Below are 262942 nucleotides of genomic sequence, written 5' to 3'. Positions count from 1 at the left end.
ATAAGAAGTTCTGCTTGACAGTTACTGAGGTCTTTGATAAATAAAATATGGGAAAACAGATGAATTATTACTTAATAAATGCAGGGTTGTTTGGTAGGTTTTCAGAGCAGAGAGGTTGTAGGCGGGCAGCCTGCGGGCCACAGCCTAGCCTTGAACACCTACTTGGTGTGCACAGGAGTTTTGATTTTATTTTACTGATTTGATCCAACGTTTAAAAGAGGAGATCACACAACACACACACACACACACACTTCACATGCAGACTTGTGGCTTCTCTTGAACACTGGCCACACTGGCTGCGTGTCTTGGGTGGGAGGGAACTGAGTACCGGCTGCTGTGCATGGATGGGATCCGTGGCCACCACCCCCTCCCAACTTCCGGATGCGGCCGCAGTGTTGGTGTTTTTCTCATTGACTTTAGCTAACGGCCTCTTCAGGTGCGGGGTTGGCAAATTACACCCACAGCCCCCATCTGGCCAGACACCTGTTTTCCTAGATAAAGTTTTTTTTTTTTAATTTTTTTTTTCAACGTTTATTTATTTTTGGGACAGAGAGAGACAAAGCATGAACGGGGGAGGGGCAGAGAGAGAGGGAGACACAGAATCGGAAACAGGCTCCAGGCTCTGAGCCATCAGCCCAGAGCCCGACGCGGGGCTCGAACTCACGGACCGCGAGATCGTGACCTGGCTGAAGTCAGACGCTTAACCGACTGCACCACCCAGGCGCCCCGATAAAGTTTTATTAGAACACCTTGTGCTCAATGTTTACAGAGTGTCCACAGCGTGGCTCTCATGGTTGAGTGCCGGAGGCGAGCGGTTGCACGGAGCCCGTCTGGCGCACGAAGCCTAAAATACGTGTGGTGTGGTCCCTAAAGGACAATGTGAGCTCACCTCTGCCCTGCGCAGCTGAGCCTGTGACCCTTTGGATTACGACTCTCCCCATTTGCTGCTTAACCTCGGGTGGCCGACTTATATTCTCTGAGCTCCAAGTGCCTCGTCTCTAGGATGGGACAGGGTGAGATTCTGTCCCGTGAGATTGTTGGGGGAATCAAATGACCTGAAACCTATGCCTGGCGCACCATGGGGGTGCTCTACTCCGCGTGGGGTGTGTGCTGACATTATCAAAACTCTGGGTGTATGCCGGCAAAAATAACAAAAGGCAGTCCTTGTGCGGATTTCACGTTAAGAGTAGTCACAAGGGGTTTTCTGGGCACTCCAGACGCTTCATCTCCCCCCACCGAAACTGAAGGGCTCCAGGCATCTCTCGGCTGAGCCAGCAGGGAGAGAGACGCAACCCACAGCCCAACTTCACCTCCAGAGACGATTGAGAACCGTGCCAGGGCCACCAGGCTGGCCAGAACGTGCCTCGATGTGCTACGTGGGTGGCGCCCCATGAGCCATGTTTTTGCAAAGCTCTGGAGGAACTGTCGGGAGAGGGACAGCCAGCCCTTACTCAGAGCCTCAGCGGGGGCCCGGGACACTTCCAGTCCCACGAATGGGGCAGCGGCTGGGCGTGGGGGCTTGCAGTCTGGGCAGGGGGTCGTGATGGCAGAGGATGCAAAGCAACTACTACTCACTCCTCCCTCAAATGCAGGTGAGGGATAAAGATCCCCACCCGCCACCTCGCTCATACCGCCTCAGTATCAGCAACGTCACTACTGTCGCCCCACAAGTACTGGTTGAGCCCCTCCTGTCACAAAGTCACCAGGGTGGACAGGAGAGCTCCTTCGGGGCTTCCGTTCTCGTATGGGGGCGGCGGGGGGGGAGGAGCGCTGATAATCACTAACTAGAAAATATCAGCTGTCGTTGGGCAGAGAACCAAGGTGGGGTGCTATGGTAGACAGAGCACCCAGGGAAGGGCTTTCTTTGGGCAGAGGGGCATGAGCAGAGACCTGAAAATGCACAGAAGCCGGTCATGTGAGGATCGGAGGCAGGGGGAGGGGAGGACCACACTGCAGGGAAAGGACATGACAAGTTCAAAGACGGCCTGATGGCCCGCCCCTCACATGTTAGAAGCAGGCTGTTTGGCTAGAACCTCGCTGCTGAAAGCGGGGTCTATGACCCACACCGTCCTCACTCGGGGGCTTGCTGGGATGCCCTCAGAACCTGCACGAGACCCGCAGGTGGTTCACGTGCATGTCACAGCTTAAGGAGCCCTGGGACACAACGCAGTGGAACAAGGTTCAAAGGGGCCCAGAGCAAGAATGGGAATGGAGACAGCGCCCAAGATTTGCAGGACCGCCACCCAATGCAAAACGGGTGAGATGGCCCCACAGTGCCATCGTGGCTCGTTTGCTCTGATTTTGGTCCCCAGAAAGAAGTTAGCGGGCATGCCTTTTCATGAGGTGCTATTCTAGACACGGGACGGGCTGCTCAATTAACCGTTGGCTCTGGGAGAGGAGTTGCGTCACGAGTTGTGGTGGATATTTTCATGTACGTTAAGACAAAAGGAAAACAACAGCGGTGTTTGCCGGAACTTTGCCTCCGCCAAAGCCTTGAGTGACCACTTTGCTGTGTATGAGAATGGCTGGCTAATCCCGGAAGAACATTTCTTTAATTCTTTGTGCGATTTATAATGTAACACGACACACTTTTAACTTTATCCTACATCAGTGACCTTTTCTCCATCACTGTCTTAAATCTAAACAATCAGCCAAATGGTAAATCAGCTCTGTTGGCTGATCCCTCTGGTGTGGACCCTCCTACTGTGGCCGGTGGCCAACATCAGGCTACCACATTGCTCTACAGAATGTCCTACACGTACCATGTACGTAAGTACCCTCCAGAGCAGAGATCATGGTACAATAATTAGGAAGGAATAGCTTTCCATCATTCATTCATTATCTTTGTTTGCAATATAAAGTTTTTTACAATCTATTTTTTTTTCTTTTTCTTAAAGTTTTTATCTTGAGAGACAGAGCACACGACCAGGGAAGGGGCAGAGAGAGAGGGAGAGAGAGAGAGAGAGAGAGAGAGAGAGAGAGAGAGAATGAGAGAGAGAGAGAGAGAGAGAGAGAGAGAGAATCCCAAGCAGGATCCGCACTGTTGGCATGGAGCCCAGTGTGGGGCTCGATCCCATGAACCACGAGGTCATGATCTGAGCTGAAATCAAGAGTTGGATGCTCAACAGACTGAGCCATCCAAGTGCCCCTATAATCTAATTTAAAAAAAATTTTTTTTAACGTTTTATTTATTTTTGAGACAGGGAGAGACAGAGCATGAACAGGGGAGGGTCAGAGAGAGGGAGACACAGAATCTGAAACAGGCTCCAGGCTCTGAGCTGTCAGCACAGAGCCCGACGTGGGGCTCAAACTCACAGACCGCGTGATCATGACCTGAACCGAAGTCGGCCACCCAGGCTCCCCTCTAATTTTTAATAATGTCTGTGTTGAACCATCAGCTTACAAAACTCCTGAAATTTAACAGTTGGCTCTCCTGAGCTGGAAGGAGCCAGGTCTAATGCAGCACTGGGTGGGGGCCTCAAACGTGCACGGGACAGACATAGCACAGCCTTCTGAGCGTAGCGAGTTACAGTTTAGTGATGCATCATGGTCTCCGTTAAACCCAGCTTCTGCTAGACATAGGCTGGGGGGTGGGAGATGAAGCTGGGTCTAGGTTTGCCCCAGCCCCCACTCTGGTCTAGGAATACCCCTTCCCCAGGGGTAGCCCTGAGGGCTGGACCCCCACAGCCTCCCGCCAGGGAAGCTCAGTGGAGACCCACTGGGACAGGAGAGGAAGAGGAACCAGGAGACTGGAATGGGCGGTATCTTGGAGAGGAGATTAGGGCAAGGTCACCGTGACTTGCCCTTCCCGACACTGAGCCACTACACGGAGGAAATGATGGCACAGCATGGCGGTCTGGAGGAGGTGCCCGATGGCTGGAGCCGCGTCGGTCAAGCTGCTGGGCTTGGAGTCGGGAAGGGAACTACCTTATACATCGATCGCCTACTTTGGGCGGCTCAGATGTTTCACCTTTGATCCTCAGATAACCTGGTGGGGTTGGCACCTTTACCAACTTCATTTTACAGAAAGCGGGAAAAGCTTACCCAAGATCACACAGACACAAGGTGGCAGGACCGAGACTGAGACGCAGGACGCTGCCTGCCAGGAATGGGGGCCGGTGATACACGAGACCCCGGCCATCCTGATGATAGTGTAACATTGCAACTGGAGTCTGTCCCGTGCCCCCAACTAAGGCCGGTCCGTTACTAACCATTCCGAACGGCCATCGCTGTCCGCTCTGGGACCCCTTTATGACCTGTTCCTCCCCTCCAGGGTTCAGCATTATTTCCCTTTTATGATTGTTTTCCTGGAAATGGTGCTACAGACACCCCTCTTTGTCCCAGCCACGATCCTCACTACACTCAATTATCCTGGTTTATTAGGCTCTTTAAAGCTACTTTACTGCTCTCTCCTTGCCATGACCTTAATCTTCGTTTCTCCTCCAGCTTTCTCCAGGGTTATTGCTCGTCAGGAGAAAGGTCACCGTGGACTCGAAAGAAGCAGGGAATAGGCAACAGAAGGCAGGCTTCTGGCTGCCGGTTTGTTTCCAGCGACATGAAAGTGATAGGTGAAGAGGGAGGAGACGACCACTTACCCTGTCTCTTCTCAAGCTACATTTTGCCAGACCCCACTTTCAGAAGCAACCATCATTACAACCCAAGTCTCCATCAGCACAGGGTTTTCCTAGCAGCGCTGTATTTTCCTAGGCGTAAACATCTTAGTCAATTCTTTTTTTTTTTTTAATGTTTATTTACTTTTGAGACAGAGAGAGACACAGCGTGAGCAGGGAAGGGGCAGAGAGAGAGGGAGACACAGAATGTGAAGCACGCCCCAGGCTCTGAGCTGTCAGCACAGAGCCCGACGCGGGGCTCGAACTCACGGACCGCGAGATCGTGACCTGAGCCGAAGTCGGCCGCTTAACTGACCGAGCCACCCAGGCGCCCCGGAATTATCACAAATTTAAAAGCAGCCATCGTAAAAATGCTTCAAAGAGCAAGTAGGAATTCTCTGGAAACAGATGAAAGGTAGAAACTCCTGGTAAAGAAACCGAATTTATATTAAAAAAAAGGGGCCAACTGGGGGCACCCGGGTGGCTCAGTCGGTTAAGCGTCCGACTTTGGCTCAGGTCATGATCTCGCGGTCTTTGGGTTCAGGCCCCGCATCGGGCTCTGTGCGGACACCTCGGAGCCTGGAGCCTGCTTTGGATTCTGTGTCTCCCTCCCTCTGCCCCTCCCCTGCTCACTCTCTCTGTCTCTGTCTCTCTCAAAAATAAATAAACATTAAAAAAAAAAAAAAGGAACCAAATAGAAACTTAAAAACTGAAAAACACACTTACCGGGATAAAGGCCAGATAACCCTCACTGGATGGGCTCAGAAGGAGAGTGGAGTTGACAGAGGAAAGAATCAGCAAATTTGAGTTCACATCACTAGGATTTCCCATTCTCTCTAACAGAGAGAAAATAAGCTGAGAAAAAAACACCCCAGAATCTCAGCGAGCTTGACACAGTAAGAAAAGAATTAATATGTATGTCTTCTGAGTTCAAAAAGGAGAAGAAAGAAAAGGACCAGTACATTGTGTGTGTGTGTATGTGTGTGTGCACACACATGGGCACGATACCTGTATATTAATGGCGAGGTTGACAAGACCTAAGTGGAAGGTTTTCTTACACTTGACTCAAGTGGTAAAGTATCAATACCAGTAAACTATAATAAATTGTGTACGTATATTGGAATCCCTACAGTAACCAATAATTTTACACAATGTGTCCCACAGAATAGAAAACCAAGTAACGCTTTGGGGCGCCTGGATGGCTCAGTCGCTTGAGCGTCCGACTTTGGCTCAGGTCATGATCTCACGGTTTGTGAGTTCGAGCCCCGCATCAGGCTCTGTGCTGACAGCTTGGAGCCTGGAGCCTGCTTTGGATTCTGGGTCTCCCTCTCTCTCTGCCCCTCCCCTGCTCATGCTCTGTCTCTGTCTCTGTCTCTGTCTCTCTCAAAAATACATAAACATTAAAAAAAAATTTAATGGAAATTGTTTAAAAAAGAAAGTAATACTTCCAGCTCATTTTAGGAGGCTAACTTTACCTTGATGCCCAAACCAGAAAAAGATAATGAAAAGAAAGAAAAAAGTATATAAGCCAATATCTCTCATGAATTTAGATGCCAAATTCCTCAACACAAATTTTGGCAAATTGGATCCAATAATGTATTTTAACAAATTATACACCATGACCAAATGGGATTTACAAGACTGGGTCAATATTCAAAAACTAAGGTAACAGGCTAAGGAAGAAAAATCATATGAGTTTATCCGTTTATGCAAAAAAAAAAAAAAAAAAAAAACCCGCCACAGCACTTTGGGCAAAATCCAACACCCATTCGTTATAAAAACTCTCAGAAAATTCGGGCTAGAGGGACACTTCCTCCATTTGACAAAGAGCATCTACCAAAAACCTTCAGCTAACCTTGTACTTGATGGCGAAACACTACTAAATGCTCTCTCCATAGGACTGGAGAAAAAAGAAGAATGTCTTTTGTGCCTGGAGGTTTTAGCCAGTACAATAAGGCAAAAATAGGAAATAAAAGACATACAGCTTGAAAAAGAAGACATAAAACTCCTTACAGATGACATGATTGTCTGTATAGAAAATTCTAAGAAGTCTCCCCAAAACTTCCAGAACAAATGAGGGAGTCCAGTAATGTCACATGATAAAACAGCAACTCCCATGGGGCTCCTGGGTGGCTCAGTCGGTTGAGCGACCGACTTCGGCTCAGGTCGTGATCTCACGGTTCATGGGTTCGAGCCCCACGTCGGGCTCTGTGCTGACAGCTCAGAGCCTGGAGCCTGCTTCGTAAACCTAAAAAAAAAAAAACAAAACAAAACAAAACCCAGCAACTCCCACCAAAGCAATCACATTTCAATGTACTTACAAGGAATGTGTGAAAAGTGAAATGTAAAACACAGTGGTTCTAAGGCAAATGAGCCACTTTGGTACAATTCTAACAAAACACATATGGGATCTGTATCTTGCATGTTATTAAAAAACTAACAAAATAAATGCAAAAACATATCAAGCCCGCCGACTGGAAGATTCGACACAGTAAAAGATGCCAGTTCTCCCAGAATTGATCTATACGTTCAATGCAATTACTTTCAAAATCCCAGCAAGATTTTTCCTAAACAAGCTTATTCTAACGTTTTTCCAGAAGAAGATAGGATCTAGAATAGCTTAAAATGTTCTTGAAAAATACTAAGTTGGGAGAAATTTCTCTATTCAATATTGATGCTTACCATACAGTTACAGTAATCACAAAGGTGTAGTTTGGGAAGAGGGAATAAGCCCACAGATCATTAAAACAGAATAGAGAACCCAGAGAAAGACTCACACAATTGCCTGATTGATTTTAGAAAAAGAAGGAAAGCGATTTGCCGGAGGAGGAGGCGTGTTGGGACAAACGCACATGTGTAAGTGACAGCACCAACAACAAATGAGTCTCTACTCATTAAACGTCACATTTTATTTAAAAAGTAACTCAAAATGAATCATGCACTCCAATGTAAAAAGATATAATTTTTAGAAAAAAAAAAAGAACATCTTTGGGATCTAGGGCTAGACAACGAGTTTATGGCAAGCACCTTTAAGCAGAAGGAAAAGTGTTTCATAGAAGGAAAAGTTGGTTATTGGACCTCGTCAAAATTCAAAACTTTAGTCTGTGAAAGATCCTGTTAAGAGGATAAAAAGACAAGATGTGGACTGGGAGAAAATATTTGCAAACCACACATCTGACAAAGGACTCATATCTGGAAAAATAAAGGGCACTCAAAACTCAACAGTTTAAAAAAAAAACAAACGACCAGTCCAGCTAGAAAACTGGCAAAAGGCCTGAACAAACCTTTCACCAAAGAGGACACACACAAGGCAAACAAGAACGTGAAAAGATATTTAACATCCCTGGCCAGTAGGGAAACCCAAACTTAAGTCACAGTGACCTATCACCACACACCTGTCAGATGGCTCAAACAAAACCCGGTGATAGCACCCAATGCTGGGGAGGACGTGGAAAACCAAGGCACTCACCCAGTGCTGGTGGGGATGTAAAATAGCACAACCATCCTGGAAGAGAGCGTGGCGGTTTCTTATAAAGCTGCACACGAGCTTACCATTTGACCAGCCGTCATACTCCCGGGGAATTTATCCCGGAGAAATTACAACTTATGTTTACACTGCAGTCTACACAGGAGTGTTCATAGCAGCTTTATTCATAATAGCTCCAAGTTGGAAACAACCCAAATGTCCTTCAAAGGATGACTCTTGAAGCAAATGGTAGTATGTTCACACCATGGAATAGTACGCAGCAATAAAAAAGAACAGGTTATCAATACATACGATCGCTTGGATGGATCTCAAGGGAATTATGCCGAGCAATAAGAGCCAAACCTCAAGAGATTACATAGCACATGATTCCATTTATGTAACCGTCTCAAAATGATAAAATTAGAGATGGGGAACAGGTCGGTTGTTGCCAGAGGTTCCCCGGGGGATGGGAGGTGGGAAGGAGAGGTGGTTCCGGATATAAAGAGGCAGCACAGGTTTTGATGGAACCGTTGCGTGTTGCCTGGGGTTGGCAGTGGTCGCAGAATCCGCACGTCACACCATCGTATAGAACCAAATACGCACATGTACACGCGTGCGAATGGATGTGTGTGAAACCAGTGAAATCTGAAGAACGTGGATGGATCACATCAATGTGACGTTCCTGCTGTGATATCGTCATACAGTTTACAAGTTTGTACCGTCGGAGCAGGGGGGATGTAAGTGAATGGATCCCTCTGCATGGTTTCCTACCATCCGCGTATTTCCTAAGATCTCAAAGGTTTTATAAGGTCACGCCTGCGTAATACGGAGAGCAGCCTCAAAGCCGTCGTTCCTGAAGATCTTGCTGAATGGAAGGCATGATTCTGGGTGGGCCAGGGGACGTGGCCCTGGAAACAATGCACAGAACTTGTGTCAGCACAGGGCGAGGGGAGGTGGATTGGTTGGTAAGGAAGGTCTCTCGGGGAACCGAGGGAGCCACCAAGACCGGAATCGATGCCGGGCCGTGCCAAGCACACGATAAGGTGCACCAAACACAACGGGGTCAGACAAAGGGAGGAATTTGTTTCGGAGGAATTTGTTAGGCAGCAAGCGATAACTGATACAGGAGGCGAAGTCTCCCAGTATCCACCAGGTCAGTACAGGCTTGTTCACGTGGTGGCCGCAGGATTCCAAAGAGAGAGCGGAGGCTCGCAGAACCTCGTGGGGCCTCAGCTCAGAGTCCGCGTGGTGTCGCTGCTGCTGAGTCGTATTGACCGTCGCAAGTCTGGGGATCGGGGGCGGGGAAATGGATCCCACCTGTGGAGGGGAAGGCCCTCAAAGTCACGAAGGCACATTGCAAATAAGCATGGGTACGATTTTGCCAATGATCAACCAAGGTTCTGCTTCCAGAAATGTCTTGCTTGGCCGGCCCCTAGGGTCAGAGGTAGAGGTCAGAGCTGCTGTAAGACACACAAGGGGAAAGGTCAGAGGTCACGCCAGGCTGAGAACAGGAGACTTAGAGCCCAGTAGGTGGGGTGGTGAGAAACGGCAGCAAAGTGTCCCCACAACCGCGACCACAACCCCCCCCTCCAGTCCCTTCTCTGCACTGTGGTCAGAAATGAGAGCTTTGGGGGCGCCTGGGTGGCTCAGCCAGTTGGGCGTCTGACCTTGGCTCGGGTCATGATCTCACAGCTCACAAGTTTAAGTCCCGCGTCAGGCTCGGGGCTGACGGCTCAGAACCTGGAGCCTGCTTCAGATTCTGTGTCTCCCTCTCTCTCTGCCCTCCCCCACTCAATCTCTCTCTCTCTCTCAGAAAAAATAAACAAGAAAAAAACAGAAAAGAAACTAAGAGCAGGCGACGTTTCCAGCCCCCACTGCTCCTCGGGCAGTCAGGTAAAGCCTTGCAACCGAGGCAGAAGGGCTCCGTGAGCAGGTTCCCCATCCAGGTTGTTACAACGAGAGCAGGGTCCCCGCAGAAGGTCGCTCGCTCGCCTGCTCTCGGCACCCACGATGGAGGCCTTCAGTGACTGTTGAGCCCAGGTACAGAGTGTCAAGGCTTCCCGCACCCTCGGCCCTGCTGTCTGTCTCCTAGTTGAGGACCCCCAGACTCACTCTCTGCACCCCCAGGAAGAGCCTCCATTCTGCTGTCAGATCGGCTTCAGCAGGGCTGGTGTCCAGGACCTAGAGTTTCCATGATCCACCTTCCCGCCCTGGGCCAGTGAAAACATTTGGAGCCTCTGACTTCGTCTCCGCAGGCTCAAGACAGAGAGGGGAGCAGAGATCACCCGAGCTGGCGTAGGCCAGCGACGGTGCCAGAGCTTCTCATCAAATGAGACCATGAGGGTTTGGCCCGGGCACTGGGAGCTGGTCCTAACAGCCCAAGAAAGAGGTCGTCGACCGAGAAAGTCAAGTTCTCTGGGCGGTGGCTGTCTGGGCACAGTTAGCGATGGGACTGTGCAAAACACAGCTCTGCAAAGGCGTCTCTGGGAAGTGACCTCCTGCCCCACGGCCACGCCTCCCACTGCTCGTCCGACGTGCCCTCTGGCCCCTGCCCGAGCCCCGCAGCCTAGACCCTGGGCACCTGGCAGCAGGGGAATGAGACCCCGCCCGGCACTCCCTGTGCCTCGCCTGCCGGTGGGGGCACGCACCTTCCTGTGCTGGCCGTGTTGCCTGTGCTCACACGCCTGTGTTGATGGAGAGCTTTCCCTGCGTTCGGCCCGGTATCAGAAGGCAGAGCAGTGAAAACGACCGTGACTCCCCTCAGAGCTAATGTGGGAGAGCCTGTGACCGAGAGTGAGTCCCCATGGGACCAAGGGGCCGTGCGAATTGGGATCTACGTGCCCCCTCGTAGGCTGGTCTGGGCCAGCCTTTGACATCGCTTTCTCGGTAATGCATTTCAGGGTGAATTTCATTGCCACTCGGCTCCCTTAAGGGTGGTAGATAATGTTGCAACTTAGATGTGATCAATACACATTTCGTGAGCATCTATTCTGCCCACACGGTGGTGGGCATGTGACGGACACAAAGGGAGGTCACGTGGGAAGAACTTTCCATGGGAAGGTCTCCGGTCTGCTCTGTGGTGTTCACCTTGGCCTGCAGGTGAACCAATTTTGGTGACAACAGAGGCAGGAAAGTGAGAAAATAAAGTATCCTCAGTTTCCCACACAGGACAGTACCCTCCCCTCCTCGTCCTCTCCCTCCTCCTTCTCCTTCTTTAGATGAAAATATTTCCAGAGAGAGAACATCCTTAACCCCTTAAAATAGAAATGACACGTGGCACCTGGGTGGCTCAGTTAAGCATCCGACTCTTGATTTCAGCTCCGGTCGTGATCTCACAGTCTGTGGGTTCGAGCCCCATGTCGGGCTCTGTGCTGACGGTGCAGAGCCTGCTTGAGATTCTCTCTCTCCCTCGCTCTCTGCCCTTCCCCCGCTCGTATATGCCCACATGCTCTCTCCCTCTTTCAAAATAAATGAACTTAAAAAAAATAGAAACGACACATAATTGGACATGCATGCCAGTCTGGACTCATGGACAGCAGCTGCCTGAGGCTCTGTGTTGAGAAGGCCTCTGAGGTTCAATCTGGCCTCCGATGCAAAGCCTGTCACTTACTTAATGATGTCTGTCATGGCTGCTGGAGGGAAAGAGAGTATTTACTATCCCTGCCTTAGAGCAGAGGAGCTTAAGAGAGCTTTTCCCCTGCTGTAACAAGAGGGGCTGGGCCAACATTTCAGATCTCGTGGAAGGGCCACTGCAGGAGGGACGTATGAAGCCGGGGCTGTCTCACCTCACCGTGGGGGCTCCTGGTCTGCGCCGGTCCGTGCACTGAGCAGCCGGCAGCAGGAAACATGCGGCTCGGATGGCGCCTCGAGGGGCCTTCCCGCCCTGTCTCTGACCCTCTCCGGGAGCGTTTCTGTTCCAGCCCCCCTGAACTGTTCTTTTCCAGCTGTGTCGGGGTGTGATGACAAAATCTGTATACGTTAGGTTGTCCGATCTGATTTTCGTAAGGCGTGCAATGCGTTGATTTAACGTACACATTGTGAAAGGGTTGCACAATCAGCTGAACACAGCTGTCAGCCCACACGGTTTCCATTTTTTGTGTGTGGTGAGAACACATAAGATCCACTCTCTTAGCAGAGCTCAAATGCGCGACACAGCACTTTTAGCTACGGTCGCCATGCTCCACGTTAGGTTCCAGAATTTCTTCATCTTATAGCTGAACATCCGTCCCCTTTGATCAATTCTGCCCGTTCCTCCCACCCACCCCCCCCACCCCCCAGCCCGTGGTAACCACCGATCTTCAGGTTCACGGGTCCGGCTTTTGCAGATGCCACATAGCTGTGATAGCACACGGTGTTTGTCTTTCTGTGGCTTGTTTCGCTCAGCATGCTGCCTTCCAGGTTCACCCCTGGTGTTAGAAGTGGCAGGCGTTCCTTCTTCTTTTTTGTAAGTTTATTTATTTATTTTGAGAGAGAGAGAGAGAGAGAGAGAGAGAGAACCCCAAGCAGGCTCCACACTGTCAGTGCAGAGGCAGACGTGGGGCTCAATCCCATGAACCATGAGACCATGACCTGAGATGAAATCAAGAGTCTGACGCTTAACCGACTGAGCCACTCGGGTGCCCCAGGATTTCCTTCTTTTTAAGGCTGAATAATAATCCACTATGCGTGTGTGCATGTGTGTGTGTGTGTGTTGTATTTTTTTCATCCATTTATGTCGATGGACCCTTAGGTTCTCTCCATATCTCGGCTGTTGTGAATAATGCTGCCGTGAAGAAGGGAGAGCAGAGATCTCTTCCAGATACTGATTTCATCTCCTTTGGATACATACCCAGAAGTGGGATGGCTGGATCACGCGATAGTTCTATTTTTAATTTTTTGCAGAAGCTCTATACCATTTTTCCTAATGACTATCCCAATTTACATTTGCATGAGCAGAGGACAAGGCTCCCTTTTCTCCACACCCTCCCCATACTTGTTATCTCTTGCCTCTTTTCGAATAGCCAACCTAACAGGTGTGAGGTGGTATCTCATTGTGGTTTTGATTTGCATTTGCCTGATGATTAGTGATATCGAGCACCATTTCATACACCTGTTGGTCATTTGGATGTCTTTGGAAAAATATCTACTCAGGTACTTTGCCCATTTAAAAAAATTGGTTATTAGTTTTCTTTGTCTTTTTTTTTCTGCCCCACTGAACTCTTTGCAAAGCGTGGATATCTGTGCTCTTCCTAGACCACCTAGAATATCTATGACCATCGTCTCTGCAGGGAAACTCTTACATTAACTCCATCAAGACCTGACTCAAATGTCACTTCCTCTGAGGAGCCCTCCCTGATTCCTCTGCTAGAGTTGTCACTCCCTCCTCCTTTCACCCACTGCAGATGCAGCCTGTGCATGGCAGTCTCAACTCTCTCACATGTCACCCTTGCCCTTTGATGTGGCTCACTTGCTCATAAGACAGAGTTTCATGAGCGCTCTGGGCCCAACTCACAGTTGGTGTGCATAGATCATTGGTGGATATATGGATGGATGGATGGATGGAAGGAAGGATGGGTGGATGGATGGATGGGAGGAAAGAAGGAAGGAAGAATGGATGGGATGGATGGATGGATGGATGGATGAATGGATGGATAGATAGATGGATGGAATGGATGGATGGAAGGAAGGAAGGAAGGAAAGAAGGAAGGATGGAAGGATGGAGGGATGGATGGATGGAAGGATGGATGGATAGAAGGAAGGAAGGAAAGATTGAAGGATGGATGGATGGAAGGAAGGAAGGATGGAAGGATGGATGGATGGAAGGAAGGAAGGATGGAAGGATGGATGGATGGATGGAAGGATGGGTGGATGGATGGATGGAAGGAAAGAAGGAAGGAAGAATGGATGGAATGGATGGATGGATGGATGGATGGATGGGTGGATGGAAGGATGAATGGATGGATGGATAGATGGGTGGAATGGATGGATGGAAGGAAGGAAGGAAAGAAGGAAGGATGGAAGGATGGAGGGATGGATGGATGGAAGGATGGATGGATAGAAGGAAGGAAGGAAAGATTGAAGGATGGATGGATGGAAGGAAGGAAGGATGGAAGGATGGATGGATGGATGGATGGATGGAAGGATGGGTGGATGGATGGATGGAAGGAAAGAAGGAAGGAAGAATGGATGGAATGGATGGATGGATGGATGGATAGATAGATGGGTGGAATGGATGGATGGAAGGAAGGAAGGAAAGAAGGAAGGATGGAAGGATGGAGGGATGGATGGATGGAAGGATGGATGGATAGAAGGAAGGAAAGATTGAAGGATGGATGGATGAATGGATGGAAGGGTGGATGGATGGATGGAAGGATGGAAGGAAGGAAGGAAGGAAGGAAGGAAGGAAGGAAGGAAGGGAGGAAGGAAGGAAGGAAGAATGGATGGAAGGATGGGTGGATGGATGCAAGGAAGGAAGGACGGATGGATGGATGGAGGGATGCATGGATGGATGGAAGGGTGGATGTGTGGGTGGGTGGGTGGATGGATGCAAGGAAGGATGGACAGATGGGTGGATGGAAGGGTGGATGTGTGGGTGGGTGGGTGGATGGATGAAAGGATGGTGGATGGGTGTATAGATGAGTGGATGGGTGTATGGGTGGATGCCATATTGGTGCTGAGAGTCAGCTCAACATCCATGTGCCCGTGCTTTTCCTTGTACCGCCTTAGTGATTCAACCCAATCTCTATGGCTTCATATAACAAAGGTTAATTTCCCTTCCACAAAGCCCACAGTGAGTTCCACCCCGCTCCTGAGTGGTTGTCTTTGTATCAACCATGTCTTTTATTTTCTGTGTCCTGTTGCTTTTCCCTGGAGGGACTGCCCCTCCCACGGTTAGCCAGTTCCCGAGGGTCCTAAACCACTAACCCAAGAGCACACTTCTCAGATGCAGACCAGCCAACCCAGAGCCCACACCCTGACCCCCTCCTCCATGGGGCCCTCACACTCTGGGCCACTGTCCCCCAGTCCTAACCCCCAGGGACCAGACAGCCGGGACAGCCCCCATGCCCTGGAGCCCACTGGAATCACCCAGACTGGCCGGGCCTCAGCCTGCTCGCCCCGCCTTGCCCGCTCCTTCCCGCAGAAACCACAGTAAGGCTCTCGCCCAAGCACCGCCTCCCTCTGCCTCCTGACTGCCCCTGGGGCGTCCCCTGTGGCCCGCAGGGCATCCCGTGCCCCCTCCTCTGGGAACTGCCAGCAAAGACTATCTTTCCAATGGTGGTCGTCTCCTGGTGTCCTGGCTCTGCTGTGCCTCACAGTTTCTATCAAAATACTGTATTTGAAAACAGTCTTCTACTCAGTGCCTCGGTCACCCAGGCTGCTTTCCTGGGTGGCTTTACCACCCGACCCGTGGCCCCCACAGTTCCGTGGCAGGGAAGGGAGAGTGAAGGCATCCTGCACCAGCTCGTCAGTGCTCCTGCCCGGAATGGCACTTGTCACCTAAGCTCTGACCATTGGCCAGAGCTGGTCGCAAGGCACCACTTAGGCATGGGGGGGTGGGGTGTCTGGGAAATCTGGGGGCGGGGGTTCACTGCCTCCTTCTCTGGTTTTGACCTTTCCATCTGAATTAAGAAAGAATCACCAGTCTAGGGTCAATATATGTTTCATTTCATAACCATGACACAGTATGATTTCAGAGTACCCTTTGCCATAGATATGACCTAGTTTGTCACCAGAAAATATGGACGCTGAATGTTAACAAAGCAGAGACGCCAAGGAGACAAGGCACAAGGACTGATTGGGCCATAAATGTGCTCCGGCATTAGGGCCGTGAGTGAGATTAATGGCCTGAGGCCCCAGAAGCTCCCCAGCTCTCACCTCCCGGGCCATTTGGGGACAACAGGTTTCAGCTGCCATGGGATGTGGCTGCAGAGGAAATCTGGTCTGTAACCGCCCACTCTGGCAAATACCCTCCTTGGCCGTGGTGCCTCAAGGGACCCGCTTTTGCGTTTCATGGAGCCTCGCGTTTGTGTTTAGCGACTGCAGAAGGCAATTTGACCGCGATCAGCTCCCGACTATTCCCGGTCAGGGAGGGGTCAGCGGAAGAGAGAAGCAGCAGGAGCATTTGGAAGCACAGACCTGAGGGAGCTGGTAATTCCAGCTCTTTCTCCCCAGATGTCGCCTATGGCTGCTCAAAGGTTGTGATATTAATGAGGCATTCACCTGCAGCTCTGTGAGGTCAACACGAAGGCCGCTCACTGCCCGCCAGGCCCACCTCGGCGATGGTCATCACCCGACGACGCTCCCAACCCCTCAGGATGCCCCTCTTTGCGAGGCTGGGGGACCCTGCACACTCTCTCTGCAGAGCAGAGCGGTCCCACCTACAGCCTCGGGGCACGTGTGGGTGCAGCTGGTGGGGCGCGGGTGGGGCTTTCTCCCCAGCCTGGCACGTGGCACCAGATTTCAGGACATTGACACATCTGTGGTCCGAGAGCTGACAGACACATGTGAGAGGTCGGAGTGTGACAGTAGGACGGGTGACCCCCGGCAAGGAATCAGAGTGACACCTCTGTGATGTGACAGCTGTCCCCACCTCCTGGCTGGCCGCCTCCTCAGCCCCTATGGCTATCTGTGGGGGGCGGTCCCGAGTGTCACCCCAGCCTCCGAGCGGACCTGTCCTCCTGTATAGCAGCACCCCTTGTTTCCTCCTTCCGCAGACCGTCCCTTGGGACCTTCCCGTTTGAAGGCTTGGTCAACGCCGTCCTCACACCAAGAAACTAGTGCTCTGGCCTGACTCGAAGAAGACGAGCTCCAGCCAGGCGGGGCCGGGACACCAAAGACCCGACTCAGGCTTTGGCAAAAGGGCTCTGCTTTCCATAGACAGGCGGGGGGAGGGGGCTGGGGCTTGGGGAGAAAGCAGCAGCATTGCCTGGTGGCTGCTTAGCCTCCCCTGCCTCAGTCTTCCCACCTGTCAAGTGGGAGCAATGGTTCTTCATAGGGCCATCACGCCCGCAAAGCCTGGAGAACGGCACCTGGAGTGTGGGACACACAACACACACGTGAGCTCCCGGTATTCACTCCAGCCTCCGAGTCCACAGAGAAGGCTCTGGGGTCACAGAGGGAATTTCCGCGAAATAACACCCCCCCCCACTTGTTACCCTGAGTTCTAAACAAATTGGGTGAGACCAATGAGAGATCAAAGATTCATTCCCCATGCACCTGTCAGGGATGCTTCTCTACCTCCCAGGGGTGTGTGGAGGGAGGCTGGGAGCCCCAGGATGGGGGGGAGGATGCTCATGCTTGAGGTCACTGTAAAGGCGTTTTCGGTGCCCATCACGCCAGCCCGAGCCTGCATGACTCCTGGAAACACCTGTGGTCTGAGATGTTTCTGCCCATTAGTGACCGTCACTCTGGGAGTCAGCTTTGTCCTCGGGTGAACCCCATCGGCAGCACCTGCCAGGTGGATCCTATGTGGAAACAATCTCAGATGCACGTGGGCGTCAGACGGGCCAGTTCCTTTCCTGGGCAGCCCCTCCTCGTGGGGCTGCGATGGCCTCGTGTCTCTGCTACTCTCTTCTGTCAGCAGGTGACAGGGAGCACCACACCACACTATCTGCAGCCTCCCAGACGACGACTCAGCAGCTGTGCCTCTAGTTGGATACATCCTGTGCCTTCAAAGCCCGCAAACCAGTAGGATGACTTCACTCACCTTTAGCTGCCTCCAGTTTTGTTTTTCAGCAAGACAAAAGCATCTGTATTATTAATGAAGTCAAGAAAAGAGAGGGAGAAGAAGCATACTTCCAGCTGAATTCTAGCCTTACATAAATATAATCCACTCACAGAAAAGCAACAGACCAGGAGACAGGTTAACAGCTCTCAGGGAAAAGAGATGACTTTCCATAATATATAAAGAGCTCCCACAAATCAAAAAGAAAAGACAAATAACCCATTGGAAAAATGGGCAGCACACATCATCTCGAGGTGTGTTGATTGCTGTGGGGGCCGCTCCTCCCTCCCCCTTTCTAGGGGATCCGGGGTTGCTCAGGGCCACCTCCACGTGCCCAGTGCCCTAGAGTCTGGATTCCTTGAGGCCCATCACGGTGGGTCATCCTCCTTGCCCAGGTTCCCTAGATAGGACGGGTGGTGACAGGTGGTACTGTGGATCCCATCTGCTGGGAGGGGTGGGGGGGGGGCTTCCAGGAAAGGTGTTTCTCAGCCTTAGAAACAGACACTGAGGGGCACCTGGGTGGCTCAGTCGGTTAAGCATCCGACTCTTGGTTTTGGCTCAGGTCATGATCTCAAGATCTGTGGGTTCGAGTCCCACATTTGGGCTTTGTGCTGATAGGGCAGAGCCTGCTTGGGATTCTCTCTCTCCCACTCTCTGCCTCTCCCCTGCTCAGGCACTCATGTGCTCTCTCTCCCTCTCTCAAAAGAAATAATAATAATAATAATAACAATAATAAAGATAAAGGGACACCTGGGTGACTCAGTCGGTTAAGCGTCCGACTTCGGCTCAGATCATGATCTTACCGTTTGTGAGTTCGAGCCCCGCGTCAGGCTCTGTGCCGACAGCTCAGAGCCTGGAGCCTGCTTTTCGGATTCTGTGTCTCCCTCTCTCTCTGCCCCTTTCCTGCTCGTGCTCTGTCTCTCTGTCTCAAAAATAAGTAAACGTTAAAAAAAATGTTTTTAGGTTAAAAATATCAGAAGATAAATTCCTTATTGTTGAAGCCAGTTGAGTCACATTTTTCTGTTCTTTGCTCCCCAACGCATCCTAAGAAACACAGATACGAATAGGCAGTTTTATAGATGAGATATGATCGGCCAATAAACATATGCAAGTATGTTCCGCCCAAGTAGTTAAATAGGAAAATGCAAGTTGCAGCAGCAGTGATATAATTTGTGCGTATTAGATTGGCAAGGAGTAGAAAGATTGATAACGGGTTAGTCCTGAAGAGGCTGTGACGTACGGACTCTGGCACACCACGGGAGGAAGCGTTCGTACAGCCTTTGGGGAGGGCAGGTTGATGGTGTCTCTAACAAGGTAGGCACACCCTGCAACGTAACAATACCAATCCCACCTGTTTTGTGGAAACGCTCGCACAAATACAGCGGGGAAGAAGTCACTAGAAAGATGTGGATTTGCAGCAACGGTAATAGCCCAAACGGGAAATAGCCTCGATGGCTTCCAAGAAGGACTTGCGTAAATAAACTGTGACACGGCGACGCTACAGAAAGCCACGTGGCTGCAAGAAGGAGGAGTGTCATAGCCAAGTGTGCAGACCTGGAAAAAAACAAAACAAAACAAAACAAAACAAAACAAAACACAGGACAATGAGTAAAAGTTCAGTGAATAACAAGCCCCAGAATAACGCCAACGGCACAATCGCACTTACGTAAAACCCTGTGTCTGAATGCACACGCACTCGTGGGTGGAGACAGAGGCAGATCCATAGACAAGAGACTATACAGGGACAGGGTAGAGAGAATCAACAGTGCTTCCTCTGTAGAGAAAAAGTGGGGAGGTGGGAATAAAGAGGGAACTTGAACTTTTTATTCCATGTTCTGTTTGAAAAAAATTTGTTACAGTGTATTACTGTATTGTGGGATTTCTGAAACATACAAGCCACTGGTGACGTTCAAAGTTAATATATAAAAGGGATGTTTTATGGGGAAAAGGGCTCATTGTACGAGGGGTAGTTCTGGCTCCTCGAGGCTGGTCCCGCTCCACAGCCGCGTGCTGTTCCAGCCAGTGAGGAAACTGAACCAGCTCCCAGGCCGCCAGGCGAGGTCAGTGCCCCCAATTTCTCAGCCCGGAACCCAGCGGAGCCTGCGCACGGAGACCTGGCTCGCAGGACCCCGCAGCCGGCCGCCCCCCGGGCCTCCACCGGCGCAAACGTCAGTCACACACACTTCCCCACTTCCCACTTGCTTCCTACCCGGGCCACCCACAGGGCTCCACTTGGAGCCAGCTGTCCCCAGCGAGCCACGTGTCCGAGCCACGTGTCCGATCTCCTGCTCCTCGGCTGGAAACCCGTCTTCTTGCTGTTTTGTTTGTGCCTGGTGGTCCCTGACACCCTGGGGGCAGGGAGGGGCGCCGAGCTCAGGACTCGCGGTGGGCTTCATTCACCCGCCAGGGGTCCCTAGCGAAGAGCTCCCCCCGTGCAAGTCGGGAGGCCCAGGAAGCTGGCCCCAGGAGAAATACTCACGCATTTTATTTTATGCATGTCTGCATTTTTCCCATCACAGCCCCTTCCGCCGTGGTCCTGCGCAAGATCCACTAATCGTATACACTTCGACGTCCTTGCGTGTAAAATGGGAATGAGAATACTTGGCTCAGGTTTGAGGTGGGGATTCAGTGAGCTGATGCACAATGAGGGCTGAGGTCAAGCAGCCTGGGGCAAGGGATGGGGGCAGGGAAGACGGATGGTTCGGCCCAGCCCGGGCTTCCACGAGAGCTTCTTGAGGGAGGTTCGAAGGCTGCTCTGGCTATTCCTGCTGTGTGAGAAAAACACCCCAGCTTCGTGGAGGGAAAGAAGCAGCTCACGTTCCTAGACTCTGAGCCAGGAATTTGGGCAAAGCGCGACAGGACTGGCTCACGTCTGCTTCGCCGGGCCTGGCCCCTTGGGAGACTAGAAGCCTGGGCACGGCTGGGATTGGGGTCTTCTGGAGGCACTCTCGGTCACGTGTCTGGCGGTTCGTGCCGGCTGGTGGCCGGGACCTCAGCTGGGCTGTGAGCTGGAGCGCAGGCCCGCGGCCTCTCCCTCAGGTCCCTCCGCCTGGGCAGGAGGGCTTCCTCGCGGCCTGGCGGCTCAGTTCCAAGAGTGAACATCCCAAGACGACCAAGTGGAAACTTTATCACCTTTTAGAGCCTAGCCTTGACAGTCACATAGCATCACTTCTGCCATAGTCATAGCCGCCCAGATTCAAGGGGATGGGCCCCCCACTGTAGATGAAAGAACCGACATTGTAAGAAGATCATGTGAAATGAGAGATACTCTTCCTGCCTTTTGGTTTTGTTTTGGTTTCGGTTTTTGGTTTTTTGAGAATATAATCTGCCACAAGGGCCAGTAGCAAGTTGGAAGTATCTATTCCGGACAAAACGGCTGGGGCCACCTTCCCTCGGCCGCCTGGGACTGTGGTGCAGGTCGTGCACTGTACAAAGGCACCCAGCCAAGAGCGTAAGTGGGAGTTGAAATCCATCCTGCCCTCCTTTCACTGAGCTCTAACGCTCATCACAAAGCTACATCTGCTCAGAGGAAGGGGAGACTTTTCCTTTGCACAGATCATTGTCCACTTACCAAGGGGAGTGCCCACAGAGCTGTGCACACTCAGAAGAGCTCACTTTCCCAATATCCATAGAATAACCACATGGACCGGCTGTGGTCCTGGTTGATCTGGTCATGGGGACGGTGAGCAGAACTAGAGGCTGGAACAGGAGGTGGGGCAAGGGGAGAAGAGGAGAGAGGACCGGATGGGAGGGAGGGAAAGGGAGAAGGTGGGGAGGAGAGGGCAGGGCAGAGCAGGGGAAGGGGGGTCGAGGGCAGAGGAGGCCCAAGGCTGGAGACTCAGGCTGAGCCCCAGGGGCCCTGCCCCTCTGTTGTCTCCACCGCCCCAAACATACTCACCCAGAAAGTTAATTTCCATCTCATTTACGCCTCCTCTGGCCAGGATTCTAGCTTGTTCTGGTCTCAAATCTCATGCTCCCGATGTTGCCTCGGGGTCAGTATAAACGCCCAGAGCGGAGCAAACGCCCAGCTCAGCAGAGAAGCACAGGTAGGACTGGGGCCAAGAAGTCCAAGCTCTGGGTTTCAGTGGGGACACAGCTATCCTGGACAAGAGAAGGAAAGGGCCGGTTGGGACCAGCGTCCCTCAGAGGCCCTCAGTGCCCCCTTCTGAAACCAGAGGAGAGAAGTTCGCGTCCCTGTGCTTAACATTTAATCATTTTCTCCCAATTTCCCTTTATGGAGATGGGGCAATTTTGAAGACTGCTCAGCGCTGTAAAAATAAAGCCTTCTTCGCCTGTCTGGGCTTCCACAGAGCCCGCTGTAGGAAATGTGGAACACAAAAGCTATTTATACAGTGAAGGGAGCATTTCAGTGAGAAACTTACAACCGGTGTTTAGAATTAATTTAGTGCCTTGTCTGCTCCAAGGACATATGCTATGTGTCTGGAATGACGACACCCTCCAACACCATATGTGCGTGTTTGATGTGTCCGGGAAGGAGCTCAGAGCCTCCTGGCTCACAGACACCAGCGCGCCCCGCGTGTCGGCGACGATCACACCTCCCCGAGCGTGTGAATGCCGCCGATGCGTCTAGAACCCCAGAGCCTTTGGAAATAAGCGGGCAGGCGGCACGAGTCTCGCATTTTGGCACCGGGCACGGAAAATAAGCGGTGTGTGCAACCCGGAGTCAGGCGGAGCGTGAGCCACCCCGTCTTTGCTGCCTCGACTTCGCACGATGTGGCGATTCCCAGCTCAGAGGGGACAGGTGGACGTCTCCCCCGGGCCTGATCCGAACATACCGCAGCCTGCAGAGGGGCCGCTGGAAGCAGACACGGGGAAGCGGGGATGGGGACACACCTGTTCCATATCTGGGAGTCCTCACCAGCTTCAACCTCTGAGGCGCCAAAGAGCGGTGCATCTGGCGGCACATCTCGGAGCAGGGTCGGAGCGGAAAGAGAATCATCACAGCAGGTGCGGGAGCACGGGCCAGGCCCTCACACACTGTTCTGGAAGGAACTGGGGAAAGTGGCAGTTCTCACCAACCAAGTATGGACTCACTGTCCTCATGACATCCTGAGAAGCCCCACGACCCTTCTCTACGTCCCCTGCGGGGGCCACATCCAAATTCTCTCGGCGAATACTTACGGGGCATCCTTGTAGCAGTGAGTCAGTGCAGAAGAGAACAGGAGAACCAAACACCTGCTTCACGGAGCTGGCATTCCAGTCGGGGTGAGGGGGGACCTGTCCGTCTGCTGTGGCCGCCACAAGAGACCACGGCCGGGCGCTTCCATGACAGACCGTCGATCTGTCACGGTCCCAGAGGCTGGAAGTCCAAGATCGAGGCGCCATCACCTTGTTGGCTTCTGGTGAGAACTCTTCCTGGCTTGTGGACGGCTGCCTTCCCTCTGTGGACCCACAGAGAGAGAAAGAGGGCTTCCTGGTGTCTCTTCCTCTTCTTGGAAGGCCAGCTGTCCTGTAGGACTGGGGCCCCACTCTCATGGTCTCATGGAAGCCAACTGCCTCCTCAAAGGCCCCATTTAACACACGAATGGGGTGCGCATCACAATGTAGTCCATAACAGGAAGATAGACACACAAAATGTTAATTAAGTCCATTACGTGAAATATTAGAAGGAAAGCGCTGTGTGGAAAAACAAAGCAGGGCTCAGAATGGGGAGTACAGGGGGGTGAGGGGGCTTGCCGATTTCATGAAGGTGCTTGGGAGAGCCCCGCTAAGAGGGGACACTTAAAAGGAACAAGCCGCTCAGCCTTTAGGAGACAGAGGAGTGGGAGGGCGCTCCGGGGTGGGGGACGCAGGTGCACAGGTAGAGGAGCGGGGAGGAGAGGCCAGCTGGCTGGAGGGGAGGGTGTGGAGGGTGAGCCGGGTTCCCAGGGGGCAGATGAGCTCGGACCAGCCGTGGGGGGACGGGGGTAGATGAGCCCTACAGGGGACGGCAAAGTTTGGCCTTGCGTTTTGGTGACGAGGAAAGTTGGGGGTGCTCAGAGCAGACAGGCAATGCACCTTCACCCCCACTCTGCTGCTGGGGGGAGAACATTCTGGATCAGGGTCAATGTTAAAATGAATATTTTTAAAAATTTTGAACTCGATGAGTTCTTGCTTTAGTGTCTGATTTTCAGTTCCACTGTGGACCCCGTAGACAAAGCACAAAGTCATAGTCAGGGGACCTGGCCGGAAGCCCCTCCCCGCCCCAGCTCTGGGATTGCGGACAAGCCCCCTGACTGTCCTGCCATCTGGGCGGGCGTAGCATCACAGCCTCTAAAGTAACCGCTGCAAGGTCGCGTGTCAAGTGCAGGCTGAGCTACAGGGCAGTTGTCAAACTCAGCAGGGAACAGTCGCACGGGGTGGATGAGTCGTGTGGTGTCCTCGCCATGGACTGTCCCCCGCAGCACCCCAAACTGCCCACTGCCTGCAGCCAGCAGCTTGAAACTGTTGTTTCGTTTTCCTTCAACAGTCACCAAATTCACCTTCAAATGGCGGAAACTAAAAATCGGCTCGCGAACCAAGAATAACATTGCCAACTACAGAGCACGAGAACTTTAGAAAAAGTTTTTTCAAACATCAGGTACTACTTGTAGGAAGTAAGGATTTCACGGGCACACAGAGGGGTGTAGGGAGGGGAGGGCTCGCTCCTGGTCCTGACGCCGGTTTCCCCCACCCCTGCCCGGAGGTGGATGTTGCCAATGTTTGTGCCTCCTTCCGGAAGACACAGCCGTACCTGTATCTCCGCTGTTATGTGCTTTTCACACACGCACACACACACACACACACACACACGCATATATAATACCTTCAGCTTCAAAATGGTTAGTGAATCAGGCTTGCTTTGGCCCACTGACTTTTTCTTTTCAGGAGTATGCATTGGGTACTGCTCTGTTCGGGCACGTGAAGAATTCCTTACTCTTGTCCATAGAGGAAAAGGACCCCGACTTAGTCACGGAGACTCCTCCTGATGTGGGCTGTTCTCCACTTGGGGCTGATTCCCGCCATGTTGCAAAACACGCACCATACACCTGCTTCTGGGGGCCCGTGGGAACACATCTGCAGCACAGGTTTCTGGCAGAGGAAAAGCTGGGTTAGGAGGTAGGGGCGTTCGGCATTTAGATAAGTGTCAGCAAATGACCTTCCCAAGAGCCTGTGTGTGTGTGTATCGTGTCACAGGGCCGCCATAGCCAATGACCACAAGCTGGGGCTTCAAATAACAGAGATGTAACCTCTTCCAGCTCTGGAGGACAGAGGTCAGGGTCAAGGCGTTAGCAGGATGTGCTCCTTCCAGAGGCTTCAGGGGACAAGCTGTCCAGTGTCTCTCTCCCAGCATCTGCCGTTCCCGGGCTCCTGGCTTGCAGACACATCACTCCAATCTCTGGCTGTGTCTGCAGACGGCCTCGTCTCCCATTGTCCACTGTCGCGTGTCCACTCTTGCCGTGTCTTTTGAGGACACCAGCCACTGGATGGGGGACCATGCTAACCCAACATGACCTCCTCATCGCCTGATTGCGTTTGCAAAGACCCTATTTCTAAAGAAGGTCACATTCCCAGGTACCGCGAGTTAAGACTTCGACTTTCCTTTTGGGGGAGTGCGATTCAACCCACAGCAGAGGTGTCCCCAAACGCTTTGGTCTTTGCCTCTCTGAGGGACCCCGGGTACCTCTTCCAGGAGAGTCAAGCCCGGCCAATGGTGGAAATCCCACCAAACGCCCCCAGCTGCCTCGTCGGCCTGGTCCCATGGCATCACATTTGCCGGGGATGTGAGATCCATGGTCCCACGAGCTAAAAATCACGTCCAGCCAAAGTGAGACTCAGAAGGGCCCTTCTCGTGTTCATCCTAGTGTTTGGTCACGGTGTCCACAGAGGCCACGGTCTGGCATGGGCTCTCTTGGCATCACCCCCGTGTGTGTGATGGGGCCCGGGGACATATTTCCACTGCGCTCCGGGACAGCGTCACAGGAGGGAGTGCAGAATTCCACTCACCTGTTCCACTCAGCAAACCTGTCATTCCAGGCCTGGGGCACATCTCAGCCCACGAGGATGGGCAACCCTAGCCGTGGTCTGCCAGCGAGAGGAACCATCTGGAGGCACACCTATGACCTTCCCCTCCGCCGGGACGCAGCGGATGCTTCATTTTGTGTCAGTGGCCCAGAGAGCATCTCTGGTGACGAGGCCGTGTCACTTAGGTGCGTCCCCTTCACAGAGCAGCTGGGAACCCCCAGTGGCTCCTCCTGTCTGCCCATCCAGGACGATGATGGCTCTGACGTGGAAAGCAGACACGTGGGGCAAATGAGAGCCCCCGCGGGTCCCCATGCAGCTGTGGGGAACCCCAAAGAAGAGGCTCCTTCTTCCAGGAAGTTTGCTTTGGGACACTTCCCATCTGCCCTCTCCGCCTCATCCCTTCCCCCCTTCCCCCCACCCCCCAACCTCCAACCGACCAACAGGGATCCTCAGTGTCCTGCCCCATGTAAGTGAAATTTAAACACCTGCTTTTGTAGGGGCGCCCGGGTGGCTCAGCCAGTTAAGCATCCGACTTCGGCTCAGGGCATGATCTTGCGGTTTGTGAGTTCGAGCCCCACGTTGGGCTCTGTGCTGATAGCCTAGAGCCTGTTTTGGATTCTGTGTCTCCCTCTCTCTCTGTTCCTCCCCCACTCATGCTCTGTCCCTCTGTCTCAAAAATAAATACACATTAAAAAATTTTAATAAAAGGCCTGCCTTTGTGTAAGCAGAGGCGGTGGGCACACACTAGTTGAAGTGTCGCGGACCGAAATGTCATGCACCATTCCTGACTTACTGACTTACTTCTCCCAGTCTGTTTCCTACCGTAGGGCTGGAAGCCGCGTGAAAGTCTTTCAAATGTTTCTCAGGAAACAGGGGGTCATCCCCTGAATACATTGCCTACTTCCTGAGGCGGTCGGAGAAAAATCCCTCAGCAGAATTTACCGCTGGGTGTCCACGGCTAATCCCCAGCACCAGACACACTCAGGGCTCACAGTCCGTGCCTGATAATTGCACCAAGGTGAGGAATTGGATTTGCTACAAGTTTCCCATTAGGATACTTGTTTTTTGATTTTTTTTTTTAAATTTTTTTTTCAATGTTTATTTATTTTGGGGACAGAGACACAGCATGAACAGGGGAGGGGCAGAGAGAGAGGGAGACACAGAATCAGAAACAGGCTCCAGGCTCTGAGCCATCAGCCCAGAGCCTGATGCAGGGCTCGAACTCACGGACCGCGAGATTGTGACCTGGCTGAAGTCGGACGCTTAACCGACTGCGCCACCCAGGCGCCCCTTTTGATTTTTTAAGTTGTTTTTTTTTTAAAACAAGGATGTTACCAGTGACAATGTTATCTCCTTTAATGTTCTAAGAGAAAAAAAGATCTGATATTGGAATTATTATTTTTTATTATTTTAGAGAGAGGGAGTGAGAGCAGGGGAGAGGGGCTGGGGGAGAGAGAGAATCTTAAGCGGGCTCCACACTGGGGGCAGAACCTGATGTGGGGCTCGATCCCACGACCCTGGGATCATGATCTGAGCTGACATCAGGAGTCAGACGCTCAACTGACTGAGCCTCCCAGGCACACACCCCCCTCCATATTGGAATCATTTTTAATTAGTGTTATCTGATGTCTCCTTTCCATCAACACAACACTACTGGACACGGCCATATAGGGTGTGGGGACCTATCTGGGTTGCATTTGGGGGGACACACCGGGATTTAGGTAAGATTGTGTCCTACCCAGCAAGGGCCTGGGCAAAGAGTTTTCACTGTGACCTCCTGGCTTCTGGACTCGTGGATGACCCGAGTCATTCTGGTGTTGGGAAAACACCTGAGGGTCAGAGGGACGATGCAGAAAGAACACAGAGAAAGAGAGCATGCTTTCCGGGAAGATGCCCACTGGGGGGAGGCTACTTGAGGTGGAGACTCTCGGAGTGCTATGTGAGTTCACTAACCCCGAGGAAGCTTTGCAAACGTCTTCTGGAAAAGTCTGAAGGTTCAGATGTGAAGTTAGATTCAATTGCCCTGCCTCCTAATTTCCACAGACACCAAGCCTCCCACTTTGTCCCCGCCTCTCTCCCGTTCAGCCACCACTGGCCCAGGCCCTCCCCTCCCTGCATATCCAGTCCTTTTGCCTCATGACCTGGCAGCTGTTCCCATTAAAGAGGAGGAGAGTATTTCCCACATCCTGGCTGCGGGGTCACCCGTGGGACTTGCTTTGCGCAACAGAAGAAGGAAAGCGTGAGGCGTGCCAGTTCTCAGCCTGGGCTTCGAGCGTGCCTGCGTGTCTGTGTTTGTGACCTCCAGCCACGGTCATAAACAGAACATGCCTGGCTCGCCCACGGTCTCAGGGAGAAGAAGAGAGATGTGTGGATCGAGCCCCTGTGGCCAAGTCTAGGCTAGGTCATCCAACCCTCAGCTGACCCCGAGGCCTGTGAGCATACGTAATTGCTGTTTTCAGGGCACCAGGGGGCTCAATGGGTTGAGCGTCCAACCTCAGCTCGGCTGATGATCTCATGGCTCGTGAGCTCGAGCCCCACGTCGGGCTCTGTGCTGACAGCTCGGAGCCTGGAGCCTGCTTCCAATTCTGTGTCTCCCTCTCTCTCTCAATAATATAAACATTAAAAGAAAAATTTTTTTAATCATTAAAAAAATAATTGCTGTTTTAAGCCTCTGAGTTTTGGGGAGGTTTGTTATACAGCAACTTTACACTGATAGCTGACTGATACACTCCCTTCCCGTGACTTGCTCAGTCCTCCACACTGCACATGTTTTGGCTCATCTACACCGTGCACAACGGCCACACCAGCCTCTTCTCTGCCGGTGGTGCTCCAGCACTGAGCCCCTGAGACCCGTTCGCACCGCCGCTGGTTTTGAGCCCACCTATCTGCTTTGTGTTGACAGCCCCACTTCCCCCGAATCTTTCTCAGGTCCACAATACTTCTCGCACATGCGTGTGGCTTGTCCTGCCCTCTCCCCCTCTCCCCCTCTCCCTCCACTCCCCACCTCTCTTTGCCACGGAGCAGGTGCTCACCTTCCCCCTTGGGATCTCTGCTGCCTTCTTTGCAAGCAGGAATTCAGAAACAGTCTGCGAAGGCATTATTCATGCATGAGGCGTTGTCGCTGTTGACGGGGCGGGTGGGGCCCGCAGCAGGCCTCGGTGACCTCCCATGCCAAGATCTCCTGACAGAGGAAGCCGGGCTTTTGTGGAACAGACACAACCTTGTCTGGCAGCGTGCAGGCCCTGCCAACAGCAAATTCCGTCGACGGCGACTGTTATTTGACAGCATTTGTTAACATATTAACGACAGGAAAAGACTTTTTGGCAGAAATATTGCATCCCTGGGCCTCCTCTCTGAAAGGAAGGGATGGGGCTGTGTGGGGGCGGGGGGGTAAAAAGCAGACACAAAAGAAGTAATCCCTCCTGGAGAGGACCCCCAATGTCACCAACGTTGTTTCGGAGTGTGGGCTCTCAGAGGCGGACGCCCTCCTTGACTGTCTGTCGAACCCCCAAGTCACACAGTGGGTTGCAAGGAACAGGGAGACACTGATCTCTGTCAGGACCTTCCCAGCAAAGATGGTGCACTCAACTTAAGACTGCTCAAGAAAGGCTTAAGAAAGGCTGTCTACAAAGTGATGAGGAGTCTGCTGGGTGGCCACAGGGGCAGGAAGCGTCTCAGGGCCAGTGACAGTGCAGCTGCCCCCACATCCAGGCCCAAAGGGGCAGGAAGGAAGACAAGAACCAGGGGGGAGAGAGGCCCATGGAGAGCGCCATTTTGAGGTGACCTATGACTTCAGTCGAGGGACACGAGTGCCCCAGGCCACCACGGGAGGAGAGAGCCAGGGAAATCAACAGCAGACCAGGCCCTGACCCCTTCTGTCTCTCTGAACTCCTTCTGGGGCTCCCCACTGGTTGAACCCAATTCTGAAGCCAAAGACAGGTTGGTTCAGTGATGTGGCCCGTACAGACCAGCCTCGTGGGAAGAAGAGCGGAACGTGGGTCTGGATATTTGCGGCTCTGAGGCAACCCCAAGACAGCCATTCAGGGCTGAGCTTACAAAGTCTGATGCTAAGAAGGGATCTGGATTCAAGGGTAGCCGGGAGTTGTTTTGATCAGGTGTGGGTGGAAACACAGACATGAAAAGGGCCTGCATGAATGAAGTTTTTATACCCGCATACACAGAACAGGAGGCTGTGTGTCACTCAGAGCCACGCCAGGGAGAACCAGGGTCAGTCAAGTGGCAGAGAGAGGGAGCGGGGAGGGGGTGGGGGGAGAAACATGGGCCAGAGCCTTTATTGTGCTTTCTGCGGGAGGAACGGACAAGGTGGAGTGGGCAGGCTTAGGACAGGCTACTTGGCATAACTTCAGTGAAGTTCAGACACAGGGGCTATCCCTGGCTGTCTAGTCTCTGGCCCCGGCAGCTTAGGGCAGGGGGACAGTGGCCTAGAGCGTGAGAGCCCCGCAGAGGTTGGTGGGGGGGTGCTGTGTGGGCTCCAGGTGGGTTGGTCTGCATTGGAAGGACATGCTCACAGGCTGGTTCTGGTCGTCTCTAGGAATTAGCGAGCCCTGGAGGGACAGTCCCTGTAAGGGTGGGCAAAACCCCAAGATCTCGAAGCATCAGAACACAGAAAATAAAAAACACGATTAATACCAATGGTGAGGTCAGGGAGGGAAAAGAGCAGTTAGAAAGTGGTGGACGTGCACAGCCGTGGCACTCGGCAGGTGACCCTCCTGTGTATGAAGACGTTTGCCAAACCGTGCTGGTTGGTCCCCTGCGCTCGGCACACGTGTGATACAGACACAGGGTCTTGGGCTCGGGGCAGGTGGACAGGAGCCCTGTGCACGCAGGCATCGTCCGCTCAAGGGAGGACAGGACACCCCTGTGGTTCCATCTCTAGTCGGTGCCGGCAGTGGGCACAGGCCACTCCGTTTCCAGAGACAGTTCTGGAAGCAGCTGGGAGCGCCCGTCGCCGTTTCGTCCGCCAGAGCCGGCCAGGGAGCCGCCGTCTGCTGGCTTTTCAGGACACGATGCTTCCCGCTCAGTGAACACGACAAGGCCATTCGGGGACCCCGTGGAGCGGCCACGGGAGGTGGGGCAGGGAGCGTGAAGCCTGTCGCTGTGGGGGCCGCGTGGGCAGGGCAGCACCTCCCGGAGAAAGGTCCTCCCGAGATGGGAGCTCTCCCCGCCGGCTTCTTGGCGCAAAGAAAAACATTGCACTTTCAAAGAGGGGAGCCTCCGGAGAGGAAACACCACAAATCTTCAAACGAGGCGATTAATCTTCCCGCTCAAACCCCGTGCCCCCCTCAACGCAACGAGGGTTTCCTTTGGCAAACTCCGCACACGAACGTGGCTGGAAGTAGATCGGTTCCCCGCGCTGGAAATCAGAGAGCTGTACCCCGAAAGGAGAGTGGAAAAATGTCACGAAAGCGCGTGGAAAGTGGGCCGTGTTCTAGAGTGGGCTTTGGAGCACAACATCAGGTGCTTCCACTTGGTTTCAAGTTCATGGGCCCGCTGAGGCCTATCGGCAATCCTTTCTGGGGAGCCCCCTCCCCACTGCACCTGGGGGCAGCCCCTTCACGCAGATGAGAGCCCCCCTGCTCCCGGCCACCCTGGGGCCATGCAGGGCCCCCGCTTGAGGGCAGTAAGACAGGGAACATCTCAGGCCCATCCTGCCGTTCCCACAGCATCACCAGAAACGCTCAAAGCCCTGGACAGTTGCGAACACCTTTCCTCATTATGATTTTTTTTCCTTGAGCTTGCTAATTAAATCATTAAAATTTTATCTTCACTTAACCATGGATAAGAACCATTTGAAACATTTAATTACTCTGCTGCTAGAGGTATACAGGAACCAGGGATCTCTGCAAGGTGGGGCTCTTGGGAAGGGGGGAGGGAAGACAGACGCAGGAAAAGAGAACCAGAGAGGGGATGGTTTACTGAGGAAGGAATGGGCAACCCTCTCCTGCCTCTGATAAGAACCAGGAGGGCAGTGACAGCCACCTGCCGGGTCCTGCCTCTCTGCCTTCCTCAGCAGCTTGGGCCGCAGCCACAGACGGCTTCTTACCCCGCGGTGCAATCCCTGTGTGTGTGTGTGTGTGTGTGTGTGTGCAAGAGAGAGAGAGGACGAGCTGGAACATTCCAGGGCTCTTGGCTCCACAGTCTAAAGTGCATTTCGAATTTTACATACATTTCCATTTAGGGTTTCTGAGTTCCCTGCCCTTCTATTCCAAGCCAGCAAAATAAAATATCATGAAACAAAATTGGAATGGTGCCACGCTAAGGTCAACCTAATATTCATCTGGTTTAGGAAAAGGGCCCTCCAGCCCCAGGGGACAGAAAATGCCAGCTCCAGGCCTGTCCCCCGTGCCCAGCAGGTTACTAAGCATTTTTAACGATCCGAGAAGATCCCAGGACAACTTAGGGGTTGGTATTATCCTCTCCTCAGCCATCATGACTCTACGACTATCCTCGGTTCCTGAGGTCACCCTAACCGAGCACCACAGACTCAGTGACTTAGGACAGCATGGACCGCCTCCCAGACTGGAGATCAAAAGCCGGAAACCCGGGTGGGGGCCCTGCCTCCGAAACCTTTAGGGGAGGCCTTCCTGGCCTCTTCCAGTCTCTGGCAGCCCCTGATGCTCTTTGGTTTGTGGCCACATCGATCCGACCTTCACACAGCGACCCCCCTGCCTCTTCACATCGCCTCCTCGCTGTTGTGAGTCCAGATTGCCCTTCCAGGTCATGCTGGATTAGGGCGCAGCTAATGACCTCATCTTTGCCTGGTCCCCTCTGCAAACACCCTAGGTCCAAATGAAGTGACAGTCACAGGTACTGGGGGTAGGACTTCAACACGTCACAGCTGCCAAGCGTGGGAGCTGGATTTACAATCCGGATCTGACCTCAGCACCAGGCTCCTAGCGCTGAGCTGCCCAAGGGGGTTTCTGGGACTCACTTTCAGGGGCTTCTGCCCCCGTCCCCCTCGGAGAGCCCCCCACCGGCTGGGGCGGGCAGGCAGGACGTCAGGTGGCCCGAGCCACCCAGGCAGGAGCCTGGGGCCAGCCTCAGGCCCTTCTCTCTCACAGGCTGCTGCCTCATCTGTCACTGTTGTTTTTGTGGGATTTCAGGGCTCACTGATGTGTGAATAAGTCTCTTTGTGCAAGCTTGCTGGGGGAGTTCTTTCTAGCAGGGCCCCCACTCCCTCCACGTCCCCCGGGTGCCTGGCTCATCCCCGGCCCCGTGGACAGTAGAATCCTGACAGGGACAAAGTGTGGGGCCAGGTAACGGTCCCATGACTACGGCCTGGGGACGTTGGGATCAGAGGGGCCTCAGACCCTCCTTTGCGTCCTGAGCCGGGGAGCACCAGGCAGGTGCCCTGTTTTACTGAGGTTTTGTCCAAAAGGGTGGGGCCTGACATGCCTTCTTGGTGCCCCTATGGTCAGTCCCCACTCCCGGGGCTTTCTCTGTCATCCCGACCTCTGTCTTGCTCGGGCTGGAGCTCTGGATGCCAGCCGGAGAGAAGAGGCCGGAGGAAGCCAGAGAGAGGAGGGGCCTCTGAGAGCCAGGCACTGCCCTTGTGTCCTGCCCACTCGGGTCAAGCAGACGCTGTCTTCGGACGATTCCGCGTGCATTCCAGTCATGGACAACCCGGCCTTGCTGGGGTGCGCACGACCCCCAGGCAAGCTGGAGCATCAGCCTTGTCCTGCGGGAGGCGATTAGAACAGGGAGGGATTTCCCACAAACACAGTAGTTATTAAACTCCTCTGAGGCAACACGCGGGAAAGACTCTGGAAAACATTTAGGGAAAGTTCTGGTCCCAAACCTCCATTGTACCGACAAGTTACAGATTCCGTGGAAGAGAAAATGCACCGATGTCAGCATTCACGAGACGTAATGACACATGACTGCATACAAAGTGTCAGCGACAGCCCTGATCCTGCCCCTGTCTGTGATGAATCACGAGAGGGTACAACTCTTTGATTTCCGCTAACTGCCTTGCAAGTTAACCCTTGGTTCTGCAGCAGGCTCTGGGCCGCAGGGGTGCGTGTGACTGCTCCACGGTCACTTTCCTGGGAAGCTCCCTGCGCGTTAGAGAAGGAGGGTGTCTGCTCTGGGGACAGATGGAGCCGTGGCCCGATGCTCAGGAGAATTCCAGAGAATTCTTCAGAAAGCCCGGCTGTGAGTGTGCAGGGAGGGGCGGGAAATGTCAGCCAGCAGGACAGTGTAGGGGAGCAACCATCTCTCCGGCCTCAGGCTCCCATGCCTCCCCCCTTAACCCACAGCAAATAACTCACCCCAATCTCCTGGGAGCAAGGTGTGTGTGTGTGTGTGTGTGTGTGTGTGTGTGCATGCACGCGCCAGTGCGGGTAAGAGAGAGAGCGGTTCGGGCACCCAGGAAAGTTCTAGTTAGAGGCTTAGGCTGGGTGGAGGGACGGCAAGTCACTTTTTACCTTGTTAGGAGGGAACATTCCACAGATGAGTAAACAGACAGGTCTTTGTGAGGTGCGTCTGGAACTTTCTATCGCTCCGGGCACTCCCTGGGGCTTTATTGATGCCCTAGGCAGTTCAGGTTGAGTGGGTTCTGAGGAGAGCTCCTAATTGGTCCTGCCTCTTCCCGAGCCCGACCTCAGCATGTGCCATGGGTGGAGCCAGAGAGGTTTCTCTGCTGACCAGTAGCGGTGACAGGGCTGGAGAGGTCCATCCCAGGCCCTGTGGGGCGAGATGCCCACTGCGTGTCTTCCCCCTCACCCTGCCTGGGACTCTCCCCGGCCATCGCGCGCAGCATTCTGAGTCTCCGACTTGCCGCTTGAGGTGTGGTCCAAGCACAGGCATCAGCCGGAACTTGCTAGAAACCCACACCTGCTGAGTCAGTCACCGTCTCCAGGTCTTCAGGCGCTCTGGGTGCACATCACGGCTGGAGCACCCCTTCCCTGAGGGGCTCCCGTCGGGACTCCACTAATGAGCAGCCCTGAAGGAGGGGAGGGAGGGAGGAAGTCTCCAGATCTGCCTCGTCTGAAGAACAGCCCGGGGAGGGAAGACCCCATCGTGCCGGCCAACGCTCCTCGTGAATGTGTCGTCCCCAAACTCACACGCTGCGACCCTGAGGCCCAAGGTGACGGGGCCGGGAGGTGGTTGTGTGTGGGGTGGAGCCCTCCGGAGTGGGGTTAGTGCCCTTATGAAGATGAGACCCCACACCCTCCCTCGTCCCCTCCATCATGCGAGGCGGGGCACGGCCCGAAGTGCCAGCTGGGAACCGGGCCGCAGGCCTCACCGGCCCCCAAATCTGCCGGCGCCTTGATCCCGGACCTCCAGCCGCCAGAATCGTGACAACTAAATGCCTCTGTTCACAGGGCGTCTTATTTCCGCGGCCGGGCCCGCCCCGCCCGCAGAAAGAGGTGCTTTCTGGGCTGGGCTTCTGCCAGGATAACGCAAACGGTGCGGCCCACGGGTGTGGGAGGAGACGCTGACCCCCCCACCGAGGAGCAACCAGAGCGCTGAGAACACCGAGGAAAGAAGGGCTCCCTGGAGCCCTCTCCCCCGTCCGGGACGGGCTTCGGCTGTCGCCCTCTGCTGGACTCCACGAGGAGTGCAGCTGGGGGCGCGGCGTCCAGGCCGCCCGGGGCGATTTCAATAGCGTCGCCTTCGGTTCTAACGGCCCGCGATTGCCCAGCATCGCTCTGTCCTGGACACATTCTGGGGTCTTTACATACTAGCCCGCTTCACTCTCACAGCGCCCCGGAGACTTCTGTTACTCTTACCGCTGCAGTATCTACGCGTGTGACTTCGCCCTGCTCCCTTGCGGTAAAACGCAGCCCGTGCGGCGTGGCTTCACCACCTTCGTCATCTGTAAGTGCACAGTTCTGTGGCATTATGTCCATCCGCATGGCTGTGCCACCGTCACACCATCGGTCCTCAGGACGTTGTCATCCTCCCAAACCAAAACCCTGCATCCATTGAGCACTGACTCCCCACCTGCCTCCCCCAGTCCCTTTACTACTTTGGGTCTCTAGGAATTTGACTCCTCTAGGAGCTTCGTGCAGGGGGTGAAGGGTTGTGTTGGTTTATTAGCTACTGCAAGGGACGAGGCCGGCGAAGTCGTAACAAACACGGGTATTGCAATCTTTAATAATAATTTCGTAAAATCAAGGTGTGTAATGAGAAATGTGTCCCACAAACAATCTTGCATTTCTAGAAATGGACCTCAAACAAATTAAAAATAAAAAAAAGTTGGGGGGGGGTGAGGTTGGCAATAGCAGCAGCCCCTAGCTGCTTCAGGAAAGTTCTAGAAGTCACTAACTTCCTCTGGCGCCTGACCTGGGAGCCCCGTGTCCGTCCACTGCTTCCCCAGGTGTGTGGCCTGTTCACAGTGTCTGTCTAAGCCGACCTGCTCTCCCGTCTGCGGTGAGGTGTTGGCACAGCCCGCTAGGCACAGCCGGGTCCGCGAGCCAAAGGCAGGGACTAGACTTCCGAGGCAGGACGCCAGGCTCGTCCATGGGGACGCCCACCAGAGCCCTGGATCTGGCAGTTCCCAAGACGCAGTCAGGCTGGACCCGTCCCCGTCCCCATCGCCTGGGTGATCCCGGCTTCCTGTTGGCAAGGGAAGGAAGAATCCAGAAAGGCCCTCTCCTGGAGGAGGCCCCCCAACCCTCCAACATTATTTCCCAGCTTTTTCAACCAGGAATCTGACAGACTTCCCCAGGGTGAGTGTAATCACCTCTCCTCGACCAGTTGGACATCAAATCATCTCCAGGAGCCAGTGTAGACCTGAACTGGGTTCTCAGGATCCAGCCAGAACATCTCCCGACCACATCTCTCGGTTGGAACCTTTTTTCCCCTTAACGTTTAATTGTTTTTGAGAAAGAGAGAGGAGGAGGAGCAGAGAGAGAGGGAGGCACAGAATCCAAAGCAGCTCCAGGCTCCGAGCTGTCAGCACAGAGCCTGATGTGGGGCTCGAACTCACAAACCACAAGATCATGACCTGAGCCGAAGTCGGACGCCCAACCCACTGAGCCACCGGGGCGCCCCTTCTATTCTTTCCCCCTTAATGGCATCGAGTGGGGCACCGCAGAACGGTGAGACGCAGAACACCCTTCCTTTCAAAACACGGAAGATTTCCAGCATGGAACTTGACTGAGTATCAATGGCACAGGTTTGTCGCATTTCCATTTAACACGTCCCCTTCCCCCGCCGGAATCAGTCTTAAGAATACTCCTCAAGCCTGATGGCTGACTCTCAGGGCCTGGCTGAGCCTTTGTCCTGTTTAACCGTGCAGGGATGTTTCTGCTGTTCCCCTGTTTATCTCCTCTGTCTGCTCCCTTCTTTCCAAAGGGGAGTCAGTTTGGAACAGGAGGCATGGCCTCTCTGCTTCAACCCCCGTTGCCCCACCCCCTTCTCTGGACAAAGAATGAGGCAGGGGTGGGGGGGCTGGCTTCCCCTTGGAGAACTGAGTGGGCACCCCCCCCCAATGAGTCCCACCCTTCAGGGCTCGGCTGCAGGTAGTGCAGCGGATGGGGGTGAGCAGGGGAGGGGCCAGGAGCAGCACCATCTGCAGGGCTGAGGTGGGGGAGGGCTAGAGGGCAAAGGGCTCAGACAGCTCCCAGGCAGGGGTCCTGGGAGACTGGCTTTGAGGCCGACCCAGAAATTAGTTCAGAGTCGAAGCAAAGGAATGAATTTGTTAGCTGGACCGCAGCCTTGAACTCTCCCCAGGAAATTCACTGAGAAGGAGATTTAACCTGGGAGGGTTTCAATGAAGCCATGAATCTCCCAGTTCTCCCCGGCCCCCACTGGTCTTTCACACACGACATGTCAGTCTCCTACCGTGCCTTGGATAAATGAATGCGCAACATCCTTAGACTCATGGGGGCTTTGCCATTTTCACAGGGCCTCTGACCGTGTCTCCTGCGATCTTGTGGGCAACCCCAGGGCGAATGGGTGAGGCGTAGTGGCAGGAGCTTTGGGGTGAGGGCCCCCGTGTATCAGCAGAGGAACAGGAGACAAATAAGGTCCAGTGACTTTCCCAAAGTCCTGCAGCCTGGGAGATGTGGCTGGGCCCAGAGCCTGGGTCTCTCACCTCATTATAGGTGGTCCTTGGATTCAGCCTGCTTAACGCCACCGGGTTGAGAAAGGCATGGATTTTTAAAATTTAAACTGAGTCAGTGACAGGCCCATCTAGTAACGACTGGTGGTTAGCGGCCACCATATTGCTCAGTAACCACTGGTGGCTAGTGGCGGCCATATTGGGCCACACAGAAAGAACACTCCCACCATCCCAAGAAGTTGAGTGGGTTCCAACTCGAGGCCAGTTCTATTTCATGCCCTCTTCTCCCCATTCCCTATGGGCCCTGGATTCTTTTGAGGCAAATGCCAGGCATTCTATCATTTAACCTGTAAATATTTCAGTATGCATCTTTTAAAACATAAGCATTGGGGTGCCTCGGTGGCTCAGTCGGTTGAGTGTCCAACTTCGGGTCAGGTTGTGATCTCACAGCTCGTGAGTTCGAGCTCCACGTCGGGCTCTGTGCTGATGGCTCAGAGCCTGGAGCCTGCTTTGGATTCTGTGTCTCCCTCTCTCTCTGCCCCTAACCCACTCGCATTCTGTCTCTCTCAAAAATAACTAAACATTAAAAAAACATATAAGCATTATTACAGCTAAAAGTCACAGTAATTCTTTTTTTCTTTTTAATGTTTATTTTTGAGAGAGAGAGAGAGAGAGAGAGAGCAGGGGAGGGGCAGAGAGATAGGGAGACACAGAATCCGAAGCTTGGACCACAAACCATGAGATGGTGACCTGAGCCGAAGTCAGACACTTAATTGACTGAGCCACCCAGGCACCCAGTAATTCCTTAATATCATCAACTACCCAGCCAAGGATCAAAGTTCTCTGTCGTGGATATTTTTCTTTTAACGTGTTTAAATGTGAGTCTAAGATCGGTGATGTGTTTGGTAGACCTCTCTTACGTATCCTGTAATCTACACTCCTCCCTTCCCTTGCTATTATCTGGTTGAATAATTACTTCATCTCATTGATGAAGAAAGTGGGTCATCTGCACTATGGACTTTGCGTCTGTTTACATTTTGATGGCTGCATTTCCATGGTGTCATTTAACACGTTCCTTTGTCCTCTGCATTTTCTGTGAATTGCTGTTTGGGTCTAGAGTCTCGATGAGATTCAGGTTTTGGTGTTTGGTGAGAACGTCTCATTATGTAGTGCTGTGTCCTTCCACTGGGAGCACAGAACGCTTGGCTCGTGTCGTGTGGGGATGGATGCTTATGGCCATTGCTTAGACCCAGTAATTCATTATAGGCTGCAAGATGGGCTCTGGGTGAAGTCTGCCTTCTTCTTCGTTAATTAGCTTGAATACTTTGCTATTCAGACCCTCCCTTCATCCACCATCTGGTCAAGTGGCCTGAGGTATAGTTGCCAGAGGAAAGGCAGGATAAATGTTTGGTTTTTTCCCCTCCCTTTATTGATCAGTTTTCAAAAGAATGATTTCGCACTATAGCATCCCCTAAAGGTGGTCAACGAGGGATGTTTCCTTTTTTTAAAGTACTTTGAATTTGTGGATTTAAACATATTTGATGTGCTTTGCTCCGCTGTGCTATTATCCTCAAGGATGCTGAATTGTCATAGGGGATCTGCCCAGCTTCCCCTATACCCTTGAACAGGCAGTTTCTGGCACAAGGCCTATCAGGCTGGCTGGGGAAAGACAGGGTCGCCTCATCTTGTCACAGACTGCAGTCTCCCACCTGGACAATTCAAGATCTGCCCGTGTGCAGATGCCTGATTCACAGACAGAGCAGCCACAAGCAGAGAATGTTCTAGAACCCAGCCAGGTGTTGGGAGAAGCAAGGCACCATTCCTGGTCAAGAGTGAGAAACCTAAGGGCGCTTGGGGGGCTCAGTCGATGAAGTGTCTGACTCTTGATTTCTGCTCAGGTCATGATCTCTGGATCTCAGGGCTTCCCTCTCTCTCTCTCCCTCTACTGCTCATTCTCTCTCTCTCTTTCTCTCTCAATCTCTCTCCCTAAAAAAAAAAAAAAAAAGTGAGAAACCTGGACCCAATTTCCCATGATAAGGGCTGTGCCATGTTGGGCTATGGTTGATGCAGACACTGATTCGAAGCCTTAAAATACATACACCACACACACACACACACACACACACACACATCACACCCATACATGCTTGCGAGCACAGTTCACGAGGGAAAGGCTTTCCAGGCTCCTATTCCCACCTGCTGAAAACACAGAGAGCCTCAGATGTGCTAGCTGGCTGACTAGTCTGCTTTGATAGAGGAATAGATTCCACTTTTTAAGTCGCAGATACCTCGGTCTATACGGACGTTCCATCTTCGACCCCTCCCCGCTCTGAACTCAGGTAGTTGCTGGGCAGTAAAATTCTGGACTAACTGGTGACTATCCACTCTAAGTGGGATTTCTAATGCCATTTCCAAAGCCTGCAGATATCCACTGGCATTCTGTTTGTTTCATTTGCTCCATACCTGCTTTGGACGGGATATTGAAGGTGAATTATTTATACCCCAAGAAACCAACAGAAAGAGGGAGGAAAAAAGAAAGAGCAAGAAAGCCGTAATTTCCATGTGGCTGGCTTGCACGTTTCTGCCTTGCTCACTAAAAAATCTTTTACTCTTCCTTCATTTTTGAAAATTTCATTTGTGTGCTGCCACTGGAGGACAACGTTATTGACTTATTTAAAATATTTATGCTGAATTACGACATCAAGATAGACATATGCATTAGCAGAAGCTGTTCCAAACAATATGCCCACAAAGTTTATTTTTGAATAGGAAGTTGGGAAGCCTGTGTCTACACACATCAAATGGCTCATTCTTTGCTAATCACTGACACCTGCAGCCAATCACTCCCTACAAAACTCAGCATTTCGGTCCGTTTCTTCTCTCGTTAGTGTGGTAACAAACGCATCTCCCGCTTGATCTAGAAATCCAGAGGCTGCACAGTGACTTGGGGAGCTTCTGGTTTTCTTCCTAAAATTCTAGCAAAGAAACCAAGAAAAGGCAAGAGTTTGGGCTTCTGGGTGTGACCCAGGTCATCAGGGGTCCCTCTGCCTAAGGGGGGGGGGGCGTCACTTGGAAACCAGTGAGCTCCGTCTCTTAAGATGGGACAGAGGAGACTTCAGGGGCTAGAGGTCAGACGATCTTGGGCTCGTGTTTCTGCCCTGCCATCCACATGCTGTGTGACCTTGGGCAAATCCCTTAACCCCTCTGAGTCTCAGGATGGGGATAATCAGGTGGCCCCATCTCACTCGGATGTTGTGGAGGCAAAGTACTTGGAACACAGTGGCTGCATCATGTACATTATTCCCATGGCTACCGCTCAGGACCAGCCCCGTTTTTCTTGACACCCCCCCAAGTCCCCCACCGACGCCGCTCCCCATTTCCGTTCTCCATGCTTAGCTCCTGAAATTTCCACTGCCTGTTCCAGGCCTCCCTGCTAGAGCCTTCTGCTTTCAACCAGCCCACGACGTGGCTGTGCTCTCGTCTTCACCGGGCCTCTTCCCTTCCCAGGCCCGACCCGCCGTGTGGAGACCAAAGAGCCCCTGGGGTCTTGCACCCTCTGTGCCCCGGTAACGGTGGTGCCCTCCCTGTTGCGAGGCGCCTTGCCGAGCCCTTCACGTGCCTTGTAAACTCAGGAAGCCTTCACAACACCCAAGAGACAGATGCCAGTGTTTCCCCAGCTTATGGGTCAGGGAACCAAGACTTGAGAGAAAAGTAGTCCCGAAACCTACAAACAGACGGTGCATGGAAAAGGAAGTCAAAATTGCCTGTTGCGCTTGAGGAAAATTGCTCGAACTTACAACCCATTGAGGAAAAGCAAGTTGAACTGATCATGAGAACACATTTTTCATTGGTTAACCAACGATTAAGGGGTACCGGCTTCCAGTGCGTGCAAGTGTATTGGGAACCAGTGCTCCCAGACCTTATAAAAGAGTGTTCATCGCCGCAAGCTTTGAACGGGAATTAGCCCTACGCTCTCCGTTAAAGTTCAAAATGCATGCCCTTTGGGGCGTCTGGGGGGCTCAGTCGGATGAGCATCTGACTTCGGCCCAGGTCATGATCTCACGGCTCGTGGGTTCCAGCCCCGCATCCGGCTCTGTGCTCACAGCTCGGCAGGACTGTAAAAGTAGAAACTAAACCTCCCCTGCCTCATCGCTGAGTGAAACACCAACCCAAGCTGCCCCCTCAAATGTGTCCCGGAGCAGCGTTTGGGATCACGGGAGACTGTATTCCATTTTTTTTTTTTAATTTTTTTCAACGTTTATTTATTTTTGGGACAGAGAGAGACAGAGCGTGAACGGGGGAGGGGCAGAGAGAGAGGGAGACACAGAATCGGAAACAGGCTCCAGGCTCTGAACCATCAGCCCAGAGCCCGACGCGGGGCTCGAACTCCCGGACCGCGAGATCGTGACCTGGCTGAAGTCGGACGCTTAACCGACTGCGCCACCCAGGCGCCCCTGTATTCCATTATTTTAAGCGGGAAAATATCACAACGCATTCCAGGCCGTTCAAAAACCCCAAGAAACTCCTGAAAATTACTAAAACTCTCGCCAACACCCATATAACAATCTGCCGAGTATCTTTGCGTAACATCAGGCATTCGAAACGCCGATAACCTGATCACTTAACACAGCACACTCGCGCGCTCGACAGTTACGTTTTCCTTCTCTACGGCAATTAATGCAGCCGGAGATATCAGCAAATGTGGAAATAACATGAATTCAAATAAGACTTAGCAAAACGAAATAAACAAGGGAATGTTTTAATAACGGCGATTTACTGATTGAAGGGTGGTCTCAATGAGAAGGGGGTGGGGGGCTGCGATGCCCCGCCACGAGCCCTGCCATGTGCCCAGCCCTGTGCCCCGCCCTGTGCTCCCCACACCGCACCCCCCCCCCCCGCCACCGCAGTGCCCCCGCTGTGAGCCCCACCAAGTTCAGCAGGAAGCCCATCACTCCAGCTGCTGGCAATGCTGAGGCCAGACAGCTTTCAGCTGCGAGCCCTCTGGGACCTGCTCCTTCTGTAGACACATGTGCCCCAGGCCACGGCCCTTCCTGGGCCAGCTGATCCATGTGAGTCATCGTTTTCCTGGTCTAATGGGCACAGCCAGCCAGTCTGCTCACCCCCCAAGGATGAACAGCACGAGTCGGCTCAGGCCTGGCGAATTTGAATCATTCCAGCGGCCCCAGGGCACAGGGGCCGCCCCCGGCGGGCTGGTACCCAGCTCTGGTGATGAGGGCAGGGGGGACGGCGGCCCACAGCGTGAGAGCCCCGTAGAGAAGGGAGTTGGAGCAGGGGCTCTGGGCTGCTTGGGGTGCCTCCGAATGGCTCACACGTGGTGAATGGTGTTACCGCTAGGAATCAGCGAGCCCTGGGAGGGGCAGGCCCTCGGGTCAGCAAGGACGCAGACAATAAAGGGCACGGTCAATGCAGCTGGGAGGCACATGAGTAAGGGGACCGGACAGAGAACCGAGGTCACAGGAGCTGCGTAATTGCCGGCACAGGGGGGACAAGAGCGAGCCCTCTTGTTTCCCCATCCTGCCCCTCCACCCGCAGCCCCAGAGGGTGGCTCCCCCTCTCCCGGCTGCGGAGAAGACCGAGCGTGGGGCCTCGGCTCGGACGTGGACCCTGCGCTCCGTTCCTCCTCCCATCAGCCTTCACCAGCTCACACCTGCTGCCCTCCTCCCCTCCCAAATGCCAAGGTGGCCTCAGGTGCTGTCCAGGCCAGGTTTCCGAGATAGGCGGGCTCAGCTCCGGCTGTAGGACGTCCACGGAGGAGTGCCGTGGGGCTAACACCGTGGAGGCGAGGCAGAGGAAGCAGGAGCGAGCAGAGGGAGAAACCGAGCCGGGATGAGCATCACCCAGGCCGCCCGGTAGGGAACCCTGCAGCTAGCATGGCCCCTCAGAGGAGCCGGGTCTGGGAGCCTCACGGCCCAGCTCCTCGCTGCAGGTGCCGGAGATGCGGGGGGACTTGCAGGGGGTGTTGCTGGGGGTGTCTCGAGGGGCGGACAGACGTCTGACAGATGCACGGGGAGAACACGACTTAGGGAGGCACCGAGGCTGCGGGACCAGGCGTGGTCGGGTCTGGAAGTTAGAGGACAAGCGGAGCCTTGGCCGCAGACCTGCTAAAGCAGCCTCCTAGGAAAGCCAAGGGGGCCGCCAGGGAGAGGGAAGCAGGGCGGGGGCTGTTTTCAGATGAATCTGCTTTGTGGCCCAGGGCGGACTGCGGGAGAATCGATGCTTGGCTCAGTTTTTGTAAACCGAATCGATGCACAGGTGTAGCCGGGAGCCTGTGCGGCGGGGGTAAAGCGAGGCGGGCGGCTTGGAGGTGGCTGGGGCGCCCCACGAGGACGTGGTCGCCGAGACGCGTGTGTGTGTGTGTTGAGTAGACGGTGGGCAGAGGGGAAGCCAGCAAGGACGCGCCCCGGCTGGGGGAGGCGGGTGTCGGGGTATTTAAGTGGAATGGAAACTCCAGGTTTGGGCTTGGGGACTAAATGCTTTCCTGTAAGAAAAAGGCATCGTGAATGGGGTCAAGGAGAACTTCGCTTGCAGGTGCCGTCCTGGGTGCTCACGATGTAGGCCAACCCACCCCGCTCCCCCTCCAGCGCTCCCCCTCTGCCTTCTTTCCTTTCTCCCCTCCCTCCTCCCTAAAATACACTTTTAGCCTCATGGTTATTGGGCAGCCTACACGCGGCATTGAGGAAAACCTGGCAATGATTCTCTGTGACATAAAACTCGTTCGAGAAAATACCTAGTTTTGCCTTAATTGTTCAGAATAATCCCCACCGGGACGAGATGGCGAATCCAGGGGAGGGCTGCCCGTGGGAGCTGCGGGAGCTGGGGAGGACCCTCTGGGTCCGTTTCGTCTACTGGCTCGAACCAGCTCTTATATCTACCCTTAGCGGTATGAGAAGTTCAGCACTTGCAGGGTGTGCGTGGTGGGGGGGGGGGGTCTCCTTTCACCCTCCGCCTCTGTTCCCTGACTCCGCTCCGCAGCAGGTGTGAACCGGGACTCCCGTCTGGGAGCCCGAACCCCGGTGCCAGAACCCCCTGACCTCACACTGAGTTAGCCCGGATCCTTCCTCCTCCGTTAGCCACGGCTTTCTTAGGAGATGATCACCAAGCGGAATGCGACCCCTTCCCTGAGAGAGAATCCTCGGAATAAATTGTCCTGGCATTTTTGCTCCTCATTTTTCTCCCGCGGGTGCGTGGCTCGTCATCTTAAAGATCTCAGTTTGACAGTTAAGTGCGTGAGTACGAGCCGGTGTCATTTTCCCTATTATAATTATTATAATATGTATATTATTATATGTATATTATATATAATTACAATAATTCCCTGTTGTAAGTATAATTTCCTCTTCTGATTTCCGAGTGGTAGGATTGCCTCGCGCGTTGCCCTCTAATGGACGTAAGGACTTCCACCGCACCCGATAGAAATGCTTCCTGTGCCAAGAGTGACGTGGGTGAAATGCACAGACTTGTAGAACCACCTTCTAGGAAGGAGGCAGATAGGGCCGATTAGCTGAGCAGAATGAGCGGTGCTTTGTAAGAGAAACACCCGTGTGTTCGCGTAGCGGCGGTTCCAAACAGAGGCCGTGTGGTCATGAAGGTTTGGGGCAGCTCATACCAGCTTGGTTATAACCTAGTTCTTTATGGCGGTGACATTACATTCCAAATGCTTGTTTCTCAGAAGGTCTGAGGGGGCACCAGAGGATTCTTTTGGCACGCACTTCCCTCTGCACCACCAACGCGTCTCCAAAGCTCCCAAGCGCGGAGGGAAATAAAAAGACGTGACAAGAACAGAGCTTGACCTCCCTGTGCCCAAACTGTCATTGTCTTCATCACGAGCCATCGATATGTACTTTGCTCTGAGGCCATAAGGTGGTGGTAGTCACCTGTCTGCTTCACAGAGGTGGGCGGGGAGCCGGGGAGTCTCTCCGGGGACAGAGACAACAGATGATGGCGGAAACCCTGGCCTCTCGGAGTCTGGTCCTTAACATTCCGGAAGCTTCCATCAAGTATGGTTTTGTCGCTCCGTGATTTTGAACCGGTGGGGTTTCAGGACTTGTTTTGTCAGGGGATATGTGTGGACTCGGAAGGAGGGCTGAGGTGGCTTTCTCAAACCTTGTTGCTTAGATTCCAGAATCACGTAGCTCCTACTCAGACAAGTTGGAGGTGGTGTTCAAGGAGGGAAAAGAGGAGGCAGAGGAGAGGAAGGAAGGTGGGGGGAGAGAAGGGCGTCAGGTAGGCAGGCGGAAAGAAAAAAGACCAAGTGAAAACAACTTTTTAGTTTGGAGACCCGTTCCAACCCCAGGCCCTGGTCAGAAAGAACTGTTTGTTTCCAAGAATTTTTATTTCTATTATTTTAAATTTTTTATTTTTTTAAGTTTATTTATTTCTTTGAGAGAGAGAGAGTGAGCAGGGGCGAGGCAGAGAAAGAGAATCCCAAGTAGGCTCAGCACCGTCAGCACAGAGCCTGATGCGGGGCTCGATCCCATGAACCGTGAGATCATGACCTGAAACGAAACCAGGACTCGGGTCCTTAACTGACGGAGCCACCCAGGCGCCCCAGGAATTTTTATTTTCCCTAACTTAGCCAACGGCTGGCAGTTCTGGACTGTGTAAATACGCTTTCCCGAGCGAGAAGAGCAATGTTGGCTTGCTCCGCCGGTGACCGCTCGCCTGTGCCCACACCACAGCCCAGGACAGGAAGCCCCCTTGGGAGACAAAGGTCCGTAAGGAGCAGGGTCACATCCAAACGGGTTGGGGTCCTGCGGCCACCAGAACAGAGGACCACAACCTGGGGGGCATCGAACAACAGGAGTTTATTCCCTCATCGCTCTGGAGGCCAGACGGCTGAACCCGGGGAGTCGGCAGGGCCCCCCTTCCTCTGCGGCCTCCAGGGGAGGGTCCTTGCTGCCTCTCCCAGCTCCTGGCGGCTCTGGCGGGCGCTGCCTGGCTTGTGGACGCACGACTCCCATCTCTGTCTCCCCACCCCTGGCACGTGACCTGCCTCCTCTGTTCACGTGGCCTTTTTATAAGGACACCGTGGTTGGGTTTAGGGCCCACCCTAATCCATGTGACCTCATCTTAAATAAATACATCCGCCGACACCCTATTTCCAAATAAGGTCACCTCCTGGGGCCCCAAGTGGACATGAATTTGGGGGGCACTCGTCAACATGCTCGGCCGGGGGGTGGGGTGCAGGTGACGGAGTGGAGTGCTGGGTCCCCCAAGTCCTGCTCCGGGCTCGGCCCCGTCCCTGGGCTGCAGTTCCCGCGGCCGTTACCAAACAGCACCATACGGGCCCTTGTTGGATTTTTCTTCTTCAATTCCAAGGTGGCAGAGAACCCATTGAAGATAGACAAAGGGGGGGCGCTGAGGACAAGCCGCCGGGGCTCCCCTCTCACTGAGTGCTCACATTTGGGGGTGAGGTCCTAACGTGCAGTCTCCAAACCGGTCCCTTAGGCTCCTTGGGTAGGTAGGTCTCCCGCTTCTGTGTCTCCACCCCCAGTGCGTTTAAAACTAAGCTAATAACTTGGAACTCCGTCCCAGGAATGTTGTAAAGAACTGGTATTTTAAAAGAAAATGACTCTCAAGCATGTTGCAAATCGGAGTTACCACAGGAATACTAACTAGGAGGTGACCTATCAAGGTTTCTCCGATTCTAAATCTGGCAAGAGAGAGAAAGAGGGGGGTGGGGGCGGGGGTGGGGGAGAGAGCTATTTTTAATTCCTGGCCAAGAAGTGATTTTTCTAAATCCACACTGATATTATGAGCTCAGCCTGTTCGAACAATGAATTCTGTTTCCGTAATTGTCCTGTCCACGATCATGCTGCTAGAGACAGAGTCCTGGTGACTTCTAATCTAAATCTGTCCGAGGGCTTGGGTGACAGAGTGGGGGTGGGGAAGCTGTGGGAGCCCCCAGAGCACCTTGGGGGAGGCGGTGGCGGCCCCTCCTGGGACCGAGCCATCTGCCGAATAATTAATATTTAACACTGGTTTTATGAATAAGTGACAAGGCCCTCAATCAGCACACATTATCTAAGGTCGGGAGCAGAAGAAATGCATTTATTCATTGATTTGCTTTTTACCCTCCCGTTCCGATTTGGGTCTCTGCGTATGTATGAATCAATATCGCCTACGACGTCCAGATTTTTTTTTTTTCAATGTCTCTTGGATGCAACTGTAGAGACAGCCAGCTCGCTGCTTTCTGTGCTCACGGTTCCAGGAGAGAGCATTTCAGTAGGAAATTTACCTGTCTTGGGCAGAGTACGTCAGTCCCTTCCACCAGACCTGCCACGAAACGTTGCCCTGCTGGGGGAAGAAAAGGAGCCCTAGGAATTCAGTACGCCCTTTCACGCTGGAACTCCTGGCCCGTGATTCCGTGCACCGTCCACTTTACTGGGGACTCCCAAGGTGCTTCCAGAAAGGCTGGATCCACTCAGTCGGATGGGTGGGGGAGAAGAACGGTAGCTCATGAACGTTTTCTCTTCATTACTCTTTGGCTCTCTCGGTTGGGGGCATTACTGTGCAGAAAAGGGAACAGGAACCAGATTGAAGGAAACTGAAAATAGAGCTCTAGGGGGATCTCACCCCTGGGACCGACCCCCCACCATGCCATCCGCCGTGTCAATAAAGCAGAGTGACACAAGGGGCTAAGGAGTTGGGAAGATGGCAGCCCTCCCATTGGCCGTAGGGCTTCCCTTAGACAACTGACTTCACTCTGTAAGCCTCCGTTGTTTCCTCACTTGTCAAATGTGGACAACAATCTTTGTCCCTGTACGTCCTGCCAAGACAAAAGGAAGCAGTAGTTATGGAAGGCTTAGCACATCTCTTGGCATGCAATGTTCAGAAAAGTCTAGCTCTGGTTACTAGTAATCAATAGTCCATTGAAAGGGTTGAGTCTGGACTCTGGCCATCTGGGTCTCTCTCCTGGACGGGCTGCGTGCTTGCTGGGTTCCTCAGTTTTCTCACCTGTGAAATAGGGATGCCCTTAATACCAATTGTGAAGAGTGAGGAGTGAGATCGCTCCTGTATTGGGCTTAGTGCATGGCACATAGTACGTGCTCAATAAATAATCACTCGTATTCCCGACAGAGCAAACTATCGACAGCACAGCGACCCTGTGATTTGGGCAGAATGTGTCCAAGAACCTTGGCTTGGAAGGTCGCTAACCTGTGAACTCGTCAGTGTGATGCAACTCATTTGAGGTCTTCCAGACCATGGGATCTCTGTTCTCCTGGTCGTTGACTTTATGGCATAGTGGCTGGTCTCTAGTTTCAAACAACTATAAAACCGACTAAAAGTCTATCTGCTTTTTGGGGTGCCTGAGTGGCTCAATCGGTGAAGGGTCTGACTCTTGATCTAGGCTCAGCTCATGACCTCATGGTTCATGAGTTCGAGCCTCATGTCAGGCTCCACATGCCCTCCAAAAGCTGGGGCAAGTTTCATGCAAAGGGGAGTGAGGAAGCGGGAGACAGTGGAGGGGAGACAGCATGTGAGAGCTGCCTCCCCATGCGTGCAAGGGCCCAGGAGGAGAGCACCCTGGACTGTCCTCGTCGTAGAAATGCCAGCAGGAAGCGACATCAATTCTGAGACTTCCCCAGCCAGCATTCTGAGTGATAATAAATCACTCATGTCTGACACGGCTTATTTTTCAAGGCATTTTTGTAAGAAGCATCCAGCCATCTCATTTCAAACATAATTTAAATGGGAAGGGGGGGGGAGAAACGTGCAACGTGTATTATTAATTAAACAGGATTACAGGATCAACCTGATAGAAATAGAGGGAAACAGACATCATCCCAAATATGTCACACCCAGCCCCCAGACCTACCTGGGAGGGGCTTCCAGATGAGATTCCCTTTGTCATAAATCCAAATATCTATTCATGCCTATCTGCATTTTGATGCTGGAATTAGATGCTCCGTGTGAACGGATGTTGGAATATTTATGGATAGTTAAAATTTCATGTTCCCCGGATTGATGTTTGTGCATAAGGACAAATGACTAGTGTCTCTTGCAGGTAGTTTGAACAGGTGTAGAGTAAAGATTATTTAACACCGACTGCTGCTCTGTGTCTTTGGATTCTGTAGGAAACGAGAAATCAAATCTCCGGGGACTATCCAGGTGGGAAATGAAAATAAAATGATAAACATATAAATAAGTCAGTTCTCTCTCCTATTGGTCGGGGGCAAGCTTTTTCTTTTATGATCTTGTTACTGTTACAAATTTATGAATTCTAAAAAAATTTGGAGACAATTTGAAATATTTAAATGTGTTTTAAGGACTCCGCGTAGGAAATGGAGCTGTAACCTGACGACAACCAAAGCGTCTTCCGCAAGCCTGCACTCTGCTGGGGGTGGGGGGGAGCGGGGCGCGTGCCGGGCAGCGAGACAGGGGTGGCCCACACCCACGACCTGGCTGTCCCCACCCAGAGCAGATCTGTCCTTGGCAGAGCAAAGATCCTCGAAGAGTGTGTCTGTACGAATGTCCCCAAATCCCTAGACCGCTAACGCCGCCCCCATATGTGTGAAAAAAACATTCCCAGCGTGGTGTCATGCTCATAGCTCGTAACTGGACGCCTCCTTCCTCGGTCCTTCCAGAAGGTCAGCCTAGGGTGGGAGCTGTCCATCCCAGGAGCCTGCATGCAGTGAGAGTGCACTGTCTGTAGAGGATTTTCAAACAGCTCTAAAACCACCTAAAAGTCTATCTGCTTTTTTGGGGCGCCTGAGTGGCTCAGTGGGTGAAGGGTCTGGCTCTCGATCTCGGCTCAGCTCATGATCTCATGGTTCGTGAGTTCGAGCCCCACGCTGACAGCACGGAGCCTGCTTGGCATTTTCTCTCTCTCCTCTCTCTCTGCCCCTCCCCCGCCGTACACACCCGTGCTCTCTCAAAAATAATAAACATCAAAAAAAAAAAATGTTTTCAAGTCTGTCTACTTTTTATTATCGCCCTGTGGTAGTTCTGCACTGTGCTGGCGGTAACACACACGCCCTCCCCAAATCTTTCATCGGCCTAAGTTGTAGATATTTCCTGCGGTGATGGCTGAGTGGCCTGGCTTCAGGTCGGCATGTCTGTGACTCGTCCTGGAGTAGACCTCATATCGTACGCGGAGGGTGATGCGGAGAAGTCCCAGGTCCATGGGTGGCCCCGACACTCAGGAACACAGCACCAGGTGCTCGTTTATTTTTATTTTTATTTTTATTTTATTTTATTTTATTTTATTTTATATTTTATTTTATTTTATTTTATTTTATTTTATTTTATTTATTATTATTTTGAGAGAGAGAGCAGGAAGGGGGCAGAGAGACAGAGAATCTCAAGCAGGCTCTGCACTGTCAGCACAGAGCCTGATGTGGGGCTCGAACCCGGAAACCCTGAGATGATGATCTGAGCCGAAATCAAGGGACACTTAGCCGACTGAGCTCCCCCGGGCGCCCCCGTGTGCGCTCATTTAAAGAGGAAGTTAGCCAGGTTTTGCTGGCTCCAGGAACGAGTCAGATCTCCCACCCCCGTGGCCCTGCACGTTCCTGTGTTTCAATAAGGCCTTCATTTCATGGAGTTCAAATAATATCTTTAAAATAAAAGTTTATGCTTTTTTAAAATTTATTTTATTTTTTACTTAGCAGGAGCACGGGAGAGGGGCGGAGGGAGAGGGGGAGAGAGACCACCAAGCAGGCTGTATCTTCGTGTGGAGCCTGACTCAGGACCCGATCCCAGGACCCCGGGATCATGACCTGAGCCAAAATCAAGAGCGGGACGCTCAGCCAACTGAACCACCCAGGCGCCCCTAAAAGTTTGTCTTTAGTTGTTGCTGTTCGCCTTAAAACTAAAGAATGATCCAAGAAAGTATTAATTATTGCGTGATTATCACAGGAAATAATTTTGTTTTGTAAAGGAAAGGGCATTGAAAATGATGGGCTTCTGGTGTCTGTTTTGTTTGGCCTGATCCTGCCTCCCAGCAGACTTGGACTACCACCAGCTGGGTGTGTGTGGTGACCCCCGTAAGCACCTACCTGGGTCAGATCCCCAAGGCCATGGTGGGGACCACAGTGGACATTTCTCCACAGTGAGTTCCCCAGCTACTTACTTAACTGTAAATGTCAGAGGAGCGAAGAAAGGGAATAAGGTAGGATGGGGCGCCTGGGTGGCTCAGTCGGTTAAGCGTCCGACTTCGGCTCAGGTCACAATCTCGTGGTCTGTGAGTTCGAGCCCCGCGTCGGGCTCTGGGCTGACAGCTCAGAGCCTGGAGCCTGTTTCACATTCTGTGTCTCCCTCTCTCTCTGACCCTCCCCTGTTCATGCTCTGTCTCTGTCTCAAAAATAAATAAACATTAAAAAAAAATTTTTTTAAAAAGAAAGGGAATAAGGTAGGAAATGACCATATCAATCATCTGTTGCTGTGTAACAGACTACCACAGAGCTGTGTGCCTCAAAACAATAAGCCTTTAATTATCTCTCTTTCCGTGGGTCAGGGGCTCATGCATGGCATGGCGGGGTGTCCCTGGCTGAGTCACGAGCTTGCAGACAAGCAGCTGGCTGGGGGCTCATCTGAGGGCCCGAGTGGGGCGGCGGGATCCACTTCCAAACTCACTCACTGGCTGTTGGCCGGAGGCCTCTGTAGACTCAAGCAGCGGCTTCCTGAGGGTGCCCTCACAACATGGCAGCCTGCTTCTCCCAGAGCAGGCAATCCAGGAGAGAAGAGGAGGAAGCCCCAATGCCTTTTACACCCTGGTCTCTTCTGCCATGTTCATTAAAACAGGGGACAATTGCGCTCCATTTGGGAAGGAGGAACGTCAAAGAATTCGTGAACTTATTTTAAAACCCACACACCACCTCTGAGGTGTGCGTGGGAACTAAGTCGGGAATGAAACAGAACGGAACGTCTGGGTAGAGGGCCCAGCATGTGCCGAGGCCATGGGGTGGGAAGGACCGTGGGCTGGAGGAAAGAGGAAAGCGGCTCCAGGTGAGGGAGGGGAGACAGGCGGGGTAGGATCACGCTCTTGTAAAGATTTGGGGTGTTATCCCAGTAGTGCTTGAAGGGTACAGAGCGGGGGACTGACAGTCCAATCTGTGTTTTTTAAGGATCTCTAGGGTGACCATAATGCAGAATGAATCAGAGGGAGTAAGAACCGTTGGGGATGAATCCATTAGAAGGCAGTTACTGTAACCCCATGGGAGGGAGGACGGCTCTGACTAGGAAGTGGGACGGGGAGGTGCGGGGGGGGGGGGGCGGGGGGAGGCTAGAGTACTTACTGATTGACCTTGAGGGGATGAGGGAGGCAGAGGTCAGAGAGGTTTCCGGCATGTGCGGCTGGCGGCTGGTGCCACCTACTCTGACAGGGAAACACTGGAGGACGAAGCACAAGCCGTAGGAGCAAATCAGGAGCCGAGTTTCACGCTCCTTAGTGTTCGAGCCCCGCCAGGTATGCCAATGGCGGTATCAGGCAGAGAGCTGGATGTATGCGACAGGAGGTCACGTTTGGGGGACATCCGTCTGGCCGTGGGTCCAGCTGTGTCGGGAGAGAATGAAGGCAATTAATGTGAGAGAAGAGGAAACAAGATAAAAGATGTCGTTCGAATCCCCTTTGTTTGGCTAAATTCTTGCCTGCTTTTCTGGTTCGGTTAGACAGGAAAGTTACCTGTTTTGCTCAGGCTACTTAAGGTTGGATTGGGGTTCTGTCCTTTGTGTCTGGAATGTTCTGACACATACACAAGGCTACTTAAGAGTTTCCTATCTCTTAGGACGATAAACCAACTTCTACTTGCAAGGAAGATGAGAAAGTATCTAATTGTACACGAACAGAGGTGAATAGGAACCTTCTGCTTCCCAGAAAAGAGGGATTTATTTTCACTTTACACAAATGCTAAGGTGCAGGGCCCCAGCCTGAGGCAGATAGTTCCTTCTCCTTCGTCTCCTTCTTCTTCCTCTTTTTTTTTTTTTTTTTTTTGTTTTTAGTGCCAATTGTTAAGCAAGACTTCACTTGCTGTGTAAATGCTTTTATAACCTTTGACACAGTGCTTCAGATCTTTCCTCCTGGGTGAAACTTCCAGCAGAAGGGGCTGGGCAGAGAATCTCATTAGAAAACAGCCCATCCACCCACAGGTGATCAAAATGCAGAGTGTGCGTGTCCCTGCTGTCTGGCGTTCTAGAAAGAACACCGGGTGGGGGCCGAATGTGGGCGGCCTCACGTGTCAGCGTCAGGTTACCTGCTCAGCACGTCAGTCTTGGGAGGCCATGACCCTGGGTTCCTTTCTTAGAAGAACACACTTTATCAAAGACCTGACATGTTGGGATGGACGGGATGCTAGATGACACTGAGTGGAAATTCGGAAACCAGAGATACTCCCGGAATAATGCGTCCTTATGGGACCTAACCTCTACACCTGCCCCTGGTCCAGAAATCTCTGTTTTGTCAGCCCCACCTCCATCATTGTACACCTTCTGCCGTACTCGATTCATCTGAAGTGAGTCACTAAGTCCAGTCCACACCCAGGGAGGGAAATCAGGCCTCCCCTTTGACACTGGGAGCATCCCACAGTTTTTGGATATATTTTAAAACCAAATCTGTGGAAGCCAAAAAGCTGGGATAAGAGGCACCAAGTCGGTGCACTGATCCATCGATGCAGGAAGAGGGAACCCCATGATTTACGTTTCATCGTGCAGTGAGCATTTGCCATCAGTCAGGGTCCTAGCAGGAAACAGATGGCACCCCCAGATGGTGAATCGTCTCAGTAGACACAGAGAAAGCAATTGACAAACCAACACCTATTTGTGAAGAAAAAACATCAACAAAATAGGAATGTAAGGGAATCCTCTCAACCTGTGGAAGCACAAGAAATCACCATTAACGTCACACTTCATGGGAAAAGATCAGAATGCTTTCTGGCAAGATCGGAGATGAGGTAGGGATGTCCATTGTCACCCTTCCTGTTTGGCACGGCACTGAAGAGTCTAGCTGGTGAAATAAGGCGAAAGAAAAAAACCATTAAAAGCACTCATATTCGAAAGAAAGAAGTAAAACTTTTCATTCACAGATGGCATCATTCTGTATGTAGAAAATCCTAGAGGGGCGCCTGGGTGGCGCAGTCGGTTAAGCGTCCGACTTCAGCCAGGTCACGATCTCGCGGTCCGGGAGTTCGAGCCCCGCGTCGGGCTCTGGGCTGATGGCTCGGAGCCTGGAGCCTGTTTCCGATTCTGTGTCTCCCTCTCTCTCTGCCCCTCCCCCGTTCATGCTCTGTCTCTCTCTGTCGCAAAAATAAATAAACGTTGAAAAAAAAAATTAAAAAAAAAAAAGAAAATCCTAGAGAATCAACACACACACACACACACACACACACACACACACACACGCACACACATCCTTCTAAGAGCAAGTAAATTTAGCAAGGGTACAGGATAAAAGATCGATGTACGAAAATAAATTGTATTTTTCTAAGTCAGTAATGAACAATTTGGTAATGAAATTTTTTAAGGCTCATTTGCAATAGCATCAAAAAGAATACAATATTTTGAACAAATTTAACCAAAAAAAATGTGTGAAGTTTATACACTTAAAACTGTAAAACATTACTGAGAAAAATGAACAAAAATGTTAAAAAGTGGAGACTCGCTCCCTAGTCATGGAATAGAAGATTTACCATAGATGTAACATGTCAATTTCCTCAAACTGATCTGTAGATTCAACACAATACCAGTTAAAACCCCAGCAGAACTGACAAGCTGGTCCTAAAATGTATTGGGCACTTACATGGCTCAACTTCAAAACTTACTATAAAGCTACAGTCACGGAGAGAGTGTGCTATTGGAAGAAGGATTGGCTTATTGACCAATGGAACAGAAGTGAGACTCCAGAAATAAACCCTTACAACTACGGTCAATTGATTTTCGACAAAGATGCCAAGACAATTCACTAGGGAAAAGGACAATGGGTTCAAGCCCTGCGTTGAGCTCTGTGCTGACAGCTCGGAGCCCGGAGCCTGCTTCCGATTCTGTGTCCCCCTCTCTCTGCCCCTCCCCCACTCATCTCTGTCTCTCTCTCTCAAAAATAAATGTTAAAAATAATAAAAATAAATAAATAAATATGAATTCAAAATGGACCATAGACCTAAATGTAGGAATTACAATGATAAAACTTCTAGAGCTCATAGGAGAAAATCTTCAAGACTTCGTGTCAAAGAGTTCTTAGACCTGACACCAAAAGCATGAGCTAACTGATCAACGGGACATCATTAAAATTAAAAACTTTTGCACTTCAAAGGACACCAGTGGGAAAATGAAAGACACGCCCCTGTCTGGGAGAAAATATTTGCCAATCACATATCTGATGAAGAACTGTATCCAAAAAAATACAAAGAACTCTTGCAACTCAATAAGAAAGAGAGAATTTAGCCAAATTAAAAATGAGCCAAGACTTGAATGACATTTCACTAAAGACGACATACTAATCAGCCCATGAGAAGGCACTCAACATTATTAGTCACCAGGGAAACCCAAATTGAAACCATAATGAGATACCACTACCCTACACCTAATAAATGGCTATAATTTTTTTTTTGAAGCAGACAATCCCAAGTATAGACGAGGATGTAGAAAAATTGGAACTCTCATTCGCGAGACTGTGAAATGATACAGAAGCTTTGGAAAATAGTTTGACAGTTTCTTTAAAAGTTGAACATAAATTTAGCGTGTGATATAGCAATTCCAGTCCTCAGAACCCGCTCAAGAGAATTACACGGAGACTTAGACACGAATGTGCGTTACAGCTTTATTCATAAACAGCCCCAAATTGCACGCGACCCAGATGTCCGTCAACTGGTGCAGAGATAAACCAAATGTGGCGTGTCTACCCAACAGACTGCCCTGCAGAATAAAAAGAAACAAAATACGGACACTGGCTGCAATAGGGCTGAACCTCAGAAACATCACATGAAGCCAAAGAAGCCAGACCTGAAAGACTGTGTGTTGTGTGATTCCATTACAGGACGTGTCCAGAGGAGGCAAATTCTGGATTTCGTCGGGAGCTACAGCAAACAGGCTGGAATAAACTTGGGAGCGCGGGGGAAGGAGGGATAGTGGAAATGTTTGGAAACAGGATTGTGATGGATTCATGATGCTATTAAATTACTAAGAATCACTGAGTTGTACACGTTTAGGGCATGCAAATTATACCTTAATAAAGCTGTAAAAAAAAAAAGGCAGAGAAGGGAGATCTGGTGATACAGTCCATAGAAATCAGTCTCCCAGCAGAGAGGAGGGCGGAAGGTCGGTCTGGGGGGCAGAATGGGATATTCGGTGGAGCCAGTCATTCCCTGTGCCTGCCTCTCTGTCCACCTCCTGTAACAGTGCCCTGATCTCCTTGGGAGAACCACCCTCCGGCTTTCTAGGGCCCCGTGGTGTCCCACTGCTACCTGCAGGGAGGAGATGACCAGGGCCCGGCCAACCACTGTCAACCCGAAGGGTCTGGGTGATTTCTGGGAAGTTCCAGCTGCAGGCCGCAAAGCAGACGATGTAGGACGGACACGGTCAGACAACGCTTTCTCCTCCATGAGGCAGAGCCTGCCTGGGAGCGACGTGGTCCCAGAGGAAAGCGGGTCTGAGAGGTGGAGAGAAAGAGAGAAAGACGTTATGTCTTGAGGCCCAGCTGCTCCTAGACACTTCAGCTGAGTCCACAGATTCCTCTCTGCAATTCCATCCGCGCGTGTTGGGGTTCTATCCTTCGGAACCAGGAGCCCCAACCACATTTTTTTCTACTTCATCCGGGCCCCCTGCTCTGCACAGTCCCGCCCCCTCCAACCTCCCTCACTTCCTCGGCCGCTTCCCTTCCCCTGTTCATCCCTACCTCCTACCGGTAGGCTTCTAAACGCAGTGGGGGCGACGGGGAACCAGCCCCTGGCCGCCCCTGCGATGCCAGCTGCATGAACTTGTTGGGCAAGTGCCTTCCTTCTCTGAGCCTCTGTTAGCTCATCTACAAATCAGGGACAATGATGCTGACTTCCCTGTTAAGGAAGGACTACATGCCAAGTGCCCGCCACATAGTAGGTTATCAATAAATGTGACTATTATTACTAATGACTACGATCTTGGCATCAGCCGGCCGGAGAGGCGGCACTACGTGCTGGAATGGACCCCAGCTCTGTATACATTCAACCCTTCTGTGTCACGTGACGGTGCAGGAGTCACCCTTGACGCCCAGGCACCCCACTCCACCCTGGGACGGCCAGTATCACTGGCCCCCGTCCCGCCCAGATGTGGGAGAAGTTGGGGAGCAAACAACTAGAGTTGAGGGCGGTGAGGCTTGAGATCGCCAGCAACAGTCAAGATCCCTCCTGACGGCGGTCCTCCTGAAGCTTCCCGAAGTCTCGTGCACGTGGGTCCGGTGAGAACTTTGCTCACATGTCGATTCTGAGTCGGGTGATCCGGGGGGCCCAGGAGCGGGGCCCGAGGTCGTCCCCCTGCCTGGCTCCCAGATGCTGCTGCTGGCCCACGGACCGCACACACGGGAGCAAGCCTCCCAGAGCACGGGTTTTCATTGGGGCCAGAATCACCCCGGAAAGCTACTGAGGCCGGGGCTCCACCCGAGAGCTTCTCATTTCATTGGTTTGGGGGGGTAGCATCTGCGTTTGCCAAAGGTCCCCAAGATACCCGGAGGGGCTGCCGGGACGGAGAACCACTGGCCCAAATGAACCTTGTTCTCTTTCCCCACACGTCCTCGGGCTCCAGAGATTTGCTTTAAGCATCCGAAGGCAAGATGGACACTTTTCGCCCTTCTGTGAGGGCCCCTCAGGAAGGGAAGCAGTGACTCGTAACTTGAACCCTCGCACAGTGAAATACCCAGAGAGATGACCGAGGAACGTGGGGAAGGAAAGCTGTATAAACGCTTTAACCTAATTAAGATGCCTCAGTGATCCTGGGGTAGAGCAGCTGGGAGCTGGGAGCCTCGCTCAGGAGGCAGAGCAGTGACATTTTCACTTAGGGAAAGGGACAGCCTCTCCCCAAATCGGGACCTCCGTGACACTTTGAATATTCTCGGGGAGTCTTGAATGTTAATGTATGCGCTCTGGAAATGTTTCGTTCCCGGAGAAACGGTATCCCTGGTCCTCTCGGTTCGGAGCTGCTGAGGGTCCGACTCAGGCCCCCCGGCTCCACTTCCCGAGACACTAGAAATTCAGCCTCTGTCTTGAGAGCTGTGACAGGGTCTTGCCTGTCTCTAGTCCTTGCTGTAGGCAGAGCGGTGGCGGCCCCAGCAGCAGAAGCCTCTTCAGCGACACTCAGCCATCATGCTGGATGCTGATGAGAACCCAGAGGACCTGGGGGTCGGGGGGCGGGGGCCGTGGAAACGGGGAGCTCAGAATCTCTTGAAGAAAAAAGCACAAAATGCTCCTAGTTTGTACAAGGCAGGTGTGAGAGGGAGCATCGTTTTTATTGTTTATTTTTTTAAGTCTGTTTACTTATCTTCCCAGAGAGTGTGCAAGCAGGGGAGGGGCAGAGAGAGAGCATCCCAAGCAGGCTCCATGCTGTCAGCCGGATGCCGGGCTCCAACTCACAAACTGTGAGATCAGGCCCTGAGCCGAGATCTAGAGTCAGATGCTCGACCGACTGAGCCACCCAGGCGCCCGTTTTGTTTTGTCTGAGTAGGATTTTCCCCCGCACTGAATTTTTTCCTACTGGGGTAAAACACACACGACATAAACTCTACCATTTTTTGCCATTTTTAAGTGCGCGGTTCAGTGGCTCTGGGTGCGTTCACACTGCTGGGCAGCCACCGTTCCCATCCGGGAGTTTTTCGTGTCCCCAAACTGAGACTCTGTCCCCACTGAACACCCGCTCCCCACTCCCCCCCCCCCCCCGCCACCCGCTTTCTGTCTCTGGGAACGTGACAACGCCAGGGACCCCACAGACGTGGGATCGCGCAGCCTCCGTCCTCCGGGGACTGGCTTCTTCCACCGAGCAAAGCATGCGCGAGGTTCATCCGTGTCGTCGCACGTCCCAGAACCTCCCTTCTTTTTAGGGTGGGAGCACTGGCTTTGGAGCCTGTCTGAATTCCATCCGGCCCTCAGGTTAAGGGTTCGCCTCCCCAGGTCTCCTCATCCTAACGCCTAGCGACCGCCTGTGAGAAGCTGTGCCCGCTCGGAGCGGAAGCCCGACGCCGGCGGCTCCGGCAGAGACGGCGCCTTCCCCGCACCTCTGCGCGGTCCCACGTGTCTCGCGGGAGGGGGTGGCCGGGGACTGGCCGGGGCCTCCCTGCCGCTGCGTCATTCTTAGGGGGTGCCTTCCACCGTCACGGCCGGGACCGGCTTCCGCCCCGCAGTTTCTGTCCCGGGGCTGCGGGAGGAAGGAGGAGGCAGCCGGGGGAACGGGTGGCACCTGTGCCCAGAAGCCAGCAGCGCGTGTCACGTGACCCCCCTGGCGGCGGCAGCTGGAACCGCCTTCTGGCCCATGACTGGTTGAGTGTGGTCCCAGCATTCAGATGCGTCCCTGAACCCTGGGGGCAGGTTCGATGAGGGCTCCACGAAAGAACTTTGCTCTCTCTTCTGCGAGGGTATCTGGAAGGGACGCTGGCCTCTCGTGAGGACGTTTCTAGTCCCAGGACCGCCTGGCTGCCATGCTGTAACTCGTGAGGGTGAAGCCCAGAGGGCGCTGCAGACAAAACGAGACCCGGCCTCAGTTTGCGTCGCACTTTGCATTTTCCCTTCACACGCATCCTAACTGGCCCCAGTTTTATCAGCCCATTTTACAGATGGCATCCCTGAGGCTCAGCGAGGTCAGGGCGACATAACTATTACGTGGCAGAGCTGAGGTCTGCACCCCGGCGTCTAGGCATCAGCTCTTGTAGAACGTAATCTCTCCGTTGTCCCGAAATTGCGGGCTTGTTGGTGGGATTGTTCCGAGTCCCCCGCCCCCCATCACCCTGTTCTTCTTCCGGAGCGTGTCTCTTGTAGGGTCACTGACACCGGGCACCCCAGGTTCAGCTCCTCCCCCACATTCGTGCAGGCAGGGAGGGAGTTTTCAGTTTTGCTGCTGTATTTCCGCGGAAGTGACGTGCACGTGAAAGGGACGTGCACACGGGAGTGACGGCAGCATTCAGCTGGAAGACACCAGAGCGCCTTGGCCTTGGCCTTGGCTTTGGCCGGGAATCCTCTCGCTCAGCGGGAAACGCTGGTCGGTAGGAGTGCTGATGGCCCGCTGTATGTCTTTGGTTAATAATAATAATTAGTCTCCAGCACATTATTATTCCTTAACAAATGCAACTTCGTAAACACAATCTTTCAAAGCGCACGATGTTTGCAGAACACAACAAAGGGCCTTGGTCTTTCCTGTTCCTAAGTGTGGACCTCATCGACCCCCAGTGTCCCTCAGTCCTTTTTGGCCCCGGGCTTGTGTGACTATTCAACACAATCTGGAAATGTCTCTCCATGCCAGTCACTGAGACCCGGAGGTGAAGGAAGAGCAGCTCCTAGTCTGTACAAGAAAAACATCCGTGGGCCTTTCCTCCCCCGAAAAGGGAAAAGGGAGAAGTTCATATGTAACGGAACAAAATGAGCTTCCAAAAGCTTGTTTAAATGTTGTTTAAAAGGTGTTCGGAGGCAATGTGCCAGCTGCTTCTAGAACGGTGTTCTGCCCGGGTTTCTGTCTGAGGCTGTTTGGTGAGAGGCCCCGTTGCTAGGGAGACAGCGAAGAGGTTCATTATATGTAAATCCAGGCAAATAGGAGCCGGTGAGAGGGAGTTCTCTCAGAAAGGGAAAAAATTCGGGAGAGATGGGAGGGCAAATTGGCTGAGAAACTTTATGATCGGAGAAAGGCAGTCCCCGCCGGGCTTTGTGCTCCGGGGGGAGAGAGAGCGATGATCTCTCCCTCTCTGCCTCCGTCTCTCTCTCTGTCTCCCTCTCTGTCTCTCTTTCTCTCCCAGGGGGGGCGTAGTAAATCCTAACCTAAGCTTTTCTTCTCATAAATCAGAGGTCCAGGCACAGTTGCCAGCTAGAACAAGTAAGAATATTTATACTAACAACAACAAAAAAATGTGTTGTTTATCCAAAATCTGCCAACCCTTGGGCGCTCTGGCCTGCCCCGTGCTCACGGCAACACCAGGATCCTACCTCTGATTCCAGGGTTAGCTCCCCAAATGTCTGTGGTAGTGTGTGTGTGTGTGTGTGTGTGTGTGTGTGTGTGTGCGTGTGTGCTTGGAACGTGATAGCATGTGTAAATGAACAGTACATGCAATCAGCCTTGTAAATTGTGCGCATGTCATGATTCTATTTCTTCTGTCCCTCGGTATAAATCACGTCTAAAAAAATCAAGATAGGCTTTAAGGAATAAAGATAAGCCTCAAGCACCAGCACCTAAAGAGATTTACCGGGGCTGCATCTCACTGCAGTGATTGTAAGACCACCGGCCTCCCTCACCCCTCCATCCACCCCGTCCTCCCTCCCCACCCCGCCCACGCACACAAGGCCTTTTTCCCACCTGAAGCCCCTGGCTTGAAGCAGCAGCCTTTCCCTGCCCCTCAGCTGACTTCCTGCTGACCACCCTCCTCCCCTGTGCCCACCCACCAGAGACCACACTTGGGACACCGCCCAGGAGGAAGATAGAGACGGTCCCCGGCCCTGCAAGCCAGTGTCCCAGCCGAGGCTGCCACAGGGCACAGTGGAGTTGGGTTTACACAGAAGATAAGTCTTCACCCTGCTTTTCCACTCAACGTCCTCTCTCTGAGTCACTAAATAGTCTGCGCAAACATGACCGTTTAGTAGGACTTGGGCATATCTTTACCCATCCCGTGTTGTTGAACATTTAGATTATATCCAATTTTATAAGGGATTCAATCTTAACGTCTTAAGGGAAAAGAAAAATGGAGTCCCAGTAGCTCCAAATTGATGAGCTATGTGCCTAAGTTTCATGTATTATCTTGAGTCGGCGTGTTTGGTGATGAGCCATACAGTTTTCATCAATAGATACATTTTAATAGGCTTTTTTTTTTTAATTTTTTTTTCAACGTTTTTATTTATTTGTGGGACAGAGAGAGACAGAGCATGAACGGCGGAGGGGCAGAGAGAGAGGGAGACCCAGAATCGGAAACAGGCTCCAGGCTCTGAGCCATCAGCCCAGAGCCCGACGTGGGGCTCGAACTCACAGACCGCGAGATCGTGACCTGGCTGAAGTCGGACGCTTAGCCGACTGTGCCACCCAGGCGCCCCTTAATAGGCTTTTAATGGAAAGTGCATAGTTCTGGTCTGGAACTTTGTAAAAAAATGTGGAAGGAGGGCGGGTCACAAACCATCTGAACAGAAACGATTGGCGGTACACAAAGCGGGTGTGGGGGAGATGGTTTCCGAAATGCTAACGTTAGCAAACGTGGAGTTGTCAAGGGCCGAGAGTAGAGAGAGGAGGTCCTGGAAAAAGAGACAGTGGCGGCAGTTTATTCGGACTCTCCCACCCTGGGGTTTCTCCATCTAAGTCCCATTCACGGTACTAGGAAAGGGAAGAGAATCCCACGGCGGGAGCGGAGGGAGGGAGTTCTGTGGCTCAACTGAACCAGGGAGGGAGGTTGATCTGACTCAATAATAGCTCGAGACAAAAAAGTGCGGTCCTATCACAGTGTCAAGTCCAAAGGGCAAGGTGAGGCCAGAAACAGAAAAATAAGCCATAGGTGATCAATGAGCTCAGACGCTGGGGAGAATTCAAAACAAGATGGCAGGCAGGGTGAGGATTCGAGTGATGTCTGTGGTTCAGAACCCGTGGTCAGTGAACAGGGAGAGAGAATTCTGGAGTTCCTTCTAAACGGAGAGGGTGGAGTGCAGGATGCAGGGGTGAACGTGAAGGCTGAAAGGGTCTCGCAAGGCTGGCCACCTGTCACGTTGCACTTAGACCCTGGACTTTCCCTCCATCGACCTCCTTCCCTTGCCCAGTCCCTGTTTCAGGCCACGCTCAGATTCTCCAGCTGTCGGCCACCGCCCTGCCCACGTTCCTACCACCACCACCCCTAGCTCTCCCTGACACAGAACCAGAGAATCATTTCCTTACATTTAGAAAGAAATACCCTCCAGAGAAAAATCTCCCCTCCCCTCCCCCTCCACCCGTTCTGAATAACAAATCTGGAACGTAAAAATTAAAGCCATCCAAATCAAGTCACCTGCGGACAAGCTATGACTTGGGAAAACTAAATGTTTGTGGATAGAAATCCATCTGGGGCAATTATTTCTAAAGTTTGGCTGGCTCCTTATGGCCTTACGGTTTCTATTCTCTCAAATTACGGGGAAAGATCAAACGTGGCAAGATAAAAATTTCTTTCGGAAGAGTCGTGAAAAATGCCTTTGCTCCGACACGAAGCTACACGGTTTTGTCTAATTTTCCTGGTGGGCACTTTGAAGAAAGATGGGGCAGAGATAAAGGGTGATGGCGATGATGGTTTATGTTGCCGACACGTAGTCTTAAAGATGATAATCAGCTCGCCTGGGAGAGCTCAGGGAAGCAGGTGTGAGGGGGGAATGAATGCACGTGATCTATAAATAGGACACGTGTTTGAGAAGCAGCTCTCTTCTCTGGAGAGCCTCACCTCTGTTATTGCATTGATCCTCCCCATGCTGACGGTGTGGCTTTGAGCTTGCTATTAATCTAATGACTGTGCTTTGGAATAATAATGCTTCTCTCCCGCCCTGTCTCTCCTCCTCGACGGACAACTTGGATTCATCAGAGGAAGGCCCAAGAGCCGCATCAGTCACTGTTAAATAGAAATCAATAGATAACGTGGCATGGAGGAAGCCGCGGGTCTGTGATACAAGGGGACGAGTTACCTCCAGACTCCCAAGTCCGTCCCAGCTCCCAAGCACCAGAGTTCTGTGAAGCCATGCGGCTACACCCTGGGCCCTAGAAGCATACACATGTACTTGGAAATTTAGCGCTGCCGGTGGGGGAACCGGGGAAGATCCAGTGTTGGCGGTGCCCCCCAGAGGTGAGCAAGTGAACAGCCCTGGTTCCAGTCTCCCCGGTCGGGCAGATGTCGGCAAGAATCACATCTCCGGGGTATTTAGCGCTGCGCCACAGGCAGTCCTGAACACCCCGGCTGAATCAGCTGGAGCGTGACCGTTGGATCAGTGGTCTTGTCTGAGGGTCTGAGGCCAGAGGGCCTTAGAAGCAGGCTTCCAAGGCCCCTGGGCAGTAATGAAATTCTAGCTGGGGGGACACTGCCCCATTTCCCCACTTCTCATTTGCTGGCCCGGCCCCGCCTTGTCCCCGTGAGAGCTGGGTAGGGGTCTTTCAGCGTGACCCATGAACGGGACAGACAAAACCCCATCTCGGCCCGTCTCTTTGGCAAACCCTCCCAGAACTGGATTAAGGTGTTGTGTTCTGGGGGAACAGGTGTCCCCAGCTCTGCCCCAGCTTGCTGACTGGTGCCTCATGGTAGCTCCTCCATTGCCATTCATAGTACTGGTAATAATACCAAATAGTCACTGCCCGTGGGCTAACAGCAGGCCGGCGGGAATCCCACCGAACCTTCACGCAACCCTGTGAACTGGACCACCGTTGCCCCACTTGACGGATGAGGTGTTCGAGGCTCCGAAAGAGCGACACGCCCGGGGTTCAAACCCAGCCGTCCGGAGCCACACCCGTGCCCTTAACCATGGGCTCCGTGCCGCCTCCTCCAGGTCTGAGATCCGGGGCTGCACCGCGCCCACCCTCCCCACCCCCACCCCCACACACCTGCTAGATTTGCCCCTGTGGCCGATGCCATCAGGGCTCCGCTCACGTTCCCTCAAATCCCTTTGCCCTGATGCGCACATGAGCCCCTCTTGCCGTGTTTCAACCCCCACAGCTGCCCCCTGGATGTCATTGTGGGAGGCTGTCTTCTGCCTGCTGTTACCCACTCCCCTGCCTGCGTGGGAGGCCAGCAGTGCCTCGGGGGGGGGGGCTGTCCCCAACCCACCCCCAGCAGCTCTGAGCCAGTGACCGACGGGTCTGGGGACTTGGGCGCTCCAGCTCCCACTGATGGGGACACTCTAAGACATGACTTGTGGTGTCTCCAGAGCTCCCCCCTGTGACTGAGGCAGAATGACTTTATCGGTTCTTTACGGCCATGTGAACAAATTCACCTTAAGTTCTGCGATTTAAAATAATAACAAACATTTATTATCTCAGTCTCCGTGAGTCAGTAGCTGGCATGTGGCTGAGCTCTCGTGAGGTTGCAATCGAGACGTTCCACTGGGAGACTCCCCCGGGGAGGAAGGCTCTGCTTCCAAGATGGTGCCCTCGCATGGCTGGCAAGGTGGCAATGGCCATCACCTGAAGGCCTCAGGTCCTCCCGCAGGGGCCTCTGCGCGGACGGCTCGGGTGCCCTCACACATGGCAGCTGGCCTCCCCCAGAGTGCGAGGGAGAAACACAATGTCTCCTGTGACCGAGCCTCAGGAGCGTACTGGGTCTCCTCCTCGAGACCCTGTTGTTGAACAGGTTTGCCCTATTCCAAGTGCTAGGCCATTACGGAAGGGCAGGTGCTCTGGGAGGGGCGGACCCTTGGGCTCCCTCTCGGTCGCCGCAGCGCCTCCCAGCGGGATTGTGTTGGCCTTTGCGTCCTCATCTGGCCTCCTTGCCTTGCCGCTCCCGCTTCCTTTGGAAACTTTCCCAGCGGTTTCTCCGGGGAATACTTTCTATCAGAGGGTCTTTACTTTCCCGTGACTCCTCCCCCGCGGATCAGCTTCTGGAGAGCCCAGCCCAGGACACGCGGCGTCCGCAGCCCAGGACACGCACCTGGGTGGCTCGGTCGATTGAGCGTCCGACTTCGGCTCAGGTCATGATCTCGCAGTTCATGGGTTCGAGCCCCGCATCGGGCTCTGTGCTGACAGCTCAGAGCCTGGAGCGTGCTTCGGATTCTGTATCTCCCTCTCTCTGCCCCTCCCCTGCACGCTCTCTCTCTCTCTCAAAATATACGAACTCTAAAAACACAAGAACAAGAGTGTGTATTAAAGAAATATATTTTCTGTCTTCAAACATGAAGTTCAATGAATGGTCACAAACTGAGCTCACGGTATGATCAGCATCCACCCCAAGAAAAAGAACGTGTCAGCCCCCCAGAAATCTTTTCCCTCCCGCCACCGGCTTTCCACCTGCCTGGTTTCTAATGCCATAAATTAGTCGAGTAGGGGTCATGTGGTGCCATTTTTTGACTGAACTGTGATTCACACACAATTCAATGCAAAGACCTTGGGTGCTTAGTTCATTCAACAAGTTTGGACAGTTGCACACACTCGGGTAACCACCACCCGAAAAAAGAAATAGGACGGCTGTGTCCAATAGCGACATGATCAGAGCCACACCTGTAATTCCAAATTTTCTAGCAGCCACATGTGCTCCTTGTTTTTAAACTCAAATTAATTTAAAATTAAATAAAACAAAAAATTTGGTCCCTCAATTGCACTAGTCACAACTCAAGACAGTATCGTGTGGCTCGCAGCCAACGCGTTGACAATGAAGATTAGGATATTTCCGTCGGCCCAGAAAGTTCCCTCTTCGCTCTTTCCTGTCAATTTCCTACCTCCACACCCAGGCAACCCCTGTCTGGCTTCTGTCATCATAGATTATCCTTTGTCCTCGCGTTCCCACAAATGGGATTATATAGGATATTCTCTTTTGTGTCCTGCTTATGTTGGTCAGTGTAATTGTTTTCAAGAATCATCCAGGAGCACTGCACATGGCTGAAATCCAGAACACTGACAACATCAAATGCTGACAAGGATGTGGAGCTTCGAACTATTCAGGGACCGTCCGTCATTCATCGCTGGGGGGAATGTCAAATAGTGTGTGCAGCCACGCTGAAAGACAATTTGGCGGTTATTTACAAAAGTAGACATACACTTAACATACAAATCCTTGGTATTTACCCAAAGGAGCTGAAAATGTATGTCTTTACAAAACTTGCACACGGATGTGTATAGCAGCTTTATTCATCATCGTCAAAACTTGGAAACAACCAAGATGCCCTTCAATGGATGAATGGATAAACAAACAGTGGTCCTTCCAGACCATGGGATATTATTCAGCGCTATGAAGAAATGAGCTACCAAGCCATGAAAAAAACACAGAGGAACCTTAAATGCAAATTATGGAGTGAAAGAAGCCAATCTGAGAAGGCTCTGTGCTGTAGGATTCTACCTCCACGACATTGTGGAAAAGACAAAGGCCACGAAGACAATAAAAAGATCAGGGATTGCTGAGGGTTGGGGAAGGAAGGAATGAATAGGGGGAGAACAGAGGATTTTTAGGATATTTTTTTAAACGTTTATTTATTATTGAGACAGAGAGAGACAGAACGTGAGCAGGGAAGGTCAGAGAGAGAGGGAGACACAGAATCGGAAGCAAGCTCCAGGCTCCGAGCTGTCAGCACAGAGCCCGACGCGGGGCTCGAACTCCCAAACTGCGAGATCACGACCTGAGCCGAATTCGGACACTTAACCGACTGAGCCACCCAGGCACCCCTTAGGGTATTTTATACTTGATCCCAGTGTCGTGAGTTGGAGCCCTGTGTCGGGCTCTGTTCTCACTGCTCAGAGCCTGGAGCCTGCTTCCGATTCTGTGTCTCCCTCTCTCTCTGCCCCTCCCCTGCTTGCACGCCTTCTGTGTCTCAAACCATAAATAAACATTAAAAAAAATTTTTTTTAAACATTAAGTCTTTAATAAAAATAATCATCCACGATGTTGCATGTATCAGGGATTTGTTCTTTTTTGTTGTTGAGTAGCATTCTTGTCGCATAAATACCCCACTTGTCTTTTCATTCTGCTGACGCACATTTCGGCTCTTTTCTGCTCAGGACCCCTTCTTGTGCAAGTCGCTTTACAGACATGTGTTTTCATCTCTCTTGGGTAAATGCCAAAGTGCCGAGTCATAGGGTAGGTACGCTGTTAAGTTTATAATATACAGTTCTGCCAAAGGATCGTACCGTTTCGCATTCCCATCGCCCACACCGGGGAGTCTCATTTCTTGGCTTTGCCAACATTCGGTGCTGTTAGGCTCTTGTGTTTGAGCCGTTCTGTGTACTGCGGCTGGGACCTGCATTTCCTTGATGGCAGGAGGCGTTGAGAACCTCTGATATATTTATCGACCGTTCTTAGGTCTTTTTTGGCAAGGGGCCTGATCGAGGCTTTTGTTCATCTTTAAGATTCAGCTGTTATCTCTTAGTGTTCATTCATAAGAGTTCTCTCCATGTTCTGGCTACAAATCTTTTTGCCAGATACACGTACTGGCAATATTTTTCCAGTCTGTGCCCTATCTTAATGATGTCTTTAGGGGCGCCTGGGTGGCTCTGTCGGTTGAGTGCCCAGCTTCAGCTCAGGTCATGATCTCACGGTTCGTGGGTTCGAGCCCCGCGTTAGGCTCTGTGCTGACAGCTCGGAGCCCGGAGCCTGCTTCGGATTCTGTGTCTCCCTCTCTCTGCCCCTCCCCCACTCGTGCTCTGTCTCTGTCTCTCAAAAATGAATGAACGTTAAAAAAATTTCTTAAATGATGTCTTTTGATGAGAATGTTCTTAACACCATCTTAGAAAGAGCAGAAACTTTTAATTTTGGTGACATCCAATTTTTCCGATTTTGAATTTCATGGTTAGTGCTTTTCGTGTCCTGACAAGAAAATCTTGGTCAAGGTGATAAGTTTTTCACCAATGTTAACTATTAGAACAGAGGCTGGTACTGTAACTCTCAGGACAGAGCCAGCCAGCCATCTGTGTTTGTTTGGCTTATGAGCTAAGAATGTGTTTACATTTTTAAATTTTTTTTTTCTTTCAACGTGTTTATTTATTTTTAGGACAGAGAGAGACAGAGCATGAACAGGGGAGGGGCAGAGAGAGAGGGAGACACAGAATCGGAAACAGGCTCCAGGCTCCGAGCCATCAGCCCAGAGCCCGATGCGGGGCTCGAACTCACGGACCGAGAGATCGTGACCTGGCTGAAGTCGGACGCTTAACCGACTGCACCACCCAGGCGCCCCAACGTTTACATTTTTAAATGGCTGGGGGGAAAAATCAGAAGCAGGGTAATATGTTACATGTGAAAAATATACGAAATTCAGATTCCAGTGTCCATGCGTAAAGGTTTCTTGGAACACAGCCACATCTGTGATGTGGCTGCTCTCACATCACAACTCAAGGTGCTTCAGAGACTGGATGGTTGGCAACGCCTAAAATCTTTACTATCTGGCTCTTTCCAGAGAAAGTTTGCCAGGCTCTGTTCTAGAAGCTTCTGTAGCTCTGGGTTTTCTGTTTGGAGTGCGGTAGAGGCTAAGTGTCATTCAAACTGATTTCTTTAAATGATTATTTGAGGAGCGCCTGGGTGGCTTAGTGGGTTGGGCGGCCGTCCACAGCTCAGGTCATAATCTCGCGGTCTGTGGGTCCGAGCCCCGCATCGGGCTCTGTGCTGACAGCTCAGAGCCTGGAGCCTGCTTCCGATTCCGTGTCTCTCTGCCCCTTCCCTGTTCTCTCTCTCTCTCAAATAATAAACCAACAAAGAAATAAGTGATTATTTGAATTGTGTGCCCGACTGGGAGATACAGGACCCTGCCCGTGTTTCTGGACTGTGGCAGAAAGCCTCCCTCCTCTCCGCTGGAAAGAGATGGTGCATCTGGCTGAGACCTAGGGGAGAGGGTCTCACCCTGGCCTCCTCTGGGCCGAAGGAGCTGACTTAGAACTGGCATGTTTTTGGATTCTTGGGGATTTCCCTGGATTACACAGACCACGTCAAGTCTGGGTTTTATATTAACATCGCAGACCTCCACGCACAATTGCCCAGGGTTCCGCCCCCAGGCCAACATTCCTCCCCAGGGAGGGGTCACGGCCGGGGCTCCTGTTACTGTCAGGGAGAACGGGTCCCAGGGCAGTGGGACACCAAGGCCGTGACTCCCACCTGGTGGCCCTCTATCGCCGGAGCCCCTCGCCACCCTGTCACCACGTGGAGCGAAGCAAAGGCCTTGCAAAAACACCGGCTTCGTGCGCTTCTGTTCGCGGCTGGTCGGAGGTGTTCCGCTCAGGGAGTGGAGTTCAGGGTCATCCCTCCCCAAAACCAAGCAGAGGTAGCTGCCTGTCTCTTCCAAGTCGCGTAGCTCTCAACTACTGAGTCATCTCCTTCCTTTGACGATCGGGGAGAAGGAGGCCGGGAGACGCCTGTGACATTTCCCGACACGCACTACCTCCCAGGCCCACTGCAGACACACCCCTCTGCGCAGCTGACGTGTGCCCGCCTCCGCCGCCCGTGTTCAGGGGGCGTGTGGTTCGGGCTCTGCTGGCAGCCGCTGTCGTGTCCTAGCAAAGCCAATCCCCCAAACAGTCTATGTCCCCGCGCTTCCGGTGCAGAAAGTGAGGCACAGAAAGGCTCAGAAAACTGTGTAGGGTCACAAAGCGAGTGAGGCACCGAGCTGGAATCCCAACCCAGGCGAGTGAGGAGCAAAGACCACCCCGGGGTCTGTCCCATCCCACACAATAGTTGGTCCCTAGTCATGATCTGTCCTCCTGGAAACCTGGGAAGCGGGTAACAGGTGCGCAACATGCATCAGAGTCCAGGCGCGGAGAAGGCCCGTGAGCGAGGGGCACACAGTGCCCATCAGCTTGACCTCGCATTCGAAGGAAAACTAAAGAGCAGATTTTTACTGGACGTTTTGAAATCAAAGCTACACTAAAGGTCACTGAGCCTAAAAGTGTGGCCAACGGCGTAGGCGACCGTTTGTGAGCAAAGCGCATCAGAGAGGGGTGCAGTGGGGCGAGACAGATACGCAAAGCAGCAGCCATTTGTCTAGATAAATCTAAATCTATCTAGATAAATCTAAATCTATCTCAATTTAGAACAAGTACGAGCATTCACGTGCAAGACGTGTGATCCGTGCACGAAGCGGAATAGACCCTACGAGCAAAAAAAAAAAAAAAAAAAAAAAAAGAAAAAAAAATTACCTGGACTTCCCCCTGACTTAGAACACATCCTCCTCCAAGGATTTTTCTGTAAGGCCAAGTAGAATTACAAGGTTGGTGTTTTCAGTGAAGTCACAAAATTATAGCAGTGTAAAGGGCACTCGAAAGGCCAACGATCATTGCGGCAAATTAACATTTGTTAATACCAGAGGGAAGAAATGCAGGGGAGGAAGCTTCCCACACAGCTCTGTGGTGAGCAACGTTTCCTCCGCCTGACCCAAGTCCCACTACAAGGAGAAGTGAGGCTTCCCGCGACCCTGGGGACAGGGGGTGCCGGAGTGGGCGTCAGAGACCTTGCCCATGACACTGACAGGCTGGAAACGTCTCTGAGGCTCTGGAAATCGTCAGACCTTCGTTGACTGGACGTCATTCAGCGAACATTTAAGCGCCTCCAATATGCCACACTCGGGGCTTGATAGACATGATGGAGAAGGGACAGACGTGGCCCCCAGCCATACAGAGCTTACCTCTGGTGGGGAGATGAGCTCGAGGGATAGAAGTGTCTTGGCGCAGATGAGGAGCGTGGAAGCAGTCAGGAACACATTCGCTGCAGAGAGCAAAATCCTGGCTGCAGAGCCTCAGACCCAAACGGAGTCCTTTCTCCCACCTAACAGGAAGGTCCAGGGAGGTGGCTGTCGGTGTCGGTTCAGTCACTCCATGATGTCAAACCCACATGTTCGCAAATCTCTTGGAACTTTCCCTCAGGATCACAAGAGGACTGGTGTAGCTCCAGCCATCACGCTCTCCTTCCAGGCAGAAAAGGGAAGGCATGGGAGCACAAGCCGTGCTGTTTCCTCTTAACAGGAAGGGAAACGCTTTCTCAGAACCCTCGACTGTGTCACACGGCCACCCCTGCTGCAAGGCAGGCGAGAAGAGCCAGTGCTTAGGTGGGCACACAGCCACTCCGAACAAGACCAGAATTCTTTCAGCAAGGAAGAGGAAACGTGGGACGGGTGTTTGGTAGCCACTTGTTTATCGCTGTGTTAACAAACCTAAGGACACGGCACGACCGTGATTTTGCGCGCTCGGGGATTCGGTGGGGCAGAACTTTGCACAGGGCACGGCAGGGATGGCCCCTCTCCGCTCCCTCAACCGGGAAGGTGACTGGGGTGAATCGGATGGCCGAGGGCCTGAATCATCTGGAGGCTTCTGTCATCACGTCTGGCTCCTGGACTAGAACGTCTTGAAGGCCGGGCTCTCCGTGCGGCTCGGGCTTCCTGACAGCATGGCACCTGGGCTCCCAGAGGAGCATCTGAGATGAGTGTCCGAAGAGTGGGCCACCTGCACGGCCCCAGGCGACAGAGCCCCGGTGCCACGCAGCATCCTTTCCACCGCGCTCTGTTGGCCGCGAGCCAACAGTCGCCAAGCCCCGCCCGCATCCGGGGGGAGGGAAGGAGCTAGGCCCCCTGGTCTCGATGGGGGTGGCAGACGGGGGGCAAGATCACAGAGCCACCGGGGGAGGAGGGCTGTTGATGAGGTCGGCTGTGGAAAATAGAACACAGCAGTGTCGGACACAGGCACCTGTCCAGGACGTGAGGTTCCAGAAAGCCTTGAGGGAGGAGGCTTCGTCTCCCCCGAAAAGCGCGGGAGAAAGAGTGGTCAGGTGGTGAAGGGGGGCGGTGTGGAGGGCAGCTGGGGGCAGAGCGTTCGAGGCAGAGGGGGGCACGTGTGCAGGGCAGCAGAGGGCAGAGGAGGAACAGGGGCGTCCGCAGCCGGATGGGAGGGCCCAGCGGCAGGGGAGGAGAGCACCGGTGGCGGGGTGGACAGAAGCCAGACAACGCGGCACCCCGCGGGCCAGGGGAGGGGCTTGGGCTTTGTCCTCAGAGCAGCGGGAGGTCGCGTGGGATTGTCCACAGGAAGCGAAGTGACACATGGGCACGTTAGGAAGTTCACGGGCTGCAGGGGGGGAAGCGGATGGGGCCACCTGAGGCCAGGTAGATGAGGAGGGGGCTGCGGCAGGACCCGTAATTCACTGGCGGTTGCAGGGGGGAGGGGTGGGGAGGAGGAAATTCGGAGCCCCGTGTTGAGTGCTCTGGGCCCCGCGAGGCGCTGGCCCGGGGCTGCTTCTTAATAAATGACACCTGTTGTGGAACTTTGTACCGTGTCTCAAACGCAAACTCAAGCAAGGCCCTCCAGTGCTTGAAACGTTGCCCTCTGGCTGGAGAGGACTCAGTCCTGAGACTGGCCGCGGTTCCCCCGATGCCCTCCCTCCCACGCCCCCAGCTCCGCGCAGAACAGAACGAGACCTCTCACCCTCTCAAATCTGTGCCGCTACCCACCTGCTCGCCTTCCCCTCCCGCGTGCCCCCCGGTCGCCTCCTCTCCAGTTTTCCGGGCTCAGTCGTGAAGTCACCTCCCCCAGACTTGGGGCACCCGCCTTGTCTCGTCACGCACACACTGGGATCTGTGGTCCCTCCCTTCTGCCCTGTGAGCTCCGTGGCTGGCTTCTGGCCTCTCGCTCACTGCCGCATGGCTGAGCTCTGGACGGTGGAGACTCCAATCGACACAGTCAGTCCTGGGAGCCGGGAAGGCACAGGAGACCAGAGGAGACATGCAGGGAGGAGGCCAGGGGGTGCAAGGCTCCCGACGTGTCTAAGCCACGCAGCCGGTTCTGCAGGAGGCCACCAGCCACACGTGGCTCCTCATCACCCTTTGCTTCCGAGAAGTCCAGAGCAGCCAGTCCCTCGGATGCCACGAGACAGCGATCGGTTTCTGGCTAAAACTCTGACCGTGGCTTGATGTCACGGCAAGAACGCATAGACTTCCCGTGTCTGGTCACAGCTCAGAAGGCATCCAGAAAGGCGGAAGGTAAAAATCGGGATTGGGTGGGAAGGCAAGCTGGTGCAGCCACTCTGGAGAACAGCATGGAGGTTCTTCAAAAAAACTAAAAATAGAACTACCCTACGACCCAGCAATTGCACTACTAGGCATTTATCCACGGGATACAGGGGTGCTGTTTCGAAGGGATACATGCACCCCAATGTTTACGGCAGCACTATCGACAATAGCCAAAGGATGGAAAGAGCCCAAATGTCCATCGATGGGTGAACGGATAAAGAAGCTGTGGTCTATATATACAATGGAGTATTACTCGGCCATCAAAAAGAATGAAATCTTGCCATTTGCGACTACGTGGATGGAACTGGAGGGTATTCTGCTAAGTGAAATCAGTCAGAGAAAGACAAATATCCTATGACTTCACTCATATGAGGACCTTAAGAGACGAAACAGATAAGGGAAGGGAAACAAAAATAATATAAAAACAGAGGGGGACAAAACAGAAGAGACTCATAAATATGGAGAACAAATGGAGGGTTGCTCGAGGGGTTGTGGGAGGGGGGATGGGCTAAATGGGTAAGGGGCACTAAGGAATCTAATCCTGAAATCATTGTTGCTCTATATGCTAATTTGGATGTAAATTTAAAAAAATAAAATTTTTTAAAAATCGGGATTGGGAAGTGAGCACGCATGGTTGGTGGCAACAGAACTGAACCTCTCTGTTTGATCGTCTTAAAACTACAAACACAAAGCCCTAAGAGAGGAAAAAGAGAGGCATGGCTTTCTCCAGCTGACTCTTCCAACAACAAGACGAGGACATCATATGGGAACTTGGTCTTTGGAGCCACGCTGGTCAGACATGATTTTCCATTTTAAGCCTCAATTTCCTCTTTGGAAATGGGAGTAGCGTTGTTTTAGGATTCAATGAAGTATATGCCCAGTGCCTGGCATTACAGGGGTACCCAAATGTCACATCCCCTCTTAGGTGCACTTAGTCAGAACTTGGAACACATATGCACCGAATGTTGGAGCCCCTAAATATATAAAATAAATACTAACGAACCTGAAGGAACACATAGTCGACAATACAGTTAAGGAACATCAGTATTCCACGTTCAACGACGAATAGTTCATCCAGACAGAGGAAAATCAATAAGGAAACATCAGACTTCAATGACACGTGTGCCCGGATAAACCTAACAGACATGGATAGAACATTCTATCCCACCCAGCAGAAAAACATCCTTCTCCAGGGCCCGTGGCACATCCCCCTGGAGAGATCACATGTCAGGCCATAAAACAAGACTTAATGCACCAAAAAAGACCACTGACATCACATCAAGCACCTTTTCCAACCACCATGGTACGAAACTAGCAATCAATTACAAGAAGAAAACCGGAAACGTCACCGATATGTGGAAATCAAAGGGCACGCTCCTGAACAGCCAATGAGTCAAAGAGAAGCCAAAAGAGAAGCGTAAAAACATCTTGCCACAAATGAAAATGGAAATACAACGTATCAAAATGGATGGGCTGTGAGGCGCCCGGGTGGCTCAGTCGGTTGAGCGTCCGACTTCGGCTCAGATCGTGATCTCATGGGTTCGTGAGTTCGGGCCCCGCGTCGGGCTCTGTGCTGACAGCTCGGAGCCTGGAGCCTGCTGCGGATTCTGTGTCTCCCTCTCTCTCTGCCCCTTCCCCACTCACACTCAGTCTCTCTCTCTCAAAAAAGAAATGAACGTTAAAAAAAATGTATGGGATGCAGTAAAAGCAGTTCTAAGAGGGAAGTTCATAGTGATAAACCTACATTCATAAAAATAATTTTTTGAACAGAGTCTGCTGCCCTTCCTGTGTCGTTCTCTGTTCCCAAATGGCTTAAGGCAGCTACAGGGAAAACTTCGTTTTTCCGTCGAAACCCCTGCTGTGGGACACTGGTGCGTCAATAAATGTGGCCCAAGGACCATACCCCCTGCCCGCCCACCCCAGCACCACCCTGGGTCAGGGGTGGGGGGCGGAGGGGCTCAGGAGCAACTGCTAGGCGCGTGCTGACATTCTGTGAACACCCACGACTATTTGGGTTCCCCTCGTATTGGGAGGGACAGAGAAAATCCGAGAGGCAGGATGATGTGCTCGGGGCGGAAGACGGGGCTTCGTGTCCTGAGTTTTCATGCGAGGCTGGTGATCCAGTTTCCCCTCATTAAACAGTGTTCCTTGTGGGGCACCATGCAAGCCGCATTAAACGTTAAGACCTAGTTAAATTTGTATTTCTTCAGGCTCAGTGGAAGCTCGGTAGATTATTTTTCCCCAATTAAACTAATAATAAACGTGATTTGGAAAAAAAATAAAATAAAACAAGCTTGCAAAGGCCTGAGCATATCTGTTTGTCAGTTTACCATTACAAATAGAATTAGTCCAGACATTTAAGTGGCTTCTGTGAGCCTTCCTCCTGTGGGCTCCCTCTGTGCATAGTCTCTGTGCAGAATGTTATTAGGTAAAATTTATCCTCTCTTAATTTATTAGATTATGTCTCTATACGGCTGTGCTTATTTTAACAAAGAGGTTTTTAAACAAATAGAAGTAAATGCAGATTTAATTTATTTCACCAGGCGAAGAATTCTCAAGAAAATCAATTTTCATTTGTACAGGTATTCTGGTGGCCCGGCACCCTCCTCACTCCCCATTATTACAGTCCTGCTCCTTCTAGGAGGGCGTTTACGTGACAGATAGCTTCATTTCTCTGCCATGATTCTATTACTAACAGAAAAATATATTTAAGGAGTATTAAAGGTCTAACTTAAGCTGACAAGAGGCAGCAAGGCTCGTGTTCAGGCTTTCGCCGACTCGGACGAGCGGGACCCTTTGGGAAAGGCGCCGCGTCACCTGCTTTTCTGCGGCCCCTCGTGTTTTGTTAATTTACGGAAGACCTTTAACATCATCTAAATGCAAGCATGGGTCTCAGCCCAGCGTGAGAGGGTCTGACGATGGATTTTCTGTAAATTCTCTCCGCGGGTGTACTTCTCAGAGTCGGGGCGTGTGGGGGGGGCGCCCATGGCAAGGTTCTAAGCGCCCACGTCGTAACGCTGCAGTTCGGGCCATTTTTCCTAGCCTCACGGCTCATTGACACACATAAATTAGATCATCCTTTCTGTGCTCTGCCTAAAACCCTTCTGATGGTTTTCCATCATCCTCTCCAACCTCATCCCTTTCCTCCCCGCTGTGGGTGCTCGATCCGGCTTCATCCGGCACGCGAGAGCCAAACACACACACGTCCTCCCATCGCTGCAGTCAGGGTTCACCCTGGTCGCGCAAAACCAGCCATGATGCGAACATTTGCGCCGTGCAAGTTGGCAAACACTACAGATCGGGGCTTTGGGCTGTTTTGTTTGTTTGTTTGGGGTTTTGTCGTGTTTTCTTTAGAGCCAGCTGAAAATTGTGATCCCTGCCCTACCTCCTCCCGGCCTCCCCAAGCTCACAGGGTTCCGGCCACACTAACCTTGAACACGTGGAGCTCTTTCCTTCAGGGCCTCTGCTTTGCCGGGTCCCCTCGCAGGGAGCAAGCTTGCCCATCGTGGCTGATGCTCTCACTTCCCTACTTAGATCCCCCTGCGGCCCCCCATCCGTACACAGGCTTCCAAACTCTGACTGCCAGGATCGATTTACCCCAAGGATCTGCTCTGCCTGCCGTTCATTGCCAGCACAGAAGGCCTGAGTGCCAGGAGCTAAGACCAGCCCCCGCCATCCCCTTAACGAGGATGAGTGGGGGGTCGCGGATGAACTTCCCAAGTCCCCGACTCTGGATGGAGGGAAGGTCCGCACGCAACCCTCGTCTTATTGGCTCGCTTTTCCTGTCTCGCTGCCCGGGACCACCTCCCAAATTAACTTGTGCTTGAATATCTGTCCCGAGCTCTGCTTCTAGGGGGATCCAAACTCAGCCCCACCGTTCCCTTGGTTGTGGCTCCTTCTCCTCCTTCAGGCCTCGGCTTACCCGTGTCTTCCGAGAGGCCCACCTGGCCACCAGCCCGTGCAATGTCTTCCCGCCCAACCCCAGTCCCTGAGAAATGCCAGAGCCTGGTTTTGAACCAAGAGCTCTCTGGCTCTGAGACCGAGGGCTCCTACGGCACCACCAGCCGGGACGCTGTCACCAGGCAGGTTCTGGTCCTGTAGCTCTCCAGCGAGGGCTGGGAATCTGGAAGTGAGATTTTATTTTTCACGAGTTCCCACAAGAGATTTCATGCACACTAAATAGTCCCAGAAGAGAGTTCTCGGAGGTGGCTTAATCGTGGAATGTGCTGTCTTTGCGGTAGGACTTGATCATGTAATTTACAACATATTCGTTCACTCAACAAATACTTGTCGAACTCACGAGAGGATGCCTGACAACAGGCACGGTCCCTACTCTCATAGACTTTCCATGTACGCTTGTCAGTTTTGTGATTGGACAATGAATTGATTCTGTTTGGGTTTTTTTGTTTTTTTTTTTTTTACTGTTTATTTATTTTTGAGAGAGAGAAAGACAGAGTACAAGTTGGAGAGGGGCAGAGAGAGAGAGAGAGAGAGAGAGAGAGAGAGACAGAATCCAAAGCAGGCTCCAGGCTCTGAGCTGTCAGCACAGAGCTCGACGCGGGGCTCAAACCCACGAACCTCGAGATCGTGACCTGAGCCAAAGTCGATGCTTAACCGACTGAGCCACCCAGGCGCCCCCTGATTCTGTTTTAAAACCAGAGACGTCTGTTGATTGAGTGGAGGACTGATAGCTTTCTGGGGCGGCCCGTGGAGGTGGCCGGGATCCGGTGCCCTCCTCAGCAGCGTGACCCCCCCCCCCGCACCCCGGAGCTGACTCGGGTGTGGCCTGCAATTCGGCATCACGTGGACAGCATGCTCCAGGCACCCCAACCAGCTCTGCCATTACCCTCTCACGGAAATTGGGACGGGGCGTTCAGCCGGACGGTGCATGAGGCTTTCCGAACGGGATCCTGGAGACTTCATCGATGCGCATCTCTGGCCACCGAAATGATGCATATGTACGCGATTCATTTGGGGCAGGATTTGTGAGTCTGACGTGATCTGCGAAGACCGGTGACTCGTACTTGCTGTCCCGGGCAGTAAGGGATGTCTCGGTCCATGTGGAGTGGGCCCTGGAGCTAAGTACGCCTGGGTCTCCAGAGCACCCCGGCCACCCCCTCGTGCTGTGCCCGCAGTGCCCTACCCACTCGGCAGGCGCTTGTTGTCGAAGCAGGAAACATTCATCGGGACGGTAACACTTCAGTTGTCAGCAAAAGCCAGGGAGAGAGGGGAAAAAATGTCTAAGTGCTAAATGAATTGATTTTCGTAAAATGATCATTATGCTGTCTAATAACATTTCCCAATATAAAGTCCTCCTATTAATATCTATTAACACTGTAAAGATTAAATCATACTTTTGTGATTATTTTCATCTTTTTTAAACTTATTCTGTTCCAAAGAGTTGGTTGTGACTGGATTATTTTGGGGGTGGGTTTTTTTTTTTCTCTTTTGCTTTGTGGGTTTTGTTTGTTTGTTTGTTTGTTTGTGTTTTTGGCCTTTATCTTCAGAATGCTCTAGTGGCATTCCGAATTCTTCCCACAGGAAGATACTGTACCTTTAATAACAGTTACGCACATGGGGCGCCTGGGTGGCTCCGTCGGTTAAGCGTCCGACCTCGGCTCAGGTCATGATCTCACGGTTTGTGGGTCTGAGCCCCGCGTCGGGCTCTGCACTGGAGCCTGCTTCGGATTCTGTGCCTCCCTCTCTTTGTGCCTCCCCACTGGCACTGTGTGTGTCTCTCTCTCTCAAAAATAAACTTAAAAAAAAAATGTTGTTAAATAATGGTCACACACACACACAAGGATCTGTCCTGGGCTGTTGGGACTGAAAAGTCTACACAGGCACCCAGCTTGGAAAAGCATCCATTCTGCCACTTTTCATTTGCAACACTGTTGCCTCTCTTACACACCACGTGGAGGTCACCGGAATGGGAGATCACCAGGTTGCATGTCCCGCCCGCCCCCTCGGGCCCTCTTCTGGCCGATTCTGAGCAGCAGGGTGGCTCCCGCTGGGCTCTGGGTTGACACAGGAGTCGGGAAGCAGCTAGGCGTGGGCTGCGGGCAGCGGGCAGCGCTCCCCAGGCGGCTTCCTGCAGGCGGCCTGACGCCCCGGGGCGAGCAAACCCCCAAGCTGCGTGCAAACCCACCAGCAGTGCAGGAAGTGAGGCTCGCGGCCACGTCGGGACTCACTTCTCAGCCTGGTGCAGGTGGGGAGCCCTGCCCTTTTGCCTTTCACAGCAACAGAGTTTTTTGAAGAAAGTATTACTTTATATACATACTTACCAATATTTTAAGTTCAGGCTTCTTGTTGAGCATCTGAGTGCGTCATTGGAGCTGAGTGATGATGAAGTACACACGGCTCACCCAGGCTGTCACCAGGCGTCCCAGGAAGCAGGCTCGGAGAGGGAGATGAGCCCTGCAGGGCCTCGGGCTGGGTGTGGTGTTAGACATGTCACCTGGGCAAGGGAGGGGCGGCCGGGTTAGGGAGGGCGTGTTATCCAGCTCACCTCCAGCCTCGAGGAAGGCCTCAGATGGCCCCGCCGGGGACCCCGGAGTTGGGATGACCCTCTGAGCCGTCCTGCCGTTGACCAGGCACCAGCCGCTGGCCCTCCTGGGATGGGGCGTGACTGGGGCCGGTGCCCTCTGGGCAGACACCCATCCAGGAAGGGGGCACATGCTGAGGGCATTCTGCCAGCAGCCTCCGGGCCTGTGGGGAGCAGGCCTTTATTTCTGCAGGACGAACTGGACAGCACATTGCACAGCCCATCACGCGTAGCCAGAGTGGTCGTTCTAAAAGGCAAATCTGACCACATTATCCCTTTGCATCCTTTCGTGGTCCCCAGTGCTCTTGGGGTACACACAGATCCCCAGCTTGGGCCTTGCCCGCCTGCGCGGCCTCATCTGGCACCGTCCCCATCTCTGTCCTCTGACCACGTGCTTGTTCTATGTCCTCCTGCCACAGGGCCTTTGCAAATGCTGTCCCCCTCTGCCCCAATCACTCTTCCCCCTTTACACCCGCCTAACTGACCCCATCTCATCTTTCAGGGGTCGGTTCCTCAAAAAGCCACCCCCGTTCCCTGACCAAGTCAAATCCTCCTAGTCCAGGCTGTGAGAGGGTTTGTGACTTCCCTCGAACACAATTTGCAATTCCACCGTCATCACTGATCACTATTCGACTGTTGTCTAGCTTCCCAGTGGACTGTCAGTGCCATGATGTGGGGCCAAGCCAGGTTGTCCTTCGCCACTGTTTTCCCAGAGCCCCACACAGGCCTGGCACGTAGTAGGTACTCAATAAAAACAGACTGAGAGAATAAAGCAAGTTATTTGTAACATCGATAATACATATTGTTGATATGTGATAGCGTTCGTATCATAGTAACATTAATGAATTGATGACTCTATGTGCCCTCTCATCAATCACTAACTCCCAGGCGACTGTGATGCCTTCCCACTGGCCATCTAAAACCGGCTGTGTCCCGTCCCTGAGAGCTCTGACGATTGGCCCTCCCACACGTTGATAAACAGCAGTGGGCCCCGAAAGACGAAAGGGAGCCATTTTTCCGAGCGAGGGCACAATTCACCGGTTGTGGGGATTTAGCAAGTGGCCCCCTGGTGGACTGAAAAGGAAAGGGCTTTCCCGGGTTGGGCCTGACAGGGCTCCTCTGGTGGCTGCTGTGACACAGACAGGGAAGCCGGACCCCCGCCGTGTGCCTGCCAGCGTCCCGGAACGCCTCCTGCACATGCTCATTCCTAGGTTCGTATATCAGGAGCTAGAAGGGGCGAGGGCTGGCACTGGGGGGTGACACACAGGCCCCAGAATATTGGCCTGAGCCACCCACCTGGAGCCCTCTCACGACGGCCACGGCAGCTGGCCCTGACCCTCCGTTTCTCCTCCCTACCTTGGAATTCTTCCCATTTCGTCACCTCACACCAGTCCTGCTTCCTCTCCGGATCCCAAGCGTTCCCCAGCACTGCTGGCCCTGCGAGGGCTCCCGGGTGCCAGCGCTGAGCTCCCAGCGGCTCACCTTGTGCTAGTGTTTGCCGTGGCCCGGCACGTAGGGCCTGGCCCTCCCGTCGTACAGAAGCAGAAGCCAAGGCTAAGCGACCTGGCGGAGCTTGAACCCCACCGGCCTGCGGGCTCCCGAGTCCCCCCCGGGGACTGGCCTGCCTGGACAGAAACCGCCAGAGCAGGTGGAGATCAGGAGGCTGGGGAGGGGTCTCAGAGCGGCAGAGACAGGTGGCTCTTTCGGGCTTACCGACTACCGTCAGCTAGCTCGGCACCTCCCCAGGCCTTGGACTGGGGTGCAGTAGCACCCCTCTGTGCAGAGCCAGAGGGCCAGAGGCCCGGGAGGCACGATGCCGAGACCCTGGGATCAGGCCCCGAGGCTCGCTGCCTCTGCCAGAGGCTGCTGTCGGTGCAATTGCACTGACGCCTCCCACGGCACCCCCTTCGGGTTTCGTTCTTCGCACCGGGACGGGAACCTCGGCCTCCGAGGGAGTTGGTGCCGCTCCAGGGCCCGGGTGACGCCGAAGCCGCCCCGGACTGACCGCTTCGTTGCTGGTCCTGCCCCCGCCCATAGCTGCAGAAACGGAGAAAGGCCTCCGGGCCCCCTGCGTGTTCTCTTGGCGCCCAGGCCCTAGATGGCAGGTGAAGCTAGGAGCCACCTGACCAGGGGAAGAAACGCCCCTCGCCCCCGTGGCCTTCTGTTCCCAGCCCCGCGCTGGAAAGTAAATGTTACGCAGTAAATTCTTTCCCCACACCTCAGCAGTGCGTGACCAGAGCATTTTCCCCCAACCGATAGGATCATCCATCAATGCCGGGAGGTGGGATGCGGGTTTCCCGAGCTCCTGGCAAAGCTCCGCGGTTGGAAGCCACACCTGCGTCGGCACGACTCTGCCAGGGCCGGAGGACGGCGGCACCAGCCGGGACGGTTCCTCGGAGGACGGAAGGTGTGGGTCCCAGCAGCTCTTCCTCCAGATGAAAAGAGAAGCGTCTTTACTCCCTCGGGGGTGACGCGGAGTGGGGAGAGCAGACGTGGCCTGCCTGTCCTCTGGGCCTTCGAGGACTTGTACGCCATCACGTCAGCAGGAAGTGGGTCAGGTCGTGTTTCCAGAGAAGGAAAAGCAGCCGGCTCGGGCGCTCAGGCCACCAGATGGAACCTGTGTCTCCTGCCGCCCGGTTAGATGTCACCCCCACCCCCGCCTCCCCCAGGAGACAGATCCCCACCGCCGTGCGGACGCCTCCTCTCCTCGGGGAGAGTTGGGGGGGCGGGGGGACAGCCACGGCTAATGAGGAAGAGGGGACGCGAGCTTTGGAGACACCAAACGAAAAAATGACACTCTTGGGCTCAGCAGAATATGAGAGAGAGACCACTTCTGAGTCTTCCCAGATGCTCGCTTTGTAGGCCTCCAGGCAGAGCTGTTGTTTTGGGCTCAACTCAGCAGAGAGGCCACCGAGGCTGACGGTTGTCCCCAGGGCCCAGCTCTCCCCACTGGCGCCTTGTTAACGCATCCAGAGCGACTCTCTGCCCACCAACCCGCGGCTGGCTTCCTGCCGGGGCCTTTGGCGGCTGTGACCCTGTGTTCTTTGGGAGAAGGTTCCAGGGCCAGAGCTAAATAAATAAATAAAACGAAATCTCCCACTCTTCCTGGCCCGACGACACCCCATCTCCAGATATCAAGTCTCCCCTCTTCAAATATACGGTCGGCACCGCTGTCTGTGTTTTGTAAGGACAAAATAGTAAATATTATCTCTCTTCTCTGGCCATCAGCTGAGGACATGAGGGTAGGAGCATCGTAATTCTTCTCCTTATGAAGGTGAAAAGCATTACCCCGAGGATATTATTTAGTCCAGCCTTGACTCTCCAGTGGTTTTGGCTCAGCCGGGCTCTCAGCCATTTCAAAGCAGAAAGAGCCTTCGACGTGTCCGGCGGGGAGGGGTGGGGGGGACCCTGCATCGTCCCCCTGCCGATCTGCGGGTCAGAGAACGGCGCCCCCTAGGCTTGCGTCGGTGAATCTCTGAGGCTCTTCACATTTTCCAGAATGAAAACTGGCTCCAATTACCATAGTCGGAACTGCTTGGGCCTGACCACAGAGTCTAAACAAAGCCAAAACAAAACAAAACAAAACAAAACACAAAACAGAAGGTGCTTAAGGAAAATATCAGTGGGTTCATTGGGTTTCTGTTTTGGTTTCTTTTTCTTTTCAATTTTTTTTTTAATGTTTATTTATTTTTGAGAGAGAGAGTGGGGAGGGGCAGAGAGAGGGAGACGCAGAATCCTAAGCAGGCTCCAGGCTCCAAGCTGTCAGCACAGAGCCTGACTCAAGGCTCAAACTCATGAACCGTGAGATCGTGACCTGAGCCGAAGTCCGACACTCAACCGACTGAGCCACCCAGATGCCCCTCCTTTTTAAAAAATTTTTGATTAGATGCCAACAGCTGATCTAACTTCCTCTATTATTTCCAGAATGCTCTGGACACATTGGGGTTTTACACCTTACCTCCTACTTCTGTTTTCAGTCAGTTCACTCTAGGTGCATGTGTCAGGCTTACATTCAAACCTGCTTTCATCTGGAGAACCCTGGATTTAGGAGCAGGAACCTGGCTTCCCCAGGTGGGTCTGTAATGGTCTTTCAACTCCCCTGTCTCGCCCCCCATTTGCCGGCCTCCCCTGGGGGCGCAAGGTCCTTCATGAATAGTGAAGCTCTATTTGCTGTCCTCACCCGGCACTTGGTGACATCAGGAACCCACCCATGTCCCCCTTGATGTGTCCTCCCAATACCATCAGCCGAAAGTCAGCATCTCAGCCTTCCTCCTACTCGGATCTCCGAAGGGTGAAGAGACAGACTGTGGGTTTGACTTTCCGGCCCCTCCCCCGGAGCCCATCCCCAACCCCGACTGTCTGTCACCTCCAGGTGGCCTCTGCCCCATCCCTTGGGCCTGCTGTGGTCATCGTTCCCTGTAAGGTCCCCACTGCTGGCCTGCCCACCGGAAGACACCCACCCATCGACCTCTTGACACACGCGAGTTCCCCTGGACCGTCTCCTTGTCTACCTCGGAATTTTGAGCGAAACCCCTCCCCCCCCAGCGCCTGAATCGCCCAAGCACCCCACACGCGCCCAAACAGGCCTGGCAACCCTTCCTCTCCTGTGATCAATCCGCTACGCCCATCAGACCAGAGGCCTGATTCCTGGTCCCCTGCAGGACACCTTGGCCTGCCTGTGGCCAGCCTCCCAGTAATACCCAGACCCCTCCGGCCACGAGGCCCTCCTGCCTGGGGGCCTTTCACCCCCAGTGAGTTCATGGCGGTTGCCACCAACCTCTCCTTGGCCCGGGTGCAGCTCCCCATGGCCTGTTGTCCTACGGTGTCTTCTGATTCCCTCGGCTTGATGAATGGTACCCCACGCGCTCTGTTCGTGTTTGCATAGAAAGTCGGTAATTAGCTGTAGAGCTAAACTTGCCTGGGAAGACGCCCGAGAGAAATAAATTGCGTCGCGCCCCCTGGGCCGGCCCCCGTGTCCCGCCGCATCGCCGCCCTGAAATCTGCTGTTCCCGTCTTGATTACTGGGTCTTTTCCGCCTCAGAATTAGTTTTCAGGGTACCGAGCAGCCTCTACCAACAGCAGCCTTTTTCAGAAGGGTGTTATTTACCAGCGTTAATTTTGCTCCTATCGCTACGTGCTTGAAAATAAGTATGAATCTTGTTTATTTTCATTTGCGGCTTGCACCAGCAAGGAGCAATTGGAACTAAATTATACGTGTTCAAGGAATGTACTCACATATTTCTGGGCTGTTGAGAAACATCTTGCCGGACAAAGCAGGGTTCAAACAAAGCTACAAACCAAACCGTTGTTAGCTTTAGGACCTACCCCCCCTCCCCCCCCAGAGCCCGGCCCTTGGGGCCACGACAGGCCTGAGAGGGGAGGGGGGTTTGTTTTAGTTGCAAAACCTGCTGGCACTTTTGCTGTCTGTCTCTCTCCCATCCCTGGCAGGCAGGCCGAGGATCGCATCAACTTAATGGTTCCCAGCCCATTAGAAATGCAAACCTTTTTATTCCCTTGTAAATAAATCTCCGTTTATTTCCGGGGCTGCCGGAAAGGAATGAGGCGGACAAGGAAGGACTTTCTCAACCCGTTATTCTCTGCTTCCTCCCAGGAGAAGCCCCTAGGGGGTGGGGGAGCCCCTTGGGGAGTTGAGAAGTCAACAAGCCTAGGCTGGGCTTGCAGCCAGCCCGGTAAGGTCCCTGCCCTCACCTGATGTGCCATCTAGCAAACGAGGAGGTCCCCGCAGCCACACGTGGTGACCGGCGTGGGAAGCGCTCCGGGGGGGGGGGGGGGGACACACCAGAGGAGTCTGAGAAACAGTGGCAGGGACACCCCCTCTAGGCTGGGGACCCAGACAAGGGCTTTCTGAGCACCCGGCCTGCACTCCTGACTCTGGCAGAGATCGGAGTTTTTCTGTTGGACTCTGATCAGGGATTGCCACCGGCTTTGTCGTTTACCGCGTGTAGAAGGGGCAGCATAAGCCTTAAACACCGTGTCACTGCAAATTTGTAAATGTTTCTGTTCCTCTTTTTTTTATTTGTCATATTTTTGAGGGGGCAGGGGCAGAGGGAGAGAGAGCCCATGACTGCGGGATCGTGACCTGAGCAGAAATGAAGAGTCAGATACTCGCACGACTCAGCCACCCAGGCGCCCCTCTGTCCCTCTTGACCACCTGCCAATTCCTCAGATTTGAAGTTCGGATTTTTACACTCAAAACATTTAGGAATCCCCCGGGTTGGTTGCAGAAGAGACCCCGTTTCCCCACCCCTCCCGAAATGCGTGCCCTTTGACCCTGCAACGTCCCCAATGGAGAGGCTGGGTCTGTCTCCCAGCCCCCGGAGCGAGAGTGCCCACGTGATTGCCTCTGGCCAATAGGATGCAGCAAAAGAGGGAGCGAGAGTGCCCACGTGATTGCCTCCGGCCAATAGGATGCAGCAAAAGAGGTGGTGCGCAGGGAGGGAGCCTGGTCCGGGGGAGACCTGTTCTCTCTCCGTCTCCCTCTGCCTCTCCCCTTACCCCTCTCTCTCCCCGTCATTCTCCCTCCCCCCTTCTCTCTCCCCCACTTCTCTCCCCCCTCCCTCCCCTTCCCTCTCCCCCCTCCCCCTTCCCTCTCCCCCTCTCTCTCCCCATCCTTCTCCCTCTCCCACTTCTCTCTCCCCCCCTCCTCTCCCCGTTCCCCAGCCCTCCGTCACCCTGACAACAAGCCCAGGCTCCCGAGAGCCATGAGAAACCACGTGGAGCACAGCGACATTGCTGTCGTCCCCAGCTGAGGACCCCCTGACGTCCAGTCCCTGCCACAGGTGAGCTCCGCTAAGACCGGCACAACCACCCACCCACCTGAAGACCCCTGAACGGTAACAAATGGGCAGGTGCAGAAGAGTTTGCTGAGCTACCATAGCAAGACGCCCCCCCCACCCCAGACTTGGTGGCTTAGACATCAGACCTGTATTTTTCTCAAAGTTCTCCAGGCTGGAAATCCAAGATCGAGGTGTCAGCAGGGGTGGTTTCTTCTGAGCTCTCTCTCCTTGGATTGTAGATGGCCATCTTGTCCCCGTATCCTTACTTGGTCTTTCCTCTGTGTGCGTCCTAATCCTTGTTCCTTAGGGCCCACCCGCGTGGCTCATTTTCACTTGGTTACTTTACAGACCTGCTCTGCACATACAGGCCCAGGCTGAGGTCTGGGGGGGAGTTAGGACTTCAACACATGGTTTGGGGACGGGGAGACAGTTCGGGCCACGGCAGGACACCCGTTTCAGACACTATGGCAGCAATTAGCAACAGGTGTCCTTAGCGGGTGCAGGGCGCTGCGTTGGCACTGGGTTACAAGCAAGCTGGAGACAGGCTTTGGGCCCGCCCGGGAGCCCACAGTCTGTGGGTTTCCTTCACCTGCAACCCCGTGCCCAGGGCCAGCCACACGCATGTGCATAACACCCATCTCAGGCTGGAACCAGCCATCCCCGTCTGGCAGACTCCCGCTCTGACTTTGCCAAACAGACTCCCAGAAACACAGGGGGAGAGAGAGAAAATTATACTCCCCCGTATCTCAACATTCACTCACATAATAAGCAGTTACATTTTGCTGCCCCAGGCAACAGCTTGTTCTGTTTTAATTAACTTGCCTTTTATTGAATTTCCATATCCGTCACCAAACATCAGCGCACCTTTCCGGGAGCGTGTAAAGTCGGCGATCACCGAGCGGTACGGGGGACGGTGTGGCTCACATCGGGAGTTCATCTGTGCTTTGTTGCTCCTGCGGCGTGGCTGGGGTGGGGGCCGCAGGGAGAAGGCGTGACTGGGAGAGGAGAGCCGTCAGCACGCAGGGAGGCCACGACTCCGCCCTGTGGGGCACGGGGTTTGCATCTCGGTTCTGCTACGTAAAGGATGAGGCCCTCACGGAGAAGGGTCACCTTCTCCAGCATCTATCAAGGCCTTGTGGGGAGAAGGCAGGACCGATGCTGGCAAAGTCGGGGCGGACATGTAAATTCTGTCCCTTGCCTGGAAAGCCTCCTCATTCCCGTCGGCTGGAAGATGTCAGCCCCACCCCAGAAAACATTTGCTTCCACAAATGCACATGGACGCATCATCCTTGGCCCCGCTCTTCCCAGGGCAACCTTGTGTCAGGCCGGGTTTCCCAGAAGCAGACCTAAGACGGGCCCACGGCACGAGGAGACGGGCGGGGCTTCCCGCGCCTGGCCTGGTCGGTCATAGGGTGGGAGCCGCTCTGGGGGGCCAAGCACCCCTAGGTGCTCCAGCTGTCTGTGCCCCAGGCAGGCAGCTCTGGAAATGGAAGGGGACCCAAGAGGATGTGGGCAGAGCATGGAAGTGAAATTTGAGGCCCAGTGCCCAAAGCCCACCGTCGCGAGGTTTATTGCCTGCCACGAGGGTTACCTTTATGTGTCGACCTGGCTGGACCACAGTATCCAGAGATGAGGTCAAGCACCAATCCAGATGTTTCCATGAAGGTGTTTTTTTAGATGAGACTCCCGGTTAAATCAGTGGCCCTTGAGTAAATCAGGCGACCCTCCGTGAGGTGGGTGGGCCTCACCCAATCAGGTGAAGGCCCTGCAAGAAAATGAGACTAGGGTGCCCTGAGGAACAGGGAGTTGTGCCAGTCACCTGTCAGAGGATGTGAGCTGTAACATCTTCCCTGGGACTCAAGTCTGCTGGCCTGCCCTACAGAGGATGGACTTGCCAGCCTCCATCATTGTGTCAGCCACTTTGTGAATCTGGAGATGGATAGGAATAGACGGAATTTTATGTCTAGAGAGATGCAGACATAGGTATAGAGATACATACGCAGAGAGGGATATGTTTCTTTTTGCGCCTGCCTCCGTGGTGATCGCTGTCTCTGTGCGTAAACCAAACCTCCATCCAGGTGAGGCTGGCGGGGCGCCTCGCCCAAGGGCACAGCCGGGCTGGAACATGGAGATAGCTCCCTGGCACGGCTGGTGTCACACAGCTGGCGCCCGGTGCCTCTGAGCTCCATCCTGGCCCCTCGGGCGGCCTGCGCTTTCTCACCGGCACGGCTGGGTTCTGCGGGGGGGGCGTTCCTTACACGGAAACTGCAGGTGTCCTCCTACCCAGCCGTGAAAGCTACGTAGCGTCACTTCTGATGCACCTGTTCCAGCCGATCACAGGGCCAGCCCAGATAGTCTCTGTTGGGGGTCCATCGCCCTGATTTTCCCAGAAAGTCCCCAAGATCTAGGGGGGGAGGGGTGCGGGGGGTGGACAGTGACAGCAGGAACGTCTCTTTCTTTAATGGAGGTAAAATTCACGTAATGTAAAGTTACGTATTTTATTTTACTTTATTTTTAAGATTTTAGTTTTTAGTAATTTCCACACCCCACCTGGGGCTCTAGCTCACAACCCTGAGATCCTGAGTCACATGCTGTACTGACTGAGCCAGGCTAAAGTTAACCATTTTAAAGTGCACAATTCATGGGGCACCTGGGGGGCTCAGTCGGTTAAGCGTCCGACTTCGGCTCAGGTCGTGGTCTCATGGTTCTTGGGTTCGAGCCCCACGTCGAGCTCTGTGCTGACAGCTCAGAGCCTGGAGCCTGTTTGCGATTCTGTGTCTCCCTCTCTGTCTGCTCCTATCCTGCTCATGCTCTCTCTCAAAAATAAATAAAGATTAAAAAAAGTTTTTTTAAGTGCACGATTCACAATGTTGTGCAATCACCACCTCTACCTGGTTCCAAAACACTCTCACCCCAAAAGGGAATCCCGTACGTGAAGCTGTCACTGCCCACTCCCCTTTTGTCACAGCCCCGGGCACCCACCGATCTGCGTTCTGACTCTGGGGCTCTACCTATGCTGAATATTTCACGTAAAAGGAATTCTACAGCACGTGACCTTTTTGTGTTTGGCTTCTGTCACTTAGCATCTGTGTTCAGGATTTAGTTCCTTTTTATGGCTGAGTAGTGTTCTGCCGCGTGGACGTACCACAGTTTATTTTATCCCCTCATCCGCTGATGGACATCTCCGTTCTCCAATCCTGGCTGTTGTGGGCGGGGCTACTGTGCACAGATTCATGCGTCAGTGTTTGAGTGCAGGAATTTATTTTCGAGACCATGCAAGCAGTTGGCAGCAGATCTTTGCAAGAATGTAGCTTCTCTGGCTCCCGATCTCACACATATTCCTAGACTGTGTTAGAATTACACGCAGCCAAGGGATACAAGGATGGGGGGGGGGGGGGGGCGCGGCCTGCCAGGTCCTGGCTCTTTCCGAGGTGATTTTTAACAATGAATCAGAACCGGAAAATTGCTGCCGCCCGAGCGTCAGTTCCCAGATGTTCAGACAAGTCTGATATCATACAAATCAAGCCACCTGGCCATGAGGATTCAAAGAAGCAAAGAGGGTTTGATCTTATTCTTTTACAAGATGAGCGTGTGACGCGCGCGCGCACACACACACACTCTCCATCCTGCCGTAAGCTGAGCCCTGAAACAGCACCAAACGTTTTGCATACTTGGAATCGGTTCTCTAAAGATTTTTCCCAGCAAAGCGCGTCCAAGATAGTCTTTGGGGCCGGAGGATTTCTTTTATCTTCCCAAACCCAGGAGAGATCCACGGTAAATGACAGCTTCTGAGAAAATACGAGCATTGTGGCTCGAACGGAAAGAGCCCCGACATTTCCAGCTTTAAAACCTCTGCATTTCACGGGTCTCTGGAACTGTCTTTGTTACTGTGTTTTGAAAGAAACATTATCACCCCCAGGGGCCCCGGCAGGTTGCTGGCTTTGAGTTACGGCTTTGGATCTTGCTATATGTTGGTTGTTATGCAAAATTAATTATCTTGGTCATTTGAATGTTTTCCCCCAAACATAATATAATCTCATTACAGACTACTCCATACTAGAGTGAATCACGAGCCAGATTCCATTTAGGAAATTGAAGGTAATTTAGAGTTATATGATTTGCGAAAAAAAAAAAAAAAAAGAAGAAGCCCCTTTCTCTGCTAAATGCTAATTTGGTCTGCCTCTGTAATGTAGGAGTGACATTTGTTTGGTTGGAGAATCGCTCTAAATGTGTAGGAGACTTGGGGCAGCCGAAAGGGCAGTTCAGAATTTTGGAGTGAGTTATCTGCAGACAGACGGTGCGTTAAGAACTCTAGGCCCCATCCCGCCATGATCCTAGAAGGCCACCCCAGAGGGTGACATTTGTGTGTGCGTGGGCGGGCCAGCCTGTGTGCACACCTGCGAGAGAGCTGTGAACGGAGAGAAGGCAAGGCCGGTGGAGAAAGCAGGAGGGGAAAAGAGCCTGGACCCGTCCGACAGGGACAGCAGGTTTCAGCCTAACGGTCTGTGACAGTGTGTGACAAAGTAACAAACACCGGCAGCTTAGACAACAGGAAGCTGTTTTCTCGCAGTCCCTGAGGCCGAAGTCTGAGATGCAGGTGTGGGCGGGGCGGCTGTCTTCCTAATGCCTCTCCCCTCGGTGCCCGGTGCCCGGATGGCCTTCTTCTCCTGTGTCCTCACCTGCTCGTCCCCCCGTGCCTGTCTGTGTCCTGACCTCCTCCTCTTAGAAGCACCCCAGTCAGAGCGGACTGGGAGCCGCCCTTGTGACCTCGCTTTACCTTAGTCACCTGTCTACAGACCCCATCTCCGAACACAGTCACACGCAGGAGTGCTGGGGGCTAGGACTCCAGCACTTGAGTTTGCCGGGGACACGGTTCAGCCCAGAGAGGAGCGTGGAGCCAGGGTGCCCCCCAGTCAAGGTCCATCTCGTCCCACCCACGCGTCCGAAGCCGCCTAACCTGGCCTCCTGCTCCCACCCTCCCCCTTTCCTGGTGCTTTCCGCACACGGTAGCTGGAGTGAGCCATGTCCTTAAAACACCTCTCAGGTCCTGACGTTGCCCCCAGGCCTTCGGGGGGCCTTCCGGTATGTTCTGAGGAGACGCACACACTGCAGCAGGGGGCCACGACGGGCCCCTGCCTCTCGCCGCCTCTGATCTGTGTCATTCTACCTGAGACGCCCCTATCCTGGGTCTTTTCTTCCCTGCTACGTCTCCTTCTGCCAGGAGACGTTGTCTCGGCCTTGTCTCGGCCTCATCTCTAAGTCGGCTCCCTCCTTTTCATCCTCGGGGTCTCCACTTAAACGTCACTTCCAAGAACATCTCCAGAAACGGTACGGTGACTTTCAGCCCTGCCAGCGAAAGTTGAAGCGTCGGCCGCAGAGTCATGATCTCAGCGTTGGTGTCGAGGAAGCAGCCGTGGGGAACTGGGGGGTTTTCAGCCTCGCCCGCCCTGATGAAGGCCCAGCGGGACGAGCTCACCATTCATTCCCACTTTCCACACCCCGCTACAAGTGACGGATTACGGCTAAGGGTTCGGCTCCGTCGGGCCTGGGGCCCTCCCACCCAAACTCCTCTCCCGCGAGATAGATCAAATTATAAGCCACAGAGACTGAAGTTGAGAAGTGTTTTCAGTGGCAGTGAGAGTCCCCATCAGACTTCTCCCTGGTTTCCTTTTTTTTGGGGGGGGGTGGGGGGGGGATTATTGTTATCCAAAAGCCTATTCAAGCCAATTGTTCCCTCCACCTTGGGATTATGGTTCTGAGTTAATAACCCTCAAAGAATTTAACAACCCTGTTCCGACTCCTGTAAGTATGATTGCTAGAGAAATGTCAGCACATCACGTGTGTAAATCATTCCTTAAAGAGTGATTCTCATTCCCTATGACATAATAGTTTCGGATCCTGAGACTAGGAGGGGAGTGTGAGTAGTTTATCGGGGAGGTGATTCCAGGAAGGGAAGTGCAGTCAGCTGAATAACGCCGCGCCCCCCCTCCCACCCGCGCAAAGATACCCGAGTCCTAATCCCTGTGACCGTTACCTTGTGTGGCAAAAAAGGGTCTTGGCAGATGTGGTTAAGTTCTAGATCTCGAAGCAGGGAGATTGTTCTGGTCTGGGAGAGGCCTTCAGACACTCGCAGGTGTCCTTATATGAGGGAGGCAGAGAGGGATTTGACCGCAGAAGAGGAGACCATGCAGAGACACAGACAGAAACTGGAGTGATGTGCCCACAATCCAAGGATGCCAGGGGTCACTGCCAACCGCCAGAAACCGGAAAAGGCAAAGAAAGATTCTCCCCTAGAGAATCTCCCTCCGCTCTCCGGAGGGAGCGCGGTCCCACTGACGCCTGATGTCAGCCCGGGATGCTGATTTCAGACTTCTGGCCTCCAGGACTGTGAGGGCACAGTGTCTTCTGTGTCCAGCCACGTGGCTTGTGGTCATTTGTTCCAGAAGCCACGGGGGACCAATCCAGGAAGAAAGCCAATACTGTGTATGTCACCAAGCAGCTCGCCGACGTGGCCAACCGAGCAGGGCTCACTCCTGCTGGGGGCAGTAGGGCGGTAGGAAGCTGTGGCTCACACCTGGGGACACCCCAGGTGGAGGGTGGGGACCTGGCGACTTATTCACTGACTCTCGCCGATCATTGGTTGAAGGGGAGCCGGGGGTGGGGGGAGGGCTCCACTCTCTGTCCCACCTGCAATCCAAGCCGGGGCTAAAAGCCAGAGGGGGTTCTCAGGAAGGGTTCTGGCCGCTGCAGTCGTGAGCCAGGGGTGGGCCAGCGTGCCCAGACATGGATGCCAACGAGCGCCACGCGAGCAGGAAACCGGCAATGTCCGCCGCACCTATGAAAATAAAGGAGAAGCCGAAGCGTATGCGCCCACGCCTGGGCACGGAGACGGAGCCCCCGCGAAGACGTTTTTCAGTGGGTAAACGCGGGAGCTGCGGGACGGAGCCGAACGCCTCCCGTAGCTGCAGTCTCATCCACCAAAACAGCCGAGAACGGAAAGAACAGAACGAGAAAGAACTGGCCGAGCATTCACGCCGACCAAACGCTGGAGTCCTCTTCGCCCTGACGGTGCCACAGTCCCCTGGGAGTGCTGTAACTAATCACCGCACGCTGGGGCGGGGGCGGGGGGCTAAAACAACAGAACAGATTCTCTCACGGGTCCGGAGGGCCACGAGTCCGCGATCAAGGTGCCGGGGCATCTGTTCCTTCTGGAGGCGCTCTCTGCTCCCTCCTCCCCGTGCCTTCGCTCCTGACGGTTGCAGGAATTCTTGGCATCCCTTGGCCTGCGGACGCATCACTGCGATCTCTGCTTCCGTCTTCACGGACTTTCCCTGGGTGTGTCCGTCTGTGTGCTCTCCACCCATCATTTAGGGTCCACCCTCAGGCCAGGATGCTCTCCTCTCGAGACCCTTAGCTGACTCTATCTGCAAAGACCCTGCTTCCGAAGAACCACATTCCAAGGTGCCAGTGGAGGTGAATTGGGGAGTGGGGGAAAGACTATCTGACCCGCCCTAAGTAGTAATTAGTATCTGCATTTTCGCGAATGAGGGAGCTGAGGTTGCCCAAGATATCAGGGTTGGTGGGTGGGGGACCGGGGACCCCACCTTGGGATCATAGGACCTCAAAGTGCTCACCCTGTCCCCAGACCCGCTGCAGAGGCTCTGGAACTATTTGAAGCCTCTGAGAGAAGGCTCCCAGCAAAAGTGGCTCACGTTGGGCCACGCTCCCCTCACGCTCCGTAAATATTTGGGTTGCATGACAGAAATGAGTATTCCCCGAGGACCTCGAATCCCAAGCTGCAGACGCGAATAGAGCATTTCTCTTTCGTGACTACCTGATGGGGACTTTTGCCCTGGAAACCCGGGGTGGGGGGCACAAGCTGGCCAAGATCAACGGTACATAGTCTGTGCTTGGGTCCTAGCGCTGTCCTCCTCGGCTTTCGAAAAACCCTTAGCCACGATCCATTTCATATTTTGTCGCCTTTTTGCCTGGTTCTCCAACCGTTTCAAGTACACCGGAGCATCTGTCCTCCCGACATTTATTTTTGGAAACAAATGAGTAAACGAAAGAAACCAAACCCCAGCTTGATCCCAATAACTCTGAAGACGCCAAGCAAACCGGGTCTCCTTTGGAGGTTCTTTGCCACTTACGAGGCTTTCAAGGGTCTCAGGAGTCGTTAATTTGTTGGCTCTTATGGAAGAATTTGGGTAGAATCATGATGCACCCGATCTGTAGAAGGGAGGCTGGGATTCTTTGTGAATGTGGCCTCTGACCCCGACTGGACCATCTCCTCATAAAAGGGAAGCCCGGGGGCGCCTGGGGGGCTCAGTCCTTTAAGCGTCCGACTCTTGGTTTCCACTCAGGTCACGATCTCACAGTTTGTGAGTTTGAGCCCCACGTCAGGCTCTGCCCTGACAGCTCAGAGCCTGCTTGGGATTCTCTCTCTCTCCCTCTCTCTGCCCCTCCTCCACTTGTGTTCTCTCTTTCAAAATAAATAAGCAGACATTTATAGGTATATATATACATATATATAATAATATATATACATAATATATACATAATATTATACATAATTATATGTATGTGTGTATATATACACATATATACGTATGTATATATGTGTGTGTGTGTATATATATATATATATATTTTTTTTTTTTTTTTAAGGGAGACACAGGACTGTAGGCTCCAAGGCTCGCAGTTCACTGTGGCCCAGTTTTCAAGGCCCAGCCGACAATTTTTCACTCTTATGCTCATCTTTAGTCAAAAAACGAAACAAAACACAAGGACAGAATTCTGAGGGGAAAATCTAGGTCCCAGCGCAATGAATTAGTCAAACCTGAAAAGCGACTTCCTCCAAACAGAATGACACATTTTCATCTCCGTTCTATCATCTTACAAGGAGGACGCTCATCACAGTCCAGTTCTGACACCGACTACGAGTTCGGTCAAATGCTGCAGCTAAGACCATCCTCACTTCAGAAGCTCGCTGCGAGCCCAGAGGTCCCCAGGCCACCCACACTTCTGACCATCTGGCTACAGATTTGCAGCCCCCGGCGGTTCCCTCAGGTTCAATAATTCACAGGAACAACTGTTAGACCAAGAAAACACTGTGCTGACTTCTACTGTTTTGTGGTAAAGGCCGCGAATTAGGACCAGCCGAAAGAAGAGACCCATAGGCAGGGACTGGGAAGATGTTTCTCGTTCCCCACGCACACGTCTGATTACCACCCCAAAGCAGGAGGAGTCTTGGGGTCCAGTTTTTATTGGGGTTTCATGACCTGGGCATGATCGATCGAATCCCTGGTCACGTGGTTGAACTCTGTCTCCAGCCCCTTCCCCTCCCCAGACATTGGGCTGACGTCACCTGACTTGGAGCCCCAACCCTATAAGCACACAGTGGGTCCCTTCTGGTGTGCCCCACCCCCCATCTTCGTCGTCTTGTTAGCATAAACCCAGGTGAGGGCTGAGCCCTGCGTGACAGATGTTCCTCTGTCATTTGGGAAATTGCAAGGATTCAGAAGCCCCCTCCCAGGACCCAGGGACACAGGTCAGCCAGACTCATCAACATCGATGCATATCTGTCCAATCGAAGGGGCCCAGATGCAGAAAGTGTTCTCTCTCCTCTCCCACTGAAAAGATTCTTTTGGCAATGTGTCTGGTTTCCACTTCCTAAAGACGAGGGACTCTTGCTGGACTCTGATTGACAGGACGGGCTGGGAAGGGGTGGGGGGAGGGAGCCCCCGAGCCAGGGCTTGGGGAGGAGTTGAGGCAGGGGGTGAGTTTGGCCATTAGGGTCTCGGGAGCAGCTGGGCACTAGGGACAGGAGGCAGGGGGCCTTGAGAAGCCACTTGGGCGGGCATTAAGTTATGTGTAATATAACATATATAATATAAGTTATATATAACTTATATGTAATATAACTTATATATAACTTATATGTAATATAACTTATATATAACTTATATGTAATATAACTCCCTGTAATATGTGTGGAGAAACGTGACGCAACTTAGGACTGAAATTCATTTTAATTTTTGGCAGAGGATCTGTGCTTTGAAACACCTTCTCCCTCAGAGACCGAAGCCCGAGGCCCCTTCCCCTGGGAGGTCTCATGACTTCGTCCATATCTGGATCTTGCTTCTGACAGTGAGTTTTCCCCACCTCACTCCCACCTCACGCTGCAAGTGGGAGCCAGTTCAAATGTGTGCGCTTCAGGCTCAAGGACAGGCAGCAAAGGCACGTGCTGGGCCTCACAGGATTCCGAGGGTGGATGTGCAAGGGCCCTGGGGCCTGAGGGCTGGTGGTTTGGTCATGAACGTAATCCGTGCTCTTTTCTGTACAACTGGATTCCTCTCGGCGCTGGGTGGGGGGCAAGGAATAGGAGGTGAGACTCCTCAACAGAATAGTAGGAGTCCCTGGTTCCACCATGAGTCAGCGGCCAGCACCGGTAACCCCATCTGCAAGATGGGGACTGGCTTCCTCTGCGTGTAGGCAGAACTCCGAGGTTCCTCCCTTGGAATCGGTTTTAGTGGGCACCCACTGGTTCCCTCTAGCTGTATGTGCATTTTTGTGCCCCCGGGGGCCTTTTCCAGGCACTCCAGGAGCTGGTGGATAAAGAACAGCTTCGCACTCCCCAGGGGAGGTCACCCCATGCCATTCTGAGCTGTCCCCAGGGCCCCCCAGGGGGCAGCGCTCCTCCGTCCCCAGTGCTCACCTGTTCTCCAAGCGCGCTGTGTTCTCAGCCTCCCCAGCCTTGTTTCCTCCTGCTCCTACCTTGTTTCCTGGGATCCCCTCCCAAGTACACCATGTGCACAGAGTTCCCCGTCTCGGCCTTGGTTTCCGGGGAAGCCCAAACCAAGACCTGCAGTCACGGTGGGATTGAGCTACTCTGTGAAAGGGCTCAGCGCAGTGCGGGCACAGAGGCAGGTGCGCAAACCATCGGGTGCGGTCCTGACCCCCGGATGGGTGGGATTTGCACGGGAAGCTGGCGGCGGAGAGGGTTGGCATGGTCCAGGCGCAAGGGAGCTGGTGGAAGCCTGGTACCAAGGCAGAGGAAAGAGCGCCCCCTGGGGTTGAGAGGAAGGGGACGCAGAGGCGGAAGGAGGGTCGGCCCGTTACCCAGCCAAGAACAGAGATGGTTACCCTCATCCCCTCCTTGCTCCTAAGGAGGAGACGCTTAATTTCTCAGAGTCTGTGCCCACGGTCCCCCAGCCGTGTGCAGTTCCGTTTTCCTGGTCCCTGAGCCCACAGATCAGTCGCACACGTGGATTCCTGCACCGAGGCTGTGATACTTTTTTCCTCTTTATTGTTACTCCCCTTATTTATATCACTTTGGGCATAAGGCTTAATTGTAATCAGAGCGGCATTTTGTATCTATAAACCGCCTTTCGTCTGGTGCTTGTCTGATGCTTACCAGAGATGCTGGAAACTTTAAAGAAGCCACACTAGGGGCGCCTGGGTGGCGCAGTCGGTTAAGCGTCCGACTTCAGCCAGGTCACGATCTCGCGGTCCGGGAGTTTGAGCCCCGCGTCGGGCTCTGGGCTGATGGCTCAGAGCCTGGAGCCTGTTTCCGATTCTGTGTCTCCCTCTCTCTCTGCCCCTCCCCCGTTCATGCTCTGTCTCTCTCTGTCCCAAAAATAAAAAAAAAAGAAAGTGATCTTTGGGGCGCCTGGGTGGCGCAGTCGGTTAAGCGTCCGACTTCAGCCAGGTCACGATCTCGTGGTCCGCGAGTTCGAGCCCCATGTCGGGCTCTGGGCTGATGGCTCGGAGCCTGGAGCCTGTTTCCGATTCTGTGTCTCCCTCTCTCTCTGCCCCCCCCCCCCCCCCGTTCATGCTCTGTCTCTCTCTGTCCCAAAAATAAATAAACGTTAAAAAAAAAATTAAAAAAAAAATAAAGAAGCCACACTAAACTGTCCTTGGTTCCAGCCTCCACTTGAAGGCAAGTGTGTGGCGAGGGCAGGAGAGGAAACAGATCAGATCACATGTTTACTCACCATCCTCCCTGGCTTCTCACGACAAACGAGTGGGGCAGGAATTCCTAGCCCACTTCTCAGATACAGGAGAGAGCTTCCTGGAAACAAATGTGCTGGACTCTCAGTTCAAGGTCATGTGACCCAGACCACACATTCCCAAAAGGCTTCCCACACACACCAGTGATAGCTCCAGATGAGACACCTGACACGTTAGAAGGACAACAGATTTCCTCCTACGGCTGTAAACCCACCCACGCCACCTTCCTGGGTAATGAATCAACATCTTTTTAAAGCAAGCCCTCTACTCGACGTGGCAAAAGCATGCTCGCATCGCCCTGTGTGTCAAAAGAGTCCGTTCCTTTCAGGAAAATGTTTTAAAACGCACAGTTTGGTGGCCATTTCTGGCACGTTGTCACACGTTAAGAATTGTGGGAACCTTAAAAGTGGCGATCTAAAAATACCGTAGTCTGTATTTGACCGCTGCTAAGAGAGTAAACCGTTAAAGTCGTCATCATGAGAAAAAAAAATTAACTATGTGTAGTGGTGGAAGTTAACCAAACTTACTGTGGTGAGCATTGCACAATATGTCCAGACCCCGAATCACTGTGTTGTGTACCTGAAGCAAATACACTGTTACGTATCAATCATATCTCAACAACACTGGAGGGGGGGCGGGGGAACAGTAAACGTCCCCATCATGAGATCCTGACCAAACGAAACAAAAAAGTAGCAACAATTCTTCACTCCAGACTCTACCAGAATGTAAGACTGTGCTTTGGATTTGGCCGCGGGCTGTGGGCTTGCTGACCCTTCCCATGGTAGATGATGTGCTATCGAGAAAAAAAAAAATGGAGGTGTCCGTGGTCACCCCAGATTCCCAAGAGACCCTCTCTCAGCCCTCGTCCTCGTGCCGTTGATTCTCTCTTGGGTTGGGGACCCCAGAAGCAGACCCTGAAACCAGATTGGAAGGCAAGTGGCTTACACGGGAGGAGGTCCCAGAACGTCCCGGTGGGACAGTGACGGGCTAGGACGGGGAACGGGCACAGTAAGCAAAAGGGTTCTGTTGACCCAGCTACTGCCGTGGGCAGCGACAGCCGGTCCTGCTGGGGACCCCGCGCAGGTGCACGGCAGAGTCACCTGCTACACAGGTAAGTGACAGTGACTTGGGGTAATCACCCTCCAGCCGCACCAGCCGTTCGCTGGGGTAGCTGAGGGATGGGCGTGAGCCATGGAGACTCCCGGGTGACCATGGCTGGTGATAATGGGGCCTTGGGGCCCAGAAGTGGCACATACCGGGGGACTCGAGTGGGGTGCTGGCAGCCCCCTCCTTCCGTGACAGCCTCTTGGGGAGCACGCACTTCCTTATTCAAAATAAGGAAGCTTTTTCTAAAAATAGCTAATCTCAGTTAGTGAGCTCACATAAGGAAACCACTCCCTCTCCATTCCCCCTGCTCCGTGTAAAAGAATTAGCAAATGAAAGTTTAAATATGTATTTTTGACAAACCCAAGAACGCAAGCCCCTAGACGGTAGGGATGAGATCAGCGGGTTGTTTCTCCCCCCGTTTATTCATAGCACCTCGTTCCTTCCGAAGGCTCAGTACCGACGCCACGTTAACAAAACCTTCCGCTCTGGGGCGGGCAGTGAACGAGGGAGGCGCCGAGGTGGTGCAGGGGGTCGAGGCTGTCCCAGGGCTCCTTTTAACGGGAGAGAAACATAGCTGCAGCCGCGAGCCCAGGGTCACAGGGTGAGCGACAGTACAGCCACGTCATTGTCACGGGCCCCGCTCCACCCAGGGGCGTGGGGACTCAACACCGCAGCCCCCGTGGCACTGTCATCCTGCACCCTCGGACCGCGGGCCCCCAACCCCAGTGTTGAGACAGAGTGGACGGTGCCACTCACTGGGTCCCCAGACCATCCCAGTCAACTCCGCAGCAGGTGTGAAGGGTCTTCTGGGCACAGGGTGGGGCGGGAGGCAGCAGTGGGCGCTGTGGCCCATCTCGTGGGTGGCCCGGCGTGTGTGCCCAAGACGGATTGGTTCACACCCAAAGGACGGTTCAGAGACTGCTGGAAAAACGGGGCACGCATGCTCGCACCGAGGGGTGTGGGCCTTGGGTACCATCTGCTTTGGATGTGAGCAACAGAAAACGCATCGTGGGGAATTTTACAATAAGACCAGCTAATTGCACCAGCAACGCTACATAATGCCAGGGATAAATTCCTCCTTAAAAAATACCTTTGATTTGTCTAAGTGCTGAACAATTGCTGTGGTTACTGTAGGGTTTTAATCACGTATATGTGAGCCCCAGATTAGCACATGTTTATTACTTGAACTTGGATAAGTACTGTATTCTACATAGGAATTCATGCAGTTCAACAGCCCACCCCCAACACACACCAGCTCAGCTACACAGCATGTTCCGTTCACAGGGGTGTTGCCATGGAAACAAGACAAGGTTGCGCGTCTCAGCACTTCTGCTGGAGGGCCTGGCCAAGGCTATTAGGCAAGAAAAAGAAAGAAAAGGTATACGGATTAGAAAAAAAAAAGTACGACTACCTCTCTGTGCAGATGACATGATCCTGTATATGGAAGATCCCAAGAAATCCACCGAAACACTATTAAAGCTAATCAACAGTTTCAGGAAGATTGAGAGATACAAGATAAATATACAAAAATCAATTGTATTTCTGTACACTAGCAATAAACAATCTGAAAACAAAACCAAGAAAACTATTTACAATATTTAGAAAAAGTCAAGGAGTGCCTGGGTGGCTCAGTCGGTTAAGCATTCAACTTTGGCTCAGGTCACGATTCCACGGTTGGTGGGTTCGAACCCCGCGTCGGGCTCTGTGGTGACAGCTCAGAGCCTGGAGCCTGTTTCAGATTCTATGTCTCCCTCTCTCTCTCTCTCTCTCTCTCTCAAAAATAAGTAAACATTAAAAAAAAAAGAAAGGAAAAGTTAAAACTATTTATTTACAATAGCATCAAAAGCATAAAATAACTGAAGAATAAATTTAACAGAAGTGAAGACTTATACACTGAAAACCATAAAAATATCATTGAAAGAAGTTAAAGATGTAAATAAATGAGAAGACATCCCATGTTTGTCCTCCTCAAATTGATATACAGATTCAACACAATTCCTATCAAAACCTTCTCTGCCTGTTCAGCAAAAATTGACGCGCTGGCCCTAAAAGTCATGCGGAAATTGAAAGACCCCAGAACAGCCAAGACAATCTTGCAAATGAATAACAAAGTTGAAGAACTCATACCTTCTGATTTCAAAGCTCACTACCAAGCTAATGTAATCAGTGTATTGTAGTACTACCTTAAGGATGGACATATACATAATGGAATAAAATTGAGACTCTGAAAATAAACCTTTATTTATAGACAATTGGTTTTCAACAAAGAGGCCAAAACAATTCGTTGAGAGAACTGTCTTTTCAATGAGGGTGCTGGGACAAAGAGAGGTCTGCCCACAAAAGAATGAATTTGGATCCCTACCTCACTCTATACACAAATGTTACATCCAAGTGGATCCCACACCTAAATGTAAGGACTAAACTTACGACCCTCTTGGAAGAAAACATGTGAGTATATATTTGTGACCTCGGATTAGTCACTGATTCCTTAGATATTTCACCAGTGCACAACGTGACAAAAGACAAAATCAAGTGGACTGCATCAAAATTAAAACTTTTCCTACAAACGATACCATCAGGAAAGTGAAAAGAACCCACAGAATGAGGGAGAATATCTACAGACCACAAATCTGATAAGGGACTCGTATCCAGCATACATAAAGAACTCTTACAACTCAATAATAAAAAGTCAACCCCGTTTTTTTAAATGGTCAAAGAATGTGAATGGACAGCTCTATAAAGGAGATATGCAAATAGCGAATAAACACAAAGAAAGATGCTCAGTGTCCTTAGTCGTCAGGGAAACGCAGATCAAACCCACAATGAGATACCACTTCACGCCCATTAGAATGGTTATGACAGAAGACACCGACAGTAGCGAGTGTTGGCAAGAAAAGGAAAAATTGGCTCATACGTTGTTGGTGGGAATGTAAATGGTGGAGCTGCTTTGGAAAACAGTTTGGCAGGTCCCCAAGATGTTAGAGTTCAATGTGGCCCCGCAGTGCTACTCTTAGTTACCTACTCAAGTAAGAGGAAACAGATGTCAACACAAAAGCTTGTACGTAAATGTTCATAGCATTATTTGTAGTTGCTCCAAAGTGGAAACAACCTGTATGTCCATCAACTGATAAAAAGACCAACCAAATGTGTATTTAGAGAAAAGAGTATTATTTGGCAACACAAGGAATAAAATGCTGATTTATGCCATGACCCAGATGAACCCTGGAAGCCTTTGGCTAAATGAAAGAAGCCGGATACAAACGTCCTCCTCCTGCCTGCTTCCTTTTGTATGAAATGTCCAGAAAAGGCAAATCCATAGAAATAGAGCGTAGATTCGTGGCCAGCCACAGGGTCGGGGGAGGGAGGGTAGGAAGGGGTGGTGGAGGAGGAGCTTGGAGGGAGGGGCGAGAATGACTGCCTGTGGGTACCGGGTTGGTTTGGGGGGGTGGTGATTAAAATGTTCTCTAATTAGGTTAGGGTGTGATTACACAACTCTGCAGAGATAGATACCAAAACCCATTGAATTACACACTTTATTTTTTTTAATTGTCACTTTTACCATGAAGTCTTTTATTTTGTTAAAATATTTATTGTCAAGTTAGCTAACATACAGTGTATACAGTGTATTCTTGGCTTTGGGAGTAGATTCCTATGATTCATCGCTTACATACTACACCCAGTGCTCATCCCAACAGGTGCCCTCCGCAGTGCCCATCACCCATTTGCCCCTCTTCCCCGTCCCCATCCACCATCAGTTTGTTCTCTGTATTTAGGAGTCTCTTATGGTTCGCCTCCCACCTTCTCCATTTGAAACTATTTTTCCCCTTCCCCTTCCCCTCCCCCATGGTCTTCTGTTAAGTTTCTCAAGATCCACAGATGCGTGAAAACATGTGATATCTGTCTTTCTCTGCCTGACTTATTTCATTTAGCATAATACCCTCCAGTTCCATCTATGTTGCTACAAATGGCAAGATTTCATTCTCTTTCATTGCCAAGTAGTATTCCGTTGTATATATAAACCACATCTTTATCCATTCATCAGTTGAATTGGGGCTCTTTCCATACTTTGGCCATTGTTGAAAGCACTGCCATAAACATTGGGGTACATGTGCCCCCATGAATCAGCACTCCTGTATCCTTTGGATAAATTCCTAGTGGTGCTATTATTGGGTCATAGGGTAGATCTATTTTTAATTTTTTGAGGAACCTCTATACTGTCCTCCAGAGGGGCTGCACCAGTTTGCATTCCCACCGACAGTGTAGGAGGGTTCCCGTTTCTCCACATCCTTGCCAGCATCTGTTGTTTCCTGAATTGTTTATTTTAGCCACTCTGACCGGAGTGAGGTCATATCTCAGTGTGGTTTTGATTTGTATTTCCCTGATGATGAGTGACGCTGAGCATCGTTTCATGTGTCTGTTCCATCTGGATGTCTTCTTGGGAGAAGTGTCTATTCATGCCTTCTTCCCATTCCTTCACTGGATTATTTGTTCTTTGGGTGTTGAGTTTGGTAAGTTCTTTATAGATTTTGGATACTAACTCTTTATCTGATAGGTCGTTTGCAAATATCTTCTCCCATTCCGTCAGTTGCCTTTTGGTTTTGCTGGTTGTGTCCTTCGCTGTGCAGGAGCTTTTTATCTTGATGAGGTCCCAGTAGTTCATTTTTGCTTTTATTTCCCTTGCCTTTGGAGACGGGTTGAGTAAGAAGTTGCTGCGGCTGAGGTCAAAGAGGTTGTTGCCTGTGTTCTCCTCTAGGGTTTTGATGGTTTCCTGTCTCACATTCAGGTCCTTCATCCATTTAGAGTTTATTTTTGTGTATGGTGTAAGAAAGTGGTCTAGTTTCATTCTTCTGCATGTTGCTGTCCAGCTCTCCCAGCACCATTTGCTAAAGAGACTGTCTTTTTTCCGTTGGATATTCTTTCCTGCTTTGTCAAAGATGAGTTGGCCATACATTTGTGCGTCCAATTTTGGGTTCTCTATTCTCTTCCATTGGTCTGTGTGTCTGTTTTGTGCCAATACCGTACTGTGTAGATGCTTACGGCTTTGTAGTAGAGGCTAAAGTCCGGGATTGTGATGCCTCCCGCTTTGGTTTTCTTTTTCAACATTACTTTGGCTATTTGGGGTCTTTTGTGGGTCCATACAAATTTTAGGATTGTTTCTTCTAGCTTTGAGAAGAATGCCAGTGCAATTTTGATTGAATTGCACACTTTAAATAGGTGAGCTTTATGGTACACAGATTATATCTCAATAAAGCTCTTTAAAATTTAAAAGTTCCTACAGGTTCAGAACTGCTTAAGCTCTGTTGAGACCAGTTCTCATCTCGTGGTTCTCCCGTGGCATTGTACACTTGTCTTTCAACAGCCGATTCCTAATGGATAACACTAGCACAGCAATTATAAAGAACAAAACAAAACTTGAGTTATTTCATTTCTACCATTCCTGTGGCCACTAGGAGTTGTTTTTACGTTTAAAATTTAAAACAGGGAAACAAGGTGAATCACAAGCTGTAGTCTTTATTTCATTAAGTATGCATTTTAGTTCACATGAGATATTTTCTTGAATTTGAATACTTTAAAAAAAAATTTTTTTAAGTTTATTTTGGAGAGAAAGAGAGAGACAGAGCGTGAGTGGGGGAGGGGCAGAGAGAGAGGGAGACACAGAATCGGAAGCAGCTCCAGGCTCTGAGCTGTCAGCACAGAGCGCCACGTGGGTCTCGAACCCACGAACCACGAGATGGTCACCTGAGCCACCCAGGTGCCCCTGAACACTATCTTTAACATTGAAATTCCTTCTTTTTTACAACTGGTCATTATTTTAAAACCAAAACCAAACAAATAATGACCGCTGCCGATCATGACAGAATTGTTACCGAAACTAATTTTGAAGTGCAGAGGGTAGCGTTAAAACTGATCTGCTCTGGGGGTGCCTGCGTGGTTCGGTCGGTTAAGCGTCCGACTTCGGCTCAGGTCATGATCTCACGGGTTGTGAGTTCGAGCCCCGTGTCGGGCTCTGTGCTGACGGCTCGGACTCTGGAGCCTGGTTCGGATTCTGTGTCTCCCTCTCTCTCTACCCCTCCCCTGCTCATGCTGTGTCCTGCTCTGCCTCTTCAAAAAATAAAACGTTACAAAAAAAAATTTTTTTTAATGATCTGCTCTGGTCGTCACACAGGCCAATGCTCATCCTGGAGGTGGGACGTGTCTGGAAGGGTTGGAACGGCATGTGCTAAACAAGCTGTACCCACAGTAATATATGCTGGCCTGATGCAACTGAACAGTTATTAATAGAATATTGGTACATTTCACGTGTCGGTCGAGTACTTTAACATTGCGTGGGCCATTTCCACATCATAATTTAATCTTCGCAACCCCTGACGCTGAAGTCAGTGCTGAAGAAAAGTAGCGTGTATACGGGATATGTAGCTGGTGTAGTGTTTGGTTGTTTGGCGGTTTTTCTTTGGTTTGGCTTCATCCCTCCGGGCAGCTCCCACGTGGGTGTCTCAGACACTATGCCAAAGGAAACCCTCTACCTCCACGGCGTCTAATGTACTCATTCAGTGCGTTTATCTCTCGGGTGAGCATTTTGTTGTTCGTTCCCAGCGTTTGCTTCTGTGGGATCCCTCCTGGGATAATTTGTTCTAACTCACACCTGCTATCCTTCCTTCCTTCCTTCCTTCCTTCCTTCCGTCCTTCCGTCCTTCCGTCCTTCCGTCCTTCCTTCCTCGCTCCTTGCCGAGCTCCCTTTCTCCTATCTGCTCTCCCGACTGCTCTTCCTGTCTGCTTCCTATCCTCTTATCTGCTCTTCCTCGATCCGCCCTTGCAAAGTTTCTCTGTGTCCCCACACCCTGAACTCAGCCGTTTCGGTGCAAACATTTCAAACGGACACCAGCCTTTCAATTAAGAAAATCAAAGGTCAGAAGAAACACCAGTGTTCCACCCCGCACACGGCTAAGTTCAAAGTAGAGAGCAATGTGCTTAATTTTATAGAATGTAAAATATTCCCAGGCACAAGCTTAAAAGGATTAAGTAAGCACACACGCCCAGAAAGGCATCTAACTCTTCTAACTAGTCGTCCCGTAACGGTCACGCGCTGGCGTCGACACGGATAAAGCGACAGGTTCTCTTCGCATCCGTCACGGAGGGCTGTTACTTTTTCGCTGGCCGGAGTGAGCTCGCCAGTGCCGTGCTCAGCTGGACCTTGGGGAAATATACTGAAGTGTGTTATGCACACAGATACTGAGAGATGCCTCATAAAAACCCAGACTACTATAAAACAGTTCGGGAACCACTGATGTGTAGATGACTACGTTTAAAGTGGCCAATTCTAGAAGCCACCACATTCGTAGTTTTAATGAGCCCTGACTTTGGTGCTCAAACATTGCGTGCTAAAAACAGACATAACTCAGCCATTGGCATTGCTTGGGCGTTTCCAGTCGCTTTTTCTAAAAGCAGAGGGAGGGGGAGAAAGCATTTGGCAGGCACGGTGATGGATGAGCAGGGCGGCTTATTTTCCATTTTTAAACAGGGGGACCGCAAGCAAATATCGGGCCACTCTTACGGTCTGGGCGCAGAGCAACGGACTCCGCTTGATGAAGCACCTTTCAAGCCTCAGGTAACCCCGAGCGTTTTAGAGCCTCATCAGTTACACGCTGGTAATACAGTCCCCGAAGACAAACAAAGCATCCATTATGCGCTCGCCGCAGTAGCTCACGCGCGTTTCTGGTCATTACTGCGATCATTCATTATTTATTCGGAGCCGCAAGCGCACACGCCACACTGTAAAATGGATGTAATGTGCCAATTACCCTAATGTTGATTAACCGAGAAAGAAAATGGTCAAGTTTCCGAGACCGTCAACTATCCCCTTGGAAAGGGGGGAAACGGACAGCAGACGGCCGTGGGTGGCGGGTGGGGCGATTCTACGTTTTCCCGACATCTGCCTGCCGCACGAGACGGCCCCTCCGTGGCCCATCACGAGGCCGCCCTCCTGGGCTTCGGCTGAAATCATGAGCCGCGCATCTTTCTGCACATTTCCTGCAGAAATGCGTCCCCATCAATACTGTGGCAGAGTGAATTTCAAGGTATCTTTCCCCCCATGAGATATATAGACGGCTATCATCATATTTCATAGCTCAAGCAATTGAAAACTGTTGAATGTATATTACTAGCCTACAGATGGGAACATTTTCCTCCTGGATTTAAGCCATGCTTTCTGCAGGAATTAAAGGGGAAACACACACACACACACACACAAGTCAAGGGTCATTTAAGGTGTTCAGCATACAGGAACCTCTCAGCGGGTTGTTGTGTTGTTGTTTTTTTATCAGCGTGCGGTAATACAGATCCCCTGACACCCTTCTGAGTCATCTCAGCATAGGGAGATGGGATGGAAACATTCTGAAACGGAGAGGAATGAACACGAAGGGGCCGAGACAGCAGTAACAGCATAAAAGCACAAAGTACGTAAAACGTAATTAAAGGCTGGAAGGCTCTTTTGCTCCTGATGCTATTTTCGGGGGTACTAATATATACAATGGCAGCGAGGTGTGGCATCTGGGAGAAAAGCAATATATTAATTCTCAGATCAATAGTTTGTGAAATGCCTTTTTGCTGTCCCAAGCGCACGACCGTTTCAGTGATAAGGAGTGATTTTCCTGGAGTCGAAGCTGGCTGCCACCAGATGGGATTGCTCTCTGGAGGGGAGGCGGGGGGGAGCAGCAGCCGAGGAGCGGTCATCAAAGAGCAAGAACCTCATCGTCCCCCGGGTCCCCGCCCTCGTGCTGTTTTGCTCTCGGCGCAGCACAGAAATGTCTCAGAACCCAGCGCGACTGGCGGCGACTGGCTCGGTGCTACGGCTCTAGGTAACACCAGCCTCTCATTCCTCCTCCTGCTGCCCTCCTGTCGGGGCTCCGGCAGCTCTTAACCTGCTGTCGATGGCTAGAATCGTTCCGGGGGCAGCAGAATTGAAGGTCGGAGTGTTGGTGAACTCTTTGAGATCTTTTGGGGAACAATAATGAAAATGGGGGGGGGTCGCAGGCAAAGCTGGTAAATTAGGGCAGTGGAATGAATTTAATGAAAAGCAGCCGCTGTGCAGCTACGGCCCGACTCCCCGCTGGTCAGTTTGGGGTGACCCCATGGCGGGAAACTCTGCTGTGCACACCTTCCTGGGGCAGCCTGCCCCCTCCAGGGGAGCTCACTCTACGGGCTCCTGTGGCTCCAGCTGGGGTCCCTCCCTCCCCGTTCAGCATTTACACACACACGCACGCACACACGCACACACACACACACACACCCTTCTGCTCTTGGGCTCTCCTCGCTTTCCCTCTAAAAGCATCTCTTCTTGAAATAACCCCCGGATCCCGCCTCTGCTCCAACGGGGAGAAAGCTGGGCCTGGACACAGGTGAGCACCAGCGCCTCCTTCCTTTCTCAGCTGCCCAACATCCGGGAAGACGGGGTCTCCTGGAGTTCTCTCAATGGCTGGCCAGGGGGACAGACGGGGATCCTGACATGGACCAGACCTGGGTCTCAGGCTGCCCCCGCAAACGCTGAAGGCCACAGCACACCCTGCAGAGACAGGCCTCGCCTGTGGGAGGAAACACGGGCCCCGAGGAAGAGCCTGCTGAGGCGTGCCAGGTGACCCCTCAGCACAGGCTGCAGGTGGCCTTCGGGGCTGGGGAAGACCGTGGCAGATACCCACCCAAGCCAAGGTAGAGGCAGCCAGGCCGGACACGCGGGTGTTCAGGTGCAGGAGCAAGACGTGGGCCCCGAATTCCAGCAGGGGGAGCGGCACCCAGGCGAGAAAGACACCTGCAGACCCTGGGAACCAGAGGGCAGAGTCTGGGGACCCCAAGTCTTCCTGGTGGCCCTCCAGATCCCACAAGCAAGCCACTCTTCTCCCACACGGTCCAACACCATCCAGGGGAGCCCAGAGGGAGGGGCAGCCATAGGAGAGACGAAACGTTTTATTCCAGAACATTCTACCTGAAGGCACTGTGAAATTAGTGCAGCCACCTACATTTTAAGGCAGGGAGAGCAAAAACTTTGACTTGTCCTACTTACACAGAGAAGGGGCCCAGAAGGAAGACAAGATCGCTTCCAAATAAAACGGGTTTTTCTCCAGACTCACATCCGGTAGCGTGAGTGACCCTGTGGCCCCAATGCACGTGCACATGGTGACAGCTTGAATGCAGGGAGCTTCGGGGACTAAACCAACCAGCTCCCTCGTGGGGCTTTGTTATTCAGGGGTTCCCTCCCCGGCTTCTCATAGACATGATACGTTTTCTCATAAAAGAATTACGTGTATATGGAAACACGTTTTCCGGTGGAAAAGGACATCGAGGGAAGGGCAAAAATCACCCACACTGGCCCCGTTTGCTCTTTGCCTAGCTCAACCCCTCGGGAATGACATCTGGGGACAAATAAGGTTTTCAGGTGGATCTGGCATCAGACCTGGTCCGCTCCCGTAATCACACGGTTGCTGGTTGTTCTGGTGACGAGGCGTCTTTCCTGAGAGGTCAGGTGCGCGCTGACTTTCTTCCCAGGCTTGCCGCCCCTTTACTGTTCTTTTTTTGTTTGTTTTTGGGTTTTTTTTGCTGTTCTCATGGACTTCTTTCGCTCGTTCTCGGAACTCGTGTCCTCCTCTTAGATTGCCTTTTCATGTTGTAGTACATTCTCGAGTAATTTTTTTTTTTTCTCCCTGAGAAGTGCTTGGGAAGTAAATTTCCAAAATCCCTGCATGTCTAAGAATGTGTTTATTTTGTTCTCACACTTGATTGATTATTTGGTTGAATACAGAACTCCACGTTTAGAGTAAATCTCCCAGAGAACGCTGGAGCATTACTTCGTTATCTCTTTGCTGGAAGATAATCCAGTGCTGCTGATGAGAAGCCAGAGTGCCACCTGATCCTTGGCCTTGGCTTGCATTTTTTCTCTCTTTAGAAGATTGTAGAAGCTTCTCATCGCCCACCTTTTTTTTTTTTTTTTTTTTCTCTGCTATTTCATGAGGATGTAGCAAGGTCCGGAACTTTATTCATTCTCCATGGGGGTTCTCAGAGGGCCCTCTCACTGTGGACAGCTGTCACTCCTCAGCTCTGACAAGTATTACTGTCACCGTTTCGTGACTCGCTTCCTCGATAGTCTCTCTCCCTGCCTCAGTGCCTCTCAAGTGGCTGTTGGCCTCTTCGGAGTCTATCCCATGACATCTCAACTTGTAGCTCTCACTTTTCGTTTCTGTGTGGGTTTTATTTTATTTATTTGCCAGCCTAGGAGACCTCCCCGATGGACATCTCCCGGTCCCTCTATGGTGTTGTACCTACTAACTTCTTGTGTTTTAGCAACTGTGATTCGTATTTCCGTAAACTGTCCCTCTGTTCAGGCGGCCTGTTTTGTTGCAATCTGTTGTTACTTTGCAGGTGTAATTTCTGCTGGAATTTCTCTTGGGATACTCATTACAGGGTTTTTGTTTTGTTTTGTTTTGTTTTGTTTGTTTTTTAGGTAGAGGGTTGGAGAATGTCTTCTACTATAAATAGTTCAGGAGGCACCGCTTTATGGGGCCAGGTTGGGGGACATCGGCTGTCTCACTGCTGTATGTCACATGAAGAGGGGTCTCCTTGCCACGGTCCCCACTTGAGAGCCCTTGCTCAGAGCAGAAATATTAGAAATATTTCTTTGGCCTTAAAATTTTTTTTTTTAATTTTTTTTTCAACGTTTATTTATTTTTGGGACAGAGAGAGACAGAGCATGAACGGGGGAGGGGCAGAGAGAGAGGGAGACACAGAATCGGAAACAGGCTCCAGGCTCTGAGCCACCAGCCCAGTGCCTGACGCGGGGCTCGAACTCACGGACCGCGAGATCGTGACCTGGCTGAAGTCGGACGCTTAAACGACTGCGCCACCCAGGCGCCCCAAAATTTTAAATTTTCTAGTAGCAACATCAAAAAACAGATGAGATTCATTTTAATAATATATTTTATTTGACTGAACATATTGAGAATACTGTTATTTCAACATGCGATCATTATCAAAATTATGAATGAGGTATTTTTGTATTCTTTCTAAAAAATGTTTATTTTTTATTTAATTTTTTTTTCAATGTTTATTTATTTTGGGGACAGAGAGAGACAGAGCATGAACGGGGGAGGGGCAGAGAGAGAGGGAGACACAGAATCGGAAACAGGCTCCAGGCTCTGAGCCATCAGCCCAGAGCCCGACGCGGGGCTCGAACTCACGGACCGCGAGATCGTGACCTGGCTGAAGTCGGACGCTTAACCAACTGCGCCACCCAGGCGCCCCAAAAATGTTTATTTTTTTTTTTAATTTTTTTTTCAACGTTTATTTATTTTTGGGACAGAGAGAGACAGAGCATGAACGGGCAAGGGGCAGAGAGAGAGGGAGACACAGAATCGGAAACAGGCTCCAGGCTCTGAGCCATCAGCCCAGAGCCTGACGCGGGGCTCGAACTCACAGACCTGCGAGATCGTGACCTGGCTGAAGTCAGACACTCAACCGACTGCGCCACCCAGGCGCCCCAAAAATGTTTATTTTTTAAAGAGAGAGAGAGAGCACGTGCACATGAGCAGGAGAGGGGCAGAGACAGAGGGAGAGAGAGAATCCCAAGCAGGCTCCACACGTTCAGCGGGGAGCCTGACTCAGGGCTCAATCTCAGGAACCGTGAGATCATGATGTGAGCCAAAATCGGGAGTAAGATGCCCAACCGACTGAGTCACCCAGGTGCCCCTTTTAAGTCTTCAAAATCTGGTGTGTCTTTTACACTTTTAGCGCCTGAATTCAGACTCTATATTTTCCTTGAAAATACTTGACCTCTATGTAGATTTTCTAAAGTTCACAGTTGAAAAAGGAGATTAATATGCTCAAATTGCATATTAATGTAACACAGTTAAAAGTTTTCCGGTAGCAGATTCAAGTATCGGTTTTTAGATTTTAATTAAAGTTAACGAAAGTCGAGTGGAATTTTAAATTCCACTTCTTATCCACACCAGCCACACGTCAAGCGCTCAGTAGCCAAGTGTGACTAGTGGCTGCCATATTGGACCACACGGTTCTGTATCTTCATAGGGGGTTGGGTTCCACGGTGTATACATTTCTCAAAACGTATTTGGTGGTATAGTTAAAATCCATAAATTTTACCTGAAACCGCCTCCTGTTGATGATATGCACGTATGTAAATTTTACCCAAAAAAAACACCTCTAGTTAATAATACGCATGACGAAGTATTTACAGGTGAAGTATGCTGATGTTTTCAACTTACTTTGCAACACATAATAAGAAACAAGGATTGGGGCGCCTGGGTGGCTCAGTCGGTAAGCATCCGACTTCGGCTCAGGTCACGATCTCGCAGTTCGTGAGTTCGAGCCCCGTGTCGGGCTCTGTGCCGACAGCTCAGAGCCTGGAGCCTGCTTCGGATTCTGTGTCTGTTTCTCTCTCTGCCCCTTCCCCACTCGTGCTCTGTCTCTCTCTCAAAAATAAACAAACATTGAAAAATAAATAAATAAGGATTGATTTCTACACGGGTACATGATAAATCAAATACAGCAGAATGTTCATTTTAGAGTGAGGTGGGTGGGATATATGGGTGTTCACCATAAAATTTTTCTAACTTTTCTGAATGCTTAAAAACTCTATTAAGGTGTTGGGGAGAAAAAGAGACAGGTCTTCACCGACCTATACCTGCATGTAATCCGCTGCTCAATCTCAGAAACACAGCGTGGACTGAAAGAAGCCAGCCCCACAAGAGAATCTACGTAAGGCTCCGTTTGCACAAAGTTTTTGGACGTTATAGGCACAACTGACCTCCGCTGTTCGAGGTCAGAATGTGGTGATCTGTGGTGGGGAGGGGGCCTCAAAGGGGGCATAACTGGAAGTTCCGGGGTACCCTTCACACACTGCACGGGGGACACCCGACTTCTCTAAGACCACACCGCCTGATTTCAAGGTTTCCCGGAGTGTGCCAGGGAGATCGCTGCTCCCAGGCGAGTCTTCGGGGAACAAGGACTTGGAGGCGCTGGGCCTCGGTGCCGTTTCTCTGGGGAACTTTCCGTGCGCGCGTGGATTGCGTTCTTGAGCCTGATCCGCGAGAAGGAAACCCCTGTTCCTTGGCCCCTGGCACGTGTGCACCACCAACACTACGCCCCTCAAGACTGCCGAGACTTCAGACCCCCCTGTGATCCTGCCATGATTTACTTCTCTCTCGCTTAGTGGCTTCACGAACCAAACGCCTCTCCCTTTGGTGGCTCGAGGAACCCTTCTCCGAGAACTTAAAACATGAGGCAGGAGGGCACGTTCTTGAGCTATCACAGGGGGAATCAAAGGAGGGGCAGAGGGAGAGAAGAGTGGTAAACTGAGGCAGAACAGGAGAGGTGTGGGGGCAGCAGGGTAAACCGTGGCAAATCAGCAAGGAGACTAAGCCCCAGTATTCTCAGAATGCCTCCAGCGCACCCAGATTTTTAGCTCGTGATTCAGGACCGTCCTGCCCACTCGGTGCTCCTGTGCTGGTCGTGAAAGAGCAAGGCCTCCAGGGGCCTGTGGCGGGGAAATTACTAGAATTACAGAAACGTCGACCTCCAGAAATTACAGTTTCTGGGTCGTGGAGCAGAACTTTGAGAGCACAAGTGGGGGTGGGTGTGCCGGGCCCAGGACAGCTGGGGCTGGGGAGAGGGCACAGGCGGGTCTGTCACCACGAAGTGCCTGGGAGGGGAGCCAGAGGCCCTTGGAGGAGACATGACCCCCAGGCAAGCCCAAGGAAGTTTCCAGAACAGAGGCTGAGGGCAGGGAGAAGCCTGGAAGGACCCAAGGACTCTGGATTCCTTGTTTCCCTCTCCGTTGTGGGAAAAGCCTCCCGCCAAACCACAAGGAAAGGTCTGGGAGTTCTTAAAAACGTGACAAGTTGCTTCTGAGGGGCAGCTGCTTAAGCCCTCCACCCAGGGCGGGAGGAGGGGGCGTCCCGCCCAAGGTGACAACCGTTCCTTGCAGCCTCCCAGGGCTGGGGTGGTGGACTGGGGGTGCGGCAGGCGCTGGGGCTCCCCCACCCGGGAGGGGGCCCCTCAGCCTCCCCTCCCCTCCCCGCCTGAGGACCCAAGCCCCGCCCCGCCCCCTCTTCCTTATCTCTTTCTAACCTTTTGCATTTTTTAGTCTCATTTCCTGTCGGGTTTTGCATTTCCCTCCCCCTGCCAGCCTATGACACACTTTCTCTCCTTTTTTCTTTCTTTCACCTCCTCTGGCCTCCAGACTCAGGCCTGGGCGGCGCACAGCCCCCTCCCGGCCCTGCAACCCCTGGGCGGGCGGTGCCCCTCGGACGGGACGGCCGGGCAGGGCCCGGGCCCAGGGGGAAGCCGGCGGCCTGCGCGGAGGAGGCGGCCGGCGGCGGCTGGCAGAGCATGAGCCCCCCAGGTAGGCACCAGCGGACGCGGGGGTGGGGGGCGCATTGTGGGGATGCCGCTGTGGGGGGACGCCGTCGGGGGAGGGGAGGGGTGCGTCTGGAGGAGAGCACACATGCGGGGGTGGGGACGGCGTGGGGTAGGGGGACGATGACGCAGCAGGGCCGCGGGGGTAGGTTGGGGGGGGCGCAGTCGTTGAGGGGGGTGCGGCTGGGGGAGAGCACATGCGGGGTGGGGGCGATGTGAGGGGTCTGGGCTCACCCGTCCTCGCCCTCCTGGCCCCTGGGAGCTGGTCCAGCATCCCTCTCTCCCCCTCCCTTCTTTTTCGACCTCACTTTCCCGGTCCCCCCCTTCCTGCCCTCCCCCTTCCCATCCAAGTCTGATTTCTTCCACTTTCCGCCTCCCTGTGTCCCCTCCGTGCCTCTCCGGGACAGTCTGTCTCCCTTCGGTGTCTCCGCCTGGCAGGGCCCCCACGCCCCTGTAGCACTGGCCTGGCAGGGCGCTCCTGAGTGCACCTGCCCCACACAGAGGAAGAGAACCTTTTCTAACACCTGAAAGGACAGGAAGTTTCCAGACCACAGCGAAGCCTGACTCAGAGGCTCCCGAGAAGGTGGGGCCCCAGGCGGCGGAGGGGAGGGACAGCCTCTCCCATGGGGAGTCTACGGAGGGGGGCAGGAGGGGCCCCCGGCTCCCCGCACAGCCAGGAGGAGGTCCCAGTGACCTCGGGGCACGGACCGCCCCCACAGGGTTAGGCTGGAAGCCCCCACCCCCACCCCAAGCTCTGCTGAGCCCTGGGGCACAGTGGGATGGGCCCCAGGGAGACCCTAAGGCTGTAGGAGCCTCACACTCCCTGCCTGAGCTCCGGTTTGTGACATTGTGAGCTTCCGGGCACCAGCTCAGGAGAGTGTCAGCACAGGGCCCTTTGCTTAATCCTGGTCTTGGACCAAACTGACCTCTGTGCCCGGACTGCCCTCAAAGCCCTTGATTTGTAGTTCAAAAAAGTTCTCTTGACATTTACAACTTCTCTTGAAGGTATAAGGTCCTCAACCTTCCAGAAAGGGAAAGACCCGTCGGTCCGTCGCTTGACAGTTATAGAGTACCTATTCCGTGTGTCCTGTGCCCCGGAGATCCTCAGGGCTGTGCATTAATGCGGGGGCTAGAATTGAAGCTAAAACTCTCCGCCTCTGTCCGTCCCCTGAATGTCCACCTCTCTCCACCCCCGAGGAAGCTGTAAAACATGATGCTTCTGCCCAGAGTCAGAGGGGATCTGAGGCCACAGGGAGCCTGGCCCTCAGCCTGGCCCACACTCCAGCTGAAGGGTTTGGACCTGTGTGGTTTTAATCGCACCAGTATCCAAATGGAAGGCGGGTAGCCCCACCAGTGCACGCGGTCTGGAGTCAGCGCACGAATGATCCTTTATGCGATGTTTTTCTTAATCGTGGTAAAGCACGCGTAGCATAGAACGTACCTTTGCCACCCCTGTTAGGTCCGCAGTTCGCTGGTATTAAGGACATTCACGCTGCCGTGCACCCACGTCCGGACCTTCTTCATCGTCCCAGTCTGAGACTCTGTCCCCACTAAACACGAACCACTGCCCCACCCCCGCCCGTTCCTGGCATCCACCCCGCTCTCTGTGTCTGTGGGTCTGACTCCTGCAGGAACGTCATACAAGGGGAGCCACAGCGCTTGTCTTTTCGTGACTGGCTTCTTGCAACGAGCATCGTGTCCTCAAGGCTCATCTGTGTTGTAGCGCGTGTCTGAATTTCCTTCCTTTTTAAGGCTGAGTGGTAGTCCACTGTGTAGATGAACCCGGTTTTGTTTATCCACTCGTGTATGTGATCTTCTAAAATGACTCGTGAACCTCATAGTTCTTCAAAGGACGATTTGAATCAGCCTGTGGGCATTGTCTAGGTGACGCTGCCCTGGGCACTGTGGGGGACCCACAGAAGGGACGGGACGCCCAGATGTCCTTGCCCTAGGTAGTCTGTGCTGTGCCGTCTGGGTACATCGTGGCCAGAGTATACTGAGACTCTGAGATGTTACAGAATTGCGGGTGTGTGGCCGTGGGAGGCGAGGCTGGCACCTGGTGGCTCTCAGAGGCTGCGGGGATTGGTGGAAGGTTCCGGGCTGAGACGGTGCGGGCAGGGCCCCGTCCCGATGCCTTCCTCACTTTCCTTCGTCGTGTTTCTACGCCCTGGCGAGAGTGGGCTGGCTTCCCAGGACGGAAGGGCCGTGTGTCTGGGTAGATGGGGGGTGGGGGCCGGTGGACGGTGAAGGCAGCCGCTCTCTGCCCGTCGTGCGAGGAAGGCCACACTGGAAGGACGGTCCGCGGAGCTCCGCGAGGCAGTCTTCAGGCCGCCTTCCGCTGGGGCTCGCCTTGGCTCCGCGCTCAGCCTCAGAGCCAGGGCTCCCTGGTGACGGGGACCGGGGTCACAACTCCCACGTGGGCCGGGAGCCCCAGACGCCCAGCCCGACGCAAGTGTGGCCTGCTGGTCTTTTGGTGCCACCTGATCCGTGAACATTTTTACAAGGTCCGATCGAGGCCCGAAGGCAGTCGGAGGTCTGTGTTCCACCTGTCGGGTCCGAGGCCGGCCGGGCCGGTGGGAGGGCGCATCCTGCCGTGTGCCCAGACGCGCCTGCTCCTCTGCGCTCAGCCTCTGACCTTGGACAGCCCGTCATGGCAGCTCTGTGAGAGCCGTTTCTCCTCCGTGAAATCCGGACGTCAGTGCGGATGATTTTCAGGATTGTGGGTTACACCAAGCATAAAATGGAGAACACAAAATGTGACAGATGACAACCTTCGCTGGCATTCCTGGCATCGGGGGAGGTGAGGTGGCACGTCGAGGTCCGGGCTGGGGGCTGGAACCCCAGCTTTCCCACACAGCCCGGCTGGGTGGGCCCCGTCACCCGGTTTCCTTCCCCGCAAACCCCACCTTCCTGGCGGTTGCGTGGATGGTGCCGCGTTACCTGATCGGCCGAGAAAATATTCAGATTGATTTAAATACAGGATCAGAAAGAAAAGGAAAAGACAACTTTTGAGGAAGCCGCTTAGAAACACTTGTCTTCTAAGGACAGTTGAAAGCGGCCGATTCCCAGATGCCAGCCCCGAGCGGGGCCACGCTGCGCGGGAGAAACACGCCCCTGCATGGTCCCCCGACCTGTCTGCGAGCCCCTCCTGTGCTGCGGGTCAGCGGTTCTAATGGGCTGACTGTTTGGGTTGTGATCGGTTCAGGGCTCTGAGATGATGATGGCCCCTGTCACGTTTGTGTTAGGGTGTCCAGTGCCCATGGGTAACGGGACTGCCGAGGGGTATACTGTTCCCCCCTCCCCGGGCTTGCGCCCTCCCGTCCTGCGCCAGCCCCGTGGTCAAGCTCACTCAGGCACGTCCGTCAAAGCCCCCCACACAGCTCAGGGCAGGGGGGTCATTCCTCGGTGGGTGACTCTCCTTGCTAGTGGCTGAGCCGGAGGGAGTGGTGTGCAAACTCCATACCCCGAAGGAGGGCTCCCTCCTGCCCGTGGGGTTTCTGTTTCTAGGGTGTAGGCTTCCCGCCTGTCCCGCTCCCACTCAGGAATGGGCAGGCCTCAGACACACGTGTGGCCATGACAAGAGTCCCCGCCCCCCGCTCTGTCCCACGTAGACCCTGCTTTTCTGCAGTCACTGCCACCCCCTGGGGCTGGCACCGTCCATGAGGAGGCAGCGTCCTTTAGTGGCAGGATCTGTGGTCTCGGAGCCAGGCAGACAGGGCGTCATCCATGCTGGCTCTCCAGCACGCTGGCTGTGTGACCTCATGGAAGTCATCACCTCTCTTAAGCTCAACTGCGCGTGTGTAAAATGGATATAAACACACACCCCCCCCCCCCCCGGGGCACCTGGCGGGCTCAGTCGGTTAAGCATCTGACTTCGGCTCGATCTCATGGTTCCCGTCGGGCTCTGTGCTGACAGCTCAGAGCCTGGAGCCTGCTTTGGACTCTGTGTCTCCCTTTCTCTCCGCTCCTCCCCTGCTCACGCTCTGTCTCTCTCTCTCTCAAAAATATATAAACATTTAAAAAAAAATACCACCCCTACTTTAATGTAGACCAAAATGTTTCCAAAGGAAGTAATCTGACAGCTTCTGCTTTTAAAGCCCTGCTTCTGACTTGGTTATTTGTGAGGGGGGTGGGGGCAGGAGGCAGAACAGAAGTGAGGAGTTAAATACGAAGCAATATATAGGCACAGAGCTATCTCCTAATTTACAAAAAAATCAATGAGAGGCAGGAATCGGCAAGCTTTTTCTGTAAAGGTCCAGACAGTAAATATTTTAGGCTTTTCGAGCCAGACGGTCGCTGTGGAGACCACTCGGCTCTGTTCTTTGCAGTGTGAAAGCAGGTGTCCCCACAGGTGAGTGTGGCCAGAGTGGGCCCGTGGTGCAAAACGGGCAGCGCGGGCTTGGCCCTTGACCATCATTTGCCAACCCCGGAATTGGGGACCTTGACCCGAGAGGAAAATTCTTGAAGACACGAGCAAACGGAATATGAACACAGCCGGCCCCGGGCCTCATCGCTAATGAAACGTGTGCAAAATAACACAGTAACGCAGCAGGGGCACTCCCGTTTCTACCGATTGCACTGGCCAAGGTCAAAAGGTTGAGGGGCAGCAGACGCTCATGCACGGTGGCTTTGACAATATTCACCAGCAGATGAAGCGAATAAAGCCTCCGGTCTAGGAATCCCACTTCCAAGAAATTATCTCACAGATAGACTTTTTCTGCACACCAAAATTCACCGAAGCATTGCTTACCCAAGAAAAAGTTTGAGGCCTCACAAATGCGCCCCAAGAGTGAGGTCCATCCGTACGGTGGCATTCTGTGAGGCCATTAATTGGACCAGGGGGATCTCTAGCAGACATCTGGGAAGTTTCTGGAAACAAAAAACAAAAAACAAAAACAAAACCTAGCACACATAAGAAGGTCTCTTTTTAGGGACCTAGGCGGGAGAGGTATGTATTTCATATTTTGTATTTTGCATCCCTCTCTTTTGGTTTTGTGGAGCTGTTTTGTTTTTACCAAGAGCACGTGCTGTCTTTACGATCAAGAAAACAACACTGAAGAGTAAGGTGACACAGAGTGTCCAGGGCCGTCCCCAGCCCGTGCTTTGGGCCCCATCCTAGTTTCTCTCGGTCCCAACCTCCTGCCTCTCGCCCCGCCTTCCGATTTCAGCTGTGTCCCAGTAAGAGAAATCACGGGGTGTCACTTCCCAAATCCCAAGTGCACAGCTCATGAGTTTTTCCATCTGCCCTCGTAGCCAAGCACCCACACAGACACAGGGGTCCTGTCCAGGGCCCCCCCAGGACAGGGGGGCAGGGACACAGGCCCCTTCCCTGTCGCCAACCCCCCGCCCGCTTTGCCTGTCCCTGAACGTCACGTAATGGAATCACGCGGCAAGTGTGACCCTGCTGAGACCCGACCGTCAGCATCGTGGACCTTCGTCTCCCGCTCGCTGCCGAGTTGGGTGCCCCTGCGTGGACGTCCGTGGTTTCTCAAGCCGCTGGTCCCACCGCTGGTACACATCTGTGTGTTTGCGCTCCGGGGCTGTTATGATAAAGCTGCTGTGAACACTTTTGTGGAAGTCTTGGTGGTGATGACCCATTTTTTTTTTTTTTAATCCGAAGGTGAACAGAAGCCCCGTGTCAGCATTGCTGAGCTTTCGTAAATCGTTATTTCAGGGGATGAACATCGGAACGAAGGGAAACTGTGTCTTACTAACATTAGTGCGTCCTTCCTTGTCTGAGTGAGGATTATGTGATTCATTGAAGTTTCCTAAGAAGAAATGGCCTTTATTTAAAAATAAATAAATAAAAGGGATTTGAGTGTCAGCGCAGCAGGAAACGCTCGGTTGAATAGTAATGACACCTCACACTTCTGGGCCAGGCTCTAGTCTCCAATTCTCAGATGCTTTTCCAAACCCGACTTGTCAACCTCCATCGCGCCTGGGGTGCCGTGGCCTGTGGTCATCCTTGTTCGCAAAGAGGTGTGCAGAGATCCCCATTCCTGGGGACGTTCCGGGGTGGGGGGCGTTCTCTGTCTCTGCAAATCCCGTCTCCCCCGGCCCTTAGGGGAGATTCTGGTTGCATTCGGGGACGTTTCAGGTGTCGGAAGAAAGCGGCCTAGGAAGGAAAGGGCGCTTTTCTCTCTAAATGTCCCAAGTTCAGGAGACCGCCCGCCTAGGGCAGAGTACAGGACCGTTCACGTGGAGTGGACCAGTCTCCTGTCCCTTAATGTTGTCATTGTTCATGGTTTTTACCTAGTGCTCTGTCTTTCTTAACTAATTAAAACTTTTGTTTTGGTTTTAATTTATTTTTATTTTAGAGAGAGAGCACACAAGTGGGGAGCAGGGGCAGAGAGGGAGACACAGAATCGGAAGCAGGCTCCAGGCTCCGGGCTGTTGGCATAGAGCCTGACACGGGGCTCAAACTCATGACCCGTGAGATTGTGACTCGAGCCAAAGTCGGATGCTTAACCGACTGAGCCCCCCAGGTGCCCCTAGATGGCCGCCTTCTTGTTGTGACCTGGCGTGGCCTTTCCCTCCATGTGCATTTGACCCTGTCTCTCTCAGTGTCCAGTTTCCTCCACTTAACGAGGACACGGGTCATATTGGATGAGGGTCCCGCCCCTAACTGCTTCATCTGAGCTTCACCACCTCTTTAAAGGCTTGATCACTCACTACAGGTACTGGGGTTAGGGCTCCAATGTATGAATTTGGGGGGACGCAATTCAGTTCATCACCTTCAGAGCAGGTCTCTTTGAAAACATTGTCTACACTGTCCCCAACTCCTCCCCTGCGCTGTGTCTGGGACCTGCTTCAGCCAGGCTTTGGGCCCCAGCACTCTATTTAAATAGCTCTTTTATATATATATATATATATATATATATATATATATATATATATATATATATATATATGTTTATTTTTGAGAGAGACAGAACATGAGCAGGGGAGGGGCAGAGAGAGAGGGAGACACAGAGTCGAAATCAGGCTCCAGGCTCCGAGCTGTCAGCACAGAGCCCAATGCGGGGCTCAAACTCATGGACTGTGAGAGCATGACCTGAGCTGAAGTCAGACGCCCAACCGGTTGAGCCACCCAGGCACCACTATTTAAACGGCTCTTATCGGGGCGCCTGGGTGGCTCAGTCAGTTAAGTGTCCAACTTTGGCTCAGGTCATGATCTCACGGTCCGTGAGTTCGAGCCCCACGTCGGGCTCTGTGCTGACAGCTCAGAGCCTGGAGCCTGCTTCAGATTCTGTGTCTCCCTCTCTCTCTGCCCCTCCCCTGTTCATGGTCTGTCTCTCTCTGTCTCAAAAATAAATAAACATTAAAAAAAATTTTTTTTAATTAAATAAATGGCTCTTATCAAGGTCACCTGGGGCCCCAAGTGGCTAAGTCCAGGGGTCCATTCTTAGTCCTTCCAGGATCTGACCTGGCCGCACATGACAGTCCACCCCTCCTCACAACACGGGTTGGTTTGCTCTCTTGGTTTTTGTCCTTCCTCACTGACCATTTCTTCTGATATATCTTTTCTGATTCCTCTGTAACCTCCCAAAGTGCCTGGGGCCTCTTCTTCCGGTGCTTTCCTTCCCAGGGGGGTCTCATCCAGCCTCATGGCTTCCTTCCGAAGCACTCTCCGGCTCACGGCTGCCAAGTAGAGACTCGCTCAGACCCCCTTCTGGACTCTAGACGCTGACAGCCAAAGAGTCTCGACTTGTCTCCCTGGGCCTGGAGTAGGTCCAGAATCAAACTTCTGGTTTCCCCGACCCTGCCGGGTGCGGAGGCTTCAACACCCCTAAGAGGCCTGGCTTCCCCTCTTAGAAACAGGAGTGTGTCCGCCTGCCCAGTGCAGAAATCCCAGCTGCGCCGGCTAGGTCATGGAGAACGCCATTCCGGTGCCTTGTTGGTGCGTCTTTTGGTGGGGACTTGCTCTCCCGGCGGGTGGGGCATCGTGTGGTGTGCTGGAGACACCGCGGGCCTCAGAAGGAGGTGACTTGGGGCCTGGGCCACGAACCCACTGGGCAGTCTTGGCCAAGTGCCTTCTCCCCTGTGGGCTCAGTGTCCTCCTGCGTGAAGCACTTAATCAGACGGGCCTTGGGCCGGCGCGTGGGTTCCATCTGGAGGGCCGGTTGGTGCCAGGCGGCTCGTCATGGCTTGTGTAAGAAGGACGGAGCTCTGTGATCGACTGCCCATGTCTGCTGCGGGTGTAAAACTGAAATTGAGGTCTGGGTGCCCCCGGTGAATCATCTGTGCCCTTGTGTGTCATGACCAGGAACCGTCAGAGCCTTAAAGCTCCTGATTGCTCGGTGACCTTGAGCAAACCACTTCACGGCCCCAAGGTTTTGTTTCTTCACAAGCAAGATGGAGATAAGTAATCCCTCCTCCCTACCGCACGGACTTGCGCTGAGCGGATAGCGGGTGAACAATCGCTTTGAAAACAGCAAAACGTTACATGGACGTGAGCTTATATTGTCGCTAATTGACCTCTCTCGCCCTGCATCCGTGTTGACCGGGCCTTCCTCCCGGCCTTCTCATCGGGCCAGGCTCTCGTTGCGCCCCCGCTCTGGCAGGACAGCGCCGGCCGGGTTCCCCTCGTGACGATGAGGAAGGGGGTGGCCATGAGATGCTGGGTGTGGGGCGTGATCTTCTGTGTCGATCTGCAAACCCCCGGGCAGGCGGCTTCCTCCGGGGCCTTGCGGGCGCTCGGGGGTGCGCCTCTTGTGCTGGTCCCCGGCCGCTGGGTGATGCCTCGGCACAACAGGTGTGGAACAGAAACCTCCCCGGAGCAGACTTTTGTCTCCCTTCGGTGTTCACGCTTATCGCTCAGATCTCTGGGCTTCATTCTCCAGTTGGGCGGGTTGGGAGTGGCTGGTCTCGCTCCCGGGTGTGGCTGTGGTGAATTTCTGGAGTGGGCACTGCCCTGCGGGTTGTGGGGACCCAGTGGAAAGACCCGGATCTGTCTCTTTTGTCACCTGATGAAAACACCCTTGTGCCCAAACCTACATGTCTCCCTTCTTTCACCTTGAACGTTGTTAATGCCCTGTGTTTTCTGCAAAAATCCCAGAGTCCCTGTTTGCAGCCTCCTGGATGCATTACCTTCTCCCTCCAACCCAGGGGACCCATCCGTTCTTATATTATTTGGTTTAAGTGAAGCTTTGGGGCATTTCTTCTTGCCAGTGGTATGTTCTGAGTCAGATTCATTGGCCAGGCTGCTATTTATTAGTGGGTGTGTTTCATTGTAATGCGATTCATTTCCTTCTGGCTTCATTCTCCGGCCTTTGTCATGAACAATGTTTGGTGTGGTGTGAAAGGAGCATTGAAAACTTTTCTAAGACATAAAGGGTCTTTTTTTTTTTTTTTCTTTTGGTTAGTGGCAGAAAAATAAAGGACTTGTGTTTCGTGTAGGCCTGGAAACAGTGAATCAGATTTTTGTTTTGTTGAAAACCTGGAAATCTCGGGCAGGACTTGAAAGTCTCTGGACAGAGGCGAGCGCCGCGTTTAGGGGTTTGGGGTGATGCCCCTTCCCGACACGCCGGTCCGCAGGAGGGGGGGGTGGCTACCCACGGAGACCGATTTGAGAGAGGCCAGAAGGATTGCCTGAGTCAGACCGCTGCCGGGGCGGAGCGGGTGCCCACACTTCCCCCCTTGCCTTTCCTGTTCCGAGGGACAGTTTCGTGATTCAACACCTGCTTGTTATTCGCAGAAGAAACTGGGTAGTGAGTGTCAGCTCCACAACCCCCCCTCCCACCCCACCAGCAGCCACGCGACCTTGGACGAGTCGCCGAACGTGTCTGCACCTCCCCTCATCTGTAAAATGAGGATAACGGCGTCCTCCCGACAGGAAATCAGATGAGATGCCGTCGAGGGAGCGCCCGCAGCAAGCAGGTCGCTCAGGGGACCCACAGTAAGGGACAAGTCCCGCTCATGAGGCAGGCGGGCGCTGCTCATCGGCAGGGGGACCCAGAGCAGGGTCAGAGGAATCCCTGCCGGATCTCAAATTTAGCGACAACAGTGTATGCCTTTGCCCGATGCCCGTATGTCAAGCCCCATCATCCACCTGTCCATTCCTCACCTGTGCCCAGCGGGCCCCATCCACGGGCACCCTGCTAGGTGCTGGGGACAAAAGGATGAAACAGCCGGAGTCCCGGCCCCTGCGAGCAGGTAGTGTGGTGAGGAGATGGACGTGTGCACACGCAGTGAAGACGGAGCCCCCGGGTCTGGCTGAGGGAGTCGGGAAGGCTTCCCGGAGCCGCCTGAACGACTCTGGCAGAATAACAAAGTTTTTGCCGGCACAGAGGTGGGGAGGGCCTTCTAAGCAGAGAACCAGCCTACGCAAAGCCACGGAGGTGCGGTTAGTGGCAGGTCACACAAAAAGACGGGGGGCGTCGGGGCAGAGGGAGGAGAGGCCGCCAAGAGCCCTGGGTAAGGTGCCAAGGAGGCGGAGGCCGTCCTGTGGGTGAGGGCGGGCTGCTGGGGTCTTCCGAGCGGGAGCCGCGAGCTAGGGTGCCGGTGGGGTCTGAAAGGTCACGAGTGGCAGCGAGGAGACCCGATGGGAGACTCGAGGCAAGAGGCAGGGCCCCCCTCAAATGGGACACAGGCCGGGATTGGTTTTGTTATTTCAAATAAGCGTCACACTCAGGTATGACAGTCATACAGGAGATGTGTCCAGACCCCGATCGCACAGCACCGGGAGGTTAGACAAAGTGCACACGTCCCCGTCACCAGTACCCAGATCAGGAAGCAAAACAGGACTGGTGAAAAAATAATAGTGTAATTAATAATAATAAGGGGCACCTGGGTGGCTCAGTCGGTTAAGTGTCCGACTTCAGCTCAGGTCATGATCTCGTGATTCGTGAGTTTGAGCCCCGCCTCGGGCTCTGTGCTGACAGCTCGGAGCCTGGAGCCTGTTTCAGATTCTGTGTCTCCCTCTCTCTCGGCCCCTCCCCTACCCACACTCTGTGTCTCTTTGTCTCTCAATAATAAATAAACGTTAAAAAAATTTTTAAAAACAAATAATAATAATGACTTTCAGTATAATAACAAGTTTTAGTATAGGTATGTCCCGAATACTTGCATGGACATCGAGGTACTGAAACAATATTGGTTGTTGATCCGAGTGCTGTGTGTCCTGTCTGGCCACCCGAGCTGTGTCCTCGGCTTGCCCGGAGCGATACCTGTTTGCCCGTAGCAGTCCGTTTTATGAACATTGCACGTTTTATCTGTATTATCAGTGACGGCTCTTTTGGGTTGTTTCCAACTTTGTGCCATTGTAATAAGGCTGCTGGGACCGTCCTTAACGTCTCTCTTTTGGAGATACACGCCTCTCTTTGGAGACACTCAAGAGTGGATCTGCTGAATCAGAGTATGCCAACAGTCAGCTCTAGGAGATCATTCTCCAAGAGTGTTGCTCCAGACTACACCCCCGTCAGTGACAGACGTGAGCCCCAGCTGCCCCACATCTTGGCCTACATGTGCTGTCTTCTGTCTTTTTGTTTTAGCCATTCGCGTGGCTGTATGGCCAAAACAAAAAATTTTGTGGTTTTTAATTTGCATTTCACTTATGACTAATTAAGTTGAGTACCTTTTTTGTGTGCTTATTGGCCATTTTGGATATTGTCCTTGGTGCCTCGTCAAGTGTTTGGCCTGTCATTCTATTAGGTTGTCAGTTTCTTATTGAATTGTAGTTGTTCTTTATATATGATAGGTAGGAGTCCTTTGTCAAATATATGTACGACTGATACCTTTCTTCAGTTTATGGCTTGCTTTTTCAAAACCTTCTTGGTAGGGTCTGCTGATGAATAGGAGTTTTTAATTTTAACATAGTCAAATCATGTGGTCTGTAACCATACTTCTTACAGTTAATCATTTTTTTTAATGTTTTATTTATTTTTGACAGAGTGAGAGAGAGACAGCATAAGTGGGGGAGGGGCAGAGAGAGAGGGAGACAGAATCCAAAGCAGGCTTCAGGCTCTGAGCTGTCAGCACAGAGCCCGACGCAGGGCTCGAACTCACAGACCGCGAGATCATGACCTGAGCCGAAGTCGGACGCTCAACCGACTGAGCCACCCAGGCGCCCCGGGTGAATCATTTTTTGAACTCTATTCCAGAAAGATTTGTCTACCCCAAGATTTACGTTTTCTTCTAAAAGCTTTATCGTTCCATCTTTCACATTTAGATCTACAAAGCCCTCTAGAATGAATTTTTTTCGTTTCTTTATTTTCTTTTTTGTTAAGGTTTATTTACGTATTTTGAGGAGGGGGAGGGGCAGAGAGAGGCAGAGAGAGAATCCCAAGCAGGCTCCACGCTAATAGCACATGGCTCGATCTCAGAAACCATGAGACTGTCTCCTGGGCCGGACTCAAGAGTCAGACACTCGACCGCCTGAGCCACCCAGGCACCCCTGAATTTTTTCCTTTAAAATAAACCGTATTGAAGGACACTCGAGATACGATGCAGTGCACCCATTTTAACTCCACAGTCCATTGTGTTTTCACAGAGGTGGATCCCTGTGTCATCACAACCCTACTGGAGATAGAGAACGTTTCCATGACCCTTCAAGCTGCCCCACATTCCCCTTGCTACTCAGGATGTGGTCCCTGGGCCTGTAGCCTCAGCTTCACCGGGAAGCTGGTTAGAAATGCAGACTCTCAGGGCCCTGCCCCAGACCTGCTGAATTTAGAATCTGCACTGTAACAATATTCGAAAGTACTTTATATGCACATTAAAGGTTTAGAGGCAATTTGAGTTCCTTTGGAGAAAGGTGACAAGCCAAAAATGCTGTTTCTATTGTTATAAATAGCATAGCCTGAAGCAAGGCAGAGGACATGATAGATTATCCAGTTTGGGGGGAAAATGAAAGCGAGGACTAAGTTGGGAAGAAATGTCGAAGTCATTACAGGAGCACCCTCTGGTCCCCAGACCAAAAACATATCCTCCTGGGGTCCTGGCCCCACCGATGCCGGGACAGGGCTCACTGAGGGGATGAGATTTGCCACAGGGGAAGCTCCTGGGGCACCTGCCTCCTGGTCTGCCCTGGACCCGAGTGGAGAAAACCATCCCAAGGACCAAGCTCAGAAGGGACTTAATTTTGGGGTGGTTACTGTCACCTTTTTTTCCTTAATTTTTATCTTTAAGAAATATATACATCGGTTCCAATGTCAAACATTTCATCGTGGCTTGTCATAAAAACCGTGGCCCCCAGCCCCCACCCTCCCCACTCCTTTGACATTTTAATCACTCAGTCCTCCCCGGGGCCCTGTTTCCCGAAGAGTAACTGTTCCCTCTCCTGCTGGGCTGGGAAGGGAGCCCTTTCCACATGTTCAGCGGTTCCTCCTGGTTTTAGCCCTGCCCTGCTGTCCACCTTCTGCTGTATGAGGTGCATCTCTTCTCGGGGCTATTTTTGATGGCTCTTCGACCATTAGGCACTGGGTTTCAGCTTTCTCCGAGTCTCTAAACATTCTTTAATTATAAATTTAATTTCTTCTAAAAATTCAAGCGAATTGTATACATACGCATATGCTGAAGAATACTAACATATCATATAATAAGGAGTATTAACAAAAATACTATACATTTCAGCATATGGACGCTATTTTTGTGAATGGTGTGAAATCCCTTTAAACTTCCTGCCATGGGCGGGTCTTTTCCCCCTGGGATCTGCAGCACTGCCGGGAGTTTCTCAGGAATCGAGTGGCCTCCTACCCTGGCTCTGCATCTGCACTCACTGTCCTTACATCTATCTGCTTCAGCCCAAAAATACCAGGCTGTCCTCTTTCTCCCTTCGTTTTCTGCCTTCTCGGGTCCTCATTGGCCGTTGCCTGATTCCATTTCATCTCCTGGCTTAGCCTACAAATTATACTTCTTTTTGAAAGAGTTTAGAAAATGCATTTAAAAAAATTTTTAATGTTTATTTATATTAGAGTTTTTACAGCCCTTGTAGCTGTAATCCACACTCGTACTCGGGCCTGCTGGTGTGGTGGAGGGGAATGTTCTAGAATCTATGGTGAAGTGTCAGTCTGTTAGTGGGCCTGCGTCTAGGTGCTGGGACACTCACAAGTGATTCTTCCGCGATACCGATTCCCCCCTCCCCCCGGCTCCTTCCTCCAGCTGCAGCGTCTCAGTCTGTTTCCTTGGCACCTTACCCTGTGACGATGGTTACGAAGAAGGCCCTGGGCCTGTTTCAAGGCAGTTCTTGTCATCTCCATTGTGTTTCTGGGATCCTCCCTTTGAGAACCCTCCCTTTGTGGGGTTCCTGGTGGAAAAGGCCAAAGGGTTGTGGTGTCCCCCTAACACCGTGGTCCCCCTGGTTTTTCATTCTTACTGGTACAGACTCGGCCTCCAGCAGTCTGCCACAATTACAGGTTATGGCTCCGGTGGTTTCTTTTTCCTCTTAAGTCGATCTCAGGCGCGGCCTCCTGCTGGATGTCCCTCTCTCTCTCGCATCCTCAAGGTGGCCATCTGTCCTGGGACCTTAGTTCTAGAAATAGTTTCGTAGTTCTTGTGTCTTGTGGTTCTCAAGGAAATTGTTGATGTTCCATCTGTCCAGCTTTCTCTTACAAGAGCGGGAGTGACACGTCCCTAGTTCTCCACGAGTTAGAGCTGAAACCACAGGTCAATACTCGGCTGCCTTCGGTAGTGTAGCGTATTAGTCAGGGAAGTCCGTGCTGCATAACAAGTAGACCCCTCAACACCAGTGTCCTAGAGGAGAGAAAGTGCATACTTTTTCTCACGTGAAGTCCAGGGTGGGCTTTCAGGTCAGCAGGGCAGCTGCCCTACATGCTGTTCAGGGACCCAGGCTCTTTGCACCGTACCCTGGGGCCACGGTGTGGTTTTTCACCCAGTCAGCAGCAGGAGAGGGGCAGAAAAGTGCATGCATTGGAGGTTTATTTTGTGCCTGCCCTGGAAACAAACACATTGCCTTTGTTCACAATTGAAAAGAACACAGTCACATGACCACGCCTAACTTTAAAGGAAGCCAGGAAATGTACTGAAGTTATGCACCCGCTCCTCCCCGCCAAAAAAGAGAATGCAATTCTAGGAACAGCTACCTATCTTTATCGCTATTGCTTTACCTTATTTTATTTTATTTTATTTTATTTTATTTTATTTTATTTTATTGATTTGATTTATTTTATTATTTTATTTTAAATAATAAATAAATTATTTTATTTTAGAGAGAGCACAAGAACAGGGGAGAGGGGCAAAAGAGGAGAAAGAGAATCTTAAGCAGGCTCCACACTCAGCACAGAGCGAGACACGGGGCTCAGTCCCAAGACCCCAGGATCATGACCTGAGCCGAAATCAAGAGTCGGAAGCTCAACCAACTGAGCCAGCCAGGCACTCCCATTACATTAGATCTTAATGCCTGGTAGGACCAAGCCATTTGACCTCATTCTTTATCACGTGGGTCTTGATTCTTTTCGGTCCTTTGCTTCACCTTATGTACTTGAGATTCAGCTCCTATATATTCTGTAAAACACCCTGTTGGGATTTCAGTTGTAGCGAATCTGTAGGTCAATTTGGGGGGAACTGGCATCTTTCTGATATTGAGTGTTTCCATCTATGAATTTGGTTTATCTTTCCATTTCTTTAGGTCTTCTATAATGTCTTTCAATAAACTTTGAAAATCTTCTCTACAAAGGTCTCGCTTTAGTTTTTGTTTTAAGTGTCTTTGGCTTTTTGCTGCTGTTATAAACAGTGTCTTTTAAAACCCAGCATTTGTGTTTTTACTAGTGTAGAGAAATGCAGGCTTTTTAATGTATTCAGCCTTGGATTCATAACTGTACTGAACTCTTTTTAAGTTCTGGTAATTAGTCTCTGGGTTTGTTTTGGGTTTTTTCTATGTAGATAATAATATCATTTGTGAGTGATAGTGTTTGTTTTCCTTCTGTTTTCATTGCTTAGATATTTTCTTTTTTTCCTTTTTTCATTCATTCATTCATTCATTCATTCACTCACTCATTTATTTATTTTACCACACTGGCTAGACTCTAACAAAGCACTGATGAGTAGCGGTAATAGTGAGCATCTATGTTTTGGCTTCAATCTTGAAGGAAAAGCTTTCAAATTTTCACTTTTTTTTTTTTTTCAGAGAGAAAATTTATTTGAGAGAGAGAGCGCACAAGCAGGGGAAGGGCAGAAAGAGAGGGGGAGACACAGAATCCGAAGCAGGCTCAAGGCTTTGAGCTGTCAGCACAGAGCCCGACATGGGGCTTGAACTCATGAACCATGAGATCATGACCTGAGCCAAAGTCGGACGCTTAACAGACTGAGCCACCCAGGTGCCCCCAAAGTTTCACTTTTAATTATTATGTTTGCTGGAGGATTTTTGTGGATATGTTTAATTAGTTTAAGAGGATCTATTTCCTTTCGGTTCCTAGTTTGCAAATATATTTTATCATGAGTGTGCATCAGATTTTATCAAGTGCTGTTTCTACAGTCACTGAAGTATATACAACTCTCTGCCTTACTCTTTTTTTTTTTTTTGAAGTGTATTTATTTTGAGAGGAAGAGAGCGAGCAGGGGAGGGGCAGAGAGAGACGGAGAGAGAGAAAAGCAGGCTGGAGAGTATCAGTGTGGAGCCTTGTGCGGGGCTTGAACTCACGAACCTGAACTGAATCGTGACTTGAACTGAAACCAAGAGTCGGACGCTTAACTCACTGAGCCACCCAGACGCCCCTCTTTGCCTTATTCTTCATTAATCAAATCCCAGTGTACTATTTTCTAAACTTCAACCAACTTTGCATTTCTGGGATAAAGCCAATGTGGTCATGGTTTTATTTATTGTAGCGAGTTTTTTCTAGTTGGAGAATCTTTTTATTTATTTATTTTTAATGTTTATTTATTCTTTTTTTTTTTTCAACGTTTATTTATTTTTGGGACAGAGAGAGACAGAGCAGGAACGGGGGAGGGGCAGAGAGAGAGGGAGACACAGAATCGGAAACAGGCTCCAGGCTCTGAGCCATCAGCCCAGAGCCTGACGCGGGGCTCGAACTCACGGACCGCGAGATCGTGACCTGGCTGAAGTCGGACGCTTAACCGACTGCGCCACCCAGGCGCCCCAATGTTTATTTATTCTTGAGAGAGAGAGAGACAGACAAGAGTATGAGCAGGGGAGGTGCAGAGAGAGAGGGAGACACAGAATCCAAAGCAGGCTCCAGGCTCCGAGCCATCAGCACAGAGCCTGACCCGGGGCTTGAACCCACGAACCGCGAGATCATGACCTGAGCTGAAGTCGGATGCTCAACTGACTGAGCCACCCAGGTGCTTCCTAGTTGGAGAATCTTTTTGAGTTAAAACACTCATTTTGTGCTTTCTCTCTTCCCCAACTTTTAATATATCATATCTATATAGATATATAGATATATAGATATATAGATATATAGATATATATATATTTTTTTTTCCCCTTCAGGATTGAGATATTTGTTGTGTTTCCCTCCCAATTCTATTCCTCACCCACTGGCTTCTGGTTCACGAGTTATATATTCCATTTTTCATTCATTTAATGGATACTGTAGACATTTTAACATTCATATTTAATAAACTATAAGTTAATTAATATCTTTGCCTCCCTCCCCCTGCACAATACAAGGACTTTTTCATTCATTTCCAAATACTGAGTTTGCCAACTGTTTCATGCACGGCTGTCAGGTATTTTGATTCTCTTATTTTAAAACCCACAAAATAGACATTATTAGTTTTGTTACCGTTTTCTTTGGTCATTATTCCTCTTTAAATCTAGACTTAGTATTTTTCTTCCTTCCAGAAATATATCCTTTATAAGTTCCCGTAATGGGGTTCTTTTGGCGATAAATTCCCTATTTTTGTCTGAAAATGCCTTGATCTTGCTGCCGTTCAGAGATAAAATTGCACAATGCGTATGGTTCCGAGCTGCCGATGCGTTCTTTCAGCACATTGAACGGATCGTGCCCTGCCTGCAGCTTCTCTTGTCCACATCTTTCTCATCCCCGAGTAACCGTTGTTCCTTGGAAGGTAGTCTTCTCCCCCCTTGCTTCTTTCGTAGCCTCTTTGCTTTCTGTTTACGATGTTCCTTCTGCAGCCGCACTGCAAATACGCGGGTGTGGATTGAGGCTTTCGTTCTCCGTCTTGGGATTCGTCGTACAGCCTGCATCTGAGGGAGTCACCTTTCATCAGTTGTGGAAAACGCTCGACGGTGCCCGCCCCGAGTCCTGTCTCCCCTCCTGGACATCCCAACACGTGTGGCACCGTCTGTAATGTCCCTTCACATGTCTGAACCTTCCCAGTGGTTCTTGTCTTTTTTGCCTTGCAATACCGCCTTCTTGGTGAATTCTGCATGTCTGTTTTTCAGCTGACTAATCATCACCTCTTGGTGTATCTGTTCTGTTCACCATCCTTTGAGGGCTTTAAAAAACCAAAGTATAAGGATGTTTTCTTTTTTTTTTTTTTAATTTATTTATTGAGAGAGAGAGCGTGTGCACGTGCCCGTGCACGCATGGGAAGAGCAGAGAGAGAGGGAGAGAGAGAATCCCAAGCGGGCTCCGCACTGTCAGCACAGAGCCCGACACGGGGCTCCATCCCATGAACCATGAGATCCTGACCTGAGCCGAAATCAAGAGTCGGACGCTTAACCAGCTGAGCCACCCAGGCTCAGGATGTTTTCAAACACAGACAAAAGTAGAGATTCAGATCATGAACGCTTTCCGCCGTCCGAGTTCATCGGTATCTGCGCGTGTCCCCCTTTGTTACAGCCGCGCGTCCTCTCCCCTCGCCCGCGTGTGGCCGAGCGCGGCCCAGACTCCGCACCATTTCACCTGGAGCCATGGGGTTCCACAGAGTTGTTAACGTCAGTCATGATCGTTTGGTTCTTTCAGACATCTGCCTGGTTGAGTTGTTTCCCTTTTATATCTTGGTTACTTAAACGTATTAAACATGTGGTTCTTTAAGCATATTGGAGATGAGACATCTGTATTGTGCTTTGTTCAAATTCTAACATCTGGATTCCTTGCGGATCTGTCTCTACAGTTACTGTTCTGCTGTTGGTGACGAGGCTGTGTTGTGTTTCTTTGTTGTTATTCTTTAATTTTTTTAAGTTGATTGATTTGAGAGAGAATAAGCGGAGGAGGGGCAGAGAGAGAGGGAGAGAGAGAGAATCCCAAGCAGGTTCCATGTGGTCAGTGCACAGAGTCTGATGTGGGGCTCAAACCCCCAAACCGTGAGATCCTGACCTGAGCCAGGATCGAGTCAGAGGCTTAACCGACTGAGCCACCCAGGCACCCCTGTTTTATTATCTTTTTAAATTGTGAGCTGTTGTTCTCTGTTTTGGTTTCTTTGGGATTCTCTCCTCTCTCTCTCTCTGTCCCTCCCTCTCTCTCTGCAAACAAATAAATAAGCTTTAAAAAAAAAATCCTCAAGCTACGTGAAACGGGGGGGCTACAGATACACAGCAAGGACGGTCCCCTCCTCCACAGAGGCTAAGACAGGTGAATTGCCTTGCTGTCTCCATCGGGTTGTTGTTTTTTCTTTTTTTAAATCCATTGCATCTCCGGGAATCCAGCCCTTCAGGGGTCCCGGGCTTTAGGTGAAAGGCTTGGTCTGACTCTCCACGGCAACCAGGCCCCGGGTTGGCTCCCTGCCTTCTCTAGGCTCCCACTCTGGTTTTGCTTTGGGCCCCTGTGGACTTGCCTTAGTGTGCTGCTGTGTCACTTATGGACTTTAATAAATGTCTTTTTAATGTTTATTTATTTTTGAGCCAGAGACAGAGCGTGAGCAGGGGAGGGGTAGAGAGAGGGAGACACAGAATCTGAAACAGACTCCAGGCTCCGAGCTGTCAGCACAGAGCCCGAGGTGGGGCTCAAACCCATGAACTGCGAGATCATGACCTGAGCCGAAGTCGGACGCTCAACCGACCGAGCCACCCAGACGCCCCTTTAGTAGATGTTTTAAAGGACTTTTTCTGGCATTTCAGATCTGTTATGGGGGAAGTATCTTAGACTGTATGTAGTCTTCCCAGAAACGGTGCTGTCTGCTTTCCACCTTCTAAAATTTTGGTGATAAGTCTCACCTGCCCTGGTCCTTCCCATTCTCTGTGTCCCCACAAACACACACACACGCGTGTGCGTGCGTTCCGTTCCTTTTCTGTCCAATCGGTGCCGCTCCAGGGGGGAACGGAGAGAAACGTGTAGGCATTTAAACTGCAAATCCGACTTGGGGCATTTTAAGTAATCTTTCTCTCTCTCTGTGCTGACAGCTTCTCTCCTGGTGCGTCTTTCTCTTGCTTCTCTAAGTTTGGTCCTGAGACCAGCAGCACCGTCATCCTTGGGCCCTTGTTAGAAATTCAGGCTCCCAGGCCCCACCCCAGACCCTCCGGGCTGTTGCAACACCGGCCCCTGCTGATTGCGACACACCACAGACCTCGAGGCACCGGGACGACCCGCTCGGTACATCGTGGGGCTCCACACGGGCCCCTTCTCCTGGCCCTGGTTCCTTTCTCATCCCGGCTCCCTCTTCCTGCTCCCCTGGGGTCCCTGTTCAAGCCGGGAGCTCTGGTACAGCTGTCCTCAAACCTGCACATTAGAAGCGACTTCCGAAAGCCACGCTTCCTGGGCCACACCGCAGCTAATTACATCCTTGTTTGGGGCAGGGCCCGGGGCATCGTGTTCCAGAAGCTCCCAGGGTGAGCGATATGTATCCGGGAGACGCAAAGATGGTGAAACAGCCACGGCCCTGGGAAGTTCCCAGCCCGGAGTGGAGAAAACATCCTGAAGAATCGGAAACAGCCCCAGGGGCAGAGAGTAGATTCCTGGGCATTTAACGTAAACTGCGTGCCCCTGACTGCTGCCACAGCAGCAGCTGGGTGGCCCCGGCCGCACACGGGTGACGCAGGCCTCAGTGGCCTGACGCTCCACACCGTTCTCTCTGCGTCCTTCGTTCTGCTCTTTCACGGAGCCGTGCCCAGCGCATCCTCAGGTCAGTCGGCGGAGGATGGGCCCTCTAAGAGCGGGTTCCTCCGGGAGCCGCTGTCCCGTCCGCCAGCCGGACGAGGCGCCTCCACGTGCCGAGCTGCCCCAAGTTGGACTTAACGGTGCCGGGTGGTGGTTGGAGGTTCCCGCACGGGCCCCGCGGTGAGCCGCTGCCCGATCCCGCTGTCTGCGGTAGCAGATTCTCGCACACTTAATGACCTCCCTGGACGGGCTCTGGGATCGGAGGCTGGACGCGCTGCCAGCCAGGCGAGGACAGGGCTGGCTTCGGAGCCTCTCCGGTGCTAAAGGCCCCTCCGGGGTGTTAAGGGATGAATTACGCTCCCCCACTAAAACTCGTGCGTTGAAATCCTGATCGGCGCAGGACCTTGGGATGGACTGTGTTTGGAGACGGGCCTTGAAAGAGGTAATTAAGGTCAAATGAGGTCAGTAGGGTGGGCCCTAATCCAGTCTGACTGGTGTCCTTAAAAGAAGAGATCAGGGGGCGCCCGGGGGGTTCAGTCGGCTAAGCTTCTGACTTTGCCTCAGGTCATGATCTAATGGCTTGTGAGTTTGAGCCCCGTGTCAGGCTCTGTGCTGACAGATTCTTTCTCTCCCTCTCTCTCTGCCCCCCACTCCCCGCTTGTGCACACACACACTCTCTCTCTCTCAAAAATAAACATTAAAACAATTTTTTTTAACATTTATTTATTTTTGAGACAGAGAGAGACAGAGCATGAACAGGGGAGGGGCAGAGAGAAAGGGAGACACGGAATCGGAAGCAGGCTCCAGGCTCTGAGCCATCATCAGCCCAGAGCCCGCCGTGGGGCTCGAACTCACGGACCGCGAGATCATGACCTGAGCCGAAGTCGGACGCCCGACCGACTGAGCCACCCAAGCGCCCCAAAACAATTTTTAATAAAATTTTGAAAAAGATCAGGACACAGACACGCACAGAGGGAGGATCCCATGAAGACACAGGGAGAAGACAGTCGTCTGCATACCAAGGAGCTGACCCCACCAGCCCCTTGATCTTGGACTTTGAGCCCCAGGACTGAGAGAAGATAAACTTCTGCTTCCTAGGCCACCTGGTCTGCGGAACTTGGTCACCGCCACCCTAAGGGATGGACACAGGGGTCCTGCTGACGTCCCTCTCGTCTGACGTGACCCCCTGCCCCCACATCTGCGGGAGCCCCAGGCAGGGACCCAGACGCTCCCCTCTGGGCGCCGGAGGCCATGGTGCAGTGAATACTGCGGCTGCCGGCTCAGGACGTGTTTCTAACACGGGTGCAGCCCGTGGGGCCCCAGGGCTTTGAGCCGTCAGCAGGCACCCCCAGGGTCGTTCCCTGCTACCGCAGAGCACCTTGGCGGACCCCTGCTGAGCTCATTTTCTTGAATCAGCCTTTCTGACCTGAGGGGGGGTGGGGGGGTGTGCTTCTGAGAGTTCATTTTAAAGTCAGAGGAGGCTCGTTTCCCAGGTTGATTGGGTGCTAAATCTAGCTCCGTACCTTCCCCGCCTGGCACATCTCTTTTGTGGTCGTCGGAAGCAGACGAATGAGAGCTCTCGGGGTCCCGACCCCTCGAGAAGGACCGCACCACAAGGCCCCCCGCCCTCCGCCCCGTCTCCGCCTTTCACCACAGACTCCCATCATCTGCTCGGAGGCCAAGGGGCACGGGTGACAGGGACCGCGTCCGGGGCCACAGCTCCACCTCCCCCGACCCGAGCTAGTTTTGCAGACAGAGGCCCGGCCTGCCCTCCCCGCCCCCCCCCCCCCCCCCACTGCCTGCCTGGCCTCCCCCCTGCCCGGGCAGACCACCCACCCCGCACTCTCACTCAGGCCCCGGGAAGAGCCCGCTTCCCTCCACGCCACTGCCTCCCTCCTCTGAATCGCCATGGCGTGTTGTGATTAAAAACGAAAACGTGGTGGGGATGTGAAAACGGTGGCAGCTGCCGTGGAAAACACTTAGGCGGTTCCTCAAAAGGTGACACGTAGAGTTGCCATATGACCCAGCAATGCCACTCCTCGCCGTGCAGCCCAAGGAATCGAGAGCAGGTGTTCCAACAAATGCTTCTACGTGGACGCTCACGGTAACACCGGTCGCAAGAGCCAGCCAGTGGAAGTAGCCCACGTGTGTCCATTAACAGAGGAGGAGGCTCGTACGACAGACTGTCCCTCCGCCACGAAGAGGAACGAAGGGCGTGCTGACGCCTGCTGCAACGCGGACAACCTTGAAACCGCCGTGCCGCGTGAAAGAAGCCGGACACAAAAGACATCGTAAGGTTCCCCTGACGTGACATATCCAGAAAAAGCAATTCCACGGGACGGAAAGCAGAGTAGCGGCTGCCTGAGCCTGGGGGGGTGGGGGTGGTATGGGGGCGGACCCGGCTGCCGAGTGTGTTCGGAACTAGTAAAGGCCATGCTTGCACGGCGTCGTGAACGTGATAAAACGCCACGAGACGGTGCGCTTAAAATGGTTGAGTTTACGTTGTGTGAACTTCGTCTCGATGAAAGGGAGGAAACCATGGGTTCTTAGTGCTACAGGGAACTTGACTCCAGCCCGGACGTGTAGGTGAGGCAGGGCTCCCGTTTGGGGTGCAGGGTGCCCCACACTCGAACGGCTCCTCGTGCGTGAGAGGCAGCCCGTGCCGAGGAGGAGGTGGTGACACAGTGTTAGTACCGGGAGGATGGCCTCCCTCCCTCCCCCGCCTCGTGATCTAGTCACGTGGAGCATTGTCACAGCTCAGTTTAGCTTCTCATTTTCCAGCCCCGGCAGTTGAGAGAAACCGCCCAGCTCGGTGGCTTAGTGTCTGGGCTTTGGAGCCAGTCGACTTGGGTTTGAATGTGGTTCCACCAACAGTTCTGTGATCGGGTCAAATCCCCAGCCTGTCTCTCTCTGTCTCTCTTTTGAAATGTTTATTTATTCTGAGAGAGAGGGTGCATACCAGCAGGGGAGAGGGGCAGGGGCGGGGGAGGGGGGGAGCGGGGAGGAGAGACAGAGAACCCCAAGCAGGCTCCATGCAGCACAGAGCCCAACGTGGGGCTCGATCCCACAAACCGTGAGATGGTGACCTGAGCCGAAGTCAAGAGTCAGATGAGCCACCCAGGGGCCCCCGAGCCCCAACCTTTCTTGAGCAACAATGCCTCTTCTGTGAGGTGGGGATGGCATCCGTGTCTACTAGGTATGTTTAAGAGAGGTACCAGCTGGGTGCCGAGGGCCACAGCAGGCACGGAGCGCGCCCTCAGCAAGGTTGGTCATCGTCTTCAGGAACTCACCCCTCTTCACCGTCCCTGTCTGCATTTCCATATTAATCACCAACTCGGTCTTCTCCCTGGATGGTTAGGGTGACCGCATAACTCACGATCCACATCGGACGCTTTTTTGTTTTAATTAACGTACAAAAAAGCGACTCTGTGAATTCACAGCATAGTTCCGTGAATTTTGGCGCGTACGTAGAGTCAGGTGGCGACCACCAGAATCCAGGTACAGAACAGCTGTCACCCCAAGACAGCGCCCTCGAATCAGCACACCCTCCCCTCACCCCAGTCCTGGCAACAGCCGACGTGTTCTGACGCCGTACTTTTTCTTTTCGGGTATCTCCGAGTATCCCGCGAGTGGAACCCGGGAGACTAGCTTCATCCGTCGAGCGCAGCAGCGCCTCTGACATTCATCCATCCACGCTATTGTGCGTGTCTGTGAACAGGTGGCTCCTTTTATTGCTGAGTAGTGTTCCGTGGTGCGGGTGGTTCCCGTCGGTGGACATCTGGGTTGTTTCCAGGTTTGGGTGACTGTGCACGACGAGGTCACGAACGTCCGCGCACACGCAGGCTTTGGTGGGAGCGTGAGTTTTCATTTCTCCGGGTGTGTACCTCAGCGGGTTGCCACGGTGTCGTGGTATGCCGTGGCAGCTGAGATTGCGTTTCCCTCGTGGCGGACCGTGCTGAACATCTTTCCGTGGGTTTATTTAGCATCCGTGTATCCTTTCTGGCAAAGCGCCTGCTGACGTGTTTTGTTCATTTTTCCTCTCATGGACTGTGCTTTCGGTGCCTTGTCTAAGAACGCTGACCCGTGGCCACAGGTGTTTTCTGTTTTCCTCCTAAAACTTTTATAGCTGGGGGCATTTGGGTGGTGCAGTCGGTTAAGCGTCGGACTTCAGCCAGGTCACGATCTCACGGTCCGTGAGTTCGAGCCCCGCGTCAGGCTCTGGGCTGATGGCTCAGAGCCTGGAGCCTGTTTCCGATTCTGTGTCTCCCTCTCTCTCTGCCCCTCCCCCGTTCATGCTCTGTCTCTCTCTGTCCCAAAAAATAAATAAATAAACGTTGAAAAAAAAAATTAAAAAACTTTTATAGCTGTACGTTTTATACTTACATATATGATCAATTCTAATGTTTACCCAAGGTGCAAGGTGTATGCGCATAGGGACGTCCACTTATTTCCTCACTGTTTATTGAAAAACATCGTCCTGGGGCACCGGGGTGGCTTGCTTGGTTAAGCACCTGACTCTTGATATCAACTCAGGTCGCGATCTCACCGTTTGTGGGTTCGATCTCTGCGTTGGGCTCTACGCTGACAGTGCGGAGCCTGCTTGGGATTCTCTCTCTCTCTCCCTCTCTCCCTACCCCTCCCCCACTTGTTCTCTCTCTCTCTCTCTCTCTCAAAAGAAGCAAATAAAAATTTTAATAAAAGAAAAAGGCTGTCCTTTATTGAGTAGCTTTGAACCTTGGTCAAAAATCAAGCTGCCATATTTCTGTGGGTTTGTTTCTGGACTCTGGATGCTGTTCCTTTGATCTGTGTCTGTTCCTTCAGGCCATATTCTGTTGACTACTCTAGCTTTATGGTAGTTTCAAATTCAGGTTTTCAAATGGTTTCGACCATTCTAGTTTCTTTGCCTTTCCACGTACGTTTTAGAGTCAGCTTGTCAGTATCTACAAACAATCCTGCCGTGATTTTTACTGGAATCAGATTCAATATATAGATCAGTTTGGCAACAACTCATGTCTTTGCCACATTGGGGCTTTTAGTCCTCGAACGCCAGATGCCTCTTCACTCATGTGGGTCTTCTTCGATTCCTTTATCCGTGTTTGGTAGACGGATCCCGTACCTGTTTGGGGGAGAAGCACGCCTGAGGTTTTTGTTTTTGTTTTTGTTTTTGGCGGGAGCTACTTTACATCAAACCAGCAAAGAGTCAACAAAGGGAAAGGACACTGTTAATTACACCAGGACAACAGGCATAAACCAGGGTTGTGCTGGGCAAATGGGGAGACGTCCCATGAATAGTGCACCCTGGTCACGAATGTCTCTCTTCGAGTAGGGTGCTCAGGTGGGTCACAGAACCACAGCCGTAGTCTGGGCCTCCCACCACGTGGGGGACCGTTGCTCCTCACAGCCTGGACACCCCCCCCCCCGCTCCCCGATGAAGTAGCTAAAGATTGCATTGGTCTTTGGGTTTGTTTTATGTTTTATTTATTTGGATTTCTGAAAATTCATGCAAACGTTCTTTGACGTTTTTCAAATAACGTAGACAAAGCTATCAAGTCTCTGTTGAGGGGCATATCCTCAACCCTGGCAGGCTTCCCGGATGAAACCAGAGCTGTCAGCTTGGTGCGTCACCTTTCAGACCTCCTCCTAAGCAGGTGCCTGTAGCTACGGAAACACGAGCTTCACTTGGGTGGCATCGTACTGCACAGAAAGTTCTGCAACTTTTTTTCCTCATTTAAAAATATGTCTTGGAGATCTTTCCGTGTTAGTATGAGTGCCACTTTGTTCTTATCAACACCGGCAAGGTCTCCCACGGTATGAAAGCACCATGTTTCATGTAATCGGTCCCCGCCTGATGGGCATTTGGGATTCTTTCCAACCTTTGCTCTTCTCGTCTGCGTGTGCAGAGCGGTAAATGTCTCTGTAGGTGAGGTGCCCGCATGGAATTGCCGGGTGTAGGGTGCATACACGGTATGTGTTAATGGTGACCCCAGAATTGGCTGGACCAATGTATATTCTCAGCAAGACATCGTGAGAGTATTTTTTCCCCTGCACGGTCGCCAAGACCTTACCTTATTGAGACTGAAAGCTTTTGCCCCTCAGATTGCTGAAACGTGCTGAAGACAATAACAGTACCTAATGCTTCCAGACAGTTGACTGTGTTCTAGGTGCTTCTCCATAAGCTTACATATTTACGTGAGCTCGTTGAATCCCACAGCAACCTTGTGAGCTAGGGTCCTTTATTGTTCATGTTTTATAGCGGAGGAAACTCAGGTGCAGAACGAAATCTCTTTGTTTCAAGTGTGTTCTTGTTTAGTACAGAGCCTAATTATTGCTTCAGGTTTATTGATCACATAAAGTTTGGTGACTTGCAGGCTCATTTTCCTTCCACCTCATTCCTTGCCTTTTTCTTATTGATGCTCTGTGCATTAATCTTTATTTCATATATTATGGATGTTTTCCTAGACCATAGCTTACATTTTTAACTTTGTTGCACTGTTTTCCATCATACAGAAGTTTTAAATTATGATGTACTCGGACACATCAATCTTTTCCCAGATGACATTAGCATATTATGCCTTGTTTAGGGAGGCCTTCCCGATCCCAAGGTCATAAGCATATTTTGTTTCTTCTAATACTTTCAGAGTTCATTATTTAATTTTTAAGTCATTAATCTATCCGCAAATTAATTTTGCAACAGGGTAAGGGAGGAATAGAATTTTCTCCAAATTGTTGGCAAATGACCCCAACGGTTACTGAATCACCCTAGTCGTGCCCTAAATTTCTGCACAAAGTTGTTTGTTAGACTCTTGTTCATTGATCTAATTACCTGTATCTGTGCCTCCGCGGCCTAACATTTTATAATATATTTTAATGTTTGGAGAGATACAAGTTGGTCTTGTATTTGGGTGTATAGGTTGAAAATGGCATTCTTTTGCAATTTTTTTTTACTGTTATATTTTCATCAGCCAATAGGCCATATGTTTATTTTTGCTTTTCGTTTGTTTGAAATCGCCTTTGTGGCTAATACATGGTAAACTTTTGTTGAATTCCCATGTGCGTTCAAAAAGAATTTGTTTTCACTCTGTGTTGGGTACAGAGTTCTGTAGATCCATTAGAGCAAACATGTTAATTATTTTTGATCCTCTGCAACCATCCGTACTGGTAATTTTTTAGGGGCTTTCGGAAGTCTCTTACTGTGACAATGTCTTTGCTAGTTTTTTCTTGTATTTCTCTGAGTTCGCTTTATGCCCTTCAAAGCCGTGTTGTGAGGCACGTAAACATTCATGGTGGTTGATGGTTCCTCTTAGTCACAAAAATCTTCTTGGTCCCTTTTAATGTTTTCCCCCTTGAATTCCATTTTCTTGTAAACCCTTTTATATCTGCTATAATTTATGATACATCGAATTATTCTCAATACCTCATCTCATGATTCCCATTTCTCAAGACTTTTTTTTTTTTTTTTTTTTTTAGCTTCCTGCCTTTGTAGAATTGATCAGGTCTTTTTTGTTCTGGTATTTTCCTGTAAGGGTCTGCTCATCATTGTTTCTATTGATCTCTCTCGTTATTCTATTCATTTTTGGAAGTAGGTTACTGAAGTCTCTAGCTGTTATTGTAGAGCTGTTTCTCCCTCTAATTCTATCGACTTCTGCTTTACGTAATATGGGGCTCTGTTATTAGGTGCATACATGTGTGTAACTGTTAGATCTAATTGACTGATTGGCCCCTTTATTAATATATAATGTCCTTCTTTGTCTCTGTAACAGTTTTTACTCAGCTTCTTCTGTCTGATATTGGGACAGCCCCCTCCCCCAACTCTCTCTGGTTACTATTTGCCCGGAGTATCTTTTTTACAGCCTTATTAGAACCCCATGCTAATGACCTCATTTTAACTTCACCACCTCTTTAAAGACTGTGTCTTCAAACACACACACATTTTAAGGTACAGGGGGCTGGAACATTAACATATGAATTCTGCAGGCACAATTCAGATCATAGCAGGCAGGCACCACTGTTTGTTGCCCTTGAAATTCTTTCCCCCTTGCTGATACACATTGCTCGGTAATTGTTTCATTGTAGGTCCGTGGATGGCGAACGGTTTGAGTCCTTGCGTGTGTGACACGTGTTTCTTTTCCCTTTTTTACGTTTGAGTCATTATTAGCTGAACACAGAATTCTAGTGTCAAAGTCATTTTTTCTGGGACCTTTAAAGATATGCCCCATATGTCTGCCAGCTTTTAGGACTTTTCTGCGTGCGCCTGGTGTTCTGAACTTGATCACAAGGTAAATAGATGCTGTCTTTTCTTTTCCTTCATCTTCCTGGTAGTCTGTGTGCCCTGTTAGCTGGGGACTTGTGTCCCTTTTCAATTCTGGAGATGTTTTCCCCCTCGAACGTCCTAGACTTTGCCCTTCGTCTCCATTCTTTCCATTTTGTCCTTTACTTTTAAGAGAAATATTGGATCTCCTGGCAGTGGCTTCCATTTCTCTTGACTTCTTTCATTCTGTGCAGCCCTTTTCTTCTGGATTCTGGGAGAATTTCAGTCCAGTCTTCCAGCTCGCTGACTCGGTCATAAACTGTGACCATTCTGAAACTTCGAGCCACCTGCTGATTTTGGGGGTTCGGTGATGTTTCGATTCTCTACCGGTCGAGCCAGTATCCCCTCGTGTCTTTCTGAGGACGGTAAGTATGCATGTTCTGGTGACCCTTTCTGTGGCTCCGTGAACAGTTTCCCCGGGGGAGGTTTTGTTTGTCGGACTTGGTCGTTGCTCTTCTGTGGTGTCGGTGTCCCGCAGACGTCCGGTGTTTCCAGGGAGGGGACTGTATCTACATTGGGTATGATCTGTAACCTGTCCGTTATCTGCAGCCTTTCTGTGAGAGAAATGATCCCAGGCGTGTTGTGAGGAAAGGTGCTTCGGGAATTCTTTTCTTGGCTTGGAGGTCTCCTGTTGTCCTGGATCTTGCCTGCACCCCCCACCCCATCCCTCACCCCCGGTGCTGCCCTACCTCTCTGGCCACCAGGCTCCCACGTGCAGAAAGACCCTTCCGGGATTTGCCGCCTGGTCATGGGTGGCGGGGTAGGATTTGCTGAACTGTTGCTGTCCTGGCAGAGCTCTAACCTGTCACCCGTAGGGCCACTCCTGTGCCCAGTACTTCCAAGCATGGAATTGGCCACTTGGACTTGGGTTTTCTCTCTCAGTCTCCTAGTTATCAAGAGTCCTCGCAGTTTCTCATCCACGGATTGGGGGCAGGAAGGAAGAGCGAAAACACACTGCATACAGAATTTGCCGGGGCGCCTGGGTGGCTCGGTCGGTTGAGCGTCCGACTCCGGCTCAGGTCACGATCTCGCGGTCCGTGAGTTCGAGCCTCGCGTCGGGCTCTGTGCTGACACCTCAGAGCCCGGAGCCTGCTTCGGATTCTGTGTTTGTCTCTCTCTCTCTGCCCCTCCCCCACGCCTGCTCTGTCTCTCTCTGTCAAAAATAAACAAACATTAGAATTTGCCTTCTTCCTACGATCTTACATTATATTTTAAGTACCTACGTCACGTTATTGGGTCACTGTCAACATTTAGCGAATCGAAAGCCCACGGTGCACACACAGACGGTGCGTTTTTGGTTTTCGTTTTTTTGCACAGGCCTCTGCTGTGCCGAGTTTCCCCTGTCCTGACCTTCTACGCTTTTTAAAGGCGAAAGTCAGCACTTGACGTTTATTTCTGTTGAATTCCATCTTGTGGCTTGGGCCCTATATTCTTGTCTGTCAAGTCTTCCCGAATATTGATGAGTGCATTCATCATGTTAACTATCTCTCCCAACTTCACGTGACCCGCAGACCTGACAAGGTTCTCCTTCGCGTCTTCCCTCACATCACCGCCAGCGAGCGTCGAGCACAGCAGCACCCAGAAACGAGCTCTTTGGTTTTGTACCATTGAGACCTTGCCCAAGGTTTATTTATTTATTCAACAAGCGTTCGTAAAGATGAGCTGTTGTCGGCGCTCTTTAGGCGAGGCTGTTCACCAGCTTGTCAGGAGAAACACTCAATCCGATTCCATCATTTGATCCCCAAGGTTATCGTAGGAAATTAGTCGGAAGCTAAAAACGGGGTGTACTGGGTGTAGTCCTAGCAGATTAGCCTGTATTGTCTTACTGTTTCCTGGTTGCTCTGATCTACTGGTCTGTCTCCTGAGCTGGAGTCAGAGCTTCTTGGGGGAGGGCATTCATGTCATTTCCTGGGGGGCCGTATAGTTATGCACACGCTCCTTCTGACGCGGAAGGCATCGTGTTCAACGCTACAAATACTAATTCGCCACACCACCGTTGAAGAGATGTTGCGATTTTGACTTTTTTTTTTAATGTTTATTTATTTTTGAGAGAGAGAGCACAAGCGGGGGAAAAGCAGAGAGAGAGGGAGAGGGAAATCCCAAGCAGGCTCCGCACCATCAGAGCACAGCCCGATGCGGGGCTCGAACCCACAAACTGAGATCGTGACCAGAGCCAAAACCAAGAGTCAGACGCTTAAGTGACTGAGCCACCCAGGCGCCCCGCGATTTTCACTTTATAGATGAGGAAACGCCTTGTGTGCGTCACCCAGCTGGCCACGGTGGAGTCTATCCGACCGACTCCAAGCCCGGACCCTCTGTGGTGCACCTGCTCCCTCATCAGGTGGGGCACCACCCTTTCTGCTGTTTGGAGGAGGCTCAGAAGACGCCAGCTTCTCAAATTCCACATGACGGGAATCGAGGTAAAATAAATGAGGCGATCCCTAGCGGAGGTCACCCCCGCTAAAGGATGAGTTGAACTGGGTTGCCGGAGTGCCCGGGCCCTTCCCACACCTCGTCGGTAGCCACCGGCCAAATGTAATGGAATGTGAAGTGATCCCATCCATCAAGCTTGCCCATCGTAACAGAAGGGGGGAGTTCTTATCTGAGAGCAGGAATCGGCCACCTGCCTTCTACCTGCGCTGTCCCGGGGAAGGCATAGCCTGGTGCTACTGACTAGCCCCTGTGTTCAGAACAGACCCATCCCTGGAGTGGACGTGAGTTTCTCATGCTTCTCCGTGTGGGTGAACGTCTAGCTGACATGGTGCTCCTCAAAGTGGGCGCCAGAGAACACCAGCCCTGGGATTTGCTCTATAAAGCAAGGGTTCCACGGTCAAACAGGTTGGGAAAGGCTGCCTGCACTCTTCTCTTGGGGAGATGTGCAAGCTAAGGCTCTGAGAAGTCCTGCAGTATCCCAGGCTTGCAACCAATTCGACCATACCACATACCCCACTCCTCACCTTTTTTTTGTTTGTTTGTTTGTGCTAAACACACTTTGAGGGAAATTCTGACCCTAGAAACCTATCATTTTTACTGTCATTCTGAACTCGTTCATTGGGCAGATACCTCGGTCTTTACTCTCTCTTATAACTCAGTTCACTGCCTTCAGATCTCTTATCACAGTGTTTTAGTATAGGTGTATTCGTATGCTTATTTATTTCATGCTAATGTCACCCACTCGTCTGTAAGCTCCGTGAACACAGGGATCACACTCACAAGTGTGTACGGACAGAGTCAGCGTGTCTCCATCGTTACTTTGGTCTCCCGGGCCAGAGTTCTGTGCGGTTCATTGGAAATACTAATTGAACTTCTGCGTGTCAGGCCCCGGGCTCAGCTCCTGCTCCCTCCCCGCGGTAACCCCGTAGAGTTTCTACAGCACCCTCCCCCCCATTTTACAGGCGAAGCAGTTGAGGCTTGTAGAGTTTGCGTCACTTCCCCGGCTCACTCAACCAATGAGCGGCAGAGCCAGGCTCTTACGATAATAACAAAGACAAGTGAGCGTTCTGCCTTAGGAGTCAGAGGCCGGGGATCCAGACGACCCGGGGTGAAGGGGAACACGGTTCCTCTCACTTGCCAAACTGAGCCCCGCATCCCAAGAGTGGGGTGACCAGGGTGACCCCATTTCAGTGCGGCCAGGTTCTTGGTCTCTTTCGAGGGATTTCTCCTGCCTCTCTGTGGTCAGATTTCCCTGCCCAGAGAGATCTGGCAAGTGCCAGGCACGTTAAGGCGTGCCGTTGCTGCAGACGGGTTGAGAATCGCGGGCGGGCGTGCTCCCCCGGAAAGGCGTGCTGGGGCTTCCCGCGGGCTGCGAGCTTCGGGGAGCTGCCGACCTCTCTGCCAGCCCGGCTTGGTGCTATATAGTGAGGGCCTCTGCTCCTACAGAGGTAACTCACCAGAGTTTGGCTGTGGGTTACTGTGAACGCCCCACAATGCCGCCCTCGGTTGTATGCACGCCTGGCAATTGACCCAGGTACTTCTCCTCTTCTCGCGTCTCCCGCAGCCCGTCTGGAGCTGGCCCTGGGCCCCGTGGCCCCTCAGCTCCTTCGCCTGGGAGCTCCCGTGGGGACCCGACATCTCATCTCCATAGTAACCTGCAGGCGGCTCGGATGCCCTGGGACGTGTCGCAGTCCTTAGATGTGGTCTCTTCCCCCAGTGACCGCAGGTGGGGAAGACACGAGTCGGGGGATCGGAGAAGAGATGCTTCCAGCCCTTTCTGGGCCCGTTGTAGGTGGAGACATCTGCTCCCACGCCCTTTTTGACTTTGGGTTCTTGCCAAAACACCTCACTGAGCCGACGCGACAGTAGGCTAAGGTTATGAGAGGCCCCCCGGGCGGAGATCCGTTGTCAATATTAGGCCGGGCTGTGATGACTAACTGGGCGGGAGAATAGACCACCCAGGGGGACTTGTGCAATCCGCTGCAACGCGCACGGCCTCCAAGTGACGGTGGGGCCCGGGACCAGCCAGGGCCCCGCCGGCAGCCTGCCTGCTAAGCTCCGGGCCCCACACTAGGGCAGCGGGGTGAGTGAAACAGACGTGGTCCTGCGAGCAGGAGGCATTCGGGGCAGCAACCACAGTCAGGGCTTGCGTTGCACATGCCATCTGGTACCTTAATGGGGGTCTTTAACTCACTCCAGGTGTTAGGAGGTGAGATGGGCAGCAGGCCCTTCCGTCCGCGTTCAGCATCCGGTGTCCAGGGTCACCGTCACCCCTGCCCCTGAGTTGTCCCCGGCCCCCCCCCTTGTCTCCCCAGAGTCTATCCTCACAGAGCAGCCTCCTAAATCTGTCTAAGATGCAGACCACGTCACATAGTGCTCCTGACCCCGTGGTCCCAACACACTTGTGCCCTGTTCATCCCGACAGGCCCTCTCTGCAGTGCCCGGGACGGTGGCCACTCCCCAGCACGGCCATCGGGCACTGGAACGCGGCGTCCCACCGGGGGCGTGCCATACGTGTAAAAACACTTCGGGTTTCCAGTTGTTAGAATGAAAAAAAACAACACGGACTGTCCCATCCACGATTTTTATACGGATCACGTGCCAAAGTGTTCACACTTCAGGTACGTTAGGTGAAATACAATATGTTATTGGAATTATTTTTACCCGTTTCTTTCGGCTCTCTTTAACGTGGCTGCTAGGAAATTTGAGATGATATCCACAGCCCTGGCCGACGTGCCCTTCCTCCTGGACGGCATGGTCCTGACCCCTGCAGGCCTCTTTCCTCTGTCTGCCTGTGTTTGCCGTTCTCTCGGCCCGGATCCCTGCCCCCTGCTGCTTCCTTCAGTTGGTTCCGACTCATCGTCTGGGCCCCGAATGAAGACTGACACGGGCCTTCCCCGAGTGCATCGTCCAAGTGCCCTGACTCTGTGAGCAGCCCTGTTGCATCCACACCTGCCGGCCCCTTTCCTGGCATTGATCACACGGTGTGGTTGGTGTCATTTCTCACCTCTCTTCTCCAACATTCTAAGTCTTTCACGTGCATTCACTTTCTAAAGCCTCCCCATGACCTCAGGTGGGGAAACTGAGGGATCCCAACCCTAGGGTCTGGCCTCGGGGCCTGCTGTTCGGACCCAGTTGGGGGCAGGGTCCCTGCTTGCCTTGAGTTAGATTTGGCGCATGCTGGTGCCAGATAAGCATCTGTTGACAATCCAGACGTCTATCAACAGATGAATGGACACCCAAAACGTGGTCTGTCCACACAGTGCACTACACTCAGCCACGAAAGGAACCCAGTACTGGGGCACGCTTCTGCGTGGGTGTACCTCCAAGACATTCTGCTGAATGACGGAAGCCAGACACAAAAGGCCACAGAGTGTAGGATTCCACATACATGACGCGTCCAAAGTGGGACTCCATGGGGACAGAGCAGAGCAGTGGTCGGCAGGGGCTGCGGGGGGGGGGGAGGGGCAGGATGGGGAGGGACAGCTGACGGGGACAGGGCTTCTGCCTAGGGGCGATGACTGCGTTCTGGAACTAGATGGTATGGTTACACAACCTTGTGGATGTACCAAAACGCCTCGAATCGTGCCCTCGAAGTGGTAGGTTTTATGATATGTAGAGCGCAACGAGAATAAATAAATGTGTATGGTGTTGGCTGAGCAAATCCGCACAGAGGCACGGGTGAACACCCCGGGCTCCCCGCTTTTCTCGAGGAGCCATCCCGAAATGCCACGCACCGATGCGGAGCAAGGTTGCCCCCACGCCGCTCGTCCATCAGGAATCTCTCCTGCAGCCGCAGATATCCCAGGCGCTTTGCCAGGCCTCGTGTTCATGTTGCTGTTGCAAATAAGACAGACGGGGTCCCTTGCCTTGGGGGTCCTGCACCTGCTCGCAAGGAAACAGGAGGGCGTGGCCCCGGGGCAGGCTGCTTCACCGGGAGCCCAGCGCGGCCCCCACCCTGGGATCCGTGGATGGAGTTCGAGAGCCCACGAACGCAGCTGGAAGAAATTACATCTTTATTTTCGTCAACTCTAATGAAAGGTCAGCATTTCCTTTAATTCTGAGTTCAGGAGACAAGCCACAGCGGCATCGGCGGCATTTTTAACGTTGTCACCAACAGAAATCGCAAATATTTTCGTGTCCCGTCACGGGTATTATAGGTACCTCGAAGTATTATCTGCATGTCCCTGTTTCGAAATCAAGGGAGCTGTTATACCCCAGTTCTAGATCTTACTGGATGCGTTAATAAGGAAGCACACATATTAGAAGATCATAATCTTTAAAATATTTGATGTTTTCACATAATGCTTTCGCTTTGTGATCCTCTGTATGTTATGTCGTGCGTGTCAAAAAACATCATCCTGGAGGTGGTCCCAGACACCGAACGGATTCGAGAAAGTTTAGAAGCGCTGCCCCGTGGGGAAGGGTTCCTTGTGCTGGAAACATCTCCGGGGATCCTGCCCTGGAGGGCGTGGGCAGGCCTGAGAAGGCAGAACAGTGGCCGCTGAAGGCCCGGGTGACCGTTCACGGTCAAGGTGCCTGAGACCGTGGGTGTGATGCCCACGCTCTTGGAGCAGCCGCAGAATGGAGCTCGTGCTGTCCAGTCCTCAACCGGCCCGAGAGAACGGGAGTTGTCGTGTGTGGAATGGAGGGTGAGCCAGAGAGTTCTGGAGTCCTGGGAAAAAGGACAAGTTGCAGAAGGAAATGACCCTTCTAACCAGCTTTGGCTCGTAGGCTTAGCCTTCTTCGTTGCTTGAAAAATACGTTGAGGGGGTGAAGAGGGAGAGAGCCCCAAGTAGCTTCCTGCAGTACACGGGTCGGGTTGGCGGGCCATCTCGGCCCAGGCCGGTGCGCGAGGGGAGCCCTCCGCGTCAGGAAGGTGGTGAAGCGGGTCCACGTCCCCGCTGGAGGAACCAGCAGAGGAAGGCACGTTACGAATGGCGCGTCAGCCGTGACTGTACGTCTCCTGGTTTTATTGGCCTGGGTCACAACCCCAGCGTTACTTAAATGTAGTTTGTTGGTGTTTTTCATGACGGCTTCCCCCTCTTTCCCCACGGCTGCTAATATTTCGTATGGCAGCTCCCCACTCTCTCTCTTGTCACCCATTATCCATTATTGTCACCGCCCCGCCAGGATGTCCTTGGAGGGGACTCTTAATGGAGCTGTCCTGGTTAAAGAAATTCAATGTGATTGAACGGCAGTGAAGAATCAAAATCCAAATATCTGAAAGGGATGAATAATAACGAGGTATTAAAGCATATTGGTTATTTATTACTGGCAGAAGGCAGGAAAACATTAGCATGTAAAAAGCTGTAAATTAATCACGGCCGGTGATAGGAGACCTGAAAAAGTCACCTCTGTCTTTGTTAACTCTGTTTTGCTATTCTTGATGTGTTCCCGTGTCCCCCTTTCTGTCCTTCTGTGATAGATTTTCATCCCAGCTGGCTTGCTGAAGGCAAGAAGGGGAGAGATTAAACCAAAAAAAAAAAAAAAAAAAAAAAAACCAGGTTAATCTCACATCACCTGGTGTTTAAAGGGAGGTGGCAGGGGAATGAGCATGTTACCTGACCTGGGTTCAAATCCTGGCCGTATCGCTCACTGCCAGTGACCTTGGACAAGTCGCCTTCTGTCTCCAGATGCCGGGTCTCGGTCAAGTGCACGTGATCCCAAAATCTTTCTCACTTGAATGTCCCAAGGATTACGTGAGAGGCAGCCTTTACAGGTTTACTCCCGTGGCTGATGGCTGCTGCTGGTGACCGACAAAGGGACAAAAGGCCTTACCACTCAAGATGCGACCTGCGGGCCAGCACCCCATTAAACATGCAGATTCTCAGGCTGTGCCTCTGACCTCCTGCCTTGGGAATCTGTGTTGTAGGCACAGGGACCAGCATGGGCAGATGCAAGGACATGGGGAACCCAAGTTCTCGGGCAGGGCTGCTGTGTGGGCCCCAGCTTCTCCAGTGACAGTGTCACCGCACACAAAAGGACTGGAATCCTTCCCCTTTGGGTTTGTTGTTCAAGCTTCGGGACCATGGCTTATAAAGCGTCACTGGGAGCAACTGGAAAGGTCCCGCGAAATGTTGAGCGATGGCGGTGTTGCTAGGAGGACTCTTCATGCGCCTGTCACCGGCAAAGTCCCCTCTGTTTAACAAATTTGGTTCACACGTCCTGTGAAGACAGAAAAGTGGCGTGCTTAATTACTGTGTTGGACTGAATTGTGTCCCCTCTGCCCACGTCCACGGCCCGAGCCCCCTTGTGACTGTATTTAGAGACGGTCCTGTAAGGAGCTAATTAAGGTTACACGAGATCATAAAAGTGGGGCTCTGACCCCGTGGGCTGAGTCTCCTCATATAAGAGGAGGACACACCAGGGATGCGGACACACGGCGGGGAGGCTGTGCGTGAACACACTGGGGTGGGGGCCGGCCGTCTGCAAGCCAGGAAGAGGGTCTCACGGGAAACCGTTCCTGCTGGTACCTTGACCAGCCGGAGCCCATACAGTTACCACAAGAGAATGGGCATTTCTGGTGAGGCTCCTTAAGACGTTCTTGCAGGGGCGCCTGGGTGGCTCCGTCGGTTGAGCATTTGACTTTGGCTCAGGTCACGATCTCACGGTCTGTGGGTTCGAGGCCCGCGTCGAACTCTGTGCTAAAAGCTCGGAGCCTGGAGCCTGCTTCGGATTCTGTCTCCCTCTCTCTCTGCACCTCTCCCGCTCATGCTCTGCCTCTCTCTCTCTCTCTCTCTCCTTCAAAGAATAAATAAAAAGGCATTAAAAAAAATTAAAAAAAAAAAAAAAAAAAAGACCTTCTTGCAGACCTCCGAGCTTCCGTCCGGCAAAGGCACCACGCATAGAACCCACTGCAGCCCAACCCTCTAACCGTGTTTTTCTCACATATAAACAGCGCTGTGGTTTCGAGGCCCCCGTTTGAAGAACAGTTCTCCCCGCCCCCGACACACACATGCAGTCAGATCCCCGATGTTTGAAATCCCTGTTAGGAATAGCGATGTCTGCTCTCCCAAAACAGGTGTTCGTGAAGGAGCTGAAACATGACGGAGCCGGCAGCCGGCACCTTGGTGTTGGAGGGTCTGTGCTCGTGTGTGAATGGGGCTCAGCCGCCCCGCGGGGTTATTACCCTGGGTGGGGAATTCATGATCAATCGTGACCAGGAATATCTGTATGCCAGGGGCGCTGTGAGAAGGTGGCAGTCTGTTTCCGCTCTGAGAGCCGACTTTGATGGTACAAGGTGAAGGAGGCTTAAGGCCTGGGAGCATTTGGTGGTAGGACGGGTTCCTCTGGCCTGGAGAAAGGGGAGGGGGGCTGGTAGGGTGTGTCAGGGACAGGTGTACTGAGAGCCAGCTCCTAAACCTGCAGGGGGTGGCCCCAGCACATACCCCCCACCTTCCTGTGGAGTTAGCAAGTGTCAGGGCGTGTTCCCAGGTTCTCAGGGCCCCACAGATGTTAGTCGTGCCTCCCAGGGGGTCAGATACCAATCCAGGATGGCTGCCAGAAACTTCCTCCCAAGACCCTCAGGAAGTGCCCTCTGCGTCCGATGGGATGGTGGCCTGAATGAGCCCCCATGTTGCCCTTTTGAATTTTAATGCAGAAAAGTACGCATTTGCTGCACATCTGTGGCCTGGGCCTGCCCATCCCAGACCCCGATACGGGCTGTTGCCTGCCATCTCACCTGTGTTGAATGAAACTTGCCTCCCTTGTCTCTTCTCTGCCCGGGAGCGGGATCCCTGAGCCTTTCAAGGTCAGTTATAGCTTTCCACTGGGACCAACCCAGAAGAGAATTGCCGGGTACAGCCTCTCGTCCCAGGTGACGTGTGCATGTTAACGGGGGGCTTCTGGAGATGGTTCAACACTTAGCGGGGTGCTGGTGTGGGGGAATGTGTTTTGCAAGTGGGATGGATATGAATTCTGGGGACCAGAGGGCATACCATAGTGGGTTCAGTACTGTCCTCCAGGGGCGCCCAGGTGGCTAAATCAGTTGAGCGTCCGACTTCGGCTCAGGTCACGATCTCACAGTTTGTGAGTTGGAGCCCTGCGTCGGGCTCTGTGCTGACAGCGTGGAGCCCGCGTGGGATTCTCCCTCTCTCTGTGTCTCTCTCTCTCTCTCTCTGTCTCTGCCCCTCCCCCACTCGTGCCCATTCTCTCTCCCTCAAAAATAAATAAACATTAAAAAAAGAAAACAAGGGGCGCCTGGGTGGCGCAGTCGGTTAAGCGTCCGACTTCAGCCAGGTCACGATCTCGCGGTCCGTGGGTTCGAGCCCCGTGTCGGGCTCTGGGCTGATGGCTCAGAGCCTGGAGCCTGTTTCTGATTCTGTGTCTCCCTCTCTCTCTGCCCCTCCCCTGTTCATGCTCTGTCTCTCTCTGTCCCAAAAATAAATAAACGTTGAAAAAAAAAAATTAAAAAAAAAATAAATAACGTTTAGGGGCGCCTGGGTGGCGCAGTCGGTTAAGCGTCCGACTTCAGCCAGGTCACGATCTCACGGTCCGTGAGTTCAAGCCCCGCATCGGGCTCTGGGCTGATGGTTCGGAGCCTGGAGCCTGTTTCCGATTCTGTGTCTCCCTCTCTCTCTGCCCCTCCCCCGTTCCTGCTCTGTCTCTCTCTGTCCCAAAAATAAATAAACGTTGAAAAAAAAAATTAAAAAAAAAAAAGAAAGAAAACAAAAGGTAACCCATACCCCATCAAAATATAAACCCTTTCTAACCCCCAGCCAGCAAGTGCCCTCGTGTGCTTGCCCGTCAGTGCCTACCTTTCCCAGCGGACGTAGCCACTGCTCCCACTTCTGCTGTGTCGGATGGCCTTGCCTGCGTGAGCACTTCACCTCGCGAGAATCCCACGGCGCGTAATTCTTCGCGTCCGGCTCCCTTCGCTCCGCACGTTTTTGAGATTTGCCCATGCCGTGCGTTTGATCCTCTGTTTTCCTTTTTCTTAACTACAGATGGTTTATCCATCGTCCTGTTGACAGCCATTTGGACTGCTTCCAGTTTTCTGCTATCACGAGCAAAGCCGTACTAAACATTCACGCGCCCGTCTTTGTGCAGACGTGTTCTCCGCCACTTGAGTAGATACCGAGAGTCCTAGGACCCTAGGTCTGTGCTGGGTCAGAGGACGAGGGCATGTTTAATTTTGCAAGAGCTGCTAGACCGCCTTCCAGAGTGGAAGCTCTTTGGCAGCCCAGCAACTGGGTATGAGTTCTCGTTCGCCGCACCTTCCCCACATACGGCGTCCTCGCATCTGTATTTTGGCCGTTCTACTGGACGTGCGGTGTTCCCTCGTGCTCTTTGAATTTGCAGTCGCCTGCTGACTAGCCATCGCGAGCGCTTTCTCGTGTGTTTAGCTGTATGTGTTCCTTTTTGAAATGGGTGCCCAGGCCTTCCGTCTACTCTTTGACCCGTTACTGTTTAGTTTTGGTTTGAGGGGTTCTTTTCTTCACATGTTCCGGGTACCAGTCCTTCATCTGGGGGCCTATCTATGGCAACAGTTTCCTCCAAGTCCACGGATTCCCTGTTCATTTTCCCACTAGTGTTTTTCATGGGCGGGTTTTCAAGGTTTTGTTTTTGTTGTTGTTTTTCTTTCGATGAAGGTTATTGATTGTTTTTTTTTTTTCTTTCTTCAGTTTTGTGGTTAGTGCTTTCTGGATTTTGTCCAGGAAATCTGGGCCCACTTCAAGGCGTTCTTATGTTTTCTTCTACAGACATCACAGTTTGGGATTTTAGGGTTGTGTCGGTGGTCTGTCCTGAGTTAATGTTAGTGTCCGGGCAGGAGGATTATCTTTTTCCATGTGGATGTCCAGCTGCCCCAGCAACAATCACTGAAAAGACTTTCCCACCACCTTTGAATTACTTTGCTGTCTTTGTCAAAAATTAACTGGCAATGTAGCTGTAGATCTTTTTTGGACCCACTGTTCTCTTTCGTTGATTTTTTGCCTGCCTTTATACAGCAAAACACACTGTCTTGTTGATTATCGTTTGACAGTAAGTCTTGAAATTATATCTATCTATCTATATAACTTATAATATGACTACATATTATACGATAATGTAATAGAGAACATAGCATAATAGATAAATACATATATTTTAATATATATTAATTCATATCACGTTCCTCCAATTTCATTCTTTTTTTTTCCCCCCCCAAAATTGTTCCTGGCCTTCCTATATAAACATTGGAATTAGTTAGTTCATGCCATACCAAAAAGCTTTTTGGTATTTGATTGCAATGTATTGAAGTCACAGGTAAATTTCCACCTAACAGACACCTTAACATCTCAACCACATTGAAGAATCTTCCTATCTGGGACCATGATACATTACCTCTCCATTTGGTTTAGGGTTTATTTTCTTTTACAGCCATGCTTTGTAGTGTTTCAGCGCGGACATTGTATCATTCATTGTATTTAAATCTGCAGTATTTTAGACTTTTTGATATTAGGGGTTTTTTTTTTTATTATTATTGTATACTGACCTTGCATCCTGTGTCCTTGCTAAATTTGTGATTAATTATAAGTACTTATTATTGATACCGACTCTAGTAGGTTTTTTATAGATTCCTTTGTATTTTGTCTGTACACAATCGTGACGTGTGCAAATAATGGCAGGTTACCTCTTCCTTTTTAATCTTCATTTCCTTTATTTTTCTTGCCTCGTTGCACCATCTAGAAACCCCCAGTATACTACTGAATAGAAGCGGTTCATGGGAATATCCTTGCTTTGTTCCCAACATTAGAGGGAAAGCATTTCACCTTTTGTCATGAAGTATGATGCTAGCTATTATCAGGTTGAGGGCAGTTCCTTCTATGCTAGTTTGTGGAGGGTTTTTAATATGAATGAGTGTTGAATTTTGCCAGATGATTTCTGCATGTGTTGAGATAATCATAAGGCTTTTTCCCGCTTTAGTCTCTTAACAGGATGAATTACATTGGTTGATTTTCTTGAATGTTGAACCGACCTTACATTCCCAGCATCAACCCCACTTGGTCTTGTTGTGTTATCCTTTGTATATATTTCTGAAATTTTGTGCAAAAATCACAGTCAGAATTTTTGCATCTGTATTCATGAAGGATACTGTTTTGTTTTGTTTAATTGTCTTTTCCTGTAATGTCTTCATTTGGTGTTGCACTGTCTTCATTATGGTCAGCATAATTTGGGACACATAAAATGAGATGGGGAATAATATTACTTCTCTCTCTGTTTTATGAAAGAGTTTATGTAAAATTGGTGTTATTTCTGTCTAAAGTGTTTGGTAGAATTCAGTGAAGCCATAGGAATCTAGAGCTTTCTTTGTGGGAGACTTTCCAATAATGACTTCAAAATCTTAAATAGATAGGCTAACTCAAACTGTCTCTTCTTACGTCACTTTTGGGAATTTGTGTGTTTTGCATAATTTTTGTCCTTATCATCTATGCGTAGAATGTGTGGGCATAAAGTTTTCCATAATATTCCCATAATATCCTCTCACTGCCTGGTGGATCTCTAATTACATACCTGATATTGATTATTTTGTTTTCTTTTTTTTAGTCTAGCTAGAGTCTTATCAATTTTGTTAGTCTTTTCAAAGAATTTATTTTACTGATTTTTCCATATTGCTGTTATATTTTCCATTTTAATTGTTTTCTACTCATTTTCATTGTCTCCTTCCCTCTACTTACTTCGACTTTTCTGGCTTCTTAATGTCGACATTTAGGTCATTAATTTTAAATCATTCTTCTTTTCTAATATAAGCCTTTAAATTTATAAATTTCCTCTAAGCCTTGCTGTAGCCATAGGCCACCAATTTTTGATACTGTGTGTTTATTTCTGTTTAGTTCAAATATTTTCAAAATTCCCCTTTCACTTCTTTGAGCAGTGGGTTATTTAGGACTGTGTCATTTAATTTCCAGATATCTGGGGATTTTTAGTTATCAACTTCTGATTTAGTTCCTTTTTGCCAGAAAAGATATTTTACATAATTTTAAATCTATTAAAGTTTTTGAGACTTGTCTTATGGACCAGCCGAAGGTCTCGGTGCATATTTTATGCACGCTTGAAAAGCATGTATATTCTGCAGGTGTCCTACAACTTGTCAGCTGTCATGTCTTGTAAATGTCCTTTAGGTCAAGTGGGTTGATAATGTTGTTCCAGTCTCCTGTATCCTTGATTTGTGTCTGCTTGTCCTAAAAATAACCGAGAGGAGTGTTGGAATCTCCAACTACAATTGTAGATTTCTCTAATCCTCCCTCCAGTTTTGTCCATTTTTTGCCTCGTGTGTTTTGAACCTCTGTCATAAGATGCGTACACGTTTAGGACCGTCATAGCTTCTGGATGAAGGGACTCCATCATCATTTTTTTTTATGTTTTTTAATGCCTTTTTATTTATCTCTGCCTTTTAGCTGAAGTGTTTAGTTCATTTACATTTACCATCTGAGTGTTTTCCTTAGGATGCATCCATTCTGTGTTTCATTTTTCCTCCTTTTCTGCCTTTCACTGGATTAATCAAAGAAGATTAATCAAGTCAGTCTTTTTTGGTATTCTATTTTATCTCCTCTGTTGGCTTGTTAGCCTACTTCTTTTGTTTTATTCCTGTGAATGTGCAGTTGCTCTATGGTTTATAAAATGCATCTTTAGCTCACCACAACCTACCTCGTATTTCTGTCGCTTTGCATCTAGTGTAAAGTCATCCTTGTGATGTTACTGGCCTGTATTTTCTACATGTGTTATAAGGGGCACAATGGGTTGTTATTTTTGTTTTAAGTCTTTAAAGATACGGTTCTGGTTTCTTCTCCACATTGTTTCCCATGAGGAATGAACAGTAATTCTTACCACTGTTGCATGGTGTAGAATGTATCTTCCTTGTTTTTTTAACATTCTTCTCTTTATATTCAATTTTTAGCAATTTGTTTGAGATATGACTATGTACACTTTTGTGTTCATTTTGTTTCGAGTTCACTGGGGTTCTTGAACCTGTAGGTTGATATTTTTCATCAGATATGGAAACATTTTATTTTATGTTTACAGTTTATTTATTTATTTATTTTGAGAGAGAGAGAGAGAGAGAGAAAGAGAGAGAGAGAGAAGCCAATGCAAGCAGGGGAGGGGCAGAGAGAAAGGGAGAGAGACAGAATCCCAACAGGCCCTGCATTGTCAGCACGGAGCCTGATGTAGGGCCTGAACCCACAAACTAAGAGATCGTGACCTGAGTGGAAACCAAGAGTCAGACGCTGAGTCTGCTGAGCCACCCAGGTGCCCTGAATATGGAAACATTTAAAAACATAGTTTCTATTCTACAATTTCTCTTTCTCTTCTCCTTCTGGGATTCCAATTACATAAAATTAGATCACTTGCTATGATCCCATAGCAAGTTTTTTCATTCTCTCTTCGGCATTTTTAGCCTTTTCTTCCCCTCTGTGCCTCAGGTGTAGAGTTTCTGTTGCCCTGTTTTCAAGTTTACTGTATATTCTGCAGGGTCCAAGTGGTTGTTAAACCTGCCTATCTGAATTTATAACTTTATATTCTAATTTTTAACATCTAGAATTTTCATTTATTTCTTGTTTCATAATCTGTTTTATCATTATGTCCATGTTTTCTTTAAATCTTTGACCTGTGAATGATAGCTGCTTTAAGGTCTTGATGTGCAGACTGTAATTTCTGGATCTGTTTCCATTGACTGGTTTTTTTCCCCTTCTGAGTATGAGGTAAATTGGTCAGCTTATGCACACGTCTGCTAAAATTTTTTCTTGAATTCTGGTCCTCGTGGATACCAAGTTTCTGGGTTTGATTGTCTGTAATTTGTGATAAGCTATGGCCTGGCAAACAATTTATGTATGAATAGGCCTGATCCTTTTGAAATTTACTGTTAAGGTTGGTAAGGTGCCTCTGGCGTCACCTTTATTCTGAAGTTAGAGTAGGCCTGTTCCTAAGATACAGACTTTCTGGGTCCCTAACTCAGTGAAGTCTCTCCAGTGTGGCTAGTTTAAACTCTAGCATCTCAGCCCTATGTGTCATCTGCACCTTCTCAGGTCACAGTCCCGTGGTCGTTGCTCTCTGCCCAGCTCGCGGGGTCCTGCCTGCGTGGGCGCAATTTAGTATCTAGCCACGCCCTGTGTAGTTCCCTTCAGCCTCCGTCCTCTCACATTGCAGACCTCAACAGCCCTGAACTCTGATGTCTGCCTCCCCTCCGCTCTGGTGCAGCTGCCCTGCTCTGGAGCTCCAACCTGCCATCCACGCTGCGTAAGGTGCGTCTAGGCAAAAAGCCAGAGCAGTCATGAGGTTTAGCTCCCGAGTTGATCTTCCATTAGGGTCATCCTGAGCCACCTGTTCCAATGTCTACAAACAGTTGCAAACATCTCCTCACACCTTGTAACTGTTTAACATTTTTGCTGCCATGTGTAATGTGTTACTTTCCACATACCTGATGACCGATCCGAATGCGCCGAAGCCAGATGAGAAGGGATTAATTACAGATGGGCAGCGATTTAGGATTTATTGGAAGGAGCAGTCATGGGGCACCCTGTCCACAAATAAGACTTCAAGTACGCCCCCCAGGTCTTGTTGTATGAAATATTAGAATTTTATAAGCAATAGCTGTGGGGCCGAATCCTTACTTTGCAAAAGAATCCTTCCTTCGCTTTGCGGGACTAGCTACGAGGAAACACCGTTCTTACAAGACTCGTTGGAAGGTGGCTGGGGGAAGAAGAGGTAGGCAGCGGGTGGCCGAGCCCAGATCCCCAAGTTTAGACGTTGCTTCCAGTGATGCTGTTGGTCAGGAATGAAGCCAGTGTGCCCCCGACGTGTCATATCACATGCACGAGCGTCTAGGGCCGACAGCAAGGCCACGGCAAAGCGAGGGCCACGGAGGGATAAAGTGTGAAGACGTGGTCCTCCTTGGCACCCAGCCGCCCATAAGAAACTTGAATGCTTTGAGCCAGAATGCAAAGTCAGAAGCTCCATCAGAGGCCAGGCGGGGCGTGAGCCAGGAGAGAGCAGCACAGTGTCAAACAAACATTCCAGAAGACTCCGAAGGGGAGTGAATAGGCACACGGCATCTCTGCAGACGGTGAGTGCTGGGTTAGAAGGGCACCAGCCGGTGTGTGTTTGTGTGTCACCCAGGGAGCTCCTTAAAACGCAGGCTCTGAGTCAGAACGTTGAAGAAGAGGTCTGGAGAGCTGCAGGTCCGACCAGCTCCAGGTGGTGCCGATGCCGTGGGCGCCCAGGTGGCATTGATCTCTGAGGGATTTCAGCCCAGGAGCCCAGATGGTTCCTCACGGGGGAGATCACCCGATGCTTGTGGTGGAGAGGAGACTACGGTGCTAAACGCGGTAAATGGGGGACAAGGGGATTGGGTGGACACAGCATAGCGTGCCCGCGACATTTAATCCCTAAAGCCGGCTGCACCTGTTGGGGCTGACGGTTGCACCTGAGGGGGTTCAGGCTCCAGCATCCCAGAAATCTTGGCCGTGACCCTAGGGGAATTCCCCGCAGAGCCACAGGGTGCTGAAACATGCACTGTTCCTACTTATTCAAGAACTCAAATGCCAGCAGAATGGCAATACGCTTCAATTTAAAAAAAAAAAAAGGCAAGAAGGAAAACAACCCTCAAAACTCTATTACCTTCTGCCATTAACTTTTTTCTGGAGTATGATAATGTGTGCCTTGACTGCAAACTAAGTCTGAAGTTGCATGCTGTAGATTCCGTCCAGAGGGAGCGTGGCTCACGTCTAACAGGTATTCGTGTTTGGGAAGTCCGTGCGTGGCCATGACCTCTGCACGTGGGAAGGACATATCCTCGCGTGGCGCGTGCACACCTGGATTTTAGACAAGGTGACACACGACACATTTTGGTTGATGTTCACGTGACTTCAGCACCGACCTGGGGACTGAGTTTTTTGTGTTTTAACTTCAGCTTCTTGGATGGCGCTTGAAATACTCCATTTCTTCTCAACAGCACCTCGGAGCGTAGTGAGTTCTGGACTTTGGATTTAACTAACAAACTCGTACGAGGATGGTGATAACGCAGGCTCCCATTCCCCAAGCGCCGGCTATATCCTAGGCACGTGCTCTAGAAATACATTTAATCATCGCTAACATTCCACCCGCCGTGGGCATTATGCCTAGATAAACTGTTTCCAGATTATTTATAGATTCCCATTTTACAAAACATAAACCGAGGCCCCGGGGTGGTTGGAGGAGCGAGGAGTTGGGCTTCCAGTGTTCAGTCAAGTGCGAATACCCCCACGTTGTTCTGCCACTGATGTCCCGTGATGCGGAGTAACGGGGCTCTTTCTAAGCACTGATGTTTCCAGCTTCTTTCCAGGCCCTCCCTCCTGCTGTGGAGATGAGCCAGGCCAGAGAGCCCAGGACTTCCCACCGGCCCAGAGGGGACATCTGACCCACTTCCCGTTCTCTGAGCCAGCGGCCCCCTGTCCTTCCAGGTCAGAGGCTGTCGATGGCTCTCCAGGCCTCAGGGGACCTGGCCAAGGGCAGGGGGTGAGGCAAGAGTTAACAGGGCCGCAGGCTCTGTGTACTGTGGGCGTTCTCTTCTGCTCTGTGTCCTCAGGCCGGCTTCCACGGCGACTTCATTAGCAGCAAGCTGCTAATTAAATTCCATATTTATGGTCGGAAAATAAAATCATTGGACCTTTTTGAAATAGGATTTTATGAGTTTTAGCCCTGGCGCTGACTCAGCAGTCAAGGGCCCGCGCTGTTTAGATGTACGGCTTCAAGGCGGAGATAAATAGAACAAATAACACGGGGGAAGAGGTTGAATCCTGCGTCCTTGGGCGGGCCCGAACACGTTGCGGGGCCTTGGCGGGGCAGACCCGGGCCTCTGGGTGTGGCTGGGATGCCAGGGCCCCAGTCCAGTGTGGGTGTGTTTTGGGTCCAGGGTCACTGAGCCCCCGCAAGGCTGTTTTTGTTGCAGAGTGGGATGGGCTGTGTGTGTGTGTGTGTGTGTGTGTGTGTGTTCTTGCCATACTAGAAAAATCGCTCTTTGTCTGCAGCTCAGACTCCAGGCTCACGGGGTGTGTGTGCAGGAAGCTCTCGGATCCTACTTCCTTTCACGTGTCACTTAGCGACTGGCCGTGAGAACTCAGCTCCTTCTACCCTGTGATGCCCACCCCCCTGTGCTGTGCCCCTGGTGGGCCCAGTGGGCATGTCCTCATCCAGGCCGGGAAAAACTCACGCCCACTGCGTTCTGGTGTGTCCGGCGGGGAGGCTCTGAGCATCCTGGGGGTGGAAGGACGTCAGGGGCATCGGGGTCTACCCTGCAGCCTGCTCAGATGCCCTTTCTCATAAAGGACGAGGCGGTTTCCCTCAGCTCGGTTCTGGTGGGTTTATCTCCTCCCGGAAGGATCCGTTTCTCCGGAGTGTTGGAAAGTCCAGTGTGCGGAAGTCAAGGAAACCGGGCTCGGTCCCCGAGCCTCCCTCCCCACACCGCCCCGTGGGGTCCGGGCCCTGCCGTCCACACCCTCTTCTGCAGCGTGGGGGGTAAGGCGACCTATCCCCCGGGGCGCCTGAGAGCAGCCTGAGAGAATGCACACCAAGGGCCCAGCCGAGTCCCCGCGTGACAGGCGCTGGGCCTTCCGTCCGTGACTAGGTTCCCTCCCACGAGCACTTCATTCTGTCTCGGCACGTCCATTCACAAACTGTGAAACAACAGCGTGGGTGGCCCAAGCGGCACCAAAGACCCCCTCGGGAACCCGTTACCTTGTGCTGCGACCACCCGCGAGGGGGCTTCCTTTCCACTGATTTGCTCCGGAGTCGGAAGCCATCACTCAGTCGATGTGATGCCCGTGGCGGGGCAGGTGGAGGGCGGGCCTGGCCCTGCGAGGGACACACACGAGCCCGCCTTCTATCCCACGAGGAGCCGGGCCATTAACCCTTCCTGCCACTGCCCGAGTGCTGTGGGCTGCACTCTGCGACCCCCCCCCCCCAGTTCAGGTGTGAAAGCCCTAAGCCCCTGGGGTGGGGGGGGCGGGTATTGGAGGCAGAGCCTTTGGGAGGAAATTAGGGTTGGATGAAGTCGTGAGGGCGGGGCCTCGTGATGGGATTAGGGGTCTCGTAGGAAGAGGACGAGGCAGGGCTCTCTCGTTGTGAGCACACACCAAGGACAGTCCACGTGAGGACACCACGGAAGGGCGGCCATCCGCGGACCAGAGGAGATCTCTCACCGGACACGGGATCTGCTGGTACCTTGAGCTCGGACTTTGCAGGCTGCAGAACAGAGAGAAATGAACACCAGTTGTCTAAGCCGTCCGGCGGAGGTGTTTTACGGACTGAGACACGGTGTGACCTCAGGCAAGTCCTCCGACTTCTCTGAGCCTCGGCTTCCTGGCGGTCACGGCGGCGGCCACATGGGACCACTGGGGGGTTGAGGGTGTGCCAGCAAGGAAGGCTTGCCTGCCGTGATGCTCACATAGGACCGCTTCCAGAACCAAAGGACGAGGGAGGACAAGGATCTGGCTGTCCCTGAGGGGCTCTCCTGCAGACCGCCCCCCGCCCAGAGAGGAGACCGCGTCCTCTCCTTCCTCCTCTTTTCAGCTCAAGCCACCAGCTAGGCCGTCAGCACCTGGAACGTAGGAGCGTGACCGCGAGATGCCAGCACCCTTAACGTCCTCAGGAAGGAGGCTGTCGCTCCGGGCGGAGCACAACGGGGCCAACCCCGGTGGCCGGCCACGTGCACACGCTGGGCTCCTGTCTTCCAAGCATCACTTCATCCTCACACCCCGTGAGGCGGCACTCCCGTCGTCCCCATGTGACTGGAGAGACTGAGGCCTCAGGGGATGCCCTGCAGTCCCGCCAGCCGCACCAGAGGCTGACCCGAGCCGGTCCGTGGCCCCCTGACCTTTGGCTTCTGCTTGGCTGTGGAGGATGGGAGCACAAAGGGAAGACGGGGGCCGGTGGTCAGTTCTGAGGGGCGGCCACCCCCGGCTCCTGAAGGCTGAGCCCTGCCGGCAGCCCCCTGCCCCTCCCCCTCCCCATCTCCCTCCAGCCCTTCAGTCTGGGCAGGAAGTCCCCAGGGTGCAGCCCCCAGGGACCTCGCGGCCCCCTCTTGCTCATTCAGCTCTCCCCAGACCCAGCTTTTCGACCTCCGTCTCCCTGCCAGCCTCTCGCCGAATCAGGGTCCCGTCCCGCCCAGTCGCCACGTGGCCCCGTGGTAGCCTGGCTGCGGAGTCCTGCCCACCGCCCTGCTGGGTCCTGTCCGGAGGGGCCCAGGAGGAGAGCCCGTGAGGGGTGGGCAGTCAGGGAGAGCTTCCCGTGGGAGGAGGCGCTGGTGACGGAGGGCTTGGAGGCCCAATAGGAGTTTGGCTAGGAGACGTGCTGCGGGCCGTTCACTTCACGTAAGCTGCCGTAACAAAATACCACAGGCCTCACAAACTACCATGAACAGGTTCGCTCGAAAGAAAAGAGACATATTCTCACAGTCCTAGGGGCCAGCGGTCTGAAATCAAGGTGGGAACAAGGCAGGGCCCCCTTCCTCCGGAGACTCCAGGAAAGGATCCCCCCGACTCTTGCAGGTCTCGTGGCCCCCAAGTTCCACAGCCCGTGGCCACCTCCCCCACCTCTGCTTCCATAGTCACGTGGCCGTCTTCCCTTGTGTCTCTGTGTGTGTCACTGACTCAAGCCCCGCCCTAATCCAGGGAGACCTCTGCTTCGGTGCGTCTGCAGACCCCCCGTTTCCAGATACGGTCGAATTCTGAAGAGGGGGGCCCTGTACAGCCCGGCGCACCACGGGGGGCATCAGCGGATGACAGCTTGAGAGAGAGGGAGAGGCAGGAGCCGGGGCCCTGCGAAGGGACCTGGTCACCCCTCCATGAGCAGAAGGCCGACGCGGGTGCAGAGGAGCGGGACTTGGAAAACAGGGTGACGGTCGCTTATGGAGCTGGGCGAGCACCGACCACGTGACCCAGCAGCCCTGAGCCTTGGCGCTTCTCCCAAAGAGGTGACGGCACCTGTCCACGCGAAGATTCGTCCAAGAACGTCCCAACAGGGGAACCTGGGAATCCACCCGCAATGCCCACCAACAGGTGAAGGGATAAACTGTGGGACGCGCATCAGCGGCGACGCTCTGTCACCGGGACCAGCCAGTGACAGGCACCACACGGGACCAGCCAGTGACAGGCACAGCCAGTGCCCCGAGGTACTGAGGCAGCAAGCCAGGCCCCGAACAGCGCGTGCTCTGCTCCTTCAGTTTTCTGTCACAGAAATCACAGTCCTGGTGGGCACTGGCGTGGGTGCACGGCACGGAAAGGGCCGTGAAGGACCCCCTGGGGTGCTGGCCACGCTCCGCTTCTCCGTGGGTCATAGGGTGTCTTCTTTCCCCAACTCCTTGAACAGTGTCCTTGAGATGCACGCGGCTCACTGATGCTACCGCAATAGTTTAGGAAAGGAGAGGGGACCGTAAGTTCTCCGGCCACCGGTACGGGCGGGGACACAGGAATCGGGCCGCAGTGGAGTCGGACCGTGGCGCCCAGGCGGAGACACTGGCGTCCAGCTGTGCAGGGACCGGGGTGGGGGTGGGGGACGTTGCAGCTTCTAGGAAGGGGCGGGGCTGACCTCTCAGGCGTGTGCCTACATCACCTGGATCCATCCGCCCACAGCTTCCGTTCCCCTGTTTCCCGAGAGGACACGGCCCTCTGCTCCCCCAGGGGAATGGGGTGATCGGAGCTCACCGCGGGGTGAGAGGGCAGAGGAGACACGGGTGGTCAGGGAGGAGCTGGGTCAGTGCCCCGCCGTGGATGCCGGCCTGTGTCGAGCAAAAACGAGTAGCGGTGTGTTTGGCTCGGGGCAGCTGGGTGTGAGGCTTGTGGAACATCTTCCCTGGAACGTTCTAGGCCCCACGCTTCCCGCCTGCGGCCTTCCCCCTCGGTGCAGTTCACAGTCAGGGGACCGTGGTCTCCTGGGCGAGGTCGGGCACAGCAGGAAGAGAGAGCAGGACTGACGCCAGGCTCCTGCCCGATCCTCCCTCCCCTCCTGCACCCCCTCCCCCCTGCGCCCCCGAGGCAGACGCGACCCTGCCTGCCAGAGAGAGCACGGTCCCCTTGGCGAGTGTCTCAGCCTCCCCCCCCCCCGCCCCCGTAGAAAGTCACCCACAGACTCTGCTCAGAACAAAAATAAAAAGGGAAGTATGGCAGCGCCCCCACCCCCCACCTCTGCCCCTAAAAATAGAGGCGGCCTCCCAGTGGGGTGTTGTGTGGGCTTCCGGGAGAGGCCGCGGTTCCGTGCAGCATCAGCATGTTCTGGGGGCCTGGCAGGCAGCGCGCTGGAGGAGAGGGGGTCTGAGGGGGCCACGGAGGGACCCCAGGCAGACCCAGGACAGAGCTGGTTGCAAACATGTGAGTATATTGTCCAGCCGGCAGGTCCTTTAGCTCCGAGACACGTGTGTGCTGAGCTAGCAAAGCCCCAGCGGGAGCCGTGTGGGGCCGGCTGGGGCGGCGGGGGGGGGGGGTGCCATAAGCCCCGCGCCCCCCACCCTACCCCCTTGCTTCGTCCACACCGTGTGTCTAATGGCTCCACACATGCTCCCTTTCATTTCTCAATTTCTTAAACAACACGGTCGACTCTCAAACAGCCGGTGCCAGGGCGACTAGTTTAGGCTGTCACTTTGATTGCACAGAGCGTGGAACTGAGCCCAGAGAAGGCCCCTCCGTAAATGCCTGATGATTGATTTGGACCAGAACGCTCGCATTTTTATGTGCTGGCTTCTCGAACTTTCTTCTGATGGAGGACAGTGCCCAGCGTGGAGGAGCGGGCATGAGAGCACAGAATGTGCTCTTGTTGGGGGCAGTGAGGTGCCCGAGGCCCCCCGCTGGAATTGTCTGCGGCGTCCGTCCCGGAAGGTCGGGCCCTTGCCTTTATGTGAGGCTCACAGCCCCGCAGCCCTCCCCGGGGTACCCTGCAGACGATCCTTCCGAGGTTTAAGATTCCGTGTGCAAAGAAGGGAGCCTGGTGCTAACTGTCCCACAGCTGACCCAAGGCCCGGCCCCTGCCCGCAGGCATGTGGAGAAACGGAGACACTGGAGCCCCGAGCCCAGTGGGAGACTTTGACCAGAACCCCGGGGAGAAAAGGCAGAGTGCAGTGTGAATGGCTTTTCAAGGAGCAGAAGGAACAGGGCCCGAGGGAAAACGCCCCCCCCCACCCCCGCCCCCTGCATCTCCTGGAGGCCTCAGAGACACTTCCTCATTTCCTCCTGAAGCACTTCAGGAACCCGATAAGCCCTGCAGGGTCGAAACTGCAGGCCTCGGGCGGCTTGGGCTTATGAGAAGCTGTCCTCTGCTTCCAGGAGGTCACGCTGACATCACGGGTTCGAAGAAGTCCGCAAGGTCTCAGGGGCATCCTTTAAAACGAGAGACCACGTAAGGTCGCGGGTGTCTCCAGTCACACAGCGGAGAGCATCCCTCGGTGGAGCGGGTCCCACGAAGGCCGGCCTGGCCTACGACACGGCTGGGTAGCGCCTGGCGGGCGGCCTTCGAGCCTGGCTTTGCAGAGCTCCCCACACGCAGGCACAGAGCCCACCCCCCACCCACTGCCGCCGACACTTGCTCCGAAGCCTCAAGTCCGCACCGATCTGCGGTGTCTGGGTTGCAGTTTGGACGGGGCGCCTTACGTAATGACCGGTGATCCCAGCCGTTTGACACAAGCCAAAGGAGAAAAAAAAAAAAAAGTCTGGCTGGCGTCTGATTTTATGAGCTTTTGCTTTCATGGCAAGAAGCGAGAGGTGATCTCTGGGTGTAGAGATCCCCACATTCCCGGGCCTGCTGCTCTCGGAAAGCGTTTCCATTGCACCGTGTAGGGAGCACAGGACATCAGAAAACCGGGGGCTCGTGTGCACCAGGGCCTGGACACCCACCCCACCCCCCCGCCCCCAACCCCAACAGGCTCATTTAAAGACACTCTTACATAATAGATCAGTAAGAAGGAGAGACACAGGACGGGATTCTCTCCTCAGCAGCAAAATCGGAGTGTCCGGAGATGTTTGGTAACAGTCTCATCCCCGCCCCCCTTCTGGTGCTCAGATAACGTGGAAAATGTGAGTCTCGGTGTTTCCACGTTTCAAGCTGCCTGGCGGCTTTAGAACAGGTGAGCTGACCTACGGGAAATCACTCAAGTTCACGTGCTCCTTGCCACGGCCTCAGGAGCCCCCGTGCCCCCACCCCGGGGACTGACCCAGGGACACTAACACGGAAGCAGCCCTCCCAGACCAGACCCCGCTTTCCCTTTCCCGCCCCCGCCCACCCCCTCCCTGCTCGGCTGTGTCTTGCTTCGTTTCTCTTCCCTTCCCTCACCGTGCACCTGCGGGCACTAAATAAAACTCTGAGTTCCTGTGCCTTTTTCTCAGCCCGTGTCCTCGCTTCAGACCTCACACCCCGCCTCCTTCTGCTGCGTCCGTCTCCCTTGTGCCTTTTCCTGGACGCGCAGCCCGCAGACGTCACTCCTGATTTCCGTGCTTCCCCGAGCCCAGGGTTGACTGACCCCCCCCCACCCCGGGGTGGGGGTGAGGAGCGCATGCACCTGCCTTGCCCGTGGGGCCCCTCTCGTGTCTCCATCTGAGTTGATGGTACCTTCCCGGCCAGGCTGTGTCAGGGCTGGGGTTAGTGTTGGTTCGGGACCAGCAGCTCACGTGTTCCAGAAATTGGAGCTTTTTATCTGTTTGATCAGATTTGGTTGAGGGAAGTGAAATTCACGTAATGTTCACCCCCCCACCTTAAAGTGAACAATTGGTGTTTAGCATGCTCACAGGGCTGTACAGCCACCACCCGCACCCAGTTCCGAAGCACGTCCCTTGCCCCGAAAATAAAGCCCCGTATACATCAGCGGCCGCCCCTCCGTGTCTGCCGGCCCCCAGCCCCTGGCCGCCACCCACCTGCTCTCTCTCTGTGGGCTTCCCTCCTCTGGGCGTTTGAAGGTATCCTGCCGCTCGTGGCCTTTCGAGTCTGGTTTCTTCCACTCCATGTGACGTTTGCAAGGTCTGTCCATGTTGTAGCACGGATCAGCGCCCCGTTCCGTCTCGTGGCTGAATAGTATTCCGTCGCACGTATAAATGTCCTCATTTTAAGAGTCACTGGCTTCGAGGGCTCCCGGCTGCCGGGACTGGGAAGGGGAGCGGGGCGCAGGGAGGTGGGAGGGGGGACCTTGCCGGGCTTCTCGATGCAGCACCCGGCAGAAGCAACCTGCGACGGGGGTCTCGGCCCACCGCCTTGGCCCGCCACGCCGTCCGTGCAGCCCCGCGGAGGGCATGTTGGGGAAGCCGGCATCTCTGGCCAGCCTCCCCAGGCTGCCGCTGGCTCTGCTCCTGAGCACATTATCACAATTAACTACAGCCAGCTCTCGATTCTCTCCAGTCATAGGGGACCCGAGTAACACAGAGCTCATTGAAATGTGGGGCTGCAGGGGCGGTGGGGAGGAGGGGCCCCATTCCGTGGGGAAGCTGTTCATTTTGCAGCTAATTAGGAGTAAAGAGACCCTTCCTGAGTCCTTTCCTCCTTCTCTGTCTCCCTCCCAGAAGCCTGTTTAATTGGACGTACAGACTTACTCTGGTCCTGACCTAGCGGATGCCCAGTGAACGCATTTTAACTAACCATACCCCCCCACCCCCCCACCCCCGCCCCCGCCGGCCATCTCTTGGCAGAATGCTCCAGGACAGGAAATCTGAGTATCGGGGGTGCCGGATGCGGGCACCGTGCTTTATCCTTCCCCAAAGGTCTGCAGTAAGTGGTGACATTACGAGACGCACAGAAGGAGGGGAATGGACTGACTCAGGCGTCTGGAACCCCCACAGACTGGGTCATTGGTCCCAGAAGGATCGGGACGCGGTGCTTTGCCCCGGGGCGCTTCCTGAGCGAGCGGCGTGCCAAGTGTGGTCAGACGCGGCCCCTGTTGTGCTCCCGTCGCGCTTGAAACTAACGCCCACTGACGCGTCCTGCAGCTTCCCCTCAGCGTCCCGACTGTCCCTTTTCTCCCGGGACCGTGAGCTCGGTCCAGCGTAATCCTAGGTGAGGTGACTGGAGCCCCCCAGCGTGACACGCCGAGTTTGCCGAGGGTCTCTTTCCAGCCTTGCCGCGCGACCGCGAGCGTCAGACTCTGCCCCCCTCCGCCCCTGCCGTCTGTGGTGGCTTGTGTTACTGAGTCACTCCGTCCGCTCCTCTGATGTCGAATGAGTGCCCACGGCACAAGAGGCACGGAAGCGTCGTGCCCCACGTCATCCAGGAGCGCGTCCCCCGAAGGTCAGCTGGTGACCTTTCACAACGAGGGAGCGAAGCCCTCCGCGTAAGTCCGGAAGATGCTGGCTGGTGTGGGTTATCAGTTTTCAAAAATTAGGATTCCAGACTGAACCGAATTCCCGTGCACCACCGGCTAGAACGGGCTGTCCTTGGTGATGCGGAAGGTCCTTCGGGCTGGAGGGGGGGGGGGCGGGCGGGGGAGGGGGGCACATTGCGAGAAGAGATGGCCGCCGTCACACTGATGCCACATTCGGGAACGCCAGCAAATGAACGAGTCCTTCTTCCCGACAGAGTGCAGGACCAGCTGGCTTTTCTGCAGCTCACCCGGCTGGGGTGGTTTGTGACCAGATCGCTCCGTCCCCGCAGGTCACAGATTGGAGGGACGTAGACTGTAGACTTCTAATCTGTGACTGATGGAGAGGCCAAGACAGATGGGCGCTCGGGTCCAAACGGCAGGCGCAGCAGAACGAGCCGGGTCAAACGAAGGGCGTGTGATCCCGTCAGCAGGCTGTCGTGGTGAAAACCCTCAGCACGCGGCGGACAGAAAGGTCTTCCCCGCTGAAGGGAGGAAGCTGAAACAAGGAAAAGACAGCCGGCGCTTATGCCCCGGAAATCGGTCACTTCGTGAATGTTAAATGCCCATCTGTGCGAGAGATTGGCTGGGGCGCAGGCCGTGAGCAGCACGGCGGGCTCGGCGAGAGAGATGCTAACGACGCCCGGTGGGCGAGTCGCAAACCAGAAGCCCAGACACAAGGCTCGAAGGCAGATCTTTGACGTTTTGCTCGAAGTTCTGCCCGTGCAGGTGGCTCTACGGGGCGTCCAGGCAGACCCCTCGTTTCCATCTCGAGTTTCCCGTTGGCTTCTGAAGGGCTGGACTGAGTGATCAAGTGCCTGCTCTGTGCACGGTAGCAGCCCTAAGGTGTTAGACGTGCTTGTGCAACTCTGCAGACCAAGAAATGGGGCTCAGAGAGGTTAAGCCACGTGCCTCAAGCCGCACAGCAGCAAGTGGCAGAGCATGAGCTCACATCCAGGACCCTCCCTTCGGCACCGTGTGCTTTCCACTGGGACGCACACTGTTGTCTCCTTATTCAAAGGTTTTTTGGCATGGCTCTCTTTTTAGAGTCGAATTTCCGTGATCCTGTGGCCACAGCCCCCATCTTCTTGGGGTGGGGATGCCACTTCTCACCAAGGAGCGCGGTGTACCTTAACCTCGCAAGGACCTTCCTTGCATGCGGGTCCCTCCAGCGGGAACCCCGGCCGCGCAGCGCTGCGGGTCTACACCGAAGGAGTCTGTAGAGACCGCCTGTCTGTCTGTCCTGCTGCCTGCAAATCTGCCCAGGGAACCGATGTCGGAGAAAGTACTGCTCTGACCTCAAGCCTCAAATACCTCAGGGTAAAAATAGGAAGGTCTGAGGCCCGGATCACAGCTGAGGCTGCTGCTTCCTGCCCCAGGGCCTCGACCAGACCTGAAGGCCTTTTGAGAAGAAGTCTCCACAAGCCCCGTGCAGCCCCCCGGGGAAAGCCAGAGCCTCGGGCCCCCGAGTGGCCGCCCTCCCGAGCGGATTTCACTCCCTGATCTCACTCGCCGGTGCTCTGCGCGGACGCGGGTGGAAGCAGCGGAAAGCCGGATCCAGAAACACGCCGCCCGCAACACCCCGTCTCCGTTCCCGTAGGAGGAACCCTGAAACCTGCCTCCTTCTAGACTAACCCGCTCGGGGATCGAGATCGTCGGCAGAGTTCTTTTCAAACGTGGAAACGTGTTTAGAGGTGTCACTGCCTTTACCGGTTCCCTTGACATTTCACAAACTAGACGGCCCCACGGCGACAAATGCATCTTAAGCTGTTTACCACGTCGATTCTGAGTGTATTTTCGGTGCGCCTTAGAAACGCAGAAGAGAGAGACCAGTGCACCTGGCTGCTGGGGCCTCAAAGCAAGCTTGTGAGGCTGCCGACCAGCCTTCCTCCCCCTCTTCCTCCCCGGTCCGGCCTCCACCGCCTCGTCCCATGGACCATCGTCCCCACTTTGCTCTGGACATCCCTCAATTTGTCACCTGTGTCTTCTCACAAGGACAGTCTTCTCCCCGCTGAACCTCCTTGCTGTGAGCTCCTGCTTTTTCCTACTCCTGTCTTTCACAGCTAATGCCTGTTGACTCACACGAGAGACCGAGTGAGTAGCGTTCCCTCTGTCCTGCTCGAGTCCGCCCTGAAGTGTCCTCGTTCCCAAACCTCACAGACGGTCCCCCCAGAGAGACGTGCAGAGGCCGGTGGGCCCCCCGCGCCCTCCATTCTAACCTGGGCTCGTGCTCCTGGGGGTTCTGGGGCCAGCCAGAGGGACGAGGAGGAGAAGGGGAAGATTCACGGTCCGGATGTGGCTCCCACAGAACCTTCCTGTCTCGTTCCCGGCTGCTCTCCGGGTGGGGCTCTTACTTCATGACGCTGGTGACGTTTCCTATGAAATGCAAGGGCCCAACCCTTTTGCTCGGTAGGTCCTCGCCCCACCCACTCACACGCCAGCCCCAGGAGCAGGATTCTGTGTAGGGCACTGTCTGTCCAGTTTCTTCCCTCCCAGACCGCCTCCCCAACTCCCCAGATCAAAGAGTAGCTCGTGCTTTCCTCCCACCTCTCCTGTGCTAGAGTTACATCTCCCCACGACGCACGCACCAAAATGCATGCTCCGCGTCCTGCTTTGGGCCACCCGTGCGTAGCAGAAACCCCACGCGTCCGGGCCGGACTCTGGAAGGACACTTCGTTCGTTTGCTCTCTGGGCAGCGCTCACCCTGTGCCGCGGTGTGCTGGAGACTCACGGGTGGGCACAACGCAAGCCCTCTCCAGGAACTCACAGCGGGCGTGCAAAGGAGTGACAGCAAAACCGGGTTAAAAGTACGGGAACGTTGGTCCGTTCTGCAGCAGGGAGCCGTGTCCCGCTGGGAGGGGTCTGGCAGGGTGGCCGCCTGGGCTGAGTGTGGCGCCTGCTGTCACCAGGTGCTTCTTGGGTAGCAGACTACTCAGTACAGGTCTGTGACAACGAAATGTTCTTATCATAATACCTTAGGTCATTAGAGTGTTTGTTTAGCAATCGTTTATTGAACAGCCGCTACGTGCTGGCACAACAGCAAACCCAGCCTTGACGTGAGGCGTTCAGAGGGACCGTGGACTCTCCAAGTTTCCCCAACCCAGATAATCCGATGAAGATTCTGCCAATGGAAGGAAGTCCCCCGGGCCCCCGGGTGAAGCGAAGGGTCTGTCCTTGAAAGCACAGAAGACTGCTGAACCAGAATCAGCTGGAGGTCTTGGTGACATAACGGTCCCCGTGGCAAAGGCGATTTGCTGACCAGGCTTCCTTCCGAGCGGGAGACAACGGTATTTCACTGTCACCAAGGTCTCCCCCCGCCCCCCACCCCGGCCAGCCCCACAGCAAAGCCACACTTGGGTTTGGTCCCGCCGTGGCTCCCAGAGACCATCACAGCTGACAGTCGGCTGCGTGCACGGCTCTGGAATCCGAATGGAACAAAAGCTCATAGAGAGCCAATGGGACAAATTGACACATGGTTCAGAACAATTCGAATCTGTCATTCCTAATTGTGCATCTTTCAAATGCTTCTCTGCGGTCGTGGGAGGGAAACGCGAGCTGGAGGGAAAGCAGTGTCCTTCGGTAACGCGGGACGTGGGCATCCTTGCAAAGATCGTGGCCTCCGTGCACGTCGGGACCGGCCGTGGAAGTTGGGACGGGAGACGGGCCTGGGGATGGGGGAGGGGGTGATGCTTGCCACGGTTTCGGTCTCTGCTTTCAGTAAGCGTGCCGTGCTCCCCACCGCCCCCCAGCCCTGACTTCTGATGCTTACACCCCCTTCCTAGAAGATACCAGGTCGAGACATTTTTATTGCACAGAAAAAACCGTTGGCCCTTTGCCCGCATCACCTGAAAGTCGGTGGATGGGCGCAGCACCTTGAGGAGCTCCGGGTGTGAATACAGGGGGCCTGGTCCCCGAGGAGGTGGTCGGGGGAGGCTGGCGGCACCCGGGGTGGCAGCGAGGAGCTTGGCTGTCGCGAGGGCGGGCTCCTGGGGAATAACGAGGGCTGACTGGGAGAAGAGAGAGATTCTGGTGGATGTGGCAGAGGCTGGAGCATGTGACTAGAGACCGAAAAGTGAGGGGCCCGGCCCAGGATCCGAGGCAGGACCGCGCCGGGCAGAGCAGACGAATCGCCCAGCCTGTGTGCCGCGAGCCAGGAACATCATCTGTTAGCATTTCCTGGGCTGCTCCTTACCTCCTCGTGTGCCACTGACCGTGCAGAGGGCCTTGTGCTCCCCCTCCCCGTGGCTCTCTGTACACGGGCTGTACGTGTCAGCCCTTACTGACCTCCTGCTTACTCTGGTTTTGTGTCTAGAAAAAAAGAAACCGGAGCAAATAGACAGAAAAGACAGTTGCTCAGAGAGTGGGGCTCAGAAGGCTGTGGCTGGGATCGATAAGACTTTCTTAGAAAGCTTGGATCTTACTTGTTTAAAACAAAATCAGAGTTTTGTGTAAAAGGGATACTAGTGATTTTATTCTTCTCATGAGCCAAGAACTCAAAGGTTAGCTTGGGCCCAAAAATGCTTGTGGCGTCCTAGGAATCCATACATAGAGTGTGGCCTGTTGTCCTCATGCTCTCAAGATGGCTGCTGAGTCAGAGCATTGCATCCACATTCCAGGTGGGAAGACAGGGACAAATAAAAGGCTCTTCTCCCCTGATTCCGCCACTCACCCCTCAAAGAGCCCTTCTAAATGCCTCCAGAAACTTCCACTTACATCTCCTTGGCCAGAATCGTGTCACATAGGCATCTCTACTTACCAGAGAGGCTGCAAGCACCGTTTTTCAACGGGCACAGGAGTGCTCCCCACAAAACGGGGGCTCAGTCAATAGGTAGGAGAGAACGCATGTTAGGTCGGCCACCACTGCGAATTTAAAACAATTTGTAGGAATGGGGACTTTGGAGGAGGGGGGTGCGGATGAGCCCCACGGGAGGGCACGGCTCTGGTCCCTTTTCATAAAGCCTTGTGTCCAGGGCCACAGACACATAGGTGGCTGGACCAGGGTCTCTTCAGTCCTTCCACACAAGCCGTAGATCAGCCTTTTAAATAATTTTCCTTTTTTTTTTTTTTTTTTTGCCAGAAGTCCTTTCAGTTAAATGGAGGTTTCTTTGGAATAATTAAACCTTCCATCTCAAGCCTCTCACTCTGGCCATCCAGGCGAATCCATTAACCAGAGATGCATTTATCCACCTGCCTGCTGACCCCCTTCTGGTTCCAGAGCCTTTGCCCCAGGGCAGCTCTTGGAGAGAGAGGAGGAGCCTGTGCCACAAAGACAGCTCTTTTCCGAAGGGCTGGGCACTCCCTGGGTTTGGTATAATAACAACCTCGTTGCTTATTTTTATTCGGGATCTGATTTTTATTCATTCACCCAACAGATACATTCTGGAGCAGCCGTAGCTGCTCTTAAGAGTGAGAGCCCATGCTGAGTCCCGTGGGAGACGAGGCAGGGAGCAGAACCTCCCTGAACCTCTTCTGTAAAATAGGCTAGGGGTATGTGCCTTCAAAACGAGGGCGTAAGGCAGTAAAGAAAGGTACGGAGCCCAGGAAGCAAGGAACCTAATCGGTCAGCTTCGATGCTTAGTAAATGTTGGTTGTGATGACTGAAGGTTTAACTAGGATCGGGGGACTTGGAGTCCGGGGGGCTGAGTTGGAAACTCGGCTCTGCCGCTCCGTGCCTGTGGGATCTCACCCCTTTACGTAACGCTCTGATCCTGCCCCCTCCTCGTAAAGTGGGGATGTGAAAACCTGCCTACGGAGCTCCTGGGAAGCGACATGTCATCTGTCACGCTCCCAGAGACTGTCAGCACTTCCGGTTTACGAAGAGGTGAGCTGTCTGGGAAAGAGATCGAGTGTCAAGTGTTCAGACAATGGAGGTAACTGTTGGATTCTTTTTTTTTTTTTTTAATGTTTATTTTTGAGAGAGACAGAGACAGAGCACGAGCAGGGGAGGGGCAGAGAGAGAGGGAGACACAGAACCCGAAGCAGGCTTCAGGCTCCGAGCTGTCAGCACAGAGCCCGATGGGGGGCTCAAACCCACAAACTGTGACATCATGACCTGAGCTGAAGTCAGATGCCCAACCGACTGAGCCACCCAGGTGCCCCGTAACCGTTTGATTCTTGATACTTGAATGTATTGCCCATATTTCCAATTATTGATTTTTTTTTTTTTTTGCCAAGATCATACACATCACGCAGAGTTGAAATGTAAGGTAGGCTTGTAATAAAAACATCACTCCCCAGCCTAGTCATCACCGTCTCCAGGTCCTAATCCCCAGGAGCAGCTACTCCTATGTCTTCTCCATTGTTGTGTTTTCTTCCACTATGTGCCTCCCTATTTCTAAGCGATCGGTTTGCATTGCTGTTTACCGCCATAGCCATTCGAAGGCATTATTTATTATATGAGACATACTCTTAGGTAGATGAGCATTTAGCCCTCTTTTCTGAGTACCGTACTCCGTGCATGTCCCTTTCCTCTGTTCTGTCAGTGCATTTAGATCACAGTTTTATGTGTTACATTACTGTCACTTCGTAATACTGTTTATGTTGAGGCATGTTGTATGCTGTGAGTGTTTCTTATCGTTTTGCTTTTCTCCTGGAGTTAATATTGCCTTTTTTTTTTCATTTGTTGAGGTGTTTTTTTTTTTTATGTGCCTAGCCTTCATAATTTTTCCATCTCACAGTCCTATCATTTGCCTACCAAAATCATTTCCTAAATTATGAAATATATCATGACCATTCCATTTCTGCCCTGGTCACCTCCCTCTAGTGGCCTCTCTGTGATCCTGCCATAATCTTGGCCAGCTACCTCTTGCCCCGTCTCTCTCTTCCTGGAATTTTCCCTGCTGCTTTTTCCAATTAGATTTTCTGTTTCCTGAGTTGCCTACATTCCTGTTTATTGTTTTATTCCCTCATTTTCCTAGAGCATACCCACTTGGAGCTTCTTGGGAAAGGGTGCATGGGAGATAAATGTTCAGAGTCTTTGCCTTTCTGAAAATAGTATCGTTTTATTTTCACACCTCATAGTCTGGGGGCGGGGGTAGTGGAATTCTAGGCCAAAGAGTATTTTCCATCACAAATGTGAAGCCATTGCCTCACTGACTCCCAGCTCCCAGTCTCGCAATCGAAAATGCCAAACTTACTTCTAGTCCTTCGTACGTGACCTGATGTTTCTGAAAACTTTGAGGGTCTTATTTCCTTATGGCCTGAGATTTCACAACAATGTTCTGAGCAGGTTCTTTCTTCTCTGATTGTCCTGAGGACCCAAAGGGCCGTTGAAATCCGAAGCCTCCGGTGCTCACGTCTGGAGAATCCCCCAATATTACTCCTCTGATAACTTCACCCCTTTACCTCATATCCCCACAGACGAGACAAGAAAGGAAGCATAACCTCTGCCCTCTCTTTGCAGGATTTCTAGTTACTGATTGTTAAGCCTAAATTAACCTTTTCCCTGCCCTATCTTGTCTTTCTTCTCTGTATTGACTTTTCCAAGATGTCCTCAACATTATCTTTCAAACCTTCTATTGGTAAATGTCTAGCACGTTCATTGCTACGAACTCTTCCTTGTTCTTGGTTCCTTTTTCATAGCATCCTACTATCGTTTTGTGGATTCAGTATCTTTTTTCATCTCAACGGATTTTGATTACCAGGATGTGGGTGGCTTTTTTTTTTTTTTAAGTTTTCTCTTATTCTGCACGTTGTCCGCTTCCCGCAGGTTCTTTGTATCCACTCGTCTCTCGATCTCTTTTCCTTTCGCATGAAGACTTACCTCCAACACCAAGCGACCCTTGGCTTGGCTCTCTGTTTATTCTTACGTAGGAGGCGACACAGTGGGGTGGCTTGTCGATTAAACAGCTTCGCTGTAGGCAAATGGGCTCTGACTGTGTTTGAATAAGGCGCTAATAACGCACCAAACAGTTGATTCCTTTTTTTGAGACGCAGTATAGCTCTTCTTCACCCTGAGCCCATAGCTGCTATCTTAGAACTCGGTTTCCGTTCCGTCTGAAGTTTCCATGTGACCGTGGTATTTCAGGGAGCTTGTGTACTTATGCTTCCGGTTACAGTCCTTCTCCAAGTAAAGTTTTATTTTGTAAGAAGCAGTTGTAGGCGCCGTTTGGCAATAAGAGCCCGTCAGAGAAACTGGGGTCCAAGTCCTGACTCTGAACCCCTCCCACGTTTGGTTTTCTTGGCTATAAAATGGTGAGGGTAGGAGCAATAATCAAGCGCCACCCATCTCAGAGAGTTTTTGAGGTTTATCGGTTGCGCTTAGCAAGTGCCTGGCACACGGTTAGTCGTCTGTAAGCATCAGGGATGATGTTTCTGCCAGTGGAATGTTACACCGATACGGTAGTCTCTCAAGAGGCGTATCCTATCAGTTTTCCCGGCCTTACGACCCAAGTTCTTGAGGGTGTAATCGGAATTCTAACAGCAGAAGTAGAAAGTTCAGCCTCAGTGCTGGTTGGCTCGTGTCTCATTTTTTTCCAACCTGTGTTGACACGTTGGGTGCTTTTACAACCCCGTGCCAATCTGTTCTCCCTTTCTTGCCATTAGAAGCCTTCTTACAGCTAATTTTGTAAAAAGCCTCTTCTTCTGATTGTGAAAGAAATGCCTGTTCTCTTGCTCTTAAATGCCGATGCGGAGAAGTAGAATTTCCGTCCGCCTCTGCTCGTGGGCCTGCGGGCCGCCTGCTGCCCTCCGCCGGGGCGCTGGGCCCCGAAGGTCACCTGCCGCCCCCAGCCTTCGCCCGGTGACGCGTCCGTCTCCCGGCCCAGCCGCGGAGTAGGGAGGCCACGAGCAGACGAAGGGGGTGGGGTCCTCCGGAGAAGCAAGTCACTGCCACCTCCCCGGGGCCCGGGGCCCGTGACAGCTCACTCCGATCCAAGCTGACACCCGACAAGAACAGCTTCTATCAGCCCCGGGAGATCTGGTGTCACCTGTGATTAATTCTCAAAGCCGAAACCAAGCATGTTCCTGATTAAACAGTGATGTCCCAGGGTCCCTGTCACCGCTGACTAAGAGCGGTCAGTGAAGGAGCAGCTGCCTGAAGCCCCGACCGCAGGGATCCCGGCAGCTGCGGGGCCGGGCGCCAGCCCCACCCCCCACCTCACCTTCTCAGGGGTCGTGCCTCCCCTTGCCCCCTGCCCCGCCTTCCTCCCCGGGGCTCCTGGAGTGACTGAGCCAGGCATGTGCGACGGCCTGGTCAGTCTCTGTAAGGAGCACCACCTTGGGGAAATCACAGAGCGTGCTGTGCTCCCACCCAGACCCACGGTGTGCGGGGGCTGAAGACATAACTCACGGCGAAGGGAGCTCTTGTGGGCTCAGAATGTGGTTTGCTGCTCTTGACCTAATGAATTAGTGGCCGATTAGAGCATCTCCACTCTGCAAACACTCCTATCAAAGGAGGACCTTCCTCCCTGGCCAGGACTAACCCCGAGGCCACTGCCCGCCCTTCTCCCCACCCCCAGATGTCTCGGGACGCGTGGCCACTGGCCTTCCAGGCTGGCCGTGGCCCAGAACAGAAACGCTTCCTGGCCGCGGTCCCCTGCGTCACTGTCACCTGCAGAGACGTCACCGGGGGGTTCCTCACCTTTTCTTCCAAAGTGGGGCATCTCTCTGATCCTTCAGTGGTTCTCTCTGTCCAACCTCCGCCCCTGTGCTAAGTCAGATTATCTTTCCTTGTATAGATTCCGGCCATCACAGCTCTAGACCCAGAGGAAGACTGGCTCGGGGAAGGACGGGCGCCAGCCCGGAGGAGTGGAAGTTGGACCGTAACGGGACGGCGGCCACCGTCCACTGAGCACCGACCACATGCCAGGTACTTTGCTTGTGTTGCGTCCGGTGTATGAAAGACAAAGCGAGGCTTAGCTGAGGCTTGACAGGGATGCGGTGGGGGGAGGTTCTAGGCAGAGGGAGGTGCAGTGAGCTGGTTTGGTGAAGAACCGGGGAGGGACTGGCCGGGGAGGGACTGGCCGGCCTGAGACGCGATTGAGAGAAGCCGCTGGGAGCCAGCAGGAGGCAAACCGTGCAGGGCCTGGGGGCCAAGATCGAGACTTTGAACTTCACTCTAACAGCAACAGGGGGCCTCCTGGTAAGCGTTTCAGGTGAATGAGGGGAGGGGAGGCGAGACCAGCAGCTGCCACAGACTTTGTCCACGGGCAGGGCATCCCTCTGTCTTGTGAAAAAGTGAGCCGAGGGGCCCTTCCTGTAACACCCGGCCCGGGAACCTTGACCTTGCTTTTCCCGCTGTTTGTAAAAAGACTGATGCGATCTAGGGTTTGACTGAGGACTGGGGGCAGGGCTGGCACCAGTGCTGGCCGTGACTGACGGGGGCAGGGGACCATCCGGCACGACGGGCTGTCGGGGCCTCGCGTCCGAGGGTGCGTTTCTGGGCAGGCTGTTTTCAAGGAAACTGCCCCGGCTGGACACCAGCTGCTGGATTCATTCCAGAAAACCAGGCTGAGTCAGGCTGAGTTATAGCGAGAAGTGTGGGAAGGAAATACATCTGAAATTGTGTCCACGATGGTTTTTTCTTAGAGGCTAGCGACACTGTCCATGTGTTTTGCCCAAGAAGTACTGTGTGTGTGTGTGTGTGTGTGTGTGTGTGTGTGTGTGACAATGATGAAATGGACACGGGTCCCCAGCTAAGCCACACCCCAGTCCCCAGCATCACCAGTGTCCCCGGGGCGTCCCTGGGCGTCCCAGCCGCTGTGCTGCCCTCGCCAGGGGAGCTGCCACTCTGGTTTTGACCAGCTCCTGGCTCCTCGGTGTGCTTTCGCTGGATCTCCTTGACCGCGTGGTCTAGTTGTGGATGGTTTAGAGACGTATGTGGACAGGGTTGCTTCGGGTGTGCTCTGTAACCTGCCGCTTTGCTCCGTGTCCCGACCCGAGGTTTGTCCACGTTGATGGGCGTGGCCTTTTCCTTCCGCTCCCACCACTGTCACGTGTGGCAACAGCCCCTCTCCTGCATGGGGACGTCGGTGTGCTTTCTGGGGTCTGGATGCACGTCGCAGACCAGCCCTGCACAAGCCTGCTGACGTACCCGGCTGGTTTCTCTGGGGGTCGATCCAAGGAGGGAAGCCTGGGTCGTGTGGCACGTGCATCCAACCTCCTACTAGGTCAGATCTGCCTGTTTTCCAATCCTGAAGTGTATTTCAGCCACTACGAGATGCCGCGGCGGGGTGGGGGGGGGGAGTCACCGCTCACCTTGGTCTCTGGCCCTCGGGTGGGAACGCGTGGGCAGAGTCACGATTTCCTAATTGCGGGGGATACCATTCAGTCCAGACGACTTGTCTGCAGACCCGGGATGATCTCACCCCCCTCTGGGTTGCTAGGACAATAGAAGGAGGTGACAGGTACGGGGCCTGGCACACAGCAGCAGCCCAGCCTGGGGGGCGCTTCGGTCCCTCTGGCAGGGTCCCGCCGCCTCCTCCGCAGTCCTGCTTGCACCCCTGCAGCTGTCCGTGCAGGCGGCTGGCTCGCGCGGCCACACTCGGTGCCTCATACGGGCAGGGACCGTGCGAGAAACGTCTTTTCATCCCCTGCCCCTGGGCTCTCCCTGCACCGTGGCCGGCGCTCACCCCGCTCCGCTGGTGGGGAAAGGGGTTCGTGGTGTCGGGCGAGCAGGCCCCGTGGCTCAGGGCGCTCAGCAAGTGGGCAGCTCTCGCAAGTTTTACTTGAGTGTGTGTGTGAAGCCGCCAAGGCGCACAGGGTTATCGGTGACGGGGCGGATTGACGCTAGGTCAAGGCTGTCATTTCCTCACATAGAAGGTGGGAGGGGCCCCTTCGTGTACATTTGGGGGACGAAAGCTTTGCGCTAGCCATTTCCTGTTTTGTTTTTATCTTCCTTTTTCCCAGCAGAGCCCACGGACAGGCCTGCTGAGGTGTGGCCGTGTGCTCCCCCCCCCCCACCCCCTGGCCCCGGGAGGAGGGGTTTCTGTCGCGCTGGGCGCGCTGGTCACGAGCTCTACAAGTGCCCGCACAGCCCCCTGTGCCCATGAAGGGCGGCCGGAAATGCTTCTCGGCCAGACCTGCTTGTCTCCCTGTCTGGAGCTGCCCTTTAATTTCCAGGCACATGCCTTTGATTCTCTTAACAAGCGTAAGCCTCTGAGCACCGGGTTCTCAGTGCACTGTGCTTAGCTAGTCTCTGTATTAAGTGGATACCATTCACTAGTCAGGAGGCTTTGGAGTGCGTTAATAGTTAATCCAGTTTTCAATGACTTAGCATTCGATTGTATTGTGTGTGAGCCCAGTGGTGGGAGAGGTCTGGGGGTGGATTCAGTGCCCAGGAGGTGACATCGAGGACCCAGGTTCTCTGCGTCTTTTTCCTCTGCCATGCTGGGGGTGTTAGCTTTGGTTCTCAGGTTGAGTCCTCAGGTCACAGGGTGGCTGCACAACCCCCAGCATCACACACACCTTCACCTGCTAACATCCAAAAGCTGGATGACAGTGTTCCTTCCTTGCGTCCCTGTCGAAGATCCAGGAAAGGCACAGCAACTGCGCCCGGCACACGTTCCCCACCCCTCCCTGCCCCAGCTTGTGTGTGGCACAAGGCCCTTCACGTGCTTCTTAAACCAAGGGTACAGACCAAACGAGGTCTGCTCCCTGCAGCTCAGAAGATGCCTGGCCTCCCTGAAGCACGAGGCAGCTGATTCCTGAAAGACCTGAGGATTCTCTAAGCAGGAGGGGTGGGGGGACACGGGTGGACAACATCAGTGGCTGCCACATGCTCGCTAAATGTGTTGAATCGCGTGCTTAGGATATTGAGTCTTTAGAAATAGGCTAGGTAAGTACGTTCTGCTTTGTCAATAGAGATGATCGTATGACTGTGGGTCAGGGTGAGCAGCTGCGGTGGGCCCGGTCACGTGGCACCGAACCCCAAGGCCACCACGTGGCCCGGCTGGCCGTGCGTCGTATCGGCCAGAGGGCTCATAGCGGTCGGGACTTAAGCCTAAAAGCCAGGGTTGTTGTCTGTGGAAAGTTCCCTGGACCGAGTGGGGACTGGGTCCTCGCTTTTTTTAATAAAGTTTATTTACTTTGAGAGAGAGAAAGAGCACAAGTGGGGGAGGGACAGAGAGAGAGAGAGAGAGAGAGAGAATCCCAAGCAGCCTCCACAAGGTCAGCACAGAGCCCGACGTGGGGCTCGAACTCATAAACCATGAGGCCACGACCTGAGCCGAAGCCGCACGCTTAACCGGCTGAGCCCCCCAGGTGCCCCTGGGTCCTCGCTTTTAATTAGCTTAAAGCGGTTGCTTGTGACGTCAGATAGGTACGGTCCCTTGCGTTCTTCGGGTTGTGTATACCCAACCCCCACTTCCAGCAGCTCCGATCCACGGGGAGACTCTCGGGGGCCTACGGCAGGGACCGGGCAGCACACGCGGCCAAGGCCGATGGGGCCAGAAGGAGAGAGACCGCTCCTGCCGCGTCTCCTGGGCCCGGGGGGCGTCTCCCCAAGGCCTCGCTCCGCGGGCCGGCCCCCTCTGCCCGCCTCACCTTCTCTGCCTCCGTGGCCTCCAGCTGCCCGCGCCTCGGCCCCACGGCGAGCCAGCTCTGCTCACGCCCGCGCCGCCTTCTGCCCTGATCCCCCCCACTGTCTCCTTGGCCCCACATGACACCCCCAGCCCGCGGACCGGTCCTTGGTGAGGCAGGTCAGTCCGCGGGCCAGAGGGCTTACTTGATGCAAACAAGCAGTCAGCGCCGTGGTCCTCTGAGACGTGAGTGGGGGGCAAACAGAGGACATTGATGTGTCTGCCGCGCCTCATGTGGCCGTTGTCTCTGTTCGTTTTTTTTTTCACCCAGACCGTACAAGTAACGCACTGATACGTGCTCTGTTGTAAATACTAAGACGATATGATGTGCGAACCCTCCGTGAGCCCTAACTTCGGAACTTGCATCCCTCTTCCGGGATGCAGTTGGTATCATCGGATTCTCTGGGACCTCTTCTCTCCCTTCCTCCCTCCCTTCCCTCTCTCTGCGTGCACGCGCGCACACCCGTAGGATCACAGTCTTGCTTGGTGGAGGCTTACCTACGTGGCTCTACACAAATCCGGGCTTCCCATGGCCCCTTGTCGGCTTCAGCACTTTGCTGAAATGACTCACACACCCCAGAAAGACAGTGTACTTCCTGTTACAGTTTAAGGGGTGCAGAGAACAGCACGAGAAGGCGAGAGAGGGTGCAGTCCAGAAGGGGCCCGAGTGTGGGAGCCTCTGCCCCACGGGGTTGAGGTGTGCCACGCCCCCAGATGGCACATTTATTCGCCGACTCAGAAGCTCCTTGAACCCCACCGTTGAAGGATTTTTCACAGGGTTTCATTAACATAGCCATGATTGATTAAATCCTTCACTCCCGATGACTGAACTCATTTTCCAGCCTCTCTCCCCTCCCTGGAGGTAGGGATGTGGGGCTGAAAGTCACAGCCCTCTGAGCACATGGTTTTCCTGGCCTCCAGCCGCCACTGGAAGGTATCTCGGGGCCCCTTAGCCAGGAGTCACCTCATTACCATCAGAGGACACTCATCACTCAGAGGGTTCCACAAGTCCTGGGAGCCTGCGACAGGAGCCAGGGCGAAGACCAATTTTTTTTAATTATTATTATTATGCCACATGTATGTATTCTGAAACCTGCCTTGTTTTTTTTTTTTTAAAGTTTTATTTCTTTATTTTGAGAGGGGTTGGGGGAGGGACAGAAAGAGGAAGAGAGAGAGAATCCCACGCAGGCTCCACACCATCAGCAAGGAGCCCGACGTGGGGCTCGAACCCACGAACCACGAGATCATGACCTGAGCCAAAACCAAGAGTCGGACACTTAACTGACTGAGCCGCCCAGGTGCCCCTGAAACTTGCCTTTTTAAAACCCAGTATGTCTTAGAATGTTTTTATGTCACCACATCCCTTTAAGATGTTATTCCATTGGGGGGCGCCTGGGTGGCTCAGTCGGGTAAGCATCCGATTTTGGCTCAGGTCATGATGTCTCAGCTCGCGGGTTTGAGCCCTGCGTCGGGTCCGTACTGACAGCTCAGAGCCTGGAGCCTGCTTCGGATTCTGTGTCTCGCTCTCTCTCTGCCCCTCCCCTGCTCGTGCTCGCTCTCTCTCTCTCTCTCCCAAAAATAAACGTTAAAAAAAAATTTGTTTAAAGATGTTACTCAATAGTACAAAAGGATTGTGGAGTACCTACCGGTAAGTGTCTCAGATGCTTCCATTGTTTCTTCCTACAAACAGTGCCAAGCGTCCACGTAAAACATTGGGAAAAATTAAACATTTATCAGAAGAGAAACGGGTAAATAAATTATAGCAGATTTTTGCAATGGAATAATACATAAAACAGTCAAACTGAACAATTAACTGAATGGTCGCAGGCTTTCATGCCCTACTTTTAATAACGGATGGAACCACTGGCTAGAAGACCAACAAGGAAACAGAGGACTCGAACAACCATGTGCACAGACTAGACGTAACTGACATCCATAGTGCACTCCACCCAATGGCGGCAGGACACCTGCTTCTTTTTTAAAAAAATTTTTTTTCAACGTTTATTTATTTTTGGGACAGAGAGAGACAGAGCATGAACGGGGGAGGGGCAGAGAGAGAGGGAGACACAGAATCAGAAGCAGGCTCCAGGCTCTGAGCCATCAGCCCAGAGCCCGACGCGGGGCTCGAACTCACGGACCGCGAGATCGTGACCTGGCTGAAGTCGGACGCTTCACCGACTGCGCCACCCAGGCGCCCCATAGACACCTGCTTCTTAAGCACGCACCTGGAACACAGTCCCAGGTAGATCACACACTGGTCCACACGACAAGTGTCAACGAGCTTAAAAGGATTGAAATGATACAGAGTACGTTTTCCAACCGCAACAGCATTAAATTGGAAATAAATAACAAAGAGATTTGGGGAATTCACAAACACGGGGGGACGTCAACATCACATTCCTAAGTAACTAGTGGGTCAAAGATGGAATCAGAAAAGAAATTAGACAACTTTGAGGTGAATGAAAAGAAAAACGCACCGTCCCCAAGCGTAAGGGATGCAGCTGAAGTGGTGCTTGAAGGGAAATTCGTAGCCCAGTGTTTTGATTTAAAAAGATGTCAGTAGCCTAGCTTTTCACCTTATGAAACTAGAAAAAGAAGAGCAAACTAAACCCAAAGTAAGCAGGAGGACGGAAATAATAAAGATTAGTACAGAAACAAGTGACTTAGAGGAGGGCAATAGAGAGAAGGCAGTGAAACCAAAAGTTGGTTCTTCTTGTTTTTTTTTATTATTTTTTTTATGTGAGAATATTTGACACACAATGTTACACTAGTTTCAGGTAAAAAGATGGTTCTTTGAAAGAACAAAACTGACAAACTTTAGCTAGACCGACCAAGGGAAAACGAAAGAGGTCTCCCCCTTCTCTCCCCCTCCCCCTCCCCTTTTCCCTCCCCCTCCCCTTGTATCCTTCCTCTCCCTCCTCCCCTCTGCTTCTCACTCCCTCCCCCCTTCTCTCTCTCTCTCTCTTTCTCTGTCTCTCTCTCTCATAAGAATGACAGGCCAGGAACTGAGAAGAGAGAAGCCCTGGTTTCAAAATATGATGGCAGGGACAGTGAGAAGTTAAAATACTTTGTTCCCCCTAATTAAGGCAAAACATCCCTCATTAGAGTTTCAAGGGCACGTAGCTCCAGGAGAACATGATTCTGAGTAGCAGAATCAGAGATAAAAGAGAGAACATTACTACCAACCTTACATAAATAAAAACGCTATAAAGGAGTAATATGGGCAACTGTTTCCAATAAATTAGACAACAGATGAAATGGACAAATACCTACAAAGACACAAACTACTGAAACTGACTCAAGGAACACAGGAAATCTGAGCAGACCTGTAACAAGTAAAGAATTAGTAACCAAAACCCTGCCTGCAAAGAAGAGCCTGGGCCCAGATGTCCTCCCTGGTGAATTCTGCCAAAGGAGAAAACTCTTCACACACACTCTTCCAAAGAATAGAAAAACAGGGAACATTTCCCAACTATTCTATGAGGCCAGTATTACCCCGATATCAAAACCATCACAAGTAAAAAAAAAAATTACTGATTAATATCTCTTATGAACAAAGATGCAAAAATCCTCAAAAATATGCTACCAAATTGAATCCAACAGCATATAAAAATAATTACACACCATGACTAAGTGGGCTTTATATGAAGAATGCAAGGTTTTTCTAGTGCCTGAAAATCAATTAATGTAATACACCGTATTAACAGAATCAAAACCAAAAGCCACATGGCAATCCTAATGGATGCAGAAAAAGCACTAACATCAAATGCCCTTTCATGACAAAAGCGCTCAACAAACCAGGAATGTAAGGGATATCTCCCAACCTGATAAAGGGTATCTAAACTCCCCCCACACTTACACCCCCCCGCAACCAAACAGCATTATACTTAATGACAAAAGAATTGATGCTTTTCCCCTAAGATTAAGAACAAGACAAGTTTATCTATTCTTGCCACTCCTATTTAGCATTGTGCTGGAGGTGCTAGCCAGGGCAATTAGACAAGAAAAAGAATTAAAAGGCATCCAGATTGAAAAGAAGGAAGTAAAACTATCTCCAACTGTAGATGACATTATCTCGTACAGAGAAAAATCGTAGGGATTCCACTAGCAAACTATTAGCACTAAGAAATCATTTTGGTCACATTGCAGGATAAGAGATCAATAGAGAAGAATCAATTGTGTGTTTATACGCTAGCAGTGAACATCCCACAAATGAAATGAAGAAAAGAGTCACGTCTACGGTGTCATCAAAAGAATAAAATACTTCGCAACACATTTAGCAAAAGAAGTTCAAGACTTGTACCCTGAAAACTACAAAACATTGCTGGAAGAAATGAAAGATCTAAATAAATGAAAAGACACCACGTCTTCATAGATCATAAGACACTACAGTTAGATAATAATACTCTCCAAGTGTATCTACATATTCAGTGGGTTCATTAGCAAAAACCCCAGTACTTTTTCTCGCAGATTGATCCTTAAATTCATATGGAATTGCAAGGGGCTGTGACCAACCAAAACAATGTTAAAAAGAAGGAACGAGGTCAGAGGACTCATACTTTTCAAAACTCACTACACAGCTACGGTAACAAAGACAGTGTGATGCTAGCATAAATAGACATATAGGCTGATGCAATAGATGTGAGAGCCCAGAAATAAACACAAGTTGATTTTTGACAAAGGTGCCAAGGCCATTCAATGGGGAAAGAATAATCTTTTCAATGAATTATGTTGGGACAACTAAGTATCCACCTGAAAAGAACACAGTTGAGGGGTGCCTAGGCAGCTCAGTCAGTTAGGTGTCCAGGTTCAGCTCCGGTCATGATCTCACGGTTCATGAGTTTGAGCCCCGCGTCAGGCTCCATGCTGACAGCTCAGAGCCTGTTTGGGATTCTCTGAGTCCCTCTCTCTCTGCCCCTCCCTGACTCACGCTTTCTCTCTCTCTCTCAAAATAAGTGAATAAACTTTAAAAAACAAGAAAGAAACATTTGAACCTTTACCTCACACCATAGACAAATATTAATTCAAAATGCATCATGGGCATAAATGTAAGGGCTAAAAGGATAAAACTCTTAGAAAAAAATAGAAGCAATTCTTCATAGCCTTGAGTTAGGCAATGGTCTTTTAGATATACACCAAATAAACTGGAGTACATCAAAACTAAAATCTTTTGGGGGCACCTGAGTGGTTCAGTCGGTTAAGCGTCTGACTTCAGCTCAGGTCATGATCTCATGGCTTGTGAGTTCGAGCCCCGTGTCAGGCTCTGTGCTGACAGCTCAGAGCCTGGAGCCTCTTCAGATTCTGTGTCTTTCTCTCTCTGCCCCTCCCCTGCTCACACTTTGTCTCCCTCTGTCTCTCAAAAATAAATAAAAACATTTAAAAATTAAAAAAAAAAAAACTAAAAGCTTTTGTGCTGCAAATAAACCCTTTAAGAAAGTGAAAATATAACCAACAGAACGGGAAGAAATGCTTACAAATCACGTATCTGAGGAGGCACTTAATGCAGATCACATAAAGAATTCCTACCACTTAATAATAAGGACAAACAACCCAATTTAAAAATGGACAAAGGGTTTGAACACAGATGGTCAATATGCACATGAAAGGATGCTCAAGTCATTAGTCATTAGAGAAATGCGAATGAAAACCACTCTGACCTACCACTTCCCACCCACGCAGATGGCCAGAGTGAAAAGACAGACAACCACAAGTGTTGGCAAGGATGTGGGTAACAGAGCCCTCGGACGTTGCTAGCAGGAATGTAAATTGGTGCAGGCACTCTGCCAGTTCCTCAGAATGTAAACCGTGGGCTTTCCGTGTGGCTCAGCTTTTCCCCATCTCCGTATCTGCCCACGGCATATAAAAACATAGGTCTACACAAAAACCCATACATGTCTCTTCATAACAACCTAATTTATAATAGCCAATAAATAGAAGCCACCCAAACGTTCACCAGTGGTTGGATAAACGATGTCATGTGGCCATACAGTGAAAAATTAATCATCAGTAGGAAGAAATGAAGTGTTGAAATATGCTACAGCATGGATGAGCCGTCGAAATGTTCTACTCGAGGCGGCTGGGAGGGTCAGTCGGTCAAGCGTCCGACTTCAGCTCAGTTCGTGGTCTCACGGTTGGTCTCACGGTTCGTGGCTTCGAGTCCCGCGTGGGGCTCCGTGCTGACAGCTCAGAGCCTGGAGCTGCTTCAGATTCTGTGTCTCCCTCTCCCTCTGCCCCTCCCCTGCTGACACTATGTCTCTCTCTCGCTCTGTCTCGCTCTCTCAAAAATAAACATGAAATTTTTTTTTTAATTTTTTAAAAAAACGTTCTGCTCAGTGAAAGGAGCCGGTCACAGAAGACCATCTGTCGTGTGATTCCACTCCTATGAAACATCCCGAATAGATAAATCTGTAGAGACAGAAAGTAGATAAGTGGGTGCCTCCCACTGGGGGGCAGGTGCTGGAGGGAGAAGGAGAGGAGACAGCTAATGGGGTGATGGCGTTTCTTTTGGGGTTGATGATGAAAATGTTCTAAAATTAATTGTAATGGTTGCACAACTCTGTGAATATACTAAAAACTACTGGATCGAACCCATTGGATTTTAAAAGGTGAATCGTATGGCACATGAATTGTATCTCAATAAAACTGTTTCTTTAAAAAAAAATGAATTAGACCTGTATGTATCAAGGTAGATAAATCTCAAAAGATGTAGAGAGAAAAAAGCAAGTTCAAGAAGGAAACAAGGAAGCATACAATATGATGTCTTTTACGTGAAATTGTAAAACAAAAAACAATACTATATATTGTTTGGGGGAAGATAAATTCCTACTAAGATATAAAAACTTGGATGGAAAGGATATACTCCAACTGCAAAACTTCCGCCCTCTCTTCATAAATAATTTTTTTTTAATTTTATGGCTTATTTGTCCATTGTTTATGTGTAGCATGTAAGAAAAATATATCTGCGTTCGTGTCCTTTCCATTCCGAAATAAGAGGTAAAATGCCGTATGTACTTGGGTCTACTTTTTTTTAACTCAACAACATATTCTAGAGCTCACGCTAAAAGAGTTCACGGAGCTATTCCAGGGAGGCTCCTTTATTAACCTTGTCGGGGCTTACGTCCAAAAAAGGAGGAGGGCCAGAGACGGACGACTATATGGAGACACTGAGGGATGAGGAGGACGCCTTGTGGGAGAACGTGGAGTGCAACCGGCACATGTTGAGTCGCTACATCAACCCAGCCAAGCTCACCCCCTACCTGCGCCAGTGCAAGGTCATCGATGAGCAGGATGAGGACGAAGTGCTCAGTGCACCCATGCTGCCGTCCAAGATCAACCGGGCAGGTGACCTTAGGAACCGCCCCCCGGGGGAGAGGGGGGCGACCTCTTGTGACAGCTTCAGGAAATGCGCTCTAGTGGGCTGTACCAAAGCCCAATGTCTCCAGGTCAGGGATTCTTAAACAGGCGTCAACAGACTTCTGCCCACCCCGTCCCCCCAGCCAAACTCTCTATGCAGAATTGAGAGGGTCCGTGAACTTGGATGGGGGGGGGGGTGCATCTTTATATTACTAGCCTAAAGTGAGATTTAGCGTCTCCATCAATTATGAATGTAGGCAGGCAGTAAATCACGGTAGTGATTAGCAGTGCGTGTGACGCTGTATGGCAACAATAGGAATTACAGACATCTTCATGCCTCACTGCAGCTGTTACAGCTCTTCCCAAACACCATTCACACTCCTCTCACCCTCAAAGTTATAGTGGTTCTCACACCAGCCAAGAGATGGTGTTAATGCATTGGCAAAGGAGCACTTTTATTACTGAATCGCAAATGTAATATTTGATAACGGTGTCTTATTAGAATGGATTCCCTTTATCATCCAGTTCCTTTATATCTGTTTAAAAATACCATCCTGAGACTTTTTCCAGACTGTCCAGGGGTCCGTGACACTTTATCACATTCTTCAAAGGTATGGGTAAGGTTTGTAAAGTTGTTTTGGTTTCATACACACACACACACACACACACACACACACACACACACACACGCATGTGCATAAACACCTGTATGCACAAGGCCACGATGTAACACACATTTCTTTCTGTGGCTCACAGTTGAAAAGGTTTGAAAATCACTTCCCCACAGTACGCCTGGTGATAAGTAGCTCAAACGCTGTGACTCTCTTTTGCATACATGACAGACGTCACTAACCCCAGCGTGCTTTCCTCCTGGGCTCCCGTGTCACTTCAGAATCCCTCTCAACACATGCTCCAGGCAGCTTCACCGAACAATCAGTTAACACGAGATGGAACTTAACTTATCACGTCTATCCTGGGGGAAAGGCAGGGAGTTTGGGGAGCTCCCAGGAAGGACTATCTGAAAATAAAACGTTTGAGGAAGGGCCAAGAAACGTTAAGTGACGAGTGGAATCAGGAGAGAAACGGAAACGCTGAGCACATCCCATTAAGGTTCGAGAGGTTTCCGGACTAGGAGATAATCCCGCAAATCGTGGAGCTGGGCCTGCCTCCTGGGACTTCCCAGCTCTCCGCCCACAGACCCGTCTTCCTGCTCTGAATCGCAGAAAACCATACGTTTTCTATAATTGCTATTGTACTTCCAACCTCCTTCAATCACAGAAGGACCGGGGGCCTGTATGGTGAATTTTAGCGCCGGTCAACCGGCAAGCTCCTTGAAACCGTGGGTTTCCCGTAACTGCAATTCCATTTACCCTCGTCCCACCAGTTTCTTAGAGAAAGGAAAACTAACAGCCACTGAATCCCTGTTGAGGGCCTGGCACTTTGATTGATGGTATCTGGACTCCCAGATACAGCCCGAGAGGGACAGGAGGTGGCGAGGCCGTCTTCTTAGAGGTCACTGAGGGATGGGAGCCCAGGAGAAGACTGGCTACGGAGACGTGCGCCCAGTCGGGACCGTACTTGTCTTCTCACCGGGCCCACTTCCGTCCCCCTAGGCCGACTGTTGGATATTCTACACACAAAGGGCCAGAGGGGCTATGTGGTCTTCTTGGAGAGCCTCGAATTCTACTACCCAGAACTGTACAAGCTGGTGACTGGAAAGGAGCCCACCCGGAGATTCTCTACCATTGTGGGTAAGAGGCTTTGCCATCAGGAGTATTTGAACTCTGGCGGAAGTGCGTGCGCATATGCGTGTGTGTGTGTGTGTGTGTGTGTCCAGTGGTAGGACACTTCTAAAGCTACGAATCCATGACGTTGTGACAGTGTCCCTGTGGCACTTGTGGGCTGTCAAGCACTCATTTCTGCCTGACGATCAAGAACAGACGACAGGGAAACCACAGCAGGAGCCAAGAGAAGTGGGTGTTCACGGAACATCCCCGGGGAATGCTGGTGGGGTGGAACAGAAGTGCGCTCTACCCCCTGGATCCGGTCCTTGCCTTGCGCACTGTCTTGCCAGCATCCCTGGGCCAGAGCCCTTGGTAATCGCGTTAGCTTCCCTCCCTAAGTGTCCTCGGAACGGCCTTCCGCCCATCTCCCCCACTACCCCAGTCCACGCTCCTCCAGCCCCATCCGCTCTCTGCATCCATCCCCCTCTGCTCCCTGCTTTCTCCACTCCTCGTGTTGCCCTCCCCTCCGGCAACCTTTCGCGGTTTTCCACGGCATCCAACTAAAGGCCCAGGCCTTCGTTGGGGCCCACCAAGCCCACGCGCTCCCGCCCCGGCTGACACTCCCGGCCTCGCTCTGCCTCTCCCTCTCTCCGGACTCCAGCCACTTCGGTCTGCCTTCGGTTTCCTAAACGTGCCAAGTGCCCCCGTCCTCCCCGTAGGGCTTTGGCAGTGTTCTTCCACCTTTCTGGAACGTGTTTAACTCCCTCGGCCTTTCAGCTCCACCACCGGGGAGCCTTCCGAGCCCTCTGCCCGCCAGGCTGGATCTGGCCCCCTGCTGCCCGCGTTCATAGCCCCCGCGCCTCTTCTTTGCGAAAGCCTCTCCGTCTGGGGTTCTGTCAGTGCGGGGTCGTCTGCCGGGTCGGTGTCCGTCTGCTTCCCGCCGGAAGCCCGGCCGAGGCCTTCCGGCTCGCCCCGAGAGCCCGGGGCCTGGGGGGCAGTGGGAGCTCGCTGACGCGTCGGCGCGTGCGGGAGCCAACGGGACCCCCCTCCGCTCCCCCCCCACCTCTCCGCAGTGGAGGAGGGCCACGAGGGCCTCACGCACTTCCTGATGAACGAGGTCATCAAGCTGCAGCAGCAGATGAAGGCCAAGGACCTGCAGCGGTGCGAGCTGCTGGCCAAGTCGCGCCAGCTGGAGGACGAGAAGAAGCAGCTGACGCTGACGCGGGTGGAGCTGCTGACCTTCCAGGAGCGGTACTACAAGATGAAGGAGGAGCGCGACAGCTACAACGACGAGCTGGTCAAGGTGAAGGACGACAACTACAACCTGGCCATGCGCTACGCCCAGCTCAGCGAGGAGAAGAACATGGCGGTCATGAGGAGCCGAGACCTCCAACTCGAGGTGAGCGGCAGGCGCGGGGGCCCGCGGGCTCGAGGCCGCCACGCGGGCGGGTGCGGGCCGGCGCACACGGGCCGCCGGCGCCGCTCGGTCCGCCGGGCGAGGGGGACGGGAGGGCACGGTGTTCTTCGCGGGCGGGGTGCCTGCACCCGCCGTGCGCCTGCGCAGGCCTACCCAGCGCGGCTTGGCGCCGGTGCAGGGCCCGGAGCCACCCCCGCGCATGTGCAGACATGCGCACACGGACCCGGTGGGGGCTTCCCGCCCCTGCTCGGGCTGCCTCCGCCTCGCCCCTCCCCAATGAACCCTCCATACGAAGGTGCAGACATGCGCACACGGACCCACTGGGGCTCCCTGCCACCTGCTGGGGCCCAGAGCCACCGTGCGCACGTGCAGACCTGTGCTCGCAGTCCTGTGCAAAGCCGGGTGAGGTGGAGAGGTGGAGACCCCAGGGGCCTAGACTGTGAGTGAGTGGCTCCCGGGAAAACCAGCGAGGAGACGGACGGAGCCCTCGTCTTTTTAGACCAAGACTCTGCTCAGCTGTATCCGCAGAGCTCAGCGTGACACCGTGGGGTGGTCATTACGCTTATCGGTGAACAATCCACCAGCCAAATGATTGATGTCATTAACGAGTTTACCTCCAAAATGGAGAAGGGGAAGGAGCATTTGCTTAACTCATTCATCCCTTTAATTTACTGAGTGCCGCCGTGCACCAGGCTCTTTTCCAGGGATGCATAACTCAAGACCAAGGCCCGGCTGTCACGGAGCTCACATGCTAATCAGAAAACAAATACATAAAGAGCTGGTAGTAATAAGTGCTATTAAGAAGAAGGAAGGAAAGAGTGAGGATAGGGTGTGGGGCTGGCTCTTTTAACAAGGATGGTCAGGAAGGGTCTCTGAGAAGGGAACACATGAGTAGAGGTCTGAGGACAGAGAGGGAGCCAGCCACGTGAGGCCCTGGGGAAGAGCAAAGAACAAATAAAAGGCCCCAAGTAGGGGGCGTGCTCGCTGGAGAACCAGCGAGAGTGCCGATAGGGGCCGGAGCCACGTGAGCAAGGGGCACAGAGAGATGGCCAAGGTCCGGCTCGTAAGGGCATGGTAAGACCTTTGGAACTTACTCTATTCGTGATGGGAAGCCACTGAAGGATTGAGAGCTGGAGAGTGACAACTGATTTATATCTAGAAGGATTACTCTGGCTGCTGGGTGGAAAATAGACTCGGAATATTTATGAAGCACCTGCCATGTGTAAGGCACAGTGCTGAGCACTGGGGGGACACGGGGATAAATAACCCGACTTCTGCTCGGGTCACTTACAATTTAGTTGAAGCAGACAGATCAGTAAACAATGCACTAGGATTCAGGTGAATTAAGTCAGTGACGTAGCAGGCAGTAGACCATTTCTGTCAAAGGCCATGAGCCTTGACGTCCTGTACGTTTGAGTTTGAATCTGACTCCTAGCCTCTGGCTTTGTCCCTGAGTTGGCTTTTGGCCTCGGTTTCCTCATTTGTCAACGGCAATAATGAAAACGACCCCTGTGCCCTAGGATTGCTGAAACCCAGCACTATAAGTCTTTGGCAAAGCGGCTGGCCCAGGAAGCACCCTGCCGTGCTAGCCCTCCATGGCCACTTGGATGGGACTGGGGATCTGGACCCAGCACCGGGCCCTGGGACTGACCTTCCAAGATGCCGAGGAGGATTTTTTTTTTTTTTTTTTTTTGCGTGACCAGGAGGAGAGGCGTCTGTGCTGTCATAGCTAGGGCTCGGAGACCTGAACCTGTGGCAGCGACTTACGAGTTTCCCTTCTATGACTTTGTCCTGCGTTGTATTTCCTTGGAGATGTGGTAATAGTGAGACACGTGCCTAGAACGTGAAAGAACATCTGGCCGGCAGAGTCCCTAGGTCATTCCCGAGCCCCAGACCGCTTCCTTGCGTGCCTCTCTCTTCCTTGCTTCCCTTCCTCGGGGGCGCCACAGTAGTTCCTTGCTAAAGCCGCCACCCCCTGCCTGCGAGGCATCTTGCGATCCTTCTCACCTATCGCCAAGCCTGTATTGAGAAAGGGTGCTCACCCCTTTGGTCCCCCACTTCCCTGCAGCCCTTGAAAGCAGTCTTGATTCGGATGTTTTATGTGGTCGATCAGTTTAGGGAGGCAGACACGCTTAGTGACAAAGGTCTGAGAAGTCTTCTCCTGGTCCCGCTCCCTGACACTCCCCTCTCGAGGGGTAAAGCTCAGCACGTCGCCACTTGCCCCATTTCCAGACATAGTCACGACCTCGTCTACGAAGCCACTCTTTCAGCCCTGCGGGTTGGTCCTTTAGGTCAGAGATGCTGCGAATCCAGAGAGCCTCACGCTGTTCTTTTCGCATCAGTGCGAAGCTTGTCCAGATAGAATTTTGTGGGAAACCCGCGGGGACAAACCTGTACCGGCTGCTCTGGGGTCAAGTCAGGGCGGCAGAGCCCAGAACCCTGAGCTCTTGGCCACCTCGCTCCCTGTAGATAACATGGGTTCTTGAGGGGAGACCCCGAGTCTGAGAATCAGACTCAGGGCCACCGAGAAAGGCACTGGAGTGGATTCCATACCTGGGGGGAGACACCTTCCCCCATTCTGCAGTCTGGTCCACCCCATAAAAGTTACCCCGGGGAAGTTGCTAAGGGACATACGGTGCTTTTTGGAGCTCTCTTAAATTAGCAGGTCAGGAGGTCTCATCGACAAGGGAGTGGTGCTATGTTTTGCCGGGAAAGGTTTCTTTGAGCCCTTCCCCGTCGCTGCCTGGAAGAAGGGGGGTGGGGCGGGCATCACTCAGGTTGTGCGGAAAGTCCACCCGGGGCCTGGGGGCGTGCTGCCTCTCCCTCATTCTCCCCGGGGCACCTTGGGCGTTTCAGATCGACCAGCTCAAACACCGGTTGAATAAGATGGAGGAGGAGTGTAAGCTGGAGAGGAACCAGTCGCTGAAACTGAAGAACGACATTGAGAATCGGCCCAAGAGGGAGCAGGTCCTGGAACTAGAGCGGGAGAACGAGATGCTGAAGACCAAAATCCAAGAGCTGCAGTCCATCATCCAGGTGAGGGCCGGGGCAGGGCTGCGTACGGAAGGGGCCGAGCCCGGTCTGGGCGTCAGCCCCTCTTGCCGACCTCAGGGCCCCTCGGCCACTCGCGTCATCCCTGGGTGCCTCAGTTTCCCCCTCCGTACAGCAAGGTGGCCACACCGCCCGCTTCTCGGGAGCGTGACGTTACGTGAGGTGATACTTGGGACAGGGTGTCCGTAATTCGTGTCCGTTCCCACGGAGGCCGCCACCTGGGCTCTGTGACAAACCAGCTGCCCTTAAAGATCCCGAGCAATTCAACTCTCAGCTCCCTGGGATTCGTTAAAACGTCAGGGGTCTCCGTGCGTTTCCCACCGTGGAACGGTTTACAGGGGTGAAAGAGGAGGCAGGGGAGGGGTAGCAGCCCCGAACACATCTGCAAGGAGAGGAAGAAAGGCTCTCTCGCCGCTCCCCCCTCAGTTACTCCCCCGGGATCGGCTGCCTGGTGTTGGAGGTGAGGATTTGCAGCAGAGAATGAATCTGGGTTAATCGAAGCAGATTAATTGATATTTCAGGGGAAGCATCGGGACGGGGGATCAGCCCTGTCTTTGCTTCACATTTCACCTGTGAAATGTCTGGACAGACGGCACTGCTCCTCTCGGCTCTGATAAGAGCGAGACAGAACAATAGGCACCGGGATGTTCCTGAGCAGGAGTGGGGTTTATGCTTCTTTCCAGGTGATAAAATTCTTAAATAATAAGCTGCTTAAGGATCCCAAGAGACAGCGACTCTTTCCCTGCTTCCCTGGCACAGAGTCTCCTGCCCTCACGGTGCCCGTGGCGGGCTCTGCTGTGCCCTGCCTTCCCGGTCCCCCGGGCCCCCCGCCGCACCCCACCCAGCATGGTTAACCACCCCCCCAGGCCGGGAAGCGCAGCCTGCCCGACTCGGACAAGGCCATCCTGGACATCTTGGAGCACGACCGCAAGGAGGCTCTGGAGGACCGGCAGGAGCTCGTCAACAAGATCTACAACCTGCAGGAGGAGGTCCGCCAGGCAGAGGAGCTGCGGGACAAGGTGGGAGCCCCAGGGTGGAGGGGCGCCCCCCCCCCCCCCCGGCCAGTGCCCTCGGCCGGCCTTCTCACCAGGGAGCCCCTGTGCGCTCCTGCGTGCTTGCGAGACCTCCCCGGCCCTCCGGCTCTCCTCTGGAGACCAGGTCTGACCCCGGGACAGATTCCCCACGCGTGCCGGCCTTGGCACCTTGCAGTTATCTGTGACTCGTGGCAAGCGTCCCCCTGGCCTCTGCCTTCCGTGGCCTGCGGTCGGGGCGGGGAGGGCGCACGGCGTCTGCCCTGTCCCTCCCGCCCCGGCCCGGCAGTCCCTGGCGCACGGTGGGTGTGAGGCACGTCTCGGTCACTTGGCCGGCTCCCGTGGCCCCCGCCACCCAGACGGGCGTCAGAAGGACGTGCGATGCGGGGCGGGACGGGCCGGCCGGGCGGCGCCAGCGGGAGACGGCTGCCACGGAGCGGCCGAGCGCTGGGTGCGAGCACCGGCCTCTCCCCGTGGTGTGCAGTACCTGGAGGAAAAGGAGGACCTGGAGCTGAAGTGCTCGACGCTGAGCAAGGACTGCGAGATGTACAAGCACCGCATGAGCACCGTCATGCTGCAGCTGGAGGAGGTGGAGCGCGAGCGGGACCAGGTGCGGGCAGGGCCGGAGCCGGGCAAGAGCCGGTGTCTGGGTCAGACAGCCGCGTTCGGCCCCGGCCCATCAGACGTGTGGCTCCGGGGAAGCCCCGCCCCTCCGTGCCCCCACCTGGGGGCGCTGAGGGCACCACCACCCCGTCCCTCAGGGCCGCCCCGGGCTCCTGGAAGCCGCGGGACGCATAGCGGCCATCACCTGCACTGGTTTTTTTTTTTTTTTTCTTTTTTAAGAAGCGTTTATTTAGGGGCGCCTGGGTGGCGCAGTCGGTTGAGCGTCCGACTTCAGCCAGGTCACGATCTCGCGGTCCGTGAGTTCGAGCCCCGCGTCGGGCTCTGGGCTGATGGCTCAGAGCCTGGAGCCTGTTTCCGATTCTGTGTCTCCCTCTCTCTGCCCCTCCCCCGTTCATGCTCTCTGTCTCTCTCTGTCCCAAAAATAAATAAACGTTGGAAAAAAAAAAATTTAAAAAAAAAAAAAAAGAAGCGTTTATTTATTTTTGAGACAGAGCGGGAAGTAGGGGAGGGGCAGACAGGGGGGCAGAGGATCCGAAGCGGGCTCTGCACGGACTGCAGAAAGCCCAACGCGGGGCTCGAACCCGCAAGCCACCAGATCATGCCCTGAGCCGGAGTCGGACGCTCAACCGACTGAGCCACCCAGGCGCCCCGATCCTGTTGAGGAAAGTAGCGATTTAAACGCCCAAGAGTTGGGGTCGAGAAAAGAGTGGGAGCCGACGCGGCCGACCCCTGGGCTGGGAAATGGGTGTCCCGCTTCTGATTTGGGTGGTGCAGGCGGGGTAAAGAACCACAGCGGCCTTGTCCTCCCCACCCCCCTGCCCCCTCCCCTCCCGCCCCCCACAGGCCTTCCATTCCCGGGACGAAGCGCAGACCCAGTACTCGCAGTGCTTGATCGAGAAGGACAAGTACAGGAAGCAAATCCGAGAGCTGGAGGAGAGGAATGACGAGATGAGAATCGAGATGGTCCGGCGGGAGGCCTGCATCGTCAACCTGGAGAGCAAGCTTCGGCGCCTGTCCAAGGACAGCGGCAGCCTCGACCAGGTGGGGCTTCACCAGGCTGGGCGTGTCCCCCGCACCTGCCCCCAGGGCCTCCCACATCCCCGTGCAGCGGCCCTTCCCTGCCGCACCCAAGATACCCCATGGCCTTAACCCTCCTGCACGTGCACACCACAGAGTACAAATTACGAATTTTGAACTTGGAAAGTGCAGGGTAAAACCCCGTCCGGGCTGCTTGCTCTCCGAGTTTAGACAAGTCACTTCACCCAGTAGCCTCAGCTCCTCCTCGTTTGACCATAGTGACCATCAGGCTCCCGGCAGAGCCACTGACATGTGGACTGTCACTGGGTTTCAGATGCCCTGTGCCCCCCTGAAGTCCCTAGTGCCTGTGAGGACGCTGTCCTTCCCGGATGGCACAAAGCTCCGAGCACCAGTCCCCACAGTGTCCCAGGGCCCCAGGAATGAATGAGCACTGCCATCAGAGCAGAGGACCTCGTCCTCGTCATAGCAGCGGGGTTCACGCGCGGTCACACACAGGTGCTGTGCTAAGTGCCATCTGCCTGCGAGCCCCCGTAGCCCACAGACCTGTCCTGCCAGGAAGGTGTGATCACTGTCCTCATTGACCGAGGAAGGAACCCAGACCCCAGCAGCTGAGGGCACCACCGGTCGGTGGCCCCGGGGAAATGGGGGTGAGACCCTCCGAGGACTCAAGTCTAGCACCGGAGGCAGATCCGGGAACATGACACTTCAACACAAATTGTAAATCACGTGTTGGGTTTGGGCCGTGGGCTCCCCGGGGGAGGAGGCCTCCGCTCCGCCAGGGTTTCGGGCAAGACCCCCTTCAGACAAGCTGGGGGTGGCCTCGGGCCCCCCCGCTCGCAGCGCTGCCCCGGCTCCCCCTGCCCAAGGTCTGCCCCTTGTGGTCTGGGCCCAGGCGTGGCTCTCTCAGTCAGGCCTCCGCCGGCCCCCGTGATGGAGACAGGAGCCTCTGTTACCCTGTCGACCCTCTGGGCAGTTGTAGTTTTTCTCCGTGAAGCCCATAACCCGGCGCCCGACATCGGGCAGGGCCGGGAGCGTCTGCTCAGTGGACAGGCGAAAGCTGTGGGGGCGCCCGGCTGGGTGAGGAAGGACGGGGCCTGGTTCCAAGCCCCGGACGGCCTGAGCGAGGCCCGCGGTGCCACACTCAGCATGCTAGCGGCAGGTCGTGATGGGAGGGGGAGGCGGGGACCGGCAGCAGGAGCTAGCCGAGTCGTGCGCCCAGGCCCAGTTATTCGGGGACCTGGATGGATTTTGTGCGGAGAAGGCAAGGAGCTGTGGGTCTGGAGGCAGCAGCACGAAGGTGGTGCGGATCTGGGGGGCACCTGGGAGAGAGTCGCTGCCCCCGCGGCTCGGCCCGAGGCACGAGGACGGGGCCTGCGCTGCTTCTGGGCTCGTTCCGTCGGTCGGCGGCGGGTTCTGTGTTCGCAGCTCAGGCCCGGGGCTGCACCTGGACGTATGGAGGCCACACAGGCCCCAGGGGCAGAGACCCGCTAGGGGGACGTCCCCATGGGGAGATGGGGACAGGAGGCTGGTGAGGAGGAGCGGGTGGGGCTAGAACCCCGAGCCTGGGCACCGAGGGGCCGTGGGGGCCAGGGAGAAGAGCGGGCCGTCCTGAGTTTGAAGCTGGGGGCCTCACTGGCTTCCCCCGGCCCCAGAGTCTGCCCAGGAACCTGCCAGTGGCCATCATCTCTCAGAACTTCGGGGACGCCAGCCCCAGGACCAACGGTCAGGAAGCCGACGACTCGTCAACCTCAGAGGAGTCACCAGAAGACAGCAGATACTTCCTGCCCTGTCACCCCCCCAAGCGCAGGATGAATCTGAAGGGCATCCAGGTACCGGCACATGGAAGGGCACGGGGTCACGGGGTGGGGGGGGGGCATGGAGTAGTGGGGGCATGGGGTGGGGCCCGCGGGATGGGGACATGGGGTTGGGGGCTACAGGGTGGGAGCACGGGGTGGGGCTTGGACATTGAGTGCTGGGGGCCAAGGGGGGGGGACTGGGGGCTGTGGGGTGGGGGCTGAGGGCTGTGGCGTGAGGGCCCTGACTTGGGGGTTGGGGGCTGTGGGGTGGGGGTGGGAGCTACGGGGTGGGGGTCCCACAGACTGGTGGGGTGGGGACCGTGGGGCCATGGGGGTGGGGGCTGAGGGGCGGGGGCCTTGGGCTGGGGGCCATGGGGTGGGGGCCGTGTGGTGGGGGGTGGGGGTCCCACAGGCCGGTGGGGACGCAGGTCTGGTAGACCCAGACTGGATGGGACTCCACGTGTTCTAGCCCTGTGGGTGGGAATCCTGTTTTTACGAGCCCTCCCGTCTCCCACGAGCCCTCCCGTCTCCCACGAGCCCTCCCGTCTCCCACGAGTGTAGCAGAAGTCAGAGAGGGAGAGGGAACAAAGTAAGCGTTACGTGGAGATTACCACGCCGGCAAAGCCATCCACTCAGCGCTCCTTGCAGGATGCGTGGGGACCAGATAGTGTCACACGGGAGGGGCCCAGCAGCACAGGCCAGGCCCCCCGGAAGGCGCCAGCTCCACGGGCCCGGCGGGGACAAAAGCCTCGTCCTTTCCTGAAATTCCCCTGCGTCGTGTACCTGGTTGTGCGGGGCCTCCCCCGCCGCCACCGTCAGCCCTGGAACCAGCCGCGTCCCCGGGGGGCAGGCGTCACATGCCTTCCTCCATTCGTTCTGGCCCCTCCGTCCGCTGACCCGTGTCCCGGACCTTGTTTGATTTGTGCCCTCTGTCCTCCTCTGTCCCCTCCGTGTCGCAGCTGCAGAGAGCTAAATCCCCCATCAGCCTGAAGCGAGCCTCAGATTTCCAAGGTTGGTGCACACCCGGACCCCTCTCCTGTCTGTCCGTCCCTCTGCCTCTCCCGGTCCGTCTTCCCCATTGTGGCCATCAGTCGTGTGCAGTCAGCCTGGACAGGCCTGGGGACCCCGGGGAGAGGGGGTCCGGCAGTATCTCACGTCCATCGTCACGGGAGAGGGCGGGCGCTGAGACCCATAAAGGTCACGTCTGTCACACACACACACGCACATGCACTGAGGTCAGCCCGGAGCCCCTGATCCCTCAGCTGGAATTCATAGCTCTGCTCACAGCTTCAGGCTCCCTGCCAGGCATTGTGGGTCCATCTGTGAGCCTGGGCTCTGAGGCAGGGCCACCAGTGAGGAGGGGGAGAGGGGCTCCGGACACTCAAGAAAGGGGGGACAGAGGAGGGCTGGAGAAAGAGCGTCAGGAAGAGAGACAACCTCTGGAAGGACGCCCAGGACAGAGTGGGGAGCGGGGGCGGGGTTGAGCCCGGCGTGCTGCCCTTCTAGAGCTCAGAGCAGGGGGTGCCGGGAACAAGGCTGCAGAAGGTGACAGGGCAGGAGCAACAAGCCCTCCGGGATCTGCGGGGGGGCAGGGGAGGCCCATCCACTCCTGTCATCGCCAACCCAAGTATCTTTAGAACCTCCTTTATCAGAAGGGAGGCGTAAAGGGCCTGGGGCTTGTGGAGGAACAGAGAAGTGTTTGCCCCAAGAAAAGGGAAAGGAGGCGGCAGGGTGACGGAGCTTCTGGACTCTTCCCAAGCCTTTGCCCCTGCTTAGCGTGAGGTGTGGGTTCGTCCCAAGGTGCTCCCACACGGAGGCGCGCACACATGTCTGTGCGTGCACGTGGGGTGACTGACAGGCTGTGCAGCAAGGCAGTGGCTGAGACAAGTGTGCACAGAGCCCCAGGGAGCCCCCGAAGGTGCAGGAGGGGCGGCAGGGGCTTCCTGGGGAGGGGACGTACTCAGTCCCCATGGGCCCCAGTCTCCAGTCGGCCTGTCTAGTAGGGATGGTGGGATCTGCTTCGAGGACAAGGTCCTGGGGCGGGGACATTCGCGCTCTACGAGAGACACGTGGTCCGCTGATCCACAGGGTGCCAGCTGGGGCCCCAGCCCGAGTCCTCAGAGACAGAGGACATGGCCCAGCCTGGAGCGAGGCCACCCTGGGCCCGGCTGGGGCTGGACACACTGGTCGGCAAGACCAGATTCCCTTCCAGGAGCCTGCAGCTGGGGGGGACCACAGGAGGGAGGAGGCGGCCACACACCATCCCTCAGAGGACAGGCCGCCCAGCCGGGACAGCCCCCGGGTGCTCGGTGCCCGTGGGGATCTCAGCCCCTCTTCCCTGCCCCTTTGCCTCCTGCTGCTGCGAGGACAGGGCGAGGCCATGAGGAAGAAGGCACTGACGCGAGCCCCAGCTCCTCCAGATCCCTGCCCATCACCACCTCGTTCTCCAAGATGGTAAGCGGGGTCCCCAGCACACCCCCTTCTGGCTCAGAACTCGGGCCCCCCCCTTCGTCTGCCCCAGCAAGCCTGGCCCCCCCTTCCTCTCTGCACCCTCCTAAAGCCAGCAAGTGGAGTCATTCTGGGGCTGCAGCCCCAGCCCTCCTTTTGTTTATTTAAGGATGCTTCCACAGCCTCAGGATGTATTTACACCTTCTTGCCGCCTGCTTTCCCAATTTAACACTTGGCGGGAGGAAGGGATGGGCCTCTGAGGAGCCCTAGGATTGCACAGGCAGAGGCAGAAAATTCTCCTGCAGGTCCTGGGCCCCTGGCACCTCGGGCAGCCCAGCAGCTGGGACCGCAGGCTCCCCCTCACCCCACCCCCGCCCCCGCCTGCCTGGCAGGGTCCCCCGCCCTGCATCCGGTGTCACTCCCCGCAGGCAGGCAGCAGAAGGCGTGGGATTAGAAATTCTAGCCCTGGAGGGGAAGCCCCGGGAAGCTTGTCAGCTCAGCTTCCAGAATCAGGCCCTGGGGGATGCAGGGGTTTGATAACGAATGGCTCCTGTCTCGCTGCAACTCTGGGGGGCCAAATCCGAGGCTCTTATCGGAGGCAGCCCTTGCCAGGAGCCAGCAGGCCTGTTTCAAAGGGTCACCCTCCAGCGGCCATGCCGCCCGGGGACATCTGTTGCTGCCACCAGCGAGACCCCCCCCAGAGGGTCTGCCTCTCCAGAGTCGGTGCCCAAGGCCGGTGCAGCCTGGGGGGCCGTGGAGCTCAGCCTGTTCCCCCCACCCAGCCACGGCGGACTCCCGCCTGCGCCCTCCCTGCCCCCTCCTGAGGCGAGCAGATGTGCGAGCAGCTGTGCACCGAGCTTGGGCTGCGGCCACCCTGGGGCTGGGCACAAGCCTTCTCTGGCCAAGGTCACTGCTGAGAACCAGCCTCGCCGGCCTGCCTGCCCACATCGGGGGCGGGGACGCAGTCGTTAGGTTTAGTCCCCACGTATGTGATATTGTCGCGCGGAGGCAGGGGCGTGTAAGCGCCCGGCTCCCCAGAGCGCACCCGCGTGTTTTGCAGCAGCCCCACCGGAGCCGCTCCAGCATCATGTCAATCACTGCTGAGCCCCCCGGAAACGACTCTATTGTCAGGCGCTATAAGGAAGACGCACCTCACCGGAGGTGGGTGCTGGGAGGGAGGAGGGGAGACGTCCCCCCTCCCAGTCTTTCACTCAGCGGCCCTTGACCCAACCTGGGAAGGCAGACAGGATGCCACCCGCTTTACAGATGAGAAGGCTGAGGCTCCGAGGAGGCCTGTGGCTTTCCCAGGGTCACCTGTGCCGTGGCCCCACAGCGAAGGGGGTGGGGGGGTACTCTTTCTGCCCAAGAGCGGTAGACCCCACAAACAGCCTCCCCTTTCCCACCTCCCCTCCCCTTTCCCCACCGCTCCTGTCCCCAGCTGAGAAGACCACCCTGGAGGCCTGCCTGGGCACTCAGATGCTCCCAGGCACTGGATGTTTGACATCGTGGGCTCTGAGTCAGAGATCGCTGGGCAGGGTGGGTGGGGGGGTGGTTCCAGAAGGGCTGACAGCACAGAGCGGCCTGCGGGCTGGGATCCACATCCGCGGCCCTGCCAGCGGCCTGGTCTGGGCCTCGTTACCCTGTGGCGGGGACCACACGCGGGGGAGCTCGGACCTCCCGGATCGCCCTCGCTCCTGTCCTAGCCCATCGTGTCAAAGGCACGGTCGGCTCTCGAGGCCCATTGCACGAGGCCTATCGCGCGAGCAGATGTTCAGCCTTCTGTGTGAGGAACGAGAGCGTGACTGGGAAGCAGCAGGTGGGGCTGTTGGAGACTGTTCACCTGCCCTTCACGGGCCTCCTCCTTCACGGGTTCACCTGCTGTGGCCTCCGGTGGCTGCCTGGGACACCCTGGCCTCCAGCAGAGCGTCCAGCCCTCCGCGCACCTGCTGACCTTCCCCTCCTGCCCACACTGCCCTCTCAAAACCAGAACCTTCCAGAACATTCCAGAACCTTCCCCCTCGACCACTGGAGAGCTTCCACACACACGCCCCCCATCCCTCCCTTGTGTCTTGCAGCACCGTGGAAGACGACAACGAGAGTGGCGGGTTCGACGCCTTGGACTTTGATGGTAGGTACCTGACAGACCTTAGAGGCACAGAGGCGTGGCGGCTACCTGCCGTCTGGCCGGAGCAGGGCCATGTTGCCCATGCCCCCGACCCTCCAGCTCCGGCTGGGGCCCTGCACCTCATAGGTCCTCAGAAACGCGCGTGACGTGGCTTCCAAGAGGGCGGTGCGTCCTGTCTGTGCCCAGGGGGCCAGGCCTCCGTCCCTGGGGAGCTTCCGGGCCGGGGGTGGGGGGTGGGGCGGCCTGCCGCGCCTGAACTTGCTCCGGAGGCAGCGGGGCCGCACAGCTGCTGAGCCCAGAGTCCGTCAGTTGTGGGTGCTTCAAGAGACTCGAACCAGCAACGCCCATTTGCAGAAAGGCTACTGTTCCCCCTCGTCTTGCAGATGAAGGAACGGAGCCGTGGAGAGCTCGAGGAACGCGGAAGGGGGGTGGGCGGGAGGCAGGGAGACGGCCTCAGAAATCCGTGTGAAGCTGCCAACCGACCCCAACGAGACGAGGGGCGGCAGTGGGGAGGGGGCGGGAAGTGAGGTGGGGCAGCAGTTGGAGTCATTTGTCCTCCCCTGACACCAGAGGCGGGGGGCAGCCGAGCCGCGGGGAGACTGAGGGTCCGTGACGACCCTGAAACGGCCCCCCGCAGAGGCGGTGTGGTGGAGGGGTTGTTCCTTTGGCCTAGACCACGCAGACAGCCGGGAAGGAGGGTTGGGTCCCCCGGGAGCACGGCCCCTTACAACCAGGGTGTCTGGTTCAGCTGAGCCCACGCTGAGCCCCTGTGCCTCACCACGCCTGGTGCACGGGACGCAGAGACTCCTGCCCCTGGGTCCCTGCCCTGGCCGACACCCAAGTGGAACAGCTGCAAGCCAGTGGACCGTGCGGGCAGAAGACAGGAGCAGGAGAGGAGCCTCCCGGAGACGGCAGTCCCCCCGCTCCTCCTGAGTCTGGCCCAGACTCCTCCGGGGGTGGCCTGCCAGCCCCCCCTCGTGCCCCGGGTCCCCCCACCCTGCCTCCACCCGTCAGCAGCTCAGGCTGCCAGCAGATACAGTGAAGGATTAGCCCCTCTCCCTGACTGGAGACCATCAGGAGCCATCAAGTGTTAAAGGGAGGTTAGCACCTAACAGAGGCTGGGTGATGAGAAGAAGTGAAGGAGTTTGGGAAGGGGGGAGCTGGAATTCTGGGCAGCCGTCCAAGGCATTCTGCAGCGTCAACACAAATTTCTCTTTGCAGAGAGGCCTTTGTTATCAGCCCGGAGCCGGCTTTGCGCCTTCCCCCCTCCCCCTCCCAGTGCCGCGGCCCAGTGGGGCTGGGCGTCTTCCCCCACCCCCCCCCCCCCGCCCCGGCCAGTTCTCCAGCCCCAGCCCCAGTGAGTTGGGAAGAGGGGTTTCCACACTGGGTCCAGACTCTGCCCTTCGGGCCCCATCCCCGGCCCACAGGCCTCCAAGGGGTAGATGGGATGGTAAGACCCGGGGTGGCCCCAACATGAGAATACGGAGACCGGGTCACAAGCCGGAGGCAGGGGGATTGCTCTGTGGAAGAACGTTCCATGCAGCGCCTTGTGCAGGCGTCCTGGCCCAGCTGGAGAATTTCTGGGAGGGAGGCCGGGAGGAGCGTCCTCACGTGCGCTGGCTCCTTTGCAGACGACAGTCACGAGCACTGCTCCTACGGCCCCTCGTCCGTCCACTCCTCTTCCTCCTCCCACCAGTCCGAGGGCCTGGACGCCTACGACCTAGAGCAAGTCAACCTCATGTTTAGGAAGTTCTCTCTAGAAAGGTACCGGGAAGGTCATGGGGGAGGGGGAGTGGGAGTTGGCAGTAGAGGCGGCGGGTAAAGGCCACTCACCCGCTCGAGTCCCCAGAAAGGTCTCATCCACTTCACCTGTGTTCTAGAACCAGAGTCCAGGAACCCTAGTGTCCTAGAGCCAGAAACCACTCCCCCCGAGCCGCCCCCCCCCCCCCATCAGGCCCAGCGACGAAGGGGCTTGCCCGGGGCCACACGGTGTGGGAGAGGCCAGGGAGCAACACTCTGAGCCCCCCAGGTCCCCACCCCACCTGAGACACAGGCAGCCCGCTGGGCTGGTGTTCCAGAAGGAGAAGAGCGGGCCACTGCCCTCATCAGCCGGGCCCCTCCCTGCAGGTGGCCCCGTGTGCCCGCGACCTCAGGTGGCTCAGTAAGCTCTATGTGGCCACTGCAGCCGGCCGGTCGGGGGTCAGCTCCGCTCCCCGCGTGCCCTCCCAGCAGGAGCTGGCTGCACTCCCTCACCTCAGCTCCCTGCCACCTGCCACGGGAGCCTGCCCTCTGGCTAGGCCAAGTACACGTGTCCCGACCACCACGCTCTCACCAGTTTCTTTCCCTGTCGCAGACCCTTCCGGCCGTCTGTCACATCGGTGGGGCACGTGCGGGGCTCCGGGCCCTCCACGCAGCACGCCATGCTGAACGGCGACAGCCTCGCCTCACAGCTCACCCTGCTCGGGGGCAACGCCCGGGGGAGCTTCATCCACGCGGTCAAGCCGGGCTCCCCGGCCGAGAAGGCGGGCCTCCACGAGGGCCACCAGCTGCTGGGGGTGAGGGACCAGGGGGCAGTGGCCGCACAGCCGGGGTGCCCGTGACCTTCCCCGCTTCTGCTGCACGGGTGCTGACCGAGAGCACCCCCACGCCCAAGCTGGGCGGGGGGATCTGGAGGGCGGCAGGGTCGGGGCCCCTCGTCCGGTGTCGGCCCGGGCCCCTCCCGTCGGAAGGCCCTCACTCGTGTCTGTGGAGCCCGTGCTCACACGCTTGCACACACACGCCTGCACGCGGGGAGGCACACGAGCTTAAGCGGGGTGCTGCCTTTGCTCCGAGCGACGCCGGGCCGGTCGCTGTTTGGGAGGGGTGCTTCGGCCTCCCTGTGGGGCAGCCTCCCCCCTGCAGCTCTGCCCGCCCACGGAGCCGAGGAGAACAGCGTGTCTTTGACGTCTAGCTGGAAGGCTACATCAAAGGGGAGAGGCAGAGCGTCCCCTTGGAAACGTGCACGAAGGAGGAGGTGCACTGGACCATCCAGAGGTGCAGTGGCCCCGTCACACTGCACTACAAAGTCAACCAGGAAGGTAAGGCCGCGGGACTCACCTGCGCTCGGCCACGCCGGCGGAACGCCAGATGCGGTGGGTCCCGGAGGGGCGCCCTCCACTTGCTCACCTTTTCGGTGGGAGGAGCCCGCCGTCCCGGCCCCATCAGGGGCAGCAGGCAGGGAAGGGCGACGGATGTGAGCGCCGGTGAGCACACACCTGTCCCGCCACACCTGGCTGCAGGTGGTGAGCCGGGCCGCTCGCACGCACACTGCCGGGCTGGGCGGGAGAGGTGGGGCAGGGGGGGCGGCCCTCCCTGCCCGGCCTGGCTCACCCCTCTCCCTGCTCACGTCCCGGCCCCCGACACGGGCAGGGACTCCGGGCCGGCCGCTCTGGCACCAGCAGGTCCACGGAGCCACAGCTTGGACCACGCCTTCGGCCCCGTGGTCGTGGCTCCGGGACGCCTCCAGAAGGCCTCCCCCGCTTCTGGACCCAGCGGCGCTTTCGTTGAGGCTCCTCTTTCGCGGCCTCGACTCCTGGGCAGTGAGCGCTAGGCTTTTCTGTTTCCCCAAAGTCTGAGTCGCCTGCTCCACCTCCGGGTTTCTCCTCGCATCATGATCTCTGCAGCTGGATCTTATTTTCAAGCACTGGGGCTCATGAATGTTTCAACAGAGCGTAAATAGCCACTTTCTAGCCGCTCCCCACTGCCGCCTGCTAGCCCGCTCTCCTTCCCAGCATGCCCAGTCCGCCGGGCAGCGGAAGGTAATGATGCTCTGTCCCCACACATGGGGCCCAGCCTCCCCCTCCCTCCCTCTTCTCCCCTCCTCCTCCTCCCCCTCCTCCCCTTCCTCCTCCCCCTCCTCCCTTCCTTCTCCCCCTCCTCCCTTCCTCCTCCCCCTCCTCCCCTTCCTCCTCCCCCCTTCCTCCCTTTCCTCCTCCCCTTCCTCCTCCCCCTCCTCCCTTCCTTCTCCCCCTCCTCCCTTCCTCCTCCCCCTCCTCCCCTTCCTCCTCCCCCCTTCCTCCCTTTCCTCCTCCCTTTCCTCCTCTCCCTCATCCCCCTCCTCCCCTTCCTCCTCCCCTCCTCCCTCCCCTTCCTCCTCCCCTCCCTCCTCCCCCTCCTCCCTCCCCTTCCTCCTCCCCCTCCTCCCTCCCCTTCCTCCTCCCCCTCCTCCCTCCCCTTCCTCCTCCTCCTCCTCCTTCCCCTTCCTCCTCCCCCTCCTCCCTCCCCTTCCTCCTCTCCCTCCTCCCTCCTCTTCCTCCTCCTCCTCTTCTTCTCTCTACTCCTCCCCCTTCCTCCCTTTCCTCCTCCCTTTCCTCCTCTTCCTCATCCCCCTCCTCCCCTTCCTCCTCCCCCCTTCCTCCCTTTCCTCCTCCCTTTCCTCCTCTCCCTCATCCCCCTCCTCCCCTTCCTCCTCCCCCTCCTCCCCTTCCTCCTCCCCCTCCTCCCTCCCCTTCCTCCTCCCCCTCCTCCCTCCCCTTCCTCCTCCCCCTCCTCCCTCCCCTTCCTCCTCCCCCTCCTCCCTCCCCTTCCTCCTCCCCCTCCTCCCCTTCCTCCTCCCCCTCCTCCCTCCCCTTCCTCCTCCCCCTCCTCCCTCCCCTTCCTCCTCCCCCTCCTCCCTCCCCTTCCTCCTCTCCCTCCTCCCTCCTCTTCCTCCTCCTCCTCTTCTTCTCTCTACTCCTCCCCCTCGTCCTCCTCCTCGTCATCCTCACAGGAGCAGGCTCCTCCCCTCTTCCCAGCCTGGTTTCCTAGCCCAGCAGAAAGTCTCCAGGCAGCACGCTGGCCAGCAGTGCCCCCCAGAGGTGTAGTCCTGTGGTCCGAATTCAGTGCAGGGAAGGTCCCGCCTCTCAGGGTCCCATTTGTAGGGCCTTTCTTCGAGGGGGCAGAGAGCTCAGCCAGCGATGGGCCTTAACCCCCCCCCCAGGGGCGTGGGAAGGACCCGACCAGGGATCCCCTGTTTCTCCCTGAACGTTGATCAGACAGCCCGTTGGTTCAGGCCTCCCTGGTGCGTGTGGCGTGGACGTCCCGGGCCTGACTGTTAGGGCGGTTTTAGCTTCCACTGTGTCGTGCGGCTCGGTGCGTGTGGGGCTGATTGGCGGTTTAGGTTCGGGATTTATGTTACAGGCGTTCGGTCTGCTGCATTTATTGTGTTTGTAGCGTATGCCCTGCGTCCTCCAACGGGATTTGTAAAAGCTTACGCTGAAGGACCCTGACGTCAAATAAGGTTAAGACAACAAGGTGCCATGGCCCAGCCATGTGCTAACACCTCTGGGCAGTGTCCACGAAAGTTAAATGTGTGGATGACCAAGGACCCAGTAGTCCCAGCTCTGGGAGTAGAGCCAGGGGAGACGAGGGCACGGGCCACCAGAGGTCCGTGGGAGAGCGTTCGCGGCAGAGCGAGCCCTCAGAGCCGAAACCTTCCAACGGCACAGATGCTCCCGCCAGAGAAGGGACACCGGGCGGAGGCGCCACGTGGCAGCGTCACGACGAGGGTCACAGACACGAGGCCGAGCTGCGGAAGCCAGACGCGGAAGTCAGGGCCTGTGCCTCCGTTTCCGTGAGCCAGGCACAGCTCGGCCCCGGTGACGGCAGGCGGGACGGCGGTCCCCGGAGACCGGTGTTGACCAAGGGGCCGTGAGAGCTCATCAGGCACAGCGCTTAAGAAGGATGAGGTCTGCTGCGTGCAGTCCTGCCAGAGTCAAAGCAAAAAGCCACCACGGTGGTGGGGCAGGGGTAGCAGTTGTAGCCGAGACCCCGGACTCGTTCACGCTGGTGGAGACCCCGGATTCGTTCTCTCTAGAAGAACCCCCCCCCCACCACCCGATGGCTTCGTTGTAGCGAGACTCTAGATCTGTTCGCTGTAGTGGAGATGGCAGATCCGTTCGTTGTAGCAGAAACCTCCGATTAGTTCACTCTATAGGAGACCCTGGATTTGTTCAATGTAGCAGAGATCCCGGATCCGTTCGCAGTAGCGGAGACCCCGGATCCGTTCGCAGTAGCGGAGACCCCGGATCCGTTTGCTGTAGCAGAGATCTCGCATCCATTTGCTATAACGGAGACCCCGGATTCGTTCACTCTAGTAGACGCGCCCCCCGCCCCCCCCCCCCCCCCCCCCGATTGCTTTGTTGTAGCAGAGACCCTAGATCTGTTCGCTGTAGTGGAGATTGCAGATCCGTTCGTTGTAGCAGAAACCTTGACTAGTTCACTCTATAGGAGACCCCGGATCCGTGCGCGGTAGTGGAGACCCCGGATTCGTTAGCTGTAGCAGAGAACCCAGATTTGTTCTCTGTAGCGGAGATCCCGGATCCGTTCGCGGTAGCGGATTCGCTCGTGGTAGCGGAGACCCCGGGTTGTTTGCACCCTAGCACAAAACCTAGCTCTGAGCTCCCTGACAACCAAGGCAAAGAGAGAAAGCCACGAAGGACACCTCGCTCATCGTGGGGAGTCCCCGCAGCTCTGAGGGGGACGCACCATAGGGGCGTGTCCTCTGTGGGTGGGGACGGGTGGATTTGCGCCCCCAGGCGCTTGTCAGCGGGAGGCCCCCGCGACCGCCGGCCGCATGCCCTCCGCCTTGTGTGCCCCCACAGGGTACCGGAAGCTGCTGAAGGACATGGAGGAGGGCCTGGTCACGTCCGGGGACTCGTTCTATGTCCGGCTGAACCTGAACATCTCCAGCCAGCTGGACGCCTGCACCATGTCGCTCAAGTGCGACGACATCGTGCACGTCCGGGACACTATGTACCAGGACAGGCACGAGTGGCTGTGCGCGAGGGTCGACCCTTTCACGGACCATGACCTCGACGTGGGCACCATACCCAGCTACAGCCGGTGAGGCCCGGGCCGGCGCCAGGGCGGGGGGGCTACTGCCCAGCAGAGGGGGCCCCAGGGGGACTCCGCCTGTGGCCACTGAGGCCCGCCTGTTTCCTCCTCCTCCTGGAAGCCTCCCCTGCCTCCCCAGGGATGTTGCTCCCTTAAACCCTGTTGCTTCCCTAATGCCCAGGGCACCTCTCCCGGTCATCTGTAGAAAAGTGGTCTCTCGGTTTTACGCCCCTTTGCTGCTCACTGCTTGTCCGCGGGTCACCTCCCTGACATCCTTCCGTAATCACGTAGCAGTGGGGCGTCAGCCTTCCTCTGGTTAGGCGCACAGGCTCCCGGGAAGCACATTCCCCTCAGGCCGGCCCCGTGAGGTCAGCATCAGCAGCCCGGGTCTACAGATAAGGAAACCGAGGCTCAGGGGAGTGACTTTGCCACAGCCAGCACTGGCTGCAGGATTCGAGACCAGCGGCCGGGTTTCATGTCCTCCCTGGGGGAGCACCCCCCGGGCCCCGGCCCCGGACCCTGCTGGGAGGCACAGGGGCAGGCTGGCGCCGGCTTCCCCAGGCCCTGCCCTGAGGGTCTGCCCTCCCCTCCCGTCTCCCCAGAGCCCAGCAGCTCCTCCTGGTCAAGCTGCAGCGCCTGATGCACAGGGGCAGCCGAGAGGAGGCGGACCCCACGCACCACACCCTGAGGGCGCTCCGGGTAGGTCACCCCACAGCCCTGCCAGCCTCGCACCAGCCCCCAGGCTCGTTTCCGGACGGCTCACGAATGGGAACCGCTGACGTCATCAGGGACTTGGTTCCTCGGGAATGGGACGGTCCCCCCAGAAGGGGCCCCGCCCTCAGGGACCCCCCCCAAGCTGGGTGGCAGGACAGCGTTTCCTCTGTGTCTCTGGCCTCTGCCAGAACGAGTCTCGGGGCTCCTCTTACCCTCCGAGTTCATTCCCCGTCTGGAATGCTTCGATTCCACGTCTGGCACAGAGGGGGCTTGAGGACGTGTCTCTGGTTCTCGGCAGCCTTCCTGGGCTCACGCGTCCTGCCGAGCCCAGCGCATCTGACCGATTGATACCTGATTTCAGAACACCCTGCAGCCTGAAGAGCCGGTTTCCACCAGTGACCCCCGGGTCAGTCCCCGCCTCTCTCGGGCAAGTTTCCTTTTCGGCCAACTCCTCCAGGTAAAGTTGTCCAGAGCGCCGACTGACTTTGCGGTCACGTTTTGCCGGGGTTCCCCCCTGCCGCTGCTGGGAAGAGAAGACTCTTTCAGAATATCGGTGCTTGGTGTTTGTGCACCACCTGCAACTTTTCACAGCACCTCCCACCTCCCGTCCCGTTTGATCCTCACGGTGACATGTCGGGAGACAGTCTCTACACCTGTTGGAAGCAGTCCCACTTTCGTAAAAGATTTGAAGACCTATGGCTAAAAGAATTTAAACAAGTTAGCTATTAGAAAAAAATCAGAGATGGTGTATCAGGAGAAGAAAACAAACGTCGCAAGTATCCGGGTCAGTGTAGTCCCTCAGACTGAGCGTTAAACGTATCTCTGAGCATCCTGGCAGCCGAGGAGAGAAGAGAAAGTGTACAGATTCTTTAAATCTTATCTGACCACGGACACATCGTAGCTCTGTGGGACCAGAAAAAACTTATCGCTTGTACTTAATTCTATAATGAGTTTTTTTTTATTTTGCATGAACCGTTATATAAGGAACACTGATTAGCCTAGTAGGTGCTGTCTTCGGAAGAAATTTCACATAAATGCAGTAAGCATTCTGTGCAGAGCTAAGTGAGTCACGTTAAGGTGCGGTCCCTCGAGGACGTTTCTGTGTTGGTACTTTGCTAATCGGGCCCCCGTGGAGTTGGTGTGCCACACTCCACTGAGCCATCCTGCTGTTGGGACATAGGAAACCCAGAGGAGTGGTTCACGGCATGGCCCAGAGACCATGTAGACGCAGACAGGTGCCAGAAAGATACGGAGGTGGAAGGGAACCCTAGCGAATCTGAGCTCCTCCTGAAGGCAGGGCCACGCGGGAACACGTTACTGTCTTCGTGTCGCGCGAGACTTGGCAACCTTGAGCGTCTCCGGGTGGCTCACCCAAGGACCAGTTGACCACAGAGCCAGGCCAAGACCTCAGCTCCCTGGATTTTCCTCCCTACAGAAGGAGGGTGTGGAGAGACTCAGAGTAGCCCAGGGAATGTGGTGGGAACTCGGATTCTGTGTCCACCACTGGGGCATCCCTTTCCACCCTCCAGGGCTCAACTCTGAGTTGTACTGGGCGGACTGGGGGATACCAAGGGAGGGGTTGTAGAGAGCCGTGTCGCGGGAGGTGGAGCCATCCTGCACAGGGCCCCCAGGCGGGTGGTCCGTGGGCCATCCTGCCGGCGGGGCTCCTTGCCAAGGACCTCCCCCCCCGCGGCTCCCCAAAAGGCACTGGGGATTGCCAGAGGGCCTCTCGCACCCCAGCCCTCGGCAGGCTTCGTGCCTGGTTAGGGAGGAGGGAGTGGGCATCTGTTTGTTGGCTCACCTACAATGACGTCCCCTCTCGGCCTGCTGGACATTTCCCATTTTTACAGGGGGAGGTGACTGACCCTGGCCCCCAGGAGCAGAGCTGGGGTCCAAGCAGAGGTCTGCCCGTGCCCGGGTTGAGGCAGCTTGGTCTGGTTAGAAGCAAAGGACCCGCCCTCTGTCCTCCAGTTCGTCAGCAGGTCCGAGAACAAGTACAAAAGGATGAACAGCAACGAGCGGGTCCGCATCGTCTCGGGGAGCCCGCTGGGGAGCCTGGCCCGGTCGTCACTGGACGCCAGCAGGCCCTCGACCGAGAAGCAGGAAGGTACGGTGCTGACCGCCTCGCCCCTCCCACCTCCTGCTGGCCTGGCGGCTGCGGGAGTCCCAACAGGGCCCTTGGGTCCCCACAAGGGGCGCTGGGACACCTGCTCCCTCCAAAGAGGGGGTTCCCCCATGGGGGGAGCCTCCAGGGGACCTGTGTGGCCTTGGCGGGAGGAGCGCACGGCCTCCCAGAGCGGCGTCCCGCCAGGCTCACCCCTGATGCACGCTCGCTGCAGTCGGTCTGAGCCCAGATGCCCGTGTTAATTGGAGCTGTTTGCTGGGAAGCGTTCGCCTATTGATTTCTTTCCCCGCTGCCTGTTTCTTGCCATTTATCAAGCCGGCCAGGGGTCACCGGCCGCACAGCGCCCTGCGGAAGGGTGTGCCGATGGCCGGCCAGGCCTCCTGCTGTCCTCGGGGGCCGGGCTGGCCCGGGCGCCGATGATCAGAGGGTCTGGGCTCCCCTCCAGACCGGCCCTTCGGAAGGCCGGGGCAGGGCACCAAGTGAACCACAAGATGCCGGTTTCTGGGGAGGCGGTTGCTCGAGCTGCCCGGGGCTGGCTCCGCTCTGCTCCCCACACACCAGCCAGAGAGGCTTGAAAAGGTGGAAAGGAGGCCGTGTCTCCCCCTGCCTCCGACGCTGCTGGCGTCCCAGAGCTCCTGACATAAGCCCCAAGCCCCTTTCAGCCGGCCCTGCCCACCCCTGCCCCGAACGCCCTTCTGCCGCTGTCCTCCCCTGCCTCCTCGTGTCTAAGTGCTGGCCCCAGTCCCCGACTGTCCTCAGTGAAGCCATCCGTGCCCGTCCGGCTGCCGCCCCCTCCCGGAGAGCTCCCGCCGCTGCCCGCAGTGATGAACAGTATGGCTCATCACGGGCTTACCTGCCGCCTGCCACGCGCCCCCCCCCCCCCCCTTCCTGCCGAATGCAAGCACCAGGCTGCAGGGCCGTCGCCTCAGCTCCCAGAACAGGGCCTGGCCCGTGGGTCACATAGACCTTCCTGCCGGCCAGCGGGCTCCGTGGGGCCGGGAAGCCTCCCGGGACGGTGGGCGGGCAGGGCGTCCCAGCCGGCCCTTTCCTGTCCCCTCCCAGAGCCGGACCCCGAGAGCGAGCTCGGCAAGAACCTCAGCCTGATCCCCTACAGCCTGGTGCGCGCCTTCTACTGCGAGCGCCGCCGGCCCGTCCTCTTCACGCCCACCGTGCTGGCCAAGGCGCTGGTGCAGAAGCTGCTCAACTCCGGAGGCGCCATGGAGCTCACCATGTGCAAGCCGGGTGAGTGCGGTCCGGGACCGTCCTCGTGTCCCCCCTCCTGCGTCCCGCCAGGCGCGTCAGGAGAGCCTGCAGACCTGCTGTGCGCGGCAGGGCGGGTCTCGGGCCCGGGGGCCACGCCGGCCCTCTCGGAGCGCCCTGTGGCCCCGGAGCAGGGGAAGCAGGGGAAGCAGGCCTTGGCTTCCCCGTTCACGCTGAGGGTTCAGGGCGGAGGTCACAGAGCGTGTCAGGAGACGTGACTTGGGGTCTCCGCTCTGAGCCCTGAGGTTAAGAGGCAGGCCACCCATCGCTAGGGCTTCCGTGTCCTGGGTGTGGCTGGGGGACCACGGTCAGACGCCCTGCACACGGCGCTGAGCCCCAGTCCTGGCTGCGAGCTGGAATTGTCCTCAGCACCGTCCGTGTTTAAACCATAGACGTCTGGGGCCACCCCGCACCAGCCGGCTGTCAGGTGCCCGGCGGGGTTTAGTTATGCCGAGATACACGTAACAAGGAATGTGCCACGCGGACCGTGTTAAGTGTCCGGTTCAGGGGTAGTAGGTACGTTTATCTCCAGAACTTTCTCTTCTTCCCGAGCCGAAGCTCCGCCCCCACCCCAGGGCCCACCGCTGTCTGTCTCTCTCTGTGAGTCTGTCTCCTCCGGGGAGTCGTATAGTATCTGTCCTTTTGCCCCCGGCTCGTGTCACTCAGCATCACGTCCTCGAGGTCCACGCGTGTGGTAGCAGGTGCCAGCCCAGTTACGGCCCATGCTATCCCACGGTGTGGATGTGCCACATCGTGTTTCTCCGTCACCCATCCGTGGACACGTGGGTCGCTCCTGCCTCTCAGCTATTGTGAATCCTGTTTGTGAACGTGGGCGAGTGAGCATCTCTTCAGGCCCCCGCCTCCGGCTCTTGGGGGGCTGGACCCGGAAGCAGGGTGGCTGGCTCCCGTGGCGATTCCACATTTTTTGTTCCGTTCCGTTTGAACTTGAAGCTGCCACCCTCGTGTGGCCAGCAGCTGTCACCTCACGTTCCCACGAGCACATGCCAGGGTCCCAGCCTCTCCCCCACCTCACCAATGCTTGCTTTCTTTACTGTCAGCCTAGGGGAGGTGAGGGAGGGACGTCGAGACCAGAAGTCAGTCCTCCGAGGATCAGTATACACATAACAACATGCCCCCGTTTTAAGCGTGCAGTGTTTCAAATGCCTGCACCCCGTGACCCCAGCCACAGCCAGGAGACGGAACGTTGCGTCCCCTCAACAGGCTCCCTCGGGCCCCCCTCCACCCCCTGCCCCAGGCACTGTTCATCTCCTTCTTGTTACACGTTGGTTTTCATTTTCTAGACTTTTCTGTAAATGGAACCATGCCATGTGGAACCATTTGCATCTGGCTCCCTTCACCCCACGTCGTGTTCTAGAACTCATCGTGGTGTTGTTCCCGCTGCCGAGCCGCGGTCCTGCGGGCAGAGCAGCCTTACCCGTCGGGAGTCCGTGGTGCAGAGCCCCTCCCCCACCCGGAGGTTCTCACATGGGCCCCGGGGCTGGGAACACGTGGTACTGAGTGCTCAGAACAGCCCCGGGTAGGGGTGCGGACTTTGTAAGCATCAGTCAGCGTCAGTGTCGGGGTGGGACGCACCTGAGCAGGAGCAGGACGCCCCTCATTCCTGGGGGGGCAGTTCTGCACGCAGTCTTTCACTGGATGTTGGCAGCAATGCCCCCCCAGGTCTCCCGGGATGCCTGGCCCTGTGGGAAGTGGGAGACGGCACCCCCAGTGTCCGGCCTCCCGTGGTGCAGACCCTCTACAGCCCCGGCCAGGAGGGCCTCCGCGCACAGTGTGCCTGGTGGGAGAGGTGGTGTTCTTGGAGGCGAGTGGTCTCCGCTGAGGTTGTGCCCCACCCCCCCACCGCTACTGATCTGGGACAGGTCACCCACCTCTCTGTCCCTCACCTGCAAAACCAGCATAATGGCGGCCACTTCTGGTGGAAGCAAGGGGCTCGCAGATGGGCAGAGGCCAAGCCCAGCATGGGCCCCGGGTTCTCAGCCCCCCATGTGGAGCAGGCAGGACACGGACGTGGGTCCCTCGCCTCTCTGAGCGCCAGCTCCTTCAGCCACCGCGGTACCCCCCTCCTTTCTCAGAACGGTCTGAGGGTAGGCAGAGCCTCGTTTGCAAATCCCACTCAGCCGCTCTGAACTCGGCAGGCATGCCCCGTGTTCCCCTTGGTGCTTTCACAGCCAGGGCGCTGCAGGTGCTGTAGGGCGGGGGTTCTAGGCTGCCTCCGTCCCCCAAAATCACCCACAGACCTGTAGCACCTCCCCTGCTGGCTCTTCCCCGGATCCCTTCCAACTCCCTTGCGGTACATCCTGGAGTGTACATGCTAAACCTGGCCTAGCGTGGGCTCCCCGGCCAGCCTGGGCTTACGCGGGGAATTCTAGGCCTGGGCTGACCCCACTCTCCTTTCGTAAATGGAGAACCTGAGGTCAAGAGATTGAAGATATGTTCAGGGTCACCCAGCAAGTGAATGAGGTCTCTAGTACATACCTCCTCCTCCAGGGAGCCCGCCTGCTCTCCTCTTCCCTCCATTCCTCCTCACTGCTGCCACAACAAGTACCCATCACTGCACCCGCTAAATTGTTGCATAATTTCTGTATCCCACATTCTTCTTACTACATAGGTCACACATTCTCAAGTACGACGACAGCTATGTTTTTGTCATATTTTTATTCTAAAGTCTGACCCTTAGTAGATTTTCAGTAAATGCTAAATTTCAATAAAAATTAACTTAATGGATGGGTGGACAGATGGAGGGATGGGGGTGGAGGAATGGATGAATGAACAGATGGGTAGGTGGAGGGATGGACAGGTAGATGAATAGATGGTTGGGTGGATAGATAGGTGATGGATGGATAAGTAGATGGTTGGTTGAATGGGTGGACGGATGGTTGGGTGGATAGGTAGATGGATGGATAAGTAGATGGATGGGTGAGTGGATAGATGGGTAGATGAATGGGAGGGGGGATGGATGGATGGATGGATGGATGGATGGATGGATGCGTGGGTGAATGGATGGGTGGGTGGCTGGATGGATGGGTGGGTGGATTGATGGTTGGTTGGTTATATGACTGGATGGATGGATGGTTAGGTGCATGGGTGAATGGGTGGGTGGATGGATGGTTGGTTATATGACTGGATGGATGGATGGTTGGATGCATGGGTGAATGGATGGGTGGGTGGGTGGGTGGATGGATGGATGGGTGGGTAGATGGCTGGCTGGCTAGATGACTGGATGGATGGATGGGTGGATGGATGGATGGTGGATGGTTATAAGACTAGATGGATGGATGGTTGGGTGCATCGGTGAATGGGTGGGTGGGTGGGTGGGTGGGTGGATGGATGGTTGGTTGGATGGGTGGGTGGGTGGGTAGGTAGATGGATGGATAAGTAGATGGATGGGTGAAGGGGTAGATGAATGGGAGGGGAGATGGATGGATGGATGGATGGATGGATGGATGGATGGATGAGTGGTTGGTTGGACGGGTAGATGGATGTATGGGTGAGTTGTTGGATGGCTGGTTGGATGGGTGGCACATGGATGATGGATGGATGGATGGATGGATGGATGGATGGATGGATGGATGGGTAGGTGGATGGATAAGTAGATGGATGGGTGAATGGGTGGAGGGATGGATGGATGGCTGGATGAGTGGTTGGTTGGATGGGTAGATGGATGGATGGCTGGTTGGATGGGTGGCACGTGGATGTTGGATGGATGGATGGATGGATGGATGGATGGATGGATGGATGGTTGGTTATATGACTGGATGGATAGATGGTTGGGTGCGTGGGTGAATGAATGAATGGGTGGGTGGATGGATGGATGGATGGTTGGATGGGTGGGTGGGTGGATAGGTAGATGGATGGATAAGTAGATGGATGGGTGAATGGATAGATGGGTAGATGAATGGGAGGGGGGATGGATGGATGGATGGATGGATGGATGGATGGATGGATGGTTGGGTGGTTATATGACTGGATGGATGGATGGTTGGGTGTGTGGGTGAATGGATGGGTGGGTGGGTGGATGGATGGATGGATGGATGGGTGGGTGGGTGGATGGATGGTTGGTTGGTTGGTTGGTTGGTTGGTTGGTTGGTTGGTTATATGACTGGATGGATGGATGGTTGGGTGCATGGGTGAATGGATGGGTGGGTGGGTGGGTAGATGGCTGGCTGGCTGGCTAGATGACTGGATGGATGGATGGTGGATGGTTATAAGACTAGATGGATGGATGGTTGGGTGCATGGGTGAATGGGTGGGTGGGTAGGTGGGTGGGTGGATGGATGGATGGATGGATGGATGGATGGATGGATGGATGGTTGGATGAGTGGGTGGGTAGGTGGGTGGATAGGTAGATGGATGGATAAGTAGATGGATGGGTGAATGGGTAGATGGGTAGATGAATGGGAGGGGGGATGGATGGATGGAGGGATGAGTGGTTGGTTGGGTGGGTAGATGGATGGATGGGTGAGTTGTTGGATGGCTGGTTGGATGGGTGGCACATGGATGATGGATGGATGGTTGGGTGGAGGGACGGATGGATGGTTGGATATATGACTGGATGGATAGATGGTTGGGTGCATGGGTGAATGGATGGATGGATGGGTGGATGAATGGATGGATGATTGGTTGGATGGGTGGGTGGGTGGATAGGTAGAGGGATGGATAAGTAGATGGATGGGTGAATGGATAGATAGGTAGATTAATGGGAGGGGGGATGGATGGATGGATGGATGAGTTGTTGGATGGCTGGTTGGATGGGTGGCACATGGATGATGGATGGATGGATGCGTGGGTGAATGGATGGGTGGGTGGATGGATGGATGGATGGATGGATGGTTGGTTATATGACTGGATGGATGGGTGGGTGGGTGGGTGGGTGGGTGGGTAGATGGCTGGCTGGCTAGATGACTGGATGGATGGGTGGGTGGGTGGATGGATGGATGGTGGATGGTTATAAGACTAGATGGATGGAGGGTTGGGGGCATGGGTGAATGGGTAGGTGGGTGGATGGATGGGTGGGTGGATAGGTAGATGGATGGATAAGTAAATGGATGGGTGAACGGGTAGATGGGCAGATGGATGGGAGGGGGGATGGATGGATGGATGGATGAGTGGTTGGTTGGATGGATGGATGGATGGATGGATGGATGGATGGATGGATGGGTGAGTTGTTGGATGGCTGGTTGGATGGGTGGCACATGGATGATGGATGGATGGATGGTTGGGTGTGTGGGTGAATGGATGGATGGATGGTTATAAGACTAGACGGATAGATTGTTGGGTGCGTGGGTGAATGGATGGGTGGGTGGGTAGATGACTGGATGGATGGGTGGGTGGATGAGTAAAGCCGGAAATCCTTCATGATAGGCAGTTCACTAGTATCGTACCTCAGTGCATGAGTTACTTTGTCCAATGAAAATGCTGAGAATTCATGAAGCAGCTCTTCTGGGTGCTGCTGTGGGAAGTGTAAGGAACTATGACCTTGACCCTGCCCTTGAGAAGCCTCCCAGTCTGGTAGAGGAGCCACAGTTGATTTAAGTGGCCAGAAGGGGATCAGCGTGCAGTTCTGTCCAGTCCAGAAAGGGGAGGTTTGTGCTGCCCTCAGGACTGGCCTTCTGTCCACAGATGTTGTCACCAGAGACGAGTTCCTCAGGAAGCAGAAGACGGAGACCATCATCTACTCGCGAGAGAAGAACCCCAACACTTTCGAATGCATCGTTCCCGCCAACATTGAAGCTGTGGCCGCCAAGGTGAGGTGGGGTGAAGGCACCGGTTATCTTTGTGAGGGCGCCTCGGCCATGCAGAAGGGAGGGGTGCAGAGTCCCCCTCCCCTCCCTGCGGGCAAACCCCTTCTCCTTTTCTCACCTGCCCGGTGTTACCTCGCCACACACCCTCGTCCTCCAGGCTCCGACGTGCACGTTTATGTTTTAGAACCACTCCGTGCCTCCGACGGCTCCCTGGCACTGGTGTTCTGGTTCGCGTTGTCTCGGGCTGTGCGTGCGCCTGGCCGTGACAACAAGGGCCGGAGCCAGAGGGAGCGTGTGTCAGAGCAAGAGACAGGGAGAGCGAGCGGGCGACAGGAGTCGTGTTCACCTCAGGAGGGAAAATGGAGCAGCAGAAGGGTTATTGGTGGCAACGCAGGAGAGGTGTCTGCACACGATTTAGAGTTTTCTGGAGCCGGGCGATGTGATCCTTATCAGCCCCAGGCATCGATTTCTTTCTCATTCTGGGACCTTTGGAGAGCAAAGCCATCAGTTGAGTGCCACCCCAGCATCTGGGGGTCACCTCTGCAGTGGGCGGTGACCCTGGACGAGGAGCCAGGAGCAGGTGCCCACCGGAGCCCTGCGTCTGCCCCCCCCAACACATCCCCACGTGGTCACTCAGGCAGAAGAACGTACGGGCAGAGCTCTCAGCCAGCCTGGAATCGCTCATTCGGTGTTTAAGTCTGGGCCACAGCATTTAGGGGATGGTGACGTTGGAGTAGAGAGCACAGGAGTGGGCAGGGTGGCCGCTGGAAAGGTGAAACCGCGCCGTGTGGATGGTGGCCGTGCTGGTGGGGAGCGAGGGCAGTGACCGGAAGGAGCACAGGGGCAGGTTGTGAAGACGTGCTGAGCGGCACGCTTAGGGACACGTGCGCTGTTTTCTAGATCCACGTTCTAGTTCAACGCAAAGGGCTCGGGCATCCGGGGGTTTGTTTGCTTCTGACGTGACACTCTCAGCAAAACAGAGATTTGTCCTCCAGAAGCGGGGAGCCCATGGGTGCCAGGGAACCCTGCCCAAGAACCCTCGGCAGTACTCCCAAGGTCGTCCAGCCCCAGCTCGCCTTTCCGGTGTTTTCTGCCCTTGCTTCGTACCGAGAATGCCTCCGTGAGCCGAGGGGAGTAGCAGGTGGTCTTGAAGCTGACTCTGATTTTTGCACTGAAAGTCGTTCACCCCCCACCCCCACCCCCACCCCCACCCCCACCCCCGATGCACCTCGGGCCGGGCCCTGCTGGCACATGGCACCTGCAGCCCGGTGTCCAGGCAGGCGGGGGCTTGTCCCGCAGAGGTCGGGCTTCACCTCGGGTCGCTCCCTGGGGCAGCTGGGGACGTGGGGACACTCGGGGCTCTCGCCCCTGCCCCTGCCCCAGCCGCCCGGCTGCCCGGAGGGGCTGGGGAGCTGCTGAACGCTGGCCCCCGTACCACAGGACAAGCACTGCCTGCTGGAGGCCGGGATCAGCTGCACCAGAGACTTGATCAAGTCCAGGATCTACCCCATCGTGCTCTTCATCCGGGTGTCGGAGAAGAACATCAAGAGGTTCAGGTAGGGCCCCCGAGACCCCCCCTGCTCCCACCGCCACACCTCCGGGGTCCCCCCAAGAACAGCCGGCTGCTTGGTGTCCCCGCTCACCCCTTCAGCGGGTCCTCGTCGAGTGCCAGACATGGCCCCCTTCCTCCAGCAGCGGAGACCATACCACACAGGCAACACGTCCCCGGGGACCCAGGGGGACAAGTGCCGAGGTGGGTGGTGGACCCACCTCGCAGGACCCAGGTGGCTGGGGAAGCGAAGCTGATGTTGGACCAGCCCCAGTGCGGTGAGGGTGGGTCGGGCAGGTGCAGAGGAGAGGCCCCCAGACCTCAGGTGGGGACAGTGGCAGGCGGTGATGGGGACCTTGCAGCCGCGGGGGCCCCAGCCATGCCGAGTGATACGATCTAACACGGGGTGTAAAGGGCTCCCTCTGCCTGCTGTGTGGACACAGGGGTCAGGACAGCCGGGGCAAGTGCTGGGACCCGGATCCTGTCTCGCGGGTGGTGCGGAAAGGTCCAATTCTGAATCCACGTTCCAGGTCAAGCCTGTGCGTTTTGCTGGAGGGTTGGCTGTGGGGTTTGGGGCCTGGCCGTCACGTGGCATTGTCCCTGACCTCTGCCCCGCGAGGCCCCGGCTGAGGCGAAGAGAGGTTGGTCCACTCCCCTGTAGCTCCAAATCTTTACTGAGCACCTGTTCAGGGCCCGGCACCGGGGATCCCACGAGCGAGCAAATGAGACAGAGGCCCCCACCTCACCACTGTGCACACGTTCTGATCGCTGCCGTGCACAGCCCAGAAGGGAACGCGTGTTGGGGGAGGCGGTGGGGGGTGGGGCTGGTGCCCTGGGGTACTGCTGGTGGGAGCATGAAATGCTACAGCGGCCGAGGAAGACGGGGTTACGGAGGTTCCTCCTCGAATGACCTGCCCAAAAGGATCAAAAACAGTCTCAAAAAGATAGGTGCTCACCCGTGTTCACGGCAGCGCTGTTCACAAGAGCCAGGAGGTGGAAGCAACCCGGCGTCCACGGGTGGACGATGGATAAACACAATGTCGTTCATCCACACGCTGGAATATGATTCAGCCTTAAAAAGGAAGAACAGTCTAGGGGCACCAGTCGTTAAGCGTCCGACTTCAGCTCAGGTCATGATCTCGCAGTTTGTGAGTTCGAGCCCCACGTTGGGCTCTATGCTGACAGCTCAGAGCCTGGAGCCTGCTTTGGATTCTGTGTCTCCCTCTCTCTCTCTGCCCCTTCCCCACTCATGCTCTGTCTTCCTCTCTGCCCCTCCCCCACCCGGGTTCTCGTTCTCTCTTTCTCAAAAATAAACAGTAAAAAAAAAAAAAAACCATTCTGGCACCTGCTCCAGCACGGATGAACCTTGGAGACATGACGCTCGGTGCCAGCAGCCAGACGCACAAAGGGTTAGGGTGAGGTCCCTGGAGGAGTCTGGTTCACAGAGACAGAAAGTACTCAGTGGTGCGGGGCTGGGGGAGGGGCGGGGGGGAGAGGGAATCAGTGTGCTAATGGGTATGAGTTTCGGTTTTGCGGGATGAAAAAGTTCTGGAGGCTGATGGCACAACAGCGTGAATAAACATGACACTAAGTGAACTGCGCACTTAAAAACGACAGGGTTTCCCAACTCCCTTGGCACATCAACCAGCCCTGAAAATGGAGGTATTCTTTTTAAAGTTTATTTATTTTTGAGACAAAGAGAGAGCCGGGGAGGGGCAGAGAGAGAATCCCAAGCAGGCTCGCACCGTCAGCGCGGAGCCGCGTGCAGGGCTCGTGCCCGCGAACCGCGAGATCGTGACCTGAGCCAAAGCTGGATGCTCGACCGACTGAGCCGCCCAGGCGCCTTTGGAAGAAATTTGTTTGTTTGTTTGTTTTTTAAGTAAACGCAAAGGAAAGAAAAACTACAGATATTTTTTTAAGCCCCGCCTCTCGGGCCGGGCCGTGTGCTGGAAGGCGCCGCGCGCCGCGGGGACCCGGCGTGGCAGGTGGCGGCCCCCACAGCGGTTCGTGTACCCCCCCCCCGCCCCGCCCACAGGAAGATGCTGTCCCGACCCGAGACGGAGGACGAGTTCCTGCGGTTGTGCCGGCTGAAGGAGAAGGAGGTGGAGGCCTTGCCCTGCCTGTACGCCACGGTGGAGGCCGACATGTGGGGCAGCGTGGAGGAGCTGCTCCGCGTCCTCAAGGACAAGATCAGCGAAGAGCAGCGCAAGACCGTCTGGGTGGACGAGGACCAGCTGTGAGGCGGGGCCCGAACCCCGGAGGGGCTTGCGGACCCCGGCGGGCGGTGCCGTGGGCGCGAGGGGGCCCCCGTCCACCCGGTCACGCGGGCCCCGGGGAGCTGAGGGGACGGACCCGGACCCGGACCCGTCAGCTGGGAACGGGCCGCCCCGGCCGCCCGCGTCGTCGCGACGCCAGGCCGGAGGCCAGCGGCCCCTCGGGAGCCGAACAGCCGATGAATGTAACGCACGAACAGGTGTGCCAGCCGCGGGGCGGCGACCCTGAGCGCGGGGGCGCGCCCGCCGGCCGTCGGGACACAGCACGTACACGTTCCCGGGCAGGATGGCCGCGGCGGAAGGGGAAGCCCTCCGCGCGGCGACTTTTCTCTTTTCTCGCATTAAAACGTCTCCGTTTCCTCGTCCTCCACCTTTCCGAGAGCTGTTAGTAGGTAGTAATTTGCAGAGGGGCGGAGCCCTTGCTGAGCGCGCAGACCACTTCCGGGGGAGCTTGGGGCGGGGGCCACGTGAGGCGCGGGGAGCGGGCGGGGCCACCATCGTCCGCGGCGCCCCCGGGACAGACCTGATTTGGGCCTGGGCCTCGGGCGTGGTTACTAATAACGAAGGCACGTCCCGATTTGGGTGAAAAGTTGTAGAGTCACTCTAGGAAGGCCCCTCCCTGGAAGGTCACCCTGCCCCCCCCCCCCCAGACCCCAGCCCTGAGGCCAGGGCCCCTCACTCGGCTCTCTGATCCTCTGCACGTGGCGTCCATACGCGCAGCCCCACGTCGCCCTGCGCTTGGGCGCGTGGAGTAAGTGTCTCTGTTGGGTTTGTTTCCGCTGCCCAGGCGCTGGGGTGTGTGCGCGGGTGCGCGTCTGCCGGAAGCTCGTGCCTCCCTCCGCGGCAGAGAGCAAAGGCCCCGTGGGTTCTAGAGCCACTCTTCTCCCTGACCCCCTGGACGCAGACTTTCCCAGTATGGACCCGGCAGGGTGTGGCCAAGCCAGGCCTCGTCCGGCCCGGCTCCGTGCTGAGTATTCGGCAGGTGGCAGGTGGCAGGTGGCAGGTGGCAGGCTGGGGTTCCCTCCCAGCTCTGTGTGTTCATGGGAACTGGGAGCAACCGCCGCTTGACAAACCAGCACCCGCATTCCCTCCCTTACTAACAGAATCCTGTTTTTATTCTGGGAAACTACATGCAGCTCAAAGACCATATTCCCCAGCTTCCCTTGCAGCTAGGGTAATCAAGAAAATGTAAGGCGACAAGATTTGGGGGGAAGGACAGAGCAGACCGGCAGCCCTTTCCCTAGTTTCCTGCCCGGAATACAGCTGTGATGGCTGGAGCTCCTGCCGTCACCTTGGACCTTGAGGCCACCTTGAGAACGGAAACCGTACGCAAAGGATGGTGGAACAGAAAGAGAAAAGGAGTCAGCATGGCTGATGGCACTTTGGAGCCCGGGGACGACTGCTTGGGTTTTGTTTACATGGGACAGAAATAAATTTATGTTACATGGCGGTCATTTCCGTCCTTGGTTACTTGCAGCCTAAAGCAATTCCTAACAAATACAGGAGCAACCCTTGCTCTTAGATACCATGGGTGTGAGTTGATATGCTAGGTTTTTGCCACATGTTCAAGGTACAAATTATGAATAAAAGAGCTTCTGGTAAATACCTCACCCTAGAAAACAGTGCTGTACGTCCTGCATTTTTGTTTGTTTGTTTGTTTTGTTTTGTTTTTAGCATTTTGACTCTTTGAAGTCAAATGAGCACCACAAAGCCTGGGGAGGTGCTACCGGGGATGGGAGGTTCCCGGGGGTGGGGGGAGCCTGTTCTCCTCGTCCCTCCGTGATGATGATTTGGCCCTACGCCACTGAGACCGGACGTTGCCAGGCAGAGCGACGCCTCTGAAAACAGTTACTGACGCCACTTCTTAACGCAACAGCGCCCAGAATCAAGCTGGATGTGCCGGATCCGGAGAAACCCTGCTTTCCGGAGACCCGGCTGTGGTTGTTTAGGGCCAGAGAAGCCGCCCGCCTCGCGAGGAGCTCGAAGGTCCGCTTTCATCTGGCTAGAGTTTTACGCTCAACAGTAAATTTTCCCCAAGCCGAGGCAACCGCGTTCACCCCGACACCGCGCTTCCTCGTAAAGTACTTAGAGCCGAGGGGACAGACGTGACTGGAAAGGGGACCCGGAGTAAAAGGTCTGCTGATTTATTTATATTTATTTATTTAACCTCAGATTCTCAGGCTTGTGCAGAAAGAGCCCAACCCGTGGCTTGCGTGTAATTTTGAGGGGTGGGGGGAGACAAGGAGGGGTGAAGAGAGGCCACTCGTGGGGAGAGATACCTGGAAAAAGAAATGGTGATGGATTCTTTTTGGCCCCCGGGGAGTCTTCGGGAGGCTCCAGAAGGCAGGGCCGTGGGGCCGTGTGTGTGTGTGAATAAGATGGGGACGCCGGAGAGTAGGTCAGGAATGAGTTTGTGCGTTCTGGGTCAGTCCCTGCGTGAAACCGTGAGGTCAGCAGGAGGCTGGGGTTTGGCACCGCGCGGAATCACTCCACGCGAGGATTTCAAAGGAGACCCCTGACATCATCTGCTCTGGCTCCGGGCCCCGATTTTTCAGCTGCCCACAGCACCGCATCAGCAGCCCGGGAAGGAGAGCGGGGCCCGCGTGGGGCCGGCAGGTGGGGAGACTGCCAGAGCTGTCCGCAAAGCCCGGCTGCAGCCCGAATTATCACTCCAGGGTCCGCAGGCTGTGTTTTTCCTTTGGAGCCAGCCCGGGGCTCAGGGAGGCCCCCGAGGTGCACAGAGGGGCTTTGCCGCGTGCCTGTCGAGCCCGGGGCCCCAGGCTCCAGAAGGGAGCCTGTGCCAGGCTGATAACACCAGTGATGGATGCTTGGTCTCCCTCCAAGGACACCAGTCCCACAGCTTGGAGCCCTGGAAATCGTGCCGTATGTGCAGATCTACGGTTTTCTGGGGAGAAAGTCCAGGCTTTCTCAGGCTCCCAAGGGACCCTACGGATTCCCCAAAAGATGAATGGCCGATGCTTTCCGGTTAGGCAACTCTTAACAACCATTTTCTGAGCTCCTCCCCCTCTGTCCAAGCGCTTTCTTTTTCTTTTTTTTTTTTTTTTTTGTTTTTCAAGCGCTTTCTAAATGTTCTCTTACTTAGCGATCCCGAAACTTTTCTCCATTTCATACGGGAGAAAATGGGCTCAGAGAGGCCAAGTAACTTCACCAGGGTCACACAGCGGGTACGCTGGAAGTCAACCCAGGCCCAGCTGATCTGCCGACTCCCGATTCGGAGGTGGGGCCCTGGTGGCTGGCAGCGTGCCAGGGACTGGGGGCAGTGGCTGGTGTGGGGCCGGGTCGCGGGATGCTCAGTCCTGCCTAGCTCAACCGGGATGTTGAGGCTGCTTGGTTGGGAAACGTGGCTCCGAGCACCTGCTCCAGCCCCTGTGTGACCCAGAGTGCTCTGCGGGGGTTGCAACAACCTCCGGAAAGTCTCTGACGACCGAGGCCAGAGAAGTCTCCAGGGGCAGGTGCAGGGGGCCTGGGGGTGGGGGGTTCCAAATGAGGCTGGACCTTGGTTTTCTGTTGTACTTCCAAGCCCCAGGAAACCAAACTAAAAGCAACAGGGATTGTCACACCCCACCCCCCCACCCCCCCACCCCTGCTTGCTGTCCTGGTGCCCATCCCCCACCCACCCAGGCCAGCCTGCTGCCCTCGGGCCACATGTTCCTTCTGCCGTCCCCAGGCTGTGGGGCTCTGGGGACATGGGGAAAAGAGACCCCAAGAACAATTGAGACCTTGTGGGCCGTCACTGGGTTGAAAGAAGCTGCACGTGTAAATCACCTGCCCGGCCCCGCCCCACCGCCACCTGGAGGCCGGCTGTAAGGACCCGGGCTGCACGGTGAGATGTGACGGTCCCCCTTGGCTTTTAATCTGGAATTCTGCACCCACGTCCGAGAGGCGAAACGTTCACAGCCTTCGGAAGTGCGTCACAGAAGGCTGTCCGTGCAAATCCTCACCTCTGCCCTGTCCCCATCCCCGTCCTCCTCACCTCTGCCCCATCCCACCCCCGTCCTCCTCACAGAAAACCACTTTTTTAGACTCCCGTGTGCCCTTCCAGAGTCTTTGTGCGCAGACAAGCCATGTGTATTCTCATTCCCACCGTGTCGTTCGACAGAGGGCACAACCCACCGTGCCCTGCACTTTATAGCCGGGCCTCTCTCTCTGTCGCTTCTCACAGCCGTCCCGCGTTCCCGTCTGGTCACCCCATCGTGTCCTCCACAAGCATCTAGGCCGTGGTCCCGCGTCATTTACCCGGCCTCTCTGCAGGACGCCCTCCCCTTAACGGGGGCCCGTCCGGCTCCATTGCGCGGCCCACAGGCCCTCCCGGGCGGCACCCGTTCGCGGCCGGGACTTTCGGGGCTGGTGACCCGAGCAGGCCTGGCCCTGTGGGCCGGGACTCTTCCCGGGGGCCTGTCTGACCCAGGGCCCTTCCCAGGGCCCTGTTTGGGTCAGACAGGCCTGTTGGCGTGTGGCTGTCCACTCTGGCCTCGGTTCAGCTTGAAGTCCTGAGACCCCACACCCAGAGCTGCTCTAGCCACAAGGTGGGAGGTGGGGGGGGGGGGGCCTCTCCCCCTCCTCCTGACCTCGAGGGGATACCAGTCCGCACAGGCCTGAAGCCTAACTCACCCCCTCACCCCCCAGACCTGTCCCTCCCCACCCACCCCTGACTCAGTGACTCAGCCAGAAAGCCGGGCGGCACCAGCACCCTCTCACCTGTGTCTCTGTATATCTCTACATCTCTCTGTCTCTGTCTCTCTCACGCACACACACGCATGCACACTGCCTCACTCATCCTGTTGATTAAATTCTTAACTCCCTACTGAATCCATTCACCCCTACCCATCCCACAGCCGCCACACCGGTCCACCACGCCTTGCCTCTCACCGATGGCCAGGACTCCCCCCACCCACACCCGTATCACTCCCGACCACATCAACCCCTCTTTCCTTTCCTCTGGCTTCTGGGGCTTCACACAGGCCGTTCCTTTTCTGTGATATGCTGTTCCCTTCACTCTGCTTAAGTCCGCCTCGTGCATCAGGCGGCAGCTGAACTACCAGCTCTAGGGGAGGATGGCCTCCCCTGACCTGGGCTGAGTTGCACACCTTTGTCACAGCCCTTGCCAGCCCATGTCGGAGTGACTCCCTTCATTATCTCTGGCATTTGCCTATGAGATTCGCAACGGTAGAGAACATGTCTGTCTTACTTACCCCTCACCCCAGTAACTGGGCACCGGCGGCTGGAACGGACACACTTAAACCACAAGTCACCACACTGCCCCTGGAGTTGCCCAGGGTCCAGCAAGGATGGAAACGAGTGAGGCGGACAATAGGGACCTTGGCGAGCTGGCAGGCATGTGGCCTGTCTCAAAGAAGTGGTTGGGACTCAGCCCCAACTGCTTAGTGCCCTGTAGGAAGAAATCACCAGACCTTCTCGCTGTTTGAGAGAACAGCTGGCTTTCCTCTCCAGGGTGGTCGCCTCATCACCGCAAGATGGCTGCCACAGCTCCAGACATCACATCCTCACATCTGGTGCCCAGAACAAGAAGGAAGCAGCTCTCCTTTATTGTGGAGGGACATCTCTCCCAGAACCCCCCAGTAATCATTCCCTGATGCCTCGTTTGCCCTAGTACTGGATATCCTCTACCCACCCTGGGGCTACATACATTGTTGCTCAAACGCAGAAAACAGGACCGGTCTTCGTGAGAGGGACAACAGCATTTGTCACAGGGGAGCTTGTTTAGGTGGTATGGCTTCTTTGAGAAGGTGACGTTTGAGGAGGGGCCTTAAGGGAATGGCAAAAAGCCATGAAAAAAATATGGGGCAAGAGCATTCAAGCAGTGAGCACAGTGGATGCAAAGGTCCTGGGGCAGACACAGAAGCCTGTCCAAGCTAACTCTAGTGCAAAGGAAGGAGGGGCTGTCGTGTGGCCGGATACCCTGTCCCCTCCACCACTGAAGTCCTGACTGCCTACTCAGCTTCCTTCCCTCCCTCTCCCCCTGAGGACAGCTCTGTCACTCCCAGTTGGAGCTTTGGTGTCAGCAGGAGGACAAGAGAGGCACCTGGGCAAGAACTAGGGAAGGGGCTCGGGGGAGACTCCACGGGGGGAGCAGGCCGCCGCAGTGCGGGAAGTCGACAGAAGAGAGAACAGGTCTTACGGGGTTAGCACGAACAACGTGTTGGCTTCAGAACATTTAAGGAACTCAAGCCTCGGGATCCCTTTTTTGGTGGCTGGACTGTGTTTCTTGGCCTCGGCCACTTTTGAGAGGCTGCCCTCGGGTCACATCGCCAGGGGAGCTGAAAATATCTGCGGCCACGAAGCTCTAGCGCAGCCGGGCCCCGTGGGGCGGGGGGCAGCCCGTGCTCACGTGGATTGGAGGCTCCCGTGACCCGGAGGAGACCCTCACCCCGGCTGAGGAGTGCCGCTGCCGTGTGCGGGGCGGTCGGCCCGTCGTGTCCAGCCTGGCCCCCCCCCCCCGATCTGTCCCGGGGGCGAACGCCACCCCCATTTAATAGATGGGGAGACTGAGGTTCAGTTGCGGGGAAGGGACAGAGCTGGGATTTGAAGCGGGGACCTCGGAGCGCTGCCCACAGCTCCCTGGGGCGTCCCTGGGGTCCAGCTCAGCCTGGAGCCCCTGGGTCTGCAGAGGAAGAGGGATCCCCCCAGCGCCTGCAGAGGCGGCCCGTGGGAGAGGCCACGGGGGCCTCGCCTCTCCCTGTCCCCTCCACCCCTCCCTGCCTGCACTGCCCGCGGGAGCGCCCGCCTGGGTCCTTGGGTCCCTGGGTCCCCAGTCCCGCCCTCCCCTGTGGGCCACACGAGCTGCACGGCCAGCCAGCGAGCGGCAGGAAGCGCGGGCTCGCAGGAAGGGGGTGGGTGAGGAGGGGGTGTGGACCAGAGGAGAAGCGTTTGGCTTGCCGGTTTGTATGGATGCTAAAATTAGCCGCTTGTGAGTGTCGGGGCCGCGGGCTCACGCTCTCAGCACTGGCTGCTTCGAAACCCCAGGTGCTCGTCTAAAAATTGTATCGAAAGTTTCCGAGCCGGTTGGGCTGACTGGAAAGAATGTCTGCTACAGGAATTTCCTTTTTTCCTATCACGTGTCGTGTTCGGCTCTGACCTTGTTTTGACCGATACCGTGAGTTTCGCCCCCCCCCCCCCCCCCCCCCGGCGCTGGTCTGACTGGACTCGAATGTGGGTATGAGGCCGTGGGCTGTGCGTGCGTGTCAGAGAGAAACAGACACACACGAGGCTGGAGGACCGTTAGTTCCTCCAGAACAGACTGGTCCTGACCTCCGGGTCCCTGGCCCGAGGCCCAGCACGGGGCGGAACCCGGGCGGCTTGGTGACAGCGTCCCTGCGCAGTGAAGGGTCCTCGGGCGCCCGTGGGCCGGGAGGTGCAGGATCCCAGGGACGGATGGGGACATCTGAGTTCTAAGGCAAGTCCCCGAAGGTCATCCTCTGTGAAGTGAGGCCACATACCCCAAGCCATGTGCCGCATGGGGTGGCCGTGAGGACGAGCGAGCTTGTGCCAGGGAGAGGGACCCCCCGAATTGGCCGGTCTCGTGAGGCCGGGGGCCCTTGGCTTCTCAGGTTCAAAACCAAACAGGGGTGCCGTTTCCCCCGCAGATGGATTCCTCATCTCCCTCCATCTGTGCACCCCCGTCGGTCATCACGATAGAAGCCTAACACGGCCTCAGTTCCTGCACTAACCCGCTGTGCCCCTCAAATCCTCTCCCCCCGCCTGCGGAACCCACTGGCCGGACCACCCCCCCCCCAACTGGTCGTCCGGCCCCCATCCCACCGGCTCCGACTGGCCAGCAGCGGCTTTCACCGGTCTGTGCACCATGAACCCCTCGAGCATCCGAGAGCCCAGAGACGCCGTCGTCTCAAAGGAGCATTTTGTGACACATTCAACAAAACCCCTAGGATTGTATTTCTTTGTTGAAATACAGTTATCAAAATATTTTTTTAACGTTTTTATTTATTTTTGAGAGAGAGAGACAGAGCGAGTGGGAGAGGGGCGCAGAGAGAGAGGGAGACACAGAACGCGAAGCAGGCTCCTGGCCCCCAGCTGTCAGCACAGAGCCCGACTTGGGGCTCGAACCCACCAACAGTGAGATCATGACCTGAGCCGGAGTCGGATACTTAACGGATGCTGGACGACTGAGCCCCCCGGGCGCCCCCAGTTATCAAAATATGTAAGAGCAAACTCGTAATCTGGTCACTGATGTGCTTTTTCATGAATGCGGGGACATAACAAGATTCTACAGCAAGGTCGAGAGCTGGGGACGTTACTGCCATTGTCTGAAGAGCTTGAACGGTCTCTCCAGTCACCTGCGGCAGCCGCGGTGAGATGCCCAACGCCGTGTTCCCGTTGGTGAACAAGTCCACACCCCCGGGCTCACAGCCCCCCTTGGTAATGGGCAGGAACCCTAACCCCGATGAGGAGTTCGAGCAAATGAGGCTGTCGCTTTTGGCCGTCAACACTCACAGACGCTCCTGATTCTGTTCGCAGACCCAAGCCAAGAAGCCCAGGGCAGGCAGGGATCTGTCTGGAGCACAAACTGCGTGTTGTTCAGCCTTCTGTTCCCAAACCTAGCACAGCCTGGAGCATCCCCAAAGTGTCACCTGTGGGGGGGAGGGTGGCCAGGGAGCCGGGCCCCGCCCCTGCCGTACAGGAAGGACAGACAAGGATGTCTGGTGTTGGGAGTACTGAGCACAGAACCAGGGTCTGCCGTGTGCTTGCTCTGGCCTTGGGGGGCGGGTGCTGGCGAGGGCTGAGGCTCCCAAGTCACCAACCCAGAGCCTCCTTACAAGTAGCCCTGAGGGTGCATCTGACCTTGAGCGTGGCTGGGGGCCTGCTGTCAGTGACCCCTACGCAGTCAGGAATGCAGACCTTCAACTGAAGCTTCCGCCCGGGAGGCCCGGCCCAGAACTCACCCGGGAGGCCCTGACGCCTTAAAATAAACACCTACCCCGCCACCCTCAGCCACCCTCTGCACCAGGGGAGAGGGAGGAAAGTCACGTTGCAGCAAGGGGGGCAGCTCGGGCAAGGCCTCGTTCTCCGCGCCCCAAGGCCAGGGGCCCCGGGCCGCTCGGCCCCTCCCAGGGCTGGATAGGAACGCCAGGCCCGTGGCAAAGAGCTGCAAATCCAACAGGGCCCCAGGCCCGGCAGGCAGGGGGGTGGCCGGCCGCTCAGCGACATCGGCAAGAGCAAGTTCCTGCTGCGTTCCGGGTCACGGCTGGCCAGCCCAGGCTCGGGGATGTGGCCGTGGGAAATGGGATTTCTCGCCCCCACGCCCCCATTCAGCTCTTAGCGGTGCAGAGAGGAGGGAGGCGGGGTTGCAGGGACGGAGGGGTCCCCGCTGCCCAAAACCTGGCCAGCTGGGCGGGGCGTGCGTGTCGGGAAAATCTCAGCGCAGCCTATTGATCTGGGAGGGAGAGCATGAAACATCTCTGTGAATCTGGCCGCACTGCCTTCATACTTCATTATTGTTAGCGGCCCCCAAGATTTACGGCCATCGTCCACTCGAATTACCATCACTGCTGTTTTTTCAAGGGACTTTCTTCGCTCTTTCTCTCCCCCTTTCCTTTTCTTTGTGACACACAGCATGTGTGTGTGCGTGTGTGCGTGCACTCCAGGGGCGGGAGAGGCCCCGCTACCTGTGCGTGTGGGGTGGGGGGGGGGGGGAGTGCGTGTGTGCTCGGGGGTGAGTGTGCACACACATGTCTACTCACAGTGGAGCGTGGACGGTCAGGTCCGTGGTGGGGCCCTCGGTCGCATGCACGTGCGTGGAGGTCCCGCAGACTTTCCTCCATCACCACCAGCCCCGTTGGTGGCCTTGTCCCCTCCAGGCTGCGGCTGCCGTCTGCCCTCCGGCGCACCCTCCCTCCTCATAGTCTCCCGGGTAGGCTGCCACCAGCTCGGCAAACCCAGCCCGCCCCCCCCCCTCCCCCGTCCCCGTACATCGCCACCCTCGGGCCCTCTGACCCACGTCTCAGCCAGAGAGACGGGGGTGCGTGACTGAGACCCGTCCCCCCCCCCCGACCCAGAGTTCCGCAAGCGTTGGTGACATAAATCTCCCGGGATGGAGTCTGCCCGGGTTCTGTGGAGACGCGGCCTCCCCCGTCACCTCCAGGGCCGCAGACTCTGCCAGCAGCGGCCCGCCTGCGAGGAGCTATTGATTTCTCTTCTGTAGAAAACACGGGGCCGAAAGGGCAGGCTCTTTTTGCCCTCTACCTTCTCCCACGGAGCCCGGGCCGCCCGAGGCCTGGCGCTGCCCGGAAGCCCCCCAGGCCCCCCAAAGTCACGTCGATAAACCCAGCACCCTCACGCCGGCCCCCGGGCGGCCCCGGGGCGGAGGAGAAACTTCCCTCCGTGGTTACTGGAGCCCCGGCAACAGGGTGTGACCCTGCCTGTGTCGCTCACGACCGCGTGAACTCGCGCCAGGGTTTCCAGCTGTAGAGCAGGCACGGGTCCGTGTGGCGTTGGGAGACGGGACCACGCTACGGTCGGGGGTGACCCACGCGCCCCGTCACGTCGTAAGCTCGTGTCATGGGAAGAGGGAGAGTCGGTGGCACGTGTGGCCCCTTCCCAGGTGGGAGACAAGGAACAGGATTGGGGCAGCCACTGGGGGGAGAGAGAGGGACCTCAGCGACACCTGTCGTGGTCTCTTTCTTGCGCAAAATCCAAAAGAGCACCCGCGTGGGAAGGAATAGAATTCAGGGCAGCGGGAGGACAGGGCCAGGGCGGTTCTACTCCGCTGTTCTCCAGTCTGCTCCGTGTGAACCGTTTCATGAGAAGCGGAAGCAGCAATATCCGAATCCCCAGAGGACTGCAGGCGAGTGGGTGCAAAGCGCCGGGCCCAGAGTTGGTGCTCACGCCCCGTCCGCCCCACCCGCGGCCCGGCACCCACCAGGCCCGACCTGGGGCCGCACTGTCCCCCTCAGCTGTCCTCTGTCCCTCCCTGCCCCTGGGAGTCCCTCCCGGCTCATCCTTGGGGGTGGGTTTGCTTTCGCTTGCCGTGTGCGTGGTTTGGCAACAGACCTTCACCCAAAAGAGCAGCGTCACGGGCTCACGCCCTGGGAGCTTTTCCCAGCATGCGATACGTGAGTGACGTTCGGAACCACGCAGACTTTTAAAACACACTGTAATATATAATGAAAGGTATGTGATATGCGTAAGTAACGTGTGTATAACATATCAAATAATACATATAGGCACACATACATATGATATACATTGAAACGTGAGGATATAAGGTACGTTGGAGACATTTGCTTTTGTGTTGTCTGGTTTGGGTGAGCAATGCTGGCTTCCCATAAACTTCTATAATCCATTTGTTTACGTTAAGAAAAGTGACCTCACTTACAGAAAGATGAAGCCGGGGACAGGGGGTACGTCCGTGCCATTCAAGGCCCTTTGTGCCAGGCAGGGGGCCTAAGTGGGGCTGAGGTCCCACACGAGAGAGAGAGAGAGAGAGAGAGAGAGAGAGAGAGAGAGACAGCGCATGGGATCAGGGGAGGGGCAGAGGAAGAGACAATCCCCAGCAGGCTCTGTGCTGTCAGCCCAGAGCCCGACGCAGGGCTGGAACTCACAAACTGTGAGGTCGTGACCTGAGCCGAAAACTAGAGCTTAACCAACTGAGGCGCCCAAGCGCCCCTGAAGGGATGAATGCTGTGGTCTCAAAAAGGGGCGGTACCACCCTTGGCCTCCTTTCTGTCTGAGCACACAGGAACAAGCCACATGTGTCCGTCCCCTCGTGCCACCACGCCTAGGCCCCTGCCAGGGTGACCCACTGTGGCCCCGAGTCTCCTGCTTACTTGCTGTGTGACCTCAGGCATGTGCCTGTCCCTCTCTGGGCCTGATTCTCCCTTTGTAGAATCAAAGCTGGGAGCTGACTCCTAATGATCCCAGCACAGTCAGTCTGGGGTCCCCTCTCCCCCTGACTCGTCTGCCATGCACACACCCTGCACCTAAACCGCTGGCTTTTCTTGCCAGATTCAGCCAGCGGGGGAACATTCCGCCCACAGCTGTTGGGTGTTTCCTTCGCTCACCGGCCACAGCCTGATCGGCAGCTCCCAGCTTACAGACGGAGGCAGCACGGCCTTCCAGGCCCTTCGCCAGCTCCCTGGTGTGTGCAGGCTGTACACAGGACTGGCCCGGAGGTCCTCCAGGTGCCCTGGTGGGTGGCGGGCAGGCCATGAGGGGCAGGGGCCAGACCCCCAGGAGCCAGGCCACACCCCCGCCTTACTAAGGGCAGGATTGCATCTAAGGCGGCCTGTCCAGCCCAACGGGAGGCCCCTAGCAGCGCCCTCGTGAACATCCAGGTGCCCTCACGGGGCCCCCGAGCGGGAGAGGCAGAAAAAACATCTGCTGTTGCCCCCGGCGCCCCAGGCAGCTCAGGTCAGGCTCACCCCTCCGGCCCCTCAGCTTGGCCCTGCACCCAGTCCTTCGGGCCCCCACCCCAACCCCGGGCAGGCACAACCCCTGCTCCTGGGACACCTGCACGTCCCAGGCGCTCCGTGAAACCCCCTCCTCCCTGGGCCCAGAGGAGACTCTCGTTCTCCCCTGGCCACGGGGGTGGGTCGCACCGCCCGTGAGATCTGAGCCACGTCTGCGGAACCCCCTGGGGGATCGGCTGCTCCCGCATACACCTCACCCCCTGGGGGGGGGGGCAGTCGCAGAAACACCACCTCTCGAAGCCCCACGACAGTCGGGAGGTCGGGGCCCCCTTCGCCCCCCCCCCCCCCGCTCGGGAGGAGCAGACAGGCGCAGAGAGGGGCCGCGGCTTTCTGAGGCCAGGAACCGTGGGCTGCGCTCCAGCGCCAGGCCGGTGTCCCCCCGAAACGTTGCCTCTGTGATGTGGCCCCCCTCTAGCACACGTGGAGACGCGGGCGCACTGGTGGGAGGTGAGGACCAAACAGAGGTCCACGCGGAGAGCCCGGGTGTAGCAGGCCTGCAGAATCGCCCTTAAGTTGGCGCCAAGTGGCAGCGGGGAGGGGTGAGCGGGGGACTCCCCAAGAGCCCCCCGATATCACCAACCTCCCTCCCGACGTCTCCTGCACACCTGGCGGGGGCCCCAGCCCCCACGCAGGGACAGGATGGCGACCCTCCCTCCCCCGAGCCTGTCCGAGGTTTACACCTGAGCCAGGTACGCCCGGATGGGGGATGAGGCTTCGGCAGGTGACGCGACATCCTCGAAGCCCCCCTGACCGGCGGAACCTTGAAACTTTGGGGAGCACGTGCTACTCCGGGGTGCCTGTGGGATTGGGCCGCGGCACGGCCAGCCCCCGCCCCCCCGCAGAAGCAGCCCCCACCCCGGGGCCGAGCCCACCTCTGCCCGGGCACACCCTCCCCCCCCTCCCCCCGTGCCCCATCGTGGGCTGGGATATAAATTAAAATTCAATTTCATTAAGCCGGCGAGCAATCAATCCCTGGCTCGGGCTAACAATGCCGGGCAGGGGGCCTCCGCTTCCTCCACGGCTGTAATTCACTCGGCCTCCCCCGCTTTTGTTCGCAAACTGCTGGAGCAGCACTTCCCGCCCGAATTTATGGTGCTGGCAGCGTCTGGGGCCTGAGTTACAGCTGCAGGTTTGATCGGGGACTGCATCATTCTGCATCTAATCCTCACGCCCTGACAGGCAGGGAAGGGTCTGCTCTCCCCGAGTGAGCATTGTTCTCCTGTCAGCCGGGCCCCACCGGAGCCCGGGATCCTGTGCCCCGGGCCCCAGCCCCAGGCAGAGAGACCCGCGGTCAGAGAGCCCGGCCCAGGGGGGCGCCAGTGCCCTGCTGAACACTCACCCGTTTAATCCTGTAAAGGCGGGAGGGCTGGAATCCCATTCCACAGATCAGCAAACTGAGGCACAGAGTTAAGTGCCCCGCTTGGGAGTTCCAGGCCTCAGCCCCAGGCCGGCCGACGGCAGAGCTCGCCGCTTCACCTCCGCACCATTGGAGTCCTGCCCCAAGCGCACACCGATTGAGTCCGCGGGTGCCCACCGCAGCATTGCGTGGAACCGCCCAAAGTCCGCGAGAAAAACAAATTCTGTAGTCCACAGAGCAAACAAATCATGCGTCCGTGGAACTCTGGGCTCGTGAAAAGGAGCGAGGCCGCGCTGTGTGTCCCGACATCCAAGATGTCCGAGGGGTTCTGGCCTGTGCGAGAAGGGTAAAACGCACACGCGTGGGACGTGCATAAAGCCCACGTACACGTACTTGTGTATACACGCGCACACAGAAAACGGAGACAGAGACCCCACGAGTCAGCAGGGCTCGCCTCTGGGCCGCACAACCGGAGGGAGGAGGGGAGTGGCCGCATCCCGCCTCGTGTAGATCTGAATGTCGCAATGAGCACATAATACTTCTGTGATGATAAAAACCATAAAGATTTTTCCAAGACCTGTACGCTCCCCCGCAGAGCATCTGGCCGCACCTAGAAGTTTCCATGCACCCCCATCTGGACATCAGATGTTCGCACCAGTGCATGGGAGGGGGGTTCAGCCACCCGTGCACCCCACGTCCACCTTGCTGGGACGCTGGGCACCCCCACAGGACGTGAGGAGTGCCCAGAGCTGGACGCGGAAGGCAGGGAGGAGAGAGGGTGAGGCCCAGAAAAGCAGGGGACTTACCCCAGTGCAGCCCTGAGGCGGTGTCCCCTGACCTCTTTCAAAGATGCTGCGGGGGGCGCCTGGGTGGCGCAGTCGGTTAAGCGTCCGACTTCAGCCAGGTCACGATCTCGCAGTCCGTGAGTTCGAGCCCCACGTCAGGCTCTGGGCTGATGGCTTGGAGCCTGGAGCCTGTTTCCGATTCTGTGTCTCCCTCTCTCTCTGCCCCTCCCCCGTTCATGCTCTGTCTCTCTCTGTCCCAAAAATAAATAAACGTTGAAAAAAAAAAAATTAAAAAAAAAAAAAAAGATGCTGCGGGTCTGAGTCGGCATTTCTGCCCTGGTAACGCCTACCGTGTCAGGAAGCTCCCCGGATCACGGGGCAACGTTTGCCCCACTGTGGGGGCCGTGAAGAGTGGCCCTCTCCCCATTTCACATTTTTCTCTTTAGAGAACCGGTATTTATTAAAGCTTCTTTTCCATCCCCAGGGGCTACAGTTTCCGGACACACTCCCTGCCCTCCGTGGACTCACGGGCTCAGAAAACAAGCAGAACCGTCCTGCGTGAAGAGTCCGCCAGGGGAAGAGGTCCAGTCCGAGAGCCTGCAGGCCAGGCGTCCGCGGCGGTGGGGCCGGTGCGATGCCCAGCCCCTCTCTCCACCGTCACCCTCACCCCGAGCGCGGGCCACCCCCGCCTCCCGCTGGACACAGCAAGGGTCTTGCTCCATCCGCTCAGCCTCCCTCTGCCTGTTTGCCCAAGGCTTGGGGGTATTTGTTACTGCAGTATAACTGTAGCTCACACTGACTATCACATACGTCAAGCCAGGCTCCCCTCTGGAATTTCCCGATCACCCATCCCTCCCCTCCCACCACCGAGGGACGAGCTCTCCCCAGGACACCCTCCACACACCGTGTCCGCACCACCGGGGCACTGGTCTGCACCCCACAGCTACACGGCTCTATAGATTCTAGATCCTCCTGGAGGGGGCCCAGCACAGAGCAGGGGTTCAGGACAAGACCGAGGAGCTAACGACTGATGGGAAATGAGCTGGGCTTTAACCGGCACACATTCAGGTGGGGGACACTGCACAGACCGTGGCCCAGAAGCAGAAACAGCCCACAGGAGGGGGTGCGGGAAGACAGTGGAGAGGGCGGGCTGGCGGGGCAGCGACAGGGTAGCGTGGGGGGTTCAGAGCAAACGCCCTCCATGAGCATCACCGAGCTCTCACGGAGCGTGACCCCCAGCACCTGCCCCTCCACCAGAGGAATCCGAGACCTGGTCCTCAGCCTGCGAGTTCAAGACCCCACGAATCACACGGGCAGGGCCAGCAGGTGCAGGCTGGGCTTGGCCCCTGGGGCGGCCAGCAGTCCCGCCCTCTCCCCCCCCCCCCCGGGCACTCCCCAGGTGACACTCCCTCCCAGGGCCCTGCGCATCCTTCTGTGGGACGGGTGGACCAGAGCCTCTCTCCGAGAGCAATGACTCCTGGTGGGGCCCCGCTGTTCTCTGCCGCTCACTCGGCTTCTCTGTGAGTCGAAATGTATTTTTTTCCTGTTCCTAATTAACTCCCTGCCACCCTGCTTGCAGTAAAGCCTGATTTATTTCCGCCTTTCTGCATGCAGGGGACGGGCTAGTTAATCTCTGCTGCGTGGGCTCCGGCACACCGTCTCAATGACATGCACATCCCTCGTCCTGTTAGCATCCTGCCAGCTCTCTTCCGTCTCCCCGCTGTCCGCGAGCCTGGCCGTCCCGGGGCCGCTGCAGCTATAAGTCACAGTCCCTCTTCTCTAATAGCGCCTCCGCCCTTTGACCCCACCCGTCAGCATGGCTTGGACTCTGCCAAGCGGCAGTCAGCTGCTCGCTCCCGTTGACAAACCCGGCAAGCCAGTACTTGGACCGAGGCGTTCCCCGGCCCGGCCGCCCGTGGCGGTGCTCTCCGTGCTCCCCCGAGCCCAGAGGCCACCTTTGGGCAGTCCCCATGCATGCCTCCCTGGGCCTCCTCGACCAGGTAGCATGCTCGGGCCACCTGCAGGGCAGACCGAGGTGCCGGGAGTCAGCAGGCCCAACCAGGGAGGGGCAGGGCGGTGTGGGGTGCCGGTCAACAGAAGGGCAAGAAAGCCCTGACGAGTAACGTTCCCCGGCTCTGGGGTGGACATACCCCTCCGTGGCCAACGTCAAGCTGGCAACGTGCGGCTGCCGAATGCAGACTTAGGGAAAGGCGCGCACACGGGGTTCTTCCACACCGGCCCGTCCGGCTCCCGTACACCCTGGATGGGGGGCACTGGATTCCCACGCCAGCCCCTCACCCTCGGGGAGGCGGGGCGGTTCCAAGGCGCGCTCCACACCGGCGGGAGCAGGAGGGAGGGGACGCCGGGGCTCGGTGCCGAAGCGGGAGCGGGAGCCCGACGGGCCGAAGAGGAGGGAACAGAGGCACCGTGTCGGCCGAGCGAGGACCACGGCCTGAAGCGTGGGCAACTTCCACGGCGGCTTGTTGGTTTGGCTGTTCCCGAAACCGAATGCAGGCGGGACCGTCCGGACCAGAGCCGTACGACGGCCCCCCAGGCCGCACCTGGTGTACAAACGCCCTCCTCTGATGCAAACAGACGGATGGATTTCTTTTCCAGAACAATGAGCCTATGAATTCTATTTTATGCCAACCACTCAGGCATTTTTCAACAAATCATCACTTGGGTCCCCGATGCATGTTTTTCCTGATGGTGCTGACTGAGGTCTTCACAGCCTAAAGGGCTGGCGTGCTTTCTGGCCCCGTCCAGCCACGGTCACGGTGCAGGACCCAGAGCAAGCCTCTGGGCACAAGTCCACACACCTGTAAAGTGCAGTGATGGCCCTAGACCAGTGGCGTTCCCAAACCAGATGGCGCTAGACCAGTGGCTTTGCAGAGCTTACAAAAGGCCGACTCCTGGACACCACCTCCAGGAGTCCCGTCCTGTGGGTCTGGGCAGGGCCTGGGAATCAGCATTTCTCATGAGCTCTCAGCCGATGCTGCTACTGCTTGTCCCACGGGTCCCGCTCAGAGCAGTTCTGGACTCCGGCCCCACCGCCCATCCCCAACCCTGTGCTGAAGAGATTCTTCCTAAACGTCGCCTGGGGGCATCAGGCCGGCTAGATCAGGCAGGAGTGGCTGGAAAGCCAGAGGGAGCTCAGCAGCCTTCCCAAACCGGATGCTGGGCCTGGGCCACGCCAGCGGGGAGGTTTGGTCTGAGCTGGACTGACCACTGGAATCAAAGGGGATCGGTAGGGTCGAAATCCTAAATGCGGCCCTCAGGCCCTGCAACACCGGCCCTTGCCACCATCCCAGCTTTGCCTCAAATATGGTTGCCGCCCTCCATGTGCTCCCATGACGTTGCCCTTGGCCCAGTCCCTCGGACACGTTCTGGTCCCCTGCTCTCTGACACCCCTTTGCCCTGGCTAACATCTCCGCTCTCGGTCACGCCCAGAGAGGCCTCCTTTCCTGCCCTACCCAGGACTCCTTGAGATCCCCCACTGGCCTGGCCGAGATTGTCAGGAGCTGCCCTGCATGCAGTCGGAGCTCTCCCTACCCACGCTCCTTCTTTTCCCTCCTCCTTTCCAGGCGTCAGACCTGCATCATGGGCTTAGGCCGAGTGTCTTCTCATGTGCTGGTCTGCCCTCCGAATACTATTTTTGGCAAAGTGCCCATTCAAATCTTTTGTGCATTTTTTATTCGGTTGTTTGTTGTTTCTTTGCTCTTGAGTCTTGAGATCTCTTTATATATGCTGCATACAAGTCCTTTGTCAGATACTTTTTTACCGCAGCCTCATTTTTAACACCAAGGCCCAACTCTGAAGGTGGGTTTCTGTGCACCTCAAAGTCAGTCATTTATCTGTAAAACAAATCCATAGCAGCACCCACTCAGTGCTGTGGTCAGAGGTCTGAGGCCAGGGGCCAGGCCGTCCTGGGAAGCTGGGAGAAGTGAGAGCTGACCAGCCAGGAGGGGTGAGCCAGAGGAGAAGTGTGTTGAGAGGAGAAGTAGAGAACATTCTAGACCTGGGCTGTCCAACAGCATAGCCACTGGCCACACATGGCTATTGAGCATTTGACATCTGGCTCTTGAGACCAAGGAATTAAATTTTTTACTTTATTATTTTTTTAATTTTTTATTTATTTTTTTAATTTTGTAATGTTTATTTTTGAGAGAAACACAGAATGTGAGTGGGGGAGGGGCAAAGAGAGAAGGAGCCACAGACTCCGAAGCGGGCTCCAGGCCCTGAGCGGTCAGCACAGCCCGACACGGGGCTCAAACCCATGAACCGTGAGATCATGACCTGACCTGAAGTCACACGCTTAACCTACTGAGCCACCTAGGCACCCCTTATATTTTATTTTAATTTGAAAACTGACACTGAATTCAACTATCGGGCAACTTTTATTTATTTTTTTCTTTGGTTTATTTATTTATCTTGAGAGAGACAGTGACAGCTCGAGTGGGAAAGGGGCAGAGAGAGGGAGACAGAGAATCCCAAGCAGACTTCATGCCATCAGTACAGAGCCCGGTGTGGGGCTCGATCTCATGAACCATGAGATGATGACCTGAGCTGAAATCAAGAATCCAACATTTAACCGACTGAGCCACCCAGGCGCCCCGACTGGGCAACTTTTAGGTACGTTTGGTACAACTGGGGTATGCGAATCCACTCTCCCAACTCTAGGTAGGTTTTGTGAAATCTAAATACAGCTCAAGAATTTCTCCTTAAAATGTAGCATCAGGCTTGAGATGTGTGATGCGCGTAAAACACACACCAGACTTTGGAGCCTTACCCTACGTCATCAACAACTTGTATATTGATCACACATTGTTATTTTGCACATATTAAATAAAATACATTCTTAAAATTTATTCTGGCTGCTCTTTTTTCCGTTTTTAATGAGGTTACGAGAACATTTCAGGTTAGCCGCGTGGCCCGTGTTCGTGGCCTGCGTGCTCTTTGTAAGGTCAGCGGCTCAGCTCTAACGACGGCGACAGAAGCCCAGGACGCTCAGCATCCGCTCGCTGCCTGGCACACGCCCGCCACGGGGTTCGGCCGGCAGCCTCTGCCGGGCGGGCCACGCTCACCACGTGCAGACCTTAGAGGCGAGGCCACACCCCTGCCACGTGGAACGGGAGTGTTTGTTTCAGAGACCACGTGGGAGTCCTGGGGGCCTTACCCCCAGCCGAAACAGGAGCACGCGTGCGCACATGCTCCCTTCCAACCCCTCGCCCCTCCCGGGTGGGTGGGCAGCCTCACCCTCAGGGGGTGGAGCTTAGAAGGCTGAACCTAGACCCTTATGTTAGGGGCAAAATGCGGTTCCAAAAGCTTTGGGAAGAAGGGAGATGTGGAGAACGGATTCTCCCCGCTCCCGAACTCCGTGAAGCCCCTTCCAGCTGGGGAAGGAGAGAGGAGAGACGGAGGAGAACCATGGGGGCTGGGTGGCCCTGGGCTCCAGGAGCGGCCGCGCAGCCTGCCTCTCAGGGGACACCTGGGGACACACAGAATCCAGGGGAACGTGGTAAGTGGAGGGCACGTCTGCTAACGGGGGAGCGGCTGACAGAGGGGCAGGGAGGACAAAAGTCCTGGAAGTTGGGAGGGACGGTGAGCGGGCTACCAAGGAGGACACTCTCTGAGGCCTGGACAGCTCGGGATAACTGGGGCAGGGGGATGAGACTGACCGTGTCCCTCCAGGGGACTGTGATATCAGGCACAGCCGATGACAAGTACCACCCCCCCGATTCCAGAAGTCTGTACAACCCCCTAGAACATAACTGCCACGCTAGGCCAGAAGAGGGGCAAAGGGACACTCTGAGCTCTGAGGTTAAATAACCAAGTTTATCTGGAATTAGCCAAGATGACATTTTCTGCCCTGAGTCAGAGTAGAGGCTCAAAATAGCAATCGGGTTGAGTTCCAGAAAACCCCTGTTCTGGTTTCGTTTCACCTGAGTCCATGGAGTCAGAAATGCATCGCCCCCCTCCTCAAGCCCCCCCCCCCCGAGTAGTGTGACCACTTCCTTCCCAGGGTGGCCCCGGAAGTTTCTAGAACGCAGCTGTGTGGCTGAAGGCAGGCGTGGACTGCCCCCGAGGCCTGAAAGCACCCACCTTGAATTGAGACCCTGGCAAAGGGAACAGGACGAAACACTTGGATCTGTGCCAGGAGGCTGGCTTTGCTGCCCTGGGCCAGCTGAGCGCCCAGATAGGAGCTGGCAGACTGGGAGGGGACGCCGTGTGCGGCTGATGAATGGCCTTGCTGCCCCCAGCCGACAAAACCGAGGCCGGCGGGCAGGGGCAGTGGGCAGCGGCAGGGCTGCTGGCTGGATGGGAGCGGTGGTCACCGGCATCCCGGGTCTGGGCCCAGCGACCCCCTTTCCCACCTACAGCTGCCCAGAGCTGGGGAGGGGGGGGCACGAGCCCTGGGCCCGCGACGCTCGTCACCCCTGTCTGGAAGGGAATCCAGGCGCTAATGAGAACAAATGGCTGCCTGGAGAACTCATTTGTGGCTCCCAGATGAGATCGCCCCTTCACCCACCCCTCCGCGCCCTCCGTTCAGCCGAACCTTCTCTGGGTTTCCTTGTGTGGCGTGATCGCCACCTGGTGGTTGCAGGTGGGAGTTTCTAGTCGTGTTCCCAGGATTCCAGGGGCCTTGGAAACGGGGCGGCCGCAGCTCCCAGTCAGGTGGAGCTCAGGCATTTAGTCCCCCAAGCATGTATTGAGTGCCCACTGCATGCCAGCTATTAGGGGTGTAGAGAGGAACAAAATGGTCACGTGCCTGGCTTCACGGAGCCTACACCCGAACGCAGAGGCACAGAACAAGCGTGGAAGTGATGAGATAATCTCATAACGAGTCTGCCGCTGTGAGAATTCTCAGAGTTCAGGAACAGAGACCAAAATGTTTCTCAGGGCCTTCGGCGGACCTCACCTCGGCCTCATGTCTCAGCACTCACCTTGACACAGGCCCCGGACCCCGACCTCACGGAGCTCCTGCAAGCCCTTAACTGCTGTACCTCCAGGCCTCAGAGCCTTTGTACACACCGTTCCCTCTGGCTCAGGTGTCCTTTCCACCCGGGAGGATCAGCCCCCCCCCCCCATAGTATTTATGCACCTCGTGCGGCCCCTTCCACGAGGTCAGAGAGTAGAGAGACTATGAACGCCGGACACGGAGTCGGGATGAGATTGTCTCCAGCCCTGACTCTGCCACGGCAGGGTTTCGTGGCCATGGGCGTGGCTCCTCACCTTTCTTAGCCTCAGTTTCCTCGTCAGTGAAAAATGGGACTTAAGATAGCATGTACCTCCTAGTTGTGACAGTTTAATGCTTTAATGGCAGTAAAGCGCTCAGCGCAGCTCCCGGCACAGAGGGAACGCGGTGTGTTCGTCTGAGCCGCAGTTGCTGCGACATTAGCGTGCCCAGGCCAGAGACCAGCTGCATGTTGTCTGGCTTCCCCGGCAAAGCTCTGAGTGTCTCTGTCGTGTCCTACGAAGAGAAGGTTTTCCCGCTGCCCCGGAATTGTGGTCTGGGGCTCCAAGCTAGAAGCTGCCCCCGGCCAGCAGCGAAAGGGGAAGATGTCTTCTCAGGGCAGAAGCAGCAGCCAAAGGCACCCCCACCGTCTCCCCATCCCTCCACCGCCAGCCAGATAAGCAGGAGACAGTGAGGAGGTGGGGGGGGGGGCGGAAGAAATCAGGACTTGGGGCGGCAGCAGTCGGGGGGGGGGGGTCAGGGTCAAGCTAAGAAAGACAGCTGGATTGGTTCCCTCCTCCTGCCTCCCCGCCTCTCCCTCCACGGCTTGGGCTAAGCAGAGAGGGAGGAAGAGGAAGGAGGGAGAGGCAGCTGGATCCCCCTCCCCGCCTCCCCCCTGGGGCTCTCAGGGCCGGGCTGAGGGGACGAGATGGGCGTGACATTGGACTTGAGGTGGAAGCTTTAGATTCAACGAAACCGGCCTTTTTATGGCCCCAAAGTGCCGGCGAAAGGACAGAATCTGTCCGAGCCCTAGCAACGGGCAGGAAGCGGAGAACGGAAAGAGCAGGGCTGAGGGAGTGAATCACTAGTGGGGAAAACCAAGCCACTTCCTGTGCATTCCCGACATGGGCCAGAGCGACCATAAACAGCTACGTGTCTCCCCAGGGCCCGGAGCAGGCTGGCGCCCAAGCCTGCGCCACAAGGGGACGGCGTGTCCTCTCCGCCTGGGGTTCCTGCGCCAGAGCGCTCCCCGTGAGGGTCCTGGCCCTGGATGCCCCCCACTCCTACGCTCCCATCCCTACTCCCGCAGCCCCTGTGCCCATGCTCGCGGCCGATCTTGAAATTCCTAGCACCTTTTGAACGAGGGACCCCCTCGTTTTCATTTTGTACTGGGCCCTGCAAATTATGTAGTCAGTCCTAGGACGGCTCCGGGCTTCCCAAAGTCACAGCTAGCGAATGGAACCCACTGCTCCCCATATACACCTTCTGGGTGTCTCTGAGCCCAGGCAGCTCCCCGGACCTTCTCCTAACCCAGGAAGCAGGCTCTGAGCCCCCCTCCCATTATGCCTCTGTGCTCTGAGAGCCTTGGCCGGTGCAGATGTGCAGACGACCCCGCGAGCAGGAGAGGGCCACCACGGGACCCTGCCCTTGCCTGTCTGCGGAAGGTGGGGGGAGGATCAGGAAGGCGGTCCCAGAGGGCACAGCAATCTGCGGTAAGTTAGGCAGAATTTCCAGACGGCTGCAGTGGGACTTCTCGAGAAGGCCAAGTGCAAAGGAGGGAGATACCCCGCAACGGGAATGAAGTAAATTTCCACGCGCCAGACTAAATTCCTTCCATCCGTTCAGGCACCTGACCTTCGCCACCCTTCAGGCTTGATTATCTTTCATGTCTATTGTATAGATTAGTAAACTGAGGCACAGAGAGATACGTAACTGGTCCAAGAGTCAGCACAGCTGGCAAGCAGCAGAGCGCGGTGACCCACGATGCACTTTGCACCCTAAGTGTTTTCCCTATTGTGTCTCTCACCTTTGCAGTAACTCTACAGCGGCTATTACTACTAGCCGCAGGTTTGGGCGTCTTCAGTCCTTGGCAAGACTGTACTTCCCGGTCCCTTTGTTAGGGCTGACATAGCTAGCTTTGCGTCAGTTTGGGGCTTTCCCAGAGAACTCCAGCCAACAGGAGATCATATACACACAATGTTCTATATGGTGCATATATTATATATAATAATCGTGTATATACTGTAGTAACAGATCAAGAGGCTTACATTTATATACATCAAGAGATTTATTTTTTGAAGCTTATTTATTTACTTTGAGAGAGAGAGCAAGTTGGGGAAGGGGCAGAGAGAGGGAGAGAGAGAGAATTCCAGGCAGTCTCCACGCTGTCAGCACAGACAGAACCCGACGCAGGGCTTGAACTCACCAACTGTGAGATCATGACCTGAGATCACGTCCGTTGTGGGGCTGGTAAATCGGAACTTTGTGGAGCAGGCCGGCAGGCTGGAGACCCAGGCAGGATTCCCTGCTACACTTGGGAGTCAGAATTCCTTCTTCTCTGAGAAACCTCAGTTTTTGTTCTTAATGCCTTTCAACTGTTTGGTTGGGGCCCACCCACATGAACGAGGGTAACCTTTACTTAAAGTCGACTGATGGTACATGTTAACCACATGGACAGGACACCTTCACAGCACCACCTGGATCCGTGTGTGATTAAATCGCTGAGTACAGATGGCCTCACCAAACTGACACCTCAAACTAACCATTCCAAATCCTGGCCAATAAGCTTGTGTGCAGCCGACATGTTACTTCCAGGCTGTGCATTTCATCGTCGGTGCAAAACCCTCCAGCGTCCACTCTTTTCTTCTGCTTGGTGACCAGCAGGCTTCACGCTGGTGGCCGCCAGCTCAGCCTGGGTCCTGGAAGGAGTCGACATAAAGGAGATCTTCCCCACAGCCTTTAGTGGACTTGAGACGAGAGTCAGAAATAAATCAATCCTGGGTTCAGGGGAATTTCGTGAGGCTAAACCAAGGGTAAGGAATGTGGGTCCTTCTGCTGCATCGTGCATTTGGGCAGCTCCTGTGAAGTTCCTCGCCGTTTCTTGGGCGTCCCCCAGGGGCACCCCCAGATCCTAGCCTGATCTTCAGAGGCGATGTGCAAGTCTCCGTGTATGGTGCTACCAAAGATGAAATAACACGTACCAGCCTGTGATATTGAACTTGGGTGAGCACCTGAGGCAGACAGTCACTCCTCTGTCCGCAGTGCTTACCTGATTCTCAAAATTGCTGACTCTTGGCTCCCGTAAATGTCCTCTGTCTGACGCTTGAGGTCAAGTAAGTCGAACCTGGGTTCAAGGAGGGAAGGGCCTCACCACTTGAGGCCTGGGTTCCACAGCTAACTCTTTGCCAAAAACACGCTGACTCTGGGGGCACCTGGGTGGCTCAGTCAGTTAAGCATCTGACTTCAGTTCAGGACATGATCTCATGGTTCATGAATTCGAACCCTGTGTCAGGCCCTGTGTCTCCCTCTCTCTCTCTCTCTGTGCCTCAACCGCTTACACTCTCTCTTTCTCTCTCAAAAACAAATAAAAACATTAAAAAATAATAGTATTTTTAAAAAATGCTGACTCTGGGTGAAATAATCAGTCAGCAAGACAACTCTCTCTTCCAAACTATGGCAGGCAGCATCCTGAAAAATCCTCTTGTCTACTTCCAAGAGAAGTGACTAAGCCTATCCTAAAGAAAGGGTTTTCTGTGATGTCCTCAAGGCCCCTAGAGACTGTGAATGCCATTCATCCATCCAGCCATCTATCCATCCAGCCATTCATCTGCCAATCCATCCACCGATCCATCCATTCATACAGCCATCCATCCACCCATCCATCAACCCATCCGTCCATCCATCCATCCATCCATCCATGCATTTGTCTACCCATCCATCCACTCATGTATCCATTCATCTACCCATCCCTCCACTCATGTATCCATCCATACACCCATCCATCCATCTATCCATTCATCCACCCATCTATCCATTCATCCACCCATCTATCCATTCATCCACCCATCCATCCATCCACCCATCCATCCATTCATCTACCCATCCATCCACTCATGTATCCATTCATACACCCATCCATCCATCTATCCGTTCATCCACCCATCCATCCATCCACCCATCCATCCATGCATTTGTCTACTCATCCATCCACTCATGTATCCATTCATACACCCATCCATCCATCTATCCATTCATCCATCCATTCATCTACCCATCCATCCATCCACCCATCCATCCATTCATCTACCCATCCATCCACTCATGTATCCATTCATACACCCATCCATCCATCTATCCATTCATCCACCCATCCATCCATCCACCCATCCACCCATCCATCCATTCATCTACCCATCCATCCACTCATGTATCCATTCATCCATCCATCCATCTATCTGTTCATCCACCCATCCATCCATTGATCCATCCATCCATCCATCCATCCATCCATCTGTTCATCCACCCATCCATCCATTCATCTACCCATCCATCCACTCATGTATCCATTCATACACCCATCCATCCGTTCATCCATCCACCCATCCATCCATTCTTACACCCATCCATCCATCCACCCACATTCCACCCACCCATCCTTCCTCCCTTGCTTCCGTCCTTCCTTCTTTCCTTCCTTCCACCCATCTACCCAACAAGCAGTGATTGAATTCCTACTATGTGCAGGTGCAGGGCTCCAGCCCTGTATAGACAGACCCTGACTCATAGATGCAGCTGGAGAGACATTCAACATATAATGATACAAGTAATTTAAATATGATAAACTCTCTAAGTGGAAGCATGGGGTGCTAGGAGAGCAGATCATGGGAACCGGGCCTAGTTTGGTGGGGTGTGCAGGGCAAGTTTGGGTTCAGGAAAGGCTTCCCAAGAAAGTGAAGTTTGAGCTTTGTCTGGAAGGGTGAGCACCTGAGAGAGAATTGAGGGTGGGACGGTTTGGGGGGCTGAGGAAGTAACTGGAGGCAAGGCCCTGAGGCGGGAGCAATCTTTCCCCAAAATAGGAGCCAGAGTTGCTAAACTCTCCAGAGTGGTTGGGTTTGTGGGGGGCAGGAGGAGGAAGGAATGAGGGCCCTATTCCTAGTCCCATGAAGGGGGAGACACTTGATGCCGGAAAGGGAGGATAGGGAGGCAGAAAGACAGGGATGAAATTCCAGCTTTGCCACTTCCTCAGTATGTGATTTGGGGTAAGAGAGTGTCAGTGTCATTGCATAGACCATGAATGGAATAATAGTAATCATAATTAACCTCCAGAGATCTTACTTCCTGAAGGTCTTTCTTCTTAGGGCTTTAATACCTCACCTCATCTGCGGTCATTTCAACTTCGTTGCAGAACTGTAGTGCCATGATGGTTCCCACTTTACCGGTGAGGAAAAGAGGGGCACGGTGAGACTAGGAAGTCTGCCCAAGGCCACACAGCCAGTAGAGGATAGAGCCAGGATCGGATCGCAGACAGGCGGGCCCCAGAGCCACGCTCTAAATGAGGCCGTATCGCCGCATGACAGTCGTAGAGGGAGGCATGCGTGAGGTGAGGAAGCAGTAACACACAACCCCACGGCCTTGCTTACTTGGTGCCGTAAGCAACAAGTTAAACGAGCTAGACTGTTGACTTAGAAGGACTATGTTTAATTTCTAAAACTTTGGACTTTTCGGAAGACAGCTTCACGGTAATAATACCAAATTGAACTTGACACATCTAAAAAAAAGTAATATCAAGTTTAACATGGCCAGAGAATGAGGCCCGCAAGACACCAGGCCTTCAAAATGTGTTGAAACTTGCCTTCTATTTTGTGGTCAATTTCGAAAATGTTCCTTGCATTTGAACAGCATATGTATTCTGTAATCATTGGGCTCACCATTCAACCCATCTGTAGCAGGTCAAACCCGTTCATTGTCGCTTAAGTTACTGATGGGTGCGCAGCAAGTCACTCCAAATCTTAGCGGCTTAGCACATGCCCTGTGGTCGTGACTCTGCAACCTGGACTCAGCCCAGCAGCTCTGCTGGTCCTTCCCGTGGCCCGGGGCGGCCCCGGGTCGTCTTGAGCATGTGGCTGGGCTGGGACACTCGGGCAGCTTTTTGCAAATAGCGCTGGTGTCTTCACCTTTTCCCCCAGTCTCTCAGCACAGCAGCCGGCTCCTCAAGGCAGCACAGGGCTCTGAGCACATAAAAACAGAGGCTCTCAGGCTTCCTTAGGGCTCAAACCTGAAACTGGCAGAATATCACCTCTGCCACACTCTATTTATCAAAGCATGCTCCACGTCCGATCCGGATTCGTGTAAAGAGAAGTGATTCTTTTGGGGGCTACCGATGGAACAGGCTCCCACAACCATGTTTTTCGATTTCTTGAACTGTTCATTACTAGCAGAGGTGTGTTTAACCCCCAGCCCCACCCCTCCCTTTGGAGGGATTCCTCCCTTTCTCCTTGAGGTTGTGTCCATTCTTTTCCTTTAAAGGTTTGAGGCTGTTATTGGGTGCATGCAAGTTTAGAATTGTTACACCTTACCAGCGAATTAAACCTTTTATTGTATGAAATGACTCTTCATCACTAGCAATGCTTTTACGCTTAAAATCCACTCTGTTTCCTATTAACATCGATTTGCCCGGGGCGCCTGGGTGGCTCAGTCGTTTAGGCGACCGACTTCAGCTCAGGTCATGATCTCGCAGTTTGTGAGTTCAGGCCCGGCGTCGGGCTCTGTGCTGACAGCTCGGAGCCTGGAGCCTGCTTCGGATTCTGTGTCTTCCCCTCTCTCTCCCCCTCCCCTGCTCACACTCCGTGTCTCTCTGTCTCTCAATAATAAATAAATGTTTAAAAAAAATTAACATAGATTTGCCAGACTTCTTTCATGGGGTATTTGCCTGGTAAATTTTTCTTCACTTTTTTACTTTGATCTTTTCTGGGTCATCAGGCATGTCCTTTAGGCTAAAAACAAGCTGGACTTTGTTTTTATTTTATCCAGTCTGATAGTCTTTGTCTTTGAACTATTCTAGCCTGTTTACATTTATTTTGATGAGTCGTATATTCGGGTGTATTGACACCTTATTCTGGCCCGTTTGTCCTGCTTCCGTTCCTGTGTTTCTCCTTCCTTCGTTCCTCACATTCTTTCGTCTTGGTTGATTTTTGCTTCCTCATTCCATGTTTCCCCTCTGCGAGTGTGGAATTTGTACACCCCACTTCTCTTCTTTTTGTGTTTACACTAAAAATTTTAGCGTGAATATTTAACTTGACAAAGTTTAACATTAATCAAAGTGTTTATTCTCCTCTCCGGCTTCGAAAGATCTTAGAACTTTGTGATCATCCCCTCCCTGTATATGTGCCTTTGGTATCCGGTATTTTAGTCCTATTTTTTTCCCTTAACTCCACAAGTTAAAATTATTATTGTTATTTAATATAGTCAATGATAAGAGTGACCTGTATCTTCAGAAACTGTCCACTCTTTCTTTTTGTATGGCAGACCTCCCTTTTGAGATTCTTTTTCCTTCTTTTTTGTGCATCTAGTCTTTTTTTTTTTTTTTTTTTTTTGAGACAAAGACAGAGACAGAGCACGAGCAGGAGAGGGACAGAGAGAGAGGGAGATACGGAATCCGAAGCAGGCTCCAGGCTCTGAGCTGTCAGCACGGAGCCCGACATGGGGCTCGAACTCACAAATTGTGAGATCATGACCTGAGCTGAAGTCAGCCGTTTAACCGACTGAGCCACCCAGGCGCCCCTCTGTTTTTTTTTTAATGAATGTCTATTTACTTGGAGAGCGAGCACGAGTGGGGGAGGGGCAGAGAGAGAGAGAGAATCCCAAGGAGGCTCCGCGCAGAGCCCAGCGTGGGGCTCAATCCCACAAACTGTGATATCATGACCTGACCTGAAATCAAGAGTCGGATGTTTAACCAACTGAGCCACCCAGGCCCCCCTCAAATTTCCTTTTCCCATGAGGACACCAGTCATGGGGTCACAGCCCAGCCTAATGACCTTGTAACTTAATTACCTTTTAAAAATCTTATGCCCCAATTGAGTCACATTCTGAGGTCCCGGGGGTTAAGAGTACAACATATGAATTTTGGAGGAGGAGGCACAATTCAGCCCATAATTAAGGTAATCATCTATTTTTCTTTGTTTGAAATGCCCCCACACCCTCCATTTTCTTGAGCTGTATTTTTACTGGGTTTACCATTTTAACTTAATGGTTATATCTCCTCGATGCTTTTAAGATATTAATTCCAATCTAGCTTCCTCTTTTGTTCTTCAGGTATCAGCTCTCAATTTTTGTGGTTGCTTTGCAGATGACACAAGCTAGTGTATGCAAAGTGCCCAGAATAGTGTCAGTGTGGTAAGTATCCTATAAACAGTAGCTATTATAGTTTTTCCTCTGGCTGCCTTTAAGATCCTCTCTTTGTCTGTGATGTCCTGCAAGGTCACTATGGTGTCTCTCAGTCTAGATTTCATTTCTCAGGCTAAGTATTTCGTGTCGTTTGCCAGCTTAAAATTCTAAGCCGTGATTACTTCAGATACTGCTCCTTCTTCTTTCTCTCTAGCCCCCTGTGGCACTCTGGCTAAATATGTATGTTCAGTAGGTATTTCCGGCCTCTTGTCTTCTGTCTTTTTGTGTTGGATTGAAGGCGATGTTTTCAGATCTGTATTGAGTTTACTCTCTCGATCCGTGTCTTACTGTGCTATGTAACACATCTATCATGTTTCTGTTTCAATTATAGTTTTCATTTTTAGTTGTGTTATTTGGTTCTTGTTCACACCTCCCCATTTTCTATATTCTCTTATTCCTTACTAATACTTTCAATAGCCTCTCTTCTTTCTTTAGAGATATTAAGAATATTTACGCTATGATCTGCATTTGACGAGGCCAATATCCCACATTTTTTAGTGTGATTCTGCTATCTGTGGTTTGGGCTGACTTTCACTCATGATGCCTTATCTTCTTGCGTGTTCATGGGTGGTTGAAAAAACTGTACACTCACTTCCCTCGGAACTTAACCTGTTGATAAATGATTGACACCCATACTGTTGACTTACCAGCTCTTCCGCTGAATGTATAGTCCTTTTTGGTGCAAGGTTTAGGCAGGTGTCCTGTATCAGACTCTCTACCTTTAATAATCTTTCAGCTTCAACTCCTGCGGCCAGGAAAATCGAACGTCTCCTCCACAACATCCAACACAGCAGATGTTGTTAGGGAAGCTGGTGGCTTCACCGCTAATCAGCTTAACTCTGAATTTTTGTTTCCACTTTGATTTTGGCCCCTGAGGTTTCATACTCAGCTCAGTGACTCAAAAAAGAAAAAAAAAAAAGTTTTGAGGGCACCTGGGTGGCTCAGTCGGTTAAGCATCCACCTCTTGGTTTCAGCTCAGGTTATGATCTCACAGTCACGAGATCGAGTCCCATGTTGGGCTCCACGCTAAACATGCAGCCTGCTTGGGATTCTCTCCCTCCCCCTCTGTGCCTCCCTCCCCCTCTTCTCTCTCTGAAAATAAAGAAATAAACATTTCAAAAACGGTTTTGACTGGTTAATAAGGCATTTTTAACTGTTGCTGCGGGAGGGTCGGTCTACCATACCGTCAGAAAAAGAAATCTCTTCGATTACTTCTGTCTTCCATATGTTTTCCCTGTCCTTCCAGAATCTTAGCACTCCCAGCTAAGTCTCCCATTCTTCCTCTCGTGATTTTCATCTCTTTGTACTTTTCCTCTGACTTTTGAGATACTTCTTTCGTTTTATCTTCCAGTTCCCTTGTCTTGTTTTCAAAAGTTCTCAATGGTTACCATAATCATTTGTTGATATTGTGCAATGCCGTTTTATACCATGAACAGTTCTCCTAAGATGGGATGATGATGGTGATGATGGTGATGATGGTGGTGGCGGTGATGGTGGTGATGATGTGAAGTTTTCATCTATTTGCCATTAATTGAGATGTTCTGTTTCTTCTCTCTGGTACCTGGATCCTTTTCAGCCTCTTCAGACTTTCTTCTTCCTACTCAGAGCTCTTTGGCTTTCAAGGAAAGCTCTTTGGGTCTCTTTTGTAGTGATGAAAGATGAGGTAACGGGCAAACCGTTGCCCCTGTGATGAGCACAGAGAGGAAGCTGCCACGTTTCAGCAGTTCTAGTTGTTGGCAAGCCCCCATTCTCAGACACGGGCAATCTCCCCGCCCCCTTGCCCATGCATTTATCCCGCATTCTCCCCAGGCTAGAGAAGCCTGCACAGGGGACTGCATTCTTGGGACCCAAGAGGACTTTATTCCTTTTGGGAACCACAGAGTTCTGGACCTTATCCCAGGCCTTGGAGCTGCTGAGCCCCTCACTCCCACCGGGCTGGAAAATGAGTCCTGTGGCTATTCTCTTTTCTAGAGATTGCAGAAGAGCTCACCACTCCACATATGCATTTCAGGCCCTGCCATTGGACCCTCCCTCCTGGCTGCCCCTGAGCTCAGGAGGTGGAATTGAACATAAGTTAGGAGGGGCATTCAGGCCACCTCTCCCACCCCTCTACCAATTTTTAAACACGTGGTGGCCATCTGTTCACAAATTTGGGCCTTGCTTATTCTCTTTGGGAGCAATATGTTATTTCATCTCTAAGGCTGTACCTATATTTAAGGTTTTGCATTTTAATATCGTACAGTACCTTGTCCTTATGGATTATTCATCATCACGCCAGTATTATTATTCTAAATTTGTAGTACTTGATTCCCAAAGCTCCATGATAATAACAATAATGTTAGAAATTACCGAATGCCCACTGTGTATTAGGGCCTTATGTGTGTTAACTTGTTTAACATTTATCAGAGCCCTATTTTTTCCTGATATTACAGGTAAGGAAAGTAAGTCTCAGAGAGGTTAAGTGAGTTGATCAAGGTCACACAGCTAGTAGGTGGTAGAGTCCAGATTTCATCCATTTCATATTGTGCATGGGGAATATACTGGGCCAGGTTTCCAACCCGGCTTCTGTAAATTACTGTGCTTCCCCTGACACGCGACATTAACTCCCTGGGATCCAGGGATCACAATCGTCTCTGCCTTGCCTCCCTCCCAGCAGTGTTCACAGGACAAATGAGAAGGCCGTGTATGTGGAAGCACTTCAAAAACCATAACATGTCATACATATGTAGGGGATAATTAAGAGATTATTCTTAAGGACACAGATCAGCTTGTTTACTTCAAGCACGTGAACCCTATGACAAATCTAAAGGATATGTCCAGAAACTTTGTCGAAACCCCAAACTGGACACTATGTAATAATTGCATCAACACAGACATAAAGTTA

The 262942-nt window shown here is 54.0% G+C and overlaps 1 protein-coding gene and 1 long non-coding RNA gene across 5 annotated transcripts; one reads left to right on the top strand and one right to left on the bottom strand.

The window, feature by feature from the left end:
- The first annotated feature begins 87740 nt into the window (after positions 1-87740).
- CARD11 (caspase recruitment domain family member 11) lies at positions 87741-231678 on the top strand. 4 transcript variants are annotated; one of them, XM_043559579.1, is made up of 25 exons: positions 87741-87931; positions 183077-183207; positions 194045-194257; positions 195883-196020; positions 197067-197392; positions 200267-200446; positions 201328-201480; positions 201977-202102; positions 202960-203157; positions 204807-204983; positions 205910-205961; positions 207322-207404; positions 208459-208559; positions 209474-209526; positions 211155-211287; positions 211877-212078; positions 212474-212600; positions 216144-216384; positions 216978-217074; positions 217451-217546; positions 219061-219196; positions 220277-220456; positions 226115-226239; positions 227677-227792; positions 229821-231678. In XM_043559579.1, exons 2-25 carry the CDS (start codon positions 183201-183203, stop codon positions 230023-230025), a joined length of 3465 nt encoding a protein of 1154 aa, XP_043415514.1. In that variant the 5' UTR covers positions 87741-87931; positions 183077-183200; the 3' UTR covers positions 230026-231678. The 4 variants fall into 4 exon arrangements, with proteins under 4 accessions (XP_043415514.1, XP_043415516.1, XP_043415512.1 ...); XM_043559581.1 differs by lacking the exon at positions 87741-87931 and adding an exon at positions 116279-116447 and having other exon boundaries at positions 208462-208559; XM_043559577.1 differs by lacking the exon at positions 87741-87931 and adding an exon at positions 116280-116447.
- Positions 188517-189819, bottom strand: LOC122471230. The gene is made up of 2 exons (XR_006294149.1): positions 189123-189819; positions 188517-188883 (listed from the first exon to the last, which is right to left on the bottom strand). It is a non-coding gene; the product is annotated as an uncharacterized LOC122471230 (long non-coding RNA).
- Positions 231679-262942: the final 31264 nt, after the last annotated feature.

The sequence above is a fragment of the Prionailurus bengalensis genome, chromosome E3, assembly GCF_016509475.1.
Source record: "Prionailurus bengalensis isolate Pbe53 chromosome E3, Fcat_Pben_1.1_paternal_pri, whole genome shotgun sequence".
Classification (NCBI taxonomy): Eukaryota; Metazoa; Chordata; class Mammalia; order Carnivora; family Felidae; genus Prionailurus; species Prionailurus bengalensis.
This window is presented reverse-complemented; position numbering and strand designations above follow the sequence as displayed.

Coding starts and splice junctions, on each gene's coding strand:
- CARD11 (XM_043559579.1), top strand. Junction 196,021..197,066: donor GAGATTCTCTACCATTGTGG/GTAAGAGGCTTT, acceptor ACCTCTCCGCAG/TGGAGGAGGGCCACGAGGGC. Junction 209,527..211,154: donor CGACGCCTTGGACTTTGATG/GTAGGTACCTGA, acceptor GCTCCTTTGCAG/ACGACAGTCACGAGCACTGC.